The following is a 288,358-nucleotide window of genomic DNA, read 5'->3' as shown; positions in this document are numbered from 1 at the left end:
AGTATAGACTAGATCGCCTAATTTGGAACAAAACATTGCATATTCGTTTAAAAATGGTTTGAAGTTTGCTACTTGCAAGTAGGCTAAATCTGGGATTTCAATGAATTGTTCCAATTCAAGTAATCCAACCTTCACCCACAGGCATTCAAGCAATTAATCAAGTAAGCAGTTAGCCTCATGGCAAGCATGCTTTTATGGCAGTCAATAACACACATATAGTATGCTAAAGCGTAAACACTCGCAGTGTACTCCGAGTCAAAACAAAGAACTAGTTAGAAATCATGTATGATCCTAGTTCATGTCAAGATGGCTAATGTAACACATGCGAGAATGCGACTTAAAAATAGGCTTGGCTATTCTAAGATGGCATATGAAATGCAACTTGGTAACATGTTGTTGAACATGTATTCAAGTAGATGTGTTGAAATACAATGCTGGTTTGTGTGATACGCCGAGCCCGGTGCATGCAATACAGATGAATGGATGCACTCATGCAAAGCATAAGGTATGCTAAATGAAACATGCCCTAAAACTAACCATCGTAAGTGGTTAAGTAAAAGGGAGAAAGAAATGGGGGTTGGAAGACATGCATCACACACACACACGCTTATTACAACAATACGCCCTCTCGACGAAGGGACCGAATAAGAAGCTAACTAGCTAATCTAAGCTAATTAAACTAATTATTACAAAACAAACTAATTAACTAATCCTAGTTAACTAATTATTACAAAACAAATTTAAATAGCTAAACACATTAACTATTAAAGTACAAAACAAAGCAAAAGCTAGCTATCTAAGCATGGTAGCTAAGGAAAGCAGTAAATCAGGAGCCTCAGAGGGAGAGGAATGCATGCAAGCCCGGTCGCCTCGCTCGGAAATCCAATGCAATGCCCCGATTTGCCTCTGTTTTCATTTGTCCTCATGACCTTGGACCATGCTCCAGAAAGCTGAAACTCCACCTTGGGAGACTTGTACCGACCACTTTTCTTGCAGAAAGCTAGAAAAAGTGGTCGGCCAGCTAGTTTTTTTGGCTGGCCAACCAGTTGTTACTGCTGGACTCCACTTTGCTGCAATAGAGAGCAAGAAAGGGCATGACAATGTATTTGCAAGATATGTGTGCACAACCACCCTCCCTATCCTGTCATGAGCTCAAGGGAGTGTGGTTTTCGACCCTCGAGCCACCAATCGCGCATTTCAATGCGTGATGGCCGAGAGGCAAAGTTGCACAATTCAATATAAAATGAATGGACAAAAAAACATATAAAGCCTAAAACTCTATCATGTATGATCAAGAGTGTCGGCGACCGAGAATCGAGGCACGTTTTATCACTTTAAGTATGAAACGTCCCTCTTTTCCCGTGTTTGGACTAACACCTATTCCAAACAACAATGCAACACATAACATGGCATGCACAATGCTATGTAACTTAAGCATGCAAACATCTAATGCAAATGGCATGCAAACATGTGAGGGACAATCATACGAACATGCAATTAGCATACTAGCATACACAATGCTTTGAACTACATGGCATACACAATGCTCATGACAACTAGCATACGCAATGCAAATGGTAATTAGTATACACAATGCAATGAACATGGCATACACAATGCTAAATTAATCATGCAAACAACATGGCATACTCAATGCTATGAACTACATGGCATACGCAATGCACAATGGACTTAAACCAAAATGGATAGGCCTCAGCCATGCCCAAATTAGTGGCCATTGGTGATAAAATTAAGGCACAAAAGGACAGGGCATGCATGCACAATGCATTGGCCAACCAACGAGGCCTAAGAGCACAACTCTCAAGAGTGCTCAAAGAGTGACAAAAGTGGAAGTGTAACAACACTAAGTGCACTAAAATGAGGTAAGAAATGATGTCAAATCATTCAAACAAAGCAAGTATAGCATGGAAAGGTCCTAAAGCATGAAAGCTAACAAAGAGCACTACAAAGAGGGCATGCAATACATGGCACAAAGGCATGAACCAACCATGGACAGAGCTGAAATGGATCAAGACAAAGACCATAACATGCTAAGATGGATGCCCAAATACCTAGGCAAGATGGCATACATGCTAGGCCATAAATAAGGCAACAATGCACAACACTTAAAGGCATTCAAAGCATGAAAGAAGTGGGAACATGGTAGTCCTAGATGCTCTGAAATGTCATGTTAGATGATGCCAAATCATGTACACAACACAAATGAAGCATGCAATGGTGCTCAAAGCTTGAAGCAAGCACGTGCACTTGTACCACAAGTATGAAAAACATGAAGCATGTGACCAAGGCAACCCAAAATAGTCCTAGGACATATCAAAATGATACTAAAACATGCATAGAAGGAAGCCAAAGTAAGCTAGCATGAAGGGCATAAGGCATGATGCATACAAGGCAAATAAGGTGGATTACACTACACCTATTAAGACCAAGCATGGGATAATGTAACCAACAAAAATCAGAGTTATATCATGGCAAAATAATCCCAAATAAGCACTAAAATAATGGCTCGCAAGCTAAGGCATGAAGGCATGCGCAATGGTTCATTTTAAGGCATAAAGGGGCAAACCCTCCAATGCATTGAATAAGTGCTAAATGCAAGTGCATGAGCATGAAACATGGACTGAAATCATATAATACATGATGCCAAATCATTCAAATAGTCCAAGTAAAGCATGCTAGTGGACTTGACACACAAAGCTAACAAGCTAGATTGAACTATGGCTATACAAAGCAAGTCATGCATGGCCAAAACAACAAAAATTAGAGCTAAAGCATTTTAAAACATGGACAAAAGCTTCATGAAGTTAAGCCAAAAGCATGCTAGAATGACATGTTAAAACATGATACATGTTAGGCTATTTCATGGAATTGCACTACAAGTGCATGTAGCATGCAAAGGGTGACCAAACCAAACCCTAACAAAGGTATGACATGGTAAAACAAGCCCAAGAGCATACTGAAATGGACTCAACATAAGCTAGAATGACATGCTCAAACATGAGACACACAAAGCTAGTTTGTAAGATTTACACTACAAGTGTATTACACATGCAAGGGATGACCAAACCAAGCAAAAATAGTGGTAAGCCTTAGCAAAATAACCACAAATACATGCTAAGAACAAGTCAACACAAGCTTAAAACACATGCTCAAACATGAGGCATATATGGCAAGTATTCAAAATACAAGGAGAGGGGATGACCCACTCCTTTTTGGCAGCTTAAAATACCATCCCCACCACTGAAATCCCTCTGGATTTCAGTGGTGAGAAGGCCAAAACAAGGTGATCCCAAAGCTCACAAAGAAGGCACAAAAGCAAGGCCAAACAAGGCCTAAGAAGGGGTAAACAACCCCAAACCCAAAAGTGACCTTAAAAAAAGATCTTAAGCACCAAAATACAGAACTTTTTGCAGTAGGAAGTTAAGCTCAAAACAGCATGCAAAAGGGTCCAAAAGCTTAAGAAAGAATGGGGGATTTAAGATTTAAAAACTCACCCTTGAAAACCTTCTTTACTACTGCAACTCCAGCACCCTCTTTGAGCTCAAACCAGCCTAAGAACTTCAAAAACAACCTTAAGAAGCCTCAGCAACACAAGCAAGGTGTTTGAGTGTGTGTTTGTGTACAAAAGTACAACAAATCTACACTTTTAAGGCACAAAACAAGAACAAAAGAGAGATATAGATACAAGGCTATATGTATATCTCAAGAGAGATTTTTTTGTACCTAGAGGAGAGAGGAGGTGGTTCTCTCTTATAGAGAACCAAAAGCAAAGCTTCTCCAAGAAGCTAAGGTTCAAGGCCATCCCTCCATACACGTGTATGGAGGATGGTCTCAGTGCCCTCCAGCTGTTCTAGCTGGAGGAAAATATCTCCAAAAAGGTGACAAAAAGTGGCCGACCACTTGAAGTGGTTGGCCAGCTACTTAAGTGGTCGGCAGACCACTTTAAGTGGTCTCCTAGAACAACAACTGGCTGGCCATGGTGGGAAAGAGTCTAGAGGATGAAAACAAGCAAATGGTGTGGTGGCCGACCAGTTTTGATGGTCCAAAGATCAGGGAGACCAGTTGTCAGACCAGAAAATCAGCTGGCAGGAGGAAAAGTGGTCTCCAAGGGGAAATACTGGTCTCCCACCCTTGTACCACCTTCCAAACAAGGAAAACAAGGTTTGTACCAAAAACAAACCAAAACGGATGCAAGACGAAAGTTCGAGAGGCAAAACGTGCAGCTGGGAGCCTCAAAAACTAGCTGTCGAACACCAAAAGTGGTTTACGACCACAAAAGTGGTCTCCCAAACCACAGTGGCCCTCTAGGCCAAGGAAACAAGGTGTGGTTCAAAAACCATGCCAAACGGAGAACGTTAAGTAGTCCCGAGACGAGGCGCGCGGCCGAAGGCTCTGAAAATTGAAAACTAGTCTCCAAACGGGAAAAGTGGCCTACGACCACAAAAAGTGGTCTACGACCACAAAGAGATGGTCTACTAGACCACTCCCTCCATCAAGCAAGGAAAATGAGACTTGGTCCGCAAACCGAGTCAAAGCACAAAGAGTTCAGAGGCTCGGCGGCAAGGCTCCCAGCCGAAACTCCGGAAACTCAAAACGAGCATAACATGCACTATCACCGAGTGCTCAATTGATGATATCTAAGTCTTAAGGTCGGTCAAAAATGGGGTGTCTATAGGTAGACACAAAATTTAGGGCTCTCACGGTTCTTTTTTTATGGCATTTCTTCGACATAAGGCAATTTTACTTCTCCGTCAGCCACCCATTCCTTAACTAGAGCTTTTGCTTCCTCGATTCCACATGGATAAGAAACATTCCCCGTTTCACCATTATAGTGCTTTCTCTTCTGGCCTCCATGACCTCCTCCTTGTGACTTTCGGGTATCTAGGGAAAAGGCAGCAGCAACAATAGGTCCACGAGACGATTTGAAGCTAGTCTTGTAACTGGCCTTAAATCCAAACTCCTAAGCCTGAGGAATGCTAATGTTCTGAGCTGTTTCTATTAATGCCAAGAAGGTGGGTATCTTGTGATTAACAAGAAACATTTTGTACCTGCTCAATGCCCCTTCTAGACAGATTTGAACTAGATAACTCTCCTCCACCGCTTCATGGCAATCCACGGCCTTGTCCTGAAAACTGTTGACGTAGTCAAGGATGTCTTCACTTTCCTGCTGCTTTTCTTTACACAGTGTAAGTGTGGTCACCTTCTCTGCCACTTGAAAGAACTTAGAGTGGAATTTGTTAACCATTTCCTCCCAACTTCGGACAGAATTTGGGGCCAAATTAACATACCAACTATATGCTCGATCAGTGGGGGACTTAGAGAATTCTCTCAGCCGGAGGATGTGGTTTGAACCATGAATACCCAGAGTCTCGATGAATCGCACAACATGTTCTCGAGCATTTCCTTGTTTGCCATCGAACTTGATGAACTTCGGCACTATATACCCCTCAGGGTATGGATAGCTCAGCATCTCAATGGGGTAAGGTGGCTTGACATCCAGATCAGGTAGAGAGGGTAAAGTCTCTTGCCCCGTTCGAGATCGAACATGGCTTGCACATGGGCGAGAGTGAGAAACTGTTGAGGGAGAGAGTTTGATGGTGGTATTCTCTGAACTTGGCTTATGGACCCGAAGACTGAGCTAGGGGCAACTTGGCCATTCTGGTGTTGAGAATTCATCATTGGTGAAGACACTTGACGATATTGGCCATCAGCGCCTATGGACAAGCCAGTTGGTGATGGGGAATTGAATTGAGGTCCGTAAAATCCACCGTACGGCGCAGCTATACCAGGTTGGGCTTGCAAATTTGTTGTCGGCACCAAAGGAGGCCCGCTTGGTGCTTGAGTAACATTTACTGGTGGCATAACAAGATTAGGTACGGGCAGAGTTCCCTTTTGCGCCATCATGCTCCTTATATTTTCCTGGACATCAACATTCACCGGAATGCCATTCATTACACCAGAACCTCCCCTAGTCACCATTGGATCTTGGCATGGCACGCCATGGAGCCCGGGCATGGGCAAACTGCTGCCGCCTACTGCGGTTTGAGCATGTGTTACTGTGGCCGTGTGGCCATGAGCCACAGGCTGACTGGGGCCTACTTCTCCTTGGATTTGACTTTGCACTCTGGCGGGAATAGCTCCACCACCAGTTTGATTTTCATTTAGCGCCGGTGCAAAATTAGAACTCATCACCAACATGGTGTGAGTGAGATTATGAAGAGTGGTAAGAACCTCCTGTTGAGTATTTTGAAGTCCTTGAATGGCTTCGAGCAAAAGTGGTTGATCTAGAGCCATGGCCCTATCATCACCACCATTAGAGGATCTTTGTTGGTGAACTTCATCTTCTCCCACCATCTTTGTTGGAGTTGTGTGGGTTCCAGATCTTGTTAGGACCATCAACCAATCCACCTCCCCAGTGAAGTCGCCAAATGTATGAGAGGGTTCAGGAACTTCGTTGGAAAATTTGAAGATCTTCGAAGATCCTTGAAGAACAACTTCGGATTCTCTAGAAGATGATGAGAGGCTTAGATTCTTCAATAGTCTCAACTTAAGAACACAAAAGAAAGGAGATGATAGAGATCAGAGTTTGGGTGAAGAAGAAGGCAAAGTGGCTAGAGAGGGAATAATGGCAAGGCTCTCCCATGGATCTCCCACTTTTACTCTCAAGATTGATAATGGAGATGGGAAATTAGTTCTTTCCCAAGAGTTTTCTCTCCAAAATCCATCACTTGTAAAGCTGTGGGTGGGTGCTATTTGTAGGCACCTCATGATGTAGAATGGAGCCCATGTGCAAGGAACATGGGGAATATTCTCTCTAACCACCTTGTCCGAGAAGGTGACATCTCCGAGGATGAGGAAAACCCCGAAGAGGAGATCAACCTCTCGGCGAACCCTTCTTCTTAGCCACACCTAACCAATGATCCCCAATCATCCCAAAGGGCCGAGGTAGTCCTAGAGGACTCCCCGCCACTAAATAATGCCGAGTCTCATGGACCCCTCGGGGTCGTGCCACCTCGACCCAGGTATAGGCTAGTTTAACCGAGGAGTGAATTTATCTCCACTCACCATCTTCGGGATCGGGTCCTTTGTTCAAACTCCATTACGCCCATGGTTCTGGTGCGTAGATCCTAAAAAGCTCCGAGCCCACAAGTGTTCTGGGACTCATTAATGGAGCGGCTTCTAGATTGCGTCTGAATCCGTTCGAAGCCAAGTGCTTCAGATCTCTAGGTTCGTGGATCCAAACCCTTTCGAGTCCAAGCCCGAGTAAGTCTCTAAGTTCGTGGATCCGAACCTTTTTGAGGCTTAGAGCAATTCAACTCATTTGATGGTAATTAATTAGGGCCCACCAAGGATCTGCGATAAATTCGGGCCCACCAACCTTGGGCTATTGGTCCTAATTAATTTAGCGATCTTAAATTAGCTCCTCTTAGTCGTTGGAAAATTCGAAGATCTTTTAAGATCCTTGAAGAACAACTTCGAATTCTCTAGAAGATGATCAGAGGCTTAGATTCTTTAATAGTCTCAACTTAGGGACACGAGAGTAAAGGAGATGATGGAGATAAGAGATTGGGTGAAGAAAAAGGCAAAGTAGCTAGAGAGAGAATAATAGCAAGGCTCTCCCATGGATCTCCCACTTTCACTCTCAAGGTTGATAATGGAGAAGGAAAATTAGTTCTTTCCCAAAAATTATCTCTCCAAAAGCCATCACTTGTAAAGCTATGTGTGGGTGCTATTTATAGGCACCTCATGATGTAGGATGGAGCCCATGTGCAAGGCACATGGGAAATATTCTCTCTAGCCACCTTGTCCGAGGAGCTGACCTCTCCGAGGATGAGGAAAACCCTCGAAGAAGAGATCAACCTCTCAGCGAACCCTTCTTCTTAGCCACACCTAACCAATGATCCCCAATCATCCAAAAGGGTCAGGGGTAGTCCCAGAGGTCCTGCCGGATAAGGGTCAGGGGTAGTTCAAGAGAACGCCCTGCCGCAAATATTGCCGAGTCTTAGGGACCCCCTAGATCGTGCCACCTCGACCTGGGTATAGGCTAGTTTGACCAAAAAGTGAATTTACCTCCACTCACCGTCCTCGGGATCGGGTCCTTTGTTCGAACTCCATTATGCCCATGGTTTTGGTGCGTAGATCCCAGAAAGCTCCGAGCCTACAAGTGTTCTGGGACTCATTAACGGAGCAACTTCTAGATTGCGTTTGAATCCATTCGAAGCCAAGTGTTTCGGATCTCTAGGTTTGTGGATCCGAACTCTTTTAAGTCTGGGCTCGAGTAAGCCTCTAGGTTCGTGGATCCGAACCCTTTCGAGGCTTAGAGCGATTCGGCCCGTTTGATGGCGATAAATCTGAGCTCACCGATCTTGGACTTGCGATAAATTAGGGCCCACCAACCTTAGACTATTGGGCCTAATTAATTTAGCGGGCACAAGTTAGCTCCTCTTACATTTGCCCCTTGCGTGTATGAGAAATTTTAGTTTTCTCGGACATGCATATTGTCATTTCTTCAGCCCTGCTTCGCATCACGTCCTAAAAAAATATGTTGTCTTGACAGAGCCTATGGATAAAGTTGATGACGCACTAGAATTTACGGATAAATTGACAAATATAATTTTTTTTTTCTTTTTTTTTCTCCACCAACCAAACCTTGACATTTAATTCACACAGCACCAACTAAGCTACCAAAGAAAATAATAGTAATAATAATTCTTTTCCTTGAAAATAAACAAATCACAAAAGTTGACCTCTTTTTTTTTTTTAAATCAAGAAAAATTAATTCTTTTCCCCTGCAAACAAACAAAAGCTAAAAGCTTAACAAGGAGCTACTTTTTTTTTTTTCTAGAAGGTTTGAAAATCCTTCAGCTTTTTTATAAATTCACTCTAGGTGATATTTTCCCACAGACACCCAGAACACATTTTCTCTTTAGCAACGTAAACCCATTTTGTGGCAGCCAAACAAATCCTAAAGAAACCGTTATAGAGAGAGAGAAAATAATGTGAGAGGCCACACAAACCACACTTTTCCTTTTCTTGTTAGGCAATCCAACGAATCTATCTATATATGGATATATATATATATATAGTATATTCTGAGAATAATCCAGCATCACACCTCCCTTTTTTGTATTTAAGGACAGGTGTAAAACCCCAAATCTCACCCATTTTTTGCTCATAGCCGTTCCAGGTCTCTCTCTCTACAGGCACCAACCGAACTCCTTTCTTCTTCAACAAAATAGATCTTCTTTTCCAACGAAGCTCCGTAGTTGCTACACCAAAAGCTAACGTTGGTTGCTCACAAGGCCAACCCAGCTTGCTGCCACTTCGAGTGTCGTCGTCGTCACCGAAGACCCACGCCACCTTGCACACCGTCGGCGGCCACAACCTTAGCTACCATTGGTATCGCGATAGACATTGGGGAGATTCCTGAGACTAGCAGCTTTCCGGCCCAAATTCCTCATTCGGCTTCTGGCAAAGTATCATTTCTCCATTATTGGGTAGCTCCTGAGTTTGCTTCAGTTCCACAGCTTGTGCATTCGAGTTACCTAGAGACCTTTGCTTCATTTGCTTGCCAATGTCCACTCATTTAGGCTACTCTTCTTGAGTCTTTTGCCACTATCTTATATAACTTGGACAGGCAACGGCTGTGTGACCTTAATGGGAAAGTAGTCGAGACAGCGTATCAGGGGATCTCTCAAATATGGTTTGGGTGAGGAGAGGAAAAGAACTCTGGCATAGAATAATGTAATGAAGTCCTGTTATAGTTTACTTTCACTAATGTTAACAAAATATCATTTATATATTGGATTAATAGACCCAAGTCTCTAGCTCTCTGTCTTGACGGAAACAATAATCTATCTATCAAGCTTGGCTCCTGTTCATAAAAAAAAAAAAAAAAAAAAAAAAGAGAGAGAGAAAAACTTGGCTCTTTAATTATTACTGCCGACTGCGACTCCCGGAACTTAGACGTACCGCTCACCGCAAAGAAGAGTTCCTTTACTACCTATTTCTCCATAAAGGCTTGAGCGCGTTGTTTTCTAACTGTGCCTACTTATTGCTTGAAAGTCATCCTTGACTTCCAGCTGCTCTGCTAACCGAAACTAACTTTGCACTTAGATTGTGGAGTATCGGCCTTTCTCTTACTCGTCTTTCATCGACCATTTCCAAAATCTCTTTGCTCTAATCCTAGACCACAAAAAACCATGTATAGTTATAGGCTATCCATGTTTATCCCTCTTTACTACTTCATCCACTCTTACTTTAGTGGTAACTCACCTGCTCTTTATTACCCAGTAGATAATATCGCAGTTAACCGTAGCTCCTTGGGCAACTCATCATTTGCACTAGATGGCCGGCAGCGGATTGGAGATATTGGTTCTAAATATGTCATTTCACAAGGATCCAAGGGCAAAATTGATAAGCTCAACACCTATAAGTAATGTAATTAGGCACCATTCAAGCTAACAAGATAACAGAAGAAGCCACAAAAGCAGTGCAGGGCTTGATGATACGTTAAAAGTGCTCTGTTATTTGCAATCGAGTTCCAGCCACATCCTCCTCTTTGTTAAGTGATAGGTCAGGCTTGGGTAGGTCCAAAACTATAGTAGTTGGGATTCTCTTTTGTTTTAGTTGAACTAAGTTTATATGCCCTGGAAATTTTGACAAAGACTAGTCACTTCATGGGAAAGTCTATAGTACATTTTGTTTAAAAAATGTATGGTACATAGAAAATCAATGGCTCAGATTGAGCCACATCATTAAAAGTGGCCTGGTAAACAGGTCACTTTTTATAGTTATGAGCCGAAATCATATTTGTTCATAACTAGAATCAAATTAATCAAAACTTAGTTATGAGCTCTCATCACATATCTCATAACCACATCTCATAACCAGCACCATTTTGTTGATAACCAATATCACATATTTCATAACTATTTCATAACTATAATCACATATCTCATAACTACATCTCATAACCAATATCCTTTAGATCATAATCACACCACTTTGATCATAATCAATATCACATATCTCATAACCATTAATCACATATCTCATAACTACTACTTATATAGCTCATAACCACATCTTATAACCAATCCCCCTTTGACTCATAACCAACATTACATATCTCATAACCAACACCCTTTTGCTCATAACCACATCAGTTTGATTATAACCAATATCACATATCTCATAACCAAACACCCTTTTGACTCATAACTACACCACTTTGCTCATAACCAAAATCACTTATCTCATAATCAACAATCATATATCTCATAACCATTACCCACATATCTCATAACCAACACTCTTTGGCTCATAACTAACATCATATATATCATAACCACTAATCACATATCTCATAACACCCTTTGCCTCATAGTCACACCATTTTGATCATGAATAACATCACATATCTCATAACCATTACTCACATATCTCATAACCAACATTCTTTGGCTCATAACCACACCACTTTACTCATAACCACTAAGCACATATCTCATAACCAACATTCTTTGGCTCATAACCATACCACTTTACTCATAACCACTAATCACATATCTCATAACCACATCTCATAACCAATATCTTTTGGCTCATAACCATACCACTTTGATCATAACCACCATCACATATCTCATAACCACATCTTATAACTAACATACATCATTTTCACCCATAACCCCTAACTTTAACCAACTCAAAACCACTAACCACATATTTCATAACCAACTTTGATCACATATCTCTCTTTTAGATTTATTTAGTCATAGTATCTACTAAATACAATAAAAAAGGTAATATACAAACAATATACATTTTAAAATACCTATATACACGTAGGCATACATATAAATCATTTGACTAAATTTTAATAAAAAATGTGTTGAAAATTTTTATCTATGATGTGATTTTATTTATTTATACTAAATCATTATGCTCTTAAATTTTTTTCCAAACTTTTCCTCTTTTATTTCCCCGTTCTATTTTCTTTCCCTCGATTTGTCCTAGTTGTGCCTCAGCTCTCTCTATTTCTTACTCAAACTACTCTATTTCGCTCAAATTATCAAGTGACCAACATTGATAGTTCTTCCTCGCTAGATTTTTACTCTTTCAACCTCAATCGTCTCTCTCTACTCCTGTGTCTCTATACAAGATCCTTGAGCTCGTCATTGCTTTCTGTGTCCACTTCAACTATATTGATGGTGATATTTCTATATTTACTAAATGTATCTATCTCGAAACTCTAGTTCCTTCACATTAATGTCATACACACACAAACCTTTGGCCCAAGTATTGATTCAAAAGGTTTTGTTGTTTTCAATTTGTACACACATATGTGTTCTATAACTGTTGGAAAATGATTTTGGGTATATATAACTAGTGGCGTGTGGTCGCTCGATGGGTGCGTAATAAAAATAAAATTTTTAATTGGAATATAATTTTAATTACTTGCAGGACAGATGTTAGTTACAAGTGGTAATTATGCGAGGTTATTTTGGATAAATAAAAAAATTGTGACATTAGACTAGGGGTAGCCATCGGCTCAATGGCCCGCTAAACCTAGGCCAATATTTTTAGTATTTGAAAAAATTATTTTGCCTATAGTACTAGACTGGGCTGAAATTTTGCACCCATTTAATATTCGAGTAAAGCTGCAGATAGAGTTACAACCAAGTACATTTATTTATATAAATAGTAATTATAATTTTATAACATTTTAATTATAAGACAAAGTAAAAATATATATAAAACAAAAAAAAAAACATATATATACTTCTTTGTATGAGTTAAATTAAAACACTTGTTAAAAATCATTTTCATTTTACCATTTAATTTTATTAACATTCTGAATTCAATGATATATAAAAAAAAATTAAATAATTTTATATACATTCAAGAAAATAATAAAAAAATAATAGTTTATATTTATTGGATTAAGTGACCGGACTTGGAATTTGAACTTTTTTAGGATCGGGTTTGAGATGGTTAGATTAGTCTCAATGTCAGATTGAGTTTGGGATGACACATATCCTAACTATTCCTCTTTTTCTTTTCTTGTTCTATTTTATTTCCCTCGATTTGTCTTAGTTGTGTCTCAGCTCTCTCTATTTCTCACTCAGACTCCTCTATTTTGCTCAAATTATCGAATGATCAACACTGGTAGTTTTTTCTCACTGGATTCTTATTCTTTCAACCTCGATCACCTCTCTCTACTCCCGTGTCTCTACACTAGGATCCTTGAGCTTGCCATTACTCTCTTTGTCTGTTTCAACCTTATTGTGATTGATGTTACAAAACTTTGTGACTTAATTACAATATTTGTGATTTTTAATAATTTTGAACAATCTTGTTATGCCAATTAGTGATATCATTACGTATTTTGTGTTTTCTAAACGATATTTCTGCTTTCTAAAAATTTTAAATATTTTTGTTACACTAATTAGTGATGTGGTTATAGATTTTGTGATTGATGACTATAATACACAAAAATAGACAATGATTTATATTAAAAACAAATAAAAAAATTAAGATTTAAATTGATAAATAAAAAATTAATAATTTATTTTATTATAATACTCAAATCATGATTTATTTTTCATTTTTTGTAATTGTTACTAGTAAAAAAATTTATCATTTTTATCATAATTTTCCCTTCAAATATTTTTTGTCAAAAAAATTGGAACAAACCCTCCAAATTTTGTCCAAACCAAAATTCCCTCCTAATTTTTTTTTTTGACAAACCCATAGACCTTTTCTTCAGCCCTAACATTTGGAGAAATTACTCTCTCTCTCTCTCTCTCTCTCTCTCTCTCTCTCTCTCTCTCTCTCCAATCGTCACCGCTGCCCATTGCAACAGCTAGCGATCATCACCACATCCAGGTAGGTCCCACACCTTTCTCTCATATTCTATTTTATTTCGGACAACTGATTTTAACCCTCTAGGTGTCACTCTCTTGCAAGGGATCTTACACTTCCTGCCATCGTCTCCACCACCTTCGTCTCGACCGTCATCTCCAAATTAAACAACCAATTGGATAACGCCCAACCCCTTGCCGCGACGACGAAACCCTAGATGTATTCAAGCTCGATTACAAACTGGTTTGTATGTAGTTCATAATTGCCCAAAGCCCTTACTTTTACTATATTATCTTCGATTTGTCTGTGCTGAGAGGAAATTTTCAAATTTAGGGTTTTCAAGCAGAGGATATGGAATTTTTTGTATGATTAAGTAAAAAAAATCGAAAACCCATCTTGATTCAGTCCCATTTCCTTTGAAGAAAGACTTGATTTTGTTTCCAGGTGTAATTTATGAGATTAGGTGATTTTGAAGACCATTTGAGCCTTGATTGTTTGTGTTATTTAATGTTTTAGTGGTTGAATCTATGTTGCTCTAGACTTGGTAGGTCCACTATTTGGATGTGTTAGATGATATGTTATAACTGCTATTGAAGTTTTGTTATTGTTGTCATTATCATTATGGTTCTACAAAGGAATTTTTTTATTGTTTATGTGCTGTGGCAACCTCATTGCCTTTTGTGAATATTCGTGTGGACAACTATGGAAGAGTTCAAATTTAGCTCAAGTGACTGAATGAAGGACTACTTGAATAATTAGTGAAGATTAACACGACCATATTATTTGAAAATAATTAATGGATGTTATAGGCGTTCATTATGAGGTACAAATTCCTTTCTCATTAATCATGTTTGCTAGGAAAATATTATGTTTGAAGAATCATTCAAATTGATTATTAGCAAAAATATTGAATTTTGTGGACATTGATCTATTGAAATATATAGTTTGGAAATTGTTCTTCTGTATTATTGAGAATGCAATTGATCTATTGATGAATATTGAAATTCGGGGCTTATTTTTTGAAATCTTATATCTAAATATTCAAAATGTATATGAATCTCATACATGAACTTTTGTCAAGTATTTGGGATATTTATCTAGTCGAAGCCATTGTAGCACAGTAATTAATTTATTTGAGATGTTCGTAGGTAATGTGGTTTGTATTGAACCATAATTGAGTTATTGCATTTAGTTGTTAGATCTTTCTTGATCTTTGGTCACTCTACTCTCAATCTCTCTCTTTCATTTTGAATTGCTTTTTTTTTTTTTTTTTTTTTTGAGCGATAGAACAACAAAAAAAGTTTGGTCTGTGAAGTTGTGAATTTGTTTTGGTCTTTTTGTTTTGTTTAAATATGGGACAATAGTGTTTCAACCATTAATGCTCCTGGTGGTCTCCTGAGCTATGTTTAATTTGATTGTGTTCTTTGATGTCATCATAAAGTTGAACGCTGCCTATTAGGGTCTCTATTACAAAGAGAAGAGTTGCTTGCTATAAATAACTGTATTAATGAAGATGAAATTTGTTTGTCTTTAATAGGTTTGAATGTGTTCAATTTACGTGGAATGTAGGTCTTTGAATTGAGGGTCATAACTTCGTTTTGTCCTTTGTTTTAATTTTTTTGGTTTTGTTTTTTTGTTTTTGTTTTTTTCATACCTAATGAATATCTTTGAATTACATTTTCAGAAGCAAACAAGAAAAAGGGGAGGTAGCCATCATGTATGTCACTACTGGAAGTCTATATTAGTTATTGAAGTTACTTGGAATGTTCATTGAAAGTCTTCATAATAATAATAATAAAGAAAGGAGTGGGGAGTTGGTGGTTCTCTTCCTGTCTCTATTAAATCGAAGATCAAATTTGTTTTTGTTTAATTGGTTTAAATGGATTCAAATTTTGTGAAATTCAAAAGTGAATCAAATTGATTTGGAAAGTTATTTGACCAGTCTATTTTTGATTAAGTGCTTTAATCACTCTCATTCTTCTGCAACATATTCAATGTTCAGGTTGGGCATGACAAGCAAGGATTGCTGATAGGTTTGCAACTATTAGGCTATCCATGGGGGTGAAACTTCAATTTTGCTCTTGGTTGTTGTAGAAGAGGTTTATATTACTATTTCACCGACAAAAGGCAAGTGTGGCGGGTATGATTTCTATATTACCGATACCATCATGCTACTAGCACTGCATATGTCCTCTATTTGTAATATGCAAATAAAGTACTAATTTACAATGGTCTTTGGCATTTTCAAGATCTACACGCCGAGACTAAAAAGAAGTCTATCTCATTTTATGGCATTTTAAAAGGTGTCTCTGTATCTTCGTGAGTACTTAGAGATCTTGAAGGGTGATTCTATGGATTTTTTAGTTGTGTGCTATTTTATTCGCAATGTCCACAAATATATTACTTGTGAATGAATTGCATTTTTTCATTCTTATTTTCTGTTAGTTATTCTTGAATTTTATTGCTTTAACCTATGTATAATTTTGGGTTTTTAAATTTTTTTGTAAATGCATATGATTGTTATCAAAGAGGATGAAAGAGAGATACTAGATCCACTGCCCGTAGTGGAACCAAGAAGTAGACACTCAAAAAACAAAATTTGTGTTGCTTTGTTATATAGATTTTGTCACAAGGATGTAGACAATATTTAGGATTAATTTTAATTGTTTGTGTTCTTGCTGTTTGTAAATTATAGCTCTTGAGGATTAAATTTAATTGTTTTTCAATAGAGCGCATGGACGTAGGCTCCCACAAAAGAATTCCCTACTAATGTGCCAGCACAAATTTGATCTCGCAAGAAAATTGTTAGGAACACTCTTATAAAATTTCACATCACTCAACCCATAAGCTCACTAATGCCCACCACCTGACTACATGCTCACAACACACTCAACCCACCATCCCTAAGAAAGGCCAGCATGACAACCTGCATAGCAAACTGTTAGGAAAAAACATATAGTAGCTCATATACTCTCAACCCTGATTATAGGTAACACACCACACTTAACTCACTGCTCCAATCATTTACTCAATCACCATAACCAGGTATACCAGCAACCAGAATGAGGGCAGGACCTCCTGCAAAACTGTTAGATATACGTACTACAACATCAACTAGGATCCTCCTTGAGGATAGATGATGGCTATCTTCAAGTAGATAAAAACTATGCATCATTTGGATTCCTCTTCAAATTTTTCAATGACAACACTGTAAATATCACCATATTAAAGATTTTCAAAGCAAGACCTTCTGCAGGAATTTTCTCTTCAGTGAAGACTCTATTATTCCTCTCAAGCCAAATGAGGAATTATAGAGTACAAGTTAAAACAAGCCTAGAGATAATATTACTAAGTACTCTAATTAAAAAAAATTGTGAGGAAAAAAGGCAAAAACGGGGCCATTTGGGGGAAAAAATTGGAAACAGCCCCCAAGTAGCCCCAAGATGATCACGGTCACCTAGGACTAGATTAAATAAACTTGTGACAGCAAGCAGCTTGTCGATAGGATGCATCGTTAGATATTTAGACAACAAAATGTTATGAAAAAAGGCGAAAACATGCTATTTGGGGGCGAAAATTGGAAATAGCCTCGAGACACCCCCGATATCATAATGGTCACCTCAGCCTAAATTAAAGAAACTTGTAAGAGAAAGCAGCACGTCGATAGGATGCACAGTTATGTAATACTTGGATATATATTACCATAGATATTACCGTTATTTGCTTTTCTTTTAGTGAAGGTGTAAACAGTTATTAGCGAATCTGTGTTAGCCAAGTACATTCCATATTCGATCCCAAAGCTGAAGATCTACAAACATGTAGAGATCCCTTATGCAATATTTGTATAGCGATCCCAGTTTTTCCTTTCATTGTTTATTGTATTCCGGACTTAGTTCCGTGGATGTGTGTTGTTGTCTTATTCTCGTTTCCATCCTTTACTCTTTGTATTTGAGTTTTGGGTTGTGTTGGGCAAGTTTGAAACAGGTTGGTTGTGTTTAGAAACAATTGGTTTATGCCCAGATTTTGGCCTTCACACTCGAACGGGGCTTTTGACGCTCGAGCGGGCCCTTTTGCATTTGCTCCTCTGCTCGAGCGGGCAATTTGACGCTCGAGCGAGATTATTCAGTCTTCAGTTTTTTTTCCCTGCAGGACATCGGACGCTCGAGCGTCCACTTTCACGCTTGAGCGGGGACCTTCGTCTGCAGAACTTCTGGAAGTGTGCATTCGACACTCGAGCGGCGCTTTTCACGCTCGAGCGAGAGTCTGTGTCTAACTCTCGAGCGGAATATTCCACGCTCAAGCGGATTGTGATGTATATCAGTTCAAGAGAAGCCATTTTGAATCACTTTTTTTTACCCACTCTCTCTCTCTCTAGCTCTTCAAAATCCTAATTTGAGAGCCTCTCTCTCTAGAATATCCACTTTCTCTACATTTTGATCTTGATTTGGTGAGACCTAACCCTTGTGTCTCCATTAAAGTGTTGGAGCTTCTCAAGACCTCCATTTTGATCAGAAAAGTTATGGGTTTGGAGCACTTTTGAGTTTCTTCATCATCTCCTTTGGGTCTCTTCTTTTGAGGTAGGGATAACTACTCTTATTTATGTTCTTTGACATAAACATGTGGTCATTTTGATTTAATGTTGAAGTTAGGAAGTTTTGGGGGTTAGGGTTTCAAAGCTTGAAATGTATAAAGAGGGGTTTTGTTCCTTTGAACTATACATGTGTATATGGGTCTTAATATGTGGTTATTGATGTTTATTGATGATATTTGGACCTTTGGGTCAATGTTGACAAAAAGGGGGAAAATGCCTTAGTTGGGTTTAATCGGGTCATTTGTGTAATAAATGAAATTTATTATGGAAATATGAAATTGAGTTGGAAATCATGACATTGGGAAATTATGAGATTGAATGGTGTGGTTGGATTGATAAATCACTCACCTATGAAAATGTCGATAACGTATCTGTTTGATGAATTGATTATCTGTTTAGAAATAATTGTTTTGGGCTATCGGTAGATGATAGTCTTGAGTGTTGTAGACACTGCATGATGATTAGGTGAACTAAAACTAATCAATTGAGTATGTCATTGAATATGACGGATGGAATAACACATTGAATATGTGCTTTGCTTGATCATTGTATATGATAAGTGTTTAATACATTGTATATGTATCTTGTTTGGGAGGAGATAAGGGATGTACTCCTAAACCTATTTGGGAGGAGATAGGGGATGGACTCCAGTGATAACTAAGTTGGCCAGAGTGTCCAGGGTGAAAGTCTCGAAATCTTGATTACGTTTGCATAACGTAGATAATTGAAGTGTTGAAGTATTAATGTAATGAGTTGTGGTCTCATTTGAAATTGAAGTGTTGGAGTGTTAATAATGTGAGTTGTAGTCTCATATTTATTGATCATGATCGAAGTATTGTTAATCTGAGTTGTAGTCTCATTGTAAACTATCTGGATGAATAGAGAACCATAACCATGAATTGGTTTAGATAATGAAACGGAAAGGAATTGAATGTATTTGTGAATGAGGATTGGTTATGAAAGGGATATACGTTTGTTTATATGAGTTAAACATTTATCAAATGCTAATGTTTTAGTTATTGCTCATATTATGTTTAGCATATCTCTACTGGGCGTTGGCTCACCTTATAAGGGACATCATTTTCAGGTGCAAGTGATATGCCATCTCCACGGACGTAGTTTGGGAGGCTTAGAGGCTAAATGATCTTTTTGTTGTTATCTTTTTGGTATTATTAAATTCAAGCCAAGGGCTTAATGTGCTTTGAGTTAGTACTCTCTTTTTGTAACCAAGTGTTGGCTTGGAAAGTTGTCAGCCCGTAGGGCATTTACTTTTGTTGTCAACATGTAATACTTTTGTACTAAATGCTCTGATAGATAGAAATATGCTTTATTCTCTTATCTCTATGAATGTCATGAATGTTGGACTATATGTATTATTTTGAGGGCGTTACAATTTGAACATTTGGTGCATGATTTAACATGTTTGAATGAAAAGGTATGTTTGTCTCTTCGAGCCAATATGTTGTTTTGCTGCAGTCATATCCTATCCTAATTTCATTTGCTTGATGAATGGAGGTAGAGTTAAGTGAATTTGTGCACTTGCTTGGCTTTATCAAAGTCCCCCCTCCCTCTTCTATCACTACTTTGCTTTATAATTGCAAGGCTTCAATACAGTTCTCAAACTGTTGAGAATAAAAGTTGATTGTGGAGGTCCATATTGGTCTATTGGTGATGACATAAATGCCAATATGGATGTTGGGTATCTGTCTTCAAAGGTCATTTGTCTCGTTGAATCTCTTCTTCATAACAGTTCAGTGGATCCTGCATGATCAAAGTTTTCTTTATAAAATTTCTCTAGTTTGTCTTGTACTCTTGAAATCATGTCCATGCTCTAAATAAGATATAAAAAGGATTTTCAAGTATGATAAAATGTTAAAAAAATGTTCTTAAATTCGTGGACATATTAGAAAAAATGAAGATGTTTGGAAAATTTTGATTTCTCTAACATAATGGAAATGCATCACTGTTTCTTGTTATATGCACGCATATTTGAAGTACTAACTGTTTAACAAGAAGGAAAATGCAACAAAATTAGCTGCTGATAGTTTCTAATAGTATATAGAAATGGTAAACTACTGTAGTGGGTTTGTCTTCACTTGGTACTAGTGCTCGGGGTATATTGACCAAGTGGAAGCCAAATTGAAAAGGTATGTTTGATAAATTACCTACAAGAGATGTTTCATCTTCAATGAATTGATTGCTTGATAATCTGCCTGCGAGAGATGTTTCATTCTCAAGGCTAATGTATGGGGTAGATAGACAATATGGCTACAAATTTGAAGAAAAAGAAAAAATTAAGCATGACTTAGAACCAAGGCACGATGAAGATTTCTTTGTTTACTACTTATGGTTGGTCATGTAGTATTTGAATTCTCTCTCCCCACTCTTTGTTTTCCTTCCTTCCTTTTTTTTTTTTTTTGTACACAATAATATTTTGTTAGGAAAGTTGGAAGGAATGAACCCATTCCTATGAATGACATACTAGTATTAAAATGGCTGATGTTTGAGCTATATGACTTGGCTATTTCTAGGATAAAAGTTAGGAAGAACATCCGTTTGACAAATTAGAATGCATATTTTTTTTAGCATAGCTATCTATTCTAACGTTGCCAGAAAAGAATAAACAAGAATCTGAAATGTTTGATTGGTTCTTTCTTCTGTTGATTCTTTTTAGGTGTCGTCTAGATCTTCTGTTCTCAGATATCATTAAATTTGGCTATGGTTTACTTTTTTTTCCTTGGTGACATTAGGAACATATTGGATGGTTAAATAAAAAAATTAAAAGTGAGACACATGACGTTTAATTGGTTGTTGAGTTTTTGAATATGGGTTAAATTTATCTAGCGAATATTGCTCCAATAGTGTACTAAGATGCCACCTCAACTTAATGTTTCTAGGATGATTTCTTACCAAGAATGTCAACCTCGTGGAACATATTTTTAAATTGCTCTTCAGGTGAGTTGTGTTCCTTTTATACGATGACTTTGAGAAGCCTTTGAATCTTTGTTTTACTTTTACTATTGTCTCTTTAACTTGTCCTTAATTCATTGGCCTTAATTCTTTGGACACACGGTTAGAGATTTAGACAAAAACATGTGAGAAAAAAGGCGAAAATGGGCCGTTTGGACGGCGAAAATTGGAAACAGCCCTAAGATCACCACGGTCACCTCTGCCTAGATTAAACAAACTTGTGAGAGCAAGTGGCGTGTCACTAGGAAGCACAGTTAGAGAATTAGAGACAAAAATGTGAGGAAAAAATATGAAAAGTATCATTTTAATTTTCACCTTTACTTTCTTGTTCATGTTACCTAGCTACTTTCCATAGATTTTTTCTTTTTTTGTCCAATTTTACAATCATTTGATGTGCAAATATTTTCATAAAAACATGACCTGACTTCTTTTTTTTTTTTTTTTTTTTGTACAGATAGATGAACTCGTGCAACAAGCTGAAATTGTACAGGACCAATTGGCATTTGTTTTATTTTTTGAAAGATTATATATTTTTGGATGTGTATGAAAAATATTTGGGTAGACCATTAGTTATATTTTTGAATAAATGCGTATGGATAAAAATTTAAAACATAATAACAAGTACTTGTTATGTTTTAAATTTTTAAGCTAGATGGATGTGAGTTGGATGATTATATAGATTACATGACATTTTGGATTGGACGATTATGTGATTTTGAATTACTTCTAGATGAAAACTTAAAATAGCTAATGATTTTAATTAAAAAGGTTTAAGAATTGGATGATTTATGTATTTTGTTGGATGTTCATGATTCAATTGATTTTGTTGGTTTGAATTATTCTTGCAAATTAGAGGTTATATTGAATGGATTGAATGAATTATTATATTTTGATAAACAAAAACAATTGAATTGGCGACCAAAAATTGGTTTTGTTTTTTCTCTTTTGGTGATCAAGTGATTAGTCGGAAACGATAAGTAATATTTTTGCCAACTAAAGTTAGTCAATGTCACACCACTCACATTTAGTGATCAAAATGTTGGTAGGCAACAGGTACATTTGGCTATTAAATAAATAGTCGGTAAATGTAACAACCCTCACTTCAACTTAGTCATACTTGCATACATTTATGTATGATCTTGTCTTGTTATGTGCATTTGCAAATCCTATCTTGCTTTGCTTGAGTGTTGCTTGCATGCTTTGTTCTTGCCTGGTGTGTTGCCGAGGTCATCTTAAACCTAGACACCTTGGAACCTTTCCACACTTAGAACTATCTTGGAACCACTTTGGTTGACCTCCACCTTCACCCTGGCATATTGGCCGAGATGTCATCATCTAGGCCGAGGTGTGCGTCACCTAGGCCGAGATGTGCGTCATCTGGGCCGAGATGTTCTTATCTAGACGTTCTAGATCATTGATCCTTGCACTAGTGGTTTTGTTCCTGGAGTGGTATGACCTAGACCGAGGTGTGGCACATCTAGGCCAAGGTGTGGCACAGCTTAGTCAAGTGTCGTCCTTCCAAGCCGATGTCATTGTCACCCTACTTGCCGAGGCTTTGCCCTTAGCCGAGATCATCACTTGCAGAAGTGCTCTTGCTGTCTAGCTTGTTGAATACACTTTGTCATGGTCATGTCTTGTCAGTCAGTCGCCTTTTTTAGTAGAGCCAATCAGCCAATGCCACGTGTCCCAGCAGAGGGTTAAGTCAGTGGCTGTCGAGAAAACATATCATTTTGTATCAAAACTTGTCTTTTAGAGAGAGAGAGGCTCTAGGAAGGAGAATGAGAAGTTTTGAGTGAGAGGGTAGACTTCCAAGCTCGATCGTTGGAGTTTGAACCGTTAGATCCAAGTTTTGAGGTTAGAATCTTAATCTACTCTTATTGTTCTTATTGATCATTTAGCTGCATTGCACAATCGAATCTGTTTTGCATGCCATGCATTGATTTAAAGTCGGTTTTAGTAAGAGAAAATAGTGTTCTTGTGTTCTTGAAGAAAAGTCTTGTTTTGATCCAAAAGTTTGCATCTAGAACCATGTTTTTGTGTTTGTTCTCGCAAGACCTTTGAATATGGGTGCCTAGGTCCATGTTTTCGAACTCATAGCACGAAATCCCAGATTTTGTAATAACAAGTTATGATTTTAGCATGCATGTTCTTCATCTTCTCCATCTTCATGTTCTTCATGTTCCTCAAAGGGAAACCCAGATTTTCCCAACTTCGCTTTTGAATGTGGCTGTCGGAACCACACCTCGGTGAGAAGGTGTGGGACCTCGGCCAAGACCTGGTTGATGCCCAGCATATTTTCCCCGAGATGGAAAACAGTGTTTTGTTTAATTTAACTTAGTTTTGATGAACGCCGAGATCATCCGTTTGCATGTGAATCTTGTTTGAAAGTACGTTCAATAGACTTTGCCATGTGTTTGTAGGACTCGGACTTTTGCCTTGACCCCAACGTTTGAAGAACTAAGTGAGTGGTATTTTTAATAGAGCTATGTTATCAATGTTTTGATGAACTTTGCTTTGCTTTGTTTTGAAAAGTATTTGTTAAGCATGAATGATTGTCCCTATTTTGTATATCAAGCATTATCTTGTTTTGGAAGTCCTTAGTGCTAGGGGACTATAATGCAACAGCACATCTTGTTTTGAAAGTCCTTAGTGCTAGGAGACTATAATGCAACTGCACATCTTGTTTTGGAAGTCCTTAGTGCCACGGGACTATAATGCAACTGCACATCTTATTTTGAAAGTCCCTTGTGCTGGAGGACTCTAAACTTTCGCAGTACTCTCGTGTTAGGAGGCTACGGGCCTTTGTAACATAGGTCCTTTGTGCTAGAGGACTCTAAACTTTTGTAGCACCCTTGTTTGAGATATCTCCCTTGTTTTGTCTTGTTTTGCCACTGATGGTTGACCGCATGGGTTTGTTTGTCCGGAATGTCATCATTTGTAATATGTTGATGCTAGTAAACATCCCTTGAAGCTTTAAAGATTTGCTAGATGGACGAGGTCCATCCCTTGTTGTATAAAACTTTGATATGTATCGTTTTGAAAAGACTTCGGCTATTATTCATGCAAACCCTTTATTATTTATATCATTCACTGAGTATCCAAGCTCACCCTCTCTATATATATGTAGGTGATGAGCAAGAAGGCGGTGACGCCTAGATGTGATTCGCGAGCTTGTTTTGGATTTTTGCATATGTCGGCTTGGCTTGTATTTATGTCGGATTGACTTGTATTCATGTCGGCAGTCTTGAAAATTATGCTTCTCGACTTGTAATACTTGTATTTTGCATACGTCGGCTTGAGAAGCCTTTTGGTCAAGATGTAATTTGTACTTTACTTCATTTGTAACTAAGTTGTAACCCATGTAAAGATGTTTGCCATTTCATTTGACTTACGCACAGCTCTCATGGACTATTCTGATTTGTATGTATTTCTTCCGTACTTGTGAGCCCTATATATTTATACTCTGTTGTGTGTGGATTTTGAAGTTTGGCCTTCGGTAATCTCGGATTACTGGCTATCACGGCACCATCCTACTAGGGGCGGTTTGGGGTCGTGACAGTAAAATTATTAATTTTGGCAACCATAGTGTTGGCATTTTTGCCATAGCCTAATGCAATCTCAACCAACCAATTTTCAAAGAGATTAATTGACATCAAAACAGAATCTGACACTTGATTGGTAAGAACATTAGATTAGCATAACACAAAACACATTACCAAACACAAACAAGATTATCAAAACCCATGTAGCCATTACAATACCCAAAAAAAGAAGTTTAAACTCATTTGATCCGATCATACATATTGTCAATACAATTCAATTGTTATATGGAAACCATTGCCAAGAATCACAACCCAATCCAAAAAGATAAACTCGATCTACGAAGAGATGGCACTTGTGCATATTTACATGTGTGCAAATCTAAGAAATGGCATGCAGTTCTGCGTATTTAATGCCCAATTTGATGTTGGCGAGCCTCTTCTAGTGCTCCTTCAACAAGCTCTTTGATTCATACTCTTTATCTTCTTGCATATCATTTCTCTTCAACCTGCTTTCACAAAACATACAATGACCAAATATTATTTTGATCACTTGTCTTTTGAAAATCTAATTCGAAGACATGCATTTAATAAGAAAAAAAATAACAAAAGAAAGGTCTAGTCACTCATCACCATTACTCCTTTTTTTTACTAAATAAAAGTGCCAAGAAAAAAATTCAAATAAGAAAAAGCAAACCAAAGAAGAAATGAAATAAGATTCAATGAATAAAATTCAACAAATGCTTCTCTAAATTAAACTCAGGAGTCAAAACTCCATTCTACATCATTTGTGAGTCAAGATTTACACTTGAACTTAAACCCTTATTCAATTGCAGGGAGAAGGTTTGTGAATGACAAATCTGATATAATTAATTTATATATAAAAAATCAAATATAATTAAAATAGCAAATGGAATAAAAAAATCTACCTCAATATCTTACCATATTGTGACCAGAAGTAACTGGATGAATTTCCTACAAGAGACTGTCTTTAATTTTAAAAGCATTTGGTTTAGTGTTCAGTTTTAGAGTAAACCACAACAAAATTTTAGAATCCAAAACCTGTATACAAAAAAAAAGAAAAGAAAAATAGAAGCCAAATATCAAGGAGAAGATTAAGATTAGGTATAGGAAAACACACTACCAACCTTGGCCAACTATTATGTTTTCTCTATAATCCCTCTTTAAAATCAATAACTCTCCTGGGTAGCTTCCTTTGATATTCTAAAGCAAGAGTTCAAAACTCAAATCTAAAGGTATGTGATAAAACAAAGTAGACAAACACATTTGAGCAAAAGAAAGTACTATTTAAGTACTATATATATTTTCTGTTAGGCTTATTGTTTCTAGGGTAATTCTTTTAGTGAATAACCATAATGCCCGAGTCAAGTTTCCTCATTGAATCTTAAGAGGACATTTTTTTTTTTCCATTCATAGTCGTATGAGTTGGCAAAAACTAGGAGTACTTTGGCAAGAGAGAAGTCAAGGGGTACTACGACATTCTTATCTCTATCATCAACATGGAGACATGGGACAATGGAAAACTTAAAGCACCCATACAAATTTTAAAGCAAATATAAGCTTAGAAAAGCCATCCATTTAAAAAGAAAGTTTTAAATTAAAATTAGCTCCCATGGAACACTTTCATATGGCAAGCCATGATGAACAACCTTCAATTGCGCGAGAGAGAGAGAGAGAGAGAGAGAGAGAAAACTATACCAAAGTGAATAAGATTATGACAAACATAGCAGCTAAGGAAAAAATTATATGTTCACCGTTAAAAAGTAAACAGAAACAATAGTACCTATCAATTTGTTTTCTTCTTAAAAAGTAACTAGCACAACAATGTATCTGTTTTTTTCTCTAGAAAGATAGTTATTAAGTAACAAAATATATAAATAAAACACGATTAGAATGTACCATACAACATTGATTGCTTGGAGATTTTGGGAAATCCAGAAGGCACATTTCAAAAAAAGGCCATATGCTTTCAACGTTCAATGCGTACAAAATACTATTTTAAAATGGAATCCAAAAGGCTTTGACTAAAAATTAAAATAAAACATTTCTGCAACTTACACTAGAATGTTGAATTGGAGCACAAATTCCCATTAGTCCACATCCAAGATGCTCTATACCATCTTCAAATAATTGGACTATGTTATAAGTCAATTTTTACCTTGTTCTTTCAATAATCAAACAATAGCAACATGTTTTCTGTAAGAAAAAAGTACAAAATCTGCAATAGCACAAATGAATAGAACATGCAAGTGATGCAGACATATTTTCCAAAACCATAATTAAATTTTTTTTTTTTTTCATGCCATACCCATTGAAAGGTTTTAATTTGCAATTGCAATCACTGCCAAACTTACAAAGCATGGGTAAGTTCTGTCAATGGCCTATTGGCATAATTGATGAGTCATAGGTACTAACATTTCAATAAGAATAGTTGAAAACAAAAGGAATACAAAAGATAAGTATGCAATTGCTTGTATATTTGCAAGAGTATCATACACATATGAATACATAATAAACAATAAATGCCATATCATAATTCAAATGTATCCGTTTTTTAAATGTATGACTCTACTTTTCTAATCTATCAAATAAATCTACAATTCCTAGGCTTCAATTTACTTTGACTACGTTTCTAAGACATCATTAATTTGTTGAAGTATTCGAGCTCAAGTGTTAGAAAATTACAAATTTTGACCTAGTATTCTGTTATTCCTTCTCTTTTAGTATTATTATTAATATTTATTTCTATTGTTTTTTTTCTTGAAGTGTGTTAAGGATCACTTTTAAAGTCATTCTGCATAACACTAGGAAACCAGATAACACATAAGACCCAGGGAACGTACAAACTTATAATTAAAAGTCAGAAGGTTGAAACAACCTTAAGCAATTATGTTAAACAAAATCCATACTTACAATTATGTCAAGAACTCACCTGGTATCATTATTAAAGAATTTGCAACCTACAAGTGATAGTAATGTAATAAGTATTTGAAACCACAAATACATTTTCTATGTTACTTAAGAAAATTTACATAACATCAGTTTATGCAACCCATTTATTTATGGTCAGAAAGTTAAACAATAAAGGGGGGGAAAAAAAAGAAGATAAGAGAAGGAAGTTATTCACCACCAGGATGTGAACAAGATATAAATCTTCTTAGACTGACTAAAGCAATGAATCAAAGACGCGATCATAAAATAAGGTCTAATGCAAAATTACAATGACTCTAGAGACATCATTGTTTTGTCCCTCATTGCTCTAATAATACACCAATAAAAAAGAAAATACCACAAGATCAAAATCCACAATAATAACCAAAACTGAAATTAGACTAGAACAAGACATTCTAATTTGTGACCTTGCAACTGTCAGGAAAAAAAAAAGAACGCAAAAATGTTTATACAAAGCATCAAAGCAATAACCAATAAGCGTGTGTTTAATGAAGTTCAACCCCAGTTTGATGTGCTGTGAGAGTTGATCAAAGTGCAAACAGTGTGTTTCTTTCACTAAGACATTATAAACTCAAACCCTTGGTTATTGTAGGAAATATGAAGTTAAATACAAACACATGCAAGAAAATCAAAGCCATTACATTGTAGTTCAAAGAAGTAAATAAATAAACATTTAAAGTGCAAAACTACAAAGAAGAAGACCATGTTCGAATGAGCATTCAGTACAAACACATGAATTTCATAGATATTATAAATGGCATTAATAATAAAAAAAAATGGGGAAAAGAAAAACTTAAAATTTATTTAGATGATAGTATAAATCTCTAGAGGCTAGAGAACACTTGCATATTTTAAACCCATTTCAAAATTTAAAACCCATTTAGACTAGAGAAACTCATATAGTAAAGATAGTAACAACTTTAAAGTTTTTGGGTTTACATCCATAAGACTTGTGGAAACATGGTGTTTGTTAAGAATAGGAACATATTTATATTTTTTTTTTAAAATGAAAAAGAAAATAGAAGAAATAGGGGAAAAAGCTCACTACCTATACAAACAACCACAATAATTGTTTTTCCATTATACACTAAAAAAAAGGGAAAAGAAAAAAGAGAATAAGCATTAATTACATGTTACCTTCCTCTTTGATAGTTGGCAATTGCTATGGCAATGTCCATGAAATTGATGGCCAAAAATTAATAACAAAAAACAGAGAAATGGTTATAAATTAGTGATAGAGTTTGTGAATATAACAAATACTGAACCTAATAACAATAATAATAATAATGTTTTCTCAAAGATGAGCTAATAGTTTCTCAAATCCTCAAACATCAAAACTCTTGACTAAAACCTAATAACAATAACAACAACTATAATAATAATCTGTAAAATCAAATTTACAAAAGGTAAAAACAACAATCAGATTAAAAGCAAAGCCTGCACATGTGAATATGTTATATATAAATCTCTAAATGTTCCTTCAAATCAGATAAAGAATGGGCCCTATTCTCATATGCAAATAGAGTTTCTCAACAAGGTGACATACCTAAACGACAACATGCTACATTTTTTTGAGGACAATCCACCTCAACTACCAAGTTAACACCAATAAATATAGTTTTGGTTCAAACTTTGCATTAAATTTCATAGCAATTCAAGTTGTTTGACTTGAAGTTAAAACTACAGTCAAAATTCAAAGTTTTGACCTATGACAAGAACAGTACTTCATGCAGTCACTACTGCTCTAAATGCACACATATAACTTGCCATTTCAAGCCTATGAAGAAAAAAAAATGAAGGCAAAAAAAGAATAAATTATGGCTATGTTTTAGCATATAGAAATCATCATCAAGCAAATAAACTTAGCCTATATCATTAGGATTAGGTAAATTTGCAACATCACTCTACAAAAATCCTTGCCAGACGTTGACGAAAACATAACTATTTAACAACCAAAAAAAAAAAAAAACGAACGACTACACTCAATAAGATAAAGAAAATCACATGAATAAATAGAAGAGTACATCAGAGATGTGTCTCAGAACAATGATAAACTAAGAGAATTCTTCAAAACAAAAATTTTGAAAAAAGTAATTGTCACTAAAAATAATTTGCTTACACAAGGCTTAGAAGAAATGAAAGAACTAATATAATGCTTTCAACTCAATCAAACATAAAATCAATTTGTAAATATACCATAGAGGAATCAAATATTTTCATATTTCAATTTTGATTTTCGAATACTACACAATTTAAGAATGGTCAGGGCTTAAAAAAAAAAAAAAAAAAAAAAAAAAAAAAAAAAAAAAAAACAGATTCTAGCTGCAAAACCTTACTAAATCTTCAGTTCTTCCCCCAGTCAATGAGTTCGACGATCGTGAGGAATAAGGAAAGGAGAAGGGTTGCAGAACCAGTGGTGAAGATGGAGAGAGAGAAGAAACGAAAAGAGGGAGGAAAGTGATGCAGGTGTGATTTATTATATAGATAGATTTAAAAACAAAATTAAAAATACGTATACAACCATCATTATATAGAAATTGCGAGAAAGAAGAAGAAGAAGAAGAAAAAAAAAAGAAAGTATATAAAAGTTTGGCAAAGATATCCGTTGCCACATTAGTTACAAATATACATCAGGAAAAAAAGAAGCAAACAAGGAGGTTAAGATATCCATACTCAACACAAAGAATATCTACAATCTAATACAGGATATATAGCTTAGGCAATAAAGGTTAAAATGAAACTGTCATTTACAAATTTCTAAGTTCAATCAACAACAAAAAGCAATAGCCAATTGTAACTTGCAAAACATAATGGAAATACCTAAAAATAAAAAAAATAAAAAAACAATGATGAACAAAGTTAAAAAATGAGCAATATACGTTTGCTTTCATGCCCATAATGTCAAACCTACTGTCCATGTAAACATATTATTCACTCTATCAAAATTTCAGTTGCTTTTAGATGGGCTTCAAGCCATGGCCTTTTTTCTGTTCAATTGAAGGGGCTAGATTTTGTTGTAGCTGATGACAATAGGTATGGAATTAAGCTTGTGTTGAGTTTAGTGAGTAACAATGACAAGTTTGGAGTAAAGAAACAGTATGTAAACTGCTAAGAAATCAAGGTTAGTACCTAACATGTGATAACATATGCCTACAAGTTTGCAAATCTTCATTCTCTTTTGACACTTTTGATCTACCAGTTGGAACCATCAAATTGTAAGTTATATTGTTTTTATATTCATGCTAAATAAAGATTTTTTTTTAAACTGAACATATTTTTTTTTAGAAAAAACATTTAAATTGTTATTAAAATATTAAAAAAATATATTCACTGAAAAATAAAAATGATATATAAAGGTTAAGCGTTTCTAAACTTGAGTTTACATGGATAAATTGGGGGTGTAAAGAATTGTTTTTCGGGTAGGTAGACGTCCTCGAACGCCCCGGGAGGGAAATCCCATTCTGTTCATTTGGGCTCACTACAGTTCAGGACTCAAATTGTCACGGTTCTAAATCTGAACCAAAGAGTCCAAATCCGGCAAATCGTTTTTTAAAACAAATTTTTTGTAAAGATGTGTCAAACATGGACTGCTTTGCCAGATACAGAGTCGCCATCTAAATATTTTTTATGGGAGAATTTAGGAAACCCTGACTCGTTTTCCTAAGGCCACGTGTCTGTCATCACAAAAATTGCCTCGGCTTGGGAACTTGGGTACGATTGGGGAAGGTCAGCTATGAGCACCCTCGCTCGCCCGATCAAAGATCGGCCTCTACTAACCATGATATCTAGTTTTGAAAACATTATGCGTTCTTATTCCGATTAATTAGCTAATCTTACTATATGATGCGCACAACACAAAAGTATAGACTAGATCGCCTAATTTGGAACAAAGCATTGCATATCCATTTGTTCGGAAAATGGTTTGAAATTTGCTACTCGCAAGTAGGCTAAAATACAGATTTCAACGAGTTGTTTCAACTCAAGCAATCCAACCTTCACCCACAGGCATTCAGGCAGTAATATCACATAAGCACATAGCTATATGGTAAGCATGCTGTCATGTTAACATTCACACTCAGGCGAGATGCTAAGGCATAAATACTTACAGCATACTCCGAGCCAAAACAAAGAGCATGTTAGCAATCAAATGTATGATCCAAGTCTATGTTAAATGGCTAATGCATCGCATACAAAATGCAATCTAGAATAGGATCGGCTAATCTAAGAGTGGCATGTGGAACGCAACAAGTAACACGTATTCAAGTTAGATTTGAAATACTATGCAGTTAGCATGATGCGCTGAGCCCGGTGCATGCAATACTGATGAATGAATGCACACATGCATAGCATAAGGTATGCTAAATTAAATATGCCTTAGTACTAACCATCAAAAGCAGGTAAGTAAAAGGGAGAAAGAAACGGGGGTTGGAAGACATGCACACGCACACCCACACTTATTACACATTCGCCCTCGCTCGGAGGGACCAAAAAAATAATACAAATTAATTAACCTACAAGCTAACTAATTATTACAGACCACTTAACTAGTTAAGCAAATTAACTAAGCTAAGAAAGCAACAAAACAGCCTTGGAAAGAGGGTCCAATGCATGCATGTTGGGGTTGCTCGGAAATCCGTTACCAAGCACAAGCTACTTCTGTTTACCCTACTCTGCTCTTTTGAAAATTGCACAAGTCCCAAGGAACACTCTCTGAACACTGTGGAGCATCACCGACCAGGGGGGAACACCACCGGCCATGCAGAAGTGGTCATCGACCATCTATTGAGCTCTCGGCCACCAATGAATGGCCGGTCGGCACTGAGTGTGGTCGGTCGGCCATTTATGCCTGCAGAATCCTGTTTTGACAACAGCAGAGGGAAAACATGGCATGGCAATGCATTTCGAGCAAATGTTTGCACAAACACCCTCATTATCATGTTCATGACTCAAAGGAGGATGGTCCTCGACCCTTGGGCCACCAATCGCGCATTTCAATGTGTGATGGCCAAAGAGGCCAAGTTGTGCATTTTAATGTCAAATGTAATGCACAAAAACACATAAGGAAACCAACCTCAATCATGGTGATTCAAGAGGCAAGGCATGCATGCCAAATGCAACCTAAGCATGTGAGCTAAGCATACAATATGAGCATGAGTGTAAGTAATGTGTACTGAGCACATAACCTAAACAAACAAACATGCAAGGCATGTAACAACATGTGCAAGCTAACAAGCATGCAATATGCAATGCGAGCATGCAAACATGCAAGACATGTAATATGTTAAGCACCCAAGACAAAAGGAAGAAAACATGCTAAATGCAATGTGATTCAAGCATGCAACACGTGCGATAGGCCAAGTATGCAACAACACACAAGGTGAGCATGCAAAATGTAAAGGAGGGACTTACACCAAGATGGACAGCTCTCTACTAGGTCCAAAACAGTGGCCACGTGCTAAGGAAATGAAGGTCAAAACACATACAAACATGCATGCACACGTGGCCCAACTCTTAAGCATAAAGAAGCAACTTTTAAGCAGACTTAAAAGAGGATAAACATGGGCATATGGCAAGCGTACTAAGCTCTAAAAATCATGTTAAGGATGGTGCCAAACCAACTAAACAAGACAAACAAGGCATGCAACTATGTCCAAAACTCAAGGCAAGCCAAGGGGCCTAAACCATGGCTATATGAAGCAAGTCCCAAAGAGCCATGAGGACTCAAAACCACCCCAAGACTGACCAAAACAAGGTCAAAGGCACACCTAGATGGCATCTAAATGGCCTAAGTCTAAAGGCATGCAAAAGGGTCTAAACATAGAGCATGAAACACCAACCTTTTAAAGCATTAAAGGAGCATTAAATGCAAGCATACAAGCATGCCACAAGGACTGAAATGATGCTATAAGTGGTGCCAAACCACTAAAAAAAGCCAAGTAATGCATGCTCAATACTCACACACCCAAGGCTAACAAGCCAAAATGCAAGGTGGCTATACAAAGGATGTCATGGATGGCCAAAATGACCAAAATCAGACCTCAAGCACATCAAAACATGCATAAAAGCTTCACAAAGCTAAGTCAAAACAAGTAAGCATAGTGGTCTAGATGCTAAATACATGTTAAGGCAAATAATGGCATTACAAGACAAGTATGCAAGGCAAGCATGGCGTGTCTAAACCAACTTAAAACGGTGCTATATTATGGAAAAATAAGCACAAATACTAGCTAAGACATGGCCAACATGAACTCAACAATGGTGCTCACACATGAGGCTAAAATGACAACTTTTGAAGACAACAAGGAGAGGGGATGGCCCTCTCCTTCTTAGGACCTCAAAGCACTATCCCCACCACTGAAATCCCTCTGGATTTCAGTGGTGAGGAGGCCCAAACAAGGTGGTCCCGGAGCTCACCCAAAATAGCACAAAATGGGGGCCAAACAAGGCCTAAGAGGGGTCAAACAACCCCAAACACCGAAACAACTTTAAACAACTATTTTAAGAACTTAAAATCAGAACTTTTATATGTTATAAGTTAAGCTCAAAAACAGATGCAAGGATGGCTAAAAGCCTATGCAAAAATAGGGAATAAAGAGCAAAGTTCTTACCCTTGAACCCCTTTCAGGAACTGAGCTCCAGTTGCTTCCTCAAGCTTGAATCCGCTCAAGAACTCTGAAAATCACTCCTTAGTACCTCAGTAGCTAAAGGAAAGTGTAACTCTAGGTGTTTGTGTGCAAAATTATGAACAAAACACCTTAATACACACACAATATGGAAGAGAGGGAGATATAGAGATAGAATAGATACAACTATGCTAACCCTAATCTAGAGCTCTGGAACTCAACCTTCTAACCCTTGAGGAGGGAGGAGAAGGCCTCCCTTTATAGAGGATCACTCTTGTAAAGCATACAAAACAAGCTAAGCAAGAGTGAAATCCCTCCATAGACGTGTATGGAGGGGGTGCAAAGTGTGTGCCAGCTAGCGCAGCTGGCACAAAATATCTACTAAAAGCAGATGCACAGTGGTCGGCCAGCCAAAAATGCCAAATTGATCAAATAAATGGTCGACCGACCAAACATTTGGCCGATGGCAACAAAACAATGGCCGGTGGCCTCAAGCCATGGCCGGTGAGATGTGGGGATGGCCAACAAGCCATTACCTGCTCCTCAAAAGTAAAACACAAGTATTTAGTGCAAAACCAAACACAAAACAGGCAAGTCGGGAGGTCTTGAGGCTAGGCGCGTGGCCGAGACCTCCGAGAACTCAAGACGAACACGAACATAGATGATCACCGAGTGTTCAAACGGTGACGTCCAAGTCTTGAGGACGGTCAAAAATGGGGTGTCTACAGTTGACCCTTTTTGACAGAACTCGAAAGTCATAACAATGACGGGAGTGAATGTCAAAGCCCAGAGACGACCCATTTTTGACAAGGCCGAAGACTTAGACAAAGCATACAAGCTACAGATAAAGATATGCGCCCGAAGGCAGGGGCAAAATGCAAGAACAATGCACAAAGTCGGGCATAACTTATGATCATGCAAAGAAAGCTGTAACGAAGCATATACATACGATAAATGCAACAGTTTAAGCAATCTAACACAAATCCAACTACATTACAATGCAGAAAGGATGTAAGAGAATTATGTAATTCTCGCTACGTTTCACGCGGAGAATACAATACTTGTGCGGTTCGTCTGGTCGCGCCAGCTTCAAATGAACCGTACATACAATATTGTGCCTGAAAGAGAAAGAAAACTTAACAGGTACGATATCGTCAGCAACATGCATAACAATGCAATCTAAGCTGCGTAACAACGCAAGTGAAGGAGTGCATGACAATGCAACTCGTGTGACAACGCATAACAATGCGGAATGGATGCAAAATGATAATGCAATATATACAAAACTATGTATAAATAATGCAAATGATATGCAATGCAATTGAAACATGATCAAACCATAAGCAGTTCAAAACCACACAGATATCATAAAGATGATGGAGATGCAAAGTCCGTCTACCATAGAAAAGGTGCCGACACCCTCAATCCACAATACCAGCAGTGGAATAGGCGCGTACACATGCAGAGGTATGAGTGTGTAGACAGAACACAACATACAAGTAATTGGGGGGGATGATATAAGTGGGGAATGACCCACTGAGGAAAGATCGTGATCCTAAATGTAGGATGCAAAACACTACACTACAATGCAATGAATGAAATGGATATGGCGCGACCAAAACATATCTTGGCTAGGAAAGGCATAGACACAAACAAACCACGTTTAACATAGAAACGGTGTCGTCACCCTCAACACTAGGTGCGTACACATAATATCATAACTGTGCTTCAACGCGAAAAGTATGGGCACATACCAGACCAAGCTCAACATGGAAAGGCGCAAGCCGCAGATGGAGGTGATGCAGTGAATGCATGCAACTACAATGCAACATATACAATATGCAATGGAATATTTACGATGGATAAGGCCTGCGGCCAAACCGTATCTTGCCTAGGAAAGGCATGGACACATACAAACCACGTTTAACACAGAAACAGTGCCGTCACCCTCAACACTAGGTGCGTACACATAATATCATAACCGTGCTTCAACGCGAAGAGTACGGGCACATACCAGACCAAGCTCAACATAGGAAGGCGCAAGCCATAGATAGAGGTGATGCAATGAATGCATGCAAGCTACAATGCAACATATACAATATGCAATGGAATATTTACGATGGATAAGGCCTGCGGCCGAACCGTATCTTGCCTAGGAAAGGCATGGACACATACAAACCACATTTAACACAGAAACGGTGTCGTCACCCTCAACACTAGGTGCGTACACATAATATCATAACCGTGCTTCAACGCGAAGAGTACGGGCACATACCAGACCAAGCTCAACATGAAAAGGCGCAAGCCGTAGATGGTGATGCAGTGAATGCATGCAAGCTACAATGCAATATATACAATATGCAATGGAATGTATGTAAATGCAATATTTACAGTGAGATGCATGACATATGCACTATATACAGTGTAATGCATGACATATGCACTATTTACAATGTAATGCATGACATATGCACTATTTACAGTGTAATGCATGACATATGCATGTTTGTTTTTTTGTTTTGTTGTTTTTTTTTTTTTTTTTTGAAAATGCATGATAATGCAGATGAAATTGAACGCGCGACAACGCATGTTTTTTGAAATGCATGACAATGCACATGAGTAGCGCATAACAATGCGAGTGAGGGATGCATGACAATGCAACCTAGGATAAAACCCACCAAGAGTCGTTCGGGCACGACAAACACCAAAGGACTTGCACCTTCAGAGGATTTAAGGTCTCCTAGACTAATATTAAAAATGCATAACAATGCAAGTAAGATAAGCATGACAATGCAACCTACCCAAAGCAGTTCGAGCACGACAAACACCAAAGGTCTTGCACCTTCAGAGGATTTAAGGTCTCCTAGACCGATATTAAAATGCATAACAATGCAAGTAAGATAAGCATGACAATGCATGATAGAGAAAATGCACGACAACGCAACTGGAATGTGCATGACGATGCAAGGGGACTCAAATACGCGACAACGCATGTTCTCTTTGAAATGCATGACAAATGCATGTGAGGTACGCATGATGATGCGTGACAAGGACCATGCATGACAATGCATGTAAGGTGCGCATGACGATGCGGCCTAAGATGAAACCTACCAAAAGTCGTTCGAGCACGACAAACACCAAAGGACTTGCACCTTCAGAGAATTTAAGGTCTCCTTGACCGAAGCTAAAATGCATAACAATGCAAGTATGATAAGCATGACAATGCAACCTACCAAAAGCCGTTCGGGTACAACAAACACCAAAGGACTTGCACCTTCAGAGGATTCAAGGTCTCCTAGACCGATATTAAAATGCATAACAATGCAAGTCGTGCGCGTTACAACGCGTGTATGCATGCAAAACGATGCAACCTATGTATGCTAACCGTTAACAAGGTAAAACATTGTAATGCGATGCATTCAAAGCAGTTACTGAATCTCGTAAGATATCAAAGAATATGAAAAGGATACACCTGGCACGTATTCGAGTGCTACGCACAGAAGGCACAGTACAGAGACCGGTTAAGCTTCAGAAATGCACTTTCTTGCACTGTGTTGACCAATGGAGGCCCCAAACCACATCAAAGACCCAAAAAAAGGTGTAAGAAGTTCACCGGGCATCGTAGGAGGTCACCGGCCATACACCGGCCACAAAACAAGGCCATCGGCCAAATATTTGGCCGACCGGCCAAATATGCCTGAATCGGGGCAGTTTGGTCAATTCGGCACGGGTCTTTAAATATAGGGCTTCTAGCCCTATATTTCTCACTTCCTCTTGCTCAAAAAATCCTTCCCTCTCTCTCTAGGTTATTTCCCAACCTTCATTTCCCCATTTTCCTCGGTTTTAGGGTCCATTTCGACGTTCGATTCGCAAGCTCCTTCGCGTTTCGAACATTTTGAACTGAACAAATCTTTGTTTCGGTGTCCCTTTCTCGATTTCCACCACTCAGGGTTTGTTTCCCTCGAGTTTTCCTTGATCTCTGCACCTTTTCCGCACCCCGACCTTTCCGGCCATTTTTCACCCTCCTGGGGTTGACTTTTCAGTTGACTTTTCACATTCTTGCCCTGGTTTTCACTCTTCCGGCCATTTTCACACCCTTCTCAGCATGGCGGATGATATTCCACGAGGCGGAACTCCTCCGGAACAGGAGATGGACCCCGAGGCCGAGCTCTTGCCTTTGAGTGTCCGACCGTTCGACTTGGTGACCTATAGGCCGGCGATTCATGTGCTACCTCCTGTTGGTCTTCACCAGTTCAGGACTTTTGATAGGGGCGTGCCACGAGAGCTTCTTCTGCGTGAGCCAAAGTCACATCTGTCTTACTGCGCTTCTGAGATACAGTCTTCCCTCTATTTTATTTTCCGCAATGTAGAATATAACTGTAATAGTTGATTCTGTTCTTTAACTGCTTAGCCCAGATACACTGATATATCACATGTTGTAGTTTACTGTGAACAGACTTGCACCTAATATCTATTTGAATCTGAACACGTGCACACATGTTGCATTTTCCACTGAAGCACTCAGACACACTGATACATCACATGCTATAGTTCACTGCGAGCACACCTACACCTGATATCTGTTTGAATTTGAACACGCGTACACATGTTGTATTTTCATCAATTATGAGTGCTTTCAATGCTGTATTTGTAACACTACTTCGCAAATGTTTGTTTTGACCACAGGGGAATTCCCATGCCTTCTGAGGGTATGGGAATGTCATGGCCCGTGGATGGTACTTGGAGCTTCCTGACACGGTCCGCCGCATCGTCGACCAGGCCGGCTTCGGCACTTTCTGCAGGGGACTGTCGCGCCTTACTGCGAGCAGGCCTCTTCTTGCCGCTCTGGTGGAGAGGTGGTGGGACACTACCGATTCCTTCCACTTCTCTGCCACGGGAGACATAACGATGACTCCCTTCGACTTCTCGATGCTCACCGGCATCGGGGTAGGGGGTGATCCGATCCCCTTTGACACAGATATGAATGAGTGGGAGGCCGCTCAGATGTACCTACTAGGCGACCTACCGCCTCTTGCTCGTCCAGGATTCGTCAGATATTCGTGGTTCGAGGACCACTTCAGGATTCAGCCAGCCTTGGCTGAGGAGGCACCGATGGCTCAGGAGGAGGCAGAGCAGTATGCACGCGGCTTCCTGATGTTCTTGCTAGGGACGACCCTCTTCGCCGACCGGGAAAATATCGTTCCCCTCTATCTGCTGAGCTCTTTAGTGGATGTCACACGGATCCACCTTTACGACTGGGGTGGTGCCTGCTTGGCCACCCTGTACGGCTACATGAGTTCATCCTCTCGCCTCAGCGGACAGTTGCTCGGAGGCTACCGGCGGGCTTGGGAGGTACATCCTCTTTCTCCGTTTTACATTTCTGCTCTACATTATTTGTATTTTGTACACTGCACACACTGCGGTCTGCCTCATGCTGACTGTATACTGCACACACGGCACACATATAATCTGCTTTACACACTGCACACATTGCACAATACGCTTCATATACTGCACAATCTGCTGCCAACTGACTGTACACTGCACACACTGCAAACATGCAATCAGCTTTACACTGACTGTATACTGCACACACTATACACTCTGCACAATACACTGCACAATACACGGTTCTGTAATTTCTGCTTTATTCTGCATTCTGCTTTATCTGATAAACATACTGATATTTGCTCTGCAGTTGTGGATCTATGCCTACTTCCTGAGGCTTGCCCCAGTGCCGGACGAGGAGACCCCTCTCGGCGTTCCATTCTCCCGTCGCTTTGACGTGAGATACATGCGGAGACCCCAGGAGTCTTTCATATTCTTCCGTCGCTATTTCGACACCATCATCGCCGCAGAGGTATGTTCAACTTAAGAGTTTGTTTCAAGCTTCGCTTTGCATTGTTCTTTCGATAACAGTAGATAACAAACTGCATATCATTTGCAGATCACCTGGCAGCCTTGGGCTCCATTGCCAGCTGCGGTTCGGGAGTGGTATGCTGGTGCTGAGGAGACCGCCCGATTTAGGATCTTGCTAGAGGGCCCGGTCTATCGAGCTTGGTACCTGGGTGAGCACTTCCTACTCCAGACCTTAGGTTTACTGGAGCAAACAGTCCCACGTCTCCCTCTCATCGACATGAGGCAGACGGAAAGATACCCCCCACATGAGATGGCCGATTACACGATCAGATGAGAGGCGGAGGGCTTTAGAGGCGAGGGTGACTATGCAGAGTACGTCCGGACCTACATCATGCGGCCTCTAAGCAGTGGTCGCCGAGCTGAGAGAGAGAGGCCTGCGGTGCCAGCGGTTGGAGCAGGAGTGAGAGCAAGGGCAAGAGCACCTAGGATGGCTCGGGCCCGTGGTAGGAGTGGGCCTCGGAGAGGGTGGGGAGTTGGATGGCCGGCGTTGCCCACGATGATGACATACAGAGGGCAGAGTGGGAAGATTTATCAGATCCCCTTCGCTCCCCCTCCGGCTGATCACGAGCTAGTCGATTTCTACGACTTGCCTCCGGTATGTACTACCGCATTTTATACAATCATTTCATTTCATTTTTCTTTGATATTTCACAGAACACTGATACTTCTAACATTTTTGCAGGCTTCCTCCGTGTACACTCGCCAGTCTCTGGAGTTGAATGCCTCCATGATGGGGATGCTCCAGCGGAGCTTAGACTTGTTGGCCCTTTACAGTATCCCGGTAAGTCTTTCTAACCACTGACTCAAACTTTTACACAATCTGATGTATCGCACTATCAACATAGCACTTGATACACGGCCCTCACGGCATTCATACACTGCACTTAGTCTCCGCATTCCGTACTGATATACTGCTCACAACATTCATACTCTGTATTCATACACTGTATTCTGCAGTGATACACTGCTCACAGCATTCATACACTGTACTCATACACTGTACTTGATATTCATACTCTGCTTTTGCGTAGCATACTGATGCGTTTGCCATTTGTACTTTTTCAGCCTCTATTCCAGATTCTGGCTGCAGGAGGTGCTCTAGCTGGGCCTTCTATTTCCACTCGAGGAGGAGGACGAGGTGGCACAGTATTCCCCCACACCAAAGTGGGGCGCACTCATGATGGGAGTAGTTCTCGAGCACCGGTTCCTGATGATGATGAGTCCGAGGCAGAGGCAGAGGCAGAGGCAGAGTCATTTGAGGAGGAGGCTGGAGATGACTCGGACTCGAGCTCAGATGATGGTGCTAACGATGATGCTCCTGGACCTTCGTCCAGGAAAAGGACGAGGACAGACTCTCAGGCCTGAGACCACTTGACATTGATCTAGACTTTTGTTGCTTTTCTTCTTTTTGTTTTTTCTTTTTCTTTTTTGCTGGTAGCTTGAGTACCTTGTATTGCCGCAGGTAGGTTTTATTTTCTTCGAAACTTTGTACTTGAAAAGATGATGAAATGAAACAAACTTTTTGTCTGAAAAAGTCTTATATTTGTGTATTTCATGCATCGCATTGCATTGCATCACATCATATTACACAACAATGTAAACGAGATTGATCTTTTGTCTGAAAATCAAACACTTGTATTGTAATAACCAGGTAGTGAACCAGCTAATGACAAAACAACTCATACAACCTACTGCTTATTTCAAACACACAGCCCATAACACAGTGCTTGGTTTGCTCTGCATATAGCCTATACACACAGTTCATACAACACACTACTTATTCTGAACACACAGCCCATTCTGAACACTGCTCATTCTGAACTCATAGCCCACAGCAGCATATTACCCATTATGGATACACGGTTCATTCTGAACTCCGCAGAAGTTAAAACACACTCAGATGCTCCAAAATTTCTCGCTTCCCAATCCGGAACCCAAAAGCTTCAGATAGGTCCTGGTTCTATTGTTTTGACATGTCCTGGGTTAAACCCTGCGGTTGTTGAAAGAACCAATCTTACTTTGCACAAATGTGGAGAATGGCACAGCACTCTAAGCACAAATGATTTGAGGAGAGGGTTTTCAACTGGGTATTGAGCCTACGACTGAATCACAGCATACTATGACTCAACCAAAGGTATACAACCTAAACACAATGAGACACGCTCGGAACAGACCCAAAACAAGAGTTAAGGTAAACAAAACAAAAGACACGACACACAGACGCGTTATAAAAACGAGAGACTTCTCAAACCACGAGGAGCCAGTTTCTCCGGGTATTATTTCTCACCCTCTTCCCATTTGTGATTCTCGCATCACTCGGCCCTCAAGCTCGATTTTTCTCTCAAAACCCTTTTGCTTACTTTTTTTCCCAGCGCACATCTCTCTATTCTTTACTCTCTCATTTTTTTCATCCCTCCCCAGATATGGTTGGTGAATAAACAAGAGGTTGTGGGTTCATGCCCAACACTGTTAGCTCGCAGCTATTTCCTCCGGTGACGTTTAGTCGATGTTCCTGATAAGGAAGTGGAGTATCTTGATCCATTCCGGTTCGTGCTTCGCACTTGGCTCGATACCTCGTTGCTCGGAGGTTGAGATAGTTTTCGACCCTTTAATGACACCTTTAGCTGTGCCCTTTCTGGCAAGTATGTTGGCGATGGGGAAAAGACAGGAAGCCTGACTCGACCGTGCCCCTAGTTCATCATTTTGACCATTTTTTGTTTTGGTTTTCTACTAAAACAATTTTAACCAAAATGAGAGTTAGATTAACATACTTGTTTGATTTTCTGATTTAAAATCATACAAGTCAGGTTATGAGCACTGAAAATTTTTCTTTTTTGGGTCCAAGAAAATGGTCCAGTTTTGGAAAAGATGAAATAATTTTTGAGAAAATAATCAACCTTAGTAAAAAATTCTCAAAAACTATTTTTTACAAATGGTCACTGCTCAACGAGCATGGAACTTACTCTCGAGATGCACAACCTCGGATCAAAGGCAATGGAAAATTGCCCCTTGTTCCAAAGGGCACAGCACAGCAACGAAAATTTGCCCCTGGTTTGGATAGCGACTCATGACAACAGAAAGTTGCCCCTTGTCTGGATAACGCCGCAGCATACTGTTGTCAGTCCTTATTAGTGATGATCGCAACCGAACTCTTGGATACAGAGAAGACGAAGATGGTCAAAACCAATATATGGACACAGTCACTTTGAAAGTGTTGGTGGCTGGACTTCAGGATGAAGTTGCCTACGTATCCCAAACATGGGAATCAAGCCTTACGTAGTTCCGGTTGTGTCACAACAGAACTATCGGATTCAAAAAAAAGGCAAGGATGATCAAAACCATTACATGGACACACTTGATTTGGAAGTGTTTGTGGCTGGACTTCAGGATGAAATTGCCTACGTATCCCAAACATGGGAATCAAGCCTTACGTAGTTCCGGTTAAGGTACACTCGTGTATTAACCCTCACTTTTTAGGCTCTAACTTTTGCCAAAGCCGCCCTCTGCGGGTTTTCAACCTTGCGATCTTTATTCTTCTTTTCTTTTCAATTCCCTTCTCTTTTTTTATTATATATATATATATATTGTCTTTTTTTTTTTTGCATTTTTTGTATTCTCTTCTTTTCTTTTTTTCTTGCTCTAAGTTTTGCCTGGATCGCCCTTCCGGGTTTTCGGCCCAGCGAGCCTCTCAAAGGGTGAAAGTGTAACAAGTCCATGCCAAATGGTTTTAGGATCTCGAAGCCATCCGTATCCAGGAGGGTGGCTGTTTTATTGACTCGCAGAAGGATCCATCTTCGGCTCTTCGAGCACATTGGACATTTTTGCCCCTAGTTCAAGGGGTGCTTCTGTTCTAGCTTCGCAAACTTCTTCTGATGAGGTCTGATCTTCTTGATCTGAATTTCTTGGCCTCTTGTTCAAGGGTTACTTCAAACTTGGCCACGCAAGCCTCATGTTGTAGTTGACCGTTGAACGTTCTGAACTATGGTCCAAGGTTTGAAAGCAAGGGCTCAAGTCTTGAAGCTGAGAGCGATCCTAAGCTGCACAATCTCAAGAGCGATTCTACACAGGTCTTCGCAGGACTGCGCAAAACATTTTGTTTTTGAAAATTTTTTAAGAAAACGACAAATCGCTCGCGCTGAAGATAGTGTGGAACCAATCTGGATCAAGCCAGGGTCCTTCTCAGTACTCACGTTAACAAACATGATTTCAATCATTAAGGGCTTAGCATGCCTCTCTTTCTCTCAATTTGACCAAAGTTTTGCAAATCCCGAGGAATTCCTTCCTCTTCGTTTTCATCACCACAATGTTAAAAAAGTTTTGAAAAACTTAGGTCAATGTAATGAATTCGAGGTGCAGAAGAGTAAGTGAGATGCTCCGCCGTTTCATTCAAATTTTCTGGCACAACTAGCTTGAAGTAGCAATAGGCACGGAAAACATGATAGCCGCAGCTGTTTCATTCAGATTTCCTAGTTGCAACTGGCTCCACAGCAGACACAGACTCAAAAGAAAACAAAAAGGTAATTACAAAACAAAACGGTGTTCAAGGCAACAACCCCGGAATCACCTGACATTCTATACAATGGGACTGACTCGACACAACAAGACAGACACTTAAGCAAAAAGACTGACTCAAGTCAAAGAGACAGACTCAAAACAAAAACAAAGAACTGACTCGACACCCAAGCCAGAAGTTACAAAACTGCATTCGCAAATGCTCCCAACAGTGCATGCCAAACGCCACATCTGAAATACACCGAGCGCTGCCCACAGGTGGTCAAACCCCTGATCACATACTTGCAGTATCCTCAAAATCCAACAATTCAGCGGCGACAGACTTTGCTGAGGTAGGTGGGAGGATGACCTCATTGTCAATCAAATCTTGCACTTCGTGGCGAAGGCGAAAACAACCGTCGGTGTTGTGACCGGTTTGCTGGTAGTACGCGCAGTACAAGGTAGCATCATGTGTGAGAGGAAGATTCTTCGGGAGAGGTCAAGGCTCGAGGGGTTTAAGATGCCCTTTTTTAGCCAAAATTTGAAATGCCCTAGATAAAGGCATGTAGAGGGCATGAAAGACTCTGCACCTTCGAGGCAGATACTTCGAGGTCTGAAGGTTCTTGCTAGACGCACTAGCGAAAGGGTTGGCAGGCACTGCCTTGGCTTTCTGATCTTTTCCCGGTGCAGGGTTGGGAGCGGAATGAACTGTTCTGGCATGACGGGGCCTATCCCGATTTTTCGCCTGTTTTGAACTGCCTTCGGTTGGAGTGGGGAAAACATCATCCACAGTCTTAGCCATGACTGTGAGTACTTGTTACTTATTCATCCCCCCAGCTTTCAAAGCCTCGATTGCCCACAGCAGTTGTTCAATGGGATCAGCATATGTTCCCACTTTGTTCTTACCTCTAGCCTCAGCCTGATCGAGGGTTTGGGTTGCTATATCAGAGAAAACCCGGTTGTTGTTGGCACGTCACGGTCATAGCTTGGGACAGCCTCAGGTTGGCTGAGCTCGATCACAATTCGCCCCAATAGCGGGGGCTCCTGCAGTACAAAATTCCTGACATATGGTGCAATTGCTGGCGAAGCTGACATTCCGTAAGCGAGATCCGCCACAGACCTCTGGAGGTCACCAATCATTCCCATCAACTCAAACGTGGTGGGCTCACGAGCTTGAAACAACTGGGGCTCCCAGATCAGGCGCGCAGTAGGCGACCTGGGCGGATGTGGCACTTCAACATTGGCCTCATCCCGCAAGATGGTTCCTCGGTCTAATGCGGCTGCCATAACCACGATTTCCTCTGAACTTTGGGTCATCATAAGTCTGCTGAACTTGAATGGAGATTATGTAACCGGAGATTGACGGATCAGACGTCTGTCTTGCCTCAGCGAAGGAGAACACCAAATCTCTGAACCCAAATCTCTGAACCTTGAAAGGGAAAACAAGCAGCATTTCAGCCCAAATGGAACAGACACAGGCGTAGCTGAATAACTGTACTCTACTACTGATCATTCTTCTCCAAAATCACTGCCCCAAAAAAACTAAATCTGATACCCGCAGATATAACCGATTCCCCAAAACACTGATACTGATACTCTCAGGCCTAGTACTAAACTTGCAAACTGATATGTGCGTTCCAGTAGAGATACACTCTAAAAGCACATAGCAAGTAAATGAGAACCAAAACACCCCTATGTTGGGGTAGGGTTTTCCTGTCCTATTTTGTCAGGAATTAGGGTTTCACTACGCACGCAACGGTTTCAAACAACCTATAATCGGGTAGCAACTTGTCTTAGCTTGGAATGGTCACTATGGATTCCGAATATGTACTAGGTCGAATGGTCAAAAGGGTGCCCCGGTAAAATCGGTGTTTGTGTTCCCATACTGGCAGAGCCCGTAACCGATCAACCTTATGGCATGCAGCCTCAGGCTAACCGCTTAGGAATAGCAGATGGCAAACACGGTGTCCTAGGCGCACCAATGCAAATGCAATGCAAAGAAACACATAAGTGTAGTTAAAACAAGATATCACGAGTTCGAGTCAAGCTGTCTAAACTCCCCAGCAGAATCGCCAGAAACTGTAGACGTCCCCGAACACCCCGAGAGGGAAATCCCGTTCTGTTCATTTGGGCTCACTACAGTTCAGGACTCAAATTGTCACGGTTCTAAATCTGAACTAAAGAGTCCAAATCCGGCAAATCGTTTTTTAAAACAGATTTTTTGTAAAGAAGTGCCAAACATGGACTGCTTTGCCAGATACAGAGTCGCCACCTAAATAATTTTTATGGGGGAATTTAGGAAACCCTGACTCGTTTGCCCACATGTCCGTCATCACCAAAGTTGCCTCGGCTCGGGAACTTGGGTACGATTGGGGAAGGTCAGCTATGAGCACCCTTACTCGCCCGATCAAAGATCGGCCACTACTAACCATGATATCTAGTTTTGAAAACAGTATGCGTTCTTATTCTGATTAATTAGCTAATCTTACTATGTGATGCGCACAACACAAAAGTATAGACTAGATCGCCTAATTTGGAACAAAGCATTGCATATCCGTTTGTTCGAAAAATGGTTTGAAATTTGCTACTCGCAAGTAGGCTAAAATACGGATTTCAATGAGTTGTTTCAACTCAAGCAATCCAACCTTCACCCACAGGCATTCAGGCAGTAATATCACATAAGCACATAGCCACATGGTAAGCATGTTGTCATGTTAACATTCACACTCATGCGAGCTGCTAAAGCATAAATACTTACAACGTACTCCGAGCCAAAACAAAGAACATGTTAGCAATCAAATGTATGATCCAAGTCCATGTTAAATGGCTAATGCATCGCATACAAAATGCAATCTAGAATAGGCTCGGCTAATCTAAGAGTGGCATGTGGAATGCAACAAGTAACACATATTCAAGTTAGATTTGAAATACTATGCAGTTAGCATGATGCGCCGAGCCCGATGCATGCAATACTGATGAATGAATGCACACATGCATAGCATAAGGTATGCTAAATTAAATATGTCCTAGTACTAACCATCAAAAGTAGGTAAGTAAAAGGGAGAAAGAAATAGGGGTGGGAAGACATGCACACGCACACCCACACTTATTACACATTTGCCCTCACTCGGAGGGACCAAAAGAATAATACAAATTAATTAACCTACAAGCTAACTAATTATTATAGACCACTTAACTAGTTAAGCAAATTAACTAAGCTAAGAAAGCAATAAAATAGCCTCGAGAAGAGGGTCCAATGCATGCATGCTCGAGTTTGCTCAAAAATCCATCATCATGCACAAGCTGCCTCTGTTTACCCTGCTCTGCTCTTCTGAAAATTCCACAAGTCCCAAGGAACACTCTCTGAACACTGTGGAGCATCTCCGACCAAGGGAGAACACCACCGGCCATGCAGAAGTGGTCATCGACCATCTATTGAGCTCTCGGCCACCAATGAATGGCCGGTCGGCACTGAGTGTGGTCAGTCGGCCATTTATGCCTGCAGAATCCTGTTTTGACAGCAGCAGAGGGCAAACATGGCATGGCAATGCATTTCGAGCAAATGTTTGCACAAACACCCTCTTTATCATGTTCATGACTCAAAAGAGGATGGTCCTCGACCCTCGGGCCACAAATTGCGCATTTCAATGCATGATGGCCAAAGAGGCCAAGTTGTGCATTTTAATGTCAAATGTAATGCACACAAACACATAAGGAAACCAACCTCAATCATGGTGATTCAAGAGGCAAGGCATGCATGCCAAATGCAACCTAAGCATGTGAGCTATGCATACAATATGAGCATGAGGGTAAGTAATGTGTACTAAGCACACAACCTAAACAAACAAACATGCAAAGCATGTAACAACATGTGCAAGCTAACAAGCATGCAATATGCAATGCGAGCATGCAAACATGCAAGACATGTAACATGTTAAGCACCCAAGACAAAAGGAAGAAAACATGCTAAATGCAATGTGATTCAAGCATGCAACACATGCGATAGGCCAAGTATGCAACAACACACAAGGTGAGCATGCAACAACATGCAAAGGAAGGACTTACACCAAGATGGACAGCTCTCTACTAGGTCCAAAACAGTGGCCACATGCTAAGGAAATGAAGGTCAAAACACATACAAACATGCATGTACACGTGGCCCAACTCTTGAGCATAAAGAAGCAACTTCTAAGCACACTTAAAAGAGGATAAACATGGGCATATGGCAAGCGTACTAAGCTCTGAAAATCATGTTAAGGATGGTGCCAAACCAACTAAACAAGACAAACAAGGCATGCAACTATGTCCAAAACTCAAGGCAAGCCAAGGGGCCTAAACCATGGCTATATGAAGCAAGTCCCAAAGAGCCATGGGGACTCAAAATCACCCCAAGGCTGACCAAAACAAGGTCAAAGGCACACCTAGATGGCATCTAAATGGCCTAAGTCTAAAGGCATGCAAAAGGGTCCAAACATAGAGCATGAAACACCAACCTTTTAAAAAATTAAAGGAGCATCAAATGCAAGCATACAAGCATGCCACAAGGATTGAAATGATGCTATAAGTGGTGCTAAACCACTAAAACAAGCCAAGTAATGCATGCTCAATACTCACACACCCAAGGCTAACAAGCCAAAATGCAAGGTGGCTATACAAAGGATGTTATGGATGGCCAAAACGACCAAAATCAGACCTCAAGCACATCAAAACATGCATAAAAGCTTCACAATGCGAAGCCAAAACAAGTAAGCATAGTGGTCTAGATGCTAAATACATGTTAAGGCAAATAATGGCATTACAAGACAAGTATGCAAAGCAAGCATGGTGTGTCTAAACCAACTTAAAACAGTGCTATATCATGGAAGAATAAGCACAAATACTAGCTAAGACATGGCCAACATGAACTCAACAATGGTGCTCACGCATGAGGCTAAAATGACAACTTTTGAAGACAACAAGGAGAGGGGATGGCCCTCTCCTTCTTAGAACCTCAAAGCACCATCCCCACCACTGAAATCCCTTTGGATTTCAATGGTGAGGAGGCCCAAACAAGGTGGTCCCGGAGCTCACCCAAAATAGCACAAAATGGGGGGCCAAACAAGGCCTAAGAGGGGTCAAACAACCCCAAACACCGAAACAAGCTTAAACAACTATTTTAAGCACTTAAAATCAGAACTTTTATATGTTATAAGTTAAGCTCAAAAACAGATGCAAGGATGGATAAAAGCCTATGCGAAAATGGGGAATAAAGAGCAGAGTTCTTACCCTTGAAGACCCCTTTCAAGAACTGAACTCCAGCTGCTTCCTCAAGCTTGAATCCACTCAAGAACTCTGAATATCACTCCTCAGTACCTCAGTAGCTAAAGGAAAGTGTAACTCTAGGTGTTTGTGTGCAAAATTATGAACAAAACCCCTTAATACGCACACAATATGGAAGAGAGGGAGATATAGAGATAGAATAGATACAACTATGCTAACCCTAATCTAGAGCTCTAGAACTCAACCTTCTAACCCTTGAGGAGAGAGGAGAAGGCCTCCCTTTATAGAGGATCACTCTTGCAAAGCTTACAAAACAAGCTAAGCAAGAGTGAAATGGAGGGGGTGCAAAGTGTGTGCCAGCTAGCACAGCTGGCACAAAATATCTACTAAAAGCAAATGCACAGTGGTCGACCAGCCAAAAATGTCAAATTCACCAAATAAATGGTTGACCGACCAAACAGAGTGCCGACCGACCAAACATTTGGCCGATGGCAACAAAACAATGGCCGGTGGCCTCAAGCCATGGCCGGTGAGATGTGGGGATGGCCAACAAGCCATTCCCTGCACCTCAAAAGCAAAACACAAGTGTTTGGTGCAAAACCAAACATATAACAGGCAAGTCGGGAGGTCTTGAGGCAAGGCGCGTGGCCGAGACCTCCGAGAACTCAAGACGAACACGAACATGGATGATCACCGAGTGTTCAAACGGTGACGTCCAAGTCTTGAGGACGGTCAATAATGGGGTGTCTACAGGGTATAAATAGAAGCACCCCACACATAATAAAAATAGAGAAGATAATAAAAACTCCAAAGAGATGAGAACAGTGAGGTCCGGTCTCAGAGTACCTGCACAATTTTGTTAGACTTGGCCATGGCATTTAAAGCAGGCCCATCTCTACAAGAAACACTAAACGTGGTCATTGTATAGATTAGATTAAGTAATTAATAAAGGTTTATTTTGAACCAAAAGGGAAAATCCAATGAAATCATATTGTTGATTAAGAGTGGTACGAAATATTGCAGGCACGGAATACAAACTAATAAAAAATAAGTTGTTTTTCCTAATCAATAACAGTAAGTGATCAATGAAAGTATGTTATTATTGGTTTGGGCATATTATTAAACACATGGTGAGCAAAAGATAAAATTGTAGCAAAACAACAAAACAAAGACAATACATAGGCTGAGCCAAATATTAAATAGAATTTGGGCAATAATAAGCATCAATCTAATATAGAAGCATAGAAATCAAGTAATGACATCTCCATAGAAGACAAAGAAACAGCAAACCAAACAATTACATACCAGATTGTTTGGATTTGCAGCTGGCTTGTGAAAGAAAAATGCATACAGAGTTCAGCCCAATGCAAACTATAGAATAAAGGAAGATACAACACTCAAACGAACATTCATTGTAAGAAATTGAACAATTTCTTTGATAAACTATAGAGTATTTTGCAACAAAGAAATTGAACAATTTACACCTCTTAATATCTCACGACTTGAGGAACAAGCTTGGGTGAAAAGCAAACAGCCTAATCTGTAGCGGCACATTGCCTAATCTGTTGTTTAAGCTCATTTAAAGTTCAATCAAACCAGACCCTCCAAAACCAATAAACAAAACCCATCTGGTCAATGATGACTGATGCATTAACAGTTCCCAATTTAGCAAAGCAAATGCACAAAGATCACAATTTTCACATCTTAAATTTATCCCTCCTAAGCATCATCTTCTTAATCTTTAAGAGCACAACAACAACTTAAGCAACTAAATACATACTTTAGCATAGGCCTTATATGCTAGATACACATTTCTATTTCCTTACAATTACCAGACCTTAAACTCAAAGCACCTGAAACATAGAGGAATGATTTTTTTACCTAAAATATACCAACACAAGAACATGGCATAAACTCGGCTAGTGGCCAACAATCAACCATCTCATTATTATGAAGTCACACAAGGCATCAAGCATATCATCTCACATCAATCATTCTTTTCAATAATGTTAGGTTTTTATTCTTGGCAATCCCGTTTGACAAAACTCCTTTCAGTTGTACTTGTTTTCACACTTTTATTTCAGTGAGGCTATGAGTTTGTTAGATGCGAACCAACTCGAATCGTGCTTTGCAGAGAAGTTTGTGGTGTTTAATTCTTTCAAGATTGCCACTTCGCTAATTATGACGGGGATCGAGCAGCCTGGTCAGCTCATGGGGGTCAAGGGAGCAGCGCCCCTTGGCGGGTCCGAGGCAGCACCACGGCGGGGTCGAGGGGCAGCGCCCCCGAAGCAAAATACAAAAATGCATTCAAAGTTGCCTGTTCGCTCGAGCGGACATTCCCTTGCTCGAGCGGAGAATGTTGAGTTCCAGAAGTTTGGTGAGTCTGCAAAAATACTGTGATCCGTGTTTTCACGCTCGAGCGTACATCCTGGTTTGGAACATGTCATATAGTGTCCCCGCTTGAGCATCAATTCCCACTCGATCAGACCTCGCGATTTCAGATTATATAAATTCGCAAGTTGCTCCAAATCTAGGATGACTTCTCCAGATCTTCTTCTTGGGTTCTAGGATTTATATCTGGGGATATTTTACTAGTTTTCTTTGATGTTTTATTTGAGTATTCAACTCCTGGTTTAAAGAGTATACATCAAATGATTATTTGTTTGTTCTACACAAAAGAGACAGTTGTTCTTCGGTGGATTCTGAAGAATTCGAGCCTGAAGCTTTAGTGGATTCTGGAGTGTCTCATCGTTAAGACAATTCCGAGGTGAAGACGGGGTTGGAAGAGATACATAGGGGTTGGTTCAATACGGGAGTGGATTCGCTAGGTAATTGAGAGTATACCTGTGTAATTCCTTTATGTCTTTTTAATGGATTGTTTTGTGGCTTTTGCCTGTGGTTTTTTTATCACAATTGGAGGTGTCCAATTGTGGTTTTTCCACGTAAAATCATTGTGTCGATTTGTCTTGATTGTTTGATTGGGATTGTTATATACTGCTTAAAATTGATACATAATCACAAATTAACATCTAGGGGATTTCTAGATTTTTCAATTGGTATCAGAGCCGGTCGCTCTATTTTTTTTTGTTTTACAAATCTATTAGGGCGAGATCTTGTTTGATTTGTGATAATGGATACAATTCGTGAGGGAAATTCTATGGTTCGACCACCCCTACTTGACGGATCCAATTATTATTTTTGGAAAGCTCAGATGAGATCGTTTTTAAAATCTATTGATGAAAAAGTTTGGCAATCTGTCATGTATGGGTGGACTGAACCAACTATTACCGTTGATGGAGTAACTTTTCCCAAACCAATTGATAAGTGGGACACAATTGATTACCAAAATAGTAGTTGGAATAGTAAAGCTATCAATTCTCTCTTTTGCGCTGTCACACCTGAAGAGTTTAGTCAAATTTGCAATTGTGAAGTCGCAAAAAAGGCTTGGGATATCTTACAAACTATTCATGAGGGCACTCATTCTGTTAAACACTCAAAACTTCAAAGGCTCACGTCTAGTTTCAAAAACCTTTCAATGAAAGATAGTGAGACCTTTGATGAATTTTATGCGAAGTTGAATGACATTATAAATTCCAGCTTCAATTTTGGCGAAAAAATACCAGAATCCAAAGTTGTGCGAAAAATTTTGAGATCCTTGCCCGATCGGTTCCAACCAAAAGTTATGGCTATTGAGGAGGCTCAAGATGTTGACAACATCAAGCTAGATCACTTGGTTGGAAATCTCCAAACTTATGAGGCACATAGGAATTTCAAAAAGAAACAAAAAGATGCTATTGCTTTCAGTAGTACTCATAGAGTTGGAGAGGATTCTAATGAGGATTGTCAGATAGATTCCAAGATTACGGCTGCTTTTGTTAAACAATTTAAAAAATCTTTTCTGAAAAAGAATCCTAATCTTTTGGAATCTACTCACACTCATAAATCCAAAGGCAAAGATAAACTCAAAATTAATTCTATAGCCAAGAAGGAGAAAGGAAAGATGCAAAAGAACTCTGAAAGAGTCCAATGTTATGAATGCCACAGATTTGGCCACTTTGCTTCAGAATGCCCTACTCATTTGAAGAAGAAGAAAGCCCTTGCTATCGCTTGGGATGATGAATCAGAATCTGATGAAGATGAAAGTGACAACGAAGATCAAGGCGAAGAGGGACATAAACAATTCCTTGCCTTCATGGCAGCTTCTGAAACTGATGGACGAATAGAGTATCCGAAGAGCTCGATTGAGAATACCACTGATGATGAATCCTCTGGGAGTGAAGATGAAGAACTTCAGCAAGCATATCAAAAGTTGTATAAAGAATCTCTTAACTTATCCAAATTGAATGACAAACTCACTACAAAACTTAAAGCATGTGAAAGTGAGAATGTCAAATTAAAGAAAGAGATTTCCGAGGCTTGGAATGACGCCCTTAAGATTTCTAATGATCGACAAGCTCTTTGTACAAAACTCTTAACTTGTGAGACAGGGAGGAATGAGCTACAACAAATCTATGCAACATATAAAGAAAAAATTGAAACTCTCGAGATGTCTCAAGTTGCTTTGGAAGAACTAATGATCAAGAAAGAGGAAGAGCTCAAGTGTGCTATGGCTACCATTGGTCTTTGGAACAAAGGATCAAAGACTTTGGAAGATATCATTGGGTCTCAACAAATGTGTTGTGACAAGAGTGGCATTGGCTTTGGTGATAACAAAGAGCAAAAACAGAGTGCATCTACATCTCATGATACAAGAACTCAAGGAAAAGGAGAACAAAAAATTCAACATAAGGATGGACTTCTCAAACTTCCTAGAGTTGGTAAGGTAAAAGAAAATAAGGTACACCCTGTACACCCCATTTTTATTTGTCATCATTGTGGTATGTATGGTCATATTCGCCCTTATTGTTATAAGTTGCATGGGAGAGTGTCTCATAGAGATAGAAGAAATTCTAACATCTCATGGGGTAGGAGACAGTTCTTTGGTCGTGAGGAGGTTAAGGATCATATTAGACCTCGCTATTTTGATCAGCTTGAGACCAAACATGAACATAGGCTGTGTTTGCCTAGACCTTGGAATATGAAGTTGGTAACCAAGTCGAGACGGGTTCCCATTGAAAGAGAAGGCAACCACAATGTCAAGACACCACCCAAGAACCGTCATTCTCATAACTTCGTTCATACTAAAGCGGTTTGGGTGAGAAACTTGACTTGTGTTAATTTGTTTATTAGTTTTTGGATTTCTGTATGTTTTTTTTTTTCTTTTTGAGTCTTTTAATGTGTGCATGTTTGTTTTCTGTCTTGCTTTGTTTAGAAAAAAAAATGTGTGCTTATTCATTTGTTGTCTTGCTTCATTGTTGAAAAAAAAAAACAAAACAAAACAAAAAGATTTTCTTAGCATGGTTTTGCAAGCTTGAATTTTTTGAGATGTTCTTGGTACATATTAGAATTGATGAGAATAACCATTACATGTTAATATGTGTGTGATTTCTGTGGTCATTACTCATTTTGGAGTGTGTGTTCTTTGATTAGTATGTCTCATTCTGTACACACTCTTGGATTAGCAAATTTTGGAGTCTTCCGCCTTAGTAATTATTTTTTCTCTATGGACTTCTGTCATTGATCTTTTGCCTTTCTAGAGGAATTGACCTATACTAGCATATCATAGGTGATGTTGAGTCTCTTAACCATCTTCCATCGTTTTACATCTCCATAGATTTCCCCTCTGTTCTTTGGAGTCCAGCCATGAGGAAAAGGCTACCTCAGAGTCACCAACCAGGCTATCCTTATTATCTCCATGCTTCTCTGGTTCGGTTTCCATACTCTTGAGCGTGTCAGCCGCCAATGAGTGTGAAAAAAAAAAATGTGAAAAAGAAAGAAAAAATGTGCAAAAGAAAGAAAAGAAAAAATGTGAAAAAGAAAGAAAAAAAAAAGGATTTATTGATTGAGGGGGAGCCTCCGCTTTTACTCACCAAATACCCTTTGATTCCTAGTGGTTTGACTTTCCTTAATTGTGCTTAGATTCTCTTGTCAGAGGTCCAGCTTTTATATCACTACTAGGATTTGAATCTAGTGTTTGTCAAACTCCAAGAGTCACACACACACTTTTTTCATGGGATCTATGCTTTTCACATAATGCATCACTTTCTTTTATGAGGAATTTTCTAGAGGCTATGCACATTGTGTTTTCAAGTAATTGTGCTTCTTGGATACTCTTGTGTGTTTTAAGGTACAAATCTAAAATTCCCTACTTGCTCCACCATATTATTTTTTGTCGTTTTCTTCTTGTTCATTGTTTGGTAAGGGAGATTGGCTATAGTTGTTTTGCATGTTGCTATGCACTTTTTGTTCATTATTTCCTTCTTGCATGCTCCTGATACTTACATCATCATATCATTGCTTGTGTGATTTATGATCTTGCTTTTGTTGTTTGAGCTTCCTTTGTCAATTCGTGACAAAAAATGGGAGAAAGTTGGTTTTCATGTGTCTTAGGATTTCATGTATTCACATCATGTGTCGGGTGCATATGTCTTAGTTTTCATCTATCCATGCTACATGTTCTTAAAATCTCCAAGTCCCATCTATTCATGTTTTCCATCTCATACTTCAAGATAATCTTGTCATATGTTTATTTCTTTTTCATATACTCTTGTGGGACTAATAGTTGTTTTAGAGATTGTGGCACTAATAGTTGTTTTGCAGATCATGACCTTGAGAAAGAAGTTTGCTTTTGTTGGTTGTAATGGGTTGGGGTGTTTAGGATTTTATTTGTTAGGTGTGTTTTGTCACGGCATTGCCAAAGGGGGAGATTGTTAGGTTTTTATTCTTGGCAATCCCGTTTGACAAAACTCCTTTTAGTTGTACTGGTTTTCGCTATAGCGATCCCGGTTGTCCCTTTACTGTTCTGTTGTGTTCCGGACTCGGTTCTGTGAAGTTGGTAGTGGTATCTATCTTGTTGTCGTCCTTTAATTCCACTTGATTGAGTTTTAGGATGTTTTGAGCAGGGTTGTTACAGGTTGGTTAGGCCTTGGTTTCAATTCCTTGTTGTCCAGTTTTTAGGCGATCCGCTCGAGCGGGTCTTCTTGCGCTCGAGCGGGGATTGCACACCTCCAGTATTTCGTGTTCCTGCAAAACTTCTGCAGATGTGATTTTTACGCTCGAGCGGGTTTGGTTACGCTCGAGCGGTAGTGCTCGAGCGGGTAGTACTTTCTGGGTATAAGTTCTGGGAGGTGGAAATCTACGCTCGAGCAGACTGGTTTTCGCGCTCGAGCAGAAGTGCTTTATTCCTGTGTCTTCGCGCTCGAGCGGGCCTTATTGCCCTCGAGCGTGTTCAGATTTTTGTTCTTGGCACTCGAGCGTTGTGTTCTCCACTCGAGCGGGTCATGCGTATATGAGTTATCCGCTGGGTGATTTTAAATCACTTTTAACTTTCCTTTCTCTCTCCTACTTTTTCTAAAACCCGTTTTGAGAGCTTCTCTCTCTAAAACCTTGACTTCTCTCTAGGTATTGATCTAGTAGGAGTGAGTTCCTCACCTTCGGCCTTTGTAAAAGTTGTGTGGATCGTCGAGGGCGTCGTTTTGATCCGAAAATCTTGGTCTTTGGAGCACTTTGGTTTTGGTCTCTTCTCCATCCGAGCTCTAACTTCAAGGTAGGGATATCCTACTCCTCTTTATGAGCTTTGTCTTTAAATTTTAGTATTTTGAGATGTTGGGGTTGGTTTGGTAATTTTGTGAAAGTTTGGGGCTTTTGTGTAAATTTACAAAAGTTGGGGTTTTAGCTATATAAAACCTAGATGCATGTTTGGCATGAAAAAGTGAAATTAATGTTAAAACATTAATGAAAGTGGAACCCAAGGGTTGTAATGTTAATTATGAAAAATGCCCTAATTACATTGGTTAATTAATTTGCATAATTAATTATGAGAAATGAGGAATTGATTTGGAAAGATATGGGATTAAAGGGTGTAGTTGGATTATTTATCACTCACCTAGTTGGAATGTTGATTATATATCCATTGTTGCATTTATTTTCTGTATAGAAATAACTGCTTTGGGCTATTAGTGGAGGATAGTCTTGATTGTTGTAGACAATGCATGATGATTAGGCAAACTGAAACTAATCACTGGAATGTGTCATTGAGTATGACGATTGAAAGAATACATTAAAGTTATGTGTTGTGTGATGATGTGTATAATTATTGTTTATATGCATTGTGTTGTGTTGGAGGAGATAGGGGATGTACTCCACGGTTTAGGGGAAGATAGGGGATGGACCTCTAAACCGGATGTTGTTGGGAGGAGATAGGGGATGGACTCCATAGATAGAGCTCATATGCTTATCTAGTAATGTGTTGACAGAGCTCATATTCTTGTCTTTGGAAGTGTGATAGTGCTCTTTTGCATATCTATGGAAGTGATGATATAGCTTGTATGCTTATCTGTTGGTGTGTGATATAGCTAGTATGCTTATCTATTATGAAATGGGAAAGTGCTTAATATGAGTTACTGTCTCATATGAGTTGTTTGGCCAGGTTCTGAGCCATGGTTATAAATTGAGAATTTAAAAGAATTGGAAAATGGATTGTAATATGGACTTGTATGTCATGAAACCGTAAAGTGTGATAAGGGAAAGTATCAGTGTTGGCCATCTATCAACTGCTAATCTTTTAGTCATTGTTCATATTTGGTTTAGTATATTTCTACTAGGCTGTGGCTCACCCTATATAGGAATATCATTTTCAGGTACAGGTAGCATGCCACCTCCAAGGACGTAGCTTGGGAGGCTAGAGGCAGGCGGACTTTTGTTGTTTTATTTCTTTGATGTATTACATGTATATTCAAGCCAAGGGCTTAATGTGTAAATGAGTTAGCACTCTTTTGTTGTAACCAAGTGTTAACTTGGAAAGCTGTAAACCTTTAGGGCATTTGCTTTTATTGTTAACATGTAATACTTTTGGTAATGGAACTCTGATGAATAGAAGAAAGTGGAGCTTTTATATATCAATGCATGTCTCTATTGATGGGTTTAATGTTATTTTTTTGAGGGCGTGACAACTTGGTATCATAGCGTACCTGTAGACGCCCCATTTTTGACCATCCTCAAGACTTGCACGTCACCGTTTGAACACCCGATGATCATCCATGTTTGTGTTCGTTTGGAGTTCCCGGAGGTCTCGGCTACGCGCTTTGCCTCAGGATCTCCGAACTCGTCTGTTTAGTGTCTGGTTTTGCACCAAACACTTGTGTTTTGCCTTGGAGGGGCAGGGAATGCCTTGTGAGGCATCCCCACACATCACCGGCCATGACCAGAGGCCACCGGCTGGTGTTTTGTTTCCATCGGCAATGTATATTGCCGGTCGGCATTCCTTGTTGCCGGTCAGCAGTCCATTTTGTCAAAATGGCATTTTTGAGCAGCCGACTACTGTTCATCTACTTTTAGTAGATATTTTGTGCCAGCTGTGATAGCTGGCACCCACTCTGTTCCCCTCCATACACGTGTATGGAGGGATTTCCCTCTAAGCAAGCTTGTTTGGTAAGCTTTGCAAGGGGGACTTCTATAAGAGGAGAGTTCTCCTCTTTCTTCTAGGTTGGCAAATTCTGAGAGAAAAACCAGAGCTTATACATATACCTACACACTCTCTCTCTATATTTCCCTCTCTCTCCTCCCTTGTGTGTTTTTGGTGGCATAAAAGTGCATTTCTACCTTAGTTTTGCACTAACACACACACTACCACACCTTACTTCGACTTTGAGGCACTTTGAGGGTTGTTTGTTGAGGTTTTGGACTGGTTTTGATCAATAGAGGGTGGCTGGACCAACTGTTCTTCAAAGGATCTTCAAGGGTAATCACTTTGCTTTAGTTTCTCCAAACTTGCACTAGTTTTTTACCTGTCTTGCTTGCTGATTTAGGCTTTGTGCATAACATAAAAAAAGCTTATATTTTCATGCTTAAGAACTTTCATTCAGGGTGTTTTATGGTTTGAGTTCAAACTCACCCTCTTAGGCCTTATTTGGCCCTTTTGGTGCTTCCTTTGTGAGGCTTTGTTTGCTTGAGTGTCTTAGTCTTCTCACCACTGAAAACCAGTGGATTTTCAGTGGTGAGGAAGGTGGTTTGAAGTCTTGTATAGGGGAGGGACACCCCTCTCCCTTCATTGCCTCATTTCCTTGCCTTTTGGCTTAAAGGGCAACATGCATGCTTGACTGATTTTGGCCCTTTTCCAGAGGTTTTTGGGTGTTTTTAGGTCACATGTTACCTCTGTTTTTGGTCGGATTTGTGCCCTTTTGCATGCTTAACATACTTGCTTTAAATTCCTCTATTTGGCCTAGAAATGCATCTTGTATTTAGGTCATGATTCTTGCATGTATTAGCCTAATTTCATGAAGGTATTGGCATTACTTTACCATGCTTAAGGCCTGTTGGCCATCTGTTTCAGTCGTGCTTGCCATGTTTGGTGTCACCTCTTTGTGTTTTGGCTTGTAAGCCTTGAGTACATTGGCCTCTAGCATGCGTAGCTTAGACCATCCTCATGATTTGGCATCATTTAGGATCGTATTTCAGTCCATAAATCATGTTTGTATGTTTGCATATGTGACCTCTTTCATGCTTTGAGGATGTGCCCTTTTATGCCTAGAAATGAGTTTTGGTGCATGCATCTCATTGGAGCCACTTAAGCTGCCATATCAGTGGGTTTTGGAGTCCATTTTTGCATGCTAGGATTCTGTTTTGCTTGTCTAAATTCATGCCATGAATGGTCATGTTAGTGGAAGTAAAGAGTCCCTTTTTTGTGCCTTAGCCTTAGGTCCTTTGGCTTGCGTGTTGGCATGAGTGTTTGTCCACCATTTTGGGCACTTTTGGCCACTGTTTTGGAGTGGATTGAGGTCTGCCCCTTTATGGTTTAAGCCCACCATTTCGTGCTTGTCTCATGTTTGTTGCATGATTGCTTCATTAGGTGTTGTAACATGATGATCCTATTGCTTAAATCGTCCATGTTTGCATTGCATTTGCATCTTGCATGCCTAGCATTGCATACTTGCCATGGTAGTTGCATGGCATTTGGCATGCCTTGCATCTTAATCTCGTGTTGTATCTTTGAGTCATGTTTGCATAACATGCATTGCATTACTTGGTTTGGGGTGTCAAACCAAGTGTGAGGGTTAAGGAGCGTTCATATTATAAGTGATGTAACGCGTCTTAACTCTCGGTCACCGGGGCCCTTTACTTCGACATGATAGGGTCTTGGTCCTCATTTGTGTGTTGCATGCATTTTTACATCAAATGGCAAGCTTGATCTCTTAGGCTATCATGCACAATTGATGGCTCGAGGATCGAGGGCCATGCTTCCCTGAGTTCAATACATGATGGGGAACATGACCATGCTCACATGTGCCTGAAATCCCATGCCATATACTGTCTGTCCTCTGTTGCTGTCAAAATTGTCTTCTGCAGGAAGTTTCTGCCGACTGGCAGTATTCAGTGCCGACCAGCAATCCTTCCTGGGCCGATAACTTCACAAACAGCCGATGGGTATTTTCAATGGCCGGTGGACATTTCCTTCAGCCGATGGTGTTCCACAGTGTTCAGGGGACCTGTCCCAGAACTTTGGCAATTTTCAGAGAAGCAGGGCAGTGTAAACAGAGGCGGCAGTGGTATGGTACGGACTTTCCGGGCGAGACGGGTTCGAGCATACATCATTCGCGCATCCCAAGGCGGGGGGCTGTGGCCACCTTTCTTTTTTGCATTCATTCTGTTAATTAATTAGAAATTCTGTAATAATTTATGCTTTTATTATTCGGACTGTAATATTTATTTGGACCCTCCGAGCGAGGGTAATTATGTAATAAGTGTGCGTGAGTGTGTGTATGTCTTCCAACCCCACGTCTTTCTTCCCTTTTATTTACCTGCTTTGATGGTTAGTAATAAGACATGTTTAATTTAGCATACCTTATGCTATGCATGCGTGCATCATTCATCAGTATTGCATGCACCGGGCTCGGCGCATCATGCTAACTGCATTAGTATTTCAAATCTAACTTGAATACATGCCACTTGTGCATTTTTACATGTCATTCATAGAATAGTCGAGCCTATTCTAGTGACATTTCGTATGTGTTGCATTAGACATTAAAACATGGACTTGGATCATGCATGTTGGCTAACGAGTTCTTTGTTTTGGCATGGAGTACTCGGTAAGCATTTATGCTTTAGCATATCTCATGAGTGTGAATGTTAACATGACAGCATGCTTACCATGTGGCTAGATACTTATGTGATAAACTGTTTGAATGCCTGTGGGTGAAGGTTGGATTGTCTGAGTTGGAAACACTCGTTGAAATCCGTGTTTTAGCCTACTTGCGAGTAGCAAATTCCAAAACATTTTTTTCCAAAACAAACGGATATGCGATGCGTATTCCCAAATTAGGTAATCTAGTCTATACTTGTTTGTTGTGCGCATAACATAGTAATTCTAGGCTAATAAATGGAATAAGAACACGTAATGTTTTCAAAAATGGATATCACGGTTAGTAGAGGCCGATCTTCGGATCGGGCGAGAGGGGGTGCTCATAGCTGACCTTCCCCAATCGTACCCAAGTTCCCGAGCCGAGGCAACTTTGGTGATGACGGACATGTGGCCTTCGGCACCGAGTCAGGGTTTCCTAAATTCCCCCATAAAAAATATTTAGGTGGCGACTCTGTATCTGGCAAAGCAGTCCATGTTCGGCACTTCTTTTTCTAAAAATCTGTTTTCTCAAAACGATTTGCCAGATTTGGACTCTTTGGTTCAGATTAAGAACCGTGACACAAATCGAGTCCGAACTGTAGCGAGGGCCCCCCACGCGGGCGCGTCTACAGTTTCTGGCGACTCTGCTGGGGAGTTAGAGAGCTTGACTCGAACTCGTGGTATCCTATTTTGATTTCATTTATGTGTCTCTTTACATTGCATGTGCATCGGTGCGCCTAGGACACCGTGTTTGCCATCTGCCATTCCTGAACGGTTTGCCGAAGGCTTGTCTTGTCAAGGCATGACCATAAGGCTGACCGGTTATGGGCTCTGACAGTATGGGAACACAAACCCCGATTTTTATCGGGGCACCCTTTTCGACCATTTGACCTAGTACATATTCGAATCCATAGCGACCATTCCAAACTAGGACAGGTTGCTTACCCGATATTAGGTTGTTTGAAACCGCTGTGTGCGTAGTGGAACCCTAGCTCCTGACAAAATAGGACAGGGAAACCCTCCCCCAACATAGGGGTGTTTTGGCTCTCTTTACTTGCTATGTGCTTTTAGAGTGTTTCTCTACAGGAACGTACATATCAGTTTGCAAGATTGAGTATTAGGCCTGAGGGCGTCAGTATCAGTTTATGAGAATTAGTTATCTGCGGGTATCAGGTTCAGTTTTGGGAACAGTGATTATGGGGAACAGTGATCAGTGTCGAGGAACAGTGTGTTCGGCTTACCAACTGTGTATTATGAATACCCAACTGTGCGTTGTATGTGTTTATTTTACGCCGTTATGCTGTCCGATTGTTTGTTTATTTACTGCTTTATTTATCCTTTTGCTAGGTAATTTAGCACCATTGCTTCCAACCCGGGAGATATTCGCCAAGCACTCTGGATTAGAGGTCGTCAGCTCCATCGATCTGAGGATCTGGTAGACAGACAACCGGTGTACCACTCTCTACCCCCGGTTACTAGACGGAGGACAGCTAGGCAGAGGGCATCAGTTCAACAGTCAGTACAGAGGGCTTTATCTACCCCACCTGTGTACAGTAGGGATCAGGATTCCGTTTCACCCACAGAAAGGGAACATATACCGATAATTCAGTCAGAACAGAACAGTATGGCTAGTTTAGAGATGGTGCGCCAACTCCAAGAAAGCATGAAAGTGATGCAGCAGGATGCTGTCCGACAGGCAGAATTCGCCAAACAACAGGCCACAGTTATGAATGAGCAAGCAGAGTTAATCGTGAGATTGCAGCAGCAAACCGGAGCATCTGCTTCACAGCAAGTCCCTCCCCCACTAAGGGTTCCGATAACCGAAGAAACGCCGAATGCCCGGAATGTCCAAGAAGATACAGACATCCCAACGGGGCCAGCTCCACCCCCGATTCTACCTCAACTATCCAAGGCACCCACTCCTATCAATCAACCGGATTCTCCCTTCGAGTCCGAGGTGGACCCCATGGCATTAAAAATGAGCAAGCTTGAAAAGCTGTTCAAGAAATCTCAAGGTGTAAAGTCCATTCCGGACATTGAGGACGGGTATACCGACACAGCCGTGACGTTGCCAGATCGGTTTAAGATGCCACAAATTGATCGTTTTGACGGATCCGGGGATCCCATGGTGCACCTGCGACTGTTTTCAGACATCCTAAGGCCAATGGGCCTCACTAGACTGCAGAAGCTGTCTCTATTTGGCCGGACCCTGTCGGGCGTAGCAGCCATATGGTATGCCAAATTGGAGGATGACGTCAAGAGAAGTTGGGACGAGATAGCTGAGGCCTTCATCTTGCAGTACTAATACAATACACAAATCGAGATTACGACCCGGATCTCGAGACAACGAGGCAAGAACCCAAAGAGAGCTTCTCAGAATTCGTAACCAGATGGCGGGCTAAGGCTTCGATGATGACCTTAAGGCCCACGGACAAAGACCAGATTCGGATGATTGTGCGCAATCTTCAGCCGAAGTTAATGCAAAAGATTATTGTACTCCCCTTCCCTACCTTTTCTGATCTGCATGAAATGGGGGTGCAGATTGAGGATGCCTTAAAGCAAGGCTTGATTGATAATGACCGGGAGCAATCCCGCAGAACTGTCAATCGTAATACTAATGCAGGCCCGAGTGGCGCTACAACTACCAGGACCTCCGAAGTGAGTATGGTCACCACCAACCCTCCCCCCAGAACTATGGCAGCCGCACCATTCTCCGGTGCGTCCGGAAGCAATCCACAAACAGCCAAATATCCTCCCAAAAACACCAGAACCTTTGCTCCGCTTTATATGCCCCTGTCCAAAGCTTTGGGGGTTCTAATCAGAAAAGGGCATCTGAAGCCCCTAGAGCCGCGGCCCTTACCAGAAAGACTCCCCGCTGCCCACAACCCAGCCAAGTATTGTGCATTTCACCAGCAACACGGTCATGACACCGATCTGTGCTTCCGATTACGTCATGAGATTCAAGATCTCATTGATAACGGGGTGATTTTACCTCCTGAGAAACCCAATGTTACTACAAATCCTCTCCCCACACATAACCAAGCTCCACCACCCAAAAGAATCAATTTCATCCATACTGGGGTCGTGTCCTACGATCCCAGTATTTATATTACACCTTCCTATCTGCCCAAGCCGGAGGTTTTCCTTCCCAATTGCACCAATTTGTGCATGATGGACGTCTCCATAACCCAACCCGAGCCAGCGGTGGTGACTATCGAGAGCAGGAGAGAGAAGACTCCAAAGGGGAAGGGGGTTGTTGAGCCAGAGTCTGCGGAATCTGGGAGTGATGCTGGGAATGCTTATAGTCCGAGTGACTATATTTCACCAATAGGCCAGAATAGACCAGATGTGGAATTTCCAGCAGGAGGGGAGCTGTGTGCGATCCAAGGGGACAGTCCAGGACAGGGAACGGATAATTTAACGGCTGTGGAAGAGGATCTTGCCAAGTTCCAGTTTTACAGTAACCAAGATCTAGGAGACTCAGCCGCCAACTGGTTCGATTATGAGGAATCGACAGAGGCCACGGGGTGGTTGGACGATCAGCCAGATGTGGTAGGAGAGTTTCAATCATGATAAGGCCCGGCAGGGACAGGAATGTCAGTAACAGCCGGGAGGGTCGAAGAACAGAGTACATCGCCGGAGAGCGCCGGTGACAAGAGTTTCGCTCGGGATTGGAGCATTTTGGGTACAGGGATCATTGCACAATCGACTGCATTGACACAGTCAGAACAGGAAAGATTCGAAGATTCCGAGAGAATCAGGAAGGCAAAAGCCCACGTGGGGGTTGAGACCGCCGCAAGTACAGAAACGGAGAATGCCGCGAGCATAGGAATAGAAGGTACTGCAAGTATCGGAACAGTCATGCCAGAACCGGACAGGTGCTTGTCAGCTGCAGATGGAATGTGGTGGGAGGACGATGATCTATGTCTTGCCCACACAGACGATGATTTGGGGGTGACCAACCAGATGATACCTGGTATATTGGTGAAGTCGATCACATGACTAGGAGTGGACGGTACTTCAAGCCTCCACACCTAGATCAACCAGAGGCATCTGGAAAAGATAAGGAGGCAGAGAAGCAAAAAGAAAAGCAACTCGAGAATGAGGCCGTATTGAGACAATTGAAAAAGATACAAGCAGACATCTCCATCTGGGGGCTGCTTATGGCTTCTCGAGTACATAGACAGGCTGTCCTTTCAGCCATGGACAAAGCCAAGCTTTCTGTAGACACCACGCCCGAACAGCTGGTGGGCCTAGTTTTTCCGGGAGGAGGTCCCCCGGCATTAACCTTTTCAGACAAAGAACTACCGCCTGAGGGCACAAATCACAACAAACCCCTCTACCTTTTCGTGGAATGTAGAGGTAAATGGATACCGGTGGTACTTGTTGATACCGGGTCCGCCATCAATGTCTGCCCAGCCAGAACAGCGTATGCAATCGGGATGAAACCCACGGGCTTCGTGCCGACTGCTCAGGTGATCAGAGCATATGATAATACTAGCAGGGAAGTGATGGGGACTGTCAAAATTCAGACCCAGGTTGGTCCCGGACAACACAACATTGAATTCCATGTCTTGGACGTTCCCGCAACCTTCAATCTGCTCTTGGGGCGGCCGTGGTTGCACCAAGTAAAGGCAGTCTCTTCCACTTTACATCAGATGCTGAAGTACCCTCACGGGAAGGGGGTGGCTATTGTCTTCGGGAATTCATCAATCCATCTGCTGCCGGAAGTGTCCACACCAGTCTTAGAAATCGAGCATGGCACTGAGGATGTGTTCTTATCAGGGTTCACTTTGGCTGAGGCTCGAGTGGTGCAGAATATTATGGCTGTGAACGAGGGGGTGTACGTCATTGCTCAATCTGTCTACCTCATGAACAAGCTTCAACACATCCCCGGGATGGGATTGGGAAAGAGCGGCCGAAAGGGCGTCGCAGCATTGGTCGAAGTGCCACACAACCCTCACACCTTTGGTTTGGGCTATATGCCCAACAAAGAGGACTGGGTAAGGAAGGGTAAAGAGATGGCTGGGAGAGCCAGAGCAAAGAAGGCCGGGAAGCATTTTGAGTTGATGCATAGGCCCATTCAGGGTACCCTAAATGGACGCTTCGTCTGGGAGGGAGACGACTTTCCGTTCTGTGGCTTCCCAGAGCCGTGGCTGAACGCGGAGAAGAAGCGCGTACCGGGGTTTGAGATCTTCTTTGATTTACAGTTACCTGAGGATGACACTGCCAAAGGACAGGCAGATCTATCAGCTGAGGTTGAGGAGAGTAAGGAAGCGCAGTTTGAGGACGCTGAAAATGAAATGGGGGTAGCACTGGCATGTCTACTTTCAGATCCTCCGATCGAGCAGAAGTGCTTGGGGGATCACTCCTCGGTATGCATGATCGGGAATGAAACGGCTGCGAGCCTACCATCAACTATTTTGGATGTATCCATCGCACCCTCTCTCGTCTGGCAATATGAAGAAGGTTTTTTATCAAGCAGCACCGGGTCAGGTAGTGAGCCGGAATCTGATTCCACCGAGTCTTGTGAGTCGGAATCAGGTTCCAGCTCAACTGAGTCTGAGTCTGAGTCTGGTATTCCTGGGGGTGATAACCCGGATGCCACAGTCCTGTCTAGGTCATCATTTTCTTTCTCTTTTGAGTCTGTTGTAACAGAAGAATCGGACGGCTTGGAAGTATTTAATGAGAATGATGTGGATGTGGTTTCTGAGTATTTTTCTGTGCCTTTGATTTATTGCTTAAATCAGGATTTTCAAAATTTTGATGAAAACAACGAGGAAGAAATTCCTCCGGTTTTGCAACGATTAATTGATCAAGAGCAGGAAAGATTTGTTAAACCCTTAATGGATGAAATCACTACTGTGAATGTTGGTACTGAGAAGGACCCGCAGCTGGTCCAGATCGGGTCCACGTTGTCTTCGGAGGAACGCGAGTGCTTAGTCGCTTTATTAAAAGATTTCAAAGATGTTTTCGCGTGGTCCTACGAAGACATGCCTGGAATCGATCTTGAGATTGTACAGCACCGGATCCCTCTTGATCCCGAGGCCCGACCTGTCAAGCAGAAACTCAGAAGGATCCGCCCTGATTGGGCCATTAAGATCAAGGAAGAGGTCACAAAGCAAATCGATGCAGGCTTCCTGCTGGTATCCGAATACCCGACTTGGTTGGCCAACATTGTTCCGGTGTCGAAGAAGGATGGCAGAATTCGAGTATGTGTAGACTTCGAAGATTTGAACAGGGCCAGTCCGAAGGACGACTTTCCCTTGCCACACATTGATGAATTGGTAGATTTCACGGCGGGACATGCCTTGCTTTCGTTTATGGATGGCTTCCCAGGCTATAATCAGATAGTAATGGCACCCAAAGACCGGGAGAAGACTGCATTCACTACCCCGTGGGGTACATATTGCTACAGAATAATGCCATTTGGGTTGAAGAACGCTGGAGCTACTTATCAACGGGCAGCAACCACAATATTGCATGATTTGATCCATAAAGAGGTCGAGGTGTGCGTGGACGACATGATTGTCAAGTCCAAAGAAAGAGAGGGCCACTACACCGCCTTACAAAAGTTCTTTCGAAGGATCAGAGAGTTTCAGCTGCGGTTGAATCCTCAGAAGTGTACATTCGGTGTTACAGCGGGAAAAATGCTAGGGTTTCTGATTACACAAAGGGGCATCGAAGTCGACCCTTCCAAAATCAAGGTCATCTTGGAAATGCCACCACCAATGACTGAAAAGGAGGTGCGAGGCTTTCTAGGTAAAGTGCAATTCATAAGACGGTTTATCTCAAAATTAACCTTGACTTGTGAACCACTTTTTGGTCTCCTGAAGAAGGGAAAGAAATTCCAATGGGACGGCCGATGTCAAGCAGCTTTTGAACAGATCAAAGAATATTTACAGAACCCGCCCATGTTGTCACCACCAGAGCCAGGGAGATCGTTGATATTGTACCTTTCAGTAACTGAGACTACCATGGGCTGCATGCTCGCACAAGAGTCAGAGGACAAAGTGGAAAGGGCCATCTACTATCTGAGCAAGAAGATGCTGGATTACGAGACCCGCTATACTCCGCTGGAGAAGGCTTGCTTGGCCTTGGTATGGGCTACCAGGAAGCTGCGGCACTACCTGTTAGCTCACTCTGTAATGTTGGTTTCACGCTTGGATCCCATCAAATATCTTTTCGAGAAACCGACACTTACGGGTAGGCTAGCTCGTTGGCTGCTGTTGCTTTCTAAATTTGATTTGAAGTATGTAACACGCAAGTCAGTAAAAGGAAAAGCGGTAGCGGAGTTCCTTGCCGACCACCCGGTTGAAGGGGATGAAGCGGTTGAGTACCTATTCCCAGATGAAGCCATTCTGCACATCGAATATGAAACTTGGACGATGTACTTTGACGGAGCGTCGAACTAATACGGGTATGGGATAGGAGTGTTGCTGATAGCGCCGGACGATTCCCGTATCCCTTTAGCATTCAAGCTCCGGTTCAAAGTCTCGAACAATGAAGCAGAATATGAGGCATGTATTGCTGGCCTAGAAGCAGCCCTAGAACTAGGGGCAAGACGGTTGGACGTCATTGGGGACTCGAACCTTGTTGTTTCTCAAGTAAAAGGAGACTGGAAAGTCAAAGAGGAAAGGATGATAATTTACCACCAAACCTTGGATTTGTTAATTCCTCGATTTGAGAAGCTAAATTTCACCCACCTAGTAAGAGAGAACAACAGGTTCGCAGATTCACTAGCAACTCTATCTTCCATGACAGACATCCCGTCCGGAGTCCGGATGCGTCCAGTCATTATTGATCAGAAGTTTGTGCCGGCGTATGAATCAATCGCTGCCATAGACGAAGTTCAGGACGAAAACCCCTGGTATTACGACATTTGGAACTTCTTGGAGAAGGAGGCGTATCCACCAGGGGCAAATGCCAAGGATAAAAGGGCAATCAGAAGAATGGCTGTTCAGTTCATCATCTGCAGGGGTAAGCTGTATAAGAGAGGTCATCTGGGAATGCATAAGCTCTGTGTAGAAGCTGAAGAGTCGAAGCGCCTGATGGAGGCCATCCACGGAGGAGAATGTGGGGCACATATGAATGGAGTAATGCTGGCCAGAAAGATCCTCAGACAGGGCTACTACCATGGAAGAGGATTGTATCGGCTTTGTTCGGCGATGCCACAAATGCCAGATCCATGCAAATCGCATGAACATCCCGCCGTCAAAGCTGTACAACATGACGTCCCCATGGCTGTTTTCAGTTTGGGGAATCGATGTGATCGGAGCTGTTACCCCGAAGGGATCAAATGGGCATGAGTTTATCCTGGTAGCGATAGATTATTTCACAAAGTGGGTCGAGGCCCAATCATATGCGGTGTTGAAGGCGTCGCACGTTGCAAAGTTCATCAGAAACAACACCATCTATCGTTACGGGGTCCCAAACGAGATAATTTCAGATAACGGTTCCCACTTCAAGAAGGAAGTGATAGACTTGTTGGAAAAATTCAATGTGGCTTTTCATAAGTCATCCACATACCGGCCGCAGACCAATGGAGCGGTTGAGGCCACCAACAAGAACATCAAGCATATACTGCAAAAGATGGTGGAAACCTACCGGGATTGGCCAGATAAGCTGCCGTTTGCTCTGTGAGGCTACAGGACTTCAATTAGAACTTCTACCGGAGCGACTCCGTATTCATTAGTTTATGGGATGGAGGCCGTTCTACCTATCGAAATTGAGGTTCCGTCCTTACGAGTATTGGCTGAGTGTCAAATAGCCGAAGCAAATTGGCTGCAGAGCAGGTTTGAGGAACTCATGCTCTTTGATGAGAGAAGACTGAAAGCACTGTACCATGTTCAAAGTTATCAGCGCAGAATTGCCCGGGCTTTCAACAAGAAGGTTAAGTCCAGGAACCTAAAGGAAGGGGATTTGGTGCTCAAGGACAACCGAGCTCCCATCCACGACCCAAGGGGCAAGTTCAGACCCAATTGGACGGGTCCCTACATCATCAAAGCTATCTAGTCAGGTGGAGCTGTGGTTCTGATGGACCTAGATGGCCTGGAATTCTCCCAACCGATCAACATGGACAAGTTGAAGAAATATTACCCTTGAGAGGCTCGCTAGGCCGAAAACCCGAGAGGGCGACCTAGGCAAAAGTTAGAGCACAAAAAATTAGAAAGTATAAAAACTGAGCTCGCAAGGCTGAAAACCCGCAAAGGGCGGCTTTGGCAAAAGTTAGAGCGCAAAAGGAGAGTGAAAATACCCAAGTGAACCTAAGCCTGAACTACGTAAGGCTTGATTCCCATCTTTGGGATACGTAGGCAACTTCATCCTGGAGTTCAGCCATAACCCTTTTCCCCGATCAACTTTGTCCATTTGATCATCTCGGTCATCTTTGTCTATTCAGCTTTCAAGGGTTCGGTTATGATCTCTGGTGCGGTGCTCTTCAGACTAGGGGCAACTTTCCGTTGCTGTGCAGTGCTGCAGTACTCTTCGGACTAGGGGCAACTTTCCAGTTGCAGGGACCCGAGGTTGTACATCTCGGTCACAGATCTCAGGCGTGTCCAGTTCTGATCCACATCGAAAATGATTTTGAGAAGTTTTAATAAAAGATGACTTTGTTCAAAATAATCTCTTTACAACTCTGACCATTTTTGGACCAAAGCGGAAAATTTTCAGTACCACAACCTTTAATTTCATTGATTTCAAAACAGAGTTTTCCTGCTCTTGCATACAATCGAAGTTGCTTTTTATTACATTCATAAAGAAAACTTGAAAGTACTAATAAAGCAATAAATCCGGGGCATAGTCAAGTCAGGTGCCCCTGCGCCCCCTTCCAGAGCTGGTCGAAGCTTCTGATGCCAACGTGGGCTCGACCTGTGCCTCCTCATTAAGCCAATCCAAGCACTCGTCAGACAAAGTGCAACTGAAAGTAGGAGCGGGGGCTAGGAGTTCTCTCGTCCTCCACGCGGTGGCCTGCCAAGCAAGCTGTGCGCCTCGAGCTGGGAATGCAGCAGGATACTCTATCCCCTCTGGCGGGCAGGTCTGATCATGGCCAAATTGGCGTCGAATCCGAAATGGGAAGTAGAATACACAGTGAGTGAGACCAACCAATTGAATCCCAGTCTGCCGGGGCATATTGTAACTCATTGCCAGAAGGCTCAGCCAAGGGCACCGCCAAGCAATACGGTCTGCGGACAAGCGGCACATCCAAGCGAACCACCATCCCTCATCCAAGGCATTGACTAGACGGTGCGGGAAGAAGTAGCCGCGAGCTGAATATGCTGGACAAGAGTCCACAACCTGCAGTTTGTCCATCAACCATACCTGGGGAAGGATGAAAAATGAGAGAATAAAGAATAGAGAGATGTACGAGGAGAGAAAAGCGAGAATAGGGTTTTGTGAGGAAAAAATCGAGCTTGAGGGCCGAGTGATGTGAGCAATGCATATGTGAGATTGGGTGGGAAACATTACCTGTAGTAGTAGTGGACTCCCTGCTAATCTGGTCGTCTCATGACGATAAAAGGTGTCTAAGCCCATCAACGTCTCAGCCAGAATCATGACAATACAGCTTTTGCCCTCTTTCAAGCCTTGGGCAACCTCGGTCAGCCGGACACTAGACCCTCCGAAGCCTGAGACAAATAGAAAATAAGATAGCATGCACAAACAGAGGGCGTGTCGCTGGAAGCCTTGCCAACGATGGTTGTCGCGATCACCGGCATTTGAAAACCGATCGATCAAACTTGGAATGTCCAGCATCCCGTCACAAATTAGAGACCGAGCGTCACGCATACTGAGTCCACACATTCGCCCTAAGGATTGGGCATGGCCAAAATTAAGTTGGGACAGGAGCTCCTCATCGCGCTCGGACTCCATTAAGGCTCGGAAATCTTCAAAGGTAGGACATATCTCTTGCCCAGCAAAGCTAAAGACATGCGTCACCGGATTCCAAAACCTTGCCGCGGCATGAAGAAACGGGAGGTGCAACGGGGTACGACCCAAAGTGAATAGTGCATTTATGCCGAAACCCCATAAATTCAACTTTTCCGAGCCATCCAAACTAGCAATCCAAGCTGTGAGATTTTGAGCAAGAAACTCTTCCATTAGAGCAAATCAGTGTGGAATTGAGAAAAACTATGAAGCTGGGGTCTTTTGTAGGAGATAAGGTTGGGTGGAGGACAGGTGTCAACATTCTGGTGATTCCCTCATTCATAGCCGGCCGACCAAATATTCTGTCGACCGGCCATGACCTTTTGCCGACCAAACAAATTTCTGGCCGATGGCCATTCCTTGCGGCCGATGGCCTCTCTCCCTGGCCGATGGGCTTCTTCTTGGTTCCCTGAGCTGTTTATGCTAGGGATTGGGGAACTCCACCACCTCCGATCCCTCCCCGGTGATCGATTCTTGCGGAGTCATACCTGTCTGCTTATCGAGTTATTGTACATTTGCTTATCGAGTTGTATTTCACTCTCTTTGAGTTTTTGATTTGTTTATCGAGTTGTACTCACACTTGTTTGGTCATATCATGCCTTTGTCTTGCTTATCGAGTTGTAAGTCGGTTCACTACCTGATTATTACGATGCAAGTACTCAGTGTTCAAAATAGGTCCAATTTCGTTCACATTGTGGTGTGATACCTTGCGATGCGATGCATAGAAAGTTTACAAATGCAACATCTTTTGAACAAAATGGTTGTTTCATTCCCGTCACGTGCTTTGCAAAATGTGTAATTTTGAGAAAGAATAAAACCTGCCCGAGGCAGTGTAATGTGCTTAAACTACCAGTAAAAAGGAAAGTAAAACATAGAATGACAGGGTAGCAAAGTGTCGAAATCAATACCAGTAAAACTCCCCTTGCGGTCAACGCACCTTCCGCGCCTTTGTTCGGGTCAACTACATGGTTTGGCACCTTCATTACTTGAGACCATGCGGGGAAGCACACTTTTGAAACATGGACCTTCGAGTTGACCTCAGGCCACAACTTCTGCGAACGATGCTCGATACGTACGAAGAACGTCCCCTCCCGTATCCTTTTCATGTCTTGAGGATTCCCACAAATCATTTCAATTATGCTGTGTTACAGTATTTTACATCCCTGCATTATGAATGATATGTTTTCACTCACATGTGTTCAAGTTTCTCTTTATACACTTTGATTGCGTAGACCGCATGTTAATTTCATTACTTGCGTAGACCGCATGTTTTGCTTGCGTAGACCGCATGTTAATTACATTACTTGCGTAGACCGCATGTTTGTAATCAATTTCATTACTTGCGTAGACCGCATGTTAATTTCATTACTTGCGTAGACCGCATGTTTTACTTGCGTAGACCGCATGTTAATTACGTTACTTGCGTAGACCGCATGTTTTGCTTGCGTAGACCGCATGTTAATTACGTTACTTGCGTAGACCGCATGTTAATTTCATTACTTGCGTAGACCGCATGTTTTGCTTGCGTAGACCACATGTTTTACTTGTGTAGACCGCTTGTTAATTTCATTACTTGCGTAGACCACATGTTTTGCTTGCATAGACCGCATGTTTGTAATCAATTTCATTACTTGCGTAGACCGCATGTTAATTTCATTACTTGCGTAGACCGCATGTTTTGCTTGCGTAGACCGCATGTTAATTACACTACTTGCGTAGACCGCATGTTTGTGATCAATTTCATTACTTGCGTAGACCGCCTGTTCTGCTTGCGTGGACCGCATTCTTATGATTCAGATTCATTACTTGCGTAGACCGCAATGTTTTGCTTGCGTAGACCGCATGTTTATCTTGCGTAGACGGCATGTTTATAATGAGTTTCATTACTTACGTAGACCGCATGCTTTACTTGCATAGACCGCATGTTTGCAATCAAATTCACCACTTGCGTAGACCGCATGTTCTACTGGCGTAGACCGCACTTTTGAAACCAATTTCATTACCTGTGTAGACCGCATGTTTGTAATCAATTTCATTGCCTGCGTAGGCCGCGTACTCCACTTACATATCTGTGTCTTCACAGCATTGTTATGCTTCCCATTCGCTTTGCGTTGTCACGCATTTCGAGCACACTATTATGCATGTTGCTAACGATATTGTACCTGTTAAGTTTGTTTTCTTTGCAGGCACGATATTGTATGTACGGTTCATTTCAGGTGGGTGCAACCAGACGAACCGCACAGGTATTGTATCTTCCGAGTGAGACGTATTGAGAATTGCATAATTCTCTTACATCCTTTCTTCATTGCAGTGTAGTTTGGTGTATGCCAGCTTAAAACTGTCGCATGTTATGCTTCGTTACAGCTTTCTTTGCATGATCATAAGTTATGTCCGGCTCTGTGCATTGTCTTGCATTTTGCCCCTACCTTCGGGCGCATATCTCGTTTATCTTGCATGTTTGTCTAAGTCTTCGGCCTTGTCAAAAACAGGTCGTCTCTGGGCTTTGACATTCACTCCCGTCATTATTATGACTTTCGAGTTCTATCAAAGAGGGGCAACTGTAGACACCCCATTTTTGACCATCCTCAAGACTTGGACGTCACCGTTTGAACACCCGGTGATCATCCATGTTTGTGTTCGTTTGGAGTTCCCGGAGGTCTTGGCTACGCGCTTTGCCTCAGGATCTCCGAACTCGGCTGTTTAGCGTTTGGTTTTGCACCAAACACTTGTGTTTTGCCTTGGAGGGGTAGGGAATGCCTTGTGAGGCATCCCCACACATCACCGGCCATGACCAGAGGCCACCGGCTGGTGTTTTGTTTCCATCGGCAATGTATATTGCCGGTCGGCATTCCTTGTTGCCTGTCGGCAGTCCATTTTGTCAAAATGGCATTTTTGAGCAGCCGACTACTGCTCATCTACTTTTAGTAGATATTTTGTGCCAGCTATGATAGCTGGCACCCACTCTGTTCCCCTCCATACACGTGTATAGAGGGATTTCCCTCTAAGCAAGCTTGTTTGGTAAGCTTTGCAAGGGGGACTTCTATAAGAGGAGAGTTCTCCTCTTTCTTCTAGGTTGGCAAATTCTGAGAGAAAAACCAGAGCTTATACATATACATACATACTCTCTCTCTCTATATTTCCCTCTCTCTCCTCCCTTGTGTGTGTTTGGTGGCCTAAAAGTGCATTTCTACCTTAGTTTTGCACTAACACACACACTACCACACCTTACTTTGACTTTGAGGCACTTTGAGGGTTGTTTGTTAAGGTTTTGGACTGGTTTTGATCAATAAAGGGTGGCTGGACCAACTGTTCTTCAAAGGATCTTCAAGGGTAATCACTTTGCTTTAGTTTCCCCAAACTTGCACTAGTTTTTTACCTGTCTTGCTTGCTGATTTAGGCTTTGTGCATAACATAAAAAAAGCTTATATTTTCATGCTTAAGAACTTTCATTCAAGGTGTTTTGTGGTTTGAGTTCAAACTCACCCTCTTAGGCCTTATTTGGCCCTTTTGGTGCTTCCTTTGTGAGGCTTTGTTTGCTTGAGTGTCTTAGTCTTCTCACCACTGAAAACCAGTGGATTTTCAGTGGTGAGGAAGGTGGTTTGAAGTCTTGTATAGGGGAGGGACACCCCTCTCCCTTCATTGCCTCATTTCCTTGCCTTTTGGCTTAAAGGGCAACATGCATGCTTGACTGATTTTGGCCCTTTTCCAGAGGTTTTTGGGTGTTTTTAGGTCACATGTTACCTCTGTTTTTGGTCGGATTTGTGCCCTTTTGCATGCTTAACATACTTGCTTTACATTCCTCTATTTGGCCTAGAAATGCATCTTGTATTTAGGTCATGATTCTTGCATGTATTAGCCTAATTTCATGAAGGTATTGGCATTACTTTACCATGTTTAAGGCCTGTTGGCCATCTGTTTCAGTCGTGCTTGCCATGTTTGGTGTCACCTCTTTGTGTTTTGGCTTGTAAGCCTTGAGTACATTGGCCTCTAGCATGCGTAGCTTAGACCATCCTCATGATTTGGCATCATTTAGGATCGTATTTCAGTCCATAAATCATGTTTGTATGTTTGCATATGTGACCTCTTTCATGCTTTGAGGATGTGCCCTTTTATGCCTAGAAATGAGTTTTGGTGCATGCATCTCATTGGAGCCACTTAAGCTGCCATATCAGTGGGTTTTGGAGTCCATTTTTGCATGCTAGGATTCTGTTTTGCTTGTCTAAATTCATGCCATGAATGGTCATGTTAGTGGAAGTAAAGAGTCCCCTTTTTGTGCCTTAGCCTTAGGTCCTTTGGCTTGCGTGTTGGCATGAGTGTTTGTCCACCATTTTGGGCACTTTTGGCCACTGTTTTGGGGTGGATTGAGGTCTGTCCCTTTATGGTTTAAGCCAACCATTTCGTGCTTGTCTCATGTTTGTTGCATGATTGCTTCATTAGGTGTTGTAACATGATGATCCTATTGCTTAAATCGTCCATGTTTGCATTGCATTTGCATCTTGCATGCCTAGCATTGCATACTTGCCATGGTAGTTGCATGGCATTTGGCATGCCTTGCATCTTAATCTCGTGTTGTATCTTTGAGTCATGTTTGCATAACATGCATTGCATTACTTGGTTTAGGGTGTCAAACCAAGTGTGAGGGTTAAGGAGCGTTCATACTATAAGTGATGTAACGCGTCTTAACTCTCGGTCACCGGGGCCCTTGACTTCGACATGATAGGGTCTTGGTCCTCATTTGTGTGTTGCATGCATTTTTACATCAAATGGCAAGCTTGATCTCTTAGGCTATCATGCACAATTGATGGCTCGAGGATCGAGGGCCATGCTTCCCTGAGTTCAATACATGATGGGGAACATGACCATGCTCACATGTGCCTGAAATCCCATGCCATATACTGTCTGTCCTCTGTTGCTGTCAAAACTGTCTTCTGCAAGAAGTTTCTGCCGACCGGCAGTATTTAGTGCCGACCGGTAATCCTTCCTAGGCCGATAACTTCACAAACAGCCGATGGGTATTTTCAATGGGCGGTGGACATTTCCTTCAGCCGATGGTGTTCCACAGTGTTCAGGGGACCTGTCCCAGAACTTTGGCAATTTTCAGAGAAGCAGGGCAGTGTAAACAGAGGCGGCAGTGGTATGGTACGGACTTTCCGGGCGAGACGGGTTCGAGCATACATCATTCGCACATCCCAAGGCGGGGGGCTGTGGCCACCTTTCTTTTTTGCATTCATTCTGTTAATTAATTAGAAATTCTGTAATAATTTATGCTTTTATTATTCGGACTGTAATATTTATTTGGACCCTCCGAGCGAGGGCAATTATGTAATAAGTGTGCGTGAGTGTTTGTATGTCTTCCAACCCCACGTCTTTCTTCCCTTTTATTTACCTGCTTTGATGGTTAGTAATAAGACATGTTTAATTTAGCATACCTTATGCTATGCATGCGTGCATCATTCATCAGTATTGCATGCACCGGGCTCGGCGCATCATGCTAACTGCATTAGTATTTCAAATCTAACTTGAATACATGCCACTTGTGCATTTTTACATGTCATTCATAGAATAGTCGAGCCTACTCTAGTGACATTTCGTATGCGTTGCATTAGACATTAAAACATGGACTTGGATCATGCATGTTGGCTAACGAGTTCTTTGTTTTGGCATGGAGTACTCGGTAAGCATTTATGCTTTAGCATATCTCATGAGTGTGAATGTTAACATGACAGCATACTTACCATGTGGCTAGATGCTTATGTGATAAACTGTTTGAATGCCTGTGGGTGAAGGTTGGATTGTCTGAGTTGGAAACACTCGTTGAAATCCGTGTTTTAGCCTACTTGCGAGTAGCAAATTCCAAAACATTTTTTTCCAAAACAAACGGATATGCGATGCGTATTCCCAAATTAGGTAATCTAGTCTATACTTGTTTGTTGTGCGCATAACATAGTAATTCTAGGCTAATAAATGGAATAAGAACACGTAATGTTTTCAAAAACGGATATTACGGTTAATAGAGGCCGATCTTCGGATCGGGCGAGAGGGGGTGCTCATAGCTGACCTTCCCCAATCGTACCCAAGTTCCCGAGCCGAGGCAACTTTGGTGATGACGGACATGTGGCCTTCAGCACCGAGTCAGGGTTTCCTAAATTCCCCCATAAAAAATATTTAGGTGGCGACTCTGTATCTGGCAAAGCAGTCCATGTTTGGCACTTCTTTTTCTAAAAATCTGTTTTCTCAAAACGATTTGCCAGATTTGGACTCTTTGGTTCAGATTAAGAACCGTGACACAAATCGAGTCCGAACTGTAGCGAGGGCCCCCCACGCGGGCGCGTCTACAGTACCGGGTTCGAATACTTTGGGTACGTGGGAAGTGATTAGGATCACAATGGGTTTGTCTCGCTTGATAGAGACTTAGATGTAGTGTCATATGCTATGTGCTTAATTGATAACATGCTTATGTGACTATGTGGGTATGGGATTTGGTTTCTAGGATGTTGATTGGATCCTTGGGTTTCTGTGAGCCTTGTTGGAAAGGCACTTGATCAATGCTGTTTCTAACCGGAACTCTAGTAACGCCTCGAGACTATCATTATCCGAAAATGAAATTCGTAAGTGCTTATGTGTTTATGTGCTTACGTGGAGTGAATTACAGTTGTCCATGCATTAGGACGTGAGTGTTTAGTTTTGGCACATTTGTGAATGTGTTAACGTTCTGTATTACCTTTATTAGGATGTCAGGGCGAGGAAGAGGTGCTAGGCATGGTAGGCCTGCGAGGCAGGAAGTACCTTTACCGGATGATATTCCGGCAGTGCAGGAGGGTGTTGGTCAGGCCAACGTGGCCAAGCCAGTGGGCCAGCAAGCTATGAGTGCCTTGGCTCGAGAGAGAGCAGGAGCTTTGGGTATTCTCAGAGCAGGGAATCAGGTAGCTGAGGCAGGACCTTCCTTCTTGAAGAGGGAGTTCTTCCGGTCTAATCCGGACGAGTTTGTTGGAGATCCGAAGGAACCACTGAAGGCTGACGAGTGGTTAGAACAAATGAGTAAGACGTTCGAGATGCTTGGCATCGAGGACGGAGCATTGAAAGTGACCTTGGCATCCTTCCAGCTAAAGGGAGATGCGGGTCAATGGTGGAAGTACGAGAAGGCTCGTGTTGGTGGTACATGGGAGGCGTTCGTAAATGCATTCCAGGAGAGGTTCTTATCTGCAGTGGCTAGGGAGAAGCTGAGGGATCAGTTTAGCCGGCTTAATCAGCAAGGTATGTCTGTGGCAGAGTTTGAAGCCACTTTTACTAGTTTGTCCAGGTTTGCACCTGAGTTGGTGGCGTCCGAAGAACGCCGTTGCTATGAGTTTGAGCGGAAGTTGAGGCGGGGCCTCAAGTTGAGGGTTGGTGGGTCTTACATCCGAGAGTATAGACATTTAGTGGATGTTGCAGCTCATATGGAGCTTATGATGCAGGAGGAGGACGAGGAGAAACATAGAGGCTCCAAGCGGGGCCAGGAGGGTCAGGGTGATGGCAGGAGACAGAGGGGTTATAACCCTCAGCAGTCTCAGGGTGGAGTTACTAGATCGACCTTTCCGGTGCCGAGTGCAGGCTCGGGGAGAGGTAATCAAGGAGGCTTGACTTGTTTTGCGTATGGCCAGCTGGGTCACAAGTCTTCGGTTTGCCCGTAGAAGGGAGGGGGTCAGCGAGCTACTTCCTCTTCAGCTAGACCTCAGGGCCAGAGTCAAGGCAGGGGCCAGCCCTTGTCTTACTATCAGTGTGGTCAGCCTGGGCACCTGAAGAGGTATTGCCCGCAGTTGAGTGCTACTTCGGGGGCATCTGGTTCTAGGCAGACGCAGAGTTATCAGCCAGCTCAGTCTGTGCAGGCCTCGAGGGCCAATCCGGGGGCTTCGTCATCCCAGTCAGTGTAGCAGTCGTATGCTCCAAGGGGTAAGCAAGTAGATCAGGGGCCTACAGGGCGCGTGTATGCTGTTACCGCGCAGGATCTAGTACCGGCTCCATCAGTAGTGAGAGGTACTTTTCTGTTTTGCAACTCGGTTGCTAGTGTGTTGATTGACACGGGTGCATCTCATTCTTTTGTATCTGCTGCATTTGCATCTGTTTTGAAATTGGAGTTGGCACAGTTAGCATCTCCTATTTGTGTGGTATCGCCTATTGGTGGTGAGTTGATCTTGAAACAAGGTGTTAGAGGTTGTGATATAGAGGTCGCCGACCATAGGCTTCCTTTTCCGTTTGTAGTTATGCCCATGAAGAGTTTTGATGTTATTTTGGGTATGGACTGGCTATCGTCATACCGGGCTGTCATTGATTGCTACCGCCAGAGGGTTACGTAATGTACCTTGAGCGGGGAGTGGTTCCATTTCTTGGGAGACCGGGTTGGTAGTGCTTTGCCACCGGGGTTTGATTCGCGAGGGCGGAGTGAGCTTAGTGGTCTACTTGCTAGCTTTGAGAGTGGTGAGTGTGGTGAGACCCAGCTTGTGTTGCCGAGGGTGGTTTGTGAGTATTCGGATGTCTTTCCCGAGGACCTTGTTAGTTTGCCACCTCACCGAGAGATAGAGTTCTCTATTGATCTAGTGCCCGGCACGGCGCCGATTTCTATGGCACCTTACCGTTTTGCCCCAGCAGAGTTGGTTGAGTTGAAAGTTCAGCTCCAGGAATTGCTAGATAAGGGTTTTGTTCGCCCTAGTGTTTCGCCGTGGGGAGCACCGGCCCTCTTTGCTAAAAAGAAAGATGGTGCCTTGAGATTGTGTATCGACTACCGAAAGTTGAATCGGGCTACGGTCAAGAATGAGTACCCTATGCCCCGTATAGATGATTTGTTTGACCAGTTGAAGGGTTCCCGTTGTTTCTCTAAGATAGACTTGAGATCGGATTACCACCAGTTGAGGGTCAGGGAGGAGGATATTCCTAAGACGGCATTCCGTACGCGGTATGGCCATTATGAGTTTTTGGTGATGCCATTTGGGCTTACCAATGCACCGGCAGTCTTTATGGACTTGATGAACCAGATCTTCCGGGAATTCTTGGATCGATTTGTAGTCGTTTTCGTGGACGACATTCTTATCTATTCGCCTTCTGAGGAGGAGCACGAGGAACACTTGAGAGTGGTGCTTGAGTCGCTTAGAGCCCATAGGCTGTATGCCAAGTTTGGGAAGTGTGAGTTCTGGCTAAAGGAAGTCAAATTCTTAGGCCACGTGGTATCCGGGGAAGGGGTGTCCGTTGATGCATCCAAGGTTGAGGCAGTGCAAGATTGGGCACAGCCTAAGAGCGTGTTCGAGATCCGCAGTTTTCTGGGATTAGCTGGGTATTACCGTCGGTTTGTGAAGGATTTCTCTAGGCTAGCTTCGCCGTTGACTAGACTGACTCGGAAGGGAGTCAAATTTGTGTGGAGTGAGACTTGTGAAAAGTCGTTCCAAGAGTTGAAGGTTAGATTGACCACTGCTCCGGTCTTGATTATTCCAGAGAGAGGGTCAGGTTACGCGGTTTATTGTGATGCCTCACGAGAGGGTTTGGGTTGTGTGTTGATGCAAGAGGGGAAAGTGGTAGCTTATGGCTCACATCAGTTGAAAATTCACGAGAAGAATTACCCTACACACGACCTAGAGTTAGCGGCAGTGATCTTTGCCTTGAAGATTTGGAGGCACTACTTTTATGGTGAGAGGTTCGAGGTGTTCTCGGCCGAGTTTGAAGTATCTGTTTACACAGAGAGACTTGAATTTGAGGCAGAGGAGATGGATGGAGTTCATTGAGGACTATGATTTTGAGTTGCACTATCACCCGGGGAAGGCCAATGTTGTGGCTGATGCCCTTAGTAGGAAATCCATTAGTGATGTAGCTTGTATAGCCATCCGGGAATGGGGGATGTTGGGTGTACTTGGCGAGTTTGATTTGCATCTGGGCGAATCTGTTGAGGCTGTGGCCTTGTTTTCTGTTGTTGCGCAGCCTACACTTGTGACAAGAGTGTTAGAGGCACAGAGAGGTGACCTTGAGGTAGAGTCCTTCCGAGAGAAGATCTCCAGTGGGAAAGTTGAGAAGGGTTTGACGGTGTATCCCGACCTGAGTGTGAGATACCGAGACCGTTTGTTTGTGCCGGAGTCTTACCGAGAGGAAGTACTCCAAGAGTTCCATCATTCATGCCTTGCGGTGCATCCGGGAGGTACTAAGATGTATCGGGATTTGGGTCGCCAGTTTTGGTGGCGGGGTATGAAAAGCGATGTGGCAGTTTTCGTGTCTAAGTGCCTTACTTGCCAGCAAATGAAGGCCGAGCATCAGAGGCCAGCGGGTTTGTTGCAACCCTTGCCTATTGCCGAGTGGAAGTGGGAGCATGTCACTATGGACTTCATTGTAGGTCTTCCGAGGACTCAGCGGGGTAGTGATGCTATTTGGGTGGTTGTAGACCGGTTAACTAAGTCGGCGCACTTCATTCCCATGCCCGTGAGAGATTCGGTAGATCATCTCCCAGACTTGTATATTCGGGACATAGTGAGATTGCACAGGGTCCCAGTGATGATCGTCTTAGATAGAGATTCTCGTTTTACTGCTAGGTTGTGGCAGAGTTTGCAGAGTGCCTTGGGCACTAAGTTGACCTTTAGTACGGCTTATCATCCTCAGACTGACGGGCAGTCTGAGCATACTATTCAGATCCTTGAGGATATGCTTCGGGGTTGTGTCCTTGACTTTAGTGGGACGTGGGAGAGGCACTTACCATTGGTGGAATTTGCCTACAACAACAGCTTTCAGTCTAGTATCGGTATGGCACCGTTTGAGGCCTTGTATGGCCGACCATGTAGGTCTCCAGTGTGTTGGGCCGAGGTGGGTGATGCACCTTTGTTGGGTCCGGAGTTGGTTAGAGAGACGATGGAGAAAGTTGAGCTTATCTGTAGGAGGCTTGTTACAGCCCAGAGTCGCCAAAAGAGTTATGCCGACCGTAGGAGGAGGCCTTTGGTGTTCGAGATAGGTGATCATGTCTTCTTGAAAATATCACCTAGGCAAGGTTTGACGAGGTTTGGGAAGAGTGGGAAGTTATCCCCTCGGTTTATTGGTCCCTTTGAGATCCTTGAGAGGATTGGCGAGGTTGCTTATCGTTTAGCGTTGCCGCCACAGTTGTCCGGAGTTCATGACGTGTTTCATGTGAGTATGCTTCGGAAGTATGAGCCGGATCCATCGCATGTATTAGATTGGACCGACTTAGAGGTAGATGAGGATGCCTCGTATGAGGAGAGACCGGTTCGGGTCTTGGATAGACGGGATCAAGTCCTGCATGGCAAGACCATCCCTTTGGTAAAGGTTTTGTGGAAACATCACGGAGTGGAGGAAGCCACTTAGGAACGTGAGTTGGAGGTCCGCGAGAAATATCCGGACTTGTTTATTGATGAGTAATCTTGTATTTAAATTTTGTAATGCTGTTGGACTTAAGAGCTTTATATATGCCTTAAGTTGTAAAACATTGGTAATGTTTTGGTTTAATGAAAGTATGTTGTAGAGCTTACCTTGATATGGGAGTTGATTATGATATTACATATGCTGGCTATATTGTAGAATTGGAGTTGTATCATATATATTGATTATGATATGAACTGTGAACCATGTATGTTGGAAATGGTTGGAAATGGAAGGAAATTGCATGTTGATAATGCACTTGTAATATATGTTGTGTTTTGCCTCTTGAAAAGAGATGGGATCGACCAGTAATAGGTCGGGTTGTTTAATATTATGTTGTAATATTGTTGAAAATGGAGAAAACCTATTTTTGAAAAACTTGTGTTTAATTTCGGGGACGAAATTCTTTAAGGAGGGGAGGCTATAGCGATCCCGGTTGTCCCTTTACTGTTCTGTTGTGTTCCGGACTCGGTTCCGTGAAGTTGGTAGTGGTATCTATCATGTTGCCATCCTTTAATTCCACTTGATTGAGTTTTAGGATGTTTTGAGCAGGGTTGTTACAGGTTGGTTAGGCCTTGGTTTCAATTCCTTGTTGTCCAGTTTTTAGGCGATCCGCTCGAGCGGGTCTTCTTGCGCTCGAGTGGGGATTGCACACCTCCAGTATTTCGTGTTCCTGCAAAACTTCTGCAGATGTGATTTTTACGCTCGAGCGGGTTTGGTTACGCTCGAGCGGTAGCGCTCGAGCGGGTTTTGTGGCGCTCGAGCGGGTAGTACTTTCTGGGTATAAGTTCTGGGAGGTGGAAATCTACGCTCGAGCGGACTGGTTTTCGCGCTCGAGCGGAAGTGCTTTATTCTTGTGTCTTGGCACTCGAGCGGGCCTTATTGCGCTCGAGCGTGTTCAGATTTTTGTTCTTGGCGCTCGAGCGTTGTGTTCTCCGCTCGAGCGGGTCATGCGTATATGAGTTATCCGCTGGGTGATTTTAAATCACTTTTTACTTTCCTTTCTCTCTCCTACTTTTTCTAAAACCCATTTTGAGAGCTTCTCTCTCTAAAACCTTGACTTCTCTCTAGGTATTGATCTAGTAGGAGTGAGTTCCTCACCTACGGCCTTTGAAAGTTTGGGGCTTTTGTGTAAATTTACAAAAGTTGGGGTTTTATCTATATAAAACCTAGATGCATGTTTGGCATGGAAAAGTGAAATTAATGTTAAAACATTAATGAAAGTGGAACCCAAGGGTTGTAATGTTAATTATGGAAAATGCTCTAATTACATTGGTTAATTAATTTGCATAATTAATTATGAGAAATGAGGAATTGATTTGGAAAGATATGGGATTAAAGGGTGTAGTTGGATTATTTATCACTCACCTAGTTGGAATGTTGATTATATATCCATTGTTGCATTTATTTTCTGTATAGAAATAACTGCTTTGGGCTATCGGTGGAGGATAGTCTTGATTGTTGTAGACAATGCATGATGATTAGGCAAACTGAAACTAATCACTGGAATGTGTCATTGAGTATGACGATTGAAAGAATACATTAAAGTTATGTGTTGTGTGATGATGTGTATAATTATTGTTTATATGCATTGTGTTGTGTTGGAGGAGATAGGGGATGTACTCCACGGTTTAGGGGAAGATAGGGGATGGACCTCTAAACCGGATGTTGTTGGGAGGAGATAGGGGATGGACTCCATAGATAGAGCTCATATGCTTATCTAGTAATGTGTTGACAGAGCTCATATGCTTGTCTTTGGAAGTGTGATAGTGCTCTTATGCATATCTATGGAAGTGATGATATAGCTTGTATGCTTATCTGTTGGTGTGTGATATAGCTAGTATGCTTATCTATTATGAAATGGGAAAGTGCTTAATATGAGTTACTATCTCATATGAGTTGTTTGGCCAGGTTCTGAGCCATGGTTATAAATTGAGAATTTAAAAGAATTGGAAAATGGATTGTAATATGGACTTGTATGTCATGAAACCGTAAAGTGTGATAAGGGAAAGTATCAGTGTTGGCCATCTATCAACTGCTAATCTTTTAGTCATTGTTCATATTTGGTTTAGTATATTTCTACTAGGCTGTGGCTCACCCTATATAGGAATATCATTTTCAGGTACAGGTAGCATGCCACCTCCAAGGACGTAGCTTGGGAGGCTAGAGGCAGGCGGACTTTTGTTGTTTTATTTCTTTGATGTATTACATGTATATTCCAGCCAAGGGCTTAATGTGTAAATGAGTTAGCACTCTTTTGTTGTAACCAAGTGTTAACTTGGAAAGCTGTAAGCCTTTAGGGCATATGCTTTTGTTGTTAACATGTAATACTTTTGGTAATGGAACTCTGATGAATAGAAGAAAGTGGAGCTTTTACATATCCATGCATATCTCTATTGATGGGTTTAATGTTATTTTTTTGAGGTCGTGACATTCGCACTTTTATTTCAATGAGGCTATGAGTTTGTTAGATGCGAATCCAACCCGAATCGTGCTTTGCAGAGAAGTTTGTGGTGTTTAATTCTTTCAAGATTGCCACTTCGCTGATTATGATGGGGATCGAGCTGCCCAGTCAGCTCGCGGGGGTCCAGGGGGCAGCGCCCCTTGGCGGGTCCGGGGCAACGCCACGGGGAGGTCGAAGGGCAGCGCCCCCGAAGCAAAATGCAAAAATGCATTCAAAGTTTCCTATCCGCTCGAGCGGACATTCCCCCGCTCGAGCGAAGAATGTTGAGTTCCAGAAGTTTGGTGAGTCTGCAAAAATACTGTGATCCGTGTTTTCACGCTCGAGCGTACATCCTGATTTGGAACACGTCATATAGTGTCCCCGCTTGAGTGTCAATTCCCACGCTCGAGCGAACCTCGCGATTTCAGATTGTATAAATTCGCAAGTTGCTCCAAATCTAGGATTACTTCTCCAGATCTTCTTCTTGGGTTCTAGGGTTTATATTTGGGGATATTTTGTTAGTTTTCTTTGATGTTTTATTTGAGTATTCAACTCCTAGTTTAAAGAGTATACATCAAATGATTATTTGTTTGTTCTACACAAAAGAGACAGTTGTTTTTCGGTGGATTCTGAAGAATTCGAGCCTGAAGCTTTGGTGGATTCTGGAGTGGCTCATTGTCAAGACAATTCTGAGGTGAAGACGGGGTTGGAAGAGACACATAGGGGTTAGTTCAATTCAGATGTGGATTCGCTAGGTATGAGAGTATACCTGTGTAATTCCTTTATGTCTTTTCAGTGGATTGTTTTGTAGCTTTTGCCCGTGGTTTTTTGTATCACAATTGAAGGTGTCCAGTTGTGGTTTTTCCACGTAAAATTGTTGTGTCGATTTGTCTTGATTGTTTGATTGGGATTGTTATATAGTGCTTAAAATTGATACATAATCACAAATTAACATCTAGGGGATTTCTAGATTTTTCAAATAATAAATTGCAAATGGTTGCTAATCAGGGTCCATCAAACTCCCATCCAAGCCATCAATGCCATACTTGATAGGAAAATGGCTCTGAGAATTAGTTCTATCAAGTATAATGAGTAGAATGCCCACAAAATTAAGATCCTATCAATCAGTTATTCGACTTGATGGTGTATGCTCAAAAAATTAAGATAAACTCACAAATGTAATGAAGAAACAACATTTCTAACTTCTGATGCATTCCTGAGTTAGCCCTAAGAATTCTTGCTACTGCTATTTTCATATTCTTCGAAATATTATTCCTAATCCCTAAACATTTCAATCCCAATTAATTTATGGGTCACAAAAGAATAAAGAATGACACAAAGATGAAGGTGAATATGGTCTCACCAATGAAAATAATGAACTCCTCAACTGTACTGAAGAAAATAAGAGAAAATTATTTCACATCTTAACCATCTGAAACAATATAGGAGAAGAAAACCAAGAACAAAAACACAAAAGAGACAAAATAATAACAATTTACATCATATGAAAAATAAAGCAATTAAAAAAGAACAATGTTTATCAAGTTGTTACTTTGACGTTGAAAATAAGAAACAAAAAAAAACTTCCCTGTAACTAACAGAGTTTCCAAAAATGCAAGTTAAGCGGGAAGAGCCATTTCCTTTATTCAAATAACTACCCAATGAAAACTTGACATATACATGCTTCACCAAATTCTCCTACTCTCCAATTCAACATACTTTTGTTGTATTCCTAAATCTTAAAATTTATAATTAATCAAAATTTTAAAACAGAATTAATATATTAAAATTAAAATCAAAGTATAAAGAATAAATCATTTACGAACACATCCATAAATACATAGACATCAAGCATGGGGACAAAGGCTTGGATTTTTCGAAGAAGTGAATGAACCTTACTCGGGATTTGACTGACTGAATCTGCAGCAACCTTACCATCTTCAACCAATTTGGTCTCTGAACTACTCGTCTTAGTATGCCTTCGGCTCTTGAAATTTTGTTAATTTGGTCCCAGTTTCATTTTGTTAATTGGCATGAAATTCTGTTTGAAAAAGCTTTGATTAATGGGGATTTATCTATGTTTTGCAGGCGGTCTATCTGCCATATTAATTTGTCAAAATAAGGCCCTACACTACACAAGGTATTGGAATCTACCAGTAGAATGAATGTTTTACATTTTTTCTAATTAAATCCACTTGAGGAAGTGAAATATCTTATGGTAGATGTGGTATTACTTCCAGCTATGTAATTAAATAATCCTTTCTTCAATGAACCACATCATGGAATAATACAAAATTTGTTTTCACTTGTCTGTTTTGAACATAAAAATCATTGTGTTATATGCAAATGTACCATAGCATCAGATCTGTGGCATATGCAAAGGAAAAGGATTGTCAATCCATCTGGCTCTAAAGAGCTAGGATAAGATTTGTGATGGGTTATGGAGAGGGAAAAAAAAAAAAGAGTAAGGGAAAAGAAGAGGAAGATGAAGCAATGGGCACCAGCAGGTATCATTTAATTGGCCCCATAAAAAATGAATTAATGCTGTGACAAACAATTTTTGTGTCAATTATAGCTTTCAAATGTAGTTTATTTAGGGGAGTTAATTGCTTCTTTAGTTTTTTTTTTTATAGAATCTACAAAAGCTGATGCTTTTGGTAATAGTTAAGAAATTTATCTTTTTATTAGTAGAAAAGTGTATTTTTTTTTAGCTCAAGATAAATATATTTTTATTTTTAATATATTTCACTTAAAAATAATTATTTTTAATTCATGCCAAAGAAGGTAAAGTAGTCTTTTTACCTTCAATTCCATGAGATATAATTCACAATCGCAGCATCTATGCATGTGAATGCTGATCTCACCCTTTGATGGATTCATAGGCCCCTGAAACCTCTCATGTCACTTTTTCCCAGTCAAACATGACTTTTATCCAATTTGCTCTTCAACCCGGCAAACATACATGGAACACAGCCACTCAGGTGTGAAATCCACACTTTTGGGTGACTATTATATATATATATATATCCCACTTTATGTGTAGTTTCTGCGAAGATTCGTTTATTTTTGGGTTGACTGACTTAACTCTTATGGTCTTGATGGAGAGGAAATTTTGAAGACACAGTTAGAATAAGATTTAAAATACAAGGATTAGGAATGAATGATTTGACTATTTATTAAAAAATAATTTACAAATTAACTAAATTTCTTAAAATAAAAATAATATCAAATCATAATAAAATCGTTGAAATTTTTGAACCAAGACCATTTGATTGACACGATGATACAACCTCGTCTAATGAATTGGAACGATTTAAAAGTCCCTCGACAATGGTTAATCCATGACCTAGTGGGACAAGGAAAATCTTCTAAAACAAAAAATCCTGCACAATTACAAATGCAAGTATCAGGAAAAAATTTATATATTGAAAATACAGTTCCAAAAATTAAAAGATCAACTTCTGTATTTGAAAATGATTTTCCTAACAAAACATTTTCAAAAATAAGCATTGGAGAATCGAGTAATAATTCTAATCAAGAATCTATTGCTTTAACAAATGTTCAGATTCTTATTTTTTTAAGAACAAGAAGACAATTTGAACATATTAAGTCTGCATATATGTCTCATTTTCAAACAAAAAATTATGATATTATTTTTTCTCCTAGCCAAGGAAAAATAAGATATACATATGTATTAGGAACATTTAATTTTGTAGGTTATAAACCCTATAGCTTCAGTGTTCTCATAGATACAGGAGCTATAGTCAGCTCATGTAAATGGAATGCCATACCAAAAGAAAAATGGACATTAATGAAACATCTAATTTTGGTTACTGGAATTGATGGCAACCATACTTCCATACAATTCAAGGCTAAAAATATAACTATTTGGTTAAATGATAGCAAGTTCATTGTACCAAAAATTCTATGTTTTCCTTATATGCATAGAGATTTCCTTCTTGAAAATAATTTTATATATAAATACCTTCCAATGCAAATACAGGAAAAAGTCATTTCATTAAGCATAAACAATGTCTTAATTCATATTCCCTTGTTACAACAACATAAATATATTTGTGATAAAGTGTTTGCGCCCGTTCCGCGTGGTGATTTAACTCCCATCACCAAAACCATTAATGAATCACATTGGATTTATAAAATTCTGGAAGAAAATTTTAGTGAAAATCCATTAAAACTATGGCAACGTAGTTCGCGTTATTGTAGTTTGAAATTAAAAAACCCTAATGTTATCATTAGAGTAAGACCAATGATCTATTTTAGACAAGATATAGATGAATTTGATATTCAACTCTAGGAACTTTTTGACAAAAAGTTAATCAAAGAAAGTAGAAGCCCTCACTCTAGTCCAGCTTTTATGGTAAGAAACCATACTGAAATTAAAAGAGGAAAAGCCCGAATGGTAGTCAACTATAAACGGCTAAATGAAAATTTAGAATTTGATGATATTTTATTCTAAGAAACGATGTTTTGATTAACTTAACCAAAGGATCAAAAATCTTTAGCAAATTTGATTGTAAGAGTGGATTTTGGCAAATTCAATTGACTAAAAAGTCAAAAAAAAAATTGACAACTTTCAGTACACCTAGAGGACATTACCACTGGAATGTTATGCCTTTTAGGTTAAATATAGCGCCACAGGTATTTCAACGGTGGATGGATACAATTTTTAAATATCTTAAAAATTGTTGTGCAATTTACATTGATGATTTACTTATCTTCTCTAAAACAAAGGAGGAGCATAAGAAATATTTAAAATTACTTTGTGAAAAATTCCAAAAACATGGAATTATTTTGCCTCCAAAAAAGATTAAACTAGAAAAATAATCAATTGAATTTTTGGGAATAATTTTAGACCAGAAAATTTTAAAATTACAAGAACATATTTTGTCCAAAATACGAGATTTTCCTGATACTCTTGAAAATATAACACAATTACAAAGTTTATTAGATATTTTAAATTATGAACAAAATTTTATCAAAAATCTTTCAAAAATAGAAATTCCTTGGTTAACCAAATTAAGGAAAAATGTTATTTTTGAATGGATAGCAGAAGATGTTGCTTTAATTAAACAAATTAAAGAAAATGTTAAAATTTTACCAGATGTTTAACTTCCTAAAACAGGTAATAAATTAATTTTAGAAACAGATGTCTTAGAGCATGTTGGGAATGTGTTCTTAAAGCAATACTAAGTAATTTATGGCATGATAAAGAGATACCTTTATCAAAAAATGGAATAAGACAAAGAAAAAATCCAAGACCCATAAAATTACAAAAAGAAGAATTAATTTGTAGATATAATTCTGGAACATTTAAACCAAATGAACAGAAATATATTATTTTTGAAAAAGAATTACTTGCAATAAAATTGGCAATAAAAAGTTTTTATATTTATTTAGCCCCAGAAAATTTTATTGTACGCACTGATAATAAAACAGTAAGAGATTTCTTGATCAATAAAAAACCTATTGAGCAAGGAAGACGATTAGCCCGGTATAATAAAATTTCGGAATGTACTTTTGAGGTAGAACATCTTAAAGGTACTAACAATTTTCTTGTAGATTTTCTTAGTAGAAATTGTTTCAAAAAATTAAATTACTAAACAAGTAGTTTTAATTTTTGCAGAAGACCTCTAGACCAAAAGGAAACAATAGACAAGGGTAAACAACCCGCTCAAGGAGATTGGGTGACAATTGCTAAAAATGCAATCCCCAGACAAGAAAGGATTTATGTTGTATTCGCAGGAAAACAACCTGGAATCTACACAGACTAGAATGAATGCAATAAGCAAGTTAGCGGTTTTTCATGAGCCAATCATAAATCATTTGATAGCATGATCAAAGCTAAAAAAGCTTTTTACAATACACCAGCTATGCCTGTTTATCAAAAGAATTTTTGTCAAATGAGAACTAACCCAGTTCCAACTAATATTCAGACATTTAGACCAGATGAATCTGAAAGAAAAGATTTTTTCAACCCTGGTATATCTAGAGAAATTTATACAGAACTCAATGGAGTTTGGAAATGAAATTTTAAATCTAAAATAATACCCAATTTAATAATTTGATAAGTGCTAATTTTAATAAGTTTTAGTTTGCCTAGCATATCCATTTCAATAATACAAAAGAGCTTAAAAAATTAACTATTCACATGAGTGTGTCCTCATACTTCTATATATACTTCACGTTGCTCTGGTAATCATATGACGTGTGATTTCATTTCACAAAATCAAGATACTTAACATGACAATACATTTGTACGAAACTCTTCATGAGAAATGCCTTGTTCCCCATTTTATCACCCTCAATTACACCTTTAACGAGATAACAAATAATAATAACCAATCAATTTTCTTTAAAGTGTGGGACATCTTCACAGGGAAGTGAACCACGTCATTAGGGGTGCAAAATTAGAAGATGTCGCACCACTCAACTTCTAATCTTGTCAGACACAATGAAACCATAGATAGTTACTAAAATCAAGACTTCTATTCCAGATATACGCAACAAAACCTTAAATAATTGAGAGAAAAATCAAATCTTGGAATATAATTGAATGTTGTAATGTAGGGAGATTTTTTCTCCATTACTGACCAAGTTGATAGTCTTAATTCTTGATACAGACAATCCACCAGTTGTCATGACATTTGAGTTAGTTCATAAAATAATCTCTGTTGGATTGGTAAACCTTAGTCCGCGTTACAGATGAAGAACTAGTGATGTTAGGCATGCTCAATTATTATGTATAGTGAACAAAAAATGTAAGTAAATTTATATTTTCTTAAGCTATACTTCATATTATAAAGACTCCATTGCTTCTGTTCTCATGATATTCTCATCTACTGACATAGTAATTCATTCTCTTCACTCCGACATTTTCATTCTATTCTCCGTCATATAGGCCTACAAAGATTGTAAACATGTCGGCTTTAGAATGTGAGAATACAACTGCAAATGTTGCTTTGAATCGGAGGATTTGTGCCGTCGCTTTTCGCTTTTTGAGATACAAAGGGGACCAACAACTTTGATGATGCTTTGGTCACTCTGATTAGCTACTTTGATGATTATGAGGAGATGGTACTTGTCTACAAATATATGGTCAATGGAACACTCGGCCGAGCAACTCTACACGAATAGTGAAAGAGGAAATTGTAATGATTTTTCTCTCCTCGCTTGGGAGCAGAGGCTAAACATTTGTATTGGTACTGCTCATGGATTGGACTACCTTCATACAAATACGAAGCAAAGTGTCGTACACAGGGATAGGGATGTGAAGACCACAAACATTCTATTGGATGAGAATTTGATTGTTAAGATTTCAGATTTCAGGTTGTCCAAAATTAGTACTACAAACCACACCCACATTAGTACTAATATTAAAGGCAAGGTCGGTTATTTGGATCTAGAGTATTTCTTGACTCATAAACTAATTAAAAAATCAGATGTGTATGTCTTTGCCGTGGTGTTGTTTGAGGTGCTATGTGAAAAGCCACCAGTAGATAATGGAGTTGAGGAGGAGCAATGTAGTTTAATCTTATGGACTAAAAACTGTGTAAAAAACAAAATACTTGATCATATCAGGATATGTAGAGTTAATGGTCGCGGTATAATTTTATTAGGATTATCAAGTAACATGTATCAAAATCAAATATTGTGATTGTAAATTTTTCAAGAACACTAGTAATCTCTTTTTCAAAACTTAGTGATACGTGCTCTTGGATTATTTTAATCAATGTTGTGACATGTAAAAATGTGTTTTGCTTAGTGTATGAATAAAGAAAAATTAATGTCAATAAAGAAAAAATTAGCCCTTTTGAGGTTTGTAGAAAGTTCAACATTCATCTTTTTGAGGAAAATTATAAATGCATCAATGTCTTGAGTGGTCCAAATGTACATTTGTTTTAATCACAATGTGAAGACAAACAACATACAATTTGATGATAAATGGGTGGCTTAGGTTTCAGATTTTGAATTGTCAAAAAAATCCGAATAACATGTCTAATGCCCACATCTGTACCATGGTGAAGGACAATATACGGTATTTGAATCCAGATTATTATGACGTCAAAAGTTGATAGAGAAATTTCAGATGTACTCGTTTGGAGTGGTGTTTTTTTGTTTTTGTTTTTGATGGGATGGCTTGGATTGTTTGAAATGTTGTGTGCTAGGCCTCTACTAAATAAGATGCTAGATAAAGATGGAAATGATTGGGGGGGGGGGGGGGGGGGGGGGGGGACAAGTTAGCTTAGCTGCGTGGGCTCGACCATGTCATCAGACGGGTTCATCGTTTGATCAGATCGTTGATTCATTTTTTAATGGTAAGATTGCTCTTAACTGTTTGAAGAAATTTTGGGAGATTGCACTAAGTTGCTCGTTTGCGTGATGTGGTGTGAACCCCTGAATTTGCGTTGGAGTTACACGAGAGTGCGGAGGAGGGAATCCAACCTGATGGGTCTCACAAAAATTTTGAGGACGAAAATGCCCTTTTGTTCAACGATGGAATTGAGATGATTGAGAATAGTGGTGGACAGGTGTCAAACAGTGGGATGACAATGACAAACAATAGTGGCACGAGAAGCGTTTAGACGGTGTTTGGCATATAGCTAGAAAAGGTTACAATATTTTATTAGGATTGGCTTCTCTCTAGTTACGAGAGAAGTTCGGCATTGCTGGGCTTTAATATGGCCTCATATTGGTAATTTAAATTATTCAATATATAAAATTTATTAGAAATATTATTTGCGTAAAAAATTATATTGATTAGATATCGATAATTACTTGATCAGATCGTATTTTCAAAATAATTTTAAAATATAATTTGCGAAGTAAATTGCGATAAAAATACGATCTGATCAAGTGGTTATCAATATCCAATCAACATAATTTTTTGCAAGAATGTACTTAATGGGTTTTACACATTGAAAATTTTGAATTTTCAACTTGAGTCTGGATTAGGACTCACTAATACCGAACTCTCCTCTTCAGTAATTAGAGAGGGGCCAAGTCTATTTTATTATTATTATTAATTGATTATGACACATGCGTATGGGTGATGACTTATGCCTAGTTTGGGGATAAATTTTTTTAACTAAAATAATTAAAAAGTTATAATGTCACATTATATATTAATTAATTATTTTTTTCTTATAATTATCTATTTAATTAAAAAAATTATCTCAAGTACAATAATTTTTTTCATCTCATATTAAAGGCACGTTGAGTTTTTTAGACCTAGAATATTTCTTGACTCGTAAACTAACCAAAAAGTCGGATGTATATGCCTTTCACGTGGTGTTGTTGGAGGTGTTATGTGCAAGGCCACTGATGGATACAGGAGTTGAGGAGGAGCAATGCAGTCTAGCCTTATGGGCTAAAAACTCTGAAAAATGAAACACTTGATCAGATTATTGATTCCTTTTTAAGAGGGAAAATATTGTCCTATTGTATGAAAAAATTTGCAAAAATTGCTAACAAATGTTTGCATACTCAACCAAAAGAAAGGCCTATGATGGCTGAAGTGGTCGAGAGTCTCGAGCACGTGTTCGCATTACACAGCAATATACGTTGGTAAAAGGAAACCACCAAGGCGATTTTATCTGTAGCAAGTGTAATAGTTAAAGATTTTGATCTTAGGCAAAGGTCGGGGAAGGATCATGGTTCCAAGAATGGACAGTCATGGCGGTCTTGGAGGGATCATGTCTAAATCGCGACATTAGGATATGTAACGTTAATGGTCACGATGTAATGTTACTAAGAATATCGAGTGATATGTATCAAAATCAAATAATGTAATTGTGAATTTTTTAAAAATATTACTAACCTCTTTTATAAAACTCAATGAGACATGTTTTTGGATTATTTGTCAATGTTATGACATGTAAAAATAAGTTTTGCCTATTGAATGAATAAACCTTTGAGGTTTGTAGAAGTTCAACCTTCATCTTTTTGAGGAAAATTATAAATGCATCAATATCTTGGGTGGTCCAAATGTACATTTTTTTTAATTGCAATGTGTAGACAAACAACATAGTCTTGGATGATAAATGGGTGGCTACGTTTCAGATTTCGGATTATGAAAACTAAATCTGAATATGTCCAATGCCCACATCCGCACCATGGTGAAGGGTAGTATGGGATATTTGGATTCAGAATATTATGACTTCAAAAGTTGACAGAGAAATTTGATGGGTATTTCTTTGGAGTGGTGTTTTTTATTTTTTATTTTATTTTTTTAATTTTTTGATGGAATGGTTTGGAGCAGTGTGTTGTTTGAAATGTTGTGTGCTAAGCCTCTACTAAATAAGATGCTAGACGATGATGAAAAAAAAATATTATTGAAAGAATTCGTGGTCACATAATTTTCTTAATTTATATGATAATTTCTGATCCGACAGAAATCAAGTTAACTAGGCTGTGTGGGCTGGACTGTGTCATTAGAAGGGATTATCGCTTGATCAGATCCATTTTTGAACGGTAAGATTGCTCCTGCGTGTTTGAAGATATTTTGGGAGATTGCAATGAGTTGTTGTTTCCATGATAAGGGGATCGAACGGCTCTCGATGAATGATGTGGTACGAACCCTAGATTTGCATTGGAGTTGCAGGAGAGCGCGGATGAGGGAATCAAACCTGATTGTGCTCACAAAGAATTTGAGGACGAAAATGCCCTTTTGTTCAATGATGAATTGAGATGATTGAGAATAATGGTGGACAGGTGTCGAACAGTGAGATGACAATGACGAGCAATAATGGCACGAGGAGCATTTTAGACAGTGTTTGGCGTATAGGTATAGCTAGAAAGGTTACAATATTTTATTATGAGTAATAATATAGAGGAGGAGTTTACTATAAGTCTCATTTTTATAATTTACATAATTTATTTTATTAAGTATTTTGTATATTTTATTTAATTTTTTTTTTAAATCGATTCGATAACTATAATTAGTTTATTTTATTGCGTTTATCATTAAAAAAATGTATGGTTTATTTTTTTTGTCATCCATTTTTTTTAAAAAAAAAATACAGTAAATTGAATTAGTTATAATTATCGGATTGACCTAATTTTTGTGTGTAGACGAAATACACAAAGTATGCGACAAAATGAACAGTTTATATTATCAAAATGGGACCCGTGATAGATCTCATTAGCCTGAATAGCATCCTCTAGTCTAAAGTTTGGATTGGAGGGGATCGTCCTTCTACCACAAACTTATCCTTATCAACTTAGAAATTAATCTCTACCACATCTTACACTACATAAATTAATCTCCAAACTTTCTATTTATTATTGTTGTTAATTGATTATGTCACATGCATGTTAGTGATGACTTACGCCTTGTTTGAGGAGAAATTTTTGTAACTAAAATAGTTAAAAAAGTTATAATGTCACATTTTACATATTAGTTAATCATTTTTTTCTTACAATTATCTATTTAATTAAAAATTATTTCAAATATACTAATTTTTTTTTATCTCATACAAAAATTAAAAAATGACTAAACAAAGTTTCCAGAAATTTCAATGCCTACCCAAAGAGTAATCAATAACCATGCATTCATGCTGTTTCACAAGAAAGCAAAATAAAATAAACAAGTTATAATTATCAGATTTTTTTTTTTATAAATAATATACATAAATAATTTTACAAAATAAATAATTTAAATTATTGAAACAGAATCTATGATAAGTGCAATGAGCCCGAATAACACTATCTAGTTCAGATCATGGATTAGAAGCAATCCCAATAATCTTATAACATTTCCCGAATGATTAAAAAAGATTTAGATCATAATCTATTAATTTATATGAAACACCCGTGAGACCCACATAAAAAATCACAATAACTTGTTTATGCCTTTGCCACACGTCACATGAACTAATCTTGCATCCAAAATTATTTCCCCTTTCCGTTTTCTTTTACCTTGGTGATATCTAGTGTCCTTGGGTTATTCATGTAACTTGTACAACACTAGTTCATTTCTTCTTGTTTTCTGGCTACAACAAATGAAGATGCTTCCTCATTATTGCAAGAAGGAGCCACAATGCATATGCCCAGTTGTGATCAGCTTTTTTCTTATGTTTAGGTTTTGAAAATGTGGTAATGTTTGTTGTTTCATAAAAAAAAAATATATTTCAAATAAATTTCCTACAATATGCAATACTTTTTTTTAAAGAACTATCACGTTAAGTTTATATATATTAAAAAAATAAAAATATTATTTATTTTTATAGCACTACACTCTAGGAAATTACACTTTTGCCAACCAAAAATTTAGTCGACAAATGTTTTCCGCGACTAAATTTTTTGGTCGCCATTTTGGAAACTAATGGAGGGTCGGGAAAAGTAATTAGCGACTAAAAATTTTTTTAGTCGGAAAAATATTCTATGTGCCAACTAAATTTTTAGTCGCTAAATATATATTTACTGCGACTAAATCATTTTGTAGCTAAAACACTTTAGTCACCAAAATGATATTTTTCCAACTAAATATGTTAGTTGCTAATTGTATCATTCCCCGACCAAGCATGTTAGTTGCCAAAAATAACATTCCCTGACCAAATCTATTAGTCGCCAAAAGTAATGTTTGCGCCACTAAAACTTTAATCAGCAATGGACCTATTCGCGACTAAACTCTTTGGTTGCCAAAATTAATAATTTTACCAACTAATTATTTAGTCGCCAGATGTACGATTTTGCCTACCAATATTTTGGTCCACCAAATATGAGGTGGTCATACACCGACTAACAAGTTTAGTCAGCAAAAATATTACTTATCTTTCCCGACTAATCATTTGGTCGCCAAAAGAGGAAAAATAAAACCAATTTTTGATCACCAATTCAATTCTTTTTGCTTATCAAAATATAATAATCCATCAAATCCATTCAATATAACCTGTAATTTGCAAGAATTATTCAAACCAACAAAATCAACTGAATCATGAACATCCAATAATTTACATAAATCATCAAATCCTTAATCTGTTTAATTAAAATCATCAACTATTATAAGTTTTCATCCACAAGTAATTCCAAACTACATAATCGTCCAATTAAAAGTCATATAATCTATATAATCATCCAATTCACATCCATTTAGCATAAAAATTTAAAACATAACAAGTATTTATTATTATGTTTTAAATTTTTATCTATGAGCATCTATCCAAAAATATAACTAGTCTATCCAAATATTTTTCATACACATCTATCCAAAAATGTATAATCCTTGAAAAAATGTAACAAGTGCCAGCTAGTCCAGTACAATTTAGCTTCGTGCACGAGTTCATCCATCTGTACCAAAGAAAAAGAGAAATATTGTCAGGTAATTTTCTTATGAAAATATTTACACATCAAATGATTATAAAATTGCACAAAAAATGGAAAATGTTAGTGAAAAGTAAAGATAACATGAACAAATTAAATGACTATTAATACCATTTTGTAAATAAAACAACAGCATTCATATGTATATATCCAATCAACATTACGATTCTATCAATATCATCATTTCCAATGTTGTTTATCATTTAGTTTTAATACCCAACCGCATTGGCCTCATCTCCGAAAGTTTTCATTTGTGGTCTTTTACTCAAATAAGGCTTCTTTTTATTATTCTTTACTGAAATGTCTATTTTTGTTACTATTTCGGGAACTATGCGGAAAAGGTGGTGTTTTGTTGCTCTCACCAGTTTGTTGAATCTAGGCCAATGTGACTATGATGATCTCAGGGCTGTTTGGGAGCTGTTTCCAATTTTCGCCCCTATACGGCTCGTTTTTACCTTTTTTCTCTCACATTTTTTTGGTCTAAATCTCTAACCGTGTGTAATATCGATGCGCCGCTTGCTCTCACAAGTTTGTTTAATTGAGGCCGAGGTGACCGTTATGATCTTGGGGCGGTTTGGGGGCTGTTTCCAATTTTCGCCCCCAAACGGCCCATTTTCACCTTTTTCTCACTTTTTTTTTTTGTCTAAATCTCTAACCGTATGGCCTATCAATGCGCCGCTTTCTCTCACAAGTTTGTTTAATTGAAGCAGAGGTGACCATTGTGATCTCGGGACGGTTTGGGGGTTGTTTCCAATTTTTGCTCCCGAACGGTCCCGTTTTTGCCTTTTTCTCTAACATTTTTTTGTCTAAATCTCTAACCGTGTATCCGATCGATGTGCCGCTTGCTCTTACAAGTTTTTTAATCTAGGCTGAGATGACCGTTATGATCTCAGGGCGGTTTGGGGGCTGCTTCCAATTTTCGCCCCCAAACTGTTTTCACCTTTTTCTCTTCACATTTTTGTCTAAATCTCTAACCGTGTGTTCTATCGATGCGGCGCTTGCTCTCACAAGTTTTTTTAATCTAGGCCGAGGTGACCGTTATGATCTCGGGGCTGTTTCCAATGTTCGCCCCCAAACGGCCTGTTTTTGCCTTTTTCTCTCACATTTTTGTCTAAATCTCTAACCATGCGTCCTATCGACATGTCACTTGCTCTTACAAGTTTGTTTAATCTATTCCGAGGTGACTGATAGTCTCGGGGCTGTTTCCAATTTTTCCCCCAAACGGCCTGTGTTCGCCTTTTTCTCACATTTTTTTGATTACCAATATAACAGTGCTCAACTGAAAGTACGCACAAACATGTTCTAGAAACTCTTACAGTGATCCTATCCTAAAATGATTTGGGTGCCCATTCAGCCAACCTCTAAAAGAGTAGATCCCTATGTTTTCCCAAGCACTCAAGAAGAGAATTACAGGAATAAGACTGTGGATTCAGTTTCAGGAATGCTATACCTAGCGGTCACAAAGAACAGTCTGTTTGGATTTTCACTGGAACCAAATAAAGATAACATATACACTCCTAAGCTCAGTACAAAAACCCAACATGGTATGGACCCATTTCAAGAACTTAGAAAATTGACTGATAGTTTACGGCTTACACAGTCATCATGTTTATAGTTTTCTAGCCTGGTAAGTATTAAGAATTTAGTCAGAAGGTTAGCTCTGTTTCAAAAACATAACTACAAGAGGCCCAACTCATAACCAACTTGATGGTGGTTTCTGCTGAAACACAACACCCAATTCATAAAAAACATCATGTCGGTTTGTAAGGAAACAAAGATTGCATTATAAAGTGGACCAAATCTGGCCACTTTGGAAAATTCTCAAATAGTTCCCAAAGCAAGGAAAACAAACAGCATATGCACCATGTTCATAATGTGGTGATCGAGATAAACGGTGAAACCACAGTTCGTGAAAATAAGCAACAACACCTTTAGTTGATCCAGAAGAAAGGACAAGTATCTCTCCCTCAACTCTGTGGCATCACTTTTCAAAATACCTGTACCTGGAAAAGATAGCAGGAAAATAATTTACTAGAGGGAAAAAAAAATAAAAAATAAAAAATAAATAAATAAAGACGTAAACAAGAAAGGTTCTGCAAATACACAAAAACAACCATGCTGATAATCCATTACCAAAAACCAGAAAAACAAATGTAGACTACTTGTTTATATAAGCAAATCATCCAAGAAGAGAATTACACCATATTAATTTAAGCATCTATCAGTCATTCAATAATCAGTTACCAATGTCAAAAGGAACGAATTGCTAGAACCTTTTTCAAAATAATAACTTGAAATTGTTATAAGAGTGGGTGCTCGTAGCATTTTTTGGAATGTATTCAATTCAATAAATAAGTAAATACCATCTCAATAACACCCAGGTAGCTGCCACGTGTATGCTTGGATTTTGCCCACTGGAGTCATCAGCCGTAAAAGCACGAACGTTCATTTCATATATAACAAGATCTTTCGGCAAAGAGAATAGCAAAAAAGGCAAAGATTACAAAGAAGCACTTAGGTAATTTGTTAAAATAATTAAGACACCCAGCACAAAAATGTTCTATCATGCAACTCAGAACTCATCATTATAAATTTACCTACAATCTGTAATACATCTACTCCTCCATTAGCTAGTAAGCAAGCTATCAAGATTTGAGGACCATCATATGCAGAATAAACGGTAAACCAAACATGTGAGTAAAATTTCTATTTTCCTATGCTAACAGTGCAAAACCTGAAAAATGAATAAGAATTCAGCAATCCAACCTTCAACACAAGTTCAGTAATACATGGATAGACATGTTAGGCAGAGAGCCATCAGGGGAAGGGGGTGGAGGGGAAGCATACTAGTATTTTCCTAATAGACATATGAGTGAAATTAATTTCCTTTACATTTAACAAAAGAAATGGGTGGCTCAGACTACAAACATCAATGAGACCATTTGAACGATATTCCCATCATCAAGATATTTGAAGGATCAACAAAAACACTTCAGTAGCACTTAACATGCGGGACTATTTTCATACTTTGTATTGTAAGTCTTCCATTGTTTGATACTTTATTTTTTTATTGTTAAAAAGAAAAATTATAGAGGCAAGATTGAACTTAGTGTTTATCAGTAACAACAATATATAGGGAGTGGGTGACAGGGGAGGTGAGGAGGAGGGAGGGAGTTGGCAGATGGTGACAGGAGAAGTGCGTGGTTTAGGGTTAGAATTTTTTCCCTCTCATTTTGTCTTTCTGGAAAAAAATGGAAGGTGGACGACTAACAGACCTAGTGAGAGGGGCAATCTTTGATTTCTGCAGAAGTAGACTACTAGGAGAGCTGACCAAGAAGGACATCAATCTAAAAGCAGCAAATAAGAGGTGCTAAATTTTGTTATATAACTTTCTAAACACAATGAAGTGTCATTTATTCCCTTAAATACTAATGAACAAATCTAAATCGTTGAGTAATATCTACCTGTTACAGCAAGAACAACCCCAACATTGTCACTTGAATAGCTTATGCCCCCATTCTTTCTGGGGCTCTCAGCCCATAATGAGAATATCTGCAGGAGAAAATTGGTTGCCAATGATACCTAATGAGAAAATTAGAGGCAAAAAGAAGAAATCACTCTGGTCAATGTATAGGTAGTAAAAAAACACTAGCACAAATAATTACTTTGAAGATGACGCTAATATAACCTCTACTTGGCATTATTAAGATTTAGAGAGAGGTAATAACTCTTGACAATTATTGATTTTAACGTGCATGACATAAGGTCTAATTAACAGTTCACTAATTTTTTGTTTTTTTAAAAATGAAAGCAAGCAAGAAAGAAAACATTACATACTATATTAATCAACCTCATATTATTCATTATCTTTCTTCCATGCAATGTGACTTTTCATAGTTTTAAAAAATTAAGTTATCAATCATCATGCATAGGAAGTCCACTATAAAAATAGTCTTTACTAGAAATTTGAAGAAGTTCAGAACCAAGATAGAAGATACCAATATGATATCTGTTTAAATTTTAGTAAGCACTAAAACTATTGTCCCCTAAGTTCTAAGTTGAAGCAAGGTGCTAAATATGAAATGGCATCAAAATGGAAATGAGAAAAATGAAAATAGGTGACGGGGTAAAGAAAAACAAGGTCAAAATAACCATTACTGAAGGGCAAAGAAAAGAAACGATGAACAATAATTTGCCTTACATTTTCGAATGCTGAGTCAAGTAAGCCATGGATGACATTCTATTATTATACGTAAGCTTCAATCCTATATTAGTAGAAATGTTGACCTTTGCGGTATGCAAAACAAGAAAGAGAACACGTAACACAATCAACTCCAAGACTATTTAAGACAGGGGCATGCTCATATAAATCAAATAGTTACGAGAAAAATTCTAATTAAGATATTGTTCACAACACGGGTCATCCACTTGAGTTTTAGCTCATAATATGAATTGGCTTCATAGTCCCCACTTATACCCCTACATACTTTCAATTGAGACTCAACATGTAAGCACGTGCCAGTGTCACAGTGATAGGGTCATTACAAACTTCCCCCATTCATTCCCTAGCATCCTCGCATTTAACCTCAGCAGATGTGCAACAAATATTTGTGATCATATGCAATGATCCACTATTTACATCATGACATAAACTTTGAGGCAATGTGATATTGATGGCATGAAGTTAATTGTCGAGGCAACAGATATTTTGAATATCTTGTTAATTTTAGAGGCAATGTGATATTGATTGCATGAACTTAATTGTAGTTGTGATGGTGCAAAATTAAAGACCATGATTCTGTAATACATTTTCAAATATTTTAGTTGAATAGATGCGATGTGAGAGAAAAAATGATTGATTAATGTGTAGAAGAAAGAAAAATGATTTTAGATTTTTTTTTTTTTTAAATTTTTCAACCAAAGAAATTTTTGAAATTTTTTCTCGAAAATTATCTCTCAAAAGACAAACCAAACAAGGCTAAAATCTTTTAGAGTGATTTTTCCTAAATGATTTTTTGTATGACTGAAAGTTAATTTTATAAAAATTGAAAGCACAATAATTAAAAATTGATAATACAACAGCCATACCAAAAAACCCTCTAAGATCTCGACTCAAAAATTAGACTCCTCTTATCAATTTAATTCAGTGGTGGTTTTTATTTATTTTTTTATTTTAACAATATTACAAACCTATATTTTACACCCACAAATATATCTATAATGATGTGATAAGGGTGGCGAGTCCCATATTATTAAGCCTGTAACCAATCAAAAATGAACACATATCAAATTAAATCATTGTAAGTGAAATCAATATCCATTTGTAGTTGCAGTAAAAAAATTCTAACCAGAAAACATATGTATGAAGTAAACTAATAAGAAATGCATTGTGTAATCCCTAGGGTGTACAACATTCCAAGATCCATACTGTAAAACACATCCTTCGAATATTTAGTGCAGAAAAAATAGAACTTCGTGAAATTTCTACTGGAAAAGGAGACATCATTTCAGTCTAAAAGGTACATTCATACAGGTGTAGAGGCAAAAACATTTTCCCTCCACAAGTTAAGCAAATTCTGAGCCTCTTAAGTAACTGGCAGTCAATGAAGTACACTGGTGAAGGCTCAAGCAGTAAGAACCACCAAACAAAAACAATCACAGTTAAATAGGTAATACAAGGGACACCATCACACTTAAATAGGTAATACATGATGAACCTCACACCTTCCCCTAGTGGCCAATCTACAAAATTTTCATCACGGGGATGGGAAGGGGTATATACATGCTTGCTAGCATCTAAAATCTCACAAACTATCATCTCCCTCAACAAATGCTTGCAATTTCAGTCCTATTTTAATTTCCTTAAACTATTGTCCCCTAAAACAAATGCCTGTAATTCGCCCAAGAAGAAGAGACCATATTTAGATAAACAAAATTTGAAACAACAAGTCATTTAATTCAATTCTTGTGCTAACAACCAATATTTCAATAAATTTGATGAGAATGTTGAAATAAACAAGGACAAATTGATTCAAGTAAAAGAAACAATAAACATTAAATTTAATGATTGCATTTCATAGTCAAGTATTACCAAAAAGATGATGCCGAAAAAGCTACTCATCTGCATGTACTCATAAACCAAAAGTTTTTGAGAAATCAACACAAAATTTGGATGGCATGTTTTGAGCTTGAATTTGGGATTTATGTGTAGAAATCAAACCCTAGAAGTTTCGAAATCAAACTACAACAACCAAACCAATTTCATAAATCAACATGAAATTAAACCGAATCAAGCATATAAAACCCTAAAGCAACAATCAGAAAGGGGGAAATAGAGGAAGAGAGAGAGAGAGAGAGAGAGACTCGGAGCGAGAGAGCTCGAACGAGAGAGAGAGACACACAGAGATAGACCGAGAGCGAGAGAGTGAGAGCGCTCGAGAGAGAGAGAGATAGACACACACAGACAGACCGAGAGCGTGAGAGCGAGCGCGAGAGAGAGAGAGAGAGAGAGAGAGAGAGACACACACACACAGAGACAGACCGACACCGCGCTCGAGAGAGAGAGAACCTGTGATCTGCAGCTGTGGCGGTGGTGATTTGCGTCAGTGGCCGTGGCGATGTGCTCCGTACGGTGGGCTGCGGACTGGTGCTTTCTGTGAGGTTTGGCGGTGAAGGACAGTCTGTGAGAGGTTTGAACTTCCTTGTCTAGGAATGGCAACGGGGCGGGGATCACCCTCCCCGTCCCCGATCCCCGATGGCAGAACTTCCCCCCGTCCCCGTCCCCGACGGGGAACCAACTACCACCCCCACCCCCGCCCCCTAACGGGGATCGGGTTTCCCCGACCCCGAAAATCCCCGGCCAAAAAAACAACATCAACAGAATATTTGGGCTCAAATACAACATCAACAACATAAAAAAAAAAAAAAAAAAAAATCAACAACATCTCAACATCAACAGATTATTAACAATAGAGAACAGATCAACCACACAAAAAAAAAAAAAAAAAAAAAAAAAAAAAAAATTGATAGAATAAGACAGATCAGAGAGAGAGATGGCCACGGCAGAGGCAAATCTGCAGATCGAGCAGATCGAGCAAATTGCAGCGGTGAAGAGCTACTGAGGGACGACGGCCACGGCAGAGGCAACGGCGTCGGCAGATCGAGTCGACGAAGGAGGTAGAGGCGTCGGAAGAGGCAACGGTGTCGGCAGAGGGAAGAAAGAGAGAGAGAGAGAGAGAGAGAGGGACGATCGGAAGAGTGAGGAGGTGAGAGTGACAGAAGAAAGCGTGAGAAGAGAAGAGAGAGAGAGAGTCTGTGAGAGAGAGTTGTAGTCTTGTTGATCTGTAAACAATGAAGATATATATAATATATTATAATATATAATATTATTATTTATAGCCTGTAATCAAACATAACCAAACATACACATATATATATATATATATATATATATATATAAACTGTAATATAAATCGGGGGATAACCGGGGCTGGGGGCGGGGCGGGGCGGGGCGGGGGGCGGGGTCGGGGCCGGGCCGGGGTCGGGGATGAAATATATATCACCGTCCTCGGCCCGAATATCACCGGGGATTTGTTTTTAAATACCATCCCCGGCCCGTCGGTGGTATTTTTCGGGGAAAAACCATTCTTATCGGGGACGGGGTCGGGTCCCCGTCGGGCCGGGTTGAAATTGCCATCCCTATCCTTGTCTGGCAATTTGAAACCGATGGGGACCTGACCCTCAATTGAGCGGGTTTTTTTTGAAAAATACCTCCGATAGAATGGGGATAGTATTTAAAAATTAATTCCAAATAGATTCGGGCCAGGGACGGGAATAAGTGTCCCAGCCCCGTACCTGGCCCGTCCCCGTCCCCGATCCCCGGCCCGGTTTATTTTGATATTAAATTATCATTTTACCTCTATATATATATAAACAGAAGATAGCCTGCTCCCTCACTCCATTTCACTGATACAAGCCCCTCTTCCTCTTTTTCTCTCTCTCTCCCCTCCCTACGACTCTCTCTCTCTTCTCCCTTACAAACCCACTTCTCTATCTCTCTCTCTTCCCTCTACTCTCTCTTCCGACGCCGTTATTCGACGTCGACTCGATCTTCCGACGCCGTTGCCTCTTCCGACACCCCTACCTCCTTCGACGCCACTATCACCGTGTTACCCCTGGCCAGCGGAACTCGTCCCTCACTAGATCTTCGCCGTTGTAGATTAACTCCAGGGATTATAGATCGATCGAGCATGGTGCAGATTTACGCAAGATCTTCACTGTTGCATGATCGATCGATTACAGATCTAGTTTCTCTCTCTCTCTCTCTCTCTCTCTCTCTCTCTCTCTCTCTCCTCCGTCGTTCTCTCAGATCTGTGCGTCTTATGTTATCATTTTTTTTTTTGTGTAGTTGATCTGTTAATGATTTGTTGTTGTTGATGCCGAAAATGTTAATGATTTGTTGTTGATCTGTTAAAGAGATCTGTGTTAATGATCTATGGTTTTGTTGATCTATTTGATGATATTGATGGTTTTGTGCGTGTCTCAGTCTCAGATCTGTGTTTTTGTTGTTGAAAATGTATGTGTAATGTTGTTATTAATGATGTTGAAACAAATTTAGACCGGGGAATTTTCGGGGTCGGGGAAACCCGATCCCCGATCGCGGGCGAGGACAGAGAGAGTAATAGGTTCCCCATCGGGGATCGGGGCCGGGGACGGGGCAATGTTCACCATCGGGGATCGGGGACGGGGAGTGTGATCCCCGGCCCCGCCCTGCTCCGTTGCCATTCCTACTTGTCTAACAGAGAAAGGGGCGGGAGCCAATAAATGAATTCCCGCTTCTTTTCTTTTTCTTTTTTTTTTTTTTGTTTTTTCACCTTCAGCAACTAAATTTAGTTTTGGTCGGAAAATATACATCTATGACAACTATTAAGTTTTGTAGCCAAATCTAAATCAATGGTGACCAAAATTTTTGTCGCCAAAAGTTTTAATTTGGTGACTAATAAATATTTTGTTCAAAAATAGTAATATAAGCACGAATAATTTTATTTTGTCACCAAAACTTAATATTTGCCGACTAATTTGTTTGGTCGCCAAAGAGAAATCATAATAATATGTCTGTTTTTGGCGACTAATTTTTTTTGGTCGACAAAAAATGTTATATGGCGACCAAAAAATATTGTATGGCGATCAAAAATAGATTTCATAGCCTAAAATGTACACTAACGTTGACTTAAACCAATGCCGACAAAAAAAATTTTTGTCGCTAATAAGCAATATATGATATATTATGGCAAAATTTATTCTGTGTGTGAAAGAAAGAAAGAAAGAGACTGCCTGCTTGTGAAAAACTAAAGAACCTGCTTGCGGCGGTGGTGATATATTCTATGTGTGAAAGAAAGAGAGCAAGACAGAGAGAACTTGCTTGCTTATGAAGGACTAAAGAGACTGATATAAGAAGAAAAAAAATTATGGCAAAATTTGAGCGACAATCTTAAAATTTTTCCACTAAATTTGTACAGGCAATTTGCCGACCAAAAAAATATTTTGTAGCCTAAACCCTAAACTAATGCCGACTAAAAGGTTTTTTGTCGCCTATTGTGGAACTTTTGGCAACTAAATGCTTTTTAGTCTGCAAAAAGTAATATTCCCCGACTAAAAATATTTAGTAGCCTAAAACTTAAATTAACGCTGACCAAACTTTAGTCGGCATTTGCCAAAATTTAGTTCAATACCACCAAAATGGTGTAGTTTTATTATCTGTGACCAAAATATTTTAGTCGCTAAAAGTATTTTCATTCCCAATTTTTTTTGCCTTCCCTCTTCGACTTTTGCCTACCAAATTTCAATTTTGGTCGTAGAAAATTTTATTTTGGCAACTAAAAAATATTAGTCGGCAAAACTCCAAACCTTTGCCGGCAAAACTCCTGTAGTGCTACTAAGTGAGATCTTAATTAATGACAAGAGAGACGTTAGGGTTGTTTTTAGTGTTGCCAAAGTATATAAAATATATTAAAATATGTAAAAATATTTTAAAATATATAAATAACTAGTGTATGCTCGTACCTAAAGGCACGGTGTAAATAATATTTTGTTTGAATAATTTTCATATGTCATTCTCTCTTAAGCTAGGAACACTGAGAATCAAGCATACCTAATCTGTTTTACCATGACATACAAAAAATGAATAGATAACATACATTTGAATAAGGGGATCCCCTTTATTATAAGCACAACTTCAAATAAAAGGAACAACAAAATGGTGTTCTCCCTTTGGAGCACACCATGCCAATACGAAAATAGTATTCTTGATCAAAATCTAAATAAGAAACATCTTTAAATGTTTACCTCTCAAACCAAACCAAATCTATATAAATTTCTACAACGTCAATCTGCCATAATCTTCAACTTCAATCTGCCATAATCTTCAACTTTATACAACGTCAATCATTTTCAAAGTTTGTCAATGACAAAACCAAAAATAGTGTAAATTCTGCACTCGAGATTGTTGCTCACTCGAGATTGCCCCTCTTTCAACACTCATCAATCAAAGAAGTGCACATTTAGTTTATACAACAATAAATACAAAATCATTAGAGAGATAAGAAAAACTTAAACCTGAAGAAATGTAGACTTGTAAAAAGGCAGTCAATATTACCATTCGCTTGTAGTCTTCATCCACCTGTAAAATAGAAAAAAAGCCAATATGATAATTAAAAGAGATTACCCAATTCAAAACAAACACACGCATTGTCACACTAATGAAATGTTTTTTTATAGACCACCCAATTCAAACCAAACACATACATTGTTGCAAAATAATAATTGGTTAACCCAATGCAAACACTATGAATAAACACAACACATTATCAACACAAATACAAATTAATGATTGATAAAAATATTAATTTATAAAAATCAATCAATATTTTCTTTGGATTTTATTTTTTTCAACTCTTTCTTTTTGGAACTTCCTTTAATTGATCACATAAGGTTATGAGGAAAATTTAAGAAAGACATGTTCTTAAGAAAGAATTTAATAAAATAAAATTCAAAAAGCAAACTCTTCGCTTGGTAATTCAACAACAAACTCTAACTAACTTAATTCTCCCATCATTTACAAATCAATACAACTTAAAAACCCCATTTATTTTCTTCCAAAAACTCAAAGCCATTTATTATATCAGTTTAGTCCCATCAATTTTGTGTATGTAACCCTCCATCATCTTCTTCAATCTTCACCTACACCCATTCAGATTCATTTTGCTTCCAACCTTAAATAAATTTTGAATATTTGTTAAGCAATACATGACCATAAGCAAAATATCAAACCAGCCCCTTTGGATCTATTTGGTAAGCTCATAGGCAACAACCAACAAAATTTAGATTGAAATTAAATAAACTATAAGACTAAACTGATATAATAAAATTCAATGGATAAAACAACAAATCAACAGCATACAGTAAGGGAACAATTGTTTATAGGGTATTAAAAAAATAATAGACAATGCTGAAACTATATATATATATATATATTTATCACAACTTACCAATCCCCACTCCCAAATAAAGGGGAAAAAAAATAGAAAAACACAAAAAGCCCAATAAATATAGGAAAATCCATATCAGCATTTAAAGAGTATTTAGCAAACTCAGAAGTATTTATAGATCCGTATATATTTATGAGTATTTAGCAAACAATAGAAAAACTCATAATATAGAAAAACCCATTTTATGAATAAAAAAATTAACACCCATTTCTCATTAAAGAATCAAACATTTCATTAACTGTGTGTGTGTGTTGAGTCAGTACCTTTGAGACCAAAAATAGCAGGAAGTGTCTGGTTCATCCTCCTCAGTCACAACATTTAAAAAAGGAAAAAGAAAAAAAAAAGTGTCAATAAGATTACTTGCCTACAATTCTTAACTAATGCCCAATTCTTTGCCCTTTCATGAACTCTCTCAATAAGTCATCCTCTTTCTCTAATGCCAAAACTATTCTTCTCTCATTGAACCAGTTTCTGCTCATCATCTCCCAAAACAGCCTGGCATACAGAACTGGAATTAGAGGTCAGCGATATTTAGATGATTGTTTAAACACCTATTGGCATAATGTTGTTTTAAATTGGGGTTCTGTTCCTAACAGAAAATTGACTATATGGTCAGGAATTATGTTATATAATATTGAATTTGGTTTATAAACATGTATATCCTAAGCAAAAGGAGCTTATTCTAGCTTTGAATGAAACGGAACTTTGATATTTGTTCATACTATGTGATCTCAAAAGTACTGTACACATACCTTATATGTTTGTCAGAAATCAAAATTATATTATGGGAATGGCCGTGATCTCAAAGGGTTTGCCCAGTTTCTATATTAAAAAAAAAACACCATTTATATCAAATTAGATCTAATTTGTCTCAGAACCTTGAAGCCATTGAAACAAAAAAACTAATGCCCATTAACAAAATTCAGAGAAAATGCAAAGAAACTGAAATTGAATCAAATAATTCAAAGAAAATGCAAAGAACTCGTCAAATGTCCACAATCAACACAATTCGAAGTGGTGGGAAAAGGGAATGAATACATTGGAAGAAGGCTCAAAGATAGACCCAAAAAATTTAGAAGATGATGAAGGTTACCTTGCGAGCAAAGTTCGAGATGCAAAAATCGAGGATTGGAGAACTGGAGAGGAGCATCAGACAAAAACAGATCAATTATCAGAACCTTGAAGCCACTGAAACAAAAAGAAAATTCACAAAACCCAATAACAGAAAAACTGAAATTGAGTCAAATAATTCTAATTTTAATTTTAGAATTCTAATTCTAATCAAAGGAAATTCTAATTTTAATCAACACCGAATAACCCAATTCTAATTTTAACAGGAGGATCACCCCAGGTTTGTGGCTGCTATGATAACAACAGGAGGATCACCCGTGTACAACAAAATAAAAAACTAACCAGTGGTAATAAAAAAAACAGTCAATAGTGTTCTACAAAAAAATGAAAAAACTAACCAGTGCACAACAAAATAAAAAACTAACCAGTGTACAATAAATGGTGTTCTACACTCAATGGTCACCACAACCAGTTCAAAAACTAATGTAGTTCTTGGTGCTTTGATAAAATGTATTAGATTGAGATGAGTTGAGTTTAATTAATAAAATTGTGGGTTTGGGAGAATGAAATTCTAATAATAACAGTATGGAGCCCAATGTAAATGACCCATAAACAATGTAAAATAACATTGAAGCAGCTGGATTGTAACAATAAAATGGCAGCAAAAGGAACACTGAGAATGAGAATCTAACCCTAACAATTGAAACCCAACTCAATGATAAATAAAAGAGAAAACCCAGATCACCTAATCTATCAAATTCAAATACCAAGATGACATATCTCATCAAAGATTCAGAAGTAATAAGAACTTAATCATTACACATGTTTTGCCACTTCTATAATTTCATATCTACCAAACAAAAACGGTACAAATACATAGATAAGGATATTATATATGTCAGGAATCATACCTGCTGGAGGAGATTGGAGAGGAGGCCGAAGAGCTGGGCATTTGCTGTTGCTGCTTTTCCTTCAGCGCAGAAGAAAAAAAAAACCATCTCACAATTAGTTTAAGGTTTGAGGTTTAGAAACACCAATCCAAATAAATTATAGGTGATCCAAAGAAAAACAAAACCCATTGCTAACTGATATATATTTGAGAATCAAACCCATTGCTAACAAAACCCATTTAAGGAAAAGCAAACCCATTGCTAAACAAATTATAGGAGGCCGAAGAAAAACAAATACATATTAGTTTAAGGTTTAGAAACACCAATCCAAATAAATTGAAAGCTACATAAATAAAAAATGAAAAAGAAACATAACAAAGAGAAGATTGTGAAGATCATCAAACCTGCAAGAGCTTCGAAGCAAAATTCAAAAACTCAGAACTAAACCCATTGCTAACTGAAAGAAGTCAATAATTCCCTCAATTACTCAATTACTCTCCAGAATGTTTAACCAAATATAAAAACCCATCTCACAATTTGAACACACACGTACTCTATACTAACTATTAATAATAATAAAAAATTAGCTTATACAAAATATGTTATTAATCAATCAATAAAAACAAATAATCAAAAAGAAAAACAACCTCGCGAGAAGCTCAAAATGGTAATTTCCAAGAAGGTAGGTAAAAATGGTGTTATTAATAAATCACTACTAAACAATTCTCAAAATGGTGTTATTAAAATAAATCACTACTAAATAATTCTCAAAATGGTGATTTCCAAGAATGGTGATTTCCATCTATATCATCTATCATCTACTTATGTTAGGTAAAAATGGTGATTTCCAAGAAGTTACGTGTAATAAAATAAAGAAACAGAAATTCTAACATCTATACGTATACATAATCTATGATTATATACATGCACAATTCTCAAACTTTTCACCATCAATTGATTAGAAAAACCCAGCTAATTGTACTATCAATCACGCGTAGAAATCAGCAATCCAAGGCTGCAAAACCCAGAAAATCTATATATCAGTTAGCAATGGGTTTTGTTTTTCTCATATATATTAAAAGATTGTACCATCAAGGTTTTCTTGATATCAACAATAAGGTATAAAACCTCTTTTCTGCATAGATATGATATATCAAATTGTGTACTGAACAGAAACACAATAACAACAGTGAGAATTCAAATTTATATTTAATAATTTTTTTTTTAAAAAAAAAAAGGAGTAATTAAGGGTGATGATGATGGAAAAGTTCTTCAGCTAAATAATCAGAAAAACCCAAATAATTTGACATTTATGCGGAAATAAAGAAATCATGATCGATTGTTGCAGATGAGTGGAAGAAACTTACTCTAATTAACAAATTGTAGCTCTGGATTTGTACAAAAAGAATAGAGAGCAGAACATGTATTTATAATGCAATGAAATGCACAATTACACAAAGAAATTAACATGGAGAACACATTCAAATCAAAGACTAATTAATTATCATCTTAACTGTCGAGAAAACGTCCAAGTAAATTATATTCTTTTCTTTTTTTTTATTTCTTTAATTGATTAGATATAATTAACTACCAAGAAAGATGCATGGATTTTTAAATCATGACCAGTATCCCAGATGCAATCTAATAGAATTCTAGAATACAATAATATTTTTGGCATTACTTTGTTGTTTCCTTGTTTGTTTACAAAGAAAATAGTAAATCATTGGTCTTTAGAATATCCATTGTTCTCTTATGAAACAAATAAGTTAGACATATAACATTAAAGAAAATTAAGATTTATCTTATTTTGTGTTAAGATTGTCTTACAGTCGTTATACATGAAAGTAATGGTAGGGATCTCAAATGTTTTATTAAGGTTTTTACCAAATGTGTCACATGGGTGATGGACCAACATGGAATCCACATGATGTTGGTCCATGCCTTATTAAAATATGTTAAGGGTGATTTAAGTCGTTCATCTTTTACATAGATTTACATTTTTACTTATCACATCCTGTTTGTCAGATCTAAGAATTAACAAACTAAAAATAAAAATGCCAGAGAGCCCAAAAATTTCTACCAAATGTAAAAACTTTGATAGAATTTATAAAATTCCTAGCATTACTCAACTAAAAATGTGATAAGCCATGTTACCAGATGGCTCCAAAATCATATCATAAAAGTCTAACCCTTATTGAACACGGATCTCGATTGAACAGTATGAAAAGTTTGACAAATATATTCGTTCATTCCAGATTAAAAGACCAATCCAAAACCAGCACATTGAAAAAACAAACTAATGACAAAACTAACCCAGCACATTGAAAAAACAAAGCAAATAAAATGCAAAAGCATACATCAATCACAAAACCCAGAAAAAAAGAGAAACAGACCAGATTAAAAGACATTAATGACAATAAATTAACACATTAAAAAAAAAGAAGTTTAACAGGAACAACATTAATTAAGCACGAATACCATTTAGGTTTCTGTGAGATCTAATTGTTGTCAATTATTAATTTTGTAGAACTGTAATCAAAGCAATGGCATATACAAATAATTGAATCACAAATAAAAATAGAAACAGAGATTGTTTGATTGACTTACATGAAAATGAAGGATCCTGAAGGAGGAAAAAGAAGAGATTTTTGGTGGGTATTCTAAGTTTGAGAGAGAGAGAGAGAGAGAGAGAGAGAGAGAGAGAGAGAGGTGAAGAAGTAGAAAAAGAGAAGAAGATCTGAGTGAGGAAAGAGAGGGTTAAGAGTGGGCTATTTATAAGTAAATCCCATTTCCCCCAACAACTCACATTGATTTTTCACATTCTTTGTGTTTCCATTCATTATAATATTGATAAATAATGAGAGGGAAAGAGAGAGAAAACCAGAGAGAGGAGGACCTGTATCTGCTTGCGTCGTTGAACACTCTCTCCAGCTTCTACACAGACAATAACCCCCAGGTCCGCCGCAACCTCCGATCCACCATCGAGAAGCGCTCTCTCTCCATCAACCTCGAGTTCCTTCTCGCCTTCGATGCTGCCCAATAGGTCTCTCTCTCTCTCTCTCTAAATCTCTATCTCTCTCTTGAATTTGTGCTCAATTGGAATTCTTGTAAAAATTGGATTTTAGGCTTTGGATCGGGTCGAGGAGGAGGTTAATTCGCTGGTCGAGGAGGATTTTAGGCTTAGGCTTTGTAAAAATTGGAGTTTAGGCTTTGATCTGGATTCTTACACCATAGAGAGATGTATTCACGAAGAAGAACAGAGAGGGAGAGAGAGATAGAGAAGGCAAGTGGGTAGGTGGGAAAGCGACAACGATGCTTAGGAAGAAGTCTTTGGGCGGGAGATCTATTGAACTGGACCATTGGTATAAATTCGAGATTAATCTCAGCCATTAGATTAAAATGTATCTCACATACATTTTATACATTTTCAAAAACTTTCTTCCCTTATTATATAGATATATCAAATTATAAATTTTTTATTATTTACACTGCAAGAAAATAGGGATACAACAACGTTTTTGTTTTTTAAAACGCTATAAAATATGGAAAATTTGGGACACGATTTTGTTTTTTACACGCCGGTCATCGGAAAATGTTAGGACAACGTTTTTGAAACGTTGGGTTATGGTTAAAACGGTGTAGTTTAGTTTAGAAAAAAGTATTTATTTTTCTTTTAAATTTCCTTTTTGCTTTTAAGAGTCGTGGGAATCTAAGTCAATCAGAGAGAGAGAGAGAGAGAGAATCGACACTTGGTGCTTCGATTTGGATCGATTCTTCGTCATTTTGATCTTGAAAAGCTGGTTCTATATTTGATTTGAGTGTTTATCTTAGTTATTGTTCGAATCTCTGTAATCTAAATCGATCTAGGGCTCGTTCTTCTTTGTGTTTGGGTGCGGCACAGCTCAAGGAAAGGGATTTGTTGAATTCATTGAAGATCTGTGTAGTTTCATGGCTAAAAAGTAAAGATCTGGAATGTATTTACGTTGATGTTTGAAAATTCAGTTTCTTCTTCACTCGATTTGGTTGATATCTAGTATTTTTTACTTTTGCTTGTTCTGTTTTGCTTCTTTCTTCTAATTTTCGTTCTCTTCCTCTTTATGGTCCACGCATTGGGATGGAGTTCTTGATCACCAGTATATGGAAAGAACGGAGTGGTGATAGAGAGATGTTGTTGCCGATCGAGAGTTGCATCCAACAACCTCGGTATCACAAAACACTAGTTCAGGGGCTTGAAGCGTGGTGCTGTGTCCTTCGTCAACAACTCAGCCTTATCAATCTCTGCTTCAAGTAGACCAATTTCAAGATCATTCGATCTCTGCTTCAGTCTATACACCGCCATTGAAGAGCTCAATCGAGTTTGGCCAGGTCAAAAATGAATGTTTTCAGTGTCACCGTGATCCAAAAGGTAAGTTAAGATATGTCGAGCACATTTATGCAAACTTAATAAAAATCACATATTTTTTCATCAACTAAAAATTTGATTTCCGTTTTCGGATTAACTTCTTCACAAAAAGCAAAACTGGTCCTTCATTAGCATTTGATTTTATACTTTGTTTTTGGAGATTTTGATCGAAAATCAAGATTTTAAAGCTCCAAGTTGTGGTCTGTGCTCTGTTTTACAAGAATTTTTTTTTTTTTTGGCTTCAATGTTGCATTCGTTTCTACGTTTTGCCAATCAGAGCACAAGACATTGCTTTTTACTAGTGTTTTAAATTTGTTCATTTAACTCTTAAGATATGTCTCTCAAGTGTATTGTATGTATATATATGAAGCTTATTGCTTGTTTTGGTCGCAGAGTTCACAGAGGGGTTGCCATTAGAGGTAGTTTCATTTTTGCACTATTTTCATGCTCGTTGCATAACATAGGGAAATAAATACTAGGAATTTGTAAGAGATGAGAAGACATGAGATATTTGGAACCTGGGAAAATTAAGAAATGTTGAGTTTGAGCAAGCCTAGTAGTGTCATTTGGTCTTGCATTTTTCCATATCATTGTGAAGTTTTTGGGATTCTCTAATATGTTCTGTGTTCTTTGCTTGTTGCTAAATAAAGGTTATTTTAGGTTGTTTTCCAGCTGGATTATGGAAACCCTGTCAATATATTTTCAAATGTTGTTAAAGCATTAAAATGTGGCCTCTGTTTTGGAATGTTTTTTCCTTCTTCATGTTTTGGTTTAAATGTGCTCAATAGGCCCATTAATTGCTAAAGCAATGGTTGGTTATCTGTTTGTACTAGTCTTTTCTTTTTGAAGAGATACTTGAAACCAATTAGAGAGGAATCCATGAATATTTTCTATTTGCATCATAAACTAATGAGATTGTTGGTGCTACTATGTTGCTAGAAATTTCACACATGCGCACGCACATGCACACGCACGTATATATATATATATATATATATGTATTTGTGTAATATAACTGCCTCCTTCATTTATTTTTTATTTATTTATATGTTGATCTAAAGCCCTGCCTAAACAGCTAAGAAATAGTTTTATATCTATTCACATTCAGTTTGGTCAAATGAAGACTAGAATTTTAGCTCTTTGATATGTCTCCTTTAATCTCCAGTACTTCTCATTTGATTTTCATTTTGGTAATCCTATTTTTGCGCACTTGATTTGTAATTTTCTTCGGGATTTTTCAATCTCCTTTGATCTTCTTTCATGTAGGGTTTTGTTCTACATTGGGTTATGGCTTTGGATTGCTTTGAATGGCTTTTATGAACTTGATTAGTTGAAATCTGTATGTTGGCATCTATATATATAATCAAGTTCTAAAATTTACATAGGGTTTAGCTACATAGGGTAAAACATGCAGAAATATGTATAGAACTCGTGACTCAAAAATATAGAGTAGTTTTTAATTTATTTGTGTAATTTCTTTTAAAGTTCTGTGTTTTGTATTTTTGGGAAATTTCTGTAGCAAAACATCTGCAGGTAACTTATGGATTAAATCATATGTTGCAGTTTGGTTGGACAAGGTGATTTGATTGTGACTCATCTCTAATATTTTTCACATTTCAGTTGTGTGAAATGTTGTCTTCTTTTTTCTTTTTTTTCTTTTTTGGCAGGAATGCAACTTATATGAACTCAGGAAAAATTGGGAAACTTTTCTCCAAAGTTGAAAAAGTTCGAAATTGATGCTTCGAAGTGTTGTGTATCAATCATATTTGTACTTTTTTTTTGATACATTTATTCTTTTCTTAGTATTTTAAATTTTGAGATGATGATGGAGTATATGAATTTGATTGTGATTTTTGTAATTTCAATTTTGATGTGTTTGGTTGAATATATATATTTTTTGAAACAGGATTTGAATATATTTTGGAGAATTTTAACTAGTAGCAAATAAAATATTATTGCTGAATGGTTAAAATTTCATTAGGTTGCATTCCTGCCACAAAAGAAAAAGGTGCTTTTAGTGGCGTTTTTGTAAAAAACGCCGCAATAGGGTCTGTATGACGTCATCTCGCCGGAAGGAATCACTGACGGTGACTGTATCATGATGTTTCTAAAATGTCGCAATAAGGTCTACAACGGCATTTTTTGAACGTCGCAAACATATAACGACGGCCGTATCCACGATGTATAATAAAACGTCACCACAGGCTTTAGCGGTGTTTTTCAAACGCTACTAAAAACTGTATTTCCTGTAGTGTTAACATTTACCTTTAAAATTAGTAAGACCCTTATTAATATATGAACCCTGCTAAATACCCCCAGTGGGGGTCGCACCCCTAGTGAGGTGGTGCGCCCCCACTGGCTGACAACCAAAAAAAATAATAATAATAATAATTTTTTTTCGCCCAATCACGGGCCTCCATCTCACTGGGGGTCGAACCCCAGTGGGGTATAAAGCATTTTTGTTAATATATTATGTTGAAAAATTCCTTTCGTAGTAATTCATGCATTTCTCTATGGCAGACCACGTGCACATTGGGCCGACTTAGAGCATCTCCAACGGTGAATCAGATTTTTCACCAAATTTGAGTAAAAAATGACCCATTTTACCAAATTTGATACCACTCGCTCCAACAGTGCACTTTCATCAAATTTGTGCCGGGGACAACCGGTTGGTCGACCGCGGTTAAGCGAATTTTTTTTTTTTTTGAACTTTTCGAACCTTTTAGTGGCCGACCGGCTGGTCAACCGGCTGGTCGATCGGTTAGGCAAAAAAAAAAATATATATATATATATATTTTTTTTACTGTTTGAACCTTTTCTTCAAACCGTTTGAACCTTTAGGCGGTCGACCGGTTGGTCAACCGGCCGGGCAATCGGCTGGTTGACCGGTTGGTCTCTCCCAACGGTCAGGAACAGTGATTTGGTGAAATGCTTCGCCTGTTCTCGTTTTGGTAAAAGATTTGCTGAATTCTCGATTTGATATCGATTTGATGAAACCGTTGGAGCTCAAAAAAGTGGCTTTTTCATCAAATTTTGAATTTGATATCAGGTTTGATGAACCGTTGGAGATGGTCTTAGGCAATAATGAAGTGATTTCGGAGTATCATGGGCTAATATCTATTCACATGGTGCAAATAATTAATAATAAAAAATTTATAGATGAAATAATATATTATCCTTAAAATATTATTATTTAGATTTAAAAGTGAAATTCATTTTTTATATTTATATCAAAAAAATAATGAATTAATAATAAAATAGTTTTTATTCTCAATTAATATCTTTTTCACAAATCACTTAATCTAAAAACGTATGTCTAAAAAAAGTTTTGATTTAAAAACCCCTATCCCATCCTAGAGGGCTAGGCCCAGATTTTGACTTGGACAGACTACCTACATTAACTAAAGCAGTAATGGAGCATTAATGATATGATAATGAACAAAAAAATAAAATAAAAACAACACATCACTATAGATGGAGTTTACTGTCAATTCATTAGAGTTATCTTTAGAGCTCAAAAATTAGAGTTCGAAAACATTTTTCTAACTAAAGTAAACGTGTAATGTTATGGTATATATTTATTTTTTTAATATGTTTTTTTAATGTATATTATATATGTTCTTACTAAATATTATATATTGCTTTTTGGTAAAGTTATCACAGTTTATGTTTTAGAAATGAAATTATGTATTTTTATAGTAATGTTACATATTTTTTGTTAACAAATATTTGGATCAAAAAAAAAAATATAACATTATCACAAAATAAATAACTTTATTTCTCACAAATTATCATAATTCTATCAAAAAAATATTTATTACAAAAATACATAATAGGTACATATAGAATTTGCCAAAGAAAATACATGCAAACCAAAACAAAAACAAAAACAAAAAATGCACAGCCATGCATGATCATTGATTTCTTATCCAAGGCTTTTTCTCCTACCACAGATGTCTATTTTGTCCTAATAAAGATCAAGAAATTGATATCTAAATTTAAGAGAAGAGAAAAGCCCAAAGAGAGATATGAAAACTAAAATGAAGATCAAATCATACCACCTCCATTTCTCTCTTGTCATACTTTTAATAATTTTTCTCTATTTCTATATATGTGGAGCTGCTTCGGCTAAGAAGAGCAACTCAATGATCTCTGGTGAGTGCAGTGCCACCATTGCTGAATGCTTAGTAGATGAGGGAGAAGGAGAAGAAGAGTTCTTGATGAAATTAGAGACGACTAGAAGGTTTCTTCTTCCTAACTCATCGCCACATTTGACGTATCAAGCTTTACACGCAGATCATATGGCATGTATTAAGGATTGCACGGGGCTCTACAATAATAATAAGGGGACTTGTACCGCATATAATAGATGCAGACAAGGTACCTGCTGAATTGAATTGATAAAGCCCCAACCGTCTTTTCATGTGATGTCCTGAGTACTATGGAACATATGGGAGAATTTTGAAGCCTCTTGCTTCTTCTTTTCATGTATGTCTTTAAATAACAGTGTGATTAAATGTCATAAGCATCCTTATTATTATCCCTTGTTGTATCTTTTATTCGATTAAGAATATATTATATTATATATGTATGAGCACGAAATAATCTTCTCGTATAATCCTGTTGATCAAGTTTGTACTCCTCCAAACGTCGTCGCCTTATTACCTGAAAACACAAACGTGAGCTAGCCGGCGGGTGTGTGCCGGAAACCTCTCCAATGCCTAAGTCAGCAATTAGACAATAGGCAATAAGCTCTGTATATTTGAGAATAAGAATTGTGATACCTCTACATAGGTCTTGTTATGAGTTTTTATAGATTCTACCTGGCACAATCCTAGTAGGACTCTTAACTCTCCCTAGCAGAGCCCTCCTAGGAATCATACTCCTAGGAATAATGTTGATCCTGATAACACCTTACTTACTGCCATTCAAGTAAAATGGTGGTAACCCTTACCTCGGTTAGAAGCTCACTCAATCGAGCTTACATAGCTCGGAGTCGCTTCAAGCACCACTAGTAGCCCTTATTATAAGCTGGCACCTGCCGAGCTAAATTAGCTCGGCTTGTTCCTTGTTAATACCACGGCATGCTACCAAACCTAGTTTTTAGATAGCCAGGTCAGACGCTTACTGACGCCTCTGTCCAACCTGGTTCCCAAATGACCTAGGACTAAGTTGTCTATAACTTTCACCGCGACCCGTAGCTCAGCCTAATGCGTTAAAGATAGATGGATTTAGCTCAGACCAATTTATTCACATAAATTACCCTTTCAATGGCCCCTTAATTCCATCTGCTCAGCATGATTAGGATTACTGTTTCAAAGCCGAGCTAAATACATGAAATTCAACCGAACTAAAATAATTAGTCCGACCGTGGTAAAATATTCAAACCAATAAGTAGCTCGGTCGTTTAGAATCGTGCCAGTCATACAGCTCGTCGTCCCATGTTTCTGACATCGTGTCCTTATTGGGACACGTGGTATGCACCTATTGCCCCTCCGTACTACGACAACCGTCTCATATTTACTAAGAAATTTTGAAAAGGCCCGTCATTTTGCCTCCATTATAAATGCAGCCTCCTTTTCTCGAATAGTCACTGTTTACTATTCATCTTCAAGCCAAAAAATCCTTGCGACCAGCACTCTAACCCTACATTTTTTGAGTTCTTCGAGCCCTGGCATCATCATCATCATTTAAATCGTGCCCCAAGCACTGTTGCTGGAACTCTTTTTACCCATCACCATTGTTTTCTTCATTCAAAAACTGGTAAGTCACCTGTTCTCCTATGCGCTCTATATGACTCTCTATGTTCTTGGACTGTAAATTCATTGATAACACTTCAAAAGTATCTGTAACGTTTGGCATTTGTTAAGTACAAAAAAGAACTCAAAACTGTATTTAACTCCCACAAGTTTACTCCTTAGGGAAAAATGGCCCCCACCTGGAACTAAAATCCCACAAAAATTTTGGTTTTGATTCAAAATCATACTGAAACCGAGCTACAAACTTGTTTGTGCTCATTTAGATGTGTATCACCGAACTAAGGGAACATCTAACCACGATCGTGCTAAAATCTCATCTTTTCCCACGATGAGACTAGAGCCTTGCCTTACTTTTTAGCCGAACAAACTAATTTACACTGATGCCTTAGCCTAGTCACTAGCTGGCCATAACACATTCTATGTTTCTTCACTGTGCAAACTTTGACTAGGTTTTATCCAGGCAAACCATTCACCACAATGCCGGGCTAAGGTGCCGAGCAAATTTTTATAAACAACCTAAAGACACCCCTATGGGCAAATACCGGTTCCTTATGAGTTTGCCCGGTGCCATAGTCGAGTTCCGAAGGGAATACAACATCCCCGACGATATACAATTCGAGCTAGCTGAACTAAACACCACGCCTTGGGGAAAATCGGGCTTCGTCCCTTTTACACTTATATCCATCATAGGGACCGGGCTCAGATTCCATGTCTAGCCCCTTATTTGCGAGTTTCTTAGGCAAACCAGATTGTGTCCCACCCAATTATCCACAAACATGTACAGGATAATTAATGGAGTCACTGAGCTAAATCGCTGGCTCGGCCTCAACCTTGGATTGGTTGAGCTATTTCATCAATACTCACTTGGTCAAAATAACTATCGTTGGGTCCATTACTTACGTATCAGAAAGGGCCAAGAGAAAATCATTAAGCGTATGCCAGACAAGGACCTGAACGACGACGATTTTCTCTGAGTCTCTGGTAATTTTGAGGATCAGGAGGCCCAAATACTGGGCTATAACATCAACTGGAATAAAGGAAGCCCTAGTGAGCGTAGTTCGGTTGTAGTAATAATTAATACCATTCTGCAGCTGTGCTAATACTTGCGTTTTCTTTTTTTCCTTTACAGATCTGAACCAGTTGAAAACAAACTACGCCTACGCTAACCAAGCCACGCTACGAGCTGCATTATGGTATCGCCATCGTGACTGGACCGAGCTTTTAGGAGTAGTACCGACGTACTGCTATAGTGGCAATAGAAAAGGCAAAGTCACGGACTTCCTGCTTGAGTCTTCACCTGAATCGGATCCCTGCTTGCCTCAGATCAACCTCATTGTCCTCACCGAAGAGCAAGAAATGGCTAAAAAGAGGGCCGTGCGAGCTCTTATCATTGAACAAACTTCCACCAAAATCCAAACCGAACAAGCTTCCTCCGGTCAACCGCGCGAGACTGTGGTCGCCCTTCCAACCACTAGGGGAACCACGTCTCAACCAAATAAGTGCGCGCGCACCTCTTCAACCAAACCGTAACATTTGGTGGATGAGGAAGACACTATGCTTCCTGATCTTGTGGTACCGAACCCAAACCCTGCCCGATCTGACAGAGCGAGCCCTTCGAAATGGGCTCCAGCAATGTCCTACAAGAACCGTGCTATGTCCACCAAGGACCTGATGGTTGCTGAGAAAGACCATATGCTCGCGTTCAACCTTTCCAAAAGGCTCTGCCTGCCAGCTGACATAGAGCACCACGATCACGTGACCGAACTAAAGGCCATTCGGTCAGCTTCGAAGTCCATGGTGCTAGTAAGTCCTCTACTAGCTATCTTAAGTCTATTTATTTGCTCGGTTTGCAGCCTCATACCCCTTCATGTAAACCGCAAGCATTGCAAAAAAACCATGTAGCACACAAACGTGTGCTTGAACTGCGAAAGACAGCACAGTCGGCCGTGGCTGATTCAAACGCCAAGGCGGTCGAGCTGAAAGAGCTAAAGGAAAAACTGGCCACGGCAGTTGTGGAGAATGAGTGACTAGCCGAGCTAGTCAACACGGCTGAAGCTAAAAAGCAAAAATCCTTGGCCAAGAAAAAAGACCGTTATTTGTGCGAGCTAGCCAAACTAGAAAAGAAAAGGAACGCTAAGATCTAGGAGTAGAAAAAGAAAACGGAGGACGCTAAAGACCGAGGTTACGAGGAGGGGGAAGATGCCTACGTCTAGCAGTGCGAAGCAGTAAAAGATATTTTCTTCAAATGCGGGTGGAAGGCTGAGGCAGCTAAGCTCAGTCAGGGGTATGACTCCGAATTTTTTTTGAACCCTTCCCCTCACTTCATATGAGCTACATGACTGACTACATTAACGCGGTCCAACAGAAGTTTCTTCAAGAAGGGGAGGAGGAAGAGGAGACCCCTAATTTAGTTAATGCCCATCCTACCAACACCGACCTCGGTCTTCAGCCTTCCTTGCCTACTCAGGTGGATCTGCTTAGCCAAACTGTGCCTAGCACGATTGATGGGGTGCCTGTGATCGATCTAACCCAGGAACCTGTTGCCGAAACCATCCTATCCAGCGGTGAAGTCTGAAGTGACATGGACACTGACCTCGATGACTTGTTTGCTTGACCAGGAAAATTGTTTTTCTTGTTGTTTTTTTTTTCTTTTTATGAAATGTAACCAAGCTATATACCCTATCTATTGTAATTGCTTTCCAATGAATGTAACCTTTTTTGCTCTACTTGCTCGATTTATTGCCATTTTCCTATGTTGTAGTGTCCCATCCTTTTTGTATAACTAGCCGAACTAGTTAGCTCGATTTTATCTTATCCTGCCCACCTTTTCTTAGCCGAGAAAATTATCTCGGCTGACGAACGCCGTGGGAAAAACTGTAGACTTCTTAACCGAGTTTATTACAGAGAACATTGCTTTGGTTAAAAAACGAAAAATTCTCAGACGTACCAATCTTTTTTAGCATAAATCTATAGCTCGGCTAAAGAGTGCAAAAGTGTTAGTCAATTCTGCCAACCTTTCCTGAGCCTAGATCTTTATCTCTGCTAAAGAAAGTAAAAGAGTATTAGTCAAACCTGCCAACCTTTTTTAAGCCTAGATCCTTATCCCTGCTAAAGGCAAAAAAAAAAAAAAAAAAAAAAAAATCCTGTTGGTCAAACCTGCCAACCTTCTTGAGTCGAAATCCTTATCTTGGCCGAAAAAAGTGTTGGTCAAACATGCCAACCTTCTTAAGCCTAGATCTTTATCTCGGCTGAAGAAAAGAAAGTGTTGGTTAAACCTGCCAACCTTCTTTAAGCCTAGATCTTTATCCCGGCTAAAGAAAAAAACTGTTGGTCAAACCTGCCAACCTTCTTTTGTGAGGCCCCTGACTTTTTTGTAAACCTTATTAGGTCCCAAAATTTTGAATTATTATAATAAAGCCCTTAGTTCGTCGATTAATCGCAAATTAAGCCCTAGGACTGAAAACGCATCACGGGCGAATCCATACAAACCCTAATCGATCCTGGAAGCTTAGAAATCACTTCTAACACTCTAATATTAATTACTTAACTCTCAAATTTTAGATTAATCGCTCTAAACCTTAACTTTCAATTTTTACAGTCATCGTTCGGTTATTTACCTTTAAATTCAAAGCAAGATAATACAAACTGAATTATTTTACACTTGAAATAGATACTTTGATTGAACCCAAGCCCTCACATTTTTATTAAATCACAAATTGACCCCAAACAAGTACTATTATTTATATATATATATATATATATATGCACTTATACCCAAAAATCTTTTTTAAATAATGTATTTTGCAATTTCCAAGATTTGTACAATATATATATATAACATGTCCATCAATCCACCATCACATGGCTAGCCATCATACCCCCCCTAGACTATAATCATTGTACTTTAAAATATCTTGAAATCTTGGAGCAATAATGACTTTGGTACCTATAAAGATTTGCTATATATATGTGTGTACTTCTAACTAGAAGATATTTACATTAGTCCTAGACCTAACTAGATCATAATTAAATACATCAGTAAGGTTCTAATCCTCCTCATTTCATTACATTTAATGTGAAGCCCCAGGAAAAATGTATTTGAATTATTTTCTTAAAGCCCCTCGGTTATTTGAATTATTTCAGATCTTGTCGGTTAGCATTTTATTTTTATTTTTCTAAAACAGGAATTTTTCTAGCTAGATTAGATTCCCTAACCTAATTCAATTCTACATAAGTTACATGTATTTAACGCCAAGCCCTCACTCTTTATTTAAATTCTAAACTTACCCAAGAACTAGTACTTGTACCTTGTACATTGAAGTACCATCAATCTTGTAATATATATATATATATATATATACACCTTGAGGAGTGTGTCCTAGAGCCTAAAATTAATAGATAAATAAAAAAATAGCCCCTTCTAGGAGAAAGTGAGGAAACCATTTTTCAAAGTACATCATCATGATATTCTAGGAAACACAACCTAGTGCCTAGACCTAGGATGCAAATCTCAAAACTAGTTCCATTCTAACTAGTATTAACCTAATCTTGAGTAAGCCTCCCAAATCATCCCAAATTCCTTTAAAATTTCAAACAAATCCTAACCTTCCCATCCATTTCCAACTAAGGGGCTTTTAGGACTTTTTGCCTCAAAGCCTTGTCTATAAATACCAACACACCCCCTAGCTTGCAAATACACACAACACACTCACTCACACACACATTTTGGTTAGAGAGAGGGAGGAGAGCAAGGAAGAGAAGTCTAGAGGAGGAGAGAGAAGAAGAAGAGAGTTTCTTGTGCAAAGCTTAGTAGGTAAGCCACCAACACAACCTTCTCTTCATTTTCTTTTCTAATGCATGTTCTTTTTAAAGATTTTAAGTGATGTTTCAGATCTGTTATTATCATGTTCTCATGTTAAAAATACCAAGATTTGAGTATTGTTTCCATCTCTCTTGTATTTTCCTCATTTTGGTACAAACCATCTTCTTTTTGTACAAATCTCTCAACTTTTCAAGGGTACTCTTTCAAACAAATTTTCTGAGTTAAACATGGGATAGTTAGCATGTTTTCCTCACAAAAGAAATGAAACTTTTCCATGGTGGAACCCCCTTTTTATAAATTTTCTTGTTTTGGGCATTCCACCTTAAAACCTGTTTTTTTCAGTCAACTTTCAAAATTCCAGAAAAATGTACAAAAATATTCTGAACCTCTATTTTATGTCAAAACCTTCCTTAAGGAGTTAGCTTTCAACTAAAATTGGTTTCATCGAAAAACATTGAGCGGTTTGCAAGAAAATCAAGTTTTCGTAACAGTCGACAGATCTGGACAGATTCTGGAACAGTGCTGGACTATTTTCTAAATAACTTAAAATCGGGAAAAGCAATCCCATTTCTGAAAAATGTTCTAGGAACTAGATCAAATTCTCTACGAACCATAGGAAAACCGAGTCTGGTGGATGAACCTAAGTAGTTCTTCCATATTAACCTTCATGTGATGTTAAATCTGGAAATTTGTTATGTTTGGATGTTTTATACCCTTGTATTCATGAAAATGTTTAATGGCCTATTATCATATCTTGGCATAATGTTGTATGGGTATGTTATGTTATTTATCTTCTTGAGGAAGCATGCTTATGTGAATTTCATTTTATTGTTTAGTTGGACTAACCTTGACTTAAAACACTTAATTCAACGGGAAACCTAATTGGGTGGGTATTGGGTTTTCGAACACTTGAGTAATGAAAAGATGAGAAAATGTGATATATTGTTTGTTGGGATGCGTTCCCTATTCGAGGTTAAAACTTGCGCAAGTGATTTTCGGGACCCTTGAACGGAGCGGTTGTATTCGGACCCTAGGTGGTTTGGTGTAAGGAGGGATTCGGGCAAGGCCCTATTTTTACCGTCTCTTTTGAGGCCCTGCGGTTGGCGCTACGCGGTATATAACCGTTGGTAGGCATCCGAGGTTAGGTCTGCAACAAAGCAGCAAAAGAGGGGGCATACCGAATAATCCGCGTCCGATTCTTGTGGTCGGGAGGACGGAATCTCTTTGGGAGATTTCTAGTTACTAACATCTGACTCAACTCTTAATGTATTTATTTGTTTATTGGAGTATCATGCTTTATTACTTGATGTTATAATTGTGATTGTGTATTGGACTGGGAAAAAAAGGGTAGGGTGTGTGTGTGTTTACTGGGCATTCAAAGCTCACGGCGTATCATGCCAGGTGACGAAGCGGAACTCATAGCGGAAGACGACGAGCCGGAAACCTTCGAAGACTTTTGGCTATCTTAGGAATACTAGAAATTTCCTTTTTGTTAATTTGTAAGACTCATATGAAGTTTAAAACCTTCTTTTTGGGATGTAATGTAATGGAACAAACTTTGTAATAAAAGATATTCGTGGCTATTATGTTCTATATATTTATATGTATTAACCTTATCGTTGCTTATGAGACCTTGTGTCAATACCTTTTAAGATCTGTCAAAAGGGTAGTGCGCTACCTAAGAAAGCTGGACTTAGAAGGGAGGCTATTTTGACTCCTCCGGCGATCTGGGATCTTACTTGGCTATTGACCATATGACTCATTAGTGACTCTCCCTTGTCTGCAACCAATAGCGTAGAATCGGGACGTCACAACTTGGTATCAGAGCCTAGGTTCAACCCTTACCCACGCGTTTCGACCTGCAATTAGAAACTACCTTGCGTTGACTATGTTAGAATCTTTCTTGACCTATCTTAGGGAATTTCTTCGAATTTCGAGCACACCAACATCAACTCATGAGGACCTGCTTCAGGAACGTGAAATGGTTTTAGCTCTGAGTGCGGCCTCACATCGCGCAGTAGGGGGTACTATTAGTTCTACGCGTCTTCTATCGATTGTCGTATCTTCATCTTGTATTCGTAACCTTTATTCAATGTCATCCTTTCCAAGATTAAGTCTTGTCCATCTGGTCCTGTTTTATATACTACTATTTGTAAATTCGACCTCCTTTGACCCTTGATTATTTTATTTAGCCCAAGACTTCTTGTAAATAATTTCATTTCTTTACTCGGTGATGAATCTTGGATATTCAGTTTGAAACGCGGATGGCCAACGCAGTTTCAAGTTAAATATCTAGTTTCGTCACTACATCTATAACCTTGATCACATTGAAGTTCGAAGTCATAACATCATACCATTCATCCATATTTCAGTTAATCCTGATGTTATCACCATAACTGCTTCGTATTCTTCATCTCCATTTCAATCCAATTTTAGGAATCTTGTAATTATTGTTATGTATGTATGAAGTTGTGCTGTGTGAACACCCTAGGATAATTAAACTCTAACTTAAGATTAGTTGCTTACCCATAAGGAATTGCCTCTGTAGTTAGAATTTGACTTACGCTTCACCCCATTCAAAGAACAACAAATGGTGGACCATACTTCGAGACAAGTAATAACATGAGATTGCGAGCAACAATAGAAATGCGGTACCAGGAAATCGAATCCTTAAGAATGGACTAGTCACCGTGGCTAAAATCCCAAACCCTATCAAGAATCAAATTTTGGAGGAGTCTTACCATCTTTGTGGAAATAATCGGCACAACCTTGACGTCAGAATGAAAGGAGGTAGAATCCAAGAGGATTTGGAGCTTGTGGAAAGAAAACCCAACTTCATGAGGGACCAGAAAGGAGCAACCAGAAGGCAACCGGCAGAGTATTTGCCTTACAAGAGGAAGAAGCAGACCCGTCTGTAATTGAGGGTAATTTAGTGCTATACAATTCTTGGGTGCATGTTTTATTTGATATTGGTGCATCACATTCTTTCACATCCTCTGCTCGTGCTAAGTCATTAGAACTTGTATGTGAACCTTTAGAAACTGCCTTAAGTGTAATGTCACCTATGGGAGGATGCGTTCGGGTAGGATCAATCTGTAAGGACTGTAAGATAGGGATGTCAAACCTACGCTTAACTTGCGACCTGCGTGTCATGGAAATGCCGGACTTCGATATCATCTTGGGCATGGATTAGTTGTCCACCCACCGAGCGGTGATCGACTGTCGTCAGAGGAAAGTGGTAGCTCACACGCAAGATGGAACACGTTTCCAGTTTAAGGGGGATAGATAAGACCCCATGGCTTCAACAAAACATCGGACACAGTGGCGCGATCAACTTGCGGGTAGGATAGCAAGTTTGATTCTAAATGAGGAGGGCCAAGGAGAAATAGAGCTTCCGCGCATAGTATGCGAGTATGCAGATGTATTTCCTATAGAGTTACCAGGATTGCCACCAACCCGGGAGGTCAACTTTAACATTGAGCTACAACCTGGAACTACCCCAATATCCATGGCTCCGTATCGTATGGCACCAGCAGAACTACGAGAATTGAAGACACAGCTACAGGAATTGCTCGAGAAAGGATTCATTAGGCCAAGTACTTCGCCATAGGGCGCACCCGTGTTGTTTGCTAAAAAGAAGGATGGGTCATTGAGACTATGCATCGATTATCGTCAACTCAATCGAGTCACGATTAAGAACCGATACCCACTTCCAAGGATTGTTGACCTTTTTGACCAACTTAGAGGCTCAAGGTGCTATTCAAATATTGATCTCAGGTCAGGTTACCATCAACTACGAGTCAAGGAGGAGGATATACTAAAAACTGCCTTTCGTACTAGATATGGCCACTATGAATTTGTAGTAATGCCCTTCGGACTAACCAATGCACCAGCAGTATTCATGAGCCTAATGAATAAGATCTTTAGACCATACCTTGACCAGTTTGTAGTAGTATTCATTGATGACATCTTGGTATATTCAAGGTCTGAAGAAGAGCATGAGCAACATTTAAGGATTGTCCTCCAAATTCTTAGGGATAATCGACTATATGCCAAGGCAAGTAAATGTGAATCCTGGCTAAATGAAGTAAAATTCTTAGGACACGTGGTATCAAGGAATGGGATTGCGGTAGATCCAACCAAGGAGGAGGCAATATTAGATTGGAGACAACTAAAAACCGTGTCAGAAATCCGCAGCTTCTTAGGATTGGTCGATTATTACCGGAGGTTCATCCAAGATTTCTCCAAACTAACTAAACCAATGACTCGTTTGACGTAAAAAGGAGTAAGGTATGAGTGGGATGAAAAATCCTTCCAAGAACTAGAGAAGAGGTTAACTAGTGCACCAATTTTGACCATTCCAGAACGAGAAAAGGGGTACACTGTGTATTGCGATGCGTCTAAAGAAGGATTAGGTTGTGCGCTCATGCAAAATGGAAAGGTGGTCGCGTATGGATCCATGCAGTTAAAACCTCACGAGCGCAACTACCTCACACACAACTTGGAGCTAGCAGCCGTAGTTTTTGCCCTAAAGCAATGGCGACATTACCTGTATGGGGAACAATTTGAGATTTTCACCGATCACAAGAGTCTGAAGTATCTATTCACACAGAAGGACCTTAACTTGAGACAGAGACGATGAATGGAGTATTTGAGGATTTCCAGTTCACTCTCTCATATCACCCCGGTAAGGCCAATGTAGTAGCAGATGCTCTAAGTCGTAAGAGCAGAGGGATGTTGGCTAAGATCTCCGTCAAGGAATGGGATATGGTTAAGACACTCAATGAGTTTAGGATCCAAGTGGAATCCCAAATTACAAAAGCATGTCCTGATACGCAGAAGGTGATGCCTAAGTTGATGAATGAGGTCGTGGAGGCCTAGACGCATGATTAAGAGGTAGCCTATATCAAGGGACGTCTGGAGTCAGGAGAACCCATGCCCGGTTGGGTAATTCACCCCGATGGGAGTTTAAGATACCAAGGCAGATTGCTTGTACCAAGCGACGAGTTACTTAGAGAAAAGGTACTGAAGGAATGCCATCATTCTGCAATTGCGGTACATCCAGGAGGGACTAAAATGAACCAAGATTTGAAGAGGCAATATTGGTGGAATGGATGAAGATGGAAGTGGCTAAATTTGTAGCAAGATGTCTGACATGCCAACAAGTGAAAGCGGAACATCAGAAACCAGGATGAATGTTGCAACCTCTACCAATAACTGAATGGAAGTGGGAATACATGACGATGGATTTTGTGACAGGGTTGCCTAAGTCATCTAGAGGGCGCGATGCTATATGGGTAATAGTGGACCGCCTCACCAAGTCAGCACATTTCTTACCCATCCAACAGAATGCTTTTATTATTTATGGGGGATAGACTAATGATGCAACAAATCAACCAACACAATGGGAAGTGTAGATCGCCACATCAGGAAATTGGCAAAACAAGCCCTCACGCGGAAGCAGCAGCGTCATTACCCTTATAGTCAACAATTCAAGAAGCTCGGAGATTAGCTTATCTCCTTAGTCATTAATCAGGGAGGAATTCAATTCAAGACGCTATTATTAGAAAGACCAATGGCGACTCTAGACCGAACGAAGAATAACATAAAAAGAGAAGATTATCTGAATGATTTAAAAACACGTTGCCAGCACTAGGACGTAATTTCCCACAACAATTTCGAGGACGAAATTTATTTAAGGGGGATAGGTTGTGAGGCCCCTGACTTTTTTGTAAACCTTATTAGGTCCCAAAATTTTGAATTATTATAATAAAGCCCTTAGTTCGTCGATTAATCGCAAATTAAGCCCTAGGACTGAAAACGCATCACGGGCGAATCCATACAAACCCTAATCGATCCTGGAAGCTTAGAAATCACTTCTAACACTCTAATATTAATTACTTAACTCTCAAATTTTAGATTAATCGCTCTAAACCTTAACTTTCAATTTTTACAGTCATCGTTCGGTTATTTACCTTTAAATTCAAAGCAAGATAATACAAACTGAATTATTTTACACTTGAAATAGATACTTTGATTGAACCCAAGCCCTCACATTTTTATTAAATCACAAATTGACCCCAAACAAGTACTATTATTTATATATATATATATATATGCACTTATACCCAAAAATCTTTTTTAAATAATGTATTTTGCAATTTCCAAGATTTGTACAATATATATATATAACATGTCCATCAATCCACCATCACATGGCTAGCCATCATACCCCCCCTAGACTATAATCATTGTACTTTAAAATATCTTGAAATCTTGGAGCAATAATGACTTTGGTACCTATAAAGATTTGCTATATATATGTGTGTACTTCTAACTAGAAGATATTTACATTAGTCCTAGACCTAACTAGATCATAATTAAATACATCAGTAAGGTTCTAATCCTCCTCATTTCATTACATTTAATGTGAAGCCCCAGGAAAAATGTATTTGAATTATTTTCTTAAAGCCCCTCGATTATTTGAATTATTTTCTTAAAGCCCCTCGGTTATTTGAATTATTTCAGATCTTGTCGGTTAGCATTTTATTTTTATTTTTCTAAAACAGGAATTTTTCTAGCTAGATTAGATTCCCTAACCTAATTCAATTCTACATAAGTTACATGTATTTAACGCCAAGCCCTCACTCTTTATTTAAATTCTAAACTTACCCAAGAACTAGTACTTGTACCTTGTACATTGAAGTACCATCAATCTTGTAATATATATATATATATATACACCTTGAGGAGTGTGTCCTAGAGCCTAAAATTAATAGATAAATAAAAAAATAGCCCCTTCTAGGAGAAAGTGAGGAAACCATTTTTCAAAGTACATCATCATGATATTCTAGGAAACACAACCTAGTGCCTAGACCTAGGATGCAAATCTCAAAACTAGTTCCATTCTAACTAGTATTAACCTAATCTTGAGTAAGCCTCCCAAATCATCCCAAATTCCTTTAAAATTTCAAACAAATCCTAACCTTCCCATCCATTTCCAACTAAGGGGCTTTTAGGACTTTTTGCCTCAAAGCCTTGTCTATAAATACCAACACACCCCCTAGCTTGCAAATACACACAACACACTCACTCACACACACATTTTGGTTAGAGAGAGGGAGGAGAGCAAGGAAGAGAAGTCTAGAGGAGGAGAGGGAAGAAGAAGAGAGTTTCTTGTGCAAAGCTTAGTAGGTAAGCCACCAACACAACCTTCTCTTCATTTTCTTTTCTAATGCATGTTCTTTTTAAAGATTTTAAGTGATGTTTCAGATCTGTTATTATCATGTTCTCATGTTAAAAATACCAAGATTTGAGTATTGTTTCCATCTCTCTTGTATTTTCCTCATTTTGGTACAAACCATCTTCTTTTTGTACAAATCTCTCAACTTTTCAAGGGTACTCTTTCAAACAAATTTTCTGAGTTAAACATGGGATAGTTAGCATGTTTTCCTCACAAAAGAAATGAAACTTTTCCATGGTGGAACCCCCTTTTTATAAATTTTCTTGTTTTGGGCATTCCACCTTAAAACCTGTTTTTTTCAGTCAACTTTCAAAATTCCAGAAAAATGTACAAAAATATTCTGAACCTCTATTTTATGTCAAAACCTTCCTTAAGGAGTTAGCTTTCAACTAAAATTGGTTTCATCGAAAAACATTGAGCGGTTTGCAAGAAAATCAAGTTTTCGTAACAGTCGACAGATCTGGACAGATTCTGGAACAGTGCTGGACTATTTTCTAAATAACTTAAAATCGGGAAAAGCAATCCCATTTCCGAAAAATGTTCTAGGAACTAGATCAAATTCTCTACGAACCATAGGAAAACCGAGTCTGGTGGATGAACCTAAGTAGTTCTTCCATATTAACCTTCATGTGATGTTAAATCTGGAAATTTGTTATGTTTGGATGTTTTATACCCTGGTATTCATGAAAATGTTTAATGGCCTATTATCATATCTTGGCATAATGTTGTATGGGTATGTTATGTTATTTATCTTCTTGAGGAAGCATGCTTATGTGAATTTCATTTTATTGTTTAGTTGGACTAACCTTGACTTAAAACACTTAATTCAACGGGAAACCTAATTGGGTGGGTATTGGGTTTTCGAACACTTGAGTAATGAAAAGATGAGAAAATGTGATATATGGTTTGTTGGGATGCGTTCCCTATTCGAGGTTAAAACTTGCGCAAGTGATTTTCGGGACCCTTGAACGGAGCGGTTGTATTCGGACCCTAGGTGGTTTGGTGTAAGGAGGGATTCAGGCAAGGCCCTATTTTTACCATCTCTTTTGAGGCCCTGCGGTTGGCGCTACGTGGTATATAACCGTTGGTAGGCATCCGAGGTTAGGTCTGCAACAAAGCAACAAAAGAGGGGGCATACCGAATAATCCGCGTCCGATTCTTGTGGTCGGGAGGACGGAATCTCTTTGGGGGATTTCTAGGTACTAACATCTGACTCAACTCTTAATGTATTTATTTGTTTATTGGAGTATCATGCTTTATTACTTGATGTTATAATTGTGATTGTGTATTGGACTGGGAAAAAAATGGTAGGGTGTGTGTGTGTTTACTGGGCATTCAAAGCTCACGGCGTATCATGCCAGGTGACGAAGCGGAACTCATAGCGGAAGACGACGAGCCGGAAACCTTCGAAGACTTTTGGCTATCTTAGGAATACTAGAAATTTCCTTTTTGTTAATTTGTAAGACTCATATGAAGTTTAAAACCTTCTTTTTGGGATGTAATGTATTGGAACAAACTTTGTAATAAAAGATATTCGTGGCTATTATGTTCTATATATTTATATGTATTAACCTTATCGTTGCTTATGAGACCTTGTGTCAATACCTTTTAAGATCTGTCAAAAGGGTAGTGCGCTACCTAAGAAAGCTGGACTTAGAAGGGAGGGTATTTTGACTCCTTCGGCGATCTGGGATCTTACTTGGCTATTGACCATAGGACTCATTAGTGACTCTCCCTTGTCTGCAACCAATAGCGTAGAATCGGGATGTCACATCTTTAACCTAAATCCTTATCTCGGTTGAAGAAAAGAAAATGTTTGTCAAACCTGCCAACCTTCTTTAGGCCTAGATCCTTATCTCGGCTAAAGGAAAAGAAAATGTTGGTCAAACCTGCTAACCTTCTTTAAGCTTAGATCCTTATCTTGGCTAAAAGAAAAAACTGTTAGTCAAACCTGTCAACCTTCTTGAGCCGAAATTCTTATCTCGGCTAACGGAAAAAACTGTTGTCAAAACCTGCCAACCTTCCTGATTACCCCCCAGTCAATAAGTACAAACAATTTTTACAAAGCAAAGATTTTTCACCGAAAAGCTGTCTACTTGTTTTATTGAAAAAGAAAAATTACAAGTGAAAAAACTAAATATAAAATACTTTGAGATTGGTCGTGTTCTATGGCCGTGGAATAGCTCTGTCGTCCACGTCTTCTTAGTGATATGCCTCTTTGCCTGCCAAACCAACCACTCTGTACGGTCCTTCCCAATTAGGTCCTAATTTGCTATCACCAGGCACCAAAGTGCAGCCCATTAATTTTTGTAGTACCCAATCTCCAATCTTGAATTGCTCCGAGAGCACCGTTTTATTATATTTCCTGGACAACTCCTATTGATATGATGCAATGTGCACTAGTGCCCTTTCTCTTCTCTCTTCTACCAGGTCTAATTCTAGGGCTAGGGCCTCTCCATTCAAGCTCAGACCAAAATTTCCGCTTCTAATGGTGGGGAGGCCAACTTCTAGAGGGATTACAACCTCCATGCCATAGGCCAAAGAAAAAGGTGTTTCACCAGTCGACCATCGAGGTATGGTTTGGTAGGCCTATAAGACATGGGAAAGCTCTTCAGCCCATTTGCCTTTTGCTTTTTCAAGCCCTTTTTTCAGTTTGTCCAAGACTACTTTATTGGAAGCTTCAGCCTGGCCATTGGCTTGGAGGTACGCCGGCATAGAGTTATAAAATTCAATCTTGTATTCTTCACAAAAGCCTCTAAAAAATTTTCCATTAAACTGAGTGCCGTTGTCAGATATCAAGGCCTTGGGGATGCCAAACTGGGTTATGATGTTCTACTAGACAAACTTCTTGACGTCCTTTTCTTTTATGGATACGAGTGCTTCCGTTTCCACCCACTTTGTGAAATAGTCCGTTGCCGCGAGAAAGAACTTTTTGTTGCCTAGTGCAATTGGGGGTGGTCCCACTATATCCAGGCCCTACATTGCAAAAGGCCAAGGGCTGGTCAAAGGTAGGAGTTCTCTGGCCAGTTGATGTATTTGATGTGTGAACTTCTAACATTTCTCACACTTCTTGACATATTTCTCTGCGTCTGCTTACATGTACGACCACAAATACCCTTGGGAGATAGCTCGGTAGGCCAAGGATCGCCCTCCTTGATGACTCCCACACACGCCTTCGTGAATTTCAAACAAAAATGCCTCGACCTTACTGGGATAGACACACATAAGGTATGGTCCTGTGAAGGATTTCTTGTACAATGCCCAGGACGGGAAAAGCCAAAACCGCTGTGATTTGGTGCGAATCTTGTTGGCTTCCTTCTTTTCTTCAGGTAAAATGTTATCTTTTAAAAACACTATGATGGGGTCCATTCAGGAAGGACCTAGATCAGCGCAGTATGCTTCGGTTGCTTTCGGTTCTTCAATACATGGTCTTGACAGAAAATCTATTAACGAAGGGTGTGGGATTGACGTATCTGCCATTGATGCGAATTTGGCCAGCTCATTTGCTTTACTATTTTCCTCCCAGCCGATTTGTTCTATCCTCACCACTTCAAATTTCATGATCTCCTTTCTGACCAATTCTTGGTACTTAGCCATTTTTTCATCATTTGCCTCGTAGTCACCCAAAATTTGGCTAACTACAAGTTGGGAGTCACTGTATACCATTAGCTCGGTGGCCTCCATGTGAAATGCTGACTTCAAACCTGTTAATAATACTTCGTACTCCACTTCATTATTGGATTGTGGAAAGTCAAGGTTGATTGCCTATTCAATGGTCAAGCCATCTGCTGAGATGAGAACTATGCCGAGTCCTGCACCGTGTCTGTTGGACACTCCATCTACGAAGAGCTTCCACAACTCTCCTACAAATAACTTCAAGCAAGTGGAGGGATCTGATGACGCCTTAGGATTAGAGGTGTCGCTGCTGATGCTATCTTCTTCTAAGTTGCTGGTCACTGTTATGATCTGGTCTTCACTGTCTGGTTGCCTTAGGACTAGATTTTCAGTCGGGTCTTTGCTTGTCATACTGCAAGTTGTTCCTTCTTCCCTTTCTGTAAGGCTGAATGGTTTGTCATGTAGTTGAGTGTCCTGCTGTAGGGGTCGTGCTATTCCTGCGGCACCTTCCCCCCTTTCTCCAGTTAAGTCAACCGGGAAAATCTGATGACTTCTTGGGGCAAATTCAACCACGAAGTCCGCCAAAGCTTGCACTTTTATTGCGGTTCTTGGCTGAAACTTAATGTCGAACTGCCCTAACTCCACTGCCCATTTCAAAATTCGTCCAGAAAAATCCGCCCTCTCAAACAAGGCTTTTAATAAGAAAGCTGTTAAAGTAATTACCGTGTGGGTGTGGAAGTAGTGTGGCAATTTTTTGGAAGCCATCATCAAAGCTAAGGCCAACTTCTCCAATGGCAGGTATCTTGTTTCGGCACCCAGCAGTGTCTTGCTAACATAAAAGATAGACAGGTGTTGTATTCCCTTGGCTCGAACCAACACTGTGCTAACTGTATGTTGGGAAACTACTGAGTATAAAAAGAGTTCCTCTCCTGGTACTAGGGTTACCAACAACAAAGGAGAGGTCATGTACTCTTTCAAGCTTTGCAGAGCGTGGTCGCACTCGGCATCCCACTTAAACTTGGCCTTTAGTGCCTAGAAGAACGGTTGACACCTATCTAATGACCGACTTATGAATCGGTTTAGTGCGGCTGCTAGGCCAGTGAGATGCTGCACCCCCTTGACTCTGTTGGGCCTCTCGAAATCTTGAATGGCTTTGATCTGAGATGGATCAGCTTCTATACCTCGGTTGGTCACTAGAAAGCCAAGGAATTTTTTGGACCCTACACCAAATGCACACTTGGATGCATTCAGTCGCAGTCTTCAAAATTTGAAACATCTCAGCTAGGTCCTTGAGATGGTCCCCCTCATTCTTACTTTTGACCACCATATCGTCTATGTAAGCTTCCATTGTTCTACCTAACAATGGCTTAAACATTTTGGTGATCATCTATTGGAATGTTGCCCCCACATTTTTTAGGCCAAAGGGCATAACCTTGTAACAATATAATCCCCTGAGTGTTGTAAACGACGTGACCTCCTAGTCCGGCTCATACATAGCGATCTGATGGTAACTGCGATACACGCCAAGAAAGCTAAGTTGATTTTATCCTATAGTTAGGTCCACAAGTTGGTTTATTCATGGTAGATGAAAGCTATCTTTCGGACATGCTTTGTTGACTGTCTTGTAGTCTACGCAAACGGGCCATTTGCTGTTCTTTTTTGCTATCACTACCGTGTTGGATAGTGTACTTCTTTGATTGCCCCTGCTTTCAGCAGGTTTTCTACTTCTTCTGCCACTATCTCTGCGTGGTGGAGTGATGATCGGCGAGCTCGCTATATAATTGGTCTGGCGGTTAGGTGAACATTGAGTTGATGGCAGATGAAGGTGGGGTCAATGCCAGGCATGCCATACGGTGTCCAAGAAAACACTTTGATGTTAGAGGTCAAAAATTCCATGATCTCTATTCTCTCGGTGCTGGACAGAGACGAGCTGTGATAACCCTGCCCCGTATTATGCTAATTGATCCTTATTACGAATGTGATTATGTGTTTGATATGATTTTGAGTGCCATTTATATGAATATATGTGGTTTTGAATTTCTATCTGTTCACCGTAGGAAAATCTGTTTGATTATATGCTTTAGAATTGAAGGCCTTATCGGTCACAGAAACCGAAATTGACTACGCCATTGTGATTAGCGTAATTTTTAGAGCCTACGGTGAAATTTAATTGAAAATTGATTCGGATCAAATTAAATAGATTAAATTGATGATATAGTGCTCAATTAATTAGTATTAATAAATGTGATTAAGGGAGCTTGTATAAAAGGGGCCAATATACACTTATATTCATTTGTTAGAGGCTCAAATCAGATTTTGCTCTCTAGGGAGAGAGAGAACCGAACTTAGAGTGAGAGAGGGAGATCAAATTGAAGGTTTGATCAAGAGGCTTGAGAATCTTGAGGATTAACTCAAGAATTGGCTAGAATTTGGGTGTTTGAAGCTCCTAGATGAGTAAATTCATGGATTTTAGTTTGTGACTTGGTGAATTCAAAGTTGAATAGTGATCAAGAACATGAATTGAATTGATTATGATGAAAATGAGTTGGTTTTGATAAATTGGAAGTCAATATACACATGCATGTAGGAAATTACCATGAATTTGTATGTTTGAGCTTGAAATGCATGATCCATGTTGAATCTTTGATTGAAGTTCATGCTTTTGATCACCTCTTCATCATCTAAGTTGAGAATGAGAGCTATATCTCACATGCATGTACAATTCATCAGAGTATGAGTTTTGAATACATGAAATTGCTATGTGGGAAATAAGTTTGGTGTAATTTGGGGCATGCATGTGATTAATTCATGAAATTGAGCTTCATAATGTGATGAATTTGGTGTTGTATCATGTTAGTAAATGTATGTGTGAAGTTTGAGTCATAATATGCAAGATATGTTGATTTGAAGGCAAGGTTGAAGCTCAAAATGGTTGCTGGAAAACCCAGAATTTGGCATGTCCGCTTGAGCGGGGAAAGCGCCTCTCGAGCGTGAAATGCGAGCTCCCAGAACTTTTTGCAGACATTAATGTTCGCTTGAGCGAGGAAGTTCACGCTCGAGCGGGGAGCTATGTAGAATGACTTTCAACTCGAGCATTCGAGTTTACGCTCGAGCGTAAAAATGAGGCAACCAGTACTTTTGCAGACCATGAGGGTCCGCTCGAGCGGCGGAACCCATGCTCGAGCGGGGACCCCTGTTTCAGAAATTTTGTAAAGGTGTTCTGTGTTCCGTTTTCCGTTCTCTTTCATTTCTAAGCACTCTTAGGCATGCATTAAGCATCATAAATGAGTTAAAAGGATAAGAAAGAAGCCTAAGAGGGATGTATGAATTAAGAACGGATTGAATCGTTTGTGACCCATATGTGTTATGTAATGTGTAGGGTCAAGCTCAAGGGTGAATCCACTAGCAGAACACTGTGAGTAATATCTTAAAGATATCTGAAGTATGTTATTTGTCCAATTGCTTACTTCTATATAAGTCTTATAAGTTTGTTACATTAAATTGGGGACAAATATTTTTATGACATGAATGAATGGGCCAGAGGCCGTATGATACGAATGAATGGGCCAGAGGCCGTATGACACGAATGAATGGGCCAAAGGCCATATGACATGAATGAATGATAGTCTGACATGAATGATAGTTTAATGTGAAGGATTGAGCCGAAGGCCGTCTGACATGAATGATAGTCTAACACGAATGATAGTCAAACATATGAATGACTGGGCCAAAGGCCATCTGACATGAATGATAGTTTGATATGAATGATTGGGCCAAAGGTCGTCGGATCTGAATGATTGGGCCAAAGGTCGTCGGATCTGAATGATTGGGCCAAAGGTCGTCGGATACGAACGATTGGGCCAAAAGGCCATTAGACACGAATGGATGGGCCAAAGGCCGTCGGGTATGAGTTAATTGGGCCCGAGGCCGTTTGATACGTCTAGAACCTTTGTCGATCGATATATTAAATAGAAATATGAATTGGGCCCAAGGCCGTCTGATGTAACTATTTCAAGGATTGTTCATATATCTTTTTTATCTGATATTATTCATTGGGCTCTCTCACGCTCATTCATGTCTATGTAGGTGAGCCAAGGGACGTCCAAACCCAGCCTCAATGAAATATGGGAGAAACAGTCAAGGTTTTTGGAGAGTCAGCCCAAACGCCTCATGCACGAGACTTGTCTTCGCCTCTTTTGTTCTTTTGATATAGTTTTGTTATGTTGGCGAAAACATCGGATTACTTTTATATATAAACTTTGGGTTTGACCAACTTAGACTCGATGATCCTGTATGTACAGAACTTTGTGTTATCACTTATTTTGACGTGAGTTATTAACATGTAGTATATGGATTGTTATGATGTGCCATGTAAGCACAGCTCTATGGACAATTTGTAAGTTTGTTTCCGTTTGGCCCTTTTACTCTGATGAGTTACATGTCTGGTTTGATTTGAGGCCGTAGGTAATCCCTTGATTACTGGCCAGTTATGTCCTTAACCCATAGGGACGGGTTCGGGTCATGACACGAGCCGAGCAAAAAAAACCTCTTTGGGTAATTCTCATCTATCCTTATTTCTACCAAGTCCTCTACTGCCTTCTATTTGGCTGCCTTGCTGACGTCTGCGAATAGCTTGTTGTTTTCTAGCTCCTCTACTATTTGCACAAACCCTTTTGCAGCTCGACTGTCATTTATTGTTACGAAGCACTGCTTGGACATGATTTGGTCTCCCAAGACTTCTTCAATAATTCCTACTTCGTTGGGGAACCGTAACACCTGGTTGTAGGTCGATGCTACTGCTCGTATGGCATGTAACCATGCTCTTCCCAAGATTATGTTGTAAGTGGATGGGACTTTCAATACCCAAAATTCCACTTGTTTTGTCATTGTTCCTACTTTGACTAGCAGAATTATCTTGCCCACTGGCCATTCTGGCATCGATTTGAAGCCGACCAGAGGGGATGTTACAGGTGCCAGATCTTTGTCCTCTAACTTGAGTTGCTTAAAGGTCTCATGGTATATTATCTTGCATGAGCTGCCTTAGTCAATCAAGATCTGTTTGATGTCGAAATTCTTGATGCGCAGAGTCACCACTAGTGTGTCATTGTGAGGGCCTTGTAACCTTGCTAAATCCTTGTCATAAAAGGTAATGACTTTTGTAGCCTCCGTTTTTTCCTTTTTTATGGTAGGTTGTGCACTCAATACCTCTCTCATGTGCTCAACCTTTGTGATCATCCCTCTGAGTTCACATACTCGTTCAGGCTCGATGATTCCATGTATCACATTGATTACGCCTTGGGGTGGACCGTAAACTGCATCCCATCTAGCTTGTTGCGATCTTGGGGGGCTGGCTGTGCTTCCCTCTCAATATATTGGACCAGGTGGCCTGCAACCACTAATTCTTCCAGATGTTGCCTTAATAGCGTACAGTTTTCAGTTCAATGCCCCTTTTCATCATGGAAGGTGCAACGGTACCTATTGTCATAGCCCTTCTGCGCTTCTCCTAACTTAGCTGGCCACCGAATGAAGGGTTCGTCGCGTATCTCGCTAAGAATCCGGTAGATAGGTTTATTGAACACTGTGGTGATGGCGGTTTGGACTCTCAACTGTTTTGCTTGGGAGTTCTCTCGCCTACCCCTACCATTTTTGTTTGGTTGTTCTTCCCAACCGACCGTGTTGACTTTTGCCGTAGGTTTTCTGTCTAACATCACTGTTGTGCTAGTTTTTGCTTTGGCGCGAGCGCCATCTTCTTCTACCCGGATGTGCTGATGCACTCTTTCCATTAGGACCTCCATTGTGAGGGTGGCGTCATCATCATTAAATCTCTCAACTTATTGTCTGCTGACAAACCCCGTTTGTACTATGCGATAGCGAGGTTTGTGGGGTAATCACCAATCTGATTAAAAGTCTCCCAATACCGGTTGTTGTAAGACTTCAATGTTTCTTTCTCACCCATGTCTATGGAGAGTAGCTGGTTAATCTCCACCGTTGTCTTGGTGTTTGTTCTGAATCTGGTTACAAATGCCTCTGCAAGTTGAGCCCACGAAGCTATGCTACCTTCTGGAAACCTCTCAAACCATGCCAAACCCAGGTCACCTAGGCTAAAAGGAAATATGATACATATTAGTGCCTTGTTTCATCGATATACGGCCATAACCTGGCGAAAGTGGCGAAAGTGCATATAGGGGTTCAACTTCTCCTCATAACTTGTAAATTTAGGCTGATGGAAGCCTAAGGGTAATGGTGCATTCTTAATTGCCGAAACGAATAGTGAGCTCTGCAATCTTGCTAACACTTTATCTGCTGGTTCGTAGGCAAAGTGTGGTACTGGCATCCCGACCTCGACACTCTTTTGCCTTTTATCTTCTGCCATCCCTTTGCCTTTTATCTGATCGTCTCCATGTCTGCCGCCATCCTTCTTATCAATTCGTCTTGCTCTCTTACGTAATCCTCCAGAACCTGAGGATCCATTCTCTACCTCTACTTGTCAGGGCTCTGAGAGCGACGAGGACTTGAGCCCCATCTTTCTCGTGTGTCTCTCCATAAGTTCTGTTGCTTGGGATCCAATTCTTCCATAGGCAGGATAAAAGGTAAACCTTCGCGCCTCCCGCCCCCTTCCGGGATTTGCCCATCAATAGCAAAATGTGGCAAGTCTTCATTGTGCGCCATTGAATTTAATTGAAGAGGAAACTCAATCAAAAGGTTTGTTCTCTCTGTTTTTCCATAGACGACGCCAATTGTACGAGCACGAAATAATCTTCTCGTATAATCCTGTTGATCAAGTTTGCACTCCTCCAAACGTCGTCGCTTTACTACTTGAAAACACAAACGTGAGCTAACCGACGAGTGTGTGTCGGAAACCTCTCTGATGCCTAAGTCAGTAATTAGACAATAGACAATAAGCGATGCGTATTTGAGAATAAGAATTGTGATGCCTCTGCATAGGTCTTGCTATAAGCTTTTATAGATTCTGCCTGGCACAATCCTGGTAAAACTCTTAACTCTCCCTAGCAGAGTCCTCCTAGGAATCACACTCCCAAGGATAATGTGGATCCTGATAACACCTTACTTATTGCCATCCAAGTAAAATGGTGGTAACCCTTACCTCAGCAAGAAGCTCACTCAACCAAGCTGACCCAACTCGATGTCGCTTCAAGCACCACTAGTAGCCTCTATTATAAGATGGCACCTACCAAGCTAAATTAGCTCGGCCTGTTCGTTGTTAATACCACGACACGCTACCAAGCCTAGTTTTTAGATAGCCAGGTCAGACACCTGCTGACGGCTCTGTCCAACTTGGTTCGCAGATGACCCAGGACCGAGCTATCTATAACTTTCACCGCGACCCATAGCTCGGCCCAATGCGTTAAAGATAGATGGATTTAGCTCGGCCCAATTTATTTACATAAATTATCCTTTCAATATATATGAATGTTCTACTTCTTTCTTTGTTTGTTGTATATGAGATAATCAAACCAATCCAACTTTTCTTCATTGATCTTGGAAATTCATATGCATCTATTACTAATGTGTTTTGGTTGTACTCTCCAAGTTTAACAGGGTTATAATTTTAAGAGTTATTTACGCAAAGACTTTCTAAATTATTGAGAAATATAATTTTAATCCCTTAATGTATAAAAATATACAAATTAAACATGCCTCTTAAACTATAAAAATCATAGAAAGGAACTCTCTAAACTATTGACGTATTTTACTTTGACTGCTTTCATTAGGAGGCCCTTATCATTATATTGTAGGTGGTACATTGCTATTATAATCTAAAAATTAGATCCACTTTTCAAATACAATAATGTGACAATCAATAAAAATGTTTAAGACAACTCTTTCTATCATATATTCTATAATCATTAGTCAATCATATCTTTTACACATAATTAGATTTAGAAAGTAAGTTGATATATCATTTTTTTTTAAAAGATCATTTTTTTTTCAAATAAATATAATAAAATTATAAAGATATGATTATTGGATCAATTTGATTTTTTTTAATAATCTACACATAATGAGCTCCGCGAGAGCCAACCATACCACCAACTAGAGACAAACTTGTCCCTTAGTATATGAGTAAGGTTAGCGACCTATAAATTAGATCTTTAAATTTATTCACAATAATATGATAAAAGAAATAGATTCTACACAAATAACTATGTAACGAATCAAAAATTAACATGTATCATATTATTGTGGAACAAATTATAAGAAGTGTTTCGTAAGCCTTACACATTTTCCATAGTATATTATTTTGAGAAATAATTCCTTTCGATATTAGTTTCTTCATTTTTCTATGGCAAACCATGTGAACATTGCGTCCGGCTTAGGCAATAATGAAATTCTTGCGTGATTTCAGAATGTTATGGACAACGTTCACACGGTGATTTTAATTACAGTGTTGCTAGTGGTACTATATGTGTTAATTGATATATTAATTAGTATATTAACTTATGTTATAATATTGTCATTTTAAAATTATAGACCTAACTCATTATACAAATTACAAATATTCAAAATCTCTATAATTATGTCAAATCATTCGTTAATATACTAATTAGTATATCAATTGATGTGTATAACTTTATTCTTTTAATTAATGATATAATAATAAAATATTAATGAAATAATATATTATCCTATTTTAGCTAAGAGACACAAAACTATTCTAATTTTTTAGAAAAAATGGCAACCAAAAAAAGCTTAAAAGTTTTAGTTTTATAATAAAATAATTTTTTAATTTTTTCAACTTAAATCTTAATTTTTTGATTTATTTTCAATATAAATCATTCATCTATTTCAGTTAAGTAAAATTGACGGAAAAAAAAAATTAGCTATTAAAATCAATTTACGTGTACAAAAAGTGTTAAAATACCTAATTCAATTGAGTTTTTTTTTATTGTTGATAATCGGATGTTTGGGTCAGTTTATATATATCGATAATTTTACTTGACAAAAATAGTCGAATAGTTTAAATTGAAAAAATTAAAATATTAGAGTTTAAATTAACAAAATTAAAAATTTATTTTATTATAAGACTTAAATCTTGAAATTTGTCTTATAATTTCCCTAATTTTTTATTTATTAATAAAAAACACAACATAAATAATAGCAAGATACTCTCTGTGGCTCAATAATATTCCGCAACTTTTTTAGACTCCTACCCCATCATCGTAGTGGGTAGAAAGCGAGCTCAAATCTTAGACTTAGACAAAACGACTCACGTCAACTAAAGCAACCGAAAACCTTTTCATTTCTTATACAAAAATGTAACGTTTTTATTATACAAAGTCAATTTTGTCCAAACAACGATCAAGAAATTGATATCTAAATTCAAGAGAAGAAGCTCTAACAGAGACACACAGAGAGAGAGAGAGAGAGAGAGAGAGAGAGAGAGAGATGAAAATTGAAATGAAGATCAAACCTTACCACCTCTATTTTCTCTTTTGTCCTGCTTTTGATGGTTTTCCTCAATTTCTCTTTGGCTAAAAAAAGCAACTCAATGATCTCTTGGGGGTGCAATGCCACCATTGCCGAATGCTTAGCAGATGGAGAGCAGAATAAGAGTTGTTGATGGAATTAGAGACAACTAGAAGGTTTCTTACTTCTAGCCAACCAAAAATTTCGTATAGCACTCAATAGAGGCCTCTAGTATGTAACACAACTCTACATGCCAATTGCATCGTGCCCATCAATAACTACAGTCAGCCTTGTACCACCTTTAATCGATGTAGTTGCAGTTCCCAACCCAGTTGAATTGTTGAAGCCACAATCACAATCACGTGATTCATGGGACATCGTGAGCAATTTGGAACATGTGGAATGGAAAATTTGAGGCCTCTTGGTTCTTTGTGACACCCCAAATTTTAAATTAATATAATAATAAGAACAAAAGTAAAATAAAATATTTAATTTTATAAATGTATATGATAAAATGTATTTTAATTTAAAATTAGGGGTTATTGTGCAATTATTATATTAATTAGGGTCAATATAGAATTAAGCAAATAATTTTTTTTGTAGATAAGCTCCCAAAAAAAAAAAAAAAAAGAAAAAGAAAAAGGAGATAAGCTGATAAGCTTGGGAATGAAGAGACTGCCAGGTGGTATCACCACGTGGTCATTTTGTCCAAGGAAGATGCACCAATTGACTAATAAATAGGGTGTGGGCAAGGAGGAGGGACCAAAACAAAGGGTCGTCAGTCAGTAAAGGAGGGTGTTTCGGTGAACGAAAAAGTAAAAGTAAGGGATTAATATAAATGTGAGTAATATTATATTTTGAGTTATTATAAAATATTTTGCGTATATCTTAAGTTATCACAAATTATTTTATGTAATTTATGTTTATAAATTATATTCACTACAACAAAAAGCACATTTCGCGACCATTTTTAGCGACCAAATTGGTTTTCGTCACCAATGACAGCCATTTGGTGACCAAATTACAACTTGTCCCCAAAGGATGAAGAATTGGCGACCAATTGTAATATTTGGTCACGGAAGCTTTTTGGTGCGGGGCGAAATTAAGCGCGGGAAGATGAAAAATTTATGGTGACTATTTTTTTATCTTTGGCGACCAATATATTTGTCGCTATAAATTTATCTTTGGCAACAAGCCAAAATTGTTTGCCAAATCTTTTTCTTACCTCAAAACACTGTTGTTTTTTATGCTAAAGAAATTTCTTTGTGTTAGGTCCCTTAGTGTTGTCAATCCCGCGAACAAACTTGTGTGATTGAGTTGTAAATTTCCTTGCTGTTTTGTCTTCCTCGCTGAAAGAGATGAATGTGCGCTCAAGCGAAGCTTGCGTGGCTCGAGCGAAGAAGTGCGTCTGCATAAAAACCTGAAATAGTTAATTGTTCGCTCGAGCGCAGGATGCGTGGCTCGAGCTTAGCCACTTATGGAAATCACGCGAGTTAAGTTCCTCGCTCGAATGAGAGAAGCTTCGCTCGAGCGAGCTTCATAGTCCAGGATTTCTATAAGTAGTTGTTTTACTCCTAAACTAGGATTAGGTTTTTCAGATCTACTTTGAGGTTTTCTAAGGTTTTCTTTTGGAGTATTTTTGTGAGTTTTTCCTTGATAAATTGATTGAGTATTAAACTCATGAATTGACAAGCACATATCAAGGAGGTTGATTGAATACATACAAGAGTGTTATTCTTCGGTGGATTTCGAAGATTCAAACGTCGAGTTTCAAAGGAGTTTGATTCTGTACGTAGTCGTTGATTCGACAAGTGAAGTTGTGGATTCAACTTCAGATTAGTCAGTTCCGAGACGAAGGCTTAGTGAAAGAGTTACAGAAGGTTTGAAGACAAATTGACTGAGTTGGGTAATTTGTGTGTTATCTTTGTAATCTTTCTTTCCTCAGTAGTGGATTGATTAGTGGTGTTTCGCCCATGGTTTTTTATTATAATTAAAGGTTCTTCAATTGTGATTTTTCCACGTAAAAATCATTTGTGTCGATTTATTGTTTATTCCGAAAACAACAATCTAAATCACTTTGATGATTTAGATTGTGTGTTTTGAATAATTGGGAATTGAAATATTTTAATCTTGATCTAATCACGAAGCACTTAGGATTTTCAATTGGTATCAGAGCAGGTCACTCTTTGTTTTTTTCAAAACTATAGGAGTGTGATTTTGTGTGATTGGTGATATGGATTCAATTCGTGAAGGTAACTCGACCCATAGACCTCCTTTTCTCGACAGTACAAACTATTCTTATTAGAAAGCTTGTATGAGAGCTTTTTTAAAATCCATCGATGAGAAAGTTTGGCACTGCGTGATCTATGGGTGGAGTGAACCTATTGTCACCATTGATGGTGTTGATATTCCTAAACCCCTTGATAAATGGGACATAATCGATTACCAAAACTCGAGTTAGAACAGTAAGGCTCTCAATTCCCTTTTTTGCTCCGTCACACCTAAAGAATTTCGTCGTATTTGCACGTGTGAGATAGCAAAAGAGGCTTGGGACATTCTTGAAATGATTCATGAAGGTACTACTTCTGTCAAAAGGTCAAAACTTCAACGTCTCACCTTCGCCTTTGAAACTCTTTTTATGCGTGATGATGAGACGTTTGATGATTTCTATGCAAAACTTAGTGATATTGTGAATTCCTGTTTCACACTCGATGAAAAAATCCCTGAAGCTAAAGTTGTTGGTAAAATTTTGAGGTCATTACCCGAGAGGTTCCAATCAAAAGTGACAGCTATTGAGGAGGTTCAGAATGTTGATACCCTCAAGCTTGATCAGTTGGTTAGAAACTTGCAGACTTATGAAACCCACCAAATTTCGAAGAAAAAACAAAAAGATAGGGTGGCTTTCACTAGTGCTCATGAGACTGCAAAAACTCCGAAGACTGAGTTTGATTTAGAGTCTGAGATGACGGCTATGTTTACTAAATAGGTTAAAAAAATTTTGAAGAAAAAGAAGCCTAATTTCAGAGACCCTATTTCAAAAGACAAGAGTAATGAAAAACCCAAAACTTTTCCACCAAAACTTGCTCCAAAAACTAAAAAGAAGATTGTAAAGGGGCAAGGGGTCAAGTGCTATGAATGTCAAGGGTTTGGCCATATTGCCCTTGAATGTCCTTCGAAAAAGAATCAAAAGAAAGTCTACACAGTGACTTGGGATGATGAAAGCGGGTTGGAGCAAGAACCCGATGAACCTGAATCCGGTGAAGGCGGGGATAGTGCTTTCATGGCATTTTGGTCCACTTTCACTCAACCTCTTCCAAAGCCAGCGAAATTAGCTTGTGGTCAGAACCTACATCATGCTCCCACCTTTGATGGGAGTAACTACTTGTATTAGAAGATTAGAATGAGGGCATTTCTGAGAGCTTTTAATCCAGAAGGCTGGCAAGCCATTGAAGAGGATGTTGAAAGTGTTGACAATCCAAGCAATCAGAGAGTTCTGACTACTATTTGTGAAGCTATTTCTGATGAAGAACAGCAACGGGTTGCTCACTGCACAAAAGCTAAAAAAGCATGGGAAATTCTGAGCCAATGCCATGAAAGAGGAGATTCATCTTCACCACTATCTATCACCTTTTCTGCCTTAGTTGCTAGACTGGATGAGGTCAATGAGAATGAGGAACAAAAAGAAGATGATGAAACATCAGAAGACAATGATGAGATTAATGGTGATGAACTACAACAAGCTTACAAAAAACTTTATGAGGAATCTCTGAATTTGTCCAAAATCAATGACAAACCCACTCTCAAGCTTAAAACATGTGAAATAGAGAATGTCAAGCTAAAAAGAGAACTTGTAATAGCAAAGCAGAATGTCATCAAGATCTCAAGTGACAAGCAAGACCTATGTCAGAAACTTCTGTCCTGTGAAACTAAAATGAATGAACTTTTGAAAGTATATTCCACATATGAAGAGAAGCTTGAAAGCCTTGAGATGTCACAAGCTACATTGGAAGAGGTAGTTTGTCAGAAAGATGAAGAACTCCGAATTGCTAGAGCCACAATTGCCATGTGGAACAAAGGCTCCAAATCATTAGAAGACATCCTCTGGTCTCAACAAATGGGTTGTGACAAAAGTGGGCTAGGCTATGGTGTAACAGCTCACAAAGGACAGGCCTCTACATCACATGACCTGAAGACTCAAGTAAAGGGAAAGTTGAAGGTAGACCAGGGTGATCTCTCTTTTCATCTACCTAAAGGGGGTAAGATCAACAAAAGGGAGGTAAAACCTATTTTTATTTGTCATCACTGTGGTAGGTATGGCCACATTCGTCCTTATTGCTTTGAATTGTTTGGTAAGGTGTCTCAAAAGGGTAGAAATTCGAATACTTTTTGAGTTAGGAGACAACCTTACATGTCTAGGCGGAATACCAAGATTCATGAGGGTGTTCACAACGCCAAGACATTTACCAAGACCGCTAGACCTGATTTTGGTAAGACCAAAAGGATTTAGGTGAGAAAAGATGATTTAACTTGTTTAGTTGTTCACACTGCTCTAAAAGCATGTGACTCACACATGTGGTATCTTGATAGTGGGTGCTCTCGTCACATGTCCGGTAACAAATCCTATTTCACCTCCCTTGAAAAATATAAAGGAGGAATTGTTACCTTTGGAGATAGCAGCACTTCTAGAGTCATTGGTAAGGGCTCTATAAGTGTTGCTGGTCTTCCCAAGCTGGAAAATGCTCTACTTGTTGATGGTCTTAAAGCAAATCTTTTGAGCATTAGTCAAATGTGTGATTCCCACTATGAAGTATTGTTTTCAAAAAATAAATGTGAAATTTTGGATAAAAAGGGAAATACTGTCTTGCATGGGGTTCGCATATCTGATAACTGTTATGGGATTGTTACTACTAATGATCTCACTTGCCACTCTGCCATCATAAGTAACATTGATTTGTGGCATCAAAGATTAGGTCACATGAATTTCAAAGACCTAACTAAGATAGCCAACAAAGAGCTTGTGAGAGGAGTACCTAAATTGGGTAAGAATCTGAATCATGTGTGTGGACCTTGTCAACTTGGGAAACAAAACTGTGCCCCTCATAAAAAGGTGAACAACTTTACAACCAAACTTCCTCTTGAATTGGTTCACATAGACTTAATGGGACTTACTCGCACTGAAAGCATTGGAGGTAAAAGATACATTTTTTTAACTGTTGATGATTTTACTCGTTTTTCGTGGGTAAATTTTTTAAGGGAAAAATGTGATACGTTTGATGCTTTCTAGGCCTTAGTCCTTAAAATCCAAAATGAACAGGGTGTTTCCATTGGGTGTATCATAAGAATCCGAACTGATCATGGTCGTGAATTTGAAAACAGTTCGTTTTCGGATTTTTGTGATATGCATCGTATTAAGCATGAATTTTCTGCACCTATTACTCCACAACAAAATGGAGTGGCTGAGAGGAAGAACAAAGTTGTTCAAGAAATGGCTAGAGTCATGCTCCTTAGTAAGAAACTTCCTCCAAAGTTTTGGGCTGAAGCCCTAAATACTGCTGTTTATGTCATAAATCGCGTGTATTTAAGGCTCGACACTTTATAACCTCCATATGAATTGTGGAAGGGTTTGAAACCTAATGTAAAATACTTCAAAAATTTTGGGAGTAAATGTTACATTTTCAAAGATAGAGAGCCTTTGGGCAAATTTGACTCTCGAAGTGATTAAGGTATTTTTCTAGGGTATTCAACCACTAGTAGGGCTTTTTGAGTCTATAACCTGTGAACTTCTTCTTTAATGGAATCTATCAATGTGGTTATAGATGACACAGGTTCACCTACTCCAGCAACACATGAGGATGACAATGGTGAATCTCCAATCTTGGATACTGAACCACAAAGTCAAAGAGAAGCTAAGGACCAAGCACAAGAAGTTGAGACAGCACTATCCTCACAGGTAAGTCAAAGTCCAAAGAATGCACAAAGAGACATCACTCCTGATGCTTCTATCACCGCAAGTCCTGAGTTCAAACCATCAGCAAGGGTGAAACTGAATCATTCAGCTCAACAGGTGATTGGAAGTGTATCGGATCGAATGAAAACCCGAAGACAGATTTGGGATGAGGTATCACATATGTGTTATGTTTCATTAATTGAACCTAAAAATTTTAAAGAGGCCTTGCTAGATGATAGTTGGTTCAATGCTATGCATGAAGAATTAGGTCAATTTGAGCGTAACAATGTTTGGACTCTAGTTCCCAAACCTAGAGACATGAATGTGATAGTTACCATGTGGATCTTTAAAAATAAATCTAATGAGAATGGTATAGTGGTTAGAAATAAAGCCAGGTTGGTTGCTCAAGGCTACACACAAGTAGAGGGTGTTGACTATGATGAGACGTTTTCCCCAGTTGCACGTCTCGAATCTATTCGCATTTTACTTGGTGTTGCATGTTTTCTTGGTTTTAAATTGTTTCAAATAGATGTAAAGAGTGCCTTTCTGAATGGGTACTGGAAAGAAGAGGCATATGTTGAGCAACGAAAAGGGTTTGAGGACCCTAAATGTCCAAATCATGTCTACAAGCTAGACAAGGCTTTGTATGGGTTGAAACAAGCCCCTCGGGCTTGGTATGATAGACTTACTACCTTTCTTCTTGATAATGATTTTCAAAAGGGTAGTGTGGATAAGACTTTATTTGTGAAACATACTAAGTCTCATATTCTTGTTGCTCAAATTTATGTTGATGATATTGTGTTTGGATCCACTGCTGATCGTCTTGTGAAATATTTTTCGAATTGCATGACACATGAGTTTGAGATGAGCATGATGGGTGAGTTGTCTTACTTTTTGGGCCTACAAATTACATAGTCTCCTTCTGGAATGTTTTTCTCTCAGACTAAGTATGCCAAAAATCTTGTGTCAAAGTTTGGTCTTGAGTCTGCCAAACATGCACGTACTCCCATGAGCACCAGTCTTCACCTTTTCAAAGATTTCTCTGGTATTAATGTTGATCCTACCCTTTATAGGAGTATGATAGAGAGTCTTCTTTACCTCACAGCCAGTCGTTCTGATATTGCCTTCAGTGTAGGTGTTTGTGCCCGTTACCAAGCCAGTCCTAAAGAGTCTTATCTACATGCAGTCAAACGCATCATCAAATATGTTAATGGGACATTGGGGTATGTGGTTTGGTTTTCTACTAACACTACTGCTGAAATTACTGGTTTTTCTGATGCCGACTGGGCAGGTTATGCTGATGATAGGAAGAGTACATCCGGGGGGTGTTTTTACCTTGGGAATAATTTGGTTTCCTGGCATAGTAAAAAGCAAAATGCCATCTCTCTTTCGACTGCTGAGGTTGAGTACATAGCTGCAGGGAGTTGTTGTGCAAAAATGCTATGGATGAAGCAAATGCTTCATGATTATGGGATAGAACAGAACACTCTCACATTTTTCTATGATAACACAAGTGCCATAAACATTTTCAAAAATCCTGTCCAACACTCTCGCACCAAACACATTGACATTCGTCATCATTTCATTCGAGAGTTAGTGGAAGAGGGCCTTGTTGTTCTTGAACATGTTCCCACTAAGCATCAAAAAGATGATATTTTTACAAAACCCCTTGATCTTCTTCGGTTTGAGTTCCTTAGAAAGACCTTGGGTGTCATGCTCGATCACTAGAGTGTTACTTGTTCCTTGAGTAGGTGTGAGTGTTTGGCTTTATGTGTGCTTGAATGCTATAATCTCTTTGTCATTGATCCTTGTTTATCTTGTATCCAACTTTATATGTACACTACTCATGCTGCTTACAAGATCACATTGTTCTTTGTTCATAGCTTATTTTGAATGCCCATGCTCATTAACCTCATGATCTCATTCTGTACACATCCTTGAGATAAATTGTTGCAGGGGTTTCCGTACAAGTGATCAAAGTTCTCTATGGACCACAAACAATGTTTCTTGTACTTTTACAGTGGAATTGACAGATACTAGTATATCATGGGTGATGTTGAGTCTCTTAACCATCTACCATCATTTTTCATTTCCACGGTTTCTGCCTCAGTTCCTTGAAGTCCAGGCATTAGGAAAAGGCTACCTTAGAGGCACCAACCAGGCCATCCTTTTTGATTTCATTCTTCTCTGGTTTGGTTTCCATACTCTTGAGCGTGAATGCCACCAGTGAGTGCCCACAAGAAAAAAAAGTTTGAAAAAAATTGAAAAATAACAGACTCATTGATTGAGGGGGGAGCCTCCGTTTTTACTCAGCAAATACCCCGTGATTCCTAGTGGTTTGACTTTTCTCTGTAATGTTTAGCTACTCTTGGCGGAGGTCTAGCCATCCGATCACTACGAGGATTAACTCTAGCTCAGTGGCGTCTCAAGGGCTGCATGCACACACCTTCATTTTGTGAGTTCTCATGTTGATTTTTGAGTTATACATTCTCATGAAGCTTATGATCATTGATTATATTTTATCTACTTTGCTCATGATTACAAGTGTCATATTGTCAATTGCAAGTCTGCAGGTTTCATGGTTTGTAGATTATTTCATCTTAGTATCATTTTTGGCTAAATTTGATCATTTACTTGTGTTTCAGGTCTCGCTTCATGATATTGAGTATCTTGTTTTTTTGTTTTTAAATTAAAAAAAAAATTTGGGTTTTGTTTTTTCTATTCTTCGCTCGAGTGACGGAGTCCTCGCTCGAGCGTGCTTGTGCTACTGAGTTAGACCTGAGAGCGTGCATTCTTGGCTTGAGCGACAAGTTCTTGGCTCGAGCGACCTCTTGTGCATTATTGTCCTCGCTCGATCGAGAAAGTCTTCACTCGAGCAACCTGTCAAGGTTTAAATACTGCCACTGTGTCTCTTTGTTTCATTTTTTTGCCCTCTTTGCTTCAAAGTGTTGTCTGTTTCACTTCTGTGGGCGATTTCTCTTCCCTTCGTGTTCCTTCCTTAGATTTTTGTTCGTGTTTGGGGCATCTTCCTTTCCTACATTTGCATTCTCAGTGGTTGGTAAGTTTTTTTATTTTTCTCTTTGTTTTTACTTCTCATTTCGTTGTGTCCGTGAGTTTGCTCTGGTTTAATCTAGGGTTCTTCATTGTTGATTTTGTTTATTTCATAATGTTTAGTGTCTCGCTCTTGCATCTAGGGTTAGTGTTCTTGAACCATTTTATGCTAGGTTTGGATGCTATGATTTAATTTGAGGTTTTATTTCGTGTTTACTATCCTCATCTCTGTGGGTGGTTTAATTTGTTTATTTTGTGTTTAACATTTTCATGTTTAATTTGTGGTCTTAGTACATTGATTAGTCTATGTCTGTCATTTTCTGATTAGTCTCTTATTCATAACATTCATATTCTGCTAACTTTTTCTGCTACAGTTTTCTGTTTGTTTTTACTAATGGACTACTAATGTTTTTGTTTGTGCTCTGTTGTTGGGATTTGGGGTTTTCTATTTTTTTTCCCTTGGGTGTCTTGTGTTGTGGATTGTGGGTTGTTTAGTCATGGCTAAAACCTCCAAGCATCGTAAAACCACTGTTTCCCGTCCCTCATTCAACACTGATAAGTTCGAGTCCAAAGAAAAGGCTAAGTTGTTTAGGGAGTTTTATGCCACTCGGAAAGTTCATCTCGAGCGCAATGTCCTCCCTAGTGCCTTTGAGGTCCTAACCATTCGCTCCTTGTTCGATTCATCAGGCGGTGATCAAGTGTTGCATTTTTCGGGGCCACAAAATCTGAGTCTTATCCGTGAATTTTATTGCAATATCCACTCCATTCACAAAGAAATTTCGGCATCTTTTACCACTTAGGTTAGGAAGAAGTCTCTCATTATCACTGGGGATGTTTTTCGGATGTTTCTTGATCTTCTCGAAGTCCCAGATTTTCGTTTTTCTCTGCTTACTCATACTGGAATTAATTTTGATCAAGTTGCTTCTACGCTTTGTGGGTGTTCCCGGTCTTGGTTTGCCAGGGAACTCATTCAGCAAAATGAGTTGCTTCCTAGGTTCCGTCTTTTGAATATCATTGTTTGTGCTAATCTTCATATGACTTCTCATTCTTCGTACATTACCCAAGATCAGGGTTATGTGTTGTATTGCATTGATCAGAGGCTTCCCATTGACTTACCCGAGATGATAGTTTCCAAAATGATTGCAGTCTTTAAGGGTAGAAAGTCTTTAGGGCTTCCCTATGAGTGTTTGCTCACTCGTTTTCTCACTTCACTTAATGTACCTGTTTATGATGATGATGAGTTTGCTTCCCTTATCAAACCTGTTACTAAATTAACAGTCTCCCAGAGTCAAGCTCATGTACCCGGGGGAGGTGCCGGGGGTTGGGAGTTCTGGTGCAGGTGATGATCCACTTGCTGAGGAGGAGGAGGAGTTTGATGCAGCCACTGCCGGTGCCCCGGGTCTACCTGAGATGCGTCCTAGATCATTTCGTGGCCAGCTACAGCAGTTTGAGCAGTCCGTCATACATTGTAGACACCCCATTTTTGACCGTCCTCAAGACTTGGACGTCACCATTGGAACACTTGGTGATTACCCTTGTTTGTGTTCGTCCTGAGTTTCCGGAGGTCTCGGCTTGCGCGCCTTGCCTCAGGATCTCTCGGCTCGACTGTTTAGTGTCTGGTTTTGCACCAAACACTTGTGTTTTGCCTTGGAGGGGCAGGGAATGCCTTGTGAGGCATCCCCACACATCACTGGCCATGGCCAGAAGCCACCGGCTGGTGTTTTGTTGCCATCGGCAATGTGTATTGCCGGTCGGCATTGTTTGTTGCCGGTCGGCAGTCCTTTTTGCCAAAATGGCAATTTTGAGCAGCCGACTACTGTTCATCTGCTTTTGCAGATATTTTAATACAGCTGTATGGCATTTTGTTCCCCTCCATACACGTGTATGGAGGGATGGCCTTCTTGTTAGCTTACCTTGTAAGCTTTACAAGATTGGCTCCTCTATAAGAGGAGCCCTCCCCTCTTGGCTTGAGGTTAGACATTTTAGAGAGAAAAGTTGTGTGAGAGCTCTGGTTTTAGGTTTAGGGTTTCATACATATTCTATCTCTATACCTCTCTCTCATTTGGCCTTTGTGTGTGTATAAGTGTGTTTGTGTCTTACTATTGCACACAAACACATAGTGTTACACCTTTGTTTGATTCTTGAAGGGCCAGAGGTTTGTTCTTGAAGCTTTGGAGCTGTTTTGAGCTCAAGAAAGGGGCTGGTCCACCATTTGTGAAGAGGGTCTTCAAGGGTAACAATCTTACTCCTTTATTCCCCATTTTTGCATACTATTTTTGCCTATCTTAGAACTGTTTTTGAGCTTAGTGTATAATATAAAAAAGTTCTTTTTTTAGGCCCTCTAAATAGTTTGTTTAGAGTGTTTTGTGGTTTGAGGTTGTTTGACCCCTCCTAAGCCTTGTAAGGCTCCATTTTGTGCTATTTTGTGTAAGCTCTGAGACCTTGGTGTTTGGGCCTCCTCACCACTGAAATCTTGAGGGATTTCAGAGGTGAGGATGGTGCCTTGAGGTCCCAAGAAGGAGAGGGCCACCCCCTCTCCTTGTTGTCGTTGAAAAGGACCATTTTTGGCCTCTTGAGGGAGCACCTAGCTAAGCTTCATGTTGACCATGCCTTAACTGATTTTTGTGCTTATTATGTCATAATATGCCTCTATTTTTTGTTGGTTTTGGTACACCATGCATGCTTAGCATACCTACCTTGTAATGCCATGTTTAGGCCTTAACATGCCTTAGGTTGTAAGCCATTGTTCTAGCATGTTTTAGGCCTAGCTTTGTGAAGCTTTTGTGCTTATTTTGCCATGTTTGAGGTCTGTCCTAGGTTGTTTGGGTCGACCTTGGCATGCTTAGTATAGCCCCTTTGCATTTTTGGTTTGTTGGCCTTAAGTGTGTGAATGTACAGCATGCATCCTTGCCTTAATTTAGTGGGTTGGGACCATTTTCCATGTTATTTCAGTCCCTTTAACATGTTTGTATGCTTGTCTTGGATGCCTCTTTGAAGCTTTGAAAGCTTGTCTTGCATGCTCCATGTTTTGGTCATTGTGCATGCTTTTGAATTTGAGTCATTTAGATGCCATCTAGGTGTCCCTTGGGTGTTGTCTAGGCCTGCCTTAGACCTATTTTAAGTCCTCTTAGTCTTGTGAGGTTTAGTTGACTTAGTCTTGGTTTAAGCCTCTTGGCTTGTCTTGGGTTTTTGGCTTTGTTTGCATGCCTTGTTTATCTTGTTTAATTGGCTTAGCACCTTTTGTAACATGATTTTCAATGCTTACCTTGCATGCCATTAGTCCATGTTATGCCTCTTTCAAGTGTGCTTGAGAGTTGTCCTTTTGTGCTTAAGTGTTAGCCCTTTGACATGTGCATGTGTGTATGTGTGTTTAGTCCTCATTTCATAGCACTTATGGCCACTGTTTTGGGCCTAATTAGAGCTGCCTAAATCATGCTTAAGTCCATCATTTGCTTGCTTGCATGCTTACCTTGCATGTTTGTTTGCATGCTGGCATGTACATCTTGCATTCCCATGTTGCATCATTAGCTTCCATGCCTAGGTTGTATTGCATCTAGCATGCATGTCTTGTTCCTTGATCTAGTGATAGGAATTGGGCTTTGGTTTGTTGGTTTGCATTGCATTTGACATCAAAATGTGCACACTTGGTCCCTTGGACCCTCACGCATGGAAATGCGCGATTGATGGTCCGAGAACCAAGGAGCATGTCCCTTTGAGTCACTAACATGATAAGGGACATGATTGGTGCATATATGGCTTGAATTGCATTGCCATGCAAAGTCCTGTCCTCTGCTGCTGTCAAACAGGTTCTGCAGGCACTTTCTGCCGATCGACTGCATGGAGTGCCGACCGGCAACCCATTGATGGCCGAGGGATGCATTCACAACCGGTGATTACATACCACTGCCGGTGGCCATTCTACTTAGCCGGCGGTGTCTCCCAATGTCCAGGGAAGCAATCTTGAGACTTTGGCAGCCTTCAGAGGAGTATAGCAGGGAAAACAGGGGCAGCTTGCGCATGGTAGTGAATTCCCGAGCAAGGCCGAGCATACATTGCATTGAGCTCTCTTCCCGAGGCGGTTTACTGTTTTTCCTAGATTAGTTAATTTGCTTAGCTAATCAGATGGCCTGTAATATTTAATTAGCTTGTAGGTTAATTATCTGTATTATTCTTTCGGTCCCTCCGAGCGAGGGCAAATTTGTAATAAGTGTGGGTGAGTGTGTGCATGTCTTCCAATCCCCACTTCTTTCTTCCCTTTCATTTACCTGCTTATGAAGGTAGATTAGGGCATGTTTAAATTAGCATACCTTATGCTATGCATGCGTGCATCCATACATTTGTCTTACATGCACCAGGCTCGGTACATCATGCTAACTGCATTTGTACTTCAATTCCAAATTGAATACGTGTATCAACTGATTGCATTTCACATGCCATGTTTAGGTTAGCCGAGCCTACTCTAAATTGCATCTTGTATGTGTTGCATTAGTCAATTTGACATGACCTAAGACCATGCATGTTGGCTAACTAGTTTATTGTTTTGGCACGGAGTACGATGTAAGTATTTTATGCTTTAGCATACCGCATGCGTGTGAATGCTATTATGACAGCATGCTTACCATGTGGCTAGATGCTTATGTGATATAACTGCTTGAATGCCTGTGGATGAAGGTTGGATTGTCTGAGTTGGAATGGCTCATTGAAATCCGCATTTTAGCCTACTTGCGAGTAGCAAATTCCAAAACATTTTTCCAAAACAAACGGATATGCAATGTTTATTTCCAAATTAGGCAATCTAGTCTATACTTGTTTGCTGTGCGCATAACATAGTAATTCTAGGCTAATAATCGGGATAAGAACACATAACGTTTTCAAAAAAGGATATCATGGTTAGTAGAGGCCGATCTTCGGATCGGGCGAGAGGGGGTGCTCATAGCTGACCTTCCCCAATCGTACCCAAGTTCCCGAGCCGAGGCAACTTTGGTGATGACGGACACATGGCCTTTGGCACCGAGTCAGGGTTTCCTAAATTCCCCCTTAAAAAATATTTAGGTGGCGACTCTGTATCTGGCAAAGCAGTCCATGTTTGGCACTTCTTTTCAAAAATCTGTTTCTCAAAACGATTTGTCGGATTTGGACTCTTTGGTTTAGATTGAGAACCGTGACACAAATCGAGTCCGAACTGTAGTGAGGCCCACGGGCGCATCTACAGTTTCTGGCGACTCTGCTGGGGATTTAGAGAGCTTGACTCGAACTCGTGATATCCTGTTTTGATCTTGTTTATGTGTCTCTTTGCATTGCATGTGCATTGGTGCGCCTAGGACACAATGTTTGCCATCTGCCATTCCTGAACGGTTTGCCGGAGGCTTGTCTTGTCAAGGCATGACCATAAGGCTGACCGGTTATGGGCTCTGACAGTATGGAAACATAAACCCCGGTTTTACCGGGGCACCCTTTTCGACCATTCGACCTAGTGCATATTCGGATCCATAGTGACCATTCCAAGCTAGGACAGGCTGCTTACCCGTGTTAGGTTGTTTGAAGACTGCTGCGTGCGTAGTAAAACCCTAGCTCCTGACAAAATAGGACAGGGAAACCTTACCCCTCCATAGGGGTGTTTTGGCTCTCTTTACTTGCTATGTGCTTTTAGAGTGTATCTCTACAGGGAACGTACATATCAGTTTGCAAGTTTGAGTATCAGACCTGAGGGCATCAGTCTCATTTTATGAGAATCAGTTATCTGCGGGTATCAGGCTCAGTTTTGGGGACAGTGATTTCTGGGGAACAGTGATCAGCAGTAGAGTATAGTTGTTCAGCTACACCCGTGTTTGATCCATTTGGGCTGAAATGCTGTTTGATGTCTCTTTCAGTTTGGACAGCTGGTACAGAATAGCTAGTGCTCCCCCTTGCTGAGGCAGGACTTATGATGACGCAGAATTCAGAAGAGATCGTGGTTATGACAGCTGCATTAGAGCAAGGGATCACTCTGCAAAGTGAGACCAACATTGATATGTCACATCCACCCAGGTCGCCTGTTGCGCACCCGGTCTGGGCCCCCCAGCTATACCAGGCTCGCGAGCCTACTACATTTGAACTAATGGGGATGATAGGTGATCTCCAGAGGTCTGTGGCGGATCTCGCCTACGGAATGTCAGCTTCACCTCCAACCGCACCATATGCCGGGAGTTTTGTACCCCAGGAGCCCCCGCTGTTGGGGCGAATTATGATTGAACTTAGCCAACCGGAGATGGCCTCCAACTATGGTAATGACATATCAACATTAACCCAAATCCTCGATCAGGCTGAGGCCAGAGGAAAAGACAAAATGAAGGCAGATGCCGACCCTAGTGAACAACTGCTGCGGGTAGTCGAGGCTTTGAAGGCCGGAGGGATGAACAAGCAACAAGTATCCGCAGCTGTGGCAAAAACTGTGGAGGATGCTTTCCCCACTCCACTTGAGGGCAGTTCAAGTCAGTCAGAAAATTGGGATAGGCCCCGTCATGCCAGAACAGTTTCTCCTATTCCCACCCCTGCACCTGGGAAAGATCAGAAAGCTAAGGCAGCGCCCGCCGACCCTTTTGCTTGTGCGGCTAGTAAGAACGCTCAGACTCCAAAGTACTTGCCCCGAGGGCGCAGGACCTTTCATGCTCTCTATATGCCTCTATCTAAGGCACTTAAGATCCTTGCCGAGAGGGGACACCTTAAACCCATGGAGCCTCGGCCTCTCCCGAAGAATCTCCCTGCTACGCATGATGCTGCTCAGTACTGCGCATACCACCAGCAGACAGGCCATGCTACCGACAATTGTTTCCGCCTCCGTCATGAGGTGCAAGATTTGATTGACAACGAGGTTATCCTCCCGCCCACCTCAGCCAAGTCTGTTACCACCCAGTTATTGGATTTTGAGGACACAGATACTGCAAGTATGTAATCAGAAAGTGAACCCCCTGCGAGCGGCATTTGGTATATTTTGGATGTGGCATCTGGCACACATTTTTGAGCGTCTGTGAACGCTAGCTTTGTAAATTCTGGCTTGGGTATCGTGTCAGTCTTTTGTTTTGAGTCTGTCTCTTTGTCTTGAGTCTGTCTCTTTGTCTTGAGGGTCTGTCTTTTTGTAGCAAGTCAGTCCCTTTTGTATAGAATACCAGGTGATTCCGGGGTTGTTGCCTCGAACACCGTTTTGTCTTGTAATTACCCGTTTTTGTTTTTGAGTCTGTTTCTGCCGAGGGGCCAGTTACACCAACAAATCTGAATGAAACAGCTGTGGTTATCTCATTTTCATGCTTGCTTTCAGTGTGAGTTAGTTGTGCCAGAGGATTTGAATGGGCTGACAGTACATCTCGCCTGCTCTCCTGCGCGCCAAATTCATTGCATTAACCTAAGTTTTTCAAGAACCCCTTTTGAACACTGCGGTGATAAAAAACGAAAAGGAAGGAATTCCTCTGGTTTTGCAAAACTTTGATCAATTTGAGAGAAGGGAGAAGCATGCTAAGCCTTTTAACGAATGAAATCATGCTTGTCAGCGTGAGTACTGGGAAGGACCCTAGCTTAATCCAGATTGGTTCCACACTATCTTCGGCGCGAGCGATTTGTCGCTTTCTTAAAAAAACTTTCAAAAAACAAATGTTTTACACGGCCCTGTGAAGACCTGTGTGGAACCGCTCTTGAGATTGTGCAGCCTAGGATCGCTCTCAGCCTCGAGATTCAACCCGTCCGTTTCGAACCTTGAACCCTTTCAGAAAGTTCAAACGGTCAAACGTCATGCAAGGTCTGTATGGCCAGATCAGAAGCAGCCCTCGAACAAGAGGCACCAAAGCCGAATCAAAAGATTAGATCTCACCAGAAGAAGCTCGTGGAGCAACCATGGTGGATTCTTCTGCCAATCATTGCAACAGCCGTTCTCCTAGACACAGAGAGGCCTCAACTTCAAAAACCATTTGGCACGGACTTGTTACACTTTTATCCTTTGAGAGGCTCGCTGGGCCGAAAACCCGGAAGGGCGACCCAAGCAAAAGTTAGAGCAAGAAAAAAAAAAAAAAACAAAAAAAGCAAAAAATACAAAAAAAAAAGCAAAAAATACAAAAAAAAAAAGAAAAAGAAATGAACAGAAAAGGAAAATGAAAAGAAGCTCGCAAGGTCGAAAACCCGCATCGGGCACCTTGGCAAAAGTTAGAACCTGAGAAAGTGAAGGTTAAAATACCCGAGTGTACCTTAACCGGAACTACGTAAGGCTTGATTCCCATGTTTGGGATACGTAGGCAACTTCATCATGAAGTCCAGCCCCCAACGCTTTCATAGCGTCTCAATCCATGCAATGGTTTTGATTTCATCCCAAAGTCCAGTCGCCAACACCTTCCAAGGCGACTGTGTCCATATATTTGTTATAACCGTCTTCGTCATCTTTGTGTCCAAGAATTCGACCACCACCAATGAAGACTATTTGCGGACTGCTGCGGCACCATCCAAACAAGGGGCAACTTTCTGTTGCCATGAGTCGTCGCGAGTCGCCATTCAAACTAGGGGCAACTTTCCGCTGCCATCCCCCCCCCCCTTTTCAAACCAGGGGCAATTTTCCATTGCCTCCGATCCGAGGTTGCACATCTCAAAGAGTAAGTTCCATGCTCGTTGAGCATTAGCCATTTGCAAAAATAGTTTTTGAAATTTTTTTACTGAGGTTGACTATTTTCTCGAAAACTATTTCGTTTTCCAAAACTGGACCATTTTCTTGGACCCAAAAAGGAAAATTTTCAGTGCCCACAGCCTGACTTGCGTGGTCTTCAAATCGAAATCGAACAAGTGTGTTAACCTAACTCTCATTTTGATCAAAACTGTTTTAGTATAGAGCAAAAACAAAAAATGGTCAAAGCGATAAACTAAGGGCGCAGTTGAGTCAGGTGTTCTATCTTTCCCCGGTCACCGATGTACTTGCCAGGAGGGCACTCTATCCACCAGAAGAAGTAGCCGTGAGCTAACGGTGTTGAGCATGAACCCACACCTTCCTATTTATCCATCAATCACCCTGGGGAGGGATGGAAAATGAGAGAATAAAGAATAGAGAGGTGTAAGTTGAGAGAAAAAGTGAGGAAAAGGGTTTTGAGAGAAAAACCGAGCTTGAGTGCCGGAGTGATGTGAGAATCACAAATGAGAAAATGGTGGGAAACAGTACCCAGAGAAACTGGCTCCTCATGATTTGCGGTCCCCCGTTCTCGTTAACGCGTCTGTATGTCGTGTCTTTTGTTTTGTTTACCTCAACCTTTGTTTTAGGTCTCTTCCGAGCATATCTCGTTGTGTTTAGGTCGTGTACCCTTTTGTTCGAGCCCTTTTCCGCTGTATCCAGTTATAGGCTCGATACTCCGGGTAAGAAAACCCATTTTCCGAAAGTTAATCGTTTGTGCTCGGAGTGCTGTGCCATTCTCTACAATTGGGCGAACCAAAAGAAGGAAGGGAAGTTTTGGGGCATCCGAGCATGTTTTAACCCTAGCCGGTTTCACCTTTGAAGGCCGTCTTGTCAGATTGGGCTGTTTTGTTTAAAGTTTGTCGTGTGCAGAATAAACCAAGTGTTGGGTTATGGGCCGTATGCAGATTAATCCTCAGCAGAGTATGGACCGTGTGTTCAGGTTAAGCAGTGGTTTGTATGGGTTGCTTTGCTATTACTTGGTTTGGTTATCTTGTTATTATAATGCAAGTGTTCAACATTCAGACCACAGATCAATTTCATTTACATTGAGGTGTAACATAATGCAGTACATGAGATATGTAAATGTAACACTTTTTTTAAAATAAAAAGTTCGTTTCATTTCATAATCTTTTTCAAGTACAAAGTTTTGAGGAAAACAAAAATCTGCCTGCGGCAGTACAAAGTATCCTAACTACTAATAAAAGGGAAAAGTACAAGAAAGAAGAAAAACAACAAAAATCTGCATCCATGTCAAGCGGCTCCGAGGGCTATCAGTCTGTCCTAGTCCTCTTCCTGGACGAAGGTCCAGGAGCATCATCAGCATCGTCATCTGAGCCTGAGTCTGAGTCATCTCCAGCCTCCTCAGATGACCCGGCCTCTGCCTCTGCCTCTGCCTCTGCCTCTGCCTTGGACTCATCATCGTCATCATCATCGTCGTCGTCAGGGGTCGGCGCCCGAGAACTACTCCCGACATGAGTACGCCCTCCCCTGGTACGGGGACGTGCAGTGTCTCCACGCCCTCCTCGAGCAGGAATAGAAGACCCAGCTGGAGCACCGCCCACCGAAGGAATCTGGAATGGAGGCTAAAAATCACAAAGGGCAAATACATCAGAATACTGTGAGCAGTGTATCAGTGCAGAATGCAGTGTATGGGTATGGTGTGTGAATACCGTGAGCAGTTTATCAGTGCAGAATGCAGTATACAGTGTGGGTGCTGTAAGCAGTTTATCAAGTGCAGAACGCAGTGTATAAATGCAGTGTATGCAGTGTACCAGATGCTGTGAGATCAGTGTGTCAGGTGTTGTGTCATGCATCAGATTACGTGAATTAGCTTATGAATGGTTTGAGACTATCGTCAGAAGGGCATACCGGAATACTATAGAGGGCCAGGAGGTCAAAGGTCCGCTGTAGCATCCCCATCATGGAGGCATTCAACTCCACGGACTGCCGGGTGTACTCGGAGGACGCCTGCAAGAGTATAAGATATATCAGTATTCCACGGAATATCAAATAAACTGAAATGAAATGCAAATGCAAGATGCAAAATGAAGTAATACATACCGGAGGCAAGTCGGGGATACCGGCTAACTCATGACCAGCCGGGGGAGGAGCAAAGGGGATCTGGTAGGTCGCCCCATCCTGCCCTCTATATGACAGTGCAGTGGGCAGGGCGGGCCAACCAGTCCCCCATCCCCCCCGAGCTCCGCTCCTGCCATGCACTCGAGCCCTCCTCGATGTGCCTGCTCCAGCCCCAGCTCCCGCTCCAACTGCCGGCGCCGCTGGCCTCTCCCCCTCAGCTCGGCGACCACCGCTCAAGGGTCGCATAATGTAGGTCCGGACGTACTCTGTGTAGTCACCCTCGCCTCTGTGATGCTCTGCTCCCCAGCCGACGGTGTAGTCCCTCATCTCCTGGGCGACGAACCTCTCTGTGTCTCTCATGTGGGCAGGAGGTGGACCCGGCACTATCTGCTCCGGTAAACCTAGGGTCTAACGCAAGAAACGCTCGCCCAGGTACCAGGCCTGACAGACCGGGCCCTCCAACAGGATCCGACAATGGGCAGTCTCCCCTGCGCCCTCATAGTGATCCCTCACCACGGCCGACAACAGAGCCCAGGGCTGCCAGGTGATCTGAGAATGAAATGCAGTTTATTATCTACCGTTATTGAAAACATACGGTGCAAAGCAAAGCCAAAAAAAATAAACCCTAAAGGTGAACATACCTCCGCGGCGGTGATGGTGTCGAAGTATCGGCGGAAGAAAATAAGAGACTCCCGTGGTCTCCGCACGCATCGAACATTGAAGCGATGAGAGAAGGGGATGCCGAGTGGGATCTCCTCATCGGGTACTGCGGCAAGCCTAGGAAAGTAGACATACACCCACAACTGCAGAACAGATATCAGTATGACTATCAGATAAGGCAAAATACAGAATAAAACAGAAATGGCAGAACCGTGTGTTGTACAGTGTATTGTGCAGAGTGTACAGTGTGAGCAGTGTGCAGACAGTGTAAAGCAGAGTATATGTGTGCTGGGTGTGCAGTATACAGTCAGTGTGGGGCAGTGTACAGTATATGTGCAGTGTGCAAAATACAGAAAGCAGGAAGCATAAATGTAAAAAGGGAAGAGGACGTACCTCCCACGCTCGCCAGTAGCCACCAAGGAGCTGTCTGCTGAGGCGGGAAGAAGAGCTCATATAACCATACAATGTGGCCAGGCCTGTGCCACCCCAGTCATAATGGCGGATCTGCCTGACGTCCACCAGCGCGCTCAACAGGCATAAGGGCACGGTGTTCACCCGATCGGCGAAGAGAGTCGTCCCGAAGAGGAACATGATGAAGCCCCGCGCATACAGGTCCACCTCCTCTGGGGACATCTGCGCCTCCTCTGCCAAGGCCGGCTCTCAAACCACGAGTACCTAACGAACCCCGCTCGAGCGAGGGGAGGCTGAGTGCCAAGCAGGTACAGCTGGGCAGCGTTCCACTCGTCCATATCCGTGTCAAAGGGGATCGGATCACCCCCTACCCCAATGCCAGTAAGCATTGAGAAGTCGTAAGGGGTCATCGTCATGTCCCCTGCAACGTAGAAGTGGAAGGAGTTGGTGGTATCCCACCACCTCTCCGCTAGAGCAGCGAGCAAGGGCCTGCAGGTAGTCAGTCGAGAGAGCCCCCTACAGAAGATGCCAAAGTCGGCCTCGTCGACGATGTCACGAACCGCATCTAGCAGCTCGAGGTACCAGTCCCGAGCAACGGTGTTCCCATACCCGCGGATGGTATGGGAATCCCCCTGTAATCAAAAACAACAATTGCAAGGCAATATTCAAAATGCAGTTCTAAAAAGCATATAGGAATACAGCATGTGCGCATGTTTTCGGATTCAAACAGATACCGGGTGCCGGTGTGCTCGCCAGTGAACTACAGCGTATGATGTGTCAGCGTGTTTGGGTGGTTCAGTACAGTATAGCATGTGTGCATGTTTTCAGACTCAAACAGATACCGGGTGCCGGTGCACTTAGAGTGAACTACAACGTGTGACGTGTCGGCGTGTTTGAGTGGTCCAAGACAAATACAGCATGTGTGCATATTTTCAGACTCAAGCCAATACCGGATACCAGTGTGTATGCATTGAAATGTAGTGTGCGCCGTGTGTTTAGGTGATTCAAAGCCAGTGCAGTGTGTGTGCATGTGTCAGTCTCAAACAGATATCAGTTGCACGTATGTTTACAATCAACTACAGTATACAGTATATCAGAATTAAGCAGTTAAAGAGCATAACCAGCTACGACAGTTTTGCATCCTACATTGCAGAAAGTAAAGCAGAGAAGGAGAGTTACCTCGGAAGCGCCGAAGGACAGGTGAGAGGTAGGCTCACGCAGTAGTAGCTTGGGAGGCACGTGCCTATCAAAGCTCCTGAACTGGCGTAGTCCGTCAGGAAGCATCACATGAACTGCAGGCCTGTAGGTCTCCGGATCGAACGGCCGGATATGAAGTGGCAAGGGCTCGGCCTCGGGGTCCATCTCGTGCTCTGGAGGAGTCCCGCCCTGTGGAAGATCGTCCGCCATCTCGAAGGGGGTGTGAAAATGGCCGGAAGGCGGAAAATCGGGTGAGAAGGTGAAAAGTCAACAAAAAGTCAAACCCCGAGAGGGTCGGAAAAGGCCGGAAAAGCCGGAGTGTGGAAAAGGCACGGGTATCGAGAAAAACTCGAGGGAAACAAGCCCCGAGTGGCGAAAATCAAGAAAGAAACAACGAAACAAAGTTTCGTTCGGTTGAAAATGTCCGAAACGCGAAGGAGATCGCGAATCAAACAACGAAATGGGAGCTAGAACGCAAGAAAAGGAGAGAATCAAGGGAGGAAAATGCCCTAGAGGGGAGGGGGAAGGATTTTCGACCAAGGAGGAGTGAAGAAAATAGGGTTAGAAACCCTATTTTAAAAGACCCGTGGCCAATTGACAAAACTGCCCCGATACAGGAATTCTTTGCCGGTCGGCCACATTCTTTACCGGTCGGCAATATATTGTGCTGATGGAATTGTATGATGGCCAATGGACGGCCGGTGATGTATTTTGATGGCCGGTGGACATCCGGTGGTCTCCTACAGTGATTTTGGAGCCTCCTGCACCCTTGTTTGAGTTATGTGTGGGGTCCAGGGCCTTTAGTGCTCAAAACAGTGCAAAATAGTGCATTTCCGACACTCAACCGGCCTCCGTTGTGACCTTGGGTCGTGTCTTCTGTGCGTGGCACTCGAATTCGTACAAGGTGTATCCTTTTCGTATCCTTTTGGCTTTTACAAAACTCAAAAGTTGCCCCATGCGTATCGCATATCGTTCACACCGTCTTGTGCACTCGCGTTGTCTAAAACGCATCGCGCGGTTTTGCGCATCTCACTGCATTTTGCATGTTTGTTCAAATTCATTACTTGCGTAGACCGCATGTTTTGCTTGCGTAGACTGCATATTTGTTCAAATTTCATTGCTTGCGTAGACCGCATGTTTTGCTTGCGTAGACCGCATATTTGTTCAAATTCATTACTTTCGTAGACCGCATGTTTTGCTTGCGTAGACCGCATATTTGTTCAAATTTCATTACTTGCGTAGACCGCATGTTTTGCTTGCGTAGACCGCATATTTGTTCAAATTCATTACTTGCGTAGACCGCATGTTTTGCTTGCGTAAACCGCATATTTGTTCAAATTCATTACTTGCGTAGACCGCATGTTTTGCTTGCATAGACCGCATGTTTTGCTTGCGTAGACCGCATATTTGTAATCAATTCCATTACTTGCGTAGACCGCATGTTCCGCTTGCGTAGACCGCATTCCTATTGTAGACACCCCATTTTTGACCGACCTTAAGACTTAGACGTCACCAATTGAGCACTTGGTGATGTTGCATATTGTGCTCGTTCAGAAGTTTCAGAGTCGCGGCCGTGAGCCCTGCCTCCGGACTTCCGAACCCTCTTTTGTGATTTGCCTCGGTTTGCGAACCAGGCTCGGTTTTCGCTGTTTCTTTTCCTGAGGGAAGGGAGAGGTCCCGTAGACCATCTCTCAATGTTCGTAGGCTACATTTTGTGGCTATAGGCCATTTTTCCCATTTCGGAGCCCAGTTCCCGGTTTTCAGAATCGTTGGCCGTGTGCCTCGGTTCGGGACCGCTTAACCATCTCCGTTTGCTCCGGTTTTTGGCATACTTCTTATTTGCTCCCTTTTGAGGGACACTGAGGTCTGAGAGACCCACTTCGTGGTCGAACACCACTCCCGGTGCCTAACAGCCAGTTTTCGGGGCCTCGGGCTGCGCGTTTCGGCCCCCGAACCTTCATTTTGCATCGGTTTGGGCTCATTTTTGGTGGAGACCTTATTTTCACTATTAGAAAGCTTGTAGGAGGGTGGGAGGCCAGCAATTTTGCTGAAAAGCCAACTTCTTTTTGGTCAAAAGTGGTTCAGCATGAATCCGGGAAGGAGAAAAATTTGCGCGGCTTCACCGAAACGGGCGTAACTCTTTGCACAAGAGGAATTAAGATATGAGGCCTCCACCATTGGAAAGCTTACTTCCGGGGCTTCATTTTGCACTCAAGAATCTCCCAAGTCCAAGTCCGGGGGGGGGGAGATGTGGTTGGTTGAAGTCTGGTTGGACCGAATCTGCGCGGCTTCACGGAAAAGGGCATAACTTTTTCTACAGGAGGAATTTTAATGCAAGGTTTGCGCCATTGGAAAGCTAACTTCTGGGGCTTCATCTTAGGGGGTGGCCGGCCACTTTTTTCCCTTTGACCTAGCCGGCCGGCCACTTTTTCTAGCCGGCCGGCCACTTACATGGTGGTTGACCTTTTTCTCCCTTTTAAACTGGCCGGCCATGATCCTCTCAAAAGGGACTTTACAGCTGTATAGCTGTTTCCCCCAGAAAAGATCTCAATCCGGGGGATATTTCTTGGGGGAAAGCCTTGGTCCTTTTCCCCTACCATTCCCTTCCATGCTCCCTCTCCTTTTGGTCCTTATAACCAGCTGCAAGCATTGTTCTTAGGGGTTAGAAAATTTGCTCTTCAAGCTTGAATAGAAAACTCCCTCTCCATCTCCCTCATTTCCTTGAAAACCTTCAAGCTCTACACCTCATTTTCTTCATCACCACCAAGCTCTACCACCACCACTCCATTCCAGCAGCAAGGGGAGGAATTCCAGCAGCTAAGAGGCAACAAATTTGGTCCAAGAAGCAACAAAAGTATTGATCTTCAAGGGTGAGTTGCATCTTTCCCTTTTTGGCCCATTTCTTGTATCTTTTGTAAGCCATCTATGCTTTTTGCTTTGAGCTCCGGCCATAACTGAAAGTGGCCTTCTTTTGAGATCATTTTCATGTCTCATTAAGGGCTCAACCCTGTTTGAGCCTTCCATATTGCACTTGCTTCAATACCCTTCTTAAATACCGTTTTCTTGCATGATATTTTTAGCTCGTGTGTGATCTGTTTTGGAGCATGACATAAACTGTAAATGGGCTTATTTTGAGCCCCTCTTCAACATTGAAGAAGGGCTCAACACTGTTTGGGACCTCCATGTTATACTTCCCTTTATACTCCCTTTTTGGTCCCATTCTTGCATGTTTTGTTAGCCTATCATGCTTTTGTTTTTGGCCATTTTACAGTTCTAGAAATAGTCTTATTTTGGCCCATTATACATGTTTCATTAAGGGTCTTTGGCCTTTTGTGGAATATTTTGCATACCTCATGTTATAGCCTCTTTTGAGCCTTATTTTGCATTGCATTTCTAGCATGTTTGTATACTGTTTTGGCCATTTTAAAATTCTGTAAATATGCTTATTTTTTGTCCCTCTTCAATGTTGTAGAAGGGAATTTTTCAGTTTGGGCTTTGCATATACCACTTGCCTCTTTGGCCACCTTTTGGTCCATTTTCTTGCATAAGAACTTAGCCTTATCTATGTTTGTTTTTGAGGTTTTTACAGTTCTTTGAAAGTGCTTATTTTTGGTCCCTCTTCAATGTTGTTGAAGGGTCCTAACCCATTTGGAGTTAGCAGCTGTGAGTTGCTTCATAACCTCATGTTTAGGGCCATTTTCGCATGCTAATTTTGCCCTATCTTTGCTTGCTGTTTGGCCATGTTTTGTACTAGTGAAATGCTTATTTTGAGGCTGCCTTGCTCCTGTCTTTTCATTCCATGTACCAATTATGCATGTTTGGTATAGCTATAGGCCATTTCGGGTGCCTAATTTTGCATTTCGGGAGAGATTCCATGCATCGGGTGTACTTTCGCCTCATTTCGGGACTGTTTTCCCCCACATTTCAGTTCTGAAATTCCATTAGCATGTTTGCATATCATTTTAGCCATATTGCATTGCGTATGCCATTGCCTCGGTTTGCGTGCCCGTGTGCACGCATTTCGAGGCACTTCATTTTCATCCATCGGCCTCTTATGTGAGTGTAGCTGAGGCTCTCTCATGTTAGTATAAGTCCATGTTGCATTCTATATGCCATTTCCATGCCATTGCATTGCGTATGCCATTGCCTCGGTTTGCGTGCCTGTGTGCACGCATTTCGAGGCACTTCTTTTTCATCCATCGGCCTCTTATGTGTCATGTTAGTATAAGTGCATGTTGCATTCTATATGCCATTTCCATGCCATTGCATTGCGTATGCCATTGCCTCGGTTTGCGTGCCCGTGTGCACGCATTTCGAGGCACTTCATTTTCATCCACCGGCCTCTTATGTGAGTGTGGCTGAGGCTCTCTCATGTTAGTATAAGTCCATGTTGCATTCTATATGCCATTTTTGCCATATTGCATTGCGTATGTCATTGCCTCGGTTTGCGTGCCCATGTGCACGCATTTCGAGGCATCTCATTTTCATAGCATTGTGCATACTAGGTTGTATCTTAGATCGCATTCTGTCATTTCCTCAGTTTGCGTGCCCGTGTGCACGCATTTCGAGGCATCTCATTTTCATAGCATTGTGTATGTTAGGATTGTATCTTAGTTGTAATTCATGCATGTCATGCATATTGCATCGTGTTCGGAATAAGAGTTAGCCTGGGCATGGGAAACGAGGTACGTTTCGTACTCCGAGTGACAGAACGTGTCTCAATTTCCCAGTCGCTGACACTCCGGATCATCCATGATGGAGTTAGGTCTTGTTGTGTTTATACGTGCATTCATTCTATATTGAGTTGCAAATTTCGACTCCTCTGCCATCATGCATCGATGTGCGTGATTGGTGGCACGAGGATCGAGGCATGCATATATCTGTGAAAATACATTGCTATGCCCCTTTCCTGCTCTCTGTTGCAGCAAAAATCAAGAATCAGCAACTTTCCGGAGTCTGGCACGCATTTCAAGAAAAGGTGTAAATAGAGGCTAATCGGGGCATCCCAGTGGATTTCCGCGCAAGGCGGCCCAGACATGCATCATTCATCAGGAGCAAGGCAGTCCCTGGCTTGCACGCCAGTTTTACAGCTTTCTTAGTTAATTTGATAAATTAATTAGGAATTTGTATATTATTTGGACTGTAACATTCGGACTGTAATATTCTTTTATTTGGGACTGTATTATTTATTCGGACCCTCTGCGCGAGGGCACAACTGTAATAAGTGTGCTTGTGTGTGTTGTATGTCTTCCAACCCCACGTCTTTCTTCCCTTTTATTTATCCGCTTATGATGGTTAGATTAGGGCATATCTCAATTAGCATACAGTATGATAGCATGTTTGCATTCATTCATCTGTTTTGCATGCACCGGGCTCGGCGCATCATACTAACTGCATAGTATTTTAATTCCAAATTGAATACATGTTAGTTGTTGCATCACATATGCCATGTTTAGAATAGCCGAGCCTGCTATAGTTGCATTTTGCATGTGTTGCATTAGGCATTTCTGTATACTTAGGATTCAAACATAGATTTCTAATGAATGTCTGTTTTAGCTTGGAGTACTCGGTGAGTTTTATACTTTAGCATCCTTGCATGCGTGTGAGTGACTGCCATGAATAGCATGCTTACCATGAGGCTATGTGCTTACATAATATAACTGCCTGAATGCCTGTGGGTGAAGGTCGGGTTGTTTGGATTGGAATAATTCATCAAATGTTTGTTTTAAGCCCACTAGATAGTGGCAAAACCATCTTTTCTAAGCCCACCCGAGGGTGGCAAAATCTGCATTTTAAGCCTACTTGCGAGTAGCAAACCATCTTTCAAAAACAAACATGAAATGTTTTGTTCCAATCCAGGCGACCTGGTCTATACTTGTATGCTGTGCGCATCACATAGTAACCTAGGCTAATAACCGGAATAAGAACACACAAAGTTTTCAAACATAGATATCATGGTTAGTAGAGGCCGGTCTATGACCGGGCGAGCGGGGGTGCTCACGAAGTGACCTTCCCCAATCGTACCCAAGTTCCCGAGCCGAGGCAACTTTGGTGATGACGGACACGTGGCCTTTGGCATCGAGTCAGGGTTTCCTAAATTTCCCATTAAAAAACATTTAGGTGGCGACTCTGTATCTGGCAAAGCAGTCCATGTTTGGCACTTCTTTCAAAATCTGTTTTCTCAAAACGATTTGCCGGATTTGGACTCTTTGGTTCAGACTTAAAACCGTGACAAATTTGAGAGTCCTGAGCTGTAGTGACCCCAAAATGAACGGAACGGGAGCTCGTTCCTCCCGGGGCGTTCCGGGGACGTCTACACCTATGTTCAAAATTCATTACTTGCGTAGACCGCGTGCCCATAATCAATTTCGTTACCTGCGTAGACCGCATGCTCCACTTACATGTCTGTGCTTTCACAGCATTGTTATGCTTCCCACTCGCTTTGCGTTGTCACGCATTTTCAAATACATTTGTGTGCATATTGTTAATCACATTGTACCTGTTAAGTTTGTTTTCTTTGTAGGCATGATATCGTATGTACGGTTCATTTAAGGCTGGTGCAACCAGACGAGCCGCACAGGTATATGCACGGTCTAGGAGACCTTAAATCCTTGGAAGGTGCAAAACCTTCGGCGCATTGATGTGTGCAGTTCGGTTGCATTGCCATGCATGTCTTAAGCCGCAGGTATATGCACGGTCTAGGAGACCTTAAATCCTTGGAAGGTGCAAAACCTCCGGCGCATTGATGTGTGCAGTTCGGTTGCATTGCCATGCATGTCTTAAGCCGCAGGTATATGCGCAGTCTAGGAGACCTTAAATCCTTGGAAGGTGAAAAACCTTTGGCGCATTGATGTGCGCAGTTCGTTCGCATTGTTGTGCATTTCAAAAGCCGCGTGTTGTCGCGCATTCCATGTAACATACATTTTACACATCATTTGCATTCCAAAACAAAAACAAAAAAAAAAACAAAAAAAAAATGCATTGTCATGCATCATCGTAAATAGTTGCATTGTCATGCATCATTAGAACATAGTGCATATTGCATTGTTATTTGCATGCATTCATTGCATCATCTCCATCTATGGCTTGCGCCTTTCCATGATTGAGCTTGGTCTGGTATGTGCCCATACTTTTCACGTCGAAACATAGTTCAGTGGACCGTTCTATGATAGACGAGGCTTGTACGTGTACATGCCTTTCCTAGGCAAGATTTGATTTGGCCCGCGTGCCATATCTATTGCATTGTTATTTGCGTGCATTCACTGCATCACCTTCCATCTATGGCTTGCGCCTTTCCATGTTGAGCTTGGTTTGGTATGTGCCCATACTTCTCGTGTCGAAGCATAGTTCAGTAGACCGTTCTATGTTAGACGCGGCTTGTACGTGTACATGCCCTTCCTAGGCAAGATTTGGTTTGGCCCGCAGACCATATCCATTATATCACATTTCCATTCCATTGCATATAGTGTATATTGCATTGTAGCTTTATGGCTCGCGCCTTTCCATGTTGAGCTTGGTCTGGTATGTGCCCATACTTCTCGTGTCGAAGCATAGTTCAGTGGACCGTTCTATGTTAGACATGGCTTGTATGCGTACATGCCTTGCCTAGGCAAGATTTGGTCTGGCCCGCGTGCCATATCCATTGCCATTTCCCCAGCATTTCCATATATATATTACATTGTAGTGTAATTTTTGCATCCAGCATTAGGATCGTAGTCCTTTCCCCAGCGGGTCGTTTCCCCACTTATGTCAGTCCCCCCCCCCCAATACTTGTTCTTGTGTCCGTCTACATTACTCATAGTTCAGTAGACCGTTCTATGGTAGATGGACTTGTTACCTCCATCAATCTATTTGACATAGGCGTGGTTTCGAACTGCTCATGATTGGGTCATGATTCAATTGCTTTGCATATAGTTTGCGTCGTTTCAATTACATTGCATCTTCATTTGCATTGTTTATACATTGTTTTGTATATATTGCATATCATTTTGCATCCATTTTTGCGTTGTCATGCATGTTGCTAACAACATCGTACCTGTTGAATTGTTTTCTTTACAAGCACGATATTGTATGTACGGTTCATTTGAGGCTGGTACAACCAGACGAGCCGCACAGGTATTGTATGCTCCGAGTGAGACGTATCGAGAATTGCATAATTCTCTTACATCCTTTCTGCATTGTAGTGTAGTTTGGTGTATGCCAGCTTAAAACTGTTGCATGTGTGCTTCGTTACAGCTTTTCTTTGCATGATCATAAGTTATGCTCGGCTTCATGCATTGTCTTGCATTTTGCCCCTGCCTTCAGGCGCATACCTTGTTTGTCTTGCATGTTTGTCTAAGTCTTCGGCCTTGTCAAAAATGGGTCATCTCTGGGCTTTGACATTCACTCCCGTCATTGTTATGACTTTCGAGTTCTGTCAAAGAAGGGCAACTGTAGACACCCCATTTTTTACCGTCCTCAAGACTTGGACGTCACCATTGGAACACTTGGTGATTACCCTTGTTTGTGTTCGTCCTGAGTTCCCGGAGGTCTCAGCTTGCGCGCCTTGCCTCAGGATCTCTCGGCTCGACTGTTTAGTGTCTGGTTTTGCACCAAACACTTGTGTTTTGCCTTGGAGGGGCAGGGAATGCCTTGTGAGGCATCCCCACACATCACCGGCCATGGCCAGAAGCCACCGGCTGGTGTTTTGTTGCCATCGGCAATGTGTGTTGCCGGTCGGCATTGTTTGTTGCTGGTCGGCAGTCCTTTTTGCCAAAATGGCAATTTTGAGCAGCCGACTACTGTTCATCTGCTTTTGCAGATATTTTAATACAGCTGTATGTGTAGACACCCCATTTTTGACCGACCTTGAGACTCAGACGTCACCAGTTGAGTACTTGGTGATATTGCATAGTGTGCTCGTTCAGAAGTTTCAAAGTCACGGCCGTGAGCCCTGCCTCTGGACTTCCGAACCCTCTTTTGTACTTTGCCTCGGTTTGCGAACCAGGCTCGGTTTTCTTTGTTTCTTTTCCTGAGGGGAGGGAGAGGTCCAGTAAACCATCTCTCAATGTCCGTAGGCTACATTTGGTGGCCATAGGCCATTTTTCCCATTTCGGAGTCTGGTTTCCGGTTTTCGGAGCCGTCAGGCCGTGTGCCTCGGTTCGGGACCGCTTAACCATCTCCTATTGCTCCGGTTTTTGGCATACTTCCTATTTTCTCCCTTTTGAGGGACACTGGGGTCTGAGAAACCCACTTCGTGGCCGAACGCCACTTTCGGTGCTTAACAGCCCATTTTCGGGACCTCGAACTGCGCGTTTTGCTCCCCGAGCTTTCGTTTTGCAACGGTTTTCGTTCATTTTTGGCAGGTACCTCTGTTTTATCACCGGGGAGGTCACTGAAGGGTGGGAGGCCAGCAATTGTTGCAGCAACCAGTTATACATCCTCCGACGCCCTCCGACGCCCGTTTTTCGCACTTCCGGGCTAATGTTGAACACCTTGGGCCCATTTTCTCAAACTTTGAACCACATATTTGTGATGTACACACATGAGAGGATCCTAAAAGTTCATGGCCGGCCATTAATTCAACTTGACCCTTTTGACCCCTTCCTTCCGGGCTAATGTTGAACCCCTTGGACCCTTTTTCTTGAACTTTGAACCACATATTTGTGATGTACACACATGAGAGGACCCTAAAAAGAGGTGGCCGGCCAGTAATTCAAATTGACCCTTTTGACCCCCTCTTTCCAAGCTAATGTTGAACCCCTTGGACCCACTTTCTTGGACTTTTAACCACAGGGTTGTGTTGTACACACATAGAAGGACACCACCAGTTGGTGGCCGGCCAGAAAATCTGATTGACCTTTTTGACCCCTAGCCGGCCGGCTAGGGGGTGTGGCCGGCCGGCCACCTGGAGCAAAAGTAATAGGCCGGCCGGGATCTTGGCACTGTGCACTTTACAGCTGTGGGGCTTTATCCCCCAGAAAATATCCCAATCCGGGGGATATTTTGTGGGGGAAAGTTTGTCTCCTTTTCCCCCACCTTTACACCCTCTTCTTGGCCTTTATAACAAGCAAGCTAGATCCTTTGTTGGGGTTAGAAAACTTCACCTTCAAGCCTCCATACACAACTCCATCTCCATACCTCTCATTTCTTTAAAAATCTCTAAGTCCCTAAGCACCATTTCTTCTACACCACCAAGCTCTACCACCACCACCTCTTTTCCAGCAACAAGGAAGGTTTCTCAAAGGCCAAAGTAGCTGCAAATTGATCCAAGAAGCAACAAAAGTCTTAGTCTTCAAGGGTGAGTAACTTTTCTTCACTTTGACCCTTTTTCTTGATCTATTGGTAAGCCCCACATGCTTTTTGTTTCAAGCTCCGGCCCTAACTGAAAAGGGCCCTCTTTTGAGCTCATCTTCACTTTTCATTAAGGGCTCAACCCTGTTTGAGCCCTCCATGATGCACTTGCTTCATTGATCCTCTTATATGTCATAGTTTTGCATGCTATTTTTGGCCCATGAGTAATCTGTTTTCGAGCATGTTGTAAACTGATATTAGGCTTATTTTGAGCCCCTCTTCAACATTGAAGAAGGGCTCAACACCATTTGGGACTTCCATGTTGTACCTACCTTTATACTCCTCTTTTCTTCCCTATTCTTGCATGCAATGGCAGCCTACCATGCTTTTGTTTTTGGCCATTTTACAGTTCTGAAAAGGTGCTTATTTTGGTCCATTCTTCATGTTTTGTTTAGGGTCTTTCATGGTTTAGGACCTCTATAAGTCACTTCATGTTATATCTCACTTTCGGTTCGTTTTCTTGCACGTTTTGTTAGCCTACCATGCTTTTGTTTTTGGCCATTTTACAGGCCTAGAGATAGTCTTATTTTCACCTATAATTCATGTTTTATTAAGGGTCCTTGGCTGTTTGGTGAATATTTCGCATACCTCATGTTATAGCCACTTTTGAGCCTCATTTTGCATCACATTTTTATCATGTTTGTATACTGATTTTGAGGTTGCCATAAACTGTAAATGTGCATATTTTTGGTCCCTCTTCAGTGTTGTAGAAGGAAATTTTTCAGTTTGGATTTTGCTTATATCACTTGCTTCATTACCCCTCTTTTGGCCCCTATTCTTGCATGCTATTTTTGCCATACCTATGCTTGCTGTTTGGCCATGTTTATAACTGTGAAAGTGCCTTTTTTGGGACTGCCTAGCTTCTGTCTTTGCATTGCATGTCCATGTTGTGCATGTTTGGCATACCTATAGGCCATTTCGGGTGCCTAAATTCGCATTTCGGGACAATCCCATGCATTTCATGTCATTTCGCCTCATTTCGGGGCTGCTTTCCCCCACTTTTCAGTGCTGAAATCCTATTACCATGTTTGCATATCATTTCCCATGCCACAGTTCGCATTCTTCCATTGCCTCAGTTTGCGTGCCCGTGTGCACGCATTTCGAGGCACTTCTTTTTTTATCTACTGGCCTCTTATGTGAGTGTGGCTGAGTCTCTCTCATGTTAGTGTAAGTCCATGTTGCATTTTGTATGCCATTTCTGCCATATTGCATTGCGTATGCCATTACCTCGGTTTGCGTGCCCGAGTGCACGCATTTCGAGGCACTTCATTTTTCATTCACCGACATCCTATGTGAGTGTGGCTGAGGCTCACTCATGTTGGTATAAGCCCATATCATGTTTCCATGTCATTACATCGCATTCTGCCATTGCCTCGGTTTGCGTGCCCGTGTGCACGCATTTCGAGGCACTTCATTTTTCATCCACCAGCATCCTATGTGAGTGTGGCTGAGGCTCACTCATGTTGGTATAAGCCCATATCATGTTTCCATGTCATTACATCGCATTCTGCCATTGCCTCGGTTTGCGTGCCCGTGAGCACGCATTTCGAGGCAATCCATTTTCATCTACCGGCTTCTTATGTGAGTGTGGCTGAGGCTCTCTCATGCTAGTATAAGTCCATGTTACATTTTCCATGTTATTTACATTGCGTATGTCATCGCCTCGGTTTGCGTGCCCGTGTGCACGCATTTCGAGGCATCTCATTTTCATAGCATAGTGCATACTAGGTTGTATCTTAGATTGCATTCTGTTATTTTCTCGATTTGCGTGCCTGTGTGCACGCATTTCGAGGCATCTCATTTTCATAGCATAGTGTATACTAGGTTGTATCTTAGATTGCATTCTGTTATTTTCTCGGTTTGCGTGCCCGTGTGCACGCATTTCGAGGCATCTCATTTTCATAGCATAGCGCATACTAGGTTGTATCTTAGATTGCATTCTGTTATTTTCTCGGTTTGCGTGCCCATGTGCACGCATTTCGAGGCATCTCAATTTCATAGCATGGTGTATGTTAGGATTGTATCTTAGTTGCATTTCATGCATATCATGCATATTGCATCGTGTTCGGAATAGGAGTTAGCCCGGGCACGGGAAACGAGGTGCATTTCGTACTCCGAGTGACGGAATGTGTCTCAATTCCCCAGTCACCGACACTCCGGATTATCCATGATGGAGTTAGGTTTTAGTTGTAGTTTCATGTGCATTCATTCTATATTGAGTTGTGCATTTCGACTCCTCGGCCATCATGTCTCGGTATGCGTGATTGGTGGCACGAGGATCGAGACATGCATATATCTGTGCAAATACATTGCTATGCCCCTTTCCGGCTCTCTGTTGCAGCAAAAATCAAGAATCAGCAACTTTTTGGGGCTTGGCACGCATTTCAAGAACAGGTGTAAACAGAGGCTAATTGGGGCATTCCGGTGGATTTCCGCGCAAGGCAACTCGGACATGCATCATCCATCAGAAGCAAGGCAGTTCCTGGCTTGCACGCCAGTTTTATTTACTTTCTTAGTTAATTCATTAATTAATTAGGAATTTGTATATTATTCGGACTGTAATATTCTTTCATTTGGGACTGTATTATTTATTCAGACCCTCCGAGTGAGGGCACAATTGTAATAAGTGTGCGTGAGTGTGTTGTATGTCTTCCAACCCCACGTCTTTCCCCCTTTTATTTACCAGCTTATGATGGTTAGATTAGGGCATATTTCGATTAGCATACAGTATGATAGCATGTTTGCATCATTCATCTGTATTGCATGCACCGGGCTCGGCACATCATACTAACTGCATTGTACTTTCAATTCCAAATTGAATACATGATAGTTGTAGCATTTCATATACCATCTTAGAATAGCCGAGCCTGCTATAGTTGCATTTTTGCATGTATTGCATTAGGCATCTCTGTATACTTAGGATCATGCATGATTTCTAATGTAGTTTCTATTTTGGCTTGGAGTACTCGGTAAGTTTTTATGCTTTAGCATCCTTGCATGTGTGTGAGTGACTGCCATGAACAGCATGCTTACCATGAGGCTATTTGCTTATGTGATATAACTACCTGAGTGCCTGTGGGTGAAGGTTGGGTTATCTGAATTGGAGTAAATCATCAAATGTTTCGAACCTACCTGCGGGTAGCAAAACCTCTTTCAAAAACAAACATGAAATGTTTTGTCCCAATTCAGGCGACCCAGTCTATACTTATATGCTGTGAGCATCACATAGTAATCTAGGCTAAATAACCGGAATAAGAACATACAATGTTTTCAAAAAATAGATATCATGGTTAGTAGAGGCCGGTCTATGACCGGGCGAGCGGGGGTGCTCACGAAGTGACCTTCCCCAATCGTACCCAAGTTCCCGAGCCGAGGTAACTTTGGTGATGACGGACACGTGGCCTTTTGGCACCGAGTCAGGGTTTCCTAAATTTCCCAAAATAAAATATTTAGGTGGCGACTCTGTATCTGGCAAAGCAGTCCATGTTTGGCACTTCTTTCAAAAAAATCAGTTTTCTCAAAAACGATTTGCCGGATTTGGACTCTTTGGTTCAGACTTAGAACCGTGACTACGAAAGTCGAGTCCGAGCTGTAGCGAGGTCTCCCGCGGGCTTGTTACAGTTTCTGGCGACTCTGCTGGGGATTTAGAGAACTTGACTCGAACTCATGATATCTGTTTTTGACTACACTTGTGTGATTCTTTGCATTGCATTTGCATTGGTGCGCCTAGGACACCGTGTTTGCCATCTGCTATTCCTGAACGGTTTGCCGGAGGCTTGTCTTGTCAAGGCATGACCATAAGGCTGACCGGTTGTGGGCTCTGCCAGTATGGGAACACAAACCCCGGTTTTACCGGGGTACCCTCTTTGACCTTTCGACCTAGTGCATATTCGGATCCTTAGTGACCATTCCAAATTAGGACAGGTTGCTTACCCGTTTATAGGTTGTTTGAAACCGCTGTGTGCGTAGTGAAAACCCTAGCTCCTGACAAAATAGGACAGGGAAACCCTACCCCAACATAGGGGTGTTTTGGCTCTCACTTACCTGTTATGTGCTTTAGAGTGCGTCTCTACAGGAATGCATGTATCAGTGTATGAGTTTGGGCATCAGGCCTGCGGACATCAGTTCAGTATTGACAGCATCAGGCCGGCGGGCATCAGTTCAGTATTGTCAGTATCAGGCCTGCGGGCATCAGTTCAGTACATGAGTTTCGGTATCAGGCCTGCGGGCATCAGCCAGTATTTGAGAATTAGTTATCTGCGGATATCAGATTCTGTTTTAGGGGACAGTGATACAGGGATAATAATCAGTGTTTGAGGACAGTGTGTATTCAGCTTATTGATTGTGTGTTGATTATGCCCGGCTGTGTGTCATGCATTTTATTTTAAGCTGTTATGCTGTCCGTTTATCTGTTTATTTATTTCCTTTTCGCTTTATTTGTCTTTTGCTAGGTCAGTTTTAGCACAATTGCTTCCAACCCAGCAGGCATTCCCCAAGCACTTTGGACACGAGGTCGTCGACTCCATCGATCTGAGGATCTAATCGACAGACAGCCAGTGTTCCATTCTCTACCCCCTGTTATCAGAAGAAGGCAGAGAAAACGCAGTGTATCTGAACAGAGAGCACCAGAACAGTGGTTTCCCCCATCAGTGGACAGTCGGATTGAGATCCCCATTGAGACAGATCTGCCAGTAGTTCAGACAAATCAAAACAGGATGACGGCACCAACAGGGGTTGAGGAAATGATGCGCCAAATGCAGGAAACTATGCGGGCCATGCAGCAAGATGCCGCTCGCCGAGATGAACTCGCTAAGCAACAAGCCGAGATTATGACCCAGCAGGCTGAGCTGATTACCAGACTACAACAACAAAATACAGCATCTGCTTCACAACAAGTCCCTCCTCCGGCAAGGGCTCCATTACCTGAGCAGACACCTGCTGTTCAGAACGCCCCTCCAAACACCCAGAATACTGTGCCGACTATCCAAAATCTGCAAGAGGACACAAATCTCCCAACGGGGCCAGCTCCACCCCCGCTTCCACCACAACTGTCCAAGGTCCATACACCCAATCACCCGGACTCTCCATTCGAGGTCGAGGTTGATCATACAGCTCTGAAATTGAGCAAACTAGAGAAGCTCTTCAAGAAATCCCAAGGGGTCAAGGCCATGCCGGATATCGAAGATGGATATACCGAGGAGGCCGTAACACTCCCCGATAGGTTCAAAATGCCACAAATCGACCGTTTTGACGGGACCGGTGACCCCATGGTCCATATCCGACTGTTTGCAGACGTCTTGCGGCCAATGGGCCTAACACGACCACAGAAGCTCTCACTATTCGGCCGAACCCTGTCGGGTGTGGCCTCCCATTGGTACGCAAGACTACAAGATGAAGTGAAGAAGAATTGGGATGAGATGGCTGAGGCCTTTGTCACGCAATATTCATACAACACTCAGATCGAGATCACAACTCGTGATCTCGAAACGACAAGGCAAGAGCCCAAGGAACCTTTCTCGGACTTTGTGATCCGATGGAGGCCAAAGGCGTCAATGATGACTTTAAGGCCCACTGACAAAGATCAAATCCGGATGATTGTGCGCAATCTCCACCCGAAGTTAATGCAGAGAATGATCGTAGTCCCCTTCCCTACTTTCGCAGATTTACATGATATGGGGGTGCAAATCGAAGACGCAATGAGACAAGGTCTGTTTGACCACGATAGGGAGCAACCAAGGAGGACTTTCAATCGCAACAACAATGCAGGCCCGAGTGGCGCTGCAAATACAAGAGCCTCGGAAGTTGGTATGGTCACCACCACTCCCCCTCCCCCTCCAAGGCCCACGACTGCCACACCCTTCTCCGGCGCGTCCGGAAGCAACACACAAAACAACAGATTCCAACCTCGGGGCCAAAGAACCTTCACCCCACTATACATGCCCCTGACCAAAGTTCTGGGGATATTGATCAGGAAAAACCATTTGAAACCCCTGGAGCCCAAGCCACTACCGAATCCACTCCCTTCCTCTTATGACTCATCGAAATACTGCGCTTATCACCAACAACACGGTCACGACACCGACCGTTGTTACAGATTGCGTCATGAGGTCCAGGATCTTATTGACAAACAGGTGATCGCGCCTCCTGATAAACCCAATGTCACAACCAACCCTCTCCCACCACATAACCAACCTCCCCCTCCCAACAGAATTAATTTTATCCAGACTGGGGTCGCATCTTACGATCCTAGCATCTATATTATGCCCGTCCACCTACCCAAGCCGGAGGTGTTCCTCCCTGATTGCACTGACTTCTTGTGCATGGTGGACATCTCCAAAACCCAACCAGAGCCGATGGTGGTGACCGTTGAAGATGGGGCAGGGCAGATTTTGGGAGAGAATGAGATTGTTGAACCTGGGACTGGACAGAGTTTTGCTAGGGGAGCCTATGATCCAAGCAAGTACATCCTATCAACAAGCCAGATTGGGCTGAGTTTAAAATTTCCCGAGACAGGAGAACTGTGCATGATCCGAGGGGATGGATCCGGGCTATGGGCAGATGATTTGACAGTCATAGAGGAGGACTTTGCCAACCTGCAATTTCTCGATGACCAAGAACTGGGGGATGCGTCAATCAATTGGTACGATTATGAGGGATCAGAGGAGGCCACTGGATGGCTCGAAGATCAACCAGATGCAGTGGGGGAAGCCCAACCAGAACAGAGCCCGGCAGGGGCAGAGATATCAGTTGTGGCCGGAATGGCCGAAAGTCAAGTTGTATCGCCGGAGAGTGCCGGTGTTAAGAATTCCGCTCAAGACATGGGCATTGTAGATATAGGAATTGTTGAACAACCAGCTGTACTGATGCAGTTGGAACAAGAAAAGTTTGAGGAAGCTGAGAGAATTAGGAAAGCTAAGGGCCCTGAGGAGACTGAAAGTGCTGCGTGCACGAAGATAGAAAATGCTGCGGGCATGTGGACAGGGAATACTGTGAGTACAACTAAACCGGAGCCAGACAGGTGTCTGTTGGATGCCAGCGGAATGTGGTGGGAAGACGACGACTTATGTCTTGCCCACACAGACGAAGATTGGGCAAGTGGCCAACCGGATGACACTTGGTACCTCGGTGAGGTGGATCACATGACAAGAAGTGGACGGTACTTTAAACCCCCACACCTGGACCAACCCGAGGCATCCGGGAAAGATAGAGAAGCAGAGAAGCAGAAAGAGAAGCAGATTGAGGAGGAAGCTGTGCTGAAACAGCTAAAAAAGATACAAGCAGACATCTCCATCTGGGGACTGCTAATGGCATCACGAGTACATAGAGAAGCTGTCCTATCTGCTATGGACAAGTCCAAACTCTCCATAGATACCACCCCTGAACAGCTGGTTGGGTTGGTTTTTCCGGGAGGAGGTTCCCCGGCATTAACCTTTTCGAACAAGGAACTACCGCCTGAGGGCACAAATCATAACAAGCCTCTCTATATTTCCGTGGAATGTAGAGATAAGTGGATACCGGTGGTACTTGTTGATACCGGGTCTGCGATTAATGTCTGCTCGACCAGAACGGCGTATGCAATCGGGTTGAAGCCCGCGGACTTCGTCCCGACCACTCAAGTAATCAGAGCATACGACAATACCAGCAGAGAAGTGATGGGGACTGTTAAAGTTCAAACCAAGGTTGGTCCGGGACAACACAACATTGAATTTCATATCTTGGACGTTCCCGCAACCTTTAACCTACTTTTGGGGCGACCGTGGTTGCACCAGGTCAAAGCAGTCTCTTCCACTCTACATCAGATGCTGAAATACCCTCACGGGAAGGGGGTAGCAATTGTTTTTGGGAATTCATCAATCCATCCGCCGCCGGAAGTGTCCACACTCGTCTTGGAGATCGAACACGGCACGGAGGATGTGTTTTTGTCGGGGTTCACTTTGGCCGAGGCTCAAGTGGTGCAGAATGTCATGGCTGTGAATGAGGGCATGTACGTTAGTGCTCAATCAATCTACCTCATGAACAAGCTTAAACATACCCCTGGGATGGGATTAGGGAGAAGCGGCCGGAAGGGCGTCTCAGTGTTGGCCGAAGTGCCACACAACCCTCACGCCTTTGGACTGGGTTATCTGCCCACCAAGGAGGATTGGGTGAGGAAAGGAAAAGAAATGGCCGGAAGGGCCAAAGCAAAGAAGGCCGGGAAGCCATTTGAGTTAATGCACAGGCCCATCTGGGGTACCCTAAACGGACGCTTCGTCCGTGAGGGGGAAGATTTTCCGTTCTGCGGCTTCCCGGAGCCATGGCTAAACGCGGAGGGGAAGCGCGTGCCTGGCTTTGAAATCTTCTTTGACATACAATTATCTGGGGATGACGTTGCTGAAGCGCAGACAGACCCACCAACTGAGGTTGAACAGTGTGAAGCAGTGGATTCTGAGAGCACAGAGCTTGAAATGAGGGTAGCACTGGCGTGTCTACTATCAGATCCTCCGATCGACCAAGAGTGCTTGGGGGATAACTCTTTGGTTTCTGTGATTGGAGATGAAATAGCTGCGGGCTTTCCAGCGCCGATTTTGGATGCATCTATCGCACCTTCTCTCATCTGGCAATATGAAGTAGGCTTTTTATCTAGCAGTTCCGGGTCAAGTAGTGAGCCGGAATCTGATTCTACCGAATCTTCTACGTCGGAATCAGATTCCAGCTCGACTGAGTCTGAGTCCGGTATTCCTGGGGGTGATAACCCGGATGCCACAGTCCTGTCTAGGTCGTCTTTTTCATTTTCTTTTGAGTCTGTTGTAACAGAGGAATCTGACGGCTTGGAAATATTTAATGAGAATGATCTGGATGTGGTTTTTGAGTATTTTTCTGTGCCTTTGATTTATTGCTTAAATCAGGATTTTTAAAATTTTGATGAAAACGACGAGGAAGAAATTCCTCCGGTTTTACAACGATTAATTGATCAAGAGCAGGAAAGATTTGTTAAACATTTAATGGATGAAATCACTACTGTGAATGTTGGTACTGAGAAGGACCCGCGGCTGGTCCAGATCGGGTCCACGTTGTCTTCGGAGGAGCGCGAGCGCTTAGTCGCTTTGTTAAAAGATTTCAAAGATGTTTTCGCGTGGTCCTACGAAGACATGCCTGGAATCGATCCTGAGATTGTACAGCACCGGATCCCTCTTGACCCCGAGGCCCGACCTGTCAAACAGAAGCTCAGAAGGATCCGCCCGGACTGGGCCCTCAAGATCAAGGAAGAGGTCACCAAGCAAATTGACGCAGGGTTCCTGCTGGTATCTGAATACCCAACTTGGTTGGCCAACATTGTTCCGGTGCCAAAGAAGGATGGCAGAATTCGGGTCTGTGTAGACTTCAGAGATTTGAACAGGGCCAGTCCGAAGGATGACTTTCCCTTGCCACACATTGATGAATTGGTGGATTTCACGGCAGGACACGCCTTACTTTCGTTTATGGATGGTTTCTCAGGCTATAATCAGATAGTGATGGCACCCGAAGACCGGGAGAAGACTGCGTTCACTACCCCGTGGGGGACATATTGTTATAGAGTGATGCCGTTCGGGTTAAAAAATGCCGGAGCTACGTATCAGCGGGCAGCAACTACAATATTGCATGATATGATCCATAAAGAGGTCGAGGTGTATGTGGACGATATGATTGTCAAGTCCAAAGATAGAGAGGGCCACTACACCGCCTTACAGAAATTCTTTCAAAGGATCAGTGAGTTTCGGCTGCGGTTGAATCCCCAGAAGTGCACGTTTGGTGTTACAGCAGGGAAGATGCTAGGGTTTCTGATTACGCAAAGGGGCATCGAGGTCGACCCTTCCAAAATCAAGGCCATCTTAGAAATGCCACCACCAAGGACTGAAAAGGAGGTGCGAGGCTTTCTAGGTAAAGTGCAATTCATAAGACGGTTTATTTCTAAATTAACCTTGACTTGTGAACCAGTTTTTGGTCTCCTGAAGAAAGGAAAGAAATTCCAATGGGACGGCCGATGTCAAGCAGCTTTTGAGCAGATCAAAGAGTATCTACAGAACCCTCCTGTGTTGTCACCGCCAGAGCCGAGGAGGCCGTTGATATTATATCTCTCGGTAACTGAGACTACCATGGGCTGCATGCTCGCGCAGGAGTCAGAAGATAAAGTGGAAAGAGCCATATACTATCTGAGCAAAAAGATGCTGGATTACGAGACCCGCTATACACCGCTGGAGAAGGCTTGTTTGGCCTTGGTATGGGCAACCAGGAAGCTGCGGCACTACCTGTTAGCCCACTCTGTAATGTTGGTTTCGCGTTTGGATCCCATCAAATATCTTTTCGAGAAACCAGCACTTACGGGTAGGCTAGCTCGTTGGCTGTTGTTGCTCTCCGAATTTGATTTGAAGTATGTAACGCGCAAGTCAGTAAAAGGAAGAGCGGTAGCGGAGTTCCTTGCCGACCACCCGGTTGAGGGGAATGAAGCGGTTGAGTATCTATTCCCAGATGAAGCCATTCTACACATCGAAGATGAAATTTGGACGATGTACTTTGACGGAGCGTCAAACCAGTATGGGTATGGGTATGGGATAGGGGTGTTGCTGATAGCGCCCGACGATTCCCGTATCCCTTTAGCATTCAAGCTCCGGTTCAAAGTTTCTAACAATGAAGCAGAGTATGAGGCATGTATTGCTGGCCTGGAAGCAGCCCTCGAACTAGGGGCAAGACGGTTGGACGTCATTGGGGACTCGAACCTTGTTGTGTCTCAAGCAAAAGGAGATTGGAAAGTCAAGGAGGAAAGGATGATAATTTACCACCAAACCTTGGATCTGCTAATTCCTCGGTTTGAGAAGCTAAATTTCACCCACCTCGTAAGAGAGAACAACAGGTTTGCAGATTCACTAGCAACTCTATCTTCTATGATAGACATCCCGTCCGGAGTCCGGATGCGTCCAGTCATTATTGATCAGAAGTTCGCACCAGCATACGAGTCAATTTCCGCCATAGATGAGGTTCAAGACGGCAACCCCTGGTATTACGACATCTGGAACTTCTTGGAAAAGGAGACATATCCACTAGGGGCAAATGCCAAGGATAAGAGGGCTGTCAGGAGAATGGCTGCTCAATTCATTATCTGCGGAGGAAAGCTGTACAAAAGGGGTCATCTAGGAATGCATAAGCTCTGTGTAGAAGCTGAAGAATCGAAATGCCTGATGGAAGCCATCCATGGGGGGGAGTGCGGTGCACACATGAATGGAGTAATGCTGGCCAGAAAGATCCTCAGACAGGGCTACTACTGGTCAACCATGGAGGAGGATTGTATTAGCTTTGTTCGGCAATGCCACAAGTGTCAAATTCATGCAAACCGCATGAACATCCCGCCGTCAAAACTGTACAACATGACTTCACTGTGGCCTTTTTCAGTCTGGGGGATTGATGTGATCGGAGCTGTTACCCCGAAGGGGTCAAACGGGCATGAGTTTATCCTAGTAGCGATAGATTATTTCACAAAGTGGGTCGAGGCCCAATCATACGCGGTGTTGAAGGCGTCGCACGTCGCAAAGTTCATCAGAAACAACATCATCTGTCGCTACGGGGTGCCAAATGAGATAATTTCAGATAATGGTTCCCACTTCAAGAAAGAAGTGATAGACTTGTTGGAGAAATACAATGTGGCTTTTCATAAGTCATCTACATACCGGCCGCAAACCAACGGAGCAGTTGAGGCTGCCAACAAGAATATCAAGCATATACTGCAGAAGATGGTGGAAACCTATCGGGATTGGCCAGACAAGCTGCCATTTGCTCTATGGGGCTACAGGACTTCAATCAGGACTTCTACTGGAGCAACTCCATATTCATTGGTCTATGGAATGGAGGCTGTTCTACCCATCGAGATTGAGGTTCCATCGTTACGAGTATTGGCTGAATGCCAGATAGCCGAAGCAGATTAGCAGCAAAGCAGATTCGAAGAACTCATGCTCTTTGATGAAAGAAGACTGAAAGCACTGTACCACATCCAAGGCTATCAACGCAGGATCGCCCGGGCTTTCAACAAGAAGGTTAAGTCCAGGAATCTGAAAGAAGGAGATTTGGTGCTCAAAGACAACCGAGCTCCCATCCACGACCCAAGGGGCAAGTTCAAACCCAATTGGACTGGTCCTTACATCATCAAAGCTATCTGGTCAGGTGGAGCTGTGGTTCTGATGGATCTAGATGGCTTGGAGTTCTCACAACCGATCAATATGGACAAGTTGAAGAAATACTATCCTTGAGAGGCTCGCTAGGCCGAAAACCCGAAAGGGCGACCTAGGCAAAACTCAGAGCACAAAAAAAATTAGAAAATATAAAAACTGAGCTCGCAAGGTTGAAAACCCGCAAAGGGCGGCCTTGGCAAAAGTTAGAGCGCAAAAGGAGAGTGAAAATACTCGAGTGAACCTTAGCCTGAACTACGTAAGGCTTGATTCCCATCTTTGGGATACGTAGGCAACTTCACCTTGAAGTTCAGCCATAAACTTTTCCCCGATCAACTCTGTCCATTTTGATCATCTCAGTCATCTTTATCCATCAGCATTTATCATGATCTCCGGTACAGTGCTGTTCAGACTAGGGGCAACTTTCCGTTGCCGCGACGGTGCAAAGTTACTCAGACAAGGGGCAACTTTCCGTTGCCGTGCAGTGCCGCATTGTTCTTCAGACTAGGGGCAACTTTCCAGTTGCAAGGATCTGGGGTTGTGCGTCTCAGTGACAAATTTTCGGCGTGTCCAATTCTGATCCACATCGAAAATAGTTTTGAAAAGTTTTAATAAAAGTTGACTTTGTTCAAATTAATCTTTTTACGACTAAGACCATTTTTGGACCAAAAGTGGAAAATTTTCAGTACCATAACCTTCAATTTCATTGATTTCAAAATAGAGTTCTCCTGCTCTTGCATACAATTGAGGTTGCTTTTTAGTGCATTCATAAAGAACACTTGAAAATGCTAAATAAGCAATAAATTTGGGGCACAGTTGAATCAAGTATCTCTGTGTCCCCTCCCAGAGCTGGACGAAGCATCTGATGCCAAACTAGGCCCAACTTGTGCCTCCTCATTGAGCCAATCCAAGCACTCATCGGACAAAGTGCAACTGAAAGTGGAAGCAGGGGCCAGGAGCTCTCTAGTCCTCCATGCTGTAGCATATCGGGCAAGTTGTGCACCCCGGATCGGGAAAGCGGCTGGGTACTTAATCCCCTCCGGTGGGCAGGTCTGATCATGACCAAACTGACGCAGGAACCGGAACGGAAAATAGAATACGCAGTGGGTTAGACCAATCAATTGGATCCCAATCAGCCGAGACATACTATAGCTCATTGCCGGGAGGTTGAGCCAAGGGCAACGCCAAGCAATGCCGTCTACGGACAAATTGCACATCCAATCGAACCACCACCTTTCGTCAAGAGCATTGACTAGGCGCTGCCGAAAGAAGTAGCCTCGAGCTGAATAGGCCGGGCAAGAGCCCACGATCTGCAACTTGTCCATTAACCATACCTAGGGGAGGGATGGAAAATGAGAGAATAAAGAACAGAGAGATGTACGATGAGAGAAAAGTAAGACAAGGGTTTTGTGAGAAAAACCGAGCCTGAGGGTCGAGTGATGTGAGCAAATATATATGTAAGGTTGGGTGGGAAACATTACCTGTAGCAGCAGTGGACTCCCAGCAAACCTAGTCGCCTCCCGGCGATAGACAGAATCTAAGCCCATCAGTGTCTCAGCCAAGGTCATGGCAATACAGCTCTTCCCTTCTCTCAAGCCTTGGGCGACTTCAATCAGGCGAATGCTAGCCCCGCCGAAGCCCGAGGAAAGCAGAAAGTGAGACAACAAACATAAGCAGAGGGCGTGTTGCCGGAAACCCTGCCAATAATGGTTGCTGCGGTCACCGGCGTCGGAAAAACGATGGATCAAGCCGAGGATATCCAGTTCCCCACTGCAAATCAGAGATCGAGCGTCATGCGCCGTGAGCCCACACATCCACCCTAAAGCCTGAGCATGGCCAAAACAGAGCTGGGGCAGGATCACTTCAGAGCATTCAGACTCCATCAAAACCTGAAAATCTTCGAAAGTGGGACACATCTCTTGGCCGCCAAAGCTAAAAACATGCGTCACTGGATTCCAGAACCTTGCCGCGGCATGGAGAAAAGGAAGCTGTAGCGGAGTACGGCTCAGCGTGAATAGTGCATTCAAGCCGAAACCCCGGAAATTCAGCTTTTCCGAGCCATCTAGAGAAGAGATCCAAGACGTAACATTTTCTGCGAGAAACGCCTCCATCTTTGCCTAAAACTAAGATGAAATGAATGTTTCCGAAGTTGAGACTTTTATAGAAGGAAAAACACTATTCACGGGGACACGTGTCAAAAATCTGGTGGCTGCAGGAATAAGTGGCCGGCCGGCCACCTTTTCTGGCTGGCCAGCCATTCTCTTTTTGAAAAACTGGCCGGCCGGCTCCCACTCTCCACAAAATTGGCCGGCTGGCTCCCAAAGATGGCCGGCAGTGCTGCAGTGTATCTCCTTGACTCTGTTTTACCCTTCGAGGGAAAGTTTCAAGCATTTCCATGCAACGGGAGAGTCAAAGGCCTTCATTTCCCTCCGTTTCGGATGCGTTCCGGTGCCTAGATCGTCCGAAGTACACTCTGTTATTGCTGAGCTTTGATTATCAAGTTGTAGTTTTGATTATCGAGTTGTTGTTTTGCTTATCGAGTTGTCTGTCGAGCGGACGTGTTTCGTGTTTTTGAGTCATTGCGCTCTGTTTAAGCAATCTTTGTTTAAGTCTTGTTTACTTACGTTGTCAACATTGTTGTATATTGCTTATCGAGTTGTAAACTTCCTAAGGTTCTGTTATATCTTAGTAGGTTGAGTTGCTTAATTTGTTGCGTCGGTTCACTACCTGACCTGGTGGTTACACATTGCATTCCCATTCAATTTCATTTTTGTGCGAAATAAAATGATGCGATACGATGCTAAAAGTTTAAAATACAAACACCTTTTCAAAAGCTATTTCATTCCATCATGCTTTATAACAAACAAAGGTACAAGTTTTACAAAAAATAAAACTGCCTAACAATGTGCAAAGTGCTACAAACTACTAGCAAAAAGAAAAATAAAGCAGGAAACAGTGGCATCAATGTCCTCGGGAACGGGAATGAGAAACACTCCTCATCCTCTTCTGCGGGACAACCTCTGCGCCATCATCATCAGCTGGGTCGGAGCTGTCATCCTCAGGATCCCCCTCAGCCTCACCACCGGAGCCCCCTTCCTCAGCAGATGTCTCTGACTGACGGTCGGTAGCCTCCTCCTCCTCCTCATCAGGCTCCACCTCCACAACGTGAGCCCTGCGTCTGCGGACGGTTCCTCCTCGAGCTCCACGAAAAGGCCTAGATGGCCCAGCTCCGCGGAAAGGCCGGGATGGCCCAGCCCCCTGAAATGGCCCAGATGGCTCAGCTCCCCAAGGAGGCCCAGGTGGCCTGGACTGCGGCTGACCGGACCATGAAGGCATCTGAAAACAAAGAGTTCAATTCAAATACATCAGTCCAAATATATACATCAGATGCAGATACAAGCAAAAGCTACATGAAGTGGGTGCATGTAAATACAGTGTACAAGTGGGGTGTGTGTCAGATGTGCTCTACACAAGTAGTCTATCGATGCAGTAGAAATTAACATGTCATCAGAAGTATGATAAATGCCAGAAAACTGAAGGGTACCTGAATGCCCGCGACAGACAACTGTGCCTCCCTACGCAGGATCATGCCCTCGAGTGTGGCCACCAGTCCAACCACCTCCTCCATGTACCCTCGAGGTGGCTGCAAAAATATGAGCTCATAATCATCAGTGCACAAAAGAATGTCTAAACATCTGAATGATGAATGAAAAATAGTGGAGCATACCAGTGGTGAGTCAGGATCAATGGCATATCGATCACTCGGCATCGGAGGCTCTAGCGGGATCGGGGTCGGAGAAATAGCCCCATACTGCCACGCCATCAACTCGGTAGGCATATCTGGCCATCCAGGATGAGGATAAGTCGACGGAGTCGGAGGAGCCGGTCTACTCCCACCTCTAGATGTACCAGCCCTGCTAGTGGAAGGGGCGTCTGCAGCCCGAGCCCGAGCCTGACCCGAGGATGACATACCGGCAGGCCTCATCATCGGAATACGAGCTCCCGTCAATGGAGGCATCAAATAGTAAAGCATCACTACCCAGCATGGCGCCGACCACCTCCGAGTAAAAGAGCCTGTCAGCAGTCCGCATACTGATTGGGGGTACTGCGGGAGGATCCTGAGAAAGATACCCCCATACCTGGCGCAGAAAGCGTTCCCCCAGAAACCATGCCCTGCCAACCGGCCCTTCAAGCAGGACCCTATACTGGGAGACGCTCGATCCTCTGAGATACTGGAATCGGAGACCATCACCCAGGGGCGCCCAAGGCTGCCATGTGATCTGCGGATGACAAATGCATAAACCAATCAGAAATCGGAAATGTACAGAGCAAATCAAAGGTGAAAATGAAAGGAACTGAAAGTTCTGGGGTACCTCTGAATGTCGCACAGTGTCAAAGTACTGTCGCAGGTAAAAGAGGGTCTCTCGAGGTCTCGGCCGGTGCGGGCCCTCGAACACCAGTGAATATGGGGTCATGGGAACCCCTACTACCTCCAACTCTGGGGCTAATGATGGGAAGTATACATAGACCCATAGCTGAGAAAAGCAGTGCAGAATGTAAGTACGAAATACTGAGAACAGAATACAGACTGTAGAGTGCGCTGTGTGTGCAATGTACAAGTAATGAAGAGCAGAAATGTAAATCAAGGGGACAGAAAAGTACCTCCCAGGCTCTCCAGTAGCCGCCAAGTAAATCGCCCCGCCCGCGGGAGGTCGCGCTCATATAAAAGTAAAGGGTAGCCAGGCTGGCGCCACCCCAGTCATATCTACTGACCTGTGATAGGTCAACCAGAGCGCTCAGCAAGTATAGCCCGACTGTGTTCCCTCTATCGGCAAATAGGGTAGTCCCAAAGAGGAACATGAGGAAACCGCGGGCATACTGTGCTGCCTCCTCAGAAGTCTCAGGCACCATCTCCGCCCGCCGGAAGTGGGAAGAGAACCAAGTGTATCGGACTCTCCCAGAAACCCTGTCAACGGGCGGGCGAGCCCCCAATAGATACATCCAGGCAGCCTCCCACTCGCCCATGTCCTCATCATATGGGATCGCCCAGCCTCCCACATCAAGGCCAGTCAACACAGCAAAATCCAGGGGCGTCATGGTCATATCCCCGATAGCAGAGAAATGAAAAGAGTTGGTGGTGTCCCACCATCTCTCTACCAACGCTGCCATCAGTGTCCTCCTGGCAGGACAACGTGACAACCCAACGCAGAAGGGCCCGAACCCCGCCAAGTCTACTAAGTCTCGGACGCCCTCCGGGAGCTCAGCGTACCAGTCCCGCGCGATGGTAGAACCATACCCCCGCACACTGCGGGAACCAACCTGCATTCAGAATGAATACATGTGTCAATAATGAAATGAAATGGGCTGTGTGCCAATGAGATGAAATGGGCTGTGTGCCAATGAGATGAAATGGGCTGTGTGCCGATGAAATGAAATGGGCTGTGTGCCAATGGAATGAAATGGGCTGTGTGCCAATGAGATGAAATGGGCTGTATGCCGATGAAGCGAAATAAGCTACATGAAAATTTAATTTGGGCTGCGTGTTCAACTTTCTATTAGTGTGGGCTGCGTGTTCACTATTTAATCTGGGCTGCGTGTTCAGAAAATTTGAAGTTTGGGCTGCGTGCTCAACTTTCTATCAGTGTGGGCTGCGTGTTCACTATCTATCTGGGCTGCATGTTCAGAAAATTTGAAGTTTGGACTGCGTGTTCAACTTTCAGTTAAATTGTGGGCTGCGTGTTCACTATCCATCTGGGCTGCGTGTTCAGAAAATTTGAAGTTTGGGCTGCGTGCTCAACTTTCTATCAGTGTGGGCTGCGTGTTCACTATCTATCTGGGCTGCGTGTTCAGAAAATTTGAAGTTTGGGCTGCGTGTTCAACTTTCAGTTAAATTGTGGGCTGCGTGTTCACTATCTATCTGGGCTGCGTGTTCAGAAAATTTGAAGTTTGGGCTGCGTGTTCAACTTTCAGTTAAATTGTGGGCTGCGTGTTCACTATCTATCTGGGCTGCGTGTTCAGAAAATTTGAAGTTTGGGCTGCGTGTTCAACTTTCAGTTAAATTGTGGGCTGCGTGTTCACTATCTATCTGGGCTGCGTGTTCAGAAAGTTTGAAGTTTGGGCTGCGTGTTCAACTTTCAGTTAAATTGTGGGCTGCGTGTTCACTATCTATCTGGGCTGCGTGTTCAGAAAATTTGAAGTTTGGGCTGCGTGTTCAACTTTCAGTTAAATTGTGGGCTGCGTGTTCACTATCTATCTGGGCTGCGTGTTCAGAAAATTTGAAGTTTGGGCTACGTGTTCAACTTTCTATTAGTGTGGGCTGCGTGTTCACTATTTAATCTGGGCTGCGTGTTCAGAAAATTTGAAGTTTGGGCTGCGTGTTCAACTTTCTATCAGTGTGGGCTGCGTGTTCACTATTTAATCTGGGCTGCGTGTTCAGAAAATTTGAAGTTTGGGCTGCGTGTTCAACTTTCTATCAGTGTGGGCTGCGTGTTCACTATTTAATCTGGGCTGCGTGTTCAGAAAATTTGAAGTTTGGGCTGCGTGTTCAACTTTCTATCAGTGTGGGCTGCGTGTTCACTATTTAATCTGGGCTGCGTGTTCAGAAAATTTGAAGTTTGGGCTGCGTGTTCAACTTTCTATCAGTGTGGGCTGCGTGTTCACTATTTAATCTGGGCTGCGTGTTCAGAAAATTTGAAGTTTGGGCTGCGTGTTCAACTTTCTATCAGTGTGGGCTGCGTGTTCACTATTTAATCTGGGCTGCGTGTTCAGAAAATTTAAAGTGTGGGCTGTGTGTTCACTTTCGAATTCGGGCTGTGTGTTCGACAAATCAGTGTTTGAGCCATGTGTTCACCTCTTAACTAATGTGTACTGTGCGTTCGCAAGTAATTAATGAGCCGAGTGTTCAGAAATTCGAGTGTTGAAACTACATGTTCAGGATGCAAGCAAAGTACTACGTCATAAGCTAAACTGCGTGTTCAAGCATGGCAAAGGTGCGAAATCTACGAAAAAATACAGAAGATGAAGTAAATACCTCTCCGGCCTCATGAGAGAGGTGATGCTCCGGCTCTCAGAGAAGCAGATCCACGGGTGCTCGCTCGTCAAAGCTAGTAAAGTGACGGAAGACAGCACGCGGGAGGACGTGTACTGGCGGACGGTACCTCCCGGGAATAAAAGGTCGGGTCCTCGGGGGTAGAGTCATGGGATCGAAATCATCTCCGGCACCTGGAAAACCTCCGCCGTGGGGAGAATTGCCCGCCATTTTCAAAGAATCTGCAAAAGGAGCAAAAATGAGCGAAAATGAGCCAAAATTGGAAAACGTCAACAAAAGTCAACTCCCGAGAAAATCTTCCAAATATTGAGACAAACTTACCTCAAGTGGCGAAAATGCGAAAAGAAGCTCCGAAGCCGGAATTTAATCGCTCCAAAGTGCTTGAAACTGAATGTTTTTGCAGAAATAATTTGCACGGGGCGTTGGAAAACGCGTATGAAACTCAGATCTGGAGAAGAAAATGTTGTGGGAGGCAAGAAAGGAAGGAGCCTCGGCTGCCTTATATAGGCCCCAAGCCTTGGTTGAAGAAGCATGGAGAAAGGAGGTGAAAAGACCAAACTGCCCTCGGATCTGGGCATATGGCCGGCCGGCCCCTTTTTCTAGCCGGCCAGCCATTTCCTTTTTGGAAAACTGGCCGGCCAGCCATTTGCTTTATGGAAAACCGGTTGGCCACCTCCTCCCTCTCATATAACCGGCCGGCCATGTCCCCCACATGCCCACCTAGCTCCCTGCAAATTTTGAGGAAGATTGGAGTTCCCGGGACTTGAAAAAGTTCAAGAAAAGTACACTTCCGGTCGCAAAATTGCTCCGTCGGAACTTCGGCTTCAAGATCTGGCATGTGTCTCATCATCACTCATCAAAATCAAAGTGTATCCTTTTTGAATGAGTTGTAACCTTTCAGGGAAGCAGATCGGAGGCCGTGATCGAGTCGCCTTCGCCGAAACACGCGTTTCCGTACTCGTTGTTTCATGACGAATGAACACCCTGAGTTGTGCTCGTTTTGCACCATCATGCACATAATTCGCATTCTCATGAGCATGCTCACATTTTTATGCACATTCCTTGATGTTAACCATACTTCTGTGCTTGGGCATGCATTGTCACGCATGTCCCACTCTTGCATTACGTTGCATTCACTTGCCGGCACTGCGTATGTCAAACTTCCAGAATCACATCGGATATATAGCATATTGTACTTGTTGCATTTTTTTCTCTTTTGCAGGCACGATATTGTATGTACGGTTCAATTGAAGCTGGTGCGACCAGACGAATCGCGCAGGTATCGTATCTTCTCCGTGTGAGACGTGGCGGGGATTGAATAATCCTCCGCATTCTTAAACTGCATGAAATGTAGTTGTTGCTTTGCATTCTTGCTTAAAACTGTTGCATCTATTTGCGAATACTTGCTTCATTACAGCTTGCTGCATTCGCATGATCATTGGGTTACCTCCGGCTCTTTGCATATCATTTGCATTTTGCCCCTGCCTGCGGGCATCCCTGCGGGCACATATCTGTTTATTTTGTATGTTTGTCTAAGTCTTCGGCCTTGTCAAAAATGGGTCGTCTCTGGGCTTTGACATTCACTCCCGTCACTTGTGACTTTCGAGTTCTGTCAAAGAGGGGCAACTGTAGACACCCTATTTTTGACCGACCTTGAGACTCAGACGTCACCAGTTGAGTACTTGGTGATATTGCATAGTGTGCTCGTTCAGAAGTTTCAGAGTCACGGCCGTGAGCCCTGCCTCCGGACTTCCGAACCCTCTTTTGTACTTTGCCTCGGTTTGCGAACCAGGCTCGGTTTTCTTTGTTTCTTTTCCTGAGGGGAGGGAGAGGTCCGGTAAACCATCTCTCAATGTCCGTAGGCTACATTTGGTGGCCATAGGCCATTTTTCCCATTTCGGAGTCCGGTTTCCGGTTTTCGGAGCCGTCAGGCCGTGTGCCTCGGTTCGGGACCGCTTAACCATCTCCTATTGCTCCGGTTTTTGGCATACTTCCTATTTTCTCCCTTTTGAGGGACACTGGGGTCTGAGAAACCCACTTCGTGGCCGAACGCCACTTTCGGTGCTTAACAGCCCATTTTCGGGACCTCGAACTGCGCGTTTTGGTCCCCGAGCTTTCGTTTTGCAACGGTTTTCGTTCATTTTTGGCAGGTACCTCTGTTTTATCACCGGGGAGGTCACTGAAGGGTGGGAGGCCAGCAATTGTTGCAGCAACCAGTTATACATCCTCCGACGCCCTCCGACGCTCGTTTTTCGCACTTCCGGGCTAATGTTGAACACCTTGGGCCCATTTTCTCAAACTTTGAACCACATATTTGTGATGTACACACATGAGAGGATCCTAAAAGTTCATGGCTGGCCATTAATTCAACTTGACCCTTTTGACCCCTTCCTTCCGGGCTAATGTTGAACCCCTTGGACCCTTTTTCTTGAACTTTTAACCACATATTTGTGATGTACACACATGAGAGGACCCTAAAAAGAGGTGGTCGGCCAGTAATTCAAATTGACCCTTTTGACCCCCTCTTTCCAAGCTAATGTTGAACCCCTTGGACCCACTTTCTTGGACTTTTAACCACAGGGTTGTGTTGTACACATATAGGAGGACACCACCAGTTGGTGGCCGGCCAGAAAATCTGATTGACCTTTTTGACCCCTAGCCGGCCGGCTAGGGGGTGTGGCCGGCCGGCCACCTGGAGCAAAAGTAATAGGTCGGCCGGGATCTTGGCACTGTGCACTTTACAGCTGTGGGGTTTTATCCCCCAGAAAATATCCCAATCCGGGGGATATTTTGTGGGGGAAAGTTTGTCTCCTTTTCCCCCACCTTTACACCCTCTTCTTGGCCTTTATAACAAGCAAGCTAGATCCTTTGTTGGGGTTAGAAAACTTCACCTTCAAGCCTCCATACACAACTCCATCTCCATACCTCTCATTTCTTTAAAAATCTCTAAGTCCCTAAGCACCATTTCTTCTACACCACCAAGCTCTACCACCACCACCTCTTTTCCAGCAACAAGGAAGGTTTCTCAAAGGCCAAAGTAGCTGCAAATTGATCCAAGAAGCAACAAAAGTCTTAGTCTTCAAGGGTGAGTAACTTTTCTTCACTTTGACCCTTTTTCTTGATCTATTGGTAAGCCCCACATGCTTTTTGTTTCAAGCTCCAGCCCTAACTGAAAAGGGCCCTCTTTTGAGCTCATCTTCACTTTTCATTAAGGGATCAACCCTGTTTGAGCCCTCCATGATGCACTTGCTTCATTGATCCTCTTATATGTCATAGTTTTGCATGCTATTTTTGGCCCATGAGTAATCTGTTTTCGAGCATGTTGTAAACTGATATTAGGCTTATTTTGAGCCCCTCTTCAACATTTAAGAAGGGCTCAACACCATTTGGGACTTCCATGTTGTACCTACCTTTATACTCCTCTTTTCTTCCCTATTCTTGCATGCAATGGCAGCCTACCATGCTTTTGTTTTTGGCCATTTTACAGTTCTGAAAAGGTGCTTATTTTGGTCCATTCTTCATGTTTTGTTTATGGTCTTTCATGGTTTAGGACCTCTATAAGTCACTTCATGTTATATCTCACTTTCGGTTCGTTTTCTTGCACGTTTTGTTAGCCTACCATGCTTTTGTTTTTGGACATTTTACAGGCCTAGAGATAGTCTTATTTTGACCTATACTTCATGTTTTATTAAGGGTCCTTGGCTGTTTGGTGAATATTTCGCATACCTCATGTTATAGCCACTTTTGAGCCTCATTTTGCATCACATTTTTATCATATTTGTATACTGATTTTGAGGTTGCCATAAACTGTAAATGTGCCTATTTTTGGTCCCTCTTCAGTGTTGTAGAAGGAAATGTTTCAGTTTGGATTTTTCTTATATCACTTGCTTCATTACCCCTCTTTTGGCCCCTATTCTTGCATGCTATTTTTGTCATACCTATGCTTGCTGTTTGGCCATGTTTATAACTGTGAAAGTGCCTTTTTTGGGACTTCCTAGCTTCTGTCTTTGCATTTCATGTCCATGTTGTGCATGTTTGGCATAGCTATAGGCCATTTCGGGTGCCTAAATTCGCATTTCGGGACAATCCCATGCATTTCATGTCATTTCGCCTCATTTCGGGGCTGCTTTCCCCCACTTTTCAGTGCTGAAATCCTATTACCATGTTTGCATATCATTTCCACGCCATAGTTCGCATTCTTCCATTGCCTCGGTTCGAGGCATTTCTTTTTTTATCTACTGGCCTCTTATGTGAGTGTGGCTGAGTCTCTCTCATGTTAGTGTAAGTCCATGTTGCATTTTGTATGCCATTTCTGCCATATTGCATTGCGTATGCCATTGCCTCGGTTTGCGTGTCCGAGTGCACGCATTTCGAGGCACTTCATTTTTCATTCACCGACATCCTATGTGAGTGTGGCTGAGGCTCACTCATGTTGGTATAAGCCCATATCATGTTTCCATGTCATTACATCGCATTCTGCCATTGCCTCGGTTTGCGTGCCCGTGTGCACGCATTTCGAGGCACTTCATTTTTCATCCACCGGCATCCTATGTGAGTGTGGCTGAGGCTCACTCATGTTGGTATAAGCCCATATCATGTTTCCATGTCATTACATCGCATTCTGCCATTGCCTCAGTTTGCGTGCCCGTGAGCACGCATTTCGAGACAATCCATTTTCATCTACCGGCTTCTTATGTGAGTGTGGCTGAGGCTCTCTCATGCTAGTATAAGTCCATGTTACATTTTCCATGTCATTTACATTGCGTATGTCATCGCCTCGGTTTGCGTGCCCGTGTGCACGCATTTCGAGGCATCTCATTTTCATAGCATAGTGCATACTAGGTTGTATCTTAGATTGCATTCTGTTATTTTCTCAGTTTGCGTGCCTGTGTGCACGCATTTCGAGGCATCTCATTTTCATAGCATAGTGTATACTAGGTTGTATCTTAGATTGCATTCTGTTATTTTCTCGGTTTGGGTGCCCGTGTGCACGCATTTCGAGGCATCTCATTTTCATAGCATAGCGCATACTAGGTTGTATCTTAGATTGCATTCTGTCATTTTCTCGGTTTGCGTGCCTATGTGCACGCATTTCGAGGCATCTCAATTTCATAGCATGGTGTATGTTAGGATTGTATCTTAGTTGCATTTCATGCATATCATGCATATTGCATCGTGTTCGGAATAGGAGTTAGCCCGGGCACGGGAAACGAGGTGCATTTCGTACTCCGAGTGACGGAATGCGTCTCAATTCCCCAGTCACCGACACTCCGGATTATCCATGATGGAGTTAGGTTTTAGTTGTAGTTTCATGTGCATTCATTCTATATTGAGTTGTGCATTTCGACTCCTCGGCCATCATGTCTCGGTATGCGTGATTGGTGGCACGAGGATCGAGACATGCATATATCTGTGCAAATACATTGCTATGCCCCTTTCCGGCTCTCTGTTGCAGCAAAAATCAAGAATCAGCAACTTTTTGGGGCTTGGCACGCATTTCAAGAACAGGTGTAAACAGAGGCTAATTGGGGCATTCCGGTGGATTTCCGCGCAAGGCAACTCGGACATGCATCATCCATCAGAAGCAAGGCAGTCCCTAGCTTGCAGGCCAGTTTTATTTACTTTCTTAGTTAATTCATTAATTAATTAGGAATTTGTATATTATTCGGACTGTAATATTCTTTCATTTGGGACTGTATTATTTATTCAGACCCTCCGAGTGAGGGCACAATTGTAATAAGTGTGCGTGAGTGTGTTGTATGTCTTCCAACCCCACGTCTTTCTCCCTTTTATTTACCAGCTTATGATGGTTAGATTAGGGCATATTTCGATTAGCATACAGTATGATAGCATGTTTGCATCATTCATCTGTATTGCATGTACCGGGCTCGGCACATCATACTAACTGCATTGTACTTTCAATTCCAAATTGAATACATGATAGTTGTAGCATTTCATATACCATCTTAGAATAGCCGAGCCTGCTATAGTTGCATTTTTGCATGTATTGCATTAGGCATCTCTGTATACTTAGGATCATGCATGATTTCTAATGTAGTTTCTATTTTGGCTTGGAGTACTCGGTAAGTTTTTATGCTTTAGCATCCTTGCATGTGTGTGAGTGACTGCCATGAACAGCATGCTTACCATGAGGCTATTTGCTTATGTGATATAACTGCCTGAGTGCCTGTGGGTGAAGGTTGGGTTATCTGAATTGGAGTAAATCATCAAATGTTTCGAACCTACCTGCGGGTAGCAAAACCTCTTTCAAAAACAAACATGAAATGTTTTGTCCCAATTCAGGCGACCCAGTCTATACTTATATGCTGTGAGCATCACATAGTAATCTAGGCTAAATAACCGGAATAAGAACATACAATGTTTTCAAAAAATAGATATCATGGTTAGTAGAGGCCGGTCTATGACCGGGCGAGCGGGGGTGCTCACGAAGTGACCTTCCCCAATCGTACCCAAGTTCCCGAGCCGAGGTAACTTTGGTGATGACAGACACGTGGCCTTTTGGCACCGAGTCAGGGTTTCCTAAATTTCCCAAAATAAAATATTTAGGTGGCGACTCTGTATCTGGCAAAGCAGTCCATGTTTGGCACTTCTTTCAAAAAAATCAGTTTTCTCAAAAACGATTTGCCGGATTTGGACTCTTTGGTTTAGACTTAGAACCGTGACTACGAAAGTCGAGTCCGAGCTGTAGCGAGGTCCCCCGCGGGCTTGTTACAGCATGGCATTTTGTTCCCCTCCATACACGTGTATGGAGGGATGGCCTTCTTGTTAGCTTACCTTGTAAGCTTTACAAGATTGGCTCCTCTATAAGAGGAGCCCTCCCCTCTTGGCTTGAGGTTAGACATTTTAGAGAGAAAAGTTGTGTGAGAGCTCTGGTTTTAGGTTTAGGGTTTCATACATATTCTATCTCTATACCTCTCTCTCATTTGGCCTTTGTGTGTGTATAAGTGTGTTTGTGTCTTACTATTGCACACAAACACATAGTGTTACACCTTTGTTTGATTCTTGAAGGGCCAGAGGTTTGTTCTTGAAGCTTTGGAGCTGTTTTGAGCTCAAGAAAGGGGCTGGTCCACCATTTGTGAAGAGGGTCTTCAAGGGTAACAATCTTACTCCTTTATTCCCCATTTTTGCATACTACTTTTGCCTATCTGTAGACGTCCCCGAACGCCCCGGGAGGGAAGAGCTCCCGTTCCGTTCATATTGGGGTCACTACAGCTCAGGACTCTCAAATTTGTCACGGTTCTAAGTCTGAACCAAAGAGTCCAAATCCGGCAAATCGTTTTGAGAAAACAGATTTTTGAAAGAAGTGCCAAACATGGACTGCTTTGCCAGATACAGAGTCGCCACCTAAATATTTTATTTTGGGAAATTTAGGAAACCCTGACTCGTTGCCTAAGGCCACGTGTCCGTCATCACCAAAGTTGCCTCGGCTCGGGAACTTGGGTACGATTGGGGAAGGTCACTTCGTGAGCACCCCCGCTCGCCCGGTCAGAGACCGGCCTCTACTAACCATGATATCTATTTTTGAAAACTTTGTATGTCCTTATTCCGGTTATTAGCCTAGGTTACTATGTGATGCGCACAGCATATAAGTATAGACTGAGTCGCCTGAATTGGAACAAAACATTTCATGTTCGTTTTTTGAAAGATGGTTTGCTACTCGCAAGTAGGCTTTAAAAACATTTGATGATTTATTCCAATTTAAACAACCCAACCTTCACCCACAGGCATTCAGGCAGTTATATCATATAAGCAATTAGCCTCATGGTAAGCATGCTGTCATGGCATTCACTCACACGCATACAAGGATGCTAAAGCATAAAGCTCACCGGGTACTCCAAGCCAAAACAAAAACTCATTAGAAATCATGCATGAATCCTAAGTATACAGAAATGCCTAATGCAACACATGCAAAAATGCAACTATAGCAGGCTCGGCTATTCTAAACATGGCATATAGAATGCTATAACTAACACGTATTCAATTTTGAAATTGAAAAATACAACGCAGTTAGTATGATGCGCCGAGCCCGGTGCATGCAATACAGATGAATGATGCAAACATGCTGTCATACTGTATGCTAATTTAAACATGCCCTAATCTAACCATCAAAAGCGGATAAATAAAAGGGAGAAAGACGTGGGGTTGGAAGACATACAACACACACACGCACACTTATTACAGTTATGCCCTCGCGCAGAGGGTCCGAATAAATATACAGTCCCGAATAAAAGAATAGTACAGTCCAAATGAATACAGTCCAAATAATGTACAAATTCCCAATTAATTAACAAACTAACTAAGAAAGCTGTAAAACTGGCGTGCAAGCCAGGGGGTACCTTGCTCCTGATGAATGATGCATGTCCGGGTTGTCTTGCGCGGAAATCCATCGGGATGCCCCAATTAGCCTCTGTTTTGTGATTTTTCTTGGAAAGCGCGCCAAACTCCGGAAGTTTGCTGATTCTTCATTTGCTACAACAGAGAGCAAGAAAGGGGCATAGCAATGTATTTTCACAAATATATGCATGCCTCGATCCTCGTGCCACCAATCACGCATATCGATGCATGATAGCCGAGGAGCCGAATTGCGCAATTCAATATGGAATGAATGCACGTATAAATACAACAAAACCTAACTCCATCATGGGTAATCCGGAGTGTCAGTGATTGGGGAATTGAGACACGTTTCGTCACTCGGAGTACGAAACGTACCTCGTTTCCCGTGCCCGGGCTATCTCCTATCCCGAACACGATGCAATATGCATGATATGCATGAAATGCAACTAAGATACAGCCTGGCATGCACAATGCTATGAAAATGAGATGCCTCGAAGTGCACGCACACGGGCACGCAAACCGAGAAAATGCATGAATGCGATCTAAGATACAACCTAGTATGCACAATACCATGAAAATGAGATACCTCGAAATGCGTGCACACGGGCACGTAAATCGAGAAAATGACATACGCAATGTAAATGACATGGAAATGTGATATGGGCTTATACTAACATGAGAGAGCCTCAGCCACACTCACATAAGAGGCCGATGAATGAAAATGAAGTGCCTCGAAATGCGTGCACACGGGCACGCAAACCGAGGCAATGGCATACGCAATGCAATATGGCTAGAATGGCATATAGAATGCAACATGGACTTATACTAACATGAGAGAGCCTCAGCTACACTCACATAAGAGGCTGATGGATGAAAATGAAGTGCCTCGAAATGCGTGCACACGGGCACGCAAACCGAGGTAATGGCATACGCAATGCAAATGACATGGAAATGGCATATAGAATGCAACATGGACTTATACTAACATGAGAGAGCCTCGGCCGCACTCACATAAGAGGCCGATGGATGAAAATGAAGCGCCTCGAAATGCGTGCACACGGGCACGCAAACTGAGGCAATGACATATGCAATGCAAATGACATGGAAATGATATGCAAATATGCTAATGGAGTTTAGGCACTGAAATAAAGGGGAAAACAGCCCCGAAATGAAGCGAAAACACACCCGATGCATGGAATCTCTCCCGAAATGCAAATTAGGCGCATAGAATGAACTACAGCTATACAAAGCATGCATAATTGACACATGGAATGAAAAGACAGAAGCAAGGCAGCCCAAAAATAATCATTTTACTAGTACAAAACATGGCAAAACAGCAAGCAAAAATAGGGCAAAATTAGCATGCGAAAATGGCCCTAAACATGAGGTTATGAAGCAACTTACAGCTGCAACCTCCAAATGGGTTAGGGCCCTTCAAAAACATTGAAGAGGGACCAAAAATAAGCACTTTCACAGAACTGTAAAAACCTCAAAAATAAACATAGATAAGGCTAAGTTCTTACGCAAGAAAACGGACCAAAAGGTGGCCAAAGAGGCAAGTGGTATATACAAAGCCCAAACTGAAAAATTCCCTTCTACAACATTGAAGAGGGACCAAAATTAAGCATATTTTCAGAACTGTAAAAACTCCAAAACAATATACAAACATGCTAGAAGTGCAACGCAAAATGAGGCTCAAAGGAGGCTATAACATGAAGTATGCAAAATATTCCACAAATGGCCAAAGACCCTTAATGAAACATGTTACGAAGGTCAAAATAAGGCCATCTCTAGGCCTGTAAATCGTCCAAAAATGGAAGCATAATGGGCTGCCGAAGCATGCAAGAAAACGGTATTTAAGGAGGATATTGAAGCAAGTGCAACATGGAGGGCTCAAACAGGGTTGAGCCCTTAATGAAACATGAAAATGAGCTCAAAAGAAGGCCACTTTCAGTTATGGCCGGAGCTCAAAGCAAAAAGCATGTATGGCTTAGAGATGGTGTAAAAAATGAGCTAGAAAAGAGGGAAATTGGACTTACCTTTGAAGACCAACACTTTTGTTGCTTCTTGGACCAGATTTGGTGACTCTAAGTTGCTGGAATTCTTCCCCTTGCTGCTGGAATGGAAGGGTGGTGGTAGAGCTTGAAGATGATGGAGAAATGGAGCCAAAACTTGAAGGAAATGGAGTGATATCTATGTATATCCTCCAAGCACCCCTCCTAACCTTTTTCCTTGAGTTGGGAGGCCAGAAAAATCTGCAAGAGAGGGAGAGAGGAGTCTAGCAAAAGTGTAAGCCAATCAAGCCTCTTGTTCCCCCACAAAATATCCCCCGGATTAGGATATTTTCTGGGGGAAACAGCTATACAGCTGTAAAGTTGACATTGAGAGGAACATGGCCGGCTTATTGTTTTTGCTGCAGGTGGCCGGCCGGCCACCCCCCCTAGCCGGCCGGCTAGGGGTCAAAAGGGTCAAGAATAATTAGTGGCCGGCCACCACATATTGGTGGCCTCCCAGGTCTCCTCTTCACAACCCTGTGGTTCGAATCTGGAAACTCTGAAACAGGAGGGAGAACAAGCCAAATTGAGGAGGGGTTCAAAAGGGTCAATTGGATTTAATGGCCGGCCATGAACTTTTAGGATCCTCCCATGTGTGTGCAACACAAATATGTGGTTCAAAGTTCAAGAAAAATGGCCCAGGTTGTTCAACATTAGCCCGGAAGTGAGAAAAACAGGCGTTGGAAGGCGCCGGAGGATATATAACTGGTTGCTGCAACAATTGCTGGCCTCCCACCCTTCAGTGACCTTCCCGGTGATAAAACAGAGGTACCTGCCAAAAATGAACGAAAACCGATACAAAACGAACGTTCGGGGGCCAAAACACGCAGTTCGGGATCCCGAAAATGGGCTGTTAAGCACCGAAAGTGGCGTTCGGCCACGAAGTGGGTTTCTGAGACCCCAGTGTCCCTCAAAAGGGAGCAAATAGAATGTATGCCAAAAATCAGAGCAAACGGAGATGGTTAAGCGGTCCCGAACCGAGGCACATGGCCTAACGGTTCCGAAAACCGGGAACCGGGCTCCGAAATGGGCAAAATGGCCTACGGCCATGAAATGTAGCCCACGGCCACTGAGAGATGGTCTACAGGACCTCTCCCTCCCCTCAGGAAAAGAAACAGAGAAAATCGAGTCTGGTTCGCAAACCGAGGCAAGGCACAGAAGAGGGTTCGGAAGTCCGGAGGCAGGGCTCACGGCCGCGACTCTGAAACTTCTGAACGAGCACATTATGCAATATCACCAAGCGCTCAACTGGTGACGTCTAAGTCTTAAGGTCGGTCAAAAATGGGGTGTCTACACTATCTTAGAACTGTTTTTTAGCTTAGTGTATAATATAAAAAAGTTCTTTTTTTTAGGCCCTCTAAATAGTTTGTTTAGAGTGTTTTGTGGTTTGAGGTTGTTTGACCCCTCATAAGCCTTGTAAGGCTCCATTTTGTGCTATTTTGTGTAAGCTCCGAGACCTTGGTGTTTGGGCCTCCTCACCACTGAAATCTTGAGGGATTTCAGAGGTGAGGATGGTGCCTTGAGGTCCCAAGAAGGAGAGGGCCACCCCCTCTCCATGTTGTCCTTGAAAAGGACCATTTTTGGCCTCTTGAGGGAGCACCTAGCTAAGCTTCATGTTGACCGTGCCTTAACTGATTTTTGTGCTTATTATGTCATAATATGCCTCTATTTTTTGTTGGTTTTGGTACACCATGCATGCTTAGCATACCTACCTTGTAATGCCATGTTTAGGCCTTAACATGCCTTAGGTTGTAAGCCATTGTTCTAGCATGTTTTAGGCCTAGCTTTGTGAAGTTTTTGTGCTTATTTTGCCATGTTTGAGGTCTGTCCTAGGTTGTTTGGGTCGACCTTGGCATGCTTAGTATAGCCCCTTTGCATTTTTGGTTTGTTGGCCTTAAGTGTGTGAATGTACAGCATGCATCCTTGCCTTAATTTAGTGGGTTGGGACCATTTGCCATGTTATTTCAGTCCCTTTAACATGTTTGTATGCTTGTCTTGGATGCCTCTTTGAAGCTTTGAAAGCTTGTCTTGCATGCTCCATGTTTTGGTCATTGCGCATGCTTTTGAATTTGAGCCATTTAGATGCCATCTAGGTGTCCCTTGGGTGTTGTCTAGGCCTGCCTTAGACCTATTTTAAGTCCTCTTAGTCTTGTGAGGTTTAGTTGACTTAGTCCTGGTTTAAGCCTCTTGGCTTGTCTTGGGTTTTTGGCTTTGTTTGCATGCCTTGTTTATCTTGTTTAATTGGCTTAGCACCTTTTGTAACATGATTTTCAATGCTTACCTTGCATGCCATTAGTCCATGTTATGCCTCTTTCAAGTGTGCTTGAGAGTTGTCCTTTTGTGTTTAAGTGTTAGCCCTTTGACATGTGCATGTGTGTATGTGTGTTTAGTCCTCATTTCATAGCACTTATGGCCACTGTTTTGGGCCTAATTAGAGCTGCCTAAATCATGCTTAAGTCCATCCTTTGCTTGCTTGCATGCTTACCTTGCATGTTTGTTTGCATGCTTGCATGTACATCTTGCATTCCCATGTTGCATCCTTAGCTTCCATGCCTAGGTTGCATTGCATCTAGCATGCATGTCTTGTTCCTTGATCTAGTGATAGGAATTGGGCTTTGGTTTGTTGGTTTGCATTGCATTTGACATCAAAATGTGCACACTTGGTCCCTTGGGACCTCACGCATGGAAATGCGCGATTGATGGTCCGAGAACCAAGGAGCATGTCCCTTTGAGTCACTAACATGATAAGGGACATGATTGGTGCATATATAGCTTGAATTGCATTGCCATGCAAAGTCCTGTCCTCTGCTGCTGTCAAACAGGTTCTGCAGGCACTTTCTGCCGATCGACTGCATGGAGTGCCAACCGGCAACCCATTGATGGCCAAGGGATGCATTCACAACCGGTGATCACATACCACTACCGGTGGCCATTCTACTCAGCCGGCGGTGTCTCCCAATGTCCAGGGAAGCAATCCTGAGACTTTGGCAGCCTTCAGAGGAGTATAGCAGGGAAAACAGGGGCAGCTTGCGCATGGCAGTGAATTCCCGAGCAAGGCCGAGCATGCATTGCATTGAGCTCTCTTCCCGAGGCGGTTTACTGTTTTCCTAGATTAGTTAATTTGCTTAGCTAATCAGATGGCATGTAATATTTAATTAGCTTGTAGGTTTATTATCTGTATTTTCTTTCGGTCCCTCCGAGCGAGGGCAAATTTGTAATAAGTGTGGGTGAGTGTGTGCATGTCTTCCAATCCCCACTTCTTTCTTCCCTTTCATTACCTGCTTATGAAGGTAGATTAGGGCATGCTTAAATTAGCATACCTTATGCTATGCATGCGTGCATCCATACATTTGTCTTACATGCACCAGGCTCGGTACATCATGCTAACTGCATTTGTACTTCAATTCCAAATTGAATACGTGTATCAACTGATTGCATTTCACATGCCATGTTTAGGTTAGCTGAGCCTACTCTAAATTGCATCTTGTATGTGTTGCATTAGTCAATTTGACATGACCTAGGACCATGCATGTTGGCTAACTAGTTTATTGTTTTGGCACGGAGTACGATGTAAGTATTTTATGCTTTAGCATACCGCATGCGTGTGAATGCTATTATGACAGCATGCTTACCATGTGGCTAGATGCTTATGTGATATAACTGCTTGAATGCCTGTGGATGAAGGTTGGATTGTCTGAGTTGGAATGGCTCATTGAAATCCGCGTTTTAGCTTACTTGCGAGTAGCAAATTCCAAAACATTTTTCCAAAACAAACGGATATGCAATGTTTATTTCCAAATTAGGCAATCTAGTCTATACTTGTTTGCTGTGCGCATAACATAGTAATTCTAGGCTAATAATCGGGATAAGAACACATAACGTTTTCAAAAAAGGATATCACGGTTAGTAGAGGCCGATCTTCGGATCGGGCGAGAGGGGGTGCTCATAGCTGACCTTCCCCAATCGTACCCAAGTTCCCGAGCCGAGGCAACTTTGGTGATGACGGACACGTGGCCTTTGGCACCGAGTCAGGGTTTCCTAAATTCCCCCTTAAAAAATATTTAGGTGGCGACTCTGTATCTGGCAAAGCAGTCCATGTTTGGCACTTCTTTTCAAAAATCTGTTTCTCAAAACGATTTGCCGGATTTGGACTCTTTGGTTTAGATTGAGAACCGTGACACAAATCGAGTCCGAACTATAATGAGGCCCACGGGCGCGTCTACACACATCGGCTTGACCAGTTGGATGCTAGGATGGATACCCTTGACAGTCGCCTTGATGAACAGAGAACTATGCTTGCCCAGATTCTCTTCTTACTCCAAATGCAGCAGCCACCTCCACCTGATTCTTAGTTCTTGACAGTCCTTGGTTCCTTCCTTATGGACAGTTTTTCTGGTTTCTATTTTCTGGACAGCTTTGGTTTCTTTATTTGGATAGTTTTTTCTGATGGTGTATATGACTGTTTTTTTTTGGGTCACTCCCGGACAAAAAAAAGGGGAGTATGGTATACTCATATGTTTTGTTTTTGGGGGGTATATATGTTTAGGATAATTATATGTTTTTGTAGGCAGCACTTAGGGGTTGTTTGGGATGACCTAAATAAGTGCACTTTTTGTCTTTTTACGAAAAGATGTGCAGAAAAGTAGAGAGATGATGTGATGGAAAAAAGATAAAAAGTGTGTACTTATTTTGGGTTGCCAAACTTGGCCTTAGACTTATGGGCAACAAGTTTGTTTTGTTTATATTGGAATTTAAGTTGCTAATGATGTTGATATTGGTTTCTGTTTTTTTTTAGTCTTGATGGTTTCTTATGATGAATAACAATTCTCTCCAAGTTTATGTTATGCAGCTTGTTTATTTTGTGTAGATTATTTGTTCATCAAGATTGGTTTTATAGTTGGTTCTTTTTCTAGTTCTATAGTTGGTTTGTTTAGTTTGTTCATTTGTTTAGGAAATTTTGTTAGAAAGTTTTGTCTGGGTATTGACAAAGGGGGAGATTGTTAGGTCCCTTAGTGTTGTCAATCCCGCGAACAAACTTGTGTGATTGAGTTGTAAATTTCCTTGCTATTTTGTCTTCCTCACTGAAAGAGATGAATGTGCGCTCGAGCGAAGCTTGCGTGGCTCGAGCGAAGAAGTGCGTCTGCATAAAAACCTGAAAGAGTTAATTGTTCGCTCGAGCGCAGGATGCGTGACTCGAGCTTAGCCACTTATGGAAATCACGCGAGTTAAGTTCCTCGCTCGAGCGAGAGAAGCTTCGCTCGAGCGAGCTTCACAGTCCAGGATTTCTATAAGTAGTTGTTTTACTCCTAAACTAGGATTAGATTTTTCAGATCTACTTTGAGGTTTTCTAAGGTTTTCTTCTGGAGTATTTTTGTGAGTTTTTCCTTGATAAATTGATTAAGTATTAAACTCATGAATTGACAAGCACATATCAAGGAGGTTGATTGAATACATACAAGAGTGTTATTCTTCAGTGGATTCCGAAGATTCAAACTTGGAGTTTCAAAGGAGTTTGATTCTGTACGTAGTCGTTGATTCGACAAGTGAAGTTGTGGATTCAACTTCAGATTAGTCAGTTCTAAGACGAAGGCTTGGTGAAAGAGTTACAGAAGGTTTGAAGACAAATTGACTGAGTTGGGTAATTTGTGTGTTATCTTTGTAATCTTTCTTTCTTCAGTAGTGGATTGATTAGTGGCGTTTCGCCCATGGTTTTTTATTACAATTGAAGGTTCTTTAATTGTGATTTTTCCACATAAAAATCATTTGTGTCGATTTATTGTTTATTCCGAAAACAACAATCTAAATCACTTTCGTAAGTGCTTAATGATTTAGATTGTGTGTTTTGAATAATTTGGAATTGAAATATTTTAATCTTGATCTAATCACAAATCACTTAGGATTTTCAGTTTGTTTGTTTTTTTTTTTTTTTTTTTTTTTTTTTTGAGTAGAAGCTAAAGAAATTCACCAACCCTTTTCATTCGACTATGAGAAAATCATACCTAAAGGCCCCTTTTCTCCCATTTTCTCTCCGCTTTATCGCTTATCGTCGCTTATCTCGGTTGTACGCCGTCGCTCTGTCGCACGTCGGTCCAACCTCCGGCAACATCCACACCAACACCAGGTATGTCTTTTCTCTTCTCTCACTCGCTATCTCACTCTTTTACTGCTTTTCGTCTCTCTCTCTCTCTCCCCTCTCTATCGGTGGAGCGTAAGAGCTCTTCCCCCTCTCTCCTTTCACTCAATCTCTGCTTTTTCCCAAATTATTAAACCTTAATAACCATATTTTATTTGCATGATTTCTTTAGATTCATTATGATTTGAACCTCTGTTCCATATTCAAAATCTGTTTGCTATCAGATTAGGGAAAACTTTAAATTGGTATTTTGGTTGAAGAATGTTGGTTGTTTTGTGGACATCAAACTCTGTATAATTTTTTTTTTTTGAATGAATAGCATTTTTTGTATGTCTGAACTACTATAATATTTGTGTCTCAGGGTTTGGGTTTATTTGATGCTTGGGCTCGGGGCATCTTATGGTTGATGAATGACCTTCACTTGCTTCACAAAATGCCAATGAGAATAATTTTTTTTTTTTAATTTTCTAAAGATGGACATACAAAGAAAAAAGAAAAAAGAAAAAAGAAAAAAGGAAAAAAAAAAAAGAAGAAGCCAAATTCCTGGATTTGTATCTGTTCATATAGTGATTTATGTTTCTGCAATAGAAAATGTGTTTTACCTTGTTATCCAGTGAGGGACTTTGCTTGTGCTGATTGTACTTGTAATCCTATAAAGGACTTAGCTTGTGCTGATTGTATTGTGTGTCAGTCATGTGACAGGTGAAGATAAGTACTATATCTTCCGTAGAGGGGCATACAAAGTAGGTCGAAAAGGCATGCTTGATCAGGTGTAAGTCCTTGTGCTGAACTCACATACCTAGTGCATATTTATTTGATGTCAAAACCTGGAGAGAATATTTGAATCTGCTTTTTTTCTGGTTCAAATCAATAAACAATGAGCTTAATCAAATGAACATCACTTAAAGAAAAGATGAAGAGTGATCAATAAAAGAAGTGAGGAGATTCAAGAAATTAGTTTCCACAAAACCCCAGGGAACCTCTTCAATGTTAAAACGAGGCAAAAGCTGTTTTTTGTTAAAGAGACTTAATTGCAATATCTACTTTGAACAATTTAGAATGCTAAGCTCGAGCAAGCATATTTGTAAATATTGCCTTTTGACTAAAAGACTTAAAACACAAAGTCTATGTGTATGACAGGCCCTCAAGCCCTTTGATTTATTTATGTTGATTGAGAGTTCTTTGGATGTTTCTTTCCTTCTTTCTTCACCTCATTGTTCTACTTTTTGGGTAATACTTTGTGTAGTTAAAAATTTTATTCTTTCTTTCAGATTGCCCAAATATTATGTCAATGTGAGTTTTCTTACTCCTACACCACTACACATATGAACCTTCATTGCATAGGCTGAGCTTATATCAAATCTGAACGTAATGAAAGCATATGCTGGAAGAAAACAAAGCACAGCCGCATGTGTTCCAAAATTATAATCATCTTTATACAAATAAACTGATGAATTTGATTGACTTTGAATGCAAGCTAAACTCTTGTTAGATGCAGGTGAAGGGAATGTGGAACCTTTGAATAAAATAACGAGGTATTGTAGGCTTTAAGAACATTTTTTTTTTTTTGAACTAGTGCAGGCTTTAATAACATACAAATGACTTTACATGAAGTTCCTAATAAAGTCATGCCATTTTAGCATAAGGAAAAGATTTGAGACCGGCCAGCTTATGAGTCATTCCTAGATCAAGTAAACTGCAATTTATTTTAATGTGTAAGATTTGATCATTTGCCAACCACAATTTAGCTTTGATTTGATGAGATGTGCATCTGCATTATTATTATTATTTTAAATTCTTAGAAACGTTTCACCACACTTAAAATTCTACGAAATTTAATGGGAATCATAATGTGACTAGGTAGGAAGCGGAAATGCAATTACTTAGAGCAGACAAATTAGGAGTAATATGGTGAGAAGAAACTGTACGGGGAAGAAATAATCTTCTCATATAATCCTGTTGATCATGTCTGTGCTCCTTCGTACGTCGTCGCTTTACTCCCTGAAAACTCAAACGTGAGCTAGCCAGCGGGTGTGTGTCGGATACCTCTCCGATGCCTAAGTCAGCAAAAATAGGCAAATAGGCAAAAGCTCTGTGTATTCGAGAATCAAAGTTGTGTTACCTCTCCATAGGTGATATTGTGAGCTTTTATAGGTTTCGTGTGGCACAATCTTAGTAGGATTCTTATTCCTCCACGTAGAGTCCTCATAGGAATCACACTCTTGAAAGACAATGCTTATCCTTCAACACCCCCTTCATTGCATAAACCAAGTGAGATGGTTCTAGCTCGGTGGTCTGACCAAACGACCGAGCTAGTATTGCTATGATTGGATGACAATGTAACCGAGCTAACAATACCTTTTTGTCATGCCCAAACCAGTACCTTCACGTGCAACTCATAGCTCGGCTCTTTGTTCACTTGTCCCTCGGTTTGTGCCTATTGAAACTGAGCTAACCACATCAAGCTACTACCGCGCTAACCAGAGCGAGGTCCACCGCGTGAAGCCATCATACCTCGGCTCCAAGTACTATGACCAAGCTAACTATTTTTACTCCGTCTGGTGACTATAATCACACTTGGACCGAGCTAACACTTGGACCGTGGTCCAATTGCCAAGCCTTTTTCACCATAGCCCATAGAATGGCCCACTACCCAGTTCGGCCTAATTTACTTATAAATTACCCTCTCAATTGCCCCTTAATTCCATTTGCGCAGCATGATTGGGTTACCCGTTACCGGCCGAGCTAAAAACTTTAGCCCTTAAACCGAAATAAGTTCACACTGGTTTACTAATCTATTCGGCCAAAATGTCTCTTCAGTCATTGTAACTGAATTGCTCTCTATTCCATGGACACGTGGCAAGCCTTTATTTGTCAAATATAGCTGCCACGCCATCTTCGTATTTCGTGTAATTTGAACAGTCCCGCCCAATTTCACGCGTCTTTATACAAAACAAAACCCTATTTTTCAAACCAACTCATCACTATTCATCTTCTTCTCTCTCTACTTTCTGAGCTTTCATTCTTCCTCATCACTGCATCCGCAAAGCTTTGCATTCTTGGCCAACTCCTTTGCTGTTCCAATCTCAGATCTTCCACTTCACAGTAGTAAGTAACTGAATCTCTGCCCCTTGTTTTACTTTTTGGTAGCATGTAGCATTATATCCATATGTTTTTTCAAAACACACTACTTTGGTTTCCATTTTTCTGGAAAAAACCACGTACTAGAACCACTATATTCATGAATAATCTGAAGAACAACGCGTTTGATCCCAAACAGAATACCAACCGAGCTAGGAACCTGTTTGGGCAACTCAAGGCTTAGGTTCCACCGAACTAGAACTTCATGTCAAACCTTTAGTTCCATTTAACCGTTCTAAGGAACTGTATTAGGCGTGCACACTATCGAACTAGAAAAACCTTAACCAAAGACCGAGCTATAACTTGGGGCTAAACAAGCTCCCTTACTTAGTCAAAACCGAACTAAGAATGATGCACCATAAGCTTCAATCGGGCTACGAATTTATCACCAAACTGAACCGAGCTAACGTCCTTCGCTCCAACCGAGCTAAGGATGGCTAGCATCTCTCATAACTGAGCTAGGACTTCATTTATTTCGCCCTTGTTTCTTGTAGCACGGTCCAACGATATGTGCTTAACACCTTTCTTTTTCCCTTTGTAGACTCTGACTAGGTTGCCCAGGCACTCACTTGAACGCTTCAACCGAGATACTCCATATCATCTCAGTACCGAGCTAACACTTGAGGATAATTTATACCTAATTTAAGGCCACATGGGGAAATATAGGTTTTTAGTAAACTCTTCAGGGGCCATGGCCAAGTTCCGAAGGGACTACCATATCCCTGATGACGTCCACCTCAGCCTAGCCGAACTAGACACCACACCCTGGGACAATCCTGGCTTTGTTCCCTTCACCCTCCTTTCCATCGTAGAAATCAGACTCTGATTCCCTGTACAGCCTCTTCTTTGTGAATTCCTCAGACAAACAAATATTTGCCCAACCTAGCTTTCCACAAATTCATACAGAATAATAAACGACATCGCCGAGCTAAACCGCCGGCTTGGCATTAATCTCGGTTTAGCCGAGCTATTTTACCAGTAGTCCCTTGGCCAGAACGAAGATGGTTGGGTCTATTATTTAAGAATAAGAAAACACCGAGAAAAGATAATAAAGAAAACCCCAGACAAAGATGTAAACGATGACGACTTCTTCTGGGTCTCTGGTAACTTCGAGGATCACGAAGCCCAAATACCAGGAGACCGGATTAACTAGAACAAAGGAGTAGCCAGTATACATACCTCAACTCACTCTTTGCAATCTTTACTATTTGTAAGTTTTGAACTGTACTAACTGTTGTAATCTTTCTTTGTGCAGATTTAAACTTTCTAAAGTCGCAGTATGGTTACCCCGACCTTAACGCCATCCGCACCGCACTAAGATATCCCAGTAGAAATTGGACCGATCTTCTCAATTTCGAACTGACCTACAGGTACAGCAGTAGTAGGAAGACCAGGGTGACAGACTTCTTGTTGGAACCCTCACCTGAGCCTGATCCTTCCCTTCCACAAATCAACCTCATTTCATTAACAACGGAGCAAGAGATGGCAAAAAAGAGAGCTGTAAGGACCCTTATTACCGAAACAAACCCAACCGAGGTTCAACAAGCCGGCCAGACTCAAGAGACCGTGGTGGCGCTTCCAACCCATCAGCCTTCATCATCACGGCCTTGCAAGCGTACTCGGTCTTCTACAACCGAGCCACGCCTTGTTGATGAGGTCGAAACTGTGCTTCCCCCAATTGCACCACCTAGCCCGCAACCTGAGAGCTCAGACCGAGCTAACTCTTCTGATTGGGCACCGAGATTAACATACCAGAACTGAGCTATCAGAGAAACAGATTCAGTGGTGGCAGACAAAGACCACATGCTTGCCTTCACCCTGGCGAAGAGCGTGTGTCTGCCTCCTGACATGGATCACCATGCCCACCTTATCGAGCTAAAGGTTATCCACTCGGCCACCAAATCAATGGTGCTGGTAAGTACTCTTTCCTTTGTTTTTCCATTTTGTGCATCTGTTAGCTCGGTTCTTACTCAATAATTGCTTATCACCCTTATGCAGGCCATGCAAAAAAACCAGATTGCACACAAGCGTGTGCTAGAGCTGCGGAAGACAACAAGGTAGGCTGTGGCTGAAGCTGATAAGAAGACGGCCGAGCTAAATGAGGCCAAACAAAAAGTGGCCGAGCTTTAATCAGAGCTCGCTAGGCTCACCAGGCTAGTAGACTCGGCGGAGGCGGATAAGCAAAAAGCTTTGATCGAGCTGAAAGATCGTTATCTGCGTGAGCTTGCCACAGTTGAGTAAGAGAAGAAGGCTGAGATAATCGCGCTTGAAAAGAAGATGGAGGATGCGGAAGACCGCGGTTATAAAGAAGGTGAAGCAACCTATATCCTGCAGTGCGAAGCTGCCAAGGTTATCTTTTTTAAGTGTGGATGAAAAGTGGCAGTGGCACAGCTCGGTCACGGTCCAGAGACCGAGGTTTCCCTAAACCCTCCACCGCACTTTATATCGAGCTATATGGCGGAGTATGCAACCACCATTCAACAAAAATTTCTTCAAGTGGGGGATGATGAAGAAGAAACTGAGCCCAACAATGCCCCAGCCGTCGTCAATGATCCTGTTGCTCAGTCAGCTCAGGTGGAACCACCGGTGAAAGACTTGATGACCGAGCGTCCAGTTGAAATAGGGCTCCGAGTTGAACTGGATGCGGATCTTGACAACCTCTTTGCTTGACTTTCTTTTTTCCTTTCTAATGAAGTTTGTAACCGGGCTGAGCCCCCCCTCTTGTACTTGTTTGATGATTTTGAATGAAAATCTTCTTTTGTTTCAACTGTTTGTTCGGTTTACTTCCATGCTTGTATTTACTTTCCAAATGTAATCTGAATGTAGTGTAACACTTTCTGGCCAAGATAACTATCTCGGTCTTAACCTTGAAATCTCTGGTCATCCCTGCCAACCTCTTCAGCCTAGGTTTTTACCTCGGCTAAAGATCACTAGAAGTTATTCCAGCCGACCACTCTTCAGTCTGGATCCTTATCTCGGCTAAAGAGTACTAAGTGTTGGTTTTTCCAGCCAACCTCTTCAGCCTAGATCTTTATCTTGGCTGAAGAGTACTAAGTGTTGATTTTTCCAGCCAACCTCTTCAGCCTAGATCCTTATCTCGGCTGAAGAGTACAAAGTGTTGGTTTTTCCAGCCAACCACTCTTCAGCCTAGATCCTTATCTCGGCTGAAGAGTACTAAGTGTTGGTTTTTTCAGCCAACCTCTTCAGCTTAGATCCTTATCTCGGCTGAAGAGCACTAAGTGTTGGTTTTTCCAGCCAACCTCTTCAGCCTAGATCCTTATCTCGGCTGAAGAGAGCTCAAAGTTGGTTTTTCCTGCCAACCTAGAGTGAAGTGTTTGGTTATTCCTGCCAAACGTCCTGCAGCCTGGATCCTTATCCTCGGCTTAGGAGAAGTGTTGGTTTTTCCAGCCAACCTCTTCAGCTCAGATCCTTATCTTGGCTGAAGAGAGCTCAAAGTTGGTTATTCCTACCAACCTAGAGCGAAGTGTTTGGTTATTCCTGCTAAACATCCTGCAGCTTGGATCCTTATCCTCGGCTTTAGGAGAAGTGTTGGTTTTTCCAGCCAATCTCTTCAGCTCAGATCCTTATCTTGGCTGCAGAGAGCGCAAAGTTGGTTATTCCGGCCAACTCTACTTTCAATGCCCCTAGTTCACTAAAACAATTTTTACATCAGAAAACTTTTATACCGAAAAGAAACTACTTGTTTTATTGAAAAAGGAAAAATTACAAGTACTCTAAAGAAAAGCTAAAAATAAAATAGTTTGAGATTGGCAGTGTTCCATGGCCTGGGAATGGCCTTATCGTCTCCATCTTCTAAGTGGTATGCCCATTTTCCTACTAATCCAACCACTTTGTATGGTCCTTCCCAATTAGGTCCTAACTTGCCATCTCCGGGTACCAAGGTATTTCCTATCACTTTGCGTAGCACCCAATCTCCAATCTTGAATTGCCTCGGATGTACTGTCTTGTTGTATTTTTCAGATAATTCTTGCTGGTATGAGGCGATGTGAATCAGTGCTCTTTCTCTTCGTTCTTCCGCGAGGTCGAGTTCCAAGGCTATGGCTTCTCCATTTAGGTTTGAGTCAAAATTTTCACTTCTAATTATGGGGAGGCTGACTTCCAGTGGGATTACTGCCACCATGCCATAGGCTAAAGAGAATGGTGTTTCTCCAGTTGACCGCTGAGGTGTAGTACGATAGGCCCATAAAACATGAGGAAGTTCCTTAGCCCACTTGCTTTTTGCCTTCTTTAACTTTTTCTTCAATCCGTCCATAACGACTTTATTTGATGCTTCCGCCTAGCCATTTGCTTGGGGGTATGCCAGTGTAGAGTTGTAGAATTCTATCTTGTACTCTTCACAAAAGCCTCGAAAAATTTTACCGTTGAACTGTGTGTCGTTGTCTGAAATTAGAGCCTTGGGTATGCCAAACCGAGTGATGATATTCTGCCAGATGAACTTCTTCACATCTTTCTCTTTTATTGAGGCAAGTGCTTCTGCCTCCACCCACTTTGTGAAGTAGTCTGTTGCTGCAAGAAAGAACTTTCTGTTATCGGGTGCCGTTGGAAGTGGTCCTACTATGTCCAAGCCCCACATTGCGAAGAGCCATGGGCTAGTTAATGGTAGAAGCTCTTTGGCTGGTTGATGTATTTAGTGTGTGAACTTTTGACACTTTTCGCACCTCTTGACATACTTCTCTGAATCTGCTTACATGAAAGGCCACTAATATCCCTGCGAAATTGCTCTGTAAGCCAATGATCTTCCCTCTTGGTGGCTTCTGCATACGCCTTTGTGTATCTCGAACAAGAATGCTTCGACCTTGCTGGGATGAACACACTTCAGGTGAGGTCCTGTGAAGGATTTTTTGTACAAGGCCATAGATGGGGAGAGCCAAAATCGCTGCGACTTTGCTCTTATTCTGTTGGCCTCTTTCTTTTCTTTAGGTAAGACGCCGTCTTTTAAGAACATTATAATGGGATCCATCCATGAAGGGCCTAGATCGGTGCAACATACCTCAGTTACTTCAGGTTCTTCAATGCTTGGTCTTGGTAAGAAGTCGATCAGTAATGGATGTGGGATGGATGTATCTGCTATTGAAGCAAAGCCTGCTAGTTCGTCTGCTCTGCTATTTTCCTCCCTGCCGATCTGTTCTATCCGTACTACTTCGAACTTCATGATCTCTTTTCTAACTAACTTTTGGTATTTTGCCATCCTCTCATCTTTTGCCTCGTAGTCGCCTGAAATCTAATTCACTACCAACTGGGAGTTGCTGTAAACCATTAGCTTGATTGCCTTCATGTAGAGTGCTGATTTCAGTCCTACTAAAAGTACTTCATACTCCGCCTCGTTGTTTGATACTGGGAAGCCAAGGTTGACTGCTTGTTCTACCACTAGGCCATCTGGTGAGATAAGAACTATGCCAAGTCCTGCACCGTGCCTGTTCGATGCTCCATCGACAAAGAGTTTCCACATCTCTCCAACGAATAGCTTCCAGCAGGTGGAGGGGTCAGATGATGTCTTGGGGTCATGAGTATTGCTGGGGTCTTTGTCCAAGTCCACGCCTACTGTTTGCCCCTCAATGTCTGTTCGAACCGAGTTTTTACTTGTTAATGAATCTTCACCAGGCATAGCGCAGTCTGCCTCTTCCTCCATTTCTTCAATTCGGTGTGTCTTGGCATCTTGTTTTGGGGGTTGCGTAGTTCTTGCGACACTTTCCATCCCCTTTTCTGTTACGCCAATCAAGTCAACTGGGCAGATATGATGGCTTCCCGGAGTAAACTCTGCCACAAAGTCTGCCAAGGCTTGAGCTTTTATTGCGGTTCTGGGTTGAAACTTGATATCATACTGTCCTAATTCCACCGCCCATTTCAAGATTTGCCCAGAAAAGTTTGCCATTTCAAACAAAGCTTTTAGAGGAAAAGCTGTTAGGACGATTATAGTGTGGGCGTGGAAGTAATGCGACAGTTTCCTAGAGGCCATCATCAGGGCTACAGCCAATTTCTCCAATGGTAAGTACCTGGTTTCTGCGCCCAGCAAGGTCTTGCTGACATAAAAGATGGGCAGGTGTTGGATTCCTTCCGTTCTGATCAACATCACCCTGACTGCGTGCTGTGAGACTGCCAGGTACAAAAAGAGCTCTTCTTCAGGTATTGGGGTTACTAGCAATGGTGAAGAAGACATGTATTCTTTCAGGCTTTCTAGGGCGCGGTCGCATTCTTCATCCCACTCGAACTTGGCTTTTAACGCTTGGAAGAATGGTCGACATCTATCTGACGACTGACTTATGAACCGATTCAGCGCAGCTGCCATACCAGTGAGATGCTGCACTTCTTTTATTAAGTTGGGCCTCTCTAGATCCTGAATTGCTTTGATCTGAGAGGGGTCTACCTCTATACCTCGGTTGGTCACTAAGAAGCCTAGGAATTTGCCAGATCCTACGCCGAACGTACACTTGGATGCATTAAGGCGTAACTTGTTCTTCTTCGGGATCTGAAACATCTCACCTAGGTCTTTGAGATGGTCATTTTCATCCTTGCTTTTGACCACCATATCGTCTATGTATGCTTCCATTGTTCTATCTAACAATGGTTCGAACATCTTGGTGACCATCCGCTGGAATGTTGCCCCTGCGTTTTTTAGGCCAAAGGGCATGACCTTGTAGCAATATAGTCCTCTTGGCGTTGTAAAGGATGTGACCTCCTGGTCTGGTTCATACATAGCAATCTGATGGTAACCTCTGTACGCATCAAGAAAGCTAAGTCGATTGTGTCCTTCCGTTAGATCTACCAGTTGATCTATCCGCGGTAAGAGAAAGCTATCCTTTGGGCATGTCTTGTTGACTATTTTGTAGTCGACGCAGACACGCCATTTTCCATTCTTCTTTGGCACCACCACAGTATTGGATATCCACTTGGGATAGTACACTCTTTGATAGCTCCAGCCTCTAGAAGGTTTCCCACTTCTTCCGCCACTATCTCAGCATGGTGGAGTGCTGATCTGCGAGTGCGTTGTATAATTGGTCTGGCAGTTGGGTGGACATTTAATTGGTGACAGATGAAGTTTGGGTCAATGCCAAGCATGTCATACGGCGTCCAGGCGAACACTTCGATGTTAGAGGTTAAGAATTTTATGACCTCTATTCTTTTAGTGCTGGACAATGACGAGCCGAGCAAAAAGAACTTTTCTAGGTCTTTGTCATCTATCCTTACCTGTACCAAGTCTTCCACCGCCTTCTGTTCGGCTGCTTTGCCAACATCCGCAAACAGCTCATTGCTCTAAAGTTCTTCCACCATCTGTACATATCCCTTGGCAGCGCTGCTGCCATTTACTGTGACGAAGCATTGTTTGGACATAATTTGGTCTCCAAAGACCTCTTCAATTACTCCAGCTTCGTTAGGGAACCGCAATACTTGATGGTAGGTTGACGCTACCGATCGCATGGCATGCAGCCATGTCCTTCCCAAGATTATGTTGTAAGTGGAAAGGACGTTCAATACGCAGAATTTCACTTGTTTCATCATACTTCCTGCTCTGACTGGGAGGATTATCTTGCCCACTGGCCATTCTGGCATTGAATTGAATCTGATTAGGGGAGATGTTGCTGGCATCAAGTCTCTGTCCTCCAGTTTCAATTGTTTAAAGATTTCGTAATACATTATCTCACATGAGCTTCCTTGGTCGATCAAAATCCTTTTGACGTCGTAATCCTTGACGCGGAGTGTAATGACTAGTGCATCATTGTGAGGGCAATATATCCTTGCCAAGTCTCTGTCTGAAAAAGATATGACATTCGTGGCCTCTGTTTTTCCCTTTTTTATGGCAGGCTGGGCACATTGTCCCTCCCTTAAGTTCTCAGCCTTTTTGATCATTCCCCTGGGCACGTCGTTGAGACAGCACTTAGAGGAGTTAGTGGCAGCTGGGCACCTAGACCAGTACATAGAATGAGGGACATAGCCAGCCCCCCAGAACCACAATCACCCAAACGACATGCCGATCGACGCCCCACCTCAAGGCGTGATAAACGTAATACATGGGGGTATTCGAACCTGAGCAAGTTTGTGAGAATTCGGTAGATTGGTTGGATGAAAGGTTCATTGCGTATTTCACTGAGAATTCAGTAGATTGGTTTTTTGAACACCGTGGTAATGGCAGTACGAACTCTGAGCCACCTTTTGTCTGGATCCTTTTTGTTGGCCAGTTTGCCTCGCCCATTCCTGCTTGGTCGTTCTACCGTGTTGACTTTTGCCGATGTCTTTTTATCTAGTGTTGCTGTCATGTCAGATTTTGCCTTAGCCCGAACGCCATCTTCTTCCACACGAATATGCTAGTGCACTTTCTCCATTAAGACCTCCATCGTGAGAGGTGGCGTCATAATAATAGAATCCCTCAATTTGTTGCCGACTGGCAGGCCCCTTTTGTATTGTGCGATGGCGAGGTTTGTAGGACAATCTCCTATCTGGTTGAAAGGTTCCCAGTAGCGACTATTGTAGGACCTCAATGTCTCTTTGTCGCCCATGTCAATGGAGAGTAGCTGATCGATCTCTATTGGTGTCTTGGTGTTCGTTCTAAACCTTATCACGAACGCCTCTTCCAATTGTGCCCAGGAGGCGATGCTTCCTTCTGGTAGCCTTTCGTACCAGGTTAGACCCAGGTCGCCTAGGCTGGATGGAAACAAGATGCACATTAAAGCCTCGTTTCACTGGTATACTGCCATAACCTGGCGAAAGTGGCGAAAGTGCATGTAGGGGTCCGTCTTCCCCTCATAAATGGTGAATTTGGGCTGGTGAAAGGTGGAAGGTAGTGGTGTGTTCTCAATTGTCGGAACAAACGGTGAGGTCTGCAGCCTTGCTAATGCTTTGTCTATTGGCTTGTAAGCAAGGCACGGTATTCGCATTCCTACCTTGATGCTCCCGTGCTTCCGAGGAGCCAACCGATGAAGGGCTGAAACTCTGCGCAGATCGTGCGCCTTGGTATCTTCCTTCCATCGTGCCCTTTCTTCTAGCACAGTGCACAAATCGGATGATCTAGGCAACTTCGTCTGCCTGGATGACGTCTGGTGCGTGTGCGAGGGCCGATAGGTGCTTCCCTTAGTATATGACCTCTTAGTTCTCGTTCTCTCAGACCTGGAGTAACGAGTCTTGCGAGTTCTTGACTGAGTGTCACCTGTTCTCAGGCTTCTACTCTCTACTTGCGATGGTGTGGTATGCCTACCACAATCTTCCGAGTGGCGAGGGGGCGTGTTGCTTTTATGCCCCTCTCCTGTCGCCACCCCTTCTCCTTTGATCTGGCGTTTCATATACTTCATGTCTGCCGCCATCTTCCGTATTAACTCGTCTTGTTCCTTTACGCAATCCTCCAGAACTTGAGGATTGATCCTCCGCCTCTGTCTTTCAGGACTTTGAGAGCGACGGGGGCTGTTAGTCCGCCTCCCCCTTGCATCTCTCTGGGGGTTCTGTCGCTGGGGCTCCAAATCCGCCATGGGAGGGATATAAGGCAAGCCTTCGCGCCACCCGCCCCCCTCTGGGGTTTGTCCATCGATAGCGAACTGTGGCAAATCTTCATTGTGTGCCATTACTTCCAATTACAGAGGAAAAACTTGATCAAGAGGTTCTATTCTTTCTAGTTTTCCCACAGACGGCGCCAATTGTATGGAGAAGAAATAATCTTCTCGTATAATCCTGTTGATCAAGTCTGCGCTCCTCCGTACATCGTCGCTTTACTCCCTGAAAACTCAAACGTGAGCTAGCCGGCGGGTGTGTGCCGGATACTTCTCCGATGCCAAAGTCAACAAAAATAGACAAATAGGCAAAAGCTCTGTGTATTCGAGAATCAAAGTTGTGTTACCTCTCCATAGGTGATGTTGTGAGCTTTTATAGGTTTCGTGTGGCACAATCCTAATAGGACTCTTGTTCCTCCACGTAGAGTCCTCATAGGAATCACACTCTTGAAAGACAATGCTTATCCTTCAACACCCCCCTCGCTGCATAAACCAAGTGAGATGGTTCTAGCTCGGTGGTCTGACCAAACGATCGAGCTAGTATTGCTATGGTTGGATGACAATGTAACCGAGCTAACAATACCTCTTTGTCATGCCCAAACCAGTACCTTCATGTGCAACTCATAGCTCGGCTCATTGTTCACTTGCCCCTCGGTTTGTGCCTATTGAAACCGAGCTAACCACAGCAAGCTACTACTGCGCTAACCAGAGCGAGGTCCACCGCGTGAAGCCATCATACCTCGGCTCCAAATACTATGACCAAGCTAACTATTTTTACTCCGTTTGGTGACTATAATCACACTTGGACCGAGCTAACACTTGGACCGTGGTCCACTTGCCAAGCCTTTTTCACCATAGCCCATAGAACGGCCCACTACCCAACTTCGCCCAATTTACTTATAAATTATTTAGTAGTCAAAACAAAAAATATTATAGCTTAGGTAACTAAAATTTTAGTAGCTAAACAATTTAAGTTTTTGGCAACACAAAATGTTAGTCACTGAAAATGTCATGTTAAATTTAGTTGAAAGCTTTTGGCCACTAAAAATTAGTCGCCAATTGTGGACTTTAAGTGACTAAATCTTTTTTAGTCACCAATTACCTTTCCCGACAATCATTTCACGACAAAACTGGCGACGAAAAAATTTAGTCGGCAAAAGGTTTGGGCGGCTAAAATGTGACTTTTGACGACTAAAAATTTAGTCACCAAAAATGTCATTGGTTGTAGTGGATGTATATGTCTTTGGGGTGATGTTATTTGAAGTGTTATGTGCAAGGCCACCGGTAGATACTGGACTACATTGCTCCTCCCTAATCTTATGGACTAAAAATTGCGTAAAAACCTAAATACTTGATCATATCAGGATACCTAATATGCATCGAAATCGAATACTGTGATTGTAAATTTTTTAAGAACATTAGTAACCTCTTTTTTAAAACTCAGCGATACCTGCTCTTGGATTATTTCAATCATTGTGTGACACATAAAAATATGTTCTGCTTATTGTATGAATAAAGAAGAATTAATGTTAATAAATGAAAAATTAGCCCTTTTGAGGTTTGTAGAAAGTTCGACATTCATCTTTTTGAGGAAAATTATAAATGCATCAATGTCTTGAGTGGTCCAAATGTACATTTGTTTCAATCACGATGTGAAGACAAACAACATACAATTGGATGATAAATGGGTAGCCAAGGTTTCAGATTTTGAATTGTCATCACGATGTGAAGACAAACAACATACAATTGGATGATAAATGGGTAGCCAAGGTTTCAGATTTCGAATTGTCAAAAAAATCCAAATAACATGTCCAAGCACATCCGTATCATGGTGACGGATAGTATAGGGTATTTGAATCCAGAATATTATGGCGTCAAAAGGTGATAGAGAAATTTCATATGTACTCGTTTGGAGTGGTGTTTGTTTTTTGTTTTTATTTATTTATTTTGGGCAAGTTATCAACACCTCCTTAATATTTGATTAAAATACGAATTTTTTTTAAGATTTAAAAAATTACATCTTGTCCCTGAGATTTATATTTGTATAATAAATTACTCCCTTATTTATTATGCAAATATAAACCTTACGAAATAATTTATAATTTTTCAAACCTCAAGAGAAATCTGTGTTTTAACCAAATATTGAGGAAGTTTTTGTTTCTTTTTTTATGGGATGGCTTGGATTATTTGAAATGTTGTGTGCTAGGCCTCTACTAAATAAGATGCTAGATAAAGATGGAAATGATGGAAAAAAAAATATATTGTTGGATGGGTACACCGTCATGTATTCTTTGTAATTCATAAGATAATTTTTTACTACACAGAGATCAAGTTAGCTTAGCTGCGTGGGCTCAACTGTGTCATCAGGAGGGTTCATCGCTTGATCAGATCGTTGATCCATTTTTGAACGGTAAGATTGCTCCTGACTGTTTGAAAAAATTTTGGGAGATTGCAGTGAGTTGTTCGTTTGCATGATGAGGGAATCGAACGGCTTTCTATGAATGATGTGGTGTGAACCCTTGAATTTGCGTTGGCGTTACATGAGAATGCGGAGGAGAGAATCAAACCTGATGGGTCTTACAAAAAGTTGAGGACGAAAGTGCCCTTTTGTTCAACGATGGAATTGAGATGATTGAGAATAATGGTGGACAGGTGTCGAACAGTGGGATGACAATGACAAGCAATAGTGGCACGAGGAGCATTCAGATGGTGTTTGTCGTATAGTTAGAAAAGTTACAATATTTTATTAAGACTTGGCCACTCTCCAGTTTCGGTATAACAGAGTTCAGTATTGGGGGCCTTAATCTAAGCGTATGTCGATAATTTAAATCGTTAAATATGTAAAATTTATCGAGTCTATTATTTTTATAAAAAATTATATTGATTGAATATCGATAACTATTTAATCATATCACATTTTTAAAATAATTTTTAAATATAATTTGTAAAGTAAATTGTGATAAAAATATGATCTAATCAAGTGATTATCAATATCCAATCAACATAATTTTTTACAAGAACAATATACTTAACGGATTTTACACATTCAATAATTTAAATTATCAACTTGAGTCCAGATTAGGGCCCACCAATGTCAAACTCTCCTATACAGTAATTAGAGAGGAGTCTGGTCTATTTTGTTATTATTATTAATTGATTATATGTCACGTACATGTGAGTGATGACTTACTCTTGTTTGGGGAGAAATTTTTTTTGATTAAAATAATTAAAAAGTTATAATGTATATCACAGATATTAATTAATTATTATTTTCACAATTATCTATTTAATTAAAAAAAATCTTAAATACTCTAATTTTTTTTTCACCTCATGTTAAAGGCACGTTCAATTATTTGAATTTAGAGTATTTCTTAACTCAAACTAACCAAAAAATCAAATGTATATGCCTTTCGCGTGGTGTTGTTTGAAGTGTTATGTGCGAGGCCACCAATAGACACAGGAGTTAAGGAGGAGCAATGCAGTCTAGCCCTCTGGGCTAAAAACTGCGTAAAAAATGAAACAGTTGATCAGATCATTGATCCCTTTTTAAGAGGGCAAATATCGTCCTATTGTATGAAAAAATTTGCAAAAATTGCTAAGAAATGTTTACATACTCAACCAAAAGAAAGGCCTATGATGGCTGAAGTGGTCGAGAGTCTCAAGTGCGTGTTGGCATCACACAACAATATACGTTGGTGGAAGGAAATCGCCATGGCGATTTTATCTGTTGCAAGAGTAGTAAAAGATTTTGATCGTAGGCAAAGGTCGTGGAAGGATCATGGTTCTAAAAATGGACAGTCATAGAAGTCTTGGAGGGATCATGTCTAAATCACGACATTATGTAACACTAATGGCCACGATGTAATGTTATTAGAAATATTGAGGGGCGTTTTGAGAAGTTGGTAAAAAATTGATTTTTTGACTTTTTTAGTTTATTTGATGTAATGTTATTAGAAATATCGAGAGATGCTTTGGAAAGTTGGTAAAAAAATTGATTTTTTGACTTTTTTTAGTTTATTTTGTCTTTTTGTGGATAAGTTATGTGAGAGGTGATGTGACCCAAAATGGATAAAAAGCTGAAAGTTCGTTTTTTACCAGCTTCCCAAAAGACTCCCGAGTAATATGTATTAAAATCAAATAATGTGATTGTGAATTTTTTTAAAATATTACTAAATCTCTTTTTCAAAACTCAATGAGACGTGTTCTTGGATTATTTGTCAATGTTATGACATGTTAAAATATGTTTTGCTTATTGTATGAATAAAGAAAAATTAATGTTAATAAAAGAAAAAAAATAGCCCTTTAACCTTTATCATTTTGAGGAAAATTATAAATGCATCAATATCTTGGGTGGTCCAAATGTACATCTATACTATATATTAAATAAAAAGGGGTTTTTAACCCCCAATGCCAGTGGGAGTTTCAATATCCCAATTTGAATTTTCAAAATTTTTTATTTAAAAAAAAAAACTCAGCATTTATTGATTTGGTCAAAATCCCTTGATCAGTATTTATTAACTTTTTTCAATCCACATGTCTTTCCACATGCCTGCATTTATTGATTTGGTCAAAATCCCCTGATCAGCATTTAAAATCCCCTCATACAAATAATTATAGATACAATCTGTGTATAGTTACTGCAGTACCTTTTTCAACTTCTCTCATACACTATGGTTAGTGATAAGATTGTTAAATTATTTTTATAAAAAAATCTTAAAAAACATAATTTATTGTGCGTACCGGATTCCGCACTAGATGAAAGTGGATCGGGGCTCCGCTCTTGGCTGGACTATCCAGGGAATGAGATCCCTGTAGCAAGAAGCACCGTAAGAGCTGCCCGGCCGGGGTTGGCCGGATAACCCCTCCGGTGTGGAAATCAATGATCGGAGAAAAAGTGTAAAGAGTTGAGTTTGTAAGTAAGTGAGGTTCAGCTTGGATCAGTTCAGTTACCTTCAATGTGAAGTTAGTGTAGTTTATATAGAATTCCTCGCTTGTTGCTCAAGATGGTTTCATGGAGCTCAGGTGCTGCCAAGTTTCCTTTTAGCATTGCCCAAGGTGGGAGACCACCTGGTAGTTGTCATAGAATGCATATACTCATTGTAGTCATACTGATAACAAACCACATTCCTCTGGTTTAACTGCTTTCGTGATTCTAGGTGTTGGGGACTAGCTAAGGTGGCAACTTGCACATGCATATCCTCATAGCTTCCACGTTTCTCTGTGAGGTTCTCTCAGCTCGGTGCCTTCATGTCCCAGCTCGGTACCGTTGTGCCTCGGCTTAGACTTTTACAAGATCGTTTATAGAGATGGGCTGGTCCATTCAGATATCTTTGTATGGGCTCGGCCCATTTTAGTTCGGCCCATTGATTAGGTCTTGCAGCTCGGCCCAGCCCAACATCGCGGCTGGACTAGCCTTTCCACTGCAGGTTGGGCCCAAGTGCTTGAGGACTTGGGTAGACTATTGATCATGGAGTTGGGCTCAATTGGCTTGTCCATAAATTCATCTAACCCACTTGGATTTGGGCTTTAGTGGATTGGGCCGGCCCAAGGCTTGGATCCGACCCATTTCATATTCAGCCCCTTCATTTGCCCCCTAGCTCGCACTAAGGTTCCCCTTGGGGGGAGCTATTGTTCTGCTCTCCAAGCGTAGTGTCGCTTCGGTTCTACTTCAGTTCGGCCTTGGTGACGGTTCAATCCTGACACACAACCCCTGCATGCGTCCTTTCATTGTGACACATGGCGACGTGGAATAAGCGTGCAGAGATAGTGCATCGATTCCATACCGAAGGTCGTGCTTCGTGTACCTTCATGCCGGCTGGTGCAATAAATGCTCTGGGCTATCAATCCAAATCCCTTTATCTGCTTTTTCGTTCTTTTAAAGAGTTTCAAAGAAAAAGAAGAACCCTTCCCATTCCTCTGAACCAATCTCGTTGGTGCTCTGCTCAGACTTTCCACTGCCGGTCTTGCTTCAGCGCCGCCCATTCGCTACCGCTGCTCTGATCTCTGTAAGTTCTCTTGTGATCCTTCTTCTCTTGTCTTTTTCTGTTCCAATCATCTTGTTTGGCCCTTGCACCGTTGTGTTTCCCATCTTGGTATCTGAGTTCTTCCTCTGTACCACTAGGTTCGCTTTGATGGGAAAGTTTTGCTCATTAGTTGATACTCCAGAGGCCATGGCCATGTTTCGTCGTGATTACAATATCCCCAATGACGTGACCCTTTCGCTGGCAAAGGTCGATGCCAGGCGTATGGGCACTAGGAATACCACCGCTTTTCCGGTTGCATCCATCGTCGAGAGAGGGGTTCATTTTCCTCTCGACCCTTTGGTGCGCCGATTTCTGCACCAGGTTCAACTCACCCCAATGCAAGTATCTGTTAACCTGTTTCGTGTCATTTGTGGTGTGTCCACTCTCAACAAACGGTTGGGCTTGAATCTCGATATTTGGGACATTTTGGGCTGCTACACTCTTTCTCATAATAAGGATCATAGCACGTACTACCTTCGTGTTCATTCGATCGACTGTCATCTGGTGACTGGTTTGCCTGATTCAGATAAGCACAATGATGATTTTCTGTAAGTTGGTGGAAACTGGGAGTTCCCCGCCGGGACCGAGTTCCAGTCCGAACGGATGCCTCTGAAAGATGGCTACCCAGGTTCAAATCCTTCCTCCAGTGTCTTTTGTATTTCTTGCCTTTGTTTTGGATGTTGTTTTAATGTGGTACTTTTTTTTTTGCTGAGGCCTCTCGTTTTTAGCGAAGGCCGAACCGGGAGAACACTGAGGCCATCAAAGCCGTTCTGAGGTACAAGAAGAGGTCCGCGCCAGAGCTGTTGCATTACCAAGCAACTTGCCTCTCTGTCATTCTGAAGAAAGCGAGGCTCACTGCATCCCTTCTAGATTCTGATACTGAGACTGACACATCCCTCACTCCTCTGGTTACGAATCGCCGTCGGAGCTAGGGTGCATTGCCTGAAAGGACGCCCTCTCCTACCCCCAATTTTGCAGGGGGTGGGTCCATGTCGAAGAGGAGAGTGCTAGTGGATTTGGAGGCTGAGGCTTTCGATGCCTCTGATACTTTGGAGACCCTTTTGTTGAAGGCCGAGGCGAAAAGCCTCGTGGATGTAAAATTGGAGGTGGAAGCTTCTGGAACTCACGCTGCTACTGTCGAGCCCTCTGCTTCGGTTACTATGAGGACAAAAAAGAGAAGAAGAGAGACTGGCAAGGCAATGGTGGGGGAAGCTTCTGAAGATCCTATCGAGGACAAAGCACTTGAGAAATGGGAACCGCCGATGCTGCATCAAGGCAGGTCCATTTCTATCTCTAATTCGGTTGTTGCTTCCTAAGATTTTGCTTTTGATTTGACCAAAACTCTGTTGATACTGGTTGACATGGCTGACCATAATGGGCCCCGCGATATTCCTATTCTGAAGGGGACCCTTCATATGATGACTGCTGTAAGTGCTTTCTTGTTTTGCTTGCTTTTAGTGTTATGCTACTGCTTTCTTTCTTTTAATACTTTGTAATCTATTGCAATGTATTCAGAGGATGCATTTGTCCATCACCCGCGCTGAAGAACTAGAAAAGGCCGTGTTGGAGGCTACTATGAATGCTGAGAGATTGACGGTGAGCCTGGAGGCTGAGAAAGAAGGACGCCAAACTGTCGAAAGGGAGGCATTCCGTTTGAACAAGATTGTTGCTTCAGCTGAAAAATCAAAGGAGGCTGCTGTTGGGGCGCAGGCTCAACTTGAAGGAAAAGTGGCCGAGCTGGAGGTTGTTATCGCGGTGATGGCTGCTGAGCGTTCTGTATTGGAGGCCAAGTACTGGCAACAAGGTTGGGATGAGGCTGGGGTTGCTTATAAGGAGGAGGTGTTGGTGCTGCGAGAGAAGCTCTTCTTGAAGGGTTGGTCGAGCGCTCTAGCTGCTGCCTTGGTTCCTAAAGGCTCTCCCCTGTTTCAGGATGTCCCAGCTCCCTCAAGATCCTTAGGTTCAAAGGTTGTCTCCACCCCTGCTGTTCTTCCGGCTGAAGTTTCCCCAGAAGTTGATTCTGCAAACAAGACTCTGGACAGTGATGTTGCCATTGAAACGGTGAACGTTGAAGGGGGGAAGAACCCTGGAGTCTGAAGTCGCGGGAGACGTGGTTAAAGAAGCTTCCACTTCTCAGGGAGTTAGAGCTGTCTCTACTTTTTCTCCCCAAGACGGCCTAGACAAGATCGTGGACGCTGCTCCTGAGGTTTCCTCTGTTAATGAAAGCTGAAGCTTTCTCTGAAAGGAATTGAAGTTTTTACTTTTCTGTTGTTGATGTACTGTGGCTCGGTCCCCTTAACGAGCTTTCTTTCTATACTTGCTAAGATAATTTTTCTTTTTTTCTTTTCTTTTCTTTGTTGCTGGTTATGCGGCCATCTGTGCCTTTTGTTGGATGATGGGATTTTCCTTTTGAATTTGCAATCTGATGTTGTTTGGCTTCTATGTCTGAATGTTTTCTGTACTGTTTGCCTCCGACCGAGCACTGTTGGGATCTCGGGATCAAACAGATGCTCAGTCTGGTTCTGTACTACTTGGAATAGATGCTCCGTCTAGTTCTGTACTGTCTGCCCCCGGTCGAGCACTGTTGGGACCTTGGGGCCGAACAGATGCTCGATCTGGCTAACGAATATGTTACATGGTTGTGCTTGATTTTGTAAGAGGGTCTTACTTAGGTCCAGGTTGGTTCTAAAAAACAATTGTTTGACCCCACCTGGAGCTAAGTAAGATTGGTACTGAAGATTGTGCTCTTAGGTACAACTGCTTAAGTCTGTTGCAACTTTGATAGCACAGGTGCATTTGAATGGGATAAAGGCATGAAGAGGTGTCTTACTCAGGTCCAAGTTGGTTTGAAAAAACAATTGTTTGCCCCCGCCTGGAGTTGAGTAAGACTAATGCTAGAAGTTTTCTCGTGACAGAGCTTAACCAAGTTTGTTCCAACTCTGTTTGTTCGCATCAGTACTGAAGTGTTGATGTGATGATACTTAAAAAATTCTGTGGATTCAGATATGTGTACTTAAGATATGTTAGTGTGGTTTCCACCAAGCAATTCCACTTGGCTAAAATCCAATTTAGTTGCCAAACATAATTCCACCAAGCAATACCACTTGGCATGTTTGAGTGCTAACCAAATTTAAATTCCGTTCAATCGTTCTGAAACTAAGTCCATTTGGGTTAAGACCAAAGCTAATTCCATTTGATAAACATCAAACCTATTCCCATTTGGTATGTACCAAAACTAATTTCGTTTGATAAACATCAAAGCTATTTTCGTTTGGTATGTACCAAAGCTAATTCCGTTTGGTGAGTACCAAAGCCAATTCCGTTTGGTGAGTACCAAAGCTAATTACAAAGATTTGATAAATTTGAGAGAAGTGGGGAAGCATTTGCATTGGTCAAAAGATAAATGCCTTTACATTATGATAGAGAAGTTGGGGGATAATTCTATTGATAGTATTTCTTGAGATTTGCTACATTCCAGGGCTGAGGTATGGCTCTGCCTTTGAGATCCTCTAGGTAGTAAGCTCCATTTCCAGCAGCAATTGTGACCTGTACGGACCTCCCAGTTAGGCCCAAGTTTGCCCTCGCCAGGCACTCTTTTGTGATCCATAACTTTCCTCAAAACCAGTTCTCTAGGTGTAAATTGCCTTGGGAAAACTTTTTGGTTGAAACTCTTGATGAGCTGCTGCTGATACGCTACAAGTCTAATCAGTGCGTCTTCTTTTCGGCCTTCTGCCATATCCTGTGCTTGTGCAATAGCTTCCTCATTACTGGTGCTTTCAAACAATTCAGACCAAAGGGTTGGGAGACCTACTTCAAGTGGGATGATGGCCTCCATTCCATAAGTTAGGGAGTAAGGTGTTTCCCCCGTTGAGCGCCGTGCTGTGGTTCGGTAGGCCCATAGTACGTGGGGTAACTCTTCAACCCATTTTCCTTTTGCATGCTCAAGCCGTTTCTTTACTCCATTGATGATGGTCTTGTTTGACGCTTTTGTCTGTCCGTTACTTTGTGGGTACCCTGGAGAAGAGTTCCTATATTCGATCCTGAGGTTGGCACAGAACTTTCTAAAGATCTTTCCATTGAACTGTGTTCCGTTATCCGCAATCAGTATCTGCAGGATGTCGAAACGCACCACTATGTTTCTCATGACAAATCGCTTCGTGTCTGCTTCATTGATACTTGCCAGCGCTTCGACTTCAACCCACTTAGTGAAATAGTCGGTTGCAGCAATGAAGAATCGTCTATTTCCAGTGCCTCGTGCCAATGGTCCGACAATATCCAGACCCCATTAGGCAAAGGGCCATGGGCTAGTGAGTGGAGTGAGAGTTTTGGCTAGTTGATGAATGAGTAGAGCAAACCTCTGACATTTATCACACTTCTGTACGTACTGCTGCGCATCTTGTTGCATCCGTGGCCACCAGTACCCGTGAGTGAGGGCTCGGTGCGCCAGTGACCTTCCACCAACGTGGTATCCACAAATCCCATCGTGAATTTCGTAGAGAACATTCTCGACCAGATTTGAATGCATGCATAGGAGATAAGGGCCAAGATAGGAGCGTCTGTATAGCTTCCCAGATGGTGAGATCCAAAACCGAGCTGACCTATGTCTGACTTTGTTGGCTTCCTTTTTATCTTTGGGGAGAGTGCCAGATTTTAGAAAAACAAGTATCGGATCCATCCAACTTGGCTCTAGGTTGCTGCAGAGGACTGGAGATGCAATGCTTGGTTCTGGCACGAACTTAACCCAAACTTTTCTAGCATCTTTAGTATCTACTGATGAGCCAAGGCAAGCCAGAGCATCAGTACGGCTGTTTTTGTCCTGACTAATTCGTTCCACTCATATGGATTGAATCTTTTTGAGTAGATCTTTGGCCTTACGTGCGTACATAGCCATTCTTTCATTTCGTGTTTCATAGACCCCAGAAAGCTGGTTTACCACCAGTTGTGAATCGCTGAAAACAAAAAGTTGTTCTGCACTGAAGTGTTCGGCACTACGTAAGCCAGCCAATAATGCTTCGTACTCTGCCTCGTTGTTTGAAGCCTTCCAATCGAGCCTGAGAGCCTGTTCCCAGATAAATCTTTCTGGTGAGATAAGTACTACTCCTACCCCCGAGTCTCAGTTATTGGATGACCCATCAACATAAAGTTGCCAGATGTTTCTAATAAAGAGTGTCCATCCTTCCGAAGCGCAGTGCTTTCCCTGTTCGGTGGTGCGTGACACCTATGCCGAACTGAGATTCCCTTGCTCGGTACTCTAGGTTGGAGCAAATTCTGCGACGAAATCTGCTAAGACCTGGGCCTTGATTGCCGTCCTGGGTTGATACCGAATGTCAAACTCATCGAGTTCTACCGCCCATTTTGCTATTCGGCCAGAGAAATCAGCTCGGCTGAATACAGATCTGAGGGGGAATTCAGTGAGGACATTGATGGTATACCCCTGGAAGTAGTGTTGTAACTTTCTCGAGGCGATAAGCAGCGCGTAAGCTAACTTTTCCAAGGGTAGATACCGTGTCTCGGCATCTAGTAAAGTCTTGCTAACATAGTATACTGGCCTCTGTTCCTTGTTAACTTCTCGAATTAATACTGCGCTTACGACATGATCTGAGACTGCTAGATATAGGTACAGCTCCTCTTCTAGTTCTGGAGTGGACAGAAGAGGTGGTGTGCTGAGATATCTTTTGAGACTTTGCAGTGCTTCAGTACACTCGGAACTCCATTCAAACGCTGCCCTTTTCCTCAATAGCTGGAAGAAGGGCTTCATCCGATCTGAAGATTTGCTAATGAATTGATTTAGGGCGGCCGCCATTCCGGCCAGTTTCTGCAGTTCTTTAGCCTTTGTCGGTACTTCAAGATCTTGTATTGCTTTGATCTGATCTGGATTCACCTCGATTCCTCTGTGAGTGACCATGTATCCCAAGAACTTCCCTGTTCCTACCCTAGTAGCGCATTTCGAGGCATTGAGGCAAAGTTGATGGTTTTTCAGGATGCCAAAAACTTCTCTCAAGTCTGCAAGGTGGTTTGTAGTGACCTTGCTTTTTACTACCATACCATCTATATAAGATTCTATGGTTTTCCCAAGTTAGTCCTTGAACATCCGAGTGATCATTCGCTGGTAGGTTGCCCTGGCGTTCTTGAGGCCGAACGGCATTACTTTGTAGCAGTAAGTTCCCCTCAGGGTGATAAATGCTGTCTTTTCTTGATCCGAACCGAACAGTGGTATCTGTTGATAGCCGCTATAAGCATCTAGAAAGCTCATGCACTCATGCCCTGCTGTTGAGTCTACCAGTTGATCAATGCGAGGCAGCGGAAAGCTATCTTTGGGGCAGGCTTTATTTAAGCAAGTGAAGTTAACGCAAACTCTCCATTTTCCGTTCTTCTTTATTACTATGACTGTGTTGGACAGCCATTGTGGGTATTGAACTTCTCTGATCGCTCTCGATGCCAGGAGTTCTTCGACTTCGGCAATTACTGCTTCAGTGTGCTCAACTGAGGATCTCCGACTTTTCTGTACAACAGGCCGAGCGGAAGGGTTGATGTTGAGCTTGTGGCAAGCAAATTCTGGGTTCAACCTTGGAGTATCATATGCTGACCATGCGAATACCTCCATATTTTCCCTCAACAGTTCCAGCAACTGAAGTTTCTCATCAGCGCCTAGCAAGGTACCGATAAGGAAGTACTTTTCTGGATCATCCTCTTTTACCAGGACTTTCTCTAAATCCTTTACTATCTTTTCCTCTGGGGCTGCCCTCACATCTTTCAAGACTGGCTGTTCGGCCACTCCCACTGTCTGTACCCCGTTGCAGAGTTACTTTGCCTTTAGTGCCGCCATGAAGCAATGTTTGGACGTAACTTGATCCCTTGAGATCTGATCTACTCTGTATTCCGTTGAGAAACGGATGAGCTGATGGTAGGTTAAAGGGACTGCCTCCATTTGATGAATACATGGACGACCAAGTATGGCGTTGTAAGGGGATTGTGTATTAATAACGAGAAACTCTATCTGGAGGGTTTTTGTTCCTGCCACAACTGGCAACACTATTCTGCCAAGCGGCTACTCCGGCTATGATTTGAAGCCAACTAACGGAGCTACCGCTGGGGTGAGGTGCTGCTCGGAGAGACCAAGCTTTCTGAACAAGTCATAATACAATATGTCTGTGGCACTGCCTTGATCTACCAAGACTCGTTTTATGTCAAACCGTTTCCCAATTCCCATAGTTATAATCAGTGCATCAGTATGTAGGTGATGTATGCCTTCTAAATTCTTTCTAGTAAATGAAATAGTGCACAAGGGGGATTTGGGTATCGTGCGTACCTTTTTCGATACAGGCTCTACTGACATGACTTGCTGAATTTGCATAGCCTTAGCAATCTCTTCTTTTAATGCCTCTTCAGGTTCCTGAGTCGCCGTTCCATGGATCACATTTATTATCAACCGAGGTGGGTGCTCAATATTCGGTTCTGGTGGTGGGTTCCCCGGTTCGGTCACTTCCTTATCCTAATCAATGTAATCCTGGAGGTGCCCAGCTACTACTAGGTCCTCCAAGTGTTGCTTCAGTGCCCTGCAGTTCTGAGTCACGTGCTCCATGTCTTGATGGTAGGTGCATTTGAACTTCTGATTGCGCCGAGCCGGATCTCCCAACATTTTCGGAGGCCAAACAAAGAAGGGCTCTCTCTTGATCTTTTCCAAGATTCGATAGATCGATTTCTTAAATACAGTCACGACGGCTTCGTGAGATTTGGACTTATCCACCTCATTCACCGTGAGCCCTCGGTGTTCTCTTCGATCTGTTCTCTTCTTGTGCCAAGCTGTTTGTTCTGCTGATGCTACCTCGATGGGGATTTAATCATCTTCGAAGCGAGCGTACTGTTCAATCCTAGCACGCAAATCTTTCAATGTTGCGGCTGGGCGCTTGGTAAGTGATTGTCTCAACTTATTTTTTGGGTGCAAACCATGTTTGAAAGACATAACGGCCATCTGCTCACTGCACACGTTTTCCTCTAGGTCATTGTACTCTTCCCAGTACCTCCTAGCATAACTGTGCAGCGTTCCTTCCTACTCCTTTTGGAGGCCGAACAGTGTATCCGGTTATTTCGGGATCTTAGTGTTAGAGACGAACCTGGCCAGGAATTCTTCGGAGAGTTGCTTCCAGCCATGAATTGATCCAGCGGGGAGTCGATCGAACCATCGAAGTCCGATTTTTCCCAAGCTGGATGGGAAGACTTTGCACATCAGTGCCTCATCTCGGCTCCATAGAGACATCATCTGTCTGTAATGGCTAATATGCGTCAGTGGGTCCAACTTTCCATCGTACGAAGTGAACTTTGATGGGGTGAATTTCTTTCGACGTCTCATGGCCTCAATTTTCGGGGAGAATGGCGAGGAGACGAGCCTATCCAGCGCTCGGTGTTCTCTCTGGTGAATGGTACGGTCTAGATGATCCCGATGTTGCTCGTTCTGCTTGTTGTCGATCAACCAAGTATGAAGGTCTTGAGGAGGGTATTCAGTCTGTTGGCTAACCGTCTTCTGCCTCTTAGCCCTTTTCTGGCGTGATCCACAGGTGTGGCTGCTTTCTGCCTCACTCTATACCGAGATAGGCTAGCTTTGTTGCCCAGACTCATTTCTGGGGAACTTCTTCACTGGTGGCTCTTTGGATAAACTCTTCCGTCGCAAGCGAGAGTGCTCTGCTTCTGTCTTCTTTTCCGTTGGATCACCCAGCACCCTTTTAAGTTGCGCTTTCAGCTCCTGTATCTCCATTCCCATGGAGTCTATGATTCGATCTCTGTAATCCTTTTCCAGGAGAAAGTGATGAGAAAAACCTCCAGCGAAGGGTAATCGATGCTCGACGGATTCAGGGATCCGGTTATTGTTTCCAGTTTGTTCTTCTAGGACTGTTGGGAGTGCCAAGCCTTTGTCCTTTGTCTTCTCCATCTGTGGAGTATGTGTTGAAAGTGGGATGTCCTCAATCCCCATCGCCGGAACTGAGTGCAGAGCTTAGAGACAAAGTGATCCACGCTCACTGCACCAATTGTGCGTACCAAATTCCGCACTAGATGAAAGTGGATCGGGCTTCTGCACTCAGCTGGACTATCCAGGGAATGAGGTCCCTGCAGCAAGAAGCATCGTAAGAGCTGCCCAGTCGGGGTTGGCCGGATAACCCCTCCGGTGTGGGAATCAGTGATCGGAAAAGAAGTGTAGAGAGTTGAGTTTATAAGTAAGTGGGGTTCAGCTTGGATCAGTTTAGCTACCTTCAATGTGAAGTTAGTGTAGTTTATATAGAATTCCTTGCTTGTTGCTCAAGATGGTTTCATGGAGCTCAGGTGCTGCCAAGTTTCCTTTTAGCATTGCCCAAGGTGGGGGACCACCTGGTCGTTGTCATAGAATGCATATACTCATTGTAGTCATGCTGATAACAAACCACATTTCTCTGGTTTAACTGCTTCCGTGATTCTAGGTGTTGGGGACCAGCTGAGGTGGCAACTTGCACATGCATATCCTCAGGGCTTCTACGTTTCTCTGTGAGGTTCCCTTAGCTCGGTGCCTTCGTGCCCCAGCTCGGTACCGTTGTGCCTTGGCTCGACCTTTTACAAGATCATTTATAGAGATGGGCTAGTCCATTCAGATATCTTTGTATGGGCTCGACCCATTTTAGTTCAGCCCATTGATTAGGTCTTGCAGCTCGACCCTGCCCAGCATCGCGGCTGGACTAGCCTTTCCACTGTGAGTTGCGCCCAAGTGCTTGAGGATTTGGGTAGACTATTGATCATGGAGTTGGGCTTAATTGGCTTGCCCATAAATTCATCTAACCCACTTGGATTTGAGCTTTAGTGGATTGGGTTGGCCCAAGGCTTGGATCCGACCCATTTCATATTCATCCCCTTCATTTATATATTAAAAAAAATCTAAAATAAACATAAATATCTATAATTATTCCGTGCATAGCACGGGTGATAAGCTAGTTTTTTTAAATTGCGATGTGTAGTATTGGATGATAAATGGGTGGCCAAGCTTTAGATTTTAGATTATGAAAACTAAATTCGAACATGTCCAATGCCCACATCCGCATCATAGTAAATGGTGGTATAGGATATTTGAATTCAGAATATTGTGACGTCAAAAGTTGACAAAGAAATTCGCTATGTATTCCTTTGGAGTGGTGTTTTTTTTTTTAGTTTTTTTTTTTTTGATGGGATAGTTTGGAGCGTATTGTTTGAAATGTTGTGTGCTAAGCCTTGTTTGGGAATTATTTTAGTAAATTTTTAAATTTTTGACTAAAAAATGAGATAAAAAAATTAATATGTTTAGAATAATTTTTTGATTTTTTACGAAAACATGTGCAAAAAGAAGAGAGAAAAAGAAATTTTTGACGTTTTAGTATAGGTTATAGGTTTTTTTTATTTTTTTAGTAACTTTTTAATTTTTAGGTTAAAATAATCACATGCCAAACGAGGCCTAAATAAGATGCTAGACAATGATGCAAAAAAAATAGGGAGGAGTTTGCCTCAAATCTGAGATTGGATTGGACGGTGCTGTTGAACTAGTGGGGGCCCACCACGAGTCCCATTTCGATAATCTGAACCGTTTAATGTGTAGAACTCGTCGAGTACGATATGTTTGTAAAAAATTACGTTGATCGAATATCAATAGCTATGTGATCAAATCAGTTTTGTATAAAAAATAGACTTTGAACAAATTAACGGCTGACAGGCAACTAATCTGATGACATAACTATTGATATCCAATCACCGTGATTTTTTACAGGCATATAGTACTCGACGAGTTCTACACATTGAACGGTTCGAATTATCGAAGCAGGATCCATGGTGGACCCCCATGTGTCCAACAACATCGTCCAGTTCAAGGCAAGTTGCTCCCAAAAAAATATTAGGTTGCGTTTAATTTAGTTTTAGAATTGTGATTTTCTTTTTGGAATTGTGATTTAAGTGAAACATTATGAGTTTTTGATAAGAGAAAATTTGTTTGGTTATTGTGGAGAAGTGGTTTGGAAATACTCTTTTGATCCTAGGGAACGCTCGTGATCCTCTTCTAGTCACTTGAAAAAGAATAAACACTCCGGTCGGGGGTGCCAGAATTAGCACTCCGACGGGCAAGTCAGTAACCACACTCAGAAATGCTTGTATTCTAAGTTAAGCACTACAATTTTCACATACCTTTCTCAGTCTTTTGTTCCTTTATTTATACTTGTTTCCTGGGCCTAATGACCAGGCCCATTTGTCACTCACTGTCCTCTTATTTACTCGGCTCCATAGTTCAGTATCTATTCGGCCCATCTATTATATTCGGCGTCCTCATTATCAGGATAAAGCCGTATAATATGTGTTTTCTAGAGCATGCTCCTGATTATTCCAATTATCCGGCTCCCACAATTTCCCCCAAACACATCGCTAGTGTCAGTTAGTCGGCGTGTTTGGCTAGAAGTCAAAACTTCGGCGGTTAATCCTCTTCCCGATGCGTGTCAGAACGCGTGGGTGCTTTTTGGTCATTGTAACGCTTTCCCGCCCCATTCGTGCTCCTCTCGTATTTATTATGATTTGAAACTCAAGTCCCTTCGAAAACATGTTTTTTTTTTTAATATTCGAACCTCCTAGACATGCCAGTCGGTATCTCTTCTTCGATGCGTTTTCTGCAACTCTCATCCGTTCTCTCATTGTCTCCTTTGCCTTTCGTAAGTTTCCTCTTCTTCTTCTTGCAATCCTATTTTCCGTATTTATTTTTGATTTGGAATATCCTTGAGTCCTTGCTAGAATGGCTAAGCATTTGAAAGACCTCATTTCCGAGGGTCGAATTTCTGGGTTCCGAAAACATTTTTCTATTCCTGAGGATGTCCATCTTGCTCTGGTAACGGACAATTCCCCTAATATGGAGAGGGATGACCAAAATGCAATCGTCTTCCCTCTTCTATCTATTGCGAAGGGTGGAGTTCGCTTTCCCCTACACCTATTTCTCAGGGCTGTCCTCCGCTATTGGAGTCTGATTCCTTAACAACCCAATGTAAACTTTTTTCGAATCATAATGGGAATCGTAGAGTTGAACCGGCGTCTCGGGATCAACCTTGGCATTCTTGCGATTCGAAACTGCTATGCTTTAGCCAAATCTTTCGGTCGGCTCGGGCGCTACTTTCTCAGGGCTAAGGACACCGACCATCACTTGGTGACGATGCTTGCTAGTTCTAGCAAACGAGTCGACGATGTAATGGTCGATGTCCGAGGTAACTGGGAATTCGGCGAAGGCGAGGATCGCCTAGACCCTATTCCCAGACGGAGGGGTGAACCAGGTTGCCGTATAACTCATTGTTTGTTGATCTTTCTTTTATGCGATGTTGTCTCCAAGCCTTACCCTTTATTCTTGCAGGCAATAAGTTAAAGAGGATTTTGACCTCGGCTGATGACGCAGTCCTTGCGGAAATTAAAACAGCACTAAAGTACTTTGGCCGTCCGAACGTACAGAAGCAAGGGAAGGCCATCCATATTGTCCTGCGGTACGAGCCTACTTATACCACATTCTCGGCCGCGGATGATATTCCGATCCCAACCGGTGAACAGCACCTTACGGCTCTTCTCTTTCCCAGCTTCAAGACCCTCAGGCAAATTGGTCTTGAGGCTTCTGATTCGGAGCAAAGCTCAAAGCCGGTGGTCGAAGTAGTTGCCGAATCAACGAAGGTGTTCGCTACGGAGGCTGAAGAAGTCAAAGAAGCCCTCAAATCAGCGTTTGCGGCAGCCGATCTTAACGAGCCTAACTCTCCGTCCACTTCGGGTCGGGTGGAGTTTTCCTTCGGAGACATTTTTACAAACTAGGGAGATCTACCTGGCGCTTTTTTTGAAGGCATGGCTGGGGAAAATCTCATGCAGATGGCGAGAAAGAAAAATGCCGAGCGAATGACCGCCCGAAAGAAAGCCGAGGCCGCTCGTTTTGAGCCTGCGCCTGTTGAATCTTTCCAACCGCTTACTGGGGGTGAAACGGCTCAAGTTATTGTGGCCGAGATGGAGGGAGCTAGACAGCAGGTTACGGAAGAGCGGCTGGTTTCAAAAGAGCAGGGCGAAAAACGTTCCGCCGAGGGAGGGGCCGGCTCGGAGGATAGCCCTACTGACAAACGGCCTCGCTTGGAGGAGTCCGACGTGTTCAACCAAAGATCAAAGACACGCCAATCTCTTCTGATGCATCTGCCATGAAAGATCCAGCCGTGGCATTGAGCTTGGCCACCTCAGTTTCGTTACCGGCTAACAGGGCCACATTTCGAGAAGAGCCGGATTTGGCAGCTATAGCGTTCACTACCCAGTCGACCTTTCTGGTATGTATACGATACTTCCGTTTTTGCTCGTTTGGTTTGGTTTGCATACGACGTTGCTTGATGTCGTGATCCAAATTGGTTTTGTAGATGGTTGGAAGGATAGTCGATCTAGGCCGCCGGCAGCGTGATGCCATTGAAAGAATTGGCTGCTTAAAGTTTGAGGTTGAGGGTAAGAGAAGTAGGGCCGAGTTCGAGGTGATGAGAGCCGCAATGGAAAATGCTCGAGCCGAAGCTGAAAAGGAGAGGGCTCGGACTGCTGACTAACTCAGATCCGAAGCCGAGGATAGGGCGAACGCGAGCGAGGAGTCGCTCAAGTTAACCCAGGAGGTGTTTTCCAAGGCAGAGGCCGAGTTAGCAGAGTTGAAGGCGGCCAAGGAAAAAGCCGAATCTGAAGCTTCTATTGCAGTCTTCGTGGGGAATAGACCCATGACAGAGGTGGATTCGGTCGTTCAAGATTCAAATGTGGCGGTCGAATTTGCTCGACAGATTTTTCCTCCCGAGGTCCAGCAGTCGATGGTAGGTCGACAAGACTTCGAAGTGTTTCGTGAAGGCATTCATGTTGCAGTGAAGGGGCTCTATACCGCCTACGAAATCGGCATGTGTCTCTGTGCTGCCCGTCGAGAAATAGAGAAGAGGGATGAACGCATCTGAAGCTTGGAGGCTCGCGTGGAAGGGGCTGAGCGTGAGCTAAGGAAGGTCAGGGTCATTCACGGACAACCCGTCGGGCAGGCTAACCCAATCGTGGAAGAAAAGGTCACCCAGCGGCTTATCAGTACTGCGCTCGTCGATTGAGATACGGCGAGCATGTTCGCGATGGAGTCCGCGAAGGGGAGGGCCTATGAAAAAGGCTTCCACGATGGTCGAAAAGTCAGGATACAGAAGACCAAGGAAAAACTCATCGAGGAGGTTTGCCGATGCGAAAAACGTGGATTTAAGCACGGTTGGATCAAGGCGCTTCAGGCTGAAGAAGCTCTCTAAGCAATAGGCGTCGACTCAGCATTGCCACTGTACCAACGTAACCATCTTCCGTTTGCCATCTTTGAAGTCGAGCAGAGTGAAGATGAGGGTGACGTTGTATAAAAACACTCAATGTAACGTTCGAACGCGGATCGCTTTCCCAACTATGTAATTATTGCATGATTGAATAAAATGCCCTATTTTAAAAGTTTCATTGTAATTTGAATTCAGCACACACGTGTTTGCATGTGTTTCATTTATAAACATTGACCGCCCGAGTCAACTTGGCATTTTAATTGCGAATGGTTTCATGCTTGCTTGTCATGAGCACTCTTCATTAAATATGTATTTTGCATGTGTTACGCGCGGTCAGTCGCACTGATGAGGCTCCGAATTCGATGGCTCAACCGGCCCAAATGCGTCATGCATCGGCGGCGCCGAATCCGGAGACAGTCGGCGCATGGAGTGGCTGGCCAATATCGCTCGGCGTCTGTCTTTTGGAGTTCAATGTTAATGAAATCGCCTCGAGGTCAACGTAAGACATCTAGAAATAAATCACCTCGGAGTTTTTGCTTTTGTGACTTCGCTTTCAGTGCTCAGACTCGATTTAAAACGATTTTGTTGCGTGGGGTTAGATAACTATGAATGTCGAATGGAGTTTTTCTTTAGCAGTGGAGAAGAAGCTCGGACTCAGGCTGAGCTTGACATTGTAATGAATCGCAGCAGAGAACCTACTCATGCTGGAGGTAGGGCGTTCAAAAGACGGGAAAAACATCAGCCTCTAAGTCGTCAAAGCAGATCACCTCGAAGGGAGAAACAACAATACCGAAGTTCCCTGCAATCGCGACCGAGAAATGAGACTAATGTAGCGCTGCGACCGTTGGGTATTATTGTTTTCGTGGGGAATTCCTTCCATGTCTTGGATCTTGGCCTTGACGTTGTCTATGGTGTCAAAGGTCCCAACCTCAAGGGTGATTATTTCGTCGGTGTGAATCGTGGACCCTAGCGCGGCCAGATCAAAGCATTTCAAGTTGCGAGTGCTCCCTGATCGGTGGGCGTTGATTCGGTGCTGCCGCTCGTCCCAACACGACGCCGTATGAGAATAGATATTGTAATGCTTCGAACGCAGATTGCGTGTTTTGTAATTACTGTTTAATCGAATAAAATGTTTCATTCTAGAAGTTTATCTCATTCTGAATTTTTGTATGCTTAATTAAGCATCTTATTTTGGATGCTGGAATGTTTAGTCTTGTTCACACGGTTGTACTGGTTCAACCTGCATATCCCTGTTTCGATGTGTAAATGTTTTCATTATGGAGGGCGCTCTGAATTCGGAATATTACTCGGCCCTCGAGCGCCGCTCGGTGACACTGGTCAACCGAATTTGGAGGCTTTATCAGCCCAAAGACGTCATGCGCCGATGGGGCTCCGAATTCGGAGACTTTAATCGGCCAATTGTGATATCCACGAAGGGGGCTCCGAATCCGGAGGCTTTGCCGGCCCAAAGACGTCATGCGCCGATGGGGCTCCGAATTCGGAGACTTTAATCGGCCAATTGTGATATCCACGAAGGGCGCTCCAAATTCGGAGGCTTTGAGGGCCCAAAGACGTCATTCGCCGATAGGGCTCCGAATCCGAAGACTTTATCGGGCCAATCGTGACATCCACGAAGGGCGCTCCGAATCCGGAGGCTTTGAGGGCCCAAAGATGTCATTCACCGATGGGGCTCTGAATCCGGAGACTTTATTGGGCCAATCGTGACATCCACGAAGGGCGCTTCGAATCCAGAGGCTTTAATCGGCCAATCGTGATATCCACGAAGGGCACTCCGAATCCGGAGGCTTTGAGGGCCCAAAGACGTCATTTGCTGATGGGGCTCCAAATCCGGAGACTTTATTGGGCCAATCGTGACATTCACGAAGGGCGCTCCAAATCCGGAGGCTTTATTCGGAATACTTTTGAGCTGGATTTCACAGTGAGTAAGCAGGAATCTTTGCATTACAAAAGTGGGAAGTGTACATGGTGAGCCATTCAGAACTAGTATCACTCCCCACAGGTCAGGTTTAATGATAGAACTTGCGCAAGTGCGTTAGGAGCAAGGCCGCGGGCCTAATTTTCCATCAACCGGCTCCTTATCATCTGGAAATACTTTCAGGAGAAACTTTCTCGGCGTGTAGCGGCGCAGCTGGACGTGTTGAGCATACGTCTTGGGAAGCTGCTGCTGGTATCGCCTAGGGCTCCCGTGGCTTATCGTTAGGGAGCCGTCCGACATCAACGAGACTGTCTCGATTCGACATTTTAGTGGAGTTGACCTGCGTCTGCGTTGGTGTCTTTCCAGAAAGGAGATAGCATGTTTGTGCGAATTGCCGGCAACCACGGATTTGCTCAACGCCGTGTTCGGTCAGGAAGCATAGCAGCTGATGATAGGTGCTTGGTACGCCCCGAATAGTATGCAGCCAAGTTCGTCCCATGATGAGGTTATACGGCGAAGGGAGCTTAACGACCATGAATTCCACATCCACTGTTTGGGAGCCCGCCTGAATGGGTAGCGTGATTTTCCCCAACGGGTACTCTGGATTTGCGTTGAAACCGAATAATGAATGAGGAGCCAGAGACAGGTTTGATTCGTTGAAGCCGAGTTTGAGGAAGGTCTCGTAGTACATGACCTCTGAAGTGCTTCCCTGGTCTATGAGGACTCGTTCGACCGTAAATCGGTTCACGTGTAGTTCAATGACCAATGGATAAATATGGGGGAGCGTTATGTCAATAAGATTGGAATCGTCGAAGATGATACTCGGAGCTTCGTGGGGTTGTTTCGCTCGTATGCGTTGCTTCTAGGGGGCTGAATGAATTGAGTGTATGGTACATGGCGTTGGAAGGCTGTATATCATATGTATAACGCCGAGGGGAGGTGACTCCTGCCGAAGGGCAACAGTTTTGATTGTGTTCTTCCAGATGTGTTGCTGGAGCCGATCATCTTGCACCAATTCCTCGAGGTGGTCTTTCAAGGCATAGCAACTGTCCGTATCATGACCATGATCTTTATGATATTCACAATGCCTATCCCGCCTTCTCGTGTCAAGAGGTCCCACCATCTTGGACGGCCATTTGAAGAACGAAAGATGTTGGATTTTGGTCATAATCGAGCTGATTGGCTCTGACAGCTCCGTATATTTCTTGTCGGGGCGCTTTGTGTGCCTGCTATCGACCTACAGTTGCTCATTTGCTTGGTGCGAGCATTGATCGCTGGATCGGCAAGAGTCCCGTCTCTTGTCTCGTTTAGCCCGCTGTCGTGGTTCAGGGCTCTGAGGTGGTGCGGAACTTATTGGCTGAGCGATTTCGAGAGGGGTCGTTTTGTTGGCCACGTGTCCGGCTTTAACCCGCAAGGCGTCGTCTTCCACTTTGTAGTATTCCTCGACTTTCTTCATCAACCCCCAGACTATTTTGGGGGGTCTTCTAGTCAAGGAACTGCGGAGGGCACTATCTGGGTGTAATCCCATTTTGAAGGCGGTGATGGCCATGGAGTCGTTGCAAGCGTCATCAACAAGATTAAAGCATTCCCAATATCACGCCGAATATGCTCTTAGTGTTTCTCCTAGCAGGATTTGCATTGCCCAGAGAGAGTCGACTTGCTTTGGCTGGACTTCGTTGGTGATGAATCTGGCCCTAAAGGATTTCTGTAGTTGGTGGAAGGTTTTGATCGAAGCCGGCTCCAATTTATAATACCACTTGACCGCCAATGGTCCCAAACTGCTGGGAAATATTCAGCATATGAGGGCCTCGTCGTCTGTATGTAATGTCATGGCCTGCTTGTAGTGGCAGATATGGTCGGTGGGGTTTGATTTGCCGTCGTACAAGGTGAACGACGGTGCTTTGAATTTCTTGGGAAGCGCAGCCTTTGCAATCCGTCGTACGAAGGGATCGTGTTGGTCTTCGTCCGAACTGTTCCTTTTTCGCTTGTGCATTGCACGAGGACTTTCTTCGGAAGAGCTGGAAGTTTCGTGTCGTCCCTTCTTTCTGGGCTCCGGGGATAATGAGTCGGAGTCGCTATCAGTGTCTTGTCGTGCTCGAGGTTGTTGACCACCTGCCTTCGGAGGTCATTCTGGATTTGGGCGTGCAGCTTGCTTGGACTTCGCCATTTCCAAGGCCAAATCTTTACGAAAACGTTCGTTCTCAGTGATCATGTTTTCTAACCTCTGTTCATTTTGCTTTGTTTGTTCCATGATCGCCTGCATTGTCTCGTGCTCCGAAGTCGAGGGTGAGGCAAAATTCAAGGCACGTCTTGCGGCGATAATCTCTGTTCCGAGCAAGTTTGTTGGAGTGGTTTCCTCTTGCGGTATAGGGTCGACAATGATTGTCGGAGGATCTTCCGTCACACTCTCCATGGATGTGCTTGAGTATTCCCACAGACGGCGCCAATTGTGGATAAGTGGTTTGGAAATACTCTTCTGATCCTGGGGAACGCTCGTGATCCTCTTCTAGTCACCTGAAAAAGAATAAACACTTCGGTCGGGGGTGCCGGAATTAGCACTCCGACGGGCAAGTCAGTAACCACACTCAGGAATGCTTGTATTCTAAGTTAAGCACTAACATTCTCACATACCTTTCTCAGTCTGTTGTTCCTTTATTTATACTTGTTTCCTAGGCCTTATGACCAGACCCACTTGTCACTCACTGTCCTCCTATTTACTCGGCTCCATAGTTCAGTATCTGTTCGTCCCATCTATTATATTCGGCGTCCTCATTGTCAGGATAGAGCCGTATACTATGTGTCTTCTAGAGCACGCTCCTGATTATTCCAATTATCCAGCTCCCACAGTTATGAGTTTTGAAAAGTGTTTTAAAAAGAGTTTTTGAATTTTGAAAAGAGTTTTGAGTTGTATTTTGAATTTTTTGGATTTATTTTTTTTAAATATTAAAAAAAAATATTATTTTTATTTTAAATATATAGTTTTTATTTAATTATTTTATTTTAAATATTTTATTTTATTTTGTAAATATTTTAATTTTTAATTTTAATATTTTAAATTCAAAACACAACTCCACACTCAAATCGTAACCAAAATATAACTCAAAACTCAATTCAAAAATTATTTTCAAAACTCATAACTAAACACATAATTCGAAACTACATACTACTTTCAAAACTCTACATTCAAATCATAATCAGCACATAACAAAAAAAAGAAAAATATTTTAAAATATATTTATAAAATAAAATATTTAACATAAAAAATATTAAAATAAAAAATAATTTTTAAAATTTTTTTTAATATTAAAAAAAATACAGCATATAAATGTATGAAATATAGTGCAAATTAAAATAAATAAATAAATACTTAAAATATAAAATATTTACCCTAAAAAATAAAATTAAAAAAGTTTTTAAATATTTTAAAAAATAAAGCTAACAAATTTCAAAATACAACTCAAAACTCTTTTCAAAACTCATAAATAAACAAATGCTGTCTTTTCAAAACTCAAAATACAACTCCACACTTAAATCATGATTCTAAAAATAATTTTTAAAAATAAAAAAAAAAACTTAAAATTTTTTCTTTTAAAATAGAATTTTGAAAAGAGTTTGGTTTTAAGATTTAAAAAAAGTTTTGAATTGAATTTTGAGTAGTATGTTTGGTTATGGGTTTTGAAATTAATTTTTGAATTGAGTTTTTTGAATAATTTTGAGTTTTGTGTGTGGTTATGGATTTTGAAAAGTGATTTAAAAATTTTGCGTTTGAAATCATGATTTCAAAGATAAACCAAGCATAACCTTATTGAATGAATACGTGGTCACATAATTTTCTTAATTTATATGATAATTTTTGGCCTGACAGAAATCAAGTCAGCTTGGCTGTGTGTAGGAGTGCAACTTGGGCGGTCTCAACCCGAGCAACTCGAACTCAGTCGGAATTTTTTTAGGGTTTGGACAAGATATTTTCAAATTTAGTACAGGTTTGGGCAAAAATTCAAAAGCCCGAATTAAATTTGGACGGGCTTGGGCAAAGACGTCAAACAACCCGAGCAACCCGAGCAACCCGAAACCCGAATTATACATATATAGATATATAAAAATATTAAATATACATATAAATTATTATCCATTACATGATATTAAAGTAATTTAAACTATTAAATCATATTGAATATATATTAGATATACAAATAACATAAAATCTTACTTTTTTATTTTCACTTATAAATTGTAAAGACTATTATAGTGGCATCTCTCTTAAATTATATAAATTATTTGTTTTGATGGTATTAATGATTTTCTATTAAAAAAAATGTAAATATAGTTAAATTTTAATAATTTAATAATGTAGCTGCCAAAAAAAAAAATTGAAATTCATTTACAATTCAGGCAATTCAGACAACTCGAATAATTCGAGTTTAACTTGAATCAAGTTTGGACAGACAACCTTATATTACAATTCGAGTTTGGACGGATCTCGACAAGTCTTAACATAACTTGAGCTGAGTTTAGACAACCTCCGAACCTGTCCGAGCCCGCCTGAGTTGCCCCTTAGTTGTATGGGCTGGATTGTGTCATCTGAAGGGATCATCGCTTGATCAGATCTATTTTTGAGCGGTAAGATTGCTCCTGTGTGTTTGAAGATATTTTGGGAGATTGCAGTGAGTTGTTTGTTTCTATGATAAGGGAATCAAATGGCTCTCGATGAATGATGTGGTATGAACCCTTGAATTTGCGTTGGAATTACAGGAGAGTGGGGAGGAGAGAATCAAACGTGATCGTGCTCACAAAGAATTTGAGGACGAAAATACCCTTTTGTTCAATGATGGAATTGAGATGATTGAGATCAATGGTGGACAGGTGTCCAACAGTGGGATGACAATGACGAGCAATAATGGCACGAGGAGCATTTAGACGGTGTTTGGCGTATAAGTATAGGAAAATTGTTTGAGACCACTAAAACAATGAGCTCTAATAGCTCTAAAAACACTATATTCTTAATTGATTTGATGTTTTGCTCTTTATTTTTTTTTATTTTTTTTTATTTTCTGAACTGTCAGCTCATTAGAGCTGGCTTAGTGGTCCATTTTTAGTGGGATCTATCACCACTGTAAGTATAGCTAGAAAGGTTGCCATATTTTATTATGAGTAATACGGCAAAGGAGGAGTTGATGTGGTTTTGATGATTTAAATTATTTATTTTATCAAGTATTTTATATATTTTATTTATAAAAAAATTAAATTGATTTGATAGTTGTTATTAGTTTATTTTATTGTGTTTATCATCAGAAAAATATATGATTTGTCTTTTTGTCATCCTTTTTTTTGTAAAGAATTGAAGTAAATTAAATTAGTTATAGTTATCGGATTGACATAATTTTTTTATATAAATAAAATATATAAAGTATGCGACAAAATAAATGGTTTGAATCATTGAAATGGAATCCATAATATATTTTATGGGATTGGACAGCGCCCTCCAGTTTAAAATTTGGATTGGATGGAATCCTTCTTCTACTACAAACTCACCCTTTTCAAATTAGAAATTATCTATAAATTAATCTCTATCACATCTTCCATAAATCTCACACTTATATAAATTAATCTCCAAACTTTCCTTTTTATTATTGTTGTTAATTGATTATGTCACGTGTATGTAAGTGATGACTTGCGACTTGGGGAGAATTTTTTTTTTAACTAAAATAGTTAAAAAGTTATGTTGTCACATTTTATATATTCATTAATTATTTTTTTCTCATAATTATTTATTTAATTAAAAAAATTATTTTAAATATATTAATTTTTTTTTTCATCTCATATAAAAGTTAAAAAATGACTAAACAAAGCTTCTAAGAAATTTCAATTCCTGCCCTAAGAGTAATCAATAACTATGCATTCATGTTGTTTCGCAAGAAAGCAAAATAAAATAAACAAGTTATAATTATCGGATTAATTTTATTTTTTTTATATAAATAATATACATAAATAATTTTACAAAATGAACGATTTAAATTATCGAAACGAAATCTGTGATAAGTCCAATGAATCCGAATAACATTATCATGGATTAAACGCAATGCCAATAATCCTATAATATTCCCGAATGATTAAAAAGGATTTAGATCATAATCCATTAATTTATATGAAATCCACGTGAAACCCACATAAAAAATCACAATAACTTGTTTATTTCTTTGCCACACATGTCACATGAACTAATCTTTCATGCAAAATTATTTGCCCTTTTCCTTTACCTTTACCTTGGTGATATCTAGTGTCCTTGGGTTATTCATGTAACTTGTACAACACTAGTTCATTTCTTCTGGTTTTCTGGTTGGCTACAACAAATGAAGATGCTTCCTCATTATTGCATGAAGGAGCCACAATGCATTTGCCTAGTTTGATAAAATTGAATTTTGTAATCAGCTTTTTTCTTATGTTTAGGTTTTGAAAATGTGTAAACTTATGCTATGTTATTGTGTTTTAGCAATGTTTGTTGTATAACTTTCCGATGTACTTAAAAGAAAAAAAAAAAAAAGAAGCAATGTTTGTTGTTTCATAAAAAAAAAATATTTCAAATAAATTTTCCTACAAAATGCCATACTTTTTTTTAAAAGAACTATCATGTTAAGTTTATATATATTAACAAAAATAAAAATATTATCTATTAATGGTTCGTTTGGCATTGACTAATATAACTAATTTTTTTGTGCCGGAATTTTTTTAGTTTAGTTTGATTTTTGTTTTTGGATTTTTTTGACTTGTGTAAAAAAAAAGTGTAATGATTATGAATAAAAAATAATATTTTCTCATATTGACTTTTGTAATCAATTTTATTTTTTTATGATTTTTAATCCCAAAATAAATACCAAATCAGGACTAAGTGAGATCTTAATTAAGAGCATTGAGATCCCCACAAAAACTCTACCCCACAACCCAACATCATCCTATGTGAAAAAAAAAAAAAAAACATAGAAGAATCACACATTTGGGAGTTATTGGTGTCCCCAAATTAGAGGTCCCCGCAATTAATGACGGCAGACATTAGGATTGTTGTCAGTGTTCATAAAGTATATAAAATATATTAAAATATGTAAAAATATTTTAAAATATATAAATAATATATAAGATTATAATTTTTTATTATTTAATATGTATTATTGGCAACCTTTAAAATTAGTGAGACCCTTATTAATATATTATGTTGGAAAATTTCTTTCGAAGTGACTTATGCATTTTTCTGTAGCAGGCCATGTGCACATTGGGCCCGACTTAGGCAATAATGGAATGATTTCGGAGTATCACCGGCTAATATCTATTCACATGGTGCTCAGAATTAATAATAAAAGTTTTATAGAGCATCTCTAACTCACTAGGCATATAATATTTGTTAGTTAAAATACTTAATGTGACTCACTTTTTTCAATTCCAATGCACTAGGCATATGATTAGGCATTTTGGCTCAGCTCACATTCACTAGCTACATGTAGCTAGCCTTCAAGGCTAGGCAAAATGTATTTAATCATTAGGATTATTTCCCTCCATCTTTGTTGTTGATGTGGCATTCTATAAAATTAATAGTATTTAGATGAATAGCTAAAATAAAGAGCATGGTTGGAGTAGAAACATGAAACAGTTGACATGCAAAATAAAATGTATACTTTATAGTAATATTTAGATAGGTAAAATGCCTACTACCATTGGAGATGCTCTTAGAGCATTACTATTTAGATCTATCTAAATGTTAAATTCACTTTTTTATATTTAATGATGTGTTAAAAAAATAATAGATTGATAATTGAATATCTTTAATTATCAATTAATATCTTCTTCACACATTATTGGATCTGGAAATTAAGTTTAAAAAATAAATTTTTATATTGTTTTTTTAATCATTATTAGCCAAGTAAGAGGCAAAATTACTCACTTAATATATGGGACAAATTACCAACACTTTTTTGAGATTGACTAAAATACAGATTTTTCCTGAAGTTTAAGAAATTATAAATTGTTTCCTGAAATTTATATTAACATAACAAATGAGGGGACAATTTGTTATGTAACTATAAATTTCAAAGGATGAGATATAATTTTTTAAACTTTAAAGAAAACTCGTATTTTAATTAAGGTCAAGTTTGGAAAGGCTAAATAAGTGTACTTTTTGACTTTTTTTTGTATTATGTATAGAAAAAGTAGAGAGAAGATGTTGATTGATGTGACTCAAAAAAGATAAAAAGATGAAATAAGTACACTTTTTTTTATTAGCCAAACTTGGCCTAAATCTCGAAATGTGTTGATGACTTACCGAATTTTTTTTTTATTTAGGAGTTATTTAAGATGACTTAAATAAATACACCTTTTATATTTTTACGGAAAAAAATATAAAAAAATAAAAAAATAATATGATAAAAAAAATAAAAAAATAAAAATATAATTTATTTTTAAATTGTACCTTAAAAACCCCTGCCCCATCCTAGAGGGCAGAGGTTGGGCCCAGATTTTGACTTGGACAGACGACCTATATCGACTAAAGTACACGGGTAATGTCATGGAATATATTTATTTTTTTAATGTATTTTTTCAATGTATATTATATATTTTTTACTAAATATTATATACTGTTTTTGATAAAGTTATGACAGTTTATATTTTAGAAATGAAATTATATATTTTTATAGTAATGTTTTATATATTTTATTAAAAAATATTTAGATAAAAAATAATAATATTATCACAAAATAAATAACTTTATTTCTCATAAATTATCATAATTCTATAAAAAAAATATTTACTATAAAAATATATAATATACATCACAAAAATACATAACAGGCATATATAAAATTTTCCAAAGAAAATACATGCAAATCAAAACAAAACAAAATAAAACAAAAAATGCACAGCCATGCATGACCATTGATTTCTTATCCAGGGCTTTTTTTTCATGCTGCAAATGCCAATTTTGTCCTAACAAATATCAAGAAATTAATATCTAAATTTAAGAGACAGAAAGGCCGAAAGGGGGAGATGAAAACTAAAATGAAGGTGAAATCATACCACCTCTATTTCTTTTTTGTCTTGCTTGAGCAGCTTCGGCTAAAAAAAAAAAGTAACTCAATGATCTCTGAGTGTTGCAATGCCACCAGTGACGAACCGACACATAGACCACCAGGGGCCACGGCTCCACTCAAATAAAAAAATTTATTAATATATACTACTTCAAAATAAAATCAGCAGTGCTTTCGACTCTCACTGGGGCACTCCAAGTGAAACCCCCCAACCCCCCCCCCCCCCCTCCCCGCCACGTGACAGCCTGTCACCGCTGAAATTTTAAAAAAAAAATTTTTTTTGACCAATAAAAAAAGACTCTGCACCAAAAAAATATTTGACCAATCAAGAAAGACCCGTGCACCCCACTGGGATTTAAGTCATTTTTCAAATAAAATATTAATAATATATTCATTGTTTAAGCAAAGATGCCCCTCGGCTTTTGTTTTTGTCATTGTCAAGTGGGCCCCACCTATTCATTATATGGCCCAGATCTCTTCTTTTCACAAAACAAAAAGTTCACTTCTTTTTCTTGGTGAGAGAGACAGAAATCAGAAAGGAGAAAAACCTAAGAAGGGTTTTAACTTGCTTCACGCGGTCTTATTAATTAATTAAAAACGTAGAGTTTTTCTTGGAGTCAAACCAACTTGGAATAGTAAAAAAGTGTTGCTTCTCTTATTAATCTTTTTATTATTATAAGTATGTGATTTATATTTTTTTTTCTTTTGTTTTTATTTGTAAATTATTATTATTTTTTTTTCTTCTTTTCAATGTCATATTGATGTAATTGTAATATTTTTAATTTTACATATTAAGAAAAAATTATGAATTAGGATGTATGATTTCAATTATTAGGGTTTTTTTTAATCATATTTGGGTAAATTTATTTTTATTTAGATTAATTATAAGTGTTATAAATTCAAAATTAAAATGAATTGAAACTTGTATAAATTTTATGTGTTGAATTTGAATTCTGAATTTTTAAATTTATATGAAATTTGTTTTAATTGTATTTGTTATTTTAGGCACAAAAAATTTTTATGTCCTGTGATATATATATATATATATATATATCTATAATAAAGTAGGATGGTTTTTAAATTTGTCTTACTAGGACATTTAGACAGCTGAGATCTATTCAAATTATAAAATAATGTTTAATGACTAAAATATATATATTTTTTGGCAATTTTACTAAATAAAAATAAGTGAATATATAGATTAAAAAAATCAAAAGACTAAAATTTAAATTAACAAAATTAAGAGCGCATGATTTATTTTGTAACAAAATTCAAACTTTAAGAATTTGTTTATAATTTTTCTAATTTTTTATTAATAAATAATACCAACTACCCCAGCGGCTCAATAAATTTTCCAAATTTATTAGACTACACTACCCCATCCTAGGCTGCCTGGATCCTCTGCCATTCTACGCTGCGGTGTCATGGTGCCAAGTTGCTTTGGTCCTTTTTTATTATTTTTTATTTTTAAAAGCCAGGCGACCCACGTCAACCAGAGCAATCAAAATTAACTCATTTATGTAAACACGAAAATTTTATTGAAAAATAATAATAATATTGTCCTACGCAAAATGGCAGAGCTAGTTTTGTTCTAACAAAGATCAGGAAATTGATATCTAAATTCAAGGGAAGAAGCCCAAAAGCAGAGATGAAAACTGAAATGAAGTTCACATCACACCGCCTCCATTAATACTATGTTTGATTGAGAAATTTGAGAAGAGATTTAAAAAGAAAAATAAAAAAGATAGATGACATGTAAATAAAATTTACATATATTTCATATAATTTCACATGTTATTTTTCTTTCCTTTTCTAAATCCTTACTAAATTTTCCAATCATTCACATAATTTCACACGTTATATTTCTTTTTTTTTCTAAATCGTTACTAAATTTTCCAACCAAACACAGCGTAAATGTCACAAGCATGGTTATTATTATCCCATGCTCTGTATCATTTATTTGATTAAGAAGCATATATATGAATGTTCTACATCTTTCTTTTTGTTGTATATCATATAATCAAATCAATCCAACTTTTCTTCATTGATCTTGGAAATTCAGATGCATCTATTAGTAATGTGTTTTGGTTGTATTCTCCGTGCTTAACTTAGAGATTTGGGGAATTTTGAATTGAACAGAGATGATCTTTGTTGATTTCCCATCAATACTGACCATGAACAAACCTATCTGGTTGCTGCACTCAAAAGCCTGAGATAGTGTGAGTGTAACAGGGATCCCATGAGTATATTCCACAGGAGAATCAACATGTTAATTTCTTGAACAAACTGATCAAATGATTGATATCCACCTGATCATTAAATTTGGCAGAAATTTGTAAAGCATTTACAATGAGCATCCCTTCAAGTTTACGAAACAGTTTGGCATACTATCATGGTTGATTGTTCTCATGTAGATTAATCAGACATTGGTTTCACAATAATTCCAAAAACATATGATTTATACACAGATTATGCAATAGTAGATTTGATTCTCAAAGATACCAGTTCCAAGAATTTTCGGACATGAAGGCCAAAAAGCAATCCAAGCAGTGTCTCTAAATCAACGGATCTTCAAAATTTATGGTTTGAAAATGTGAACTAGTTAACAAACAAGTGGTTTTAAGATAAAAGAAAAGATTTTTATGCAAGGGTTTTGAGGGAGATAGAGAGGAAGCCGGAGCAGAGATGCTCTTTAAGGGTGAAGATCTCTCTCTCGATCTTGCAGATTCTCTTGATCTTTGGCCGGCGGAGGAGAGAGAGACAGCGAGAGTAGGCGATGGGGGGGGGGGGGGGGGGTGGGGATGGGTTGGAAAGGATCAACGGAGCTGGATGGGATAGGCGGTGAGGGCTGCCGGCAGGAGCTGTTGGGTGTGGAGTGGGGGCCTTCTGCTTCAGCTTCGCTTTTTGTGTTTTGTTTTTGGTTGCACCAAAACGACATCGTCTTGGTGCACTATAAAATGCACTACACTACATCCCTAGCACTAAGAGGATTTGGACTAAAAAAAAAAAAAAAAAAAAAGAAAAAAAAAAAGTAAATTACAAATACATCTTTTAAAATTTGATTAAAATATAAATTATTTAATGTAATTTTAAAAATTACATTCTACTCTTTGAGATTTATAATTTTATAACAAATTATCTCTTTATAAATAAATCATCAAATCAATTAATAATTTTTAATAATATTATAAATATGTTTCAATTAACAATTTAAGTAATTTTATTATTGTATAAGAGAATAATTATGTATTTTATTTTTTTAATTAATTTTATTAAATAAAATTTTTTAACAAAAAAATATTTATAATTTTTTAAATTATAAGGGATAATTTATAATTTTAGCAAATCATAAAAAAATGTATCTCTAATTCACCCCCAAAAAAAAATAAAAATAAAATAAAATAAAATAAAGCAAATGCATTCATCACCATTCATTTCTTATCCAAAAAGGTAACAAGACTTTTTTCCACGCTACAAATGCCAGTTTTGCCAAACAAAGATCAAGAAATTGATATCTAAATTCAAGAGAAGAGAAGAGGCCCAAAGGGGAGGGAGAGATGAAAACTGAAATGAAGATCAAACCATACCACCTCCGTTTCTCTTTTGTCCTGCTTTTGATGATTTTGCTCCATTTCTGTATATGTGGAGCAGCTTCGGCTAAAAAGGGCTACTCGATGATCTCTGGTGAGTGCAATGCAACCATTGCCGAATGCTTAGCAGATGAGGGAGAAGGAGAAGAAGAGTTCTTGATGGAATCAGAGACGACTAGAAGGTTTCTTGTTCCTAACTCACAGCCAAAATTGGGTATAGTAGCTGTTACACAGAGAGGTCCGGTATGCAACCCAACGAAACAGAACGATTGCACGGGGATCTACTTTAATAATGCGGGGCGTTGTACCATCCGCGATCGATGCCACCGAGATCCAAATACCCAGTGAATTGAATTGATGAAGCCGCAACAGTCTTTTCATGTGATGTCCCGAGTAGTCTGGAACATATGGGAGAATTTTGTGGCTTCTTGCTTCTTCTTTATTGATTTTTCTTGTTTTGTGATCGTAATAGTGTCTGTATGTCTTTAAATAACAGTGTGATTAGATGTCGTAAGCATCTTATTATTATTATCCCCTGTTGTATCATTTATTCGATTAAGAAGCATATATTATACATATGAATGTTCTACTTCTTTCTTTGTTGTCAAACCAATCCAACTTTTCTTCATTGGTCTTGGAAATTCATATGCATCTATTATTAGTGTGTTTTGGTTGTCCTCTCCAAGTATAACAGAGTTACAATTTTAAGAGTATTTGCGCAAAGACTTCATAAATTATTGAGAAATAGAATTTTAGTTTCTTAGGTTATGTTTGATTTATAAGATTCATAGTGAATGTATTAATAATTCTATTAAATTAGTGTGATATTCACTATCTAACTGAATTAGTAAGATAAATTATCTCTTTATCTATTATTTGATTTATATTTAATAAGAAAAAAATATGAATATAGAATTACAATTATATTTATTTTCTTTTTTAAACTTACTCTTCATCGATATTTCTTCACAATCTTTACTTTATCAAATTTTGAAAAAAAATTATAAATAAATAAGGATAAATTATACAAATAGCTCATGTAGTTTACACGATGTGTCAATTTGGTCCCTATAGTTTTAATTTACTCGATTCTGCCCATTAATTTAACAGATTGTGTCATTTTAGTCTAATAAATGATAATTGTTAAATTAATTTAACAGAATGTCAAACAATGTGTCAATTTGGTCCCTGTACTTTACACGATGTGTCAATTTGGTATCTGTAGTTTTAATTTTCTTAATTTTGACAGGGACTAAATTGACACATTGTTTGATTTTTCGTTAAATTAACTTAACCATTATTTATTGGACTAAAATGACACAATCCGTTAAATTAAGAGCCAAAATCGAGCAAATTGAAACTACAGAAACCAAATTGACACATCGTATAAACTACAGAGACTATTTTCATAATTTTCCCAATAAATAAATAAATAAATAATAAAAACACAAAGGTCATGTTTGGTTTTTTTTTTTTTAATTTTTTTTTAAAAAATATAAACTAATATGATAAAATATATATCAAAAAATATTTTTAAATTTTAAAAAATTATTTTTAGTCTTCTAAAATATAAAATTATATAAAAATAATAAGTGTTTTAATTTTTAATCAAGGGTAAAAGAGTCTTTTTATTTTATTTCCCAGCTCAGGATATATAATCTCATCCCTACCCTATTACTAATAATCTTACAAATTTGTTGGTTAATTATCCATTGAATTAATAATCCTAAAATAAAATTTCAAAATAAACACAGGATTATTGGACTCACAGATTAATAATCTCAATCTATGCTCTAATCTTGTCAATCAAGCACGCCCTTAAAGTATAAAAATGTACAAATTAAACATGCCCCCTAAACTATAAAAATCGTATAAATAAACTCTCTAAACTATTGACGTATTTTACTTTGACTCCTTCCGTTAGGGGCTCTTATCATTATATTGTAGGTGGTACATTGCTATTATAATCTAAAAATTAGATTCACTTTTCAAACACAATAATGTGACAATTAATAAAAATATTTAAGACAACTCTCTCTGTCATATATTTTATAATCATTAGTCAATTATGTCTTTTACACATCATTAGGTTAGGTTTAGAAAGTAAATCAATAAATCATTTTTTTTTAAATAGATCATTTTTTTTCAAATAAATATAATAAAATTATAAAGATATGATTATCGGATCAATTTAATTTTTTTTTTAATGATCTACACATAAACTTGACAAAATAATCTATTTTAATTATTGAAATCAACTCCGTAATGAGCTCCGCAAGAGCTAACAATACCACCAACTAGAGACAAACTTGTCCCTTAGTATATGAGTAAAGTTAGTGATCTATAAATTAGATTTCTAAATTTATTCACAATAATATGATAAGAAAAATAGACTCTACACAAATAAATATATAACAAATTAAAAATTAACAAGTATTATATTATTGTGAATCAAATTATAAAAAGTGTTTCGTAAGTCTTAAACATTTTTCATAGGATATTATGTTGAGGAATAATTCCTTTCGACAATAATTTATTCATTTTTCTATGGCAAACCATGTGAACATTGGGTCCGGCTTAGGCAATAATGAAATTCTTGTGTGATTTTGGAATGTTATGGGACAATGTGTCTGTACGGGGAAGAAATAATTCTCCTCGTATAATCCTATTAACTAAGTCCACGCTCCTCCGTACGACGTCGCTTTGTCACCTGAAAACACAAACGTGAGCTAGCCGGCGGGTGTGTGTGCCGGAAACCTCTCCGATGCCTAAGTCAGAAAACTTGACAAATAGACAAAGCTCAAGATGTTCAGAAAGCAAAATTGTATGTTGTGTTATGTTGTTACCTCCCCCAAGGTGATGCTTGTGAGCTTTTATAGATTTCGAGTGGCACAATCCTAGTAGGACTTTTATTTCTCCATGCAGAGTCCTCCTAGGATTCATACTCCTAAAGGATAATGCTTATCCTTTTACATCCCCCCCACTGCTTAAACCAAGTGGGATGGTTTTCACTATGGCCGAACTACCACTTGACCGAAGTAAAACTGGCTATGTTGAGCCACAGAGTAGGCCGAGCTATCCTTAGTTCGGCTCTCCCTCTACTCCTCCTTACCTCGGTTTTCTCCTGTTCAACCTGTGGTATGTTTGGACCGGACTAACGATTTACGACCGGTATAACTTCAAGACCGGTATATCTTCAAGACCGGTCTAATTTCAAGTTACTTCCAGACCGAAGTACATTTACCCTCGAACCGAAATATCTTCATCTCTTTCTGGGCCGGAGTAACTTTATCTCTTAAATCGGAGTAACATTCTTATTCTTGGACCGGAGTAAGTTTTACATCTTCATTGGGCCTTTTTGTCCTTCGTACTTTGGGCCATAAAGTTCATCTTCGCAGCTCGGCCCAATTTTTACCAAAAATTACCCTCTCAATTGCCCCTTAATTCCATCTGCATAGCATGATTGGGATTACCAGTCCACTAGCCGAGCTGGCGTTTTTAAGTTTTTCCAGCCGTGCTAAAAATACTTTAGCCTCTCCAGCCGAGCTAAAAACTCTTAAACTTTTAAGCCGAGCTAATTTTACTCCGAGCTCTGTTTTGCCCGGTCAAAACGTCTCTTCAATCATAGCGCCTGTAACGCTTCCCTTTCCAGTGACACGTGGCAAGCTCTGATAGGCCGTGGCCAACTGTCACGCCGCCCTACGGAAATTTTGTACAGTTCCCGCCACTTTTTGCCGCTCGTTCTTTTCACAAAACATCCCTTCATCTTGAATCATTCACTCACACTTTTCACATTCTTCTCTCTTCGTGCCTATGCCTTTTCAACCTGCTTTTGTGTTCTTCACTTGCAGCCACTGTCTTCATTTCTAGTCCCCTTCTCTCCAATCTGGTAAGTAAATCTTTTTTCCTTCCTTGTTTTTGCTTTCGTACATGTTCTATGTATTTGTTTCTTACTTTCTATGTTTTTGCGAAACAGTTTTCCTCCATTTCTGCTTTGCTTCTTGTACTCTTATGAAAAAATTAGTAAGAACTAATGTGTATGAACTATTCTGTAGAAAATTGGTCTTGAATCCAAAATCAAGTAGCAACCGAGCTAGGACACTGTTTGTCCTATATAAGTAGATCACTTTAGATAACAACCGAACTAGAACTTGTAGAAATAACAGTAGTTTCAGTAGGTTATCAACTCTTGAGACACTCTAACCGAGATAAATCCACCGAACGAGTCTTAAACTCCTCAATTTAGGAACCAGTCTCCAACCGAGCTCAGCCTTTGGGGCTAAGCCAGCTTTCCTAGTTTCTAAACCAAACTCAGAAAAGCTGCCCCTAGAGGCTCAGCCGAAGTAATAAAACTTATTGAACAACCGATTTAGGCCTTTGGGGCTAAACCAGTTTTCTTAGTTCTTAGACCGAACTCAGAGAGCTGCCCTTAGATGATGAACCGGCCTAAAAATTGATTAAAAAGCCAATACGCCGAGATATATGCCAAGGTCGAGCTACTAAAAACACTGCTCAAACCGAGCTATCAATCATTTCCGCTGGACCGAGATAGAACCTTTCCATTTTTGCTGAGCCTTGCTTTTAATTTGTAGCACGGTCTTATGATCTGTGCTTAACCCCCATTGTTTTCTACTTTGCAGACTTAGGCTGTCCAGACACTCCTTTGTGCGCTCGACCGAGCTACCGAACACCATTTTTGCACCGATATAACTTATTTGTAAATTATACCATAAATGGGGAAGTATAGGCACCTAGTAAATACTCCGGGCGGTCTAGCCGAATTTAGGAAAGACTACCATATACCTGACGACGTTCAACTGGTTCTGGCCGAAAAAGACATCATTCTCTGGGACAAAGAAGGCTTCGTTCCCTTCACCCTTTTATCCATCATAGAAACCGGACTACGGTTTCCGGTTCAACCGTTGATCTGCGAGTTTCTTAGGCAGACTAGAATATGTCCAACCCAATTATCCACCAACTCATACCGCATAATTATGGGGATAGCCGAACTGAACCGTCAGGCCGGACTAAACCTTGGGTTGGCCGAAATCTTCCATCAATATTCAATCGGCTCAAAGGACGATGGGTGGGTTTACTACCTTAGGATACGCCGCCGCCGAGAGAAGATAATTAAATATACACCGGACAAAGACCTAAATGACGATGATTTTTTCTAGGTCTCTGGGAACTTTGAGGATTTTCAAGCCCAAATTCCTGGCCGACCTATAAATTGGAAGAAAGGAGAGCCTGGTAATTTAACTTCGGTCTTCTTCCTTGCATTTTTTACTTCGGCGTGTTAATGTTCCAACCGGACTAACAGTTGTCTTTTCTCGCAGATTTTGCCCACCTTCATTCCTTATATAGATATCCAAACCTTGGAACTTTACGAGCCGCACTACGATACCCTGAACGTAGTTTGGCCAAGTTGTTGAAATTCGAACCGACCTACCGATATAGCGGTCGCCGGAAGGCCAGAGTAACTGACTTCCTTTTAGAAGACGCCCCTGAACCAGACCCCTCCTTGCCTGAGATCAGACTAATCCCGCTTACAGCCGAAGAAGAAATGGCAAAGAAGAACAGAGTCAGGGCTCTTTTAACCGAAACAACCAGGCCCGAAGTAACGCCACCCAGTCAACCGCAGCCTGCTGTTGTAGCCCTCCCTTCTCAACAGCCGTCCTCTTCCCGCCGAGCCAAGCGCGCCCGGACTGCTGAAACCGAACAAATTTTGGTGGATGAAGCAGAACCTGCACTTCCGCCGAGCTTGCCTCCGAGCCCCCAACCAGAACCCTCTGACCGAACTACCGGCAACTGGGCCCCAAAACTTACTTTCAACAACCGAGACATCCGAGACACAGACTCGGTTGTTGTTGAAAAAGACCACCTGTTGGCCTTTAATCTGGCCAAGAGTGTGTGTCTGCCCAAAGACATGGAGCACCATCAAAAACAGTTGAACACCGAACTGAAGTCTATCCGGTCTTCAACCAAATCCATGATCCTGGTAAGTGACTTCGGTCGTATTTCGGTCTACTTTCTTTTTCAACTTCTACCTCGGCTAAGTGGAAATCTCTGCTTTGTCAGGCCATCCAGAAAAACCAAATTACTCATAGGAAAGTGCTGGAGCTAAGGAAAGTAACAAGGCAGGCTGCGGCAGAAGCTGAGGCAAAAGCGGCCGAGTTGGTAGAGGCCAGAAAAGAAATGGCCGAGCTACGAGGTGAGATCGGCAGACTGACCGGACAGGTTAGTTCGGCCGAAGCCGAAAAGCAAAAGACTGCCATTGCTCTGAAGGACAAGTACCTGCGTGAGCTGGTAAAACTTGAAAAGAAGAAAGACGCCGGAATATCCCAGGCAAAGGAGAGCGCGAAAGAGGCCGAGAAGAAAGGTTTCAAGAAGGCGGAGGATGTATACGTCAAGCAATGTGAGGCTGCCAAGGAGTTGTTCTTTAAGTGCGGCTGGAGGGGAGCCGTTGAGAAGCTCGGTCATGATCCACAGACCGAGGTTTTCAACCCTCCAGCCTACTTTATACCGAACTCCCTCTTGGAATTTGCAAATGCCATGCAACAGGGGTTTCTTGAAGGCTCAGATTCTGATGAAGATTCTGCCTCTGAGGATACTCCGGTTGTCAACGTAGATCAGACAGTTCGGCCGGAGCCCACAGTGGAAGATCTAACTGTTGATCATCCAAATGAAACTGTGGTTCCGGTCGAAACCACTCTTGTGACTGAAAACGTCCTGCCGCCAGAAACCGGTCTTCCTGTTGACACTGATGCTGCTTTTGACGCCGAAATTGAAGATCTTTTCTCTTGACTTTATACTTTTTCTCTTTTTGTTACTTTTGTTTGTAACCGGGCTGCGACCCCTCCTATGTTCCTATTTTGACTTTTAATGAAATGAAAATTTGCTTGAACTCTTACTTCGGTTGATGTGTATGCTTACACTTGAAATGTCTTCTATAATTCCAACTGTTATTTCGGTTTTAGATGGTTTAGCCTAACCATGCTTACCAGCCAACCACTCCTTAGCCGATGTAATTACTTCGGCTGAGGAGTATAAAGAGTAGAGATAATCCGGCCAACCATTCCTCAGCCATGCCCATACTTCGGCTGAAGAGTACAAAGAGTTGGTTTAATCTAGCCAACCACTCTACAGCCATGCCCATACTTCGGCTGAAGAGTACAAAGAGTTGGCTTAATCCAGCCAACCATTCTTCAGCCATACCCATACTTCGGCTGAGGAGTATAAAGAGTAGAGATAATCCGGCCAACCATTCCTCAGCCATGCCCATACTTCGGCTGAAGAGTACAAAGAGTTAGTTTATTTCAGCCAACCACTCTTCAACCATGCCCATACTTCGGCTGAAGAGTACAGAGAGTTGGCTTAATCCAGCCAACCATTCTTCAGCCATACCCATACTTCGGCTGAAGAGTACAGAGAGTTGGTTTAATCCAGCCACCACTCTTCAGCCATGCCCATACTTCGGCTGAAGAGTACAAAGAGTTGGTTTATTTCAGCCAACCACTCTTCAGCCATACCCATACTTCGGCTGAAGAGTACAGAGAGTTGGTTTAATCCAGCCAACCACTCTTCAGCTATACCCATACTTCGGCTGAAGAGTACAGAGAGTTGGTTTAATCCAGCCAACCATTCTTCAGCCATACCCATACTTCGGCTGAAGAGTACAGAGAGTTGGTTTAATCCAGCCAACCACTCTTCAGCCATGCCCATACTTTGGCTGAAGAGTACAAAGACTTGGTTTATTCCAGCCAACCACTCTTCAGCCATACCCATACTTCGGCTGAAGAGTACAAAGAGTTGGTTTATTTCTGCCAACCACTCTTCAGCCATGCCCATACTTCGGCTGAAGAATAAAAAGAGTTGGTTTATTCCAGCCAACCTCTAAGTTAGTTTTTTTTTTTTCCCAACTAACTTAGAATAATGTTTTGTTATTCCGACCAAACGTCCTGCAGCCTGGATCTTTATCCTGGGCTTAGGAAGGGTGTTGGTTTATTCCAGCCAACCTCTAAGTTAGTTTTTCCAGCTAACTTAGAATAATGGGTTTGCAATATTCCTATCTATACTAAAGCTAACTCTTACAGAGAACAACTCATGCTGAAAAAGAATTTATAGTCTTTATTGAGGAAAAGGAAAAATTACATATGCTTTGAAAGAGAAAAAAGCTAAAAATAAAATAACTTGAGATTGGCCGTGTTCCATGGCCTAGGGATTGCTTTGCCGTCCTCGTCTTCTAGGTGGTATGCCCCTTTGCCTTAGGGCTGAGCAAGGAATCCGTGAAATCCGTAATCCGATCCAGTCCAGTCCAATCCAGTAGGTTTGGATTGGTTTTTTGAATCCGCGGTTCGGTTCCGGATTGAAAAATTAAAAATCCGTAGTTCACGGATTGGTTCCAGATTGAATCCCACGGTTCCGGATTGAAACCGATCCGGACCGTATACAAATAGTCTATATTTTTATTATACACCCTCCTACATAGTATCTTCTCTTATTTCATATAAAACTTAAATCCAAACCTAAACTTGCATAGTATCTTCTTTTATTACTTTTGTTTGCTAGTGTTTAGTGTTAATTTGTAATGGTCTAAATACTTATGGTGGAACTAGTTTCTTTATGGTTGTTTAAATTCTAGAACAGTTTGTCGTTATTATGAAAAGACATATTGCTATTGTGAAACTAATATGGTGCTATATTTATATTTTTATGAAAATAAAGTGTTATATATATATTTTTGTTATTTAATTATATAAATCCGTAGTCCTAAACCGATCTAATCCGTATTTAAATAGATTGGTTCGGATTGGTTCCACGATTTAAATGGATTGGATTGGTTCCAATTTTTCAGGATCCGTAGATAACAGATTGGTTTTGGTTTTACTCCAATCCGGTCCAATCCGGACCATGCTCACCCCTACTTTGCCTGCTAACCCAACTACCTTGTAAGGACCTTCCCAGTTTGGCCCCAACTTGCCATCTCCTGGTACCAAGGTGTTTCCCATTACTTTGCGCAGTACCCAATCGCCGATCTTGAATTGTCTTGGATGTACCTTTTTGTTGTATTTTCTGATTAACTCTTGTTGGTATGAAGCAATGTGAACTAGCGCTCTTTCTTTTCTTTCTTCTGCAAGGTCAAGTTCCAATGCTATGGCTTCTTCATTTAAGTCTGGATCAAAATTTTCGCTTCGGATTGTGGGGAGGCCAACTTCTAGTGGGATTACTGCTTCTATTCCATAGGCTAAGGAGAATGGTGTCTCTCCTGTTGATCGTCGAGGTGTGGTGCGGTAAGCCCATAAAACATGGGGAAGTTCGTCTGCCCACTTGCCTTTTGCCTTCTCCAGTCTTTTCTTAAGTCCATCCAAGACGACTTTATTTGATGCTTCTGCTTGGCCATTTGCTTGAGGATATGCTGGTGTAGAATTGTAGAACTCTATCTTGTATTCTTCACAAAAGCTTCTGAAGATTCTGCCGTCGAACTGAGTGCCATTGTCTGAAACTAAGGCTTTTGGTATGCCAAACCGAGTGATGATATTTTGCCAAACGAATTTCTTCACATCTTTTTCTTTGATTGATGCCAATGCTTCTGCTTCCACCCACTTTGTGAAGTAGTCAGTTGCTGCGATGAAGAACTTTCTGCCACCGGGTGCTGTTGGAAGTGGTCCCACTATGTCCAAGCCCCACATTGCGAATGGCCATGGGCTAGTCAATGGCAGGAGTTCTCTAGCTGGTTGATGTATTTGGTGTGCGAATTTCTGGCATTTTTCACACTTCTTTACATATTTCTCTGAGTCTGCTTGCATGTATGGCCACCAGTAACCTTGTGAAATGGCCCTGTAAGCTAGCGATCTTCCGCCTTGATGGCTTCCGCAAACCCCCTCGTGTATTTCAAACAAGAATGCTTCTACCTTGCTTGGATGAACACACTTTAGGTAAGGCCCTGAGAATGACTTCTTGTATAATGCCAAAGATGGAGATAGCCAAAATCGCTGCGACTTTGCTTTTATTCTGTTGGCTTCTTTTTTCTCTTCTGGTAGGATGCCGTCTTTTAGGAATAGGATGATGGGATCCATCCAGGAGGGGCCTAATTCTGTGCAACATACCTCTTCTGCTTCGGGGTCTTCTATGCTTGGTCTTGGTAAGAAGTCGATGAGTAATGGATGAGGGATGGATGTATCTGCCATTGAGGCAAGGCCTGCTAGTTCGTCCGCTCGGCTGTTTTCCTCCCTGCCAATTTGCTCTATCCTTACTACATCAAACTTCTTGATCTCTGTTCTGACCAACTCTTGATACTTGGCCATCCTATCATCCTTTGCTTCGTAGTCACCAGAAATTTGGTTCACCACCAACTGTGAGTCGCTGTAAACCATTAGTTCGGTGGCCTTCATGTAGCATGCTGATTTGAGTCCTGCGAGAAGCGCTTCATACTCCGCTTCATTGTTTGATGCTGGGAAGCCAAGGTTGATTGCTTGCTCTACAACCAGGCCGTCTGGGGAGATGAGGACTATGCCAAGTCCTGCACCATGCCGGTTGGATCCTCCATCCACAAAGAGCTTCCACATCTCTCCAACGAACAATTTCCAGCATGTGGAGGGGTCAGATGATGTCGTGGGGTCCAGGATGGTGTTTTCTTCAGGCTCCATGTTTGCTGTCGGTTCCTTGCTATCTAGTTGGGCTGTTGGTGAGTCCTGGTTTGCTTCTTCCTTGCTGTCTTTAGTCTGGTCTGCCTTGGAGTCTGACTGAGTGCTAACTGCTAGGGGTTGCGCTATTCCGGCGTCAACTTCCATCCCTAGTTCGGTCGTGTCAGTTAGGTCGACTGGGCAGATGTGATGACTACCAGGAGTAAACTCTGCGACGAAATCTGCCAAAGACTGGGCCTTTACTGCGGTTCTGGGTTGGAACTTGATGTCGAATTGTCCCAACTCTACTGCCCACTTCAAGATGCGCCCAGAAAAGTTTGCCCTCTCAAACAAGGCTTTTAGTGGAAAAGCTGTGAGGACGACTATGGTGTGGGCATGAAAGTAGTGTGCCAATTTTCTGGAGGCCATCATTAATGCCAATGCTAGTTTCTCCAAGGGTAAGTACCTTGTTTCGGCTCCCAACAATGTCTTGCTGACATAAAAGATGGGCAAGTGTTGTATTCGTTCTGCATGAACCAATACTGCGCTAACTGCGTGCTGAGAGACTGCTAGGTACAAAAAGAGTTCTTCACCAGGTACTGGAGTAACAAGCAGTGGTGGGGAAGACATGTACTCTTTCAAGCTTTCCAGGGCTTGGTCGCATTCTTCATCCCACTCAAACTTGGCTTTTAAAGCTTGAAAGAATGGTCGTAATCTGTCTGATGACTTGCTTATGAACCGATTGAGCGCAGCCGCCATGCCGGTGAGATGCTGTACTTCTTTGACTGAGTTTGGTCTCTCCAACTCCTGGATTGCCTTGATTTGAGAGGGGTCCGCCTCTATACCTCGGTTGGTCACGAGGAAGCCTAGGAATTTGCCAGATCCTACTCTGAATGCACACTTGGACGCATTGAGGCGTAACTTGTGCTTCTTCAGGATCTCAAACATCTCACCTAGGTCCTTAAGATGGTCATTCTCATCCTTGCTTTTGACCACCATGTCGTCGATGTAAGCTTCCATTGTTCTGCCTAACAATGGTTCAAACATCTTGGTGACCATCCGTTGGAATGTTGCCCCTGCGTTCTTTAGGCCAAAGGGCATGACCTTGTAACAGTATAATCCTCTTGGAGTTGTAAAAGATGTGACCTCTTGGTCTGGTTCATGCATGGCGATTTGGTGATAGCCTCTGTATGCATCCAGAAAGCTAAGTCGGTTGTGCCCTGCCGTCAGGTCCACCAGTTGATCTATCCTTGGTAGAGGAAAGCTATCTTTTGGGCAGGCCTTGTTGACTGTTTTGTAGTCGACGCAGACTCGCCATTTGCCATTTTTCTTTGGCACTACAACTGTGTTGGAGATCCATCTTGGGTAGTGCACTTCTCTAATTGCTCCTGCCTCCAGCAGGTTGCCTACTTCTTCCGCCACTATTTCGGCGTGGTGGAGTGCCGATCTGCGCGTGCGTTGAATGACTGGTCTGGTGGATGGGTGGACATTGAGTTGGTGGCTGATGAAGTTTGGGTCAATGCCTGGCATGTCGTAAGGCGTCCAGGCAAACACTTCGATGTTAGAGGTCAAGAATTCCAAGACCTCTAATCTCTCAGTGCTGGACAACGACGAGCCACGCAAGAAGAACTTATCCGGGTTCTTCTCATCTATTTTTACCGCCACCAAGTCTTCCACCGCTTTTTGATCAGCCTCTTTGCCGACGTCTGCGAATAGCTCATTACTTTCTGGTTCTTTCACCGAATGAACGTACCCTTTGGCAGCGCGGCTGCCATTCACCGTGGCGAAACATTGCTTTGACATGATCTGATCTCCATATACTTCTTCAATTATACCGGTGTCGTTGGGGAACCGCATTACCTGGTGGTAGGATGACGCCACCGAACGCATGGCGTGCAACCATGTTCTGCCCAAGATGATGTTATAAGTGGAGGGGACCTTCAACACCCAGAACTCTACTTGTTTTGTTATACTTCCTGCTCTAACCGGAAGAATTATTTTGCCGACGGGCCATTCTGGCATGGAGTTGAATCCAATTAGGGGAGATACTGCAGGCGCCAAATCTTTGTCTTGTAACTTTAGTTGTTTGAATGTGTCGTAGTACATGATTTCACATGAACTACCCTGGTCAATCAGAATCCGCTTGACGTCAAAATCCTTGACTCGGAGAGTGACGACTAGGGCATCATTGTGAGGACAGTATATTCGATCCAAGTTTTTATCCGAAAAGGTCATAACATTTGTTGCCTCTGTCTTCCCCTTCTTGATGGCAGGTTGTGCACTTAACACTTCTTTAAAATGCTCAGCCTTCTTGATTGATCCCCTGAGTTCGCATACACGCTCAGGTTCAAAGACTCCATGTATTACATTGATAACGCCTTGAGGTGGGGCGTCGATTGGCATTCCGTTGGGATTGTTGTGGTCTTGGGGGGCTGGTTGCGTCCCTCCTTCGATGTACTTATCCAAGTGGCCTGCTGCCACCAATTCCTCCAAGTGTTGTCTCAATGGTGTGCAATTCTCCGTGCGGTGTCCCTTCTCTTTGTGGAAGGTGCACCGTGATCTTTCGTCATAGTCCTTCTGGGCTTCTCTCAGCTTGGCTAGCCATTTGACGAAAGGCTCATCTCTTATTTCGCTAAGAATCCGATATATCGGTTTCTTGAACACAGTGGTTATGGCAGTACGAATTCTCAACCATCTTTTATCGGGGTCTTCACCGTTATCACGTCTGCCACGTCCGTTTCTGTTACTTCGGTCTACCGTATTGACCTTCGCTGAGGTCTTCTTCTCTGGCACTGTAGTCGCACTAGATTTTGCTTTGGCACGTGCGCCGTCCTCCTCTACCCTGATGTGCTGGTGCACTCTTTCCATCAGGGCTTCCATGGTGAGGGGTGGCGTCATGGTGATCAAGTCCCTCAGTCTGTTTCCAACTGGAAGGCCTCTTTTATACTGTGCAATGGCGAGATTGGTGGAGCAGTCCCCAATCTGATTGAACGTCTCCCAGTAGCGACTGTTGTAGGATCTTAGGGTCTCCTTATCACCCATGTCGATGGAGAGTAGCTGGTCGATCTCCACCGGAGTTTTGGTATTCGTCCGAAACATTGTCACGAAGGCTTCTGCCAATTGAGCCCAAGAGGCTATGCTGCCTTCTGGGAGCTTCTCGAACCAAGTCAAGCCTAGGTCGCCAAGGCTTGATGGGAAGAGTATGCACATTAAGGCCTCGTTTCGCCTGTAAACGGCCATGACCCGGCGAAAGTGGATTAGGTGTGAGTACGGGTCCGTCTTCCCTTCATATGTGGTGAATTTCGGCTGGAGGAAGCCTGATGGTAGGGGTGCGTTCTCGATTGCTGGAACAAACGGTGAAGTTTGTAGTCTTGCCAAAGCTTTGTTCGTCGGTTCATAGGCAGGGCGCGGTATTGGCATTCCAACCTCGACGCTTCCATGCGTCCGAGGAGCCAACCGCTGCAAGGCTGAAACTCTATGTGGATCCCTTGCCCTGGCATCCTCCTTGCATCGTGCTTTCTCTTCGAGCACGGTTCGTAAGTCGGATGATCTAGGTAATTCTGTCTATCTAGATCTAGTTTGGTGCGAATGTGAAGGCCAATAGGTGCTTCCTTCAGTGTATGACCTTTCAGGTCTCGTCCTCTCAGACTTGGAGTGACGAGTCCTGGAAGACCAGGATTGGGTGTCGCCTGTTCTGAGGCTTCTGCTCTCTCCTCGCGAGGGTGTAGTATTCCTACTACGATTTTCTGAGTGGCGAGGGGGCGTCTGGTTTTTGCGCCCCTCTCCTGTCGCCACTTCTTTTTTCTTCATCTGGCGCTTCAAAGTTTCCATGTCCGCCGCCATCTTTTTTATCAATTCATCTTGCTCTTTCACGCGATCTTCCAGAGCTTGAGGGTCAATCCTCCGTCTTTGCCTGTCGGGACTTTGAGAATGGGATTGACGGGGGCTGTGAGTCCGTCTCCCCCTAGCATCCCTCCTGGAGGTATGTCTTTGGGGCTCCAAGTCCGCCATGGGAGGGACAGAAGGTAATCCTTCACGCCTAGCGCCCCCTTCTGGAGTTAGTCCGTCGACGGCGGACTGCGGCAATTCTTCAATGTGTGCCATTGAATGTAAAGGGGAGAAACTTTAATCAAGAGGTTTTGTTCTGTCTGTTTTTCCCACAGACAGCGCCAATTGTACGGGGAAGAAATAATTCTCCTCGTATAATCCTGTTGACTAAGTCCACGCTCCTCCGTACGACGTCGCTTTGTCACCTGAAAACACAAACGTGAGCTAGCCGGCGGGTGTGTGCCGGAAACCTCTCCGATGCCTAAGTCAGAAAACTTAACAAATAGACAAAGCTCAAGATGTTCAGAAAGCAAAATTGTATGTTGTGTTATGTTGTTACCTCCCCCAAGGTGATGCTTGTGAGCTTTTATAGATTTCGAGTGGCACAATCCTAGTAGGACTTTTATTTCTCCATGCAGAGTCCTCCTAGGATTCATACTCCTAAAGGATAATGCTTATCCTTTTACACCCCCCCCACTGCTTAAACCAAGTGGGATGGTTTTCACTATGGCCGAACTACCACTTGACTGAAGTAAAACTGGCTATGTTGAGCCACAGAGTAGGCCGAGCTATCCTTAGTTCGGCTCTCCCTCTACTCCTCCTTACCTCGGTTTTCTCCTGTTCAACCCGTGGTATGTTTGGACCGGACTAACGATTTACGACCGGTATAACTTCAAGACCGGTATATCTTCAAGACCGGTCTAATTTCAAGTTACTTCCAGACCGAAGTACACTTACCCTCGAATCGAAATATCTTCATCTCTTTCTGGGCTGGAGTAACTTTATCTCTTAAATCGGAGTAACATTCTTATTCTTGGACCGGAGTAAGGTTTACATCTTCATTGGGCCTTTTTGTCCTTCGTACTTTGGGCCATAAAGTTCATCTTCGCAGCTCGGCCCAATTTTTACCAAAAATTACCCTCTCAGTGTCATTTTGGGAACAAGGTAAAAAGCCATGTTTTTGGACAATGGCTGTCAAAAACGTCAGAAAAGTTATTTGGCAAGTGCCAAAAACGCAGCCGTAAAATTACCAATTAGCACCTATGAAAAAAAATAAAAAAATAAATCTCTTATGTTGGGTAAGGGTATTTTGGTCATTTTAATTTGATTTGACACCATAAATAAATATTAAACTAAAAAACAAAAAGTCAGCTTTTTACCAACTTCTCAAATCACTTCCAAAAAAGTCAAAAAGCTAGGTAAAAAGCCAAAAGTCAACTTTTTACCAACTTTCCAAAATAATCTAATGTTCACACGGTGTTTTTAATTACAGTGTTATTGGTGGTATTATATATATATATATATATATATCAATTGATATATTAATTAGTATATTAACATATGTTATAATATTGTTACTTTAAAATTATGGATCCAATTTATTATACAAATTATAAAGATTCAAAATCTTTAAAATTATGTCAAATCATTCGTTAATATACTAATTAGTATATCAATTGATACGTATAACTTAATAAAATAATATATTACCCTATGTTAGCTAAGAGACGCAAAGCTATTCTAATTTTTTAGGAAAAATGACACACACAAAAAAAAAAAAAAGGTTAAGTTTTAGTTTTATAATAAAAAAATTTCTGAATTTTTAATTTTATCAATTTAAATATTAATTTTTTGATTTATTTTCAATATAAATCATTCATCTATTTTCGTTAAGTAAAATTGACGAAAGAAAATATATATTTTAGCTACTAAAGTCAATTTACGTGTACAAAAAATGTTAAAATCCTTGATTCAATTGAGTTTTTTTGTTGTTGATAATCGAGTGTTTGGGTCAGCTTACACGTCGATTATATTGAGTTTAATGAGTAAAATATATATATTTCGATAATTTTATTTGACAAAAATAGACGAATAGTTTAAATTGAAAAAAATTTAAATATTAAAATTTAAATTAACAAAATTAAAAAATTATTTTATTATAAGGCTTAAATCTTGAAATTTGTTTTATAATTTTACTAATTTTTTTATTTATTAATAAAAAATACAACATAAATAATAGCAAGATACTCTTTGTGGCTAGTAATATTCCCCAACTTTTTTAGACTAAAAAACTCCTACCCTATCATCGTAGTGGGTAGAGAGCGAGCTCACATTTTTGACAAGACGACCCACGCCAACTAAAGCAACCGAAAACCTTTTCATTTCTTATACAAAAATGTGACGTTTTTATAATATAAAGTAAAGGTGATAATTGGATATATCAATTCGTCTAAATTGATCGAATTAAATTGATTCGTCGTATTTTGAATGGATGCGTGATGATGAGTGGACAGTTGTAAATTAATTTTTTTCAATTCGCCTATTTTTGGACGGATGGCGGATTTGAAATTTTTTTGGCCGCAATTGAATCGTCAAACTGCGAGCACCCCTAGCAATTTGTAAGATTTTGTATTTTCAATTTGTTTAGATATTCTGTTTGTGTTTTCAATTAAAAAAGAATTTAAATATTTTGTTAAATATATTCTGTTGAAAAAGAGTTTTTAACTTGAATATATTTTTTGAATTGAAAAAAAATAAATGTATTATTTATCTATATTTTTTGATTTTTAAATCTAATCCTAAAAATAATAAATAAAAAAGATGATATATGCTAATTGATTTTTGTTTTCAAAAACAGATATAAATGTAACAATACAGAGGCATACAATCTCTACTACTACTATGTTTATAGTTTGGGTGATTTGAATTGTTTTTGTATTTTAAGAATCACATATTGTAATATTTTATGTGAATGAGACATGCTATGATTGTAATATGTGGATGAGACATGCAGTGATTGTAATATTCTAAAGTTTTAAGCTTTCTTTCTTTGGATGAGACATGCAGTGATTGTAATACTTTTTTAAGTCATTAATTGTAATATTTTTTTATTTTTTATTTTTGGAGAAGTACACAAGTTGAATTATATTAAAAATTTATAAAATTTTAAACCGTTAAACTGATTCACATCCATCCGTCAATCTGCCAATCCGCTCAATCCACATCCGTTGGATTTGCGGATGGATGTGGATTGATTTTTTTTTAATTCGTCAATCTAGCAGATGGATGACGAATTGGATGTTCTATGGCCGCAACCGACCCGTGCCCACCCCTAATGCAAAGTCAATTTTGTCTGAACAACGATCAAGAAATTGATATCTAAATTTAAGAGAAGAAGCTTCGAGAGAGAGAGAGAGAGAGAGAGAGAGAGAGAGAGAGAGAGATGAAAATTGAAATGAAGATCAAACATTACCATCTTTATTTTTCTTTTGTCCTGCTTTTGATTGTTTTCCTCGATTTCTCTTTGGCTAAAAAGAGCAACTCAATGATCTCTTGGGGGTGCAATGCCACCATTGCCGAATGTTTAGCAGACAGGAGAGTAGAAGAAGAGTTGTTGATGGAATTAGAGACGACTAGAAAGTTTTTTACTTCTGACCAACCAAAAATTTCGTACAGCGCTCAACAGAGGCCTCCAGTATGTAACATAACTCTATACGCTAATTGCATTATGCTCATCAATAACTACATTCGGCATTGTACCACCTTTAATCGATGCAGTTGTAGTTCCTAACCCAGTTGAATTATTGAAGCCACAATCACAATCACAATCACAATCACAATCACGTGATTCATGAGACATCGTGAGCGATTTGAAACATGTGGAATGGGAAATTTGAGGCCTCTTGGTTCTTCTTTGTGACACCCCAAATGCTAAATTAATATAATAATAATAACAAAAGTAAAATAAAATATTTAATTTTATAAATGTATATGATAAAATGTATTTTAATTTAAAATTAGGTGTTATTGTGTAATTATTATATTAATTAGGGTTTATAGAATTAAGCAAATAATTTTGTTGTAGATAAGCAAAAAAAAAAAAAAAAAAAAAAAAAAAAAAAGAGGAAAAAGAAAAAGGAGAAAAGCTGATAAGCTTAGGAATGAAGAAAGTGCCATGTGGTATCACCACGTGGTCATTTTGTCCAAGGGAGATGTACCAACCCACTTATAAATAGAGTGTGGGCAAGGAGGGACCAAAAGAAAGGGTAGTCAGTCACTAAAGGGGGGCGATTCGGTAAATAAGGGATTAATATAAATGCGAGTAACATTATAGTTTGAGTTATCATAAAATATTTTATGTGTATCTTGAGTTATTATGAATTATTTTATGTAATTTATGTTTATAAATTATATTATGTTTCAATTACGTTAATTATTTATGAACACTATGTGTGTAAAAATGGAAACTCATGGATATAACCGTTTATTAAATATGTTTTTATTATTTTATAAGTACTACCACGGTTGTCTTATGCCTTTGGGGACTTAAACGACTATTGGTCTCTGAATTGTCACTTTAGTGACGTTCTAACGATCCCATGCATTGGGAACTCAAATAACCATGGGCCTTCGATTAGTCACTTTATGACCCTCTGTGTGTCATGGATCTATTGACTCTCTATTCTGTTCTGTATCATGGTGATGATATTTGCTATAATTCTATATTTTATTTCTGTTATTTAAATGATTTACTCGAACAAAATTATTCTTTGTTTAGCCAAAATAATTTTCCATGGTGATTTTATACCCTTATGCTCTCAGTATAATATTTATCATTCTGTCATGTGCTGATAACTGTTATCTTCTTTTAGGTGATAAAATGTAAGGAATAGTAGTAATTTCGTGTAATGAGACTAGCACAGAATTTAATGCAAACTTTTTTGTATTTCTTTTAATAATTGTCTGATCATCATTAAATAAATGAAAGTCCCGACGAATGTTTTTTTTTTTTTGTGTAACATTGAGTATTTTGATTATTTATTTACCTATTTAATTTTTTATCTCGTCTCTATCTGAACCATTTAATTTGTTAAAATTAAAATTATTTAGTTAGTTGCGATCCAACCCTAAGCACTCGAGGTTGGGACATGACATTCTTGATTGAATATTTTTTTTTTTTTTTTTTTTTTTTTTTTTTTTTTTTTTTTTACCATAATAGTGTGTGTATGTCATCAAATAACAATGCAATTAAATGTAATAATCATCTTTATTATTATCCCCACTGTATCATTTATTTGATTAAGAAACATATATATGAATATTCTACATTTTTGTTAGTTGAGTATTCGATAATTGAACCAATCCAACTTTTCTTCGTTGATCTTGGAAATTTGGATACATCTATTAGTAATGTGTTTTGGTAATAAATATAGTAAATTTATACAGTTACTAGTGCATGCACGGGCCTAAAAGCACAGTGTAAATAATGTTGGTATCACATACTATACAAAAATCAATCAAAATAAATTGATAATAATGTCACTGCTACAGAAATCAATTGTAACAAATCAATTCAAAATGACAACAATTTCATTGTAATATAAAACTTCACACGTAAGTCCAAATAGTAAATTACAGTTTAGCAAACTTCACACATAAAATATCTTTTAGCAAACTTCATAATTGAATCTTAAATAGCAAATTTATAATATAAAAATGTTGTGTAAAACGTAAGCAAAGATATTCACGCCAAAATGACAACCTTCAATAAAAGAATGTTTCTAAATTAATATTATAACTTGTGGGAGTCGAATAATCTGATATTTAGGAAAGCCAAATATATTTGAAGGAAATCAGGACAGATACTATTCGACTCTGTCCTGTGGGGTCCTGAAGCCGAATATTTAAATCGGCCATAGAATCAGCCGTACAAGTAGCCAAGTGGGAATAGGCACACGACAAAAAGGCCGAGTGAGCAGTTGTGTGCTGGATTAAAAGTGGGCCCGACCCCCGGGACCAGGGACGAGTATAATTAAAAGGAGCATCAACCAAAGATAGGTATGTGAGAATAGATAAAACAAACTTGAAATAGAAGCTAATTAGAGAGCATATACTAACTTGTCCGTCGGAGTGCTAATTCCGGCACCCCTGACCGGAGTGTTCATCTTTTTTCAGGTGGCAATCAAAGGATCAGGAACGTCCTACAGGATCCAAGAGTATTTCCAAACCACATCTCCACAATTGACGCCGTCTGTGGGAATACTCAAGCACATTCATGGCGACCGTAACAGAAGATCCTCCCATAGTTGCTGACGAAACTACGCCAAGAGACGACTTCACTCCAAGAAACATGCTTGGACCGGAGAATATCGCCGCACAACGGGCCTTGAACTTTGATTTAGTAGCTCAGACCTCACCCTCAACATCAGTGCCTGAGACAATGCAGACGATTATGGATCAAGCAAAGCTAAATGAATAGCGGCTAGAGAACATAATGGCTAAGAACGAGCACCTACGCCAGGATTTGGCCTTCGGGAAAGAAGGATGGTTGACGACATGGACTTCGAAAACGCGATAATGACAGTGATTCTAACTCACCATCCCCGAAAACCAGAAAGAAAGGATGAGTTTACGTATCCAGCTCATCTGAAGGAAGTCCGTATGTACGATATAAGTGAGGGAGGAGTGATGATTCGGATGAGGAAGATAAGCATGACCCTTTTATGCGACGAATCGCAAGGGCTGTGCTACCCAAAAAGTTGAAAGCACCCTGTACGACGAAAAATCGGACCCCACTGATCACATTCGTCATTATAAGCAAGCAATGACGCTTCATGCTGATGACGAAGCCCTCATGTGTCGGATATTTCCAAGCAGTCTGGGACCACTGGCTGTTAGATGGTATTATAAACTGGAGCCGGCATCGATTAAGAGCTTTTATCAACTCCAAAAGTCCTTCAGGACAAGATTCATCACTAATGAGATCCAGCCAAAGCATGCCGATTCTCTCTTGGCCATGCAAATTAAACCAGAAGAAACCCTTCGTGAATATTCGGCACACTATTAGGAATGCTTTAATCTAGTAGATAATGCTTGCAATGACTCCATGGCCATCACCGCCTTTAAGATAGGATTGCATCCTGATAGTTCCCTCCTCAGTTCATTGACCAGAGGGCCCCCTAAAACAGTCTGGGCGTTAATGAAGAAAGTTTAAGAGTATTGCAAAGTGAAAGACGATGCCCTGCGGGTCAAAGTTGGGAAAAAAGTCGTCGAGACGACTCTGCTGGGAATCGTTTAGCCGATAAGCGTCGTGCCATCAAGGAACCTCAAGCCGCGGAATCAGGCTAAACGAGACAAAAGGCGTGATTTGCACCGATCAAATGATCAATGTTCAAATCGAGCGAATAAACAATATCAAGTGGATAGCAGGCGCACAAGGCGCTCAGACAAGAAATACACGGAGTTAACAGAGCCAATCAATAAGATTTTGTCGAAAGTTCAACACCTTCCGTTCTTTAAGTGGCCGCCCAAGATAATGGGACCTCCCGATACGAGGAGACGGGATAAAAGGTGTGAAGATCATAAAGACCACAGTCATGGCACCGATAGTTGTTATGCACTGAAGGATCACCTGGAAGAGCTAGTGTAAGATGGCTGGCTAGTGCAACACGTTCAGAAGAATAATTCATCGAACATAGTAGCCTTACAGCCGGATTCACCTCTACTTGATGTAATTCATATGATATACAGCTTGCCAACATCATCCGAGGTGCATACGATTCAGTTGCAGACTAGCCCACACAGGCCAATCACGCCGACGAAACGGCCCCATGAAATTGGGAGGATTAGCTTCGATGACACTGACTTAGTTGGAGTAACTCTCCCTTACACTGATCCCCTCGTCATCGAACTAGGTGTGAATAGATTCACCATTGAACGTGTTCTCATTGATCAAAGAAGTACTTCGGAAGTAATGTATTACAAAACTTTTGTTAAACTCGGCTTCACTGACTCGGATCTGTCTCCGGCAATACATTATTCGGCTTCAAAGCTAACCCAGAGTATCATTTGGGAAAAATCACACTACCAGTTCGAGCGAGCACTAGATCAATAGATGTAGAATTTCTGGTTGTCAAACTTCCTTAACCATACAATCTTATCATGAGAAGAACTTGGTTGCATGCCATGCAAGTTGTGTCGAGCACTTACCATCAACTACTTCATTTTCCGACTGAGTACAGCATCGAATAAATTCGAGGTTCTCAAAAATCGGCACAGGCATGCTATCTTCTTACTGCAAAAAGACCAAAAGAGTTGGAAGCGAATTCAATTGAGGTACCGGATCAGGAGAGCCTTGAGGACATTGGGAAGATCTTGTGTGAAAAGGCAACCGAAGCCCTGGATCGGGTCGAAATTAACGGGAATCCTGACAAGTTCTTCATGGTCGGTGCCTCCCTGAACGAAGTTGAAAGGCAAGAGCTTATATCCTTCTTACTTGGCAACCTCGATGTGTTTTTATAGTCACTATATGAGATGCTAGGGGTGGATCCGTTTGTGGCCCAACACCGCTTAAACGCTGATCCAAAGTGTAAGCCAATTATTCAGAGAAGTCAGCGGTCAGTCGCGGAGCATACTTCGACTGTTGTTGAAGAAGTTGATTGATTACTTGATGCTGGGGCAATTCGCGAAGTAACTTATCCTACATGGTTGTCCAATACCGTGGTTGTAAAGAAGAAGAACAAATCTTGGCGTGTTTATGTAGATTTCACGGACTTAAACAAAGCTTGTCCCAAGGACTGTTTTCCCTTCCCTAGAATAGACTAGCTTGTAGATTCAACGGCACATCATCAACACATAAGTTTCTTGGATGCCTATAGAGGCTACCATCAAATTGCCATGCATCCGGAGAAC

General features: G+C 40.9%; 2 protein-coding genes, 1 long non-coding RNA gene and 1 other non-coding gene across 10 annotated transcripts; 2 read left to right on the top strand and 2 right to left on the bottom strand.

Annotated features, from left to right (window-relative positions):
* Window positions 1–94,334: 94,334 nt before the first annotated feature.
* Window positions 94,335–95,817, top strand: LOC145822767 (putative receptor-like protein kinase At5g61350). The gene is made up of 2 exons (XM_082920686.1): window positions 94,335–94,784; window positions 95,647–95,817. The coding sequence occupies exons 1-2, from the start codon at window positions 94,335–94,337 to the stop codon at window positions 95,815–95,817; spliced, it is 621 nt and encodes a 206-aa protein (XP_082776812.1).
* A 4,453-nt stretch (window positions 95,818–100,270) lies between these two features.
* On the bottom strand, window positions 100,271–107,890 carry LOC114308890 (uncharacterized). Of its 6 annotated transcripts, none has more exons than XR_014346016.1 (5): window positions 106,647–106,816; window positions 104,020–104,137; window positions 102,919–103,021; window positions 102,485–102,558; window positions 100,271–100,522 (listed from the first exon to the last, which is right to left on the bottom strand). XR_014346016.1 is itself a non-coding variant. In XM_082898100.1 (4 exons), the coding sequence occupies exons 1-4, from the start codon at window positions 106,680–106,682 to the stop codon at window positions 100,427–100,429; spliced, it is 294 nt and encodes a 97-aa protein (XP_082754226.1). In that variant the 5' UTR covers window positions 106,683–107,890; the 3' UTR covers window positions 100,271–100,426. The 6 variants fall into 6 exon arrangements, 4 of the variants coding, with proteins under 4 accessions (XP_082754226.1, XP_082754220.1, XP_082754209.1 ...); XR_014346017.1 differs by having other exon boundaries at window positions 104,020–104,107; XM_082898100.1 differs by lacking the exon at window positions 102,919–103,021 and having other exon boundaries at window positions 104,020–104,107; window positions 106,647–107,890.
* Window positions 107,891–110,966: 3,076 nt separating this feature from the next.
* Window positions 110,967–117,117, bottom strand: LOC114292261 (uncharacterized). 2 transcript variants are annotated; one of them, XR_014345994.1, is made up of 3 exons: window positions 116,959–117,117; window positions 113,195–114,142; window positions 110,967–111,233 (listed from the first exon to the last, which is right to left on the bottom strand). It is a non-coding gene; the product is annotated as an uncharacterized LOC114292261 (transcript). The 2 variants fall into 2 exon arrangements; XR_014345993.1 differs by lacking the exon at window positions 110,967–111,233 and adding an exon at window positions 112,316–112,596.
* Window positions 117,118–122,443: 5,326 nt separating this feature from the next.
* On the top strand, window positions 122,444–265,591 carry LOC145804381 (uncharacterized). The gene is made up of 2 exons (XR_014345987.1): window positions 122,444–122,478; window positions 264,947–265,591. It is a non-coding gene; the product is annotated as an uncharacterized LOC145804381 (long non-coding RNA).
* The last annotated feature ends 22,767 nt before the right edge of the window (window positions 265,592–288,358 follow it).

Source organism: Camellia sinensis, chromosome 1 (genome assembly GCF_055761805.1).
Source record: "Camellia sinensis isolate YWXY chromosome 1, ASM5576180v1, whole genome shotgun sequence".
Lineage (NCBI taxonomy): Eukaryota > Viridiplantae > Streptophyta > Magnoliopsida > Ericales > Theaceae > Camellia > Camellia sinensis.
Note: the sequence above shows the minus strand (reverse complement) of the source record. Positions and strands in the feature narration are given on the sequence as shown.

Coding starts and splice junctions, on each gene's coding strand:
- LOC145822767 (XM_082920686.1), top strand. CDS start 94,335: ATGGAACACTCGGCCGAGCAACTCTACACGAATAGTGAAAGAGGAAAT. Junction 94,785..95,646: donor TCTTATGGACTAAAAACTGT/GTAAAAAACAAA, acceptor TTTGCGTTGGAG/TTACACGAGAGTGCGGAGGA.
- LOC114308890 (XM_082898083.1), bottom strand. CDS start 107,468: ATGTTGTTGATGTTGTATTTGAGCCCAAATATTCTGTTGATGTTGTTT. Junction 104,138..107,123: donor GCCACAGCTGCAGATCACAG/GTTCTCTCTCTC, acceptor TTTTCTCATTAG/GTATCATTGGCAACCAATTT. Junction 102,559..104,019: donor GGTTGTTCTTGCTGTAACAG/GTAGATATTACT, acceptor TATCTTTTCCAG/GTACAGGTATTTTGAAAAGT.